At 46.5% G+C, this 288,358-nt stretch overlaps 1 protein-coding gene and 1 long non-coding RNA gene across 2 annotated transcripts; one reads left to right on the top strand and one right to left on the bottom strand.

Annotated features, from left to right (window-relative positions):
• Positions 1 to 19,019: 19,019 nt before the first annotated feature.
• Tcerg1l (transcription elongation regulator 1 like) lies at positions 19,020 to 208,660 on the bottom strand. The gene is made up of 12 exons (XM_006987612.3): positions 208,289 to 208,660; positions 206,111 to 206,257; positions 205,224 to 205,404; positions 171,132 to 171,329; positions 89,952 to 90,046; positions 86,033 to 86,121; positions 73,852 to 74,006; positions 61,955 to 62,024; positions 40,861 to 40,996; positions 27,520 to 27,609; positions 23,084 to 23,202; positions 19,020 to 19,897 (listed from the first exon to the last, which is right to left on the bottom strand). Exons 1-12 carry the CDS (start codon positions 208,619 to 208,621, stop codon positions 19,741 to 19,743), a joined length of 1,770 nt encoding a protein of 589 aa, XP_006987674.2. The 5' UTR covers positions 208,622 to 208,660; the 3' UTR covers positions 19,020 to 19,740.
• Positions 208,661 to 222,859: 14,199 nt separating this feature from the next.
• On the top strand, positions 222,860 to 228,436 carry LOC121832432 (uncharacterized). Its single transcript, XR_013049902.1, has 3 exons — positions 222,860 to 223,847; positions 225,109 to 225,193; positions 227,841 to 228,436. It is a non-coding gene; the product is annotated as an uncharacterized LOC121832432 (long non-coding RNA).
• Positions 228,437 to 288,358: the final 59,922 nt, after the last annotated feature.

A 288,358-nucleotide genomic window follows, 5' to 3' on the forward strand; every position in this document is an offset into this window, starting at 1 on the left:
CTGTTCATTATTCAAATAGATATTCTCCGAGTATTCTAGCTCAAGCAATCTGCTTGGAGACCCCAAGAATAAAATGAGCAACACACACACACACACACACACACACACACACACACACACACACACACACACACACACAGTCTCTTTGCTGTAGCTGCTACTTTACAGTGAACTTACAACCACATGGAAGTGAAATCCAGGCCACAGATGAACTTTCAAGGCTGCCAGGTTAACTTTTAAATCTCGCCCAATACAGGTCATATGCCCGTTGCTAACTGTACCATGGTCCTCTCCCTGCTCCAGGGGTCCACTCTGTCAGAACAGCTCTCACCATGATGGATCTTCTCTGCTCCCAGCTTCTCCAGTTCCCCTACCCTGTGCCTTCTGGAGCTATAGCGAGTAGACACCATCTCCATATAGGAAAGTATCTCAGTTCTTAGAACCAAATTTGAAAAGCATCGCTTGCAGGATAGGACCCATCTAGATGTAAGAACTCTGTGTGCCAAGGACATCCTTTGCTCCTCGGATCACTTTGTTAGTGGGCCAATGGGACTAGAATCATAATGACAGGATCTTTCTTCACCCAGGCAGTTTGTCAAGAGAAGCAAATAGCATGATATCAGATATCCTGATATCAGAAGGTACTGGAGTAAAGAGAGTGTTAGTTGAAAACAACAAAAGTTTGGCACAGAGAAAAAGGAAGCAGCAATTGTTTAAGAAATAAAGAATTGCTGTATGGGTCTATACAGAATCAGGGTAGCCATGAATACTGTCCAGTGAAGAAAATGCAGAATTTTTGGAATCCATTGATTGACTGGACAGAAATCCAAAGTTACAAATCTTTTCTGAATGATTGGTTAATGAGTTAGGCTACTCCTACTTGATGGGTGTTGAAGACCAGAGTGATGGTTAATATTGGTTGTTAAGTGGACAGCATTGAAAGTTGTTTAATTATATGATTGAGAGGATGTTTCTCATTGGTATGTGAGGTCAGCTGAGTGTGAAGACCTGATCCAAATGTTAGTGGCATCATCCAATTGTCTGGGGGTCCAGAAGGAATAAAAAGTAGGAAAAGGATGCTCACACACGTGAAAACGTGGCTAGTCTCCAGTGGCTGCACCCAATGCTTCTGCCACCCTAGCCATGAGAACCAGCTTCTTTGGTCTTTGAGTGGGGATGCTCTGGTACATGTATCTGGCATTTGACTTTAGGCTGGGGCTGCATCACTGGTCCCTCTTGTTCTGAGGCTTTCAAAGTCTTGAACTCAGCAGGTACTGACTTTCCAGGTTGTCCAGCATGCACATGGCTATGGTGGGTCTGTCCAGCCTCAAATCCAATAAATTCTTATCAAATTATATAGGTATTCCTCTGTGTCTGCCCTCTGGAGAATCCTGACTCGCATAGTCTGGAGGCTGACATCAGTTGTCCATCTGAGTCTATTCATGAATTGACTTTCAGAAGGTCTACATGCACCCCTCATCCAGCCTCTCCACTCTAACTTCTCCTCTTTCAGGAGGCCTCTGCCTTTATCACTTTATCTTCTTTCACAACAAGCACACAAGGAAATAGCCTGAGACACCTCCAAGCTCTGTTGTTCTCTAAGAAACTTGGGCTGTTCCTTTAAGAAGCCACAGCAAAACACATAGTTGATCTGTGTATTGTCTTGTCAGCACTAACATGAGAAAAAGCAGTGACTGGTGGAAATGTAGAGAATGCTTATTTGCAAAGACAATAGTTAGGAGACTGCACAGCATGCACAGCTTTAGTTTAGTGCAAGAGAGGAAAGCCCAGGGCTGACAAAACTTCAGGCAACATACTTTGCCAAGAGTTTTAAATGTAAACAACCTTAGGAAGGCCCAGAAACAAGGGTGTGATTGCCCCCTTTCAGATGTAAACACAAGTCAAAGGAGACCTGGCTCTGAACTCCATCAGGCCATAACCATGACTGTAACTAAGCTTATAACCCCAAATCCTGCATGATCAGTGTCTGAAAACTGCTATGGGGGTGAATGAAAATGTAATGGAGCGTTGCTATCCAGAAGTGGTATAGTTATTGCTGTGAATACACCGGCATGTTGTCAGTGTACACATGCTCTAAGGAAGCCCTGTCTGTGACTGTTAACTCTCACTGGAATATGACCAGCAGTCAGGTATAGAATGCTGGCCTCCAAGAAGTGGGAACTAGCAGTCAGAATCAGCAATACTCTGAACATGGAAACACCTCTCAGCTCTAAGCAGGCCTCTAGGTTGTTGAGAAGACTGTCTCTGTAGCTAGGGGTCAACCACAGAAGTCAGCCAGGAAAACAACTAAAGAAGGAGGTGGTAAGGGAAGGGAAGTCCCTTTGTCTGAAGAAGGTAAGAGGATCCTGAAAAAGCTGGGGGGGAGTGGGGGGAGAGAAACATGAAATGTTAAACCAAAACTGCCTGTATTGGTTACTTTTCTGTTGCTGAGATAAGACACATGGCCAGAGAGCACTTACAAAAGGAAGGGTATGACTGGGCAACAAGGAGCTGGCACGGTCATGGGAACCGAATCCTGAGAGCTCTTATCTTCAAATGCAAACATGAAACACACAGAAAGAACATAAAGGTCATAAACCCTCAAATCCTGCCATCAATGACATACTTCTCCCAGCAAGGCTCCACCTCCCTAAAAATTCCACAGCCTCCCCAAACAGCATCACCAGCCAGGGACCACTAAGTATTCAAATATGTGAGCTTGTGGGGGGTGTTTTTATTCAAACTGCCACATGCCCCCGAGTGAGTATGCAAGACCAAAACAAAGCATCCAGGACAGGAACAGGGTACAAGATGAGAATGACAATGAATGTCTACAGCCGTACCACCCGAAATGCATCCCATCTCACTTAATATCTGAAGCTAAGCAGGGTCTGGCCTTGTTAGTATTAGTACTTGACGCAAGAGCATAATGGACTGTCTTTGTATGTGCTTAATTATGAGCAAAGCTTGATATAGCAGATAGGAAGACACTATTGAAATGGCAATTCAGAAGAAAAATACGGACAAGAAAATTAAAGTACATGAGGAAAACCTGTACTTCTGTTTGAATTGCTTATTTTGTTTTGTTTCTGCAGTGATAGGCATGAATTCAGAACCTAGACTGATCTCAGGGCCTCACATATCCTAGGCAAGTGCTCTACCCAGCAAAAATGCAAATACTCCTATAAAATATGGTATTTCGCAGGATAGAGCCAGAGCCCTTGTTCCTGAACAGGTCTATTTAAAATTATACATTAGGCTAATGTATAAATTTCATGGCGTATCAATAAAAATGCTAATAAGTTCTTTTTTCTAAAATCAAATAAGTATTTTCTAAATTTTATATTAAAAAAAGAATGGAAAATATCTTTAAAAATGTAAAGAGGGAACAATGCAGGGAGACTTACTGGATATTAAGAATATCTAGTAAAAATATTAAGAATATGATAAAGTCTCTGATTAAAACAGTGTATTATTGGAACAAAATTCAGCAAAACAATAGAAACGGAATTCCATAAATAAACCCAAACAGGTAGAAACAAAGCATATATCAAAGACAGCATCCTTCAGTACTGAGAAGGAAATAGAGGAAACACGAAGCTTTTTGGGGTCCTGAAAAGCTTTAGGCTCCCTGAAACTTACAGTCACAACTCACTGTTCACAGATCAGAATTAAGTAGATGTGAGACCGAAGTGTAAAAAGAGGACAAGTGCAAACATTAAGGAAAGGAGTGGGTGAATTTCTTCGCAATCTGGATATAGTAAGACAGGGCAAGATGGTCCAGAGGTTCCTCCATCGTGTATTCTTGTTGAAGCCACATTAGGTTAGGTTTAACTAGAATGTCATCTTGATGTGAAGCCCCGTGGAAAATTACCCAACTCTATTCTAAGAACCAAGCTCAAGATACCTCAGCTAACTTAGCTTCTGTTAAACTGCCTACTTGTGCAAACCTCCCCTCCACTTAACTACTTACCTTAGCTTCTGTTAAACTGCTTGCTTGTGTAAAGTCTCTCCTGCTGCTGCCAAGTGAGAAACTAGGCTATGGATTTTGCCTTAAAACACCCCTTACTCTAAACACTCAGCACTTAGGTCCCGAATACCTGTGTATAGTCCCAGCTGGCTGGAATAAGGACTTCCAATTGGCTATAGACTGTGTCTGAGTGATCTTCTCTGGTGGACTCCCAATAATGACAGGAAGAATGTGTCTGGTTGGCATGCAAACTTCATAGCAATAAAACAAATGGTAGATCAGGGGTGGGAATGACATACTTCTTTAGTTGTGTTGTAGAACTTACTGAGACTCTGTGTGTATGTCTCTCTCTCTTTCTTTTACTCTCTGTCTCTGTCTCTGTCTCTGTCTCTCTCTCTCTCTCTCTCTCTCTCTGTGTGTGTGTGTGTGTGTGTGTGTGTGTGTGTCCATCTGTCCATCTATCTGTCTGTGTATGTGTGTCTGTGTGTGTGATGTGGGCATTGTACCTATGGGTGTGTGTGGGAGGGTGTACATGAATACATGTGTGTGCATGTAGAAGTCAGATGTTTTCTTTTATTTGTGGTCTGCCTTATTGCCTTGAGACGGGTTCTCTCTCTGAACTGGATGTTTGTGATTTTGGCTAGTCTGGCTATCCAGTGAGCTCTCAAAAATCTACCTGTCTCCACTTTGCAATGCTGGAGTTACAAGCATATGATGCCATGCCCAGTTTTCATACATGGGTCCTGAGGATTTGATCTCAAGTCCTCATGTGTGAAGAACAAGCATTCTTACCCATCAAGGCATCTACCCAGTGTCATCCTTCCTGGCTTTTTGAATCATTTTTATGAAAAATAAGTAGAAACCATTTAGTTTAGAAGAACAGAGACCTCCCATCTCCCCCAAGGAGTACCTGCCCAATACAGGACTGAGCTGGACCCATGGCTCATTGGGAGGATGTATTGGAGGGGAACAAGGAGGCTTCATGGCCCTCATCAGAACAGCACTCTTCAGTCACATAAGCCCTGGCCCCATCATAAGAAAGTCCCTCCTGAACCTGACTGTGGCTTGTCCATGACCCTGTTAGAGGTTCTTCAGAATTTTCCCAACCTGAAAAATGCTCCTTAAAAATATGTTGCCATAGTGCTCACACTGCTGAAAACTGCTCACACCACCAAATACTGCTCATGCCACAGAATAATGCTCACACCACTCTATACCTTTCATGTCATTGAATACTGCTCACCTCACCAATGCTGCTCATACAGCTGCACCTTCTCATAGTTCTGTTTCTAAAATATCCCCAAGATATTTTCTGTTTATATGCTCATTTTAAAAAAGCTTTTATAGTAAAATGAGAATATTATTTCAAAAAATATTGCATAGCTCAAATTTCTGAGACCTTAATTTCAAACACCTGCATTTTCCAGAGTGGGAAAAATTTGAGGAGCAATATTAGATTAAATGGAAATGTGCCTTCATTCACACTGGAAAGCGGCTGTTACCTGTGAGCCAGCCCTGGACTCAGCTATTGGCAGGTCACCTACTAGACAAACTTGCTCCATCCACTCCAGTGCACACACATGGGAATGCGCACACTTCTTGTTTGCTAGTTTATCTGTGCACACTCATACACACAACCCTTCCCTGTAGCACCCATGGTTTTAGATCAGGAGTGCTCAAAGTGCCCCAACACAGGTCCATGTTTCCACTGGGACAAGACCCTATATGCAAGAGGTCACACTTGCCTCTCTGGATCTCCTCTCTGATCCTACCCAATGTCCAGTATTGCCCAGACTCAGGCTGCCCACAGGTCCATGTAGCATGAATCTTAAAAGGTCTTATTAATAAAACAAACCTGGAGCCAAGTATTGGAGTGAACGCTGGAAGATCAGAGAAACAGAACAAGCCACAGCAACCTCACCTTGCCAATTCCTCAGCTGATCCTGTTTCCTCAGAGTAGAAGCCTCCGAGTCCTCATCCAGAATGAATCTCATTGAATAGAATTCTTGACTACATATATTGTATATACTTATTGGATAGTTTTTTTTATTGTATTAGTTATAAGCTTTTTTAAATTTTAGACATAAAAAGGGGAAATGTGGTGGTATTGTATTCCCCAAAATATTTGTACCCTAATAAACTCATCTGGGGCCAGAGAACAGAACAGCCACTAGATACAGAGGCTAGAAAAATGGTGGCACTCATGCCTTTAATCCTAGCATTCCAGAGGCAGAAATCCGTCTGGATCTCTGTGAGTTCAAGGCCACACTAGAAACAGCCAGGCATGGTAACACACGCCTTTAATCCCAGGAAGTGATGACAGAAAGCAGAAAGCTATTTAAGGTGTAAGGACCAGGAACTAGAGCTGGTTAAGCTTTTTAGGTTTTGAACACCACAGTTCAGCTGAGATTCATTTGGATGAGGACACAGAAGCTTCCAGTCTGAGGAAACAGGGTCAGTTGAGCAATTGGCGAGGTGAGGAAGCTGTGGATTCTCTGATCTTCCAGCGTTGACTCCAATACCTGACTCTGGGTTTGATTTTATTAATAAGACCTGTTAAGAGTCCTGCTACAGGTCCAGGTATCTTTGGTTAACACTGTCCAGATTATAGAACAAAGCCCTGGGTTGGGGCCCCACAGACAGGAGCCAATGAGTAGAGTCACTGAAGTAATAGAGTCAAGGCTATCTGAGCAGGTCAGGCTGTGGTGCTGAAATGACATCAGGTGTCCCAAATCTTCTATGGAAGTCCTGGAATGGCACTTTCAGGCTAGTGCTGTCTGAGGAAGACACGCTAGGTTGTCACAATCAAAGCAGAAGGTGACTTAGAAGTGACATATTCTAAGCCCCCAAATCCAGAGGAAGGAATTGGCTCAGGCTGCCCCAACCGATGTTGTCTACAAGGCAGTCAGAGCCAAGCACACCAGGAAAAGGAAAGAGCCAAGGTCCAGCAGGGCATCATCTCCCCTCTGGCTCAAGGATGCCCTCTTTGATCCACAGCCCCCAACCCCCTGCATGGCTCAAGACACTTTAAGGAACTCACCCTGCACCAACCCTGCTTAATCAACATGTAGCCAAAAAGAGCTTTACATCTTTAGGAGGCTTTCCTGTAAATCTGCCTTTAGATGCACATTAAAAACACAAGCAGGCCTAGAGGTGAACATGGAGCTAAGAGGCTGATGTTTTTTTCTGAAGATATTTTCATTATTTGATAAAGATTTAAATGGATTTTAACTACCTCCCTAGATAGCCCTTTTTAAATGTTTTAATTTTAAGGCCTTGCTGGCTTAATACATTATATGGTGCATAATCAGGTTATATATTCTACATCCTATCTCAGCCTGAAAAATAAGAAGATGGGATTATAGTAATACCTCGGCAGGGGCGATTAAGCTCAGCAATCACAGAGCAGAGCCAAGATCACTCCAGGTCCCAGCTTGTGCTGGTGGACGCCGATTCCCTTTCCTATCCCTACCAGTATCCTAGTGTGCCCTAGCCCACCACTGTCTCCATACCTAAGGAGAGCAGAGACTGGAGCAAAGACTCCTTCCCTGGGTGCAGGTAGCAATGATGACCCAAGAGAACACTCTGTGTGCATTGCATGATGCCAGTAGCATTAGATGGGACTAGAGCACATTTCTGGTCCACAGGTTTTATACCTGTAGCCTACTCTGCCATGTAGCCTTTATTACATGAGAATGTCTATCTATTAGAAGAAACCTAGGTCTCCAGGTTTTCAAGAGCTTGCCCACCTATCTCTGCACTCTCTGATGCACAGGATCCTGGAGGATGCACAGAATGGCCTGCTGTGGGATGTTAATGTATGTCCTGTGGGAGCCCTTCTTGGGTTCCTTGTGGCGTTACCCAGCAGGTTTGCATAGAGGATGATTAGGACCATGGGCCTGAGTGCAGGTGTCTGAGATGGTCTGCACTTGGCTGTACTGGGGGATGGTCTGTATGTCAAGTTGCTCTGATTGGTCAATAAATAAAACCTGATTGGTCGTGGCTAGGCAGGAAGTATAGGCGGGACTAACAGAGGAGAAATAAAAGAACAGGAAGGCAGAAGGAGACGCTGCCAGCCACCGCCAGGACAAGCAGCATGTGAAGATGCTGGTAAGCCACGAGCCACGTGGCAAGGTATAGATTTGTAGAAATGCGTTACTTTAAGATATAAGAACAGTTAACAAGAAGCCTGCCACGGCCATACAGTTTGTAAGCAATATAAGTCTCTGTATTTACTTGGTTGGGTCTGAGTGGCTGTGGGACTGGCGGGTGACAGAGATTTGTCCTGACTGTGGGCAAGGCAGGAAAACTCTAGCTACAATGGCCCTTGCAAGCTGTTTTTCCTGAGCCTTGAAAGAGCATGTTAAAAAAAAAAAAAAGTCTCACAGGTACTGTAGGCACTGGAAAGCTGATGTCTGTGGCTGGGTATCCCTCAGCACAGCCAGAAAGAGCTCCCTGGTGGGTCTCATCTCCTACCAGCAGTCCTAGGATGCTGGACACCCAAGTCTTCAAGCCATCCTGCCCATGCTCCAGGCCCAACCTGAATCCTCACTGCCTTTCTCTGACTCAGTTATAAAATAGGGCTCTCATTTGGTGCTTCTGTGTCTATGTGAAGCTTGTGTGAGTAGTTTTCTTAATACTGAGGGGGCAGGAAATACCTGCCAGGGACAGAGCTGTTCTTCTGGGACACAGCTCCCACTGGCCCACAGCTTTGGTCTAAGATGAGACATCTTAGGGTCATACATGCCCACTCGTCTTTCCCACTCCGGGAGCTCTCCAAGGGCACTTTGAGACTTAGTCACTTTGTTACCTACAGCTGGAAACAAAGGTGGAAACACAAAGTTCATACAGCCCCAGTGCCCCTCAAGGACCAGCGCTCTTCAGATGTCAACCCTAGATTTGCTGTCCTCACTTTCCAAAGAGTTGCCAGATTTAGTCTGGCTAAGGAGTACAGACCAAATGAATCAGCACAAGAAACAATTTACTGCCGACTGCCAAGGCTGGTGAGCAAGGGCAAGAGAACTCCATTTGCTTCCGTGGGCTCGGTCAAGGCATGTAGAACCGAGAAGCTAGGGTTTGTACAAGCCATTTTCACTCTAAAATATGGGGTAAGCTGCAGGGAGGGAGCAGACTGCAGGAACTATTTATTATGTGTAGGATGGTAATAAATATTTCTTTTATATCCTAAATAAAATCTAAAAATTCAGAGTGTTTTGTGGGCCTCTTTTATGTCTTCCCATTATGGGCCTGGGCCTGTGATTTAGCAGAAATTTAGTGCAGTGAAAATGAGCTACAAAGAGCTCTCTTTGACCCCGAGGCAAGCTGTTTCGGACAACCGTCCCTCCCCAGTCCACAGAACCTGTCCTGAAAGGAGTCGCAGCTGAGCAGGCAAGAGTCAGATGCCATGGAGAGGAATGAGCCTGCGAGTCCAGCCAGAAGGCCTGTTACACATCACGCTGCTTGTTCCTCACCTGGGTGGTGAGTTACCGAGATTCTTCCTCTTAAGCACAGGCCTGCTAGCAGACAGTGTTTTTGCAAGAGTATTTGAATCAAGAAAGCATTTCAATGCTGTTAGTCCAAGGGCAGGGGTAGGAGTGGGGGGAGGGCGGGAGGGAGAGGGGAAGAGAAAGAGGTAGGGGGTGGGGAGGGGGCTGCAGAGCCCTGGCTTCGTTATTAAATGTGAGCATTGGAGAAGTGGAAGATGTCACGGCAGCAGTAAAAGTGATGCATTCCTCAGCACACTTTGCCAGAGGTGATTTATTGTAAAGAGCATATGGGACGCCCACATTTTGCGACTTCACGACAGAATTAGAGGGCTGAAATGGAGAGATTCGTCTCCAATGGACGTGGAGATGAATCAAGGGAAATCCCCACTGGAGCCCCACACTGCCTCCTTCAGAAGGTATCAAGGAGTGATCTGTCCTCTCGCAGGAGCGATCATCCTATTTGTTTTCATTTCCTTGACTTCTACATGCTCCAGTAGACAGTATCTCTCCCAAGGGTGATGGTGGGTGGGGGGATGGGCGGGCCACTTCCTGCAGGAGCCCTGCACTGAGGGGAGTTTAAGGATAGAAAAGTCTGACCCATGACTCTCTTTATACGGCATTTACACAGCACCACTCTCCCACGTTTATATGTCATGGGCTTTTCTTGAGCACACTGCTTGTGGCTGCCCGGATAGTGAAGGGCTTCCAGTCTTCCTCTGTCCACTGGGTTCTTTCAATGTTAATTTTGACTCCTCTCTTTTTTTTTTCCCTATTCTCCTGCAACATTGGTTTATTAAGGTGACTAGGGAGCAGGCAGACAGATGGATAGTGATATATTGCGTACCCTAATAAACTTGCTGGGTATTGGAGGAAAAAGCCAGCCACTAGATTAGACAGAGAGGCCAGACAGTGGTGACACACACCCTTAATCTTATCACTTGGGAGGCAGAGATCCATCTGGATCTCTGTGAGTTCAAGGCCACACCGGGAACAGAGTCAGGCAGTGGTGGCACACACCTTTAATCCCAGGAAGTGGCATGGCTGGGTGGAGAATGGTATATAAGGCGTGAGGAGACAGGAACTAAGCAGCAGTTCAACTGAGACCCTCAGGGGTGAGGACTCAGAGGCTTTTAGTCTGAAGACTTGTGGAAACAGGATTGGCTGAGGAGTTGGCAAGATGAAGTTGGCTGTGGTTTGTTCTGCTTCTTTGATCTTTCAGTTTTCACCCCAATATCTGGCTCCAAGTTTTTTGTTAATAAGACCACTTAGCAATTTGTGTTACACAGGGTCTCAGATATGGCAAAGTGGGACAGGATGTGGCAGCAGGTGGAAAGGACAGTTTAGGGTGACCTCTGAACTTGTGCCCAATGAACTTCTGAACCTGGGAGATTCACACACACATACAAGCATGAGTGCCCATCTGGCCTTCATGAAGGTGCCCACAGCTGGTACCAACCTGGCTTCCCTTCACTAGGAGGAACCAGCATGAGGCTGTGATATAGACTAGGTTTAGGAGTTCAGGAGTTTGAGATTGAGGGTCTGGTCCCATGAGAGCAGCTGAAGTAGGTGCAAAGTACTGGCCAAACACTAGAAAACTCTGGCTGCAGATGACTGTCTATTTCCCTTTCCTCCCCATTCCAACACAGCCAAAGGCATAAAAGCAGCAAATGGCAAGGTTCCCTCTCCCAAGGTCATCTTGCCACCTGCCCCCAGATGGCCTGGTTTCTGCCAGGTGGCTTGCTAAACCCTGTAATTAAGATCTCTCCTCTAGGTAGGTCACCTCAGTGTGTGTGGACTCTATAAGGAGTTCAAGTACCCCCAAGGCAGAGTCCTTCAGAGACTGCTCAGGTGGAATGGGGTAGGCAGGGGGCTGACAAATTCTAGCTTCTCTGTGTGGAAGGCATGCGGGCTGTGTGAGCACAGAAATGCTGACATGAAGATTCTGGTGGACGCCAGACTCCTGGAAAAGAGGCATAGGCTGAAGCGAGGTGTTTAGAATATGGGTAGTGAAAACTGCTGGCCATAGGGTGGCCAAGGAAGGAAACTTGTACCCCACTGAGGGGCAACAGCGAGAGAGCTGGGCACCAAGCTGACCTGGACTTATTTTGCCATCATTACAACTGATTGGTTTTCCTAAGCCACACAGGCTTTGGAACACAAAGCCTCTAAGAGCTGTGCAGAATATGACATTTCTATTGTTTATGCCCAACATGCTGATTTAGAAATTCTGGCCTCCTCCTAACTCTCTCAAGCCTCCTTCAAATTTCAGAGATCTGGAGAAGACTCCCAGTGTTTTAACTGGCCTTCAGAGAGTGGCAGCTGAGAGAGTCAGGATGAAGTGCCATGGGTACCTCGTGGCAGTGTGCCTGAGCAGGTGGCCCGAGGGCTCAGCAGAAGGCAGATGAAGCTGTTATTCGGCTGCTCACTTACGAGAGCGTTCCATTTCAACACAATCTCTGTCTGTGGGTTATACCATCAGCGTCCAGAGCAAATTGTCTGCTTGAGGCTTTGACAGCAATGGGTTGGCAAAGTCATTTGATTACAAACTTTTATGTGTGGAGTACCGAAGCCTCTGTAGCAGGACAGCAGCTGTTTTCATTTGTGGTTTGCAAACTGAGGTCATAGCAGGGTGAGAGCGTTGGACCAGGTGACCAGGCTGGAAGTAATTCATCATTTTAAGAAAGTATCACCAGCATTGCAGATTGGCATGCAGCCTGAACAGGGTGTCTCAGAAAACAAGCGCCCGGGTGCCAAATGAACAGTGGAGTTGGTCCCCCACAAACATCTCTCATACTGCCCATGTGAGGCATGTCAGAGCAGGAATGGACTTCTGTGCCTGTTTCTGGCTGGCGTTTCATGCTGTCAGAGAATCCACTCATTCAGTCACCCAAGAGACCACTGGAAGCTGGTCCTGCAGGATGGAAGGCCAAATAGGAGCCAGATGTGAAGATGCCCCAGGACTGCTCCCCAAATCAGATGTGAAATGAACTTACAGATCATGGATCAGAGGCGAGTTGTTCAAGGTCACTCACTGCTAAGAATGGCTGTCGTCCTGCATGACAACACTGGAACTGGGTAGGTGTTCGCTTCCAAAGAGAGGTGGCAGTGAGAACAAGCAGGTTGGGTTTGGGAAAATGAAAGGGAAATGGCAAATGTTAGCACAGTGATTCCACTGTCATCTAAATGGCTGGAGCGGGTCATGGGGTATGACAGACCTTAGTCTGTCCATGACCAAAGCACATCTATAGGATATGTCCTCCTTTCTACTCTCTCCTGCCCGAGAGACTCTGAGCATCATCTTCTCAGAAGGGCCTTTCTCTCTTCTAGGAAGAGAGGGTTGTGTAGTCATTGTAAGCTTTCTGGCCCTGGGATGCTTATTCTCCATAAAGGAAGCTGGAAGGAAGGTAGAAAGAAAGGAAGAGATAGAAAGAGGGAAGGAAAGGAGGAAAAGAAGGAAGGAGGCTGGGGAGAGAAAAAGAGTGGCAGAAGGATGGGAGCAAGGAAGAAACATGGCTGTGCATCAAGTCTAAGAATGTTGAACTTACAGGGGACACAGCCCCTGAGAACCAGGAGCAGCAGGGAGTTCAGTAGGCCTGTCTGGCTAGGGACCAGACCTTTAACTGAACGCCTGGCAGTACTCCAGTGTATACATAGCAGAGGTGACCAGAGGTCTTCTGGGGGCTCACCTCTGCAGGGCAGTGGGAAAAGTCTCCTTGTAGCTGTTCCTCCCTGTCCCGCTGGGGGATGATTAGCACTACAAATGACGGACATGTCAGCCTAGTTAACACTCACTCACTGTTATCCCAGGAGCCAATGCCAGGACACCCACAGATGAGAGACAAAGGCTGGGACAAGCAGAATCCCTGACCTAGGGGTCCTCATCAGGGATCTGACACCATTGGCTCCTTGCTAAAACTAAAAGACACCCTGGCTAGACCAGAGTCACCTTAGGTGATCGATAGGAGAACTTGACCCAAACACTGTCTGGTTTGAGTCCTGCGGCCTTGGGGGTTCGAAAAGTCCATCGATCTGTCTGTCTGGGATGCTAGGGTTAATGTAGAGACTGACACATGGCAGCCATGTTAGATAGTCCACTGATCTCACAAGAAATACTAGGAAAGTCCTAGATCTCACAAGAAATACTAGGAAAGGACTGGCTATGTTCTCAGCTCTCTGGGTCCAGCCTTTCTCCTTGCTTGTGGCCCTGGTGAGCTGAGTCTTTCTCCTTGTGTTTGTGCATCTCATGTGGGTCTCAACTTCAATATTTACCCAGGAAAGCTCTGTGACTCCTGTCACGTAGCACAACCCTCTGTGCTACACCTACCTCAGCTGTTGGTCTCTCTATGACACTTACTGTGCCTGCACGCCAGAAGAGGACACTGGATCTCATTATAGATGGTTGTGAGCCACCATGTGGTCGCTGGGAATTGAACTTATGACCTCTGGAAGAGCAGCCAGTGCTCTTAACCTCTGAGCCATCTCTCCAGCCCATGACACTCACTCACTGAGAATCTACTTTGGTCTGAATTTCTGGCTTTCCCCTAGTTAATATGTAAAATTTAACCCCCAAGGTGATGGGGTTTAGGGCCCTCGGGAAGGTATAGCCCTCAGCAGCAGGTTGGAGCCCCTGAGAGCCCCAGGGTCCCTTCTGCCCCATGAGATTGCAACAAGAGGGTTTGCTCACAAGGATGGGCTGTGGTGGTTAATCTCCATTAACAATTTGACTGGATTTTAAATCACCATGGAAACAAACTATGGGTGTGTCTATTAGGGTGTTCCCAGAAACATTTAAACTTTGAGAAACTCGCCCTGCGTGTGGCACTCTGCATAGGCTGGGGTCCTAGACTAAACAAAGAGAAAGTGAGCTGGGCTCCAGCGTTCATCTCGCTGTTCCTCTTCCTGACTGCAGACTTAATGCAAGCCCCTGCCAGCCACCATGCCTTCTCCGTCATGATAAGCTGTACCTTCACAAGCAATGCCTTCCTTTCTGAAGGAGCTTCTGTCAGGGACTTGAGAATATGCTCCCAGGAAGCCCTTCACATGCCCTACAGCAGCTGCTTGGCCCTGGGAGCGACCCTTCCAACAGCCTCTGAGTTACACAGAATTCACAAGATCTTTTCTCTGGTCCTGGTCCAATGGCTACAAAGAACACTAATGGGACAGGTAAAGGATCACAGAAAAGAAAGGACAGCCAGGAGTCCCCAGAAACTCAAGGCCCTCAGAGACTCTGGTCCCTCAGAGACTGGAGTAAAGAAGCTGGTAGCTTGAAGACTAATAGTCAACTTTTTTTTTTTTTTTTTTTTTTTTTGGTTTTTCGAGACAGGGTTTCTCTGTGTAGCTTTGCGCCTTTCCTGGGACTCACTTGGTAGTCCAGGCTGGCCTCGAACTCACAGAGATCCACCTGGCTCTGCCTCCCGAGTGCTGGGATTAAAGGCGTGCGCCACCACCGCCCGGCAGTCAACTATTTTTGTGAGAAAGTGATATATGTAGGGCTCTGATTCCCAACCCTTAGAGTCTCACGAGGGGAGCATGGCCTGGAACGCACTATGAAGACTTTGGACAGGACTGAATGAGGCAAGGGGCAGAAGATGGAGCATGACACTTGCTTGAGGGACAATATACCGTCAACTATTGATTGACGTGAGTCGTTTTTTGGATCCAACGTTACATCATCTGAAGCAGGAGCAACCAGCCACAGGAACGCCAGTCAAGGACTCCGGAGACATAGCAGCTTACAGTAACTGTAGCTTTTGCTCATGTCCGGGGCCTGCTCTGGGTAGGCCAAGGTCTCCTTGCTGGGTGTCATCTGCCCCCTCACAGGCTGGAGAGCTGAGCCATCCGAAGGTTCACTTCTCTCTTGTTGCTTATCTAGGACATGATCCGTGGTCTTCCTCTGTGCTGGAGCTGCCTCTTAACAGTTCTTCAAGGAGCCTAAAAGACATGTCCTCAAGACAAGAGGACCTAGCCTAGTGGGATCACTCCCAAGTTCTACTGATGGAAGAGGTCAAGACATGACCCTCCCAAGGTCAGGGAGATGAGTAACAGGGGAAGAACCTGTCTTTGTGTGTGTGTATACTAACCTGCGTGAGAGAAAGGGAGGGGACCGACTCAGGCAGAGGATGTATTATTTATGAATATTTATTATTTAACAGAGAGAGGTGACTGTAGAGCTCACCCCCTGCCACGTTAGTGGCATTTAGAATTATCATGACATCTGGAGAATGTAAAGGAAATAGTAAGGGGAATCTCGGGTAGTTTGTTGTCTTTCTAGAATGCTTTAAACCTACACAGAAGACTAAAAAGTGTTAACCACATCTGCAGCCCTGAAAGGAAGAAGAAGATTCAAATATCACTGACATATGTATTCCCATGGATTTATAGTATGCACCCTTCTCTCCCTGGGTGAACATCTGATTACAGCTGAACTCATCTCTATCATATACATGCCAAATGATCCACAGATGGGCATGAATACAGAGGAGCTGTTTCTAGCATCTCTCTATGGCTTAAAGAGTTTCTTAGAATTGTAGTCATGTTTATGTGCACAAAAATATCAGCTCCCACACATGTAGATACAGAGCACAGGCCCCAGTTGCTATCTCACGGGTCAGGGGTGCCTGTGAGTTTTTGTCTTTGTGTTGTGTCTCCCACTGAGGCTGTGAACACATGATCCTCTCCATATCCTGTTGACACCAATTCAAACGCAACCACCTAGTCGCAAGTGTGTGACAACCACCGCTGTGCGTGATGATGGCAGTGCTGGTACTGCTGGTGATAGCACAGGTCAGGCCTGAGAGCAAGCAGATAGCTTCTAAAGAAGCACCAACGAGAAGGCTCAGTGGAGCATCAATTTCAGCAGAAACAGAACTAGAGCTGAAAGTCGGAGATGGCCAAGTCCTCAGTGGATGAGGAACCGAAGGCGCAGGAGTGGTAGCCTTCACCTTGCAGAGAATTGCCCTGAGAGCTTTGACCTAGGGCCCTCAGGATGACCAGAGAGGGAGATGCAACCAACCCCCAAACTCTCCTCTCCTTCCACATCCATTCTGCTTCTGCTGTTGCTAGACCCAGAGGCATCTAGGAGTAAAGGGGCCCATCGCTGATGACGTGGAAATTCCTCACCCACGGGCATCAGAGAAGAGGCTACGAGACTAACCTGCGGGACAGATCACGTGACAGGTCTGGCCTACTCCCTTGGCATATTCTCTGTTATTGATGATGACAAACCTGTGGCCTCGATGCAGAAAAAACAAAAACAAACAAAAACAAAACAAAATGATCCAACCAGAGACTGAGTCTCACAGTAAGGCAAAGTCAACTCGGTCACCCACTAAAATCACCAGCCTCCATTCGATAATAGGAGGAATGGAGGAGGGGCAGTTAAGTTAAAATCATCTCTCAGGAGCCACTCCTAAAGACAGAGGTGAGAACTGCAAAGGTAATGGATACTCTGTCATCTTGGGCACCTCCTAGTTCTTCCATCTTTGCTATGACTGTGTTGTCAAGAGTTAGTTGACTTCCTCTTATCCAGTCAGTGCTCAACACCAAGAATGATGCCACTGACTCCTGGCAAATCCCACAGGCTTAGACTTGTTTTGTCTTCAGTATGCACTGATTGGGATGTACATGTTCCAGTAATTACAATGGCTTATGCTGCCCACAGCCACCAGCTTTTCTACATTCTGCCCCAGTGCCAAGAGATGCTGAGGGGCCAGGAAACCCCAAGAACCATGGTGGCTTCTTCTACTCTGGCACGGTAGGCTCTTTAAACTCTCCATGTTCAGCAGTTACATTACAATTCAAAAGGCAGGTCAGGGGGTGGTGATGGATGATGGGCCACTTTCCTCCTGGCATGGCGGCTAGATCATGCATGGTGACACTGTGGAAGGCAGCTCTGAGTGTGAGCAGCTGGTGTGAGGCATTCTCTGTGCCCTGTGGGACAGCAATAGCTTCACTGTGACCAGGACTCCTGAAGCCCCTTCCAGGCACAGCAGAGCTGCACATCTGGTTGACGGGGCACACAGGGGTGTCAGTTAGTTGGGTGGCCAAGAGCCCATTGGGAGTACTACTTTGCTGTGCAATGAATTTTTCAGGAAAGAGGGCACTGAGCAGGATGGAGATGTTGTTCCTTCTCTATGGATGGAAGTATGCAGCTAAGGATAATGGTGATGGTGGAGGTACTCACAATGTGGAAAAATGTCTGCATTTGGATAAAGTGGAGCTGTGAGGAGAAACTGTCTTCTGTAAGGAATGGGAATCCCACTCACAGACTTCTAAATGTGCCACCCAGTCATAATGGACCATGTGGCTTATGCATGTGACTCCATGGTCAAAGCCTGGCTGTCACTGACCCTTCACTGTGTGCACGTGGCATTTGGATTCCTCAAGTTCATAGACTTAAGCATCTTCACGTTCTGTCCCATTGTGAATTGTGTTTTGGATGGGAGTGCAAGCTTTGTTCCTCCATGTGACAGTGTAGAGGTGTCATGGTTCCTTTAAGGGGAGATGATGCCCAGTGGGAAGCCACTAGGTAGTTGGAGCCAGGCTTTCAGAGTTAATATAGTTAGTTCTTACTGGAAGATGGCTGTTAAACAGTATGGTGTGCCTTGTTCCACTCTCTGATGTTTTTGTCTTTTAGTTTAATTCTTGCTTTCCCATACAACCCTGACATTGTAATGCTATCTGCATTGAAGCCTACAGAAAGAAGCCAGTGTCACTCAACCTTTAGAACTGTGAGCTAAGGAAACGTCTTTGCCTTACAAATGACTCAGCCTTGGGAATTTTTGATAGCCAATGGAACTTGGACTGATACACCAATTTTCCCTAGATCTGTTCATCAATGATCTTCAATCTCACACTCCCCAAATACTTAGCCAGCCTCGTTAACCATGGTCTATGTGCCAGAGTTTTCTTTCACAGAATAGATAGAACTGTTTGCAAAATTGCCAACTTCAGAAGCCTTAAGGTCCATCCACAATGAGCCTTTCCCATGCCTCCAAGGTCTCCCCTGGAGAGCTACGACAGAGGCAGCACTATAAGAGGTTTCCCCATCAATCTCAGCTTGTGCTTTTCCTGCTGTCAGAAGTTGCCAAGGAGCCCCAATGAAGCAGAGGTGTGGGTACAGAGAGAGTGATCCTCATAGGAAGGGCAAGCCCAGTGGGTGGATTGAAGGTTTCCAGAGGTGCTCAGACCCAGCCACATTAACTGTTTCCATTTTACACATCTATTCACATATTAAACAGTAGGCAGGTGTAGGGGGCCAGGGTCTGCTCAGGCAGGGGTCAGGGGTCAGGGTCTGCTCAGGCCAATGTAGGGTGTCAGGGTCTGCTCAGGCAGGTGTCGGGGGTCAGGGTCTGCTCAGGCAGGTGTCGGGGGTCAGGGTCTGCTCAGGCAGGTATAGGAAGTCAGTCTGTCCCAGGCAGGTGTAGGGGGTCAGGGTCTGTTCCAGTATCCTGACACAGAACGACATATACTTACCTCCCTCTGGAATCCTTTGAATTTGGAAGTCTGTAGTTGACACATTTTTTGCTGTCTAAGATGGTGATGGGAGCCTCAGCCAGAAAACATGCTGGTTTAAAATATTTATTGATTAAAAAAAATTTAAAATTTTTATACAAAGATGATGAGAAAATTCTCATGCAAACTCTGGGCATACAATAAAAATAACTCAAATAGTAATATGATGATTTTGTACAAAATAATTCTTTTTAAGAAGGACCTCTGACAGCCGGCATGGCTCCCTTCTCCTGGCCTGCATACACTTCCAGAGAAGCCAGTCACATGTAGCCACCTGCAGGTGATCACAATCCACAAGGGTGTCAAATGTCTGGTTGTCACTGTGATGAATAATGGAACCCATTTCTACTACTCAGGAAACAAAGGGCCTTGATCTAGGAACACCACGGGAGGCCTGCACAAAGGGGATAACTCACAAAAATCTCAGGGAAGTTCTAGACAGTCCTTCTGAGTGGAGGCAACACCTCGAGATGACTACGAACATTTCCTGCTTCTGCTTTGCCACAAACCTGCAGTGGGTTTATAATTTGTGTATATTACAAGTAATTTGCATAATTAAAACACTTAAGGACTCGACATCTCATGGCAATTAGAAATGCATCAAACTGGGAACAATGTACAAAAGAGGGAGCTTCAATATGAAACAGTAATTCTCTGAGAACATCCAGCGCCCTGGCCGTCTGGGCTGTGCAGAGCAGCTGGCCACTGCCACCTCCTGTCCCCACATGCGCACACTCAGCTGCCCCTTGTCGTATTGCGTTGTGCGCAGACTCATCTCATTTTCCGGAGCCTGAGTCTGTTTTCCTTGTCCCGTTTCTTTAGAATAAGTATGAACTGGTTGAAAAAGTGCTCCTGATCCTTTCGCTTCTGAACAAGCCGAAACCTTTGATCCCGGCCATGCTTCTCGGCAAACTCTTTAAATGTGGTCCTGAAAGATAAAGACATTTCTGAGACATCTTCCTAGAGAATGAGTCCTCAACAGGACAAATGAGCTCCCAGGGACAGGACTCCTGTAGGTCAACAGACTAAGAGGGGCTGGGTCCTGCAGGTCTGTGACCTGATTTCACTCATACATCTCTGGTCTCGGGAGCCCTATTTCCAATGCTGCTGTAGCCATGCACCTCTCTGCTCTGTGTCTGCCCTTACTGAGCTTCTTCCTGCTGTTGGGACTTCACACATACTGGTACTGTGTAGCAAAGCCTCCCTCTTCTTCTCCTAGTTGGTACCCACTCTTCCTTGGGAGCCCTGGTCCTTTTTTTTTTTTTTGGGTGGGGGGGGCGGGAACTAGTGTCTGCTAGAGACCCAGAGTGGTGAAACACTCTTTTAACATGGAATTTAACTGGACTTTCTTACACTGGGGTAAAAACACTGCTATCTGCTTGGCTCTCTTGCTCTCTGCTGACACTAAGTGCCTGACCATGGCCAGTGGGTAGGGAGTTCTTGGTTCTCCGTGAAGCAGACATCCTCTTTCCAGACCAGAGATCCTCTGAGGAAAGCACCGAGGCTAACACTACCTGATTGGTGAAGACAGACCTACCAGTCGTGGAAACTTAAGGGGTGATGGTAGTGCCAGATCTTTGGAGCAACACCAGAACCTGGAGATGCTGTTTTCCCAATCTGCCCATTCCAACATGCCCATTCCAGGAGTGGCCAAGAGCTCGGGATCTGACATTAGCCAACCAGCCCTCCTCCCAGTCACAGTTCTGCTGTGTCTGCCACCCAGAGTCCCCACCATGGAGGATGGTTGGCTCCGAGAACACAGTGTGCATAGGAAATCACTCTGTTTCTTGCTCAATTATCTTTCTAGAGAAGTTTAAATTTTCCTCCGCACATGTACCTATTATGTTAAATTATTGCAGCTTTTAGCCCTTTTACACACAAATGTGAGAGTGTACAGGCATGGACGTTAAAAGGATGGTCCTAGGACTTGGTTCTTCATGGTCCCCTATCCTTCCTCATCCAGCTGCCGGCTTCCTGCTCTGCCTGCAGGGAGCACTTGCTTCATGGGTTCTCTGAAAGGACAGTGTCTTTCTCTGGCTTTCCTCTTCTTCACTTCCTTCTTTCCCTCTCCATCTCCTCCTCCCTGCTTCCTCCTCTAGTCGTGTAACAGCTGTGGCTAGCATTGCACTTTTGTTAAGACTTCTTCAAGATGGACAGCCCATGCCGCTCCCACCCAGACCACATTTGGGGCATCTCTTCAGAGAGGCATCACAGAAGAGGAGGGAGAATGATGGCTCAGGGTGCCTCAGCTATGTTGAGGGGTGGTTCTAGCTTTCTGTGGGCTCTGGGGAGCTCAGAAAGTCATCAGAGTGACTGCCACGTACCTGTGGCCATGCCAAGGTGGCACCAGCATTCACTGTCCATCCCCAGGTACACCTGAGTGGAGAGATACGTGTGCTAGGCTGTCCAGGAGCATGAGATTGGTCCCTTGCTACTGTTATATTCCCATGGGTTCTCAGGAGGGACTTGAGATAGACCACCAGAGTCAGCTTGGACAGTAGCCAGGAGCACTAGAGGCTGGAGCAGCTATTGATGAAAATAACCCCAAAAGCCTGAGTAAGCCCACCCCAAGACTGAGCTGTCCACATCTTAGGAGGACAAGGTGACAGTGAAGGAAGAGAAAAGGAACATTCTAGAGGAGGTTTGGCTACTTTAAAGATTATAAACAGCTTTCTAATTATGAAAGTAATAGATGCCAAGTGTGTGTTACAATATTTTAACATGTTGCACTGTAGTAAGCTTTTTACTGTCTGCGTGTTTCTCTCAAGTCATGCTGTATCCCTTAAACACACAGTAACATTTACCTACAGCACAGCTGAAGAGGAAATCTAGTATTAAATAAGAGTTTAAGCCCATTCGATTTCTCTCACTCATGTTCTGTATGTGTGTCTGTATGATGTGTTGGGGATGTATGTGTGATGTGTGTGTGTAATGGGATGTATGGTGTGTGTGTATGTGTGTGTGTGTGTGTGGTATATGACACGTGAAGTGTGTATAATGTGTGCAGTAGGTGTGTATGTATGAATTGTATGTGAGTTCTTTCTCCAGTAAGTACATCCTATGCCCCCTCTATCTTCATGACACACGGTGAGACTTCAGCCTTGTCACTAGCATCTTATATGAGGAGCAGAGAGGATCAGCTGAAGCCTTCAACACAAAGCCAGGGTGACAAGTGTCACTGTTGAGTACCTTGCACCGCTCAGGGAGTAAGGGCCACACAGCAAGACTTCATACTATCTCCTCTGTCACTTTTTGAGGTCAGTATAGTTACCTCCATTCAGCTGAGATTGTGAAAACACATGAATGCCCAGCACCTTATCTCTGTGCCAAGAAAGAACTTAAACAAGGTTCCAGAATGAGCTTCTGAACCCCTCCCTCTGCTCCTGCCTCCCTCTCATGATCTCTCCTGGGTAGAGAGATCAGACCAGAGCCTGGACCAGTCCTTGAGGCTCTTTGACTGGAAGCCACCCTTGCAGCTGACCAGACACACATTTGGTTTTTCCTTAGCAGCTCCCAAGGTCCCAGCTGCCTCAGCTTTTTCTCATTCAGAAATTCCTCTGGATCTGGGGGGCAATGTGCAGCCAGTATTAACTGTGCACTCAATTATGGACCAAACACATTACAGCCCGTACTGTGGAAGCCCGAGTCTTCACAGAAGGGAACAAGTAATGTACACTCCGAATAAAATGTTGCTAGTTACCATTTAAAATAAAACGACACAGGCTGGAGGGATGCCTGCACAGTTAAGATTGCTTACTGACCAAGTGCAAGGACTAGAGTTTGGGTCCCATGTTGTAAGTCAGGTGTGGCCCGCCTCACTCCTATAACCCTATCACTGAGAAGACAGAGACAGGAGGATCATTGGATCACAGAGTCAGGGCTGCTGACCTTTTGAAGTCTGTAGCAGAAATGCAATGACTATGGGGAATTTCCTTAGCAAATCACACTGTCTGCCAGACTGAGAAGCACCAGGTTCCCAAAGGCTCTGATGCCAACAGGTCCTTCCAGTAAATGCTTCAAAAATCTTTGGAATGTTAGCTCTAATGAAGTAAGTTCTGCAATAATGACACATTTCTGGCTCCAGAAAACACCTAGCTTATGTCTCTCTCCATACCTGGGTGACACTTTAGATTCTTCTAGAAGTTTCTTGAATTCTTCTTTGGCTAGCAGCAGTTTACTTTTCCTTTCCTTGTATTCTTCTTTTATTCTTGTCTTGACAAACTGTTCAAATATCTTAAAAGACATGCATGGAAGAAAATAATCATAAAATTGTGAGAAATTAAATCCTGTATCCCTAAGCCAGCACAAAAGCCTGGCATCTGAGGAAAGCAGGTCTTTGTCCTAGCTACAGGGTCTGTAAGCAAAGCTCCGGTATTTTGATACAGTCCACAAAACTGGGGCCTCTAAGTAGCAAAGCCCCAGTTCCCACAAGGTCCAGTGTGCTCCCTCCACACAGGCAGCACTTCTGGGCCAACTATTAATCAGCAGAGCTCAGGAGTCCTGGGGCAGACTGGAAAGCTCTGCTGTGCTCCAAAAGCTAGGAGCCCCTCCATCTGCAACCTCTCCTCATTTTGTGCTCTGCATTGTGTTTGCAGGACACATAACCTACCAGCACTCACATCACTGTCAAAGCATCCACAAGATGCTTAATTGACTCTTCCCACTTCCTGTGGTTCTGTAGTTGGCCACAGACTCTTTGAAAATGACATGAACTTGTAAACATGATGAACTCTGGCATCTCTGAGTCCCATGTTTTAGTTTTCAGGAAGCCTCATTTCTACATGTGGGACTCTGGGGCATGAAGAAGGCTCAGGGTGTGCTTGGGTCCTCTCTCCAGCATGTCAAGGGATATCTAGACTGTACCAACCACCAGGGTAGAAATCACCGAGGAGGGAACCTGACCAAAAGTGTATTTTGAATAACCAAACAGCAAACCCTGTTCCCAGTCTAGGGCATAAGAATACTGTCTGGTGTGCAAAATCCACTCAACACTCCAGACCAGTGCTGTAAAAACAGTGTTGTTCTGTTTGCTCTTGGGAATCGGGTGCCACATAAGACTATGAAACTTCCTTTTGTTGATTCGCAGGGACTGTTCCTTCATGGTTATTGCTTGTGTGCTTGTTTCCCTTGTTTGAGATAGGGTCTCGTAGATTCTAGGCTGGCTCTACACTTGCTATGAGCTTCTGATTCTGTTGCCTCCACCTCATGAATGCTAGGATTGCAGGTGTATTCCACTGCACCTGGCTTCTGCACTGCTGAGGATGTCATCCGGGACTTCATGCACTCGGGGCAAGTTTTCCATCAACTGAGGGATGTAGCACAGCCTAAATGCTCCTTTTTGTCAGAGGTAGACTATGCGTTGCTCCAACATTAGAAAAATTGTCACTTGCAGACCATAACATCAAGGAAAGGGAAGGACAGAGCTGTTCTAATCATAATGCTACCCAAGCATTCAGAACACTAAAAAAATAAACTGAAGATCATTTAAATATTTGTGCAAACATAAATGAAACTATCAATAAAAACCCACATGCAATTTTACCAGTACAGCCCATATCAATCCGTGCAAGTCTGAGGCATTGACTGATCCCCAGCATCCCTGCCAGGTAACGGAGGGGGAAGGGAAACGATGGCACACTGAACCCCATCACTGTCTCTCTTCTGATGCTACCTTACTGCTTCATATCTCTCTGTTTTGTTTCTGATATTTTAAGAGGGGGAAACAGGGTCTTACTATGTTGCCCTGGGCAGCCTGGAACTCGTGATGCCCCTGCCTTAGCTTTCTGATGCCACAATCATGCCCCTGGCTCAGATCCCATCTTTACCAGTAAATCTTTACAGGACATCATGCAGGAAATACCACTCGCCTCGGGAGGACTCCGCAGCACTGAAGGGAGATATTCACGAGTGCAACTTAAATTTTGAATGTGTGCATACACATGTAAGCAAGACTACGATTGGCTTATTTTACCTTCAAGGCAAATAGTGAAGTGTGCTCTCCAGCCGTCCTCTAATTTAAACAGATAGAAGAAGCAAATGCAGGACCATTATCCAAATAAAAGCGTGTGGCTCCATCATCAGCTAAGTTTTGCTCTATTCATTTTAAATGTGGGCAGAAAGGCTGGCTGACTGTAGGGTCAGAGCATATGAGAAATGCCCACATACCTCCCTGCCTAGAACCATTTATCCACCTAATCAAATTATTCCCCTTTCTCTCTCCTTTTCCTCTGTTGCTTTATTTAAGCTGCCATAACTCAAAATAGCAGGTATATTTCCCCTCTAACAAATTACACCAGTTTTACCCAAATTGGAGCACGACTTTTTAAAAGAGAGCACTGGCCGTTATCTCGTTTTCTGTAGGCTCTGGTGTAATAAAATGAAACACTTCTCGTTACCATAGAAACCAGACTGATTAGCGCTCCCCTGGCCTGGTTCTCTGTTTAGGCTCACTCCATATCCTTTGCAGCCCTGGTAACTTCACACCATGAGCCTTAGCTTTCCCCTGTGAAAACACGACCATGGGAGGGGTGTGTGCGTTCTGTCCGATGCTTGTTCTCCAATTCTTTTGTAATCTGGATTGTGCTTTCTGAGAGGCCCAAACACTGCTCCTTCTCTACATGCAGATCTGTGCCACTGATCGTAGGACTGCAGTAGGAACAAAAGCCACATTGGATCAGGATGTTCTCTGGAGGGCCCGGGACATGAAGACCATGAGGCTGGCTTCCTTCCTACTGGAGCACATTAAGACAGTACTGATATCTCCCTTGGTGATTTCGTGGGGACTTCTGAAATCTTTGGCTAAACAATGGACTCTTGCTGTAAGATGATTCAAGATGCGGGAGACATGCCTAGGCAAGTACTGACCGCCGGAGCAGGGACAAAGGCAACTGCCCTCTCAGGCTGACGTCTGCCCTCTCTGACCAGGGTCTATGGAAGCCTGGTCTCTAGCTTCCTGGGCTGATCTGATATAGAAGGTTCTGCCCTTAGACACCAGAAGTGGATGATGGTTATTGATATCCTGTCCATGAACCGACTCCTTCCTACCTGGGCCCTTGTTCTCCCAGGGATATCACTTGAGCATCAAACTGAAGTTATTGGAGGACTTCATACTAAACAGGGCTTTCCTTTTAGCTTCTTCTAAAATGATCCTAGCCTTTAAAACGTACCAATGGCATGCAGAAGATGACTGGCCACACACCAAAAAGAAAGCAAAGCCATGCTCCCAAACAAAAATGACTATTTGTGAAAGCACAACCTATATATTTATAGGTTGGCTTGACACATTAGCTGTTTGAATGACTCTTCACACACAAGGCGAGCCTGCCTCGGGAGCTCACAGCATCTTACGGTGTAGATGAGCTTTCTTTCCTACAAAAAGCAATTGAACTTTTTGCTTTTTAATAATGCAACAAAATGGTGAAATAGTATCAATTATTAAAATCTACAGTTTTCTTTAGCTTTAGGAGAAAATACATGTAGCCAAAACTAAGCTCACTGGATTGTGGGCTTAGTGTCCTCACACACTTTAAAGTTTTTCTGGAAAAACAAAACTCTGAGAAAAGAATCCATCCTAAGTTTCTGAAAGGACAAAGGTGCAGATTCTAGCTGGCCAGTTCAGGACCCTCCTATGCTTCCCAGCCCCCACTTAGCCTGTTAGAGGAGGAGATTTTAGTTGTAGGGCAGGAGAGACACAGGGTCCCAAGCTGTCTGAGACCACCTGGGGGCATCATTTGGGCCATCTCAGTGTCTGCTTATAGCCAATGACAGACTTGATGTAAAGTTACCCCCTCTATGACTTGTCCTGGTCTTGGTAAGAATCTGCCAGCTCACACATCAGTGGGTTCCTGGAGATCCTTGGCAGTGACTCCTCTTCTCTGCTAACTCTGAAGCTCCTTCTTTTTCTGTAGTTGCTTGGTGTCTGAACATACAGGAGGTGGGTTGCTCAAGAGGAGTCTGGCTAAGTCTGTGACTACAGGTATAGCACTCTGTCCTTACAGTTTTTACCTCCATTCTGCCCCACAGTCCCAGCTAAGGTGTGGTGCCCCAGCCCCTCCCTGGTTACAGCATCTCCTCCTGCCTCCCAGTCATCCCTCTGTCTACATAACCTGGAAAGGCAGAGTTGGCTCTGTGAAGTTCTTCCCAAAGAAGCCTGAGCAGACCTCTGGCAAGCCATTCTTCTGAAGAGCCTGGTAGTGCCCACCCCCGACCAGCCCCAACCTTTTCTGTTTTCCAGAACGATGTCTTTTACTTCCACTGACTCTGTTCCCTGGCCTCTCCTGGTTTCCCTATAACAACGTAACACCTTAGATACACAGTGGTCCTGCCAACACACTGAGTGCAGTCATTTGGAATGGGGTTCACGCTCCAAACTTTGCAGTTTCAGCTTAGACCCTGAGTCATTCCCTGCAGGGGACACGACCAGACATAGGACAGAATGGTTCCAGGGATGAGCCTCCTCTGTACCTCCAGCGTAACTCCCAAGCTCCCACACTGGTAGGGGACTTAGCAGACTTTATTTCTAGTGCTCATCTCACCTTTCCCCAGCATTACCTGTTTTCGTTCTTCAGAGTTTAGCAGGAGATACCGTGGGTCAAAGACAATCTTATGTAATTCTTTCTCCCAAGTAGAAAATGCTGACACCTGGAGAAAGATATTCAATAGAGTTGCTGTTAGCATCCAATGCTGAGCCTGGAGTGTGCTGAAATGATCAATGGCTAAAGAAGAAAAAAAAAGCAGCATTAAGGTACAATGGATTCAGAGAGGTGCATTATGTAAGTGTGGGATACATGGAAATCAATATGAAAAATTTTAGAAAATTTAATTTCCAGACATATGACACAACTACTTCTGGAGTCTTCCATGACCCTGCCCTGATCTGCAAGCCTGGCTTCCTCCAGGATGGACAGGGGGCATTTCAATGTCATATCTTGAATGGTGATAGGAGGCTCCCGGAAGTTCTCAGAGCCCCGCAGGCCCCAGCAGTGTAGGGAGGTCTGCAAACAGGCTGGGCTTGGCGGATGTTCATCTGATCTTTTAAAATGAACATTCAGCAGTTCTCTTTCTCATCCTCAGATTTATAGAAAATGCGGAAGCATAATATAGGCAGTTCCCATACCTCCCTCCAGGTGTCTTTTATCATTGAAATCTTTTATCAATGAGCTAGTTAGGGTACCATTAAAAACTAGACCACCATTTTGAACAAAAGCCCCCAGATCATTTGGATTTCTTTAGCTAACTCGATTTTTTTTCTGTCCTAGAATTTCATGGCACAAGGAGTCTCACATCCACTAAAGGTTCCTACCCTGGAAATTCCTATCCTTTCCCAGACTCTCCTTGTTTCCGATGACCTTGGTCCTCGGCAGATGTACTGCTGCTCTGGCTTTGTGAAAACTCTTTCAGTCCAGAGGATGACCACAGAGCCAGCATGCTGTTTCAGTACATCACATCCAAAGTCTACCCCATCTCTATGACTCACTAATGATGGGGAGCCAGGCCCCAGACTGGGATGTGTGCCCAGTGTCCCCTGGACAGGTAGGTCACTTTTTGGCACTTTGCATACTACACTTAGGCAGGAGCAATATGCAGCTCCTATGTAGGAGGTCATACTCTGCCTCTGTGGGTGATTTGGAATCCTTCTGGTAGGATGTCACTCCATCTCTCTTTATTCAGCCTTTCTTTATAGCTGTGAGGACACATGGATTTGTGGCTCATCCCCTCTGCCACTGTCCTGTGCTACCTTTTTGTTGTTGTTGTTGTTGTCTAGAGCTCTGTGGTTGGGCAGTAGACTCTAGTCTCTACTGTGCTCATATCCTGCCTTGAAGGCATGACTTCATTTGCTGGCTTTTCCCAGGGCTCCAGGCTCCTCTGTGTACTGTGTGTCTTAGCGTTCCAATCAGCCAATTTCTCAAAAGCCCCGGTTTTCTTAATCAGAGAACAGAAATAGAAACCAGCACCTGGGCATCGGCACTTTGCCACTGAGAGGCTCTTGCCTCCAAACTCTCAGCTGATAAACAAGGGAATGTTTAAGTCGTTTAAAAATAATTTGTTCATTTAAAAGCATCGACTTAATATTGACTCTGCTTTGACCCCATGCTGTGTACTGAGGACGTAGAGAAAATAAATCAAGACCCTGGTATCAGAAAGGCCCTGGTCTTGGGTAACACAGATGAGGGAACCAAGAGGCTCCTAAGGACCATTCTGAAACACAGATTCTCATCCAGGCTTGGGAAGGGACCTAAGAGGATGCTCTAGGATGGGCAAAAGGGCAGCACTCATGAGCTGTAGAGAAGGTGGGAATTCAAGGGGCTGGACAGGGTTGGGGTAAAAGAACATACGAGAAGCTGGGGACAAGTAGATGCACAGAGACTCAAGAAGGAGACTCTGAGATGCTCACCCCCTCAACACTATCCTGAGGGCAATGGGATGAGAAAGATCAGGTCTGACTCACATTTGAAAAGCCGTAAAGATCAGGTAGGGGTTAGGATCCTGAGCAGGAAAGGGGCGGAAACTCACTGAAAGTTAACAAAATAAAATCCATTCATGTTGCTTCAGTTTGAATCTCATGTTTTGAGCATGTGTTACCCAGTTCACAGAAGCCGTTTGGGAGGCTATGGAAGCTTCCAGAGACAGTGGCTAGTTAGAGGAAGTAGGTCACCAGGGTAGTCCTTTGAATGGCATACCCTGGTTCCTGCTTTCTTTCCTGATTCACAGTGGTGTGAATAGCCACAGAATCCTGTCACCATGGACTGGACTGCACTGTCGTGGGCTCCCCAGCAGGGTGGACAAACCAAGGTGAACTATTCTCCTTTAAAGATTGCAGTTACAGTGACCCAAGGTGACTAATCCACATCCTTGAAATAGTCCTGGTAAGGACCCACTTCAACCAACACACACACACACACACATACACACACACACACACACGTGTGTGTGTGTGTGTGTGTGTGTGTGTGTGTGTGTATCATATTATATCATATCATATCAGAGAGGTTTTCTTAATGAACAATTCTACCATTAATAATCAAAGTTCTTTCTGTATAGGCCACAAACTCCTTTGTTGGTGAGGTGTCCCAAGTCTACCTGGGATTTTTCTTCATGACTGAGCATTTGGTACAATGTTGATCTCATGGGGGGTGGGAGCAGAGTGACCAGGAGAGTGACCCCACAGGAGTATCTGAAGCAGTGATGGACAGAGCTGTGGCCAGATTCAGCCAGATGGGCTCACTCTACTGTGATGACCACCTGTGAAGGTTCCTTCAGAGAGGAATGAGGATGGCTATCAAGTAGGTCACATTCCCAACTGTGACAGGGTGTCTAGATTTTAGAAGATCTAGAGGTATAAGAAGGGAGTATAAAAACACATGTATAAAGCTTCTCAGAGGAGCGCATCATCCATGAGGAAGGTAAACAACAACAATAAAAGACACTTGTATTCTGGCTACAATTTACAGAGATAAACCAACCCAATCACCTCACCCACAGCTATGCTGACAGGTCCCACGAATCCACAGGAGAGTGGGGCCCAGAGGTTGAAGGGAGTATGTGATAGAGGAACACAGAGGAAGCCAGAGGCACAGCTAAAAGGAAGGCTGACATCCCTGTGTGCCTTATTCCTCTACATCCTCCAAGTGGACTCAGGCCACCCTGCAGACAGAGCTGCCCCCAAGGAGTCCCAGAAATCTCAGTAAGGATGAATCCCATAATCATTTCTAAGAAAGAGCCCAAACACTATGGGCCTATGTGCCACAGATACACTGTCTGGGCAAAGATCTCTCTCTCTCTCTCTCTCTCTCTCTCTCTCTCTCTCTCTCTCTCTCTCTCTCTCTCTCACACACACACACACACACACACACACACACACACAAAGAGAGAGAGAGGGGGAGGGAAGAACACACACTTGCATACAAACACATCATACTTAAAAACATGCACACATAAGTTGTTCTTCACACACTGTAGGCATATGCAAAGAAGCCCTCATATAGAAAGGCATGTGGATCATCACATATGAAAACATGTGGACAGGCACACATGAATGCCATGCATCTATAAGCAAGCAAATAGACATGTGTACACGTTTATGGGTCCATACAGGAACACATGACAAACAAAACCAGCAACACATAAGTACACACATGTATAAACATGCACTCTCACATACAGAAGTGCACACATAACCCCCTCCTCATCATGCCACTGTGAAAAAGATGGATCCACATTTCAGAATAATTAGGGGTAGCACTACTGTCACTCAGGTAGCCAGCAAGACAGGTGTCTGTCTTCCTGTAATGAGAAGGAACCTTTGGGGCAGTTCTGTTCCCCCAGTCCACACTTAGAATAACTTCTCATGCCAAGATGGAGGGTCTAACACACCAGGCTCGGTCTTGTTCCTCATCCCATAAGCAGGATGCCTTTAAAGCTTTAGCCCAGTATGTTTTATGCCCAGGACAGGAAGCCCAGGATGGATTCCTTTCTGGGGTCCCTTAGTCACACTGCGAGGGAGACACATGCAAATTGACCCCTTAGAGCAGGTTGTCCAGATCTCAGGTTTGTGTCACCCTGGGTGACTCTCTGTAAGCCATAAACCTATTTCATGGAATATGTAACATGGGTGTTCTGTTTTATCAGACAAGCTGGTAGCCAGGGTCCAGATACTCACTTTGCAAGGGTTAGCTTTTCCCTTGCCTCAGAGCTCATGACCACAGTCAGGAGATCCAAGTGATAGCTATCCATCATTTCACTGCTGACTGGGTTCTTGGGTCAGAGCTCTCAGCTCCAGAGCTCAGGGTTGCGAGCATGGATCACCCTCCACACACCCCACCTACACCTAAGAGAAGAGGCTGCTTAGCTGCAGGGCCACATTGGCATGCTGCCCACTGTGGGTCCAGAGACCCGTGCCACTCACTGCTCCTGCTTTTCCTGACTGTGCCACCACCCTCACCCTATCACCTAATGCTTCTTTGATTTTCTAGCATTTGACTTGATTCAGTCTCAAATGGCTGCATTCTTCAGTTACACTTATGCCACTCGCTGTGGCGTTTCCCCTGTGTCTGACTGTGACATGTGTCCTCAGTCCTCTCTGTGGCCCTGCTCTGTGATCCCTTCTGATATCCAGAGGTCCTGAGCATGTCCATCCACCTGCTACTGCCCATGCCAGTGGGACAGTATTAGTGTTCCTAGCCCTCCCCATTCTTCCCTTAATCCAACGTTCAGTGTCATCTGCTGTCATCAGGATCCTGAGGATGTAGACAGTGTTCCTCATGAATCAAGGTGAGTGGCCCTTTCTCTACTTCCAGCATCTCTCCCTAGAGATGGCAGTTGGGTCCCCTGTGCTTCATCTCTGCTGTCTGGATCCCCAGGTATTCCACCACTTCCACACTTGAGGAAACTAGAGTTGTTTGTCCTGAAGCTAGACCCTGAGAGGGAGCCACAAGTCTAGAGGTGACTGGGGTGGGAGTGTCCCTCTTTAACGGACGCTACCATCATGTTGGAGCCTGCATTGAGGAGCAATCTCCTAGGCAATGGCTGGTTACTACGAGGGTCCTGAGGCTGCAGACCCTGGGTGGTACTGTGTCTTGAGGAGCTAGTGCTGTCAGGACACTGATATAAGGAAAGGCTCCATTCAGGAGACACAGGTGGCCTGTTTGCAGCTGCAGGAGCTTGGATTTTCATATTATCGAGATCTCCATTGTTCAACCTGTACAGACAACTTTGTAGAAAAACCCAGAAATATTTCCCAGATGGAGTGGCAAATAGCAACCTCAGGTTGCAGCCAGCCTCTGGTGTCTGGATGAAGGATGTCATCTCCAAGTAGTTCCCCTCACCCAACATCGTTTGCTCCACTCACAGCCTACACCTTCACCAACAGCTCTCCATCTGACTCCCCAATCCGTCTCCTCTTCAGCTGGGCACCCAGCAACCTCCTGGGCTGATCCTACATCCATTCTCAGCTCTAATGTGGCTGTTTCCTAGACAGCCTGCGTGGTGGCATTGTGTTCCCCCAAAATATTGTGCACCCTAAAAAACTCATCTGGGGCCAGAGAACAGAACAGCTACTAGATACAGAGGCTAAAAAATGGTGGCACACACACACCTTTAATCCTAGCCTTCTGGAGGCATGGATCTCTGTGAGTTCAAGGCCACACTGGAAATAGCCAGGCATGGTGACTCACGCCTTTAATTTCAGAGAGCGAGCCTTTAATCCCAGGGAGTGATGGCAGAAAGCAGAAAGGTATATAAGGCATGAAGACCAGAAACTAGAAGCATTTGGCTGGTTAAGCCTTTAGGCTTTGAGCAGCACAGTTCAGCTGAGAGCCATTTGGATGAGGACTCAGAGGCTTCCAGTCTGGGGAAATAGGATCAGCTGAGAAATAGGCAAGGTGAGGTAGCTGTGGCTTGTTCTGCTTCTCTGATCTTTCAGCATACACCCCAATACCTGGCTCCAGGATTGTTTTTATTAATAAGACCTTTTAAGATTCGTGCTACAAGCCTGGATGTGATCTGCTTTTTTTGTGGGCCCCATGTACGCCCCGAGCATCCACTCTGGGTGAAGAAAGTCTGTAGGGGACAAGACCCTTCAAAGTATGCCAAATTCTGACAGCTGCCTAGCTCTCCATTCTGTAGATGAGTAGGGGAGGCCCCATCAGACCTTCCAGGGAAGGATCAAGGACTTGTGTATGGAAAGGAACTACCACCCGGGAGGGGAGCATTTACAAAGTGCAGCCAGAGTAAACCACTCTACCTCCATCCCAGCACTAGCCAAGCCTCTCCAGAAACTGAGGAAATCGGATTTTGTGCTACTCCAGGGGATGATCCAGCTTTGAGACAAATTGTTTGATTTCATTTAAACAAAGTGGTCAGGCATGTTCAGAGATGGCCAGAAGTACAAGGATGCAGGCCCCATCAGGCACTGACAGCCCCTGGCCATCTGGGGTTATTATTGTGGGTCAGACCTGAGCAGACATGTAGGAGTGACCAGGGCTGTCATTAACCACCCTGTCATAGCAAACAGAATATTCCCTTCATCTTTCCAGCCAGAAAGTCTTGTATTTTCCAATCCTTGGACCACAAAGAATCCAGAGATCCATGATGCTCAGGGAAAAAAGTCAAGGTAGTGGCTGTATGATAAATCCCTGCCCCCAAGAGGATTTTGGCAGGATCAAGAATCCAGGCACTAGTAGTCATCTCGGGTCCCAACTGATAGCTGCACTGGGGTGCCAATCATTCCTGCACGAGTGTGTGACCTACAGTGTCTATCCATGTATCTGCACTGCCCTCTGCCATAGCCAGGGCTCAAGCCTGTGATCTTTGGACATCACTGAAAGCAAATGACAGCTGGCCTGGCATCCAGGAGCTGGAGTCTCTTCATATGGTTTATTTCTATCTCAGACACAAACCCAGTTACTTCAGACACTAATGTTCCCCACCAAATTTGATTACCAAGCACTGTATTGTCTCTCTTGATTGCCTGGTATATTGAGATGGCTGCCTTAAACCTGGACTTCAACTATTTAGCCAATTAGAAATGACTTCTCCTTCATTAGCTACAAACTGCCCTTCGAGGAAGTATTCTGACTCCAGGACATTTAACTCCTGACAGCATCATGAACCTCTAAAGCAAGGCCTGCCTCTGCCACAGTCTCCCCAAAGGGCTCACCCCTTCCTTCAGTCCCAGGCCCATGAGCACAGGTAAAGACAGAACAGGACTGGTGCTCCGAGCCCCTTCCTAGACTTCAATACAATGAATAAATAAAGCTTCTATTCATTGTAATGATGTGGTAATTATTTTACGTTGGTTAAAAACACAGGAAAAACAGACAGGTATGTGGAGTGGTCTGTTGTTACAGCTGCCGAGAACCCCCTGCATCTCTTGGTCATGGATGTGTCTCCCAACCCTCTAAGTCTCTTCTCAGTGCATGTGAGCACACTCCCTTTCCCATTCTCTCCCTTCCATCCCCTCCTGGCTCTCAGGCAAGGGTACAGAAATCCTTCCTCCGTGAGTCCAGGAGTCAGAAAGGCTCTGAAGTGACAGAGACCACTGTAAGCTTGGCCATGCTGAAGAAGGCTCACAAACATCTTTCCCTTTAGCTCTGTTCTATTGGAATTTGGATGTGAAATGCCACCCCCCCCACTCATGTTTTTGTGGTCCCCAGCTGATGAGGCTGTTTTGGAAGGTTGTGGAACATTAAGAGGTAGAGCCTTGCTGGAGAAAGTGGGTCATGGGGGAGGGGACGTGAGCTTTTATAGCCCAACCTCTCTACCCTGTCTACCTTCTGCTTCCTGACTGAGACGACAGTGGCACCAGCTGCCTCAAGCTCCTGCCTCTGTACCTTCCCATCACAAGAGACTTTCTTCTCCAACCATTTGCTCAAATAAACGTTTTATCCTTTAAGTTGCTTTATTTGGGCAGTTTATTACAGCAATGAGAAAGATAACCACTGTAAGTCCTAAAGATTCAAATTCTACATGGATGGGCTTCAGCTTTGAGGAGCATTGGCTGTGTACTCCATGCCTTCCCAATGTCCTCTCCTGTGGCCTATCAGCCACTGTAACTCCCTGCAGGTTCTGTAGGGATGGAATCTGGCTTCTTTTGAATGCTGCTCTCTTTAATGGAGTCCCTGAGCATGTTTCAGGAACTTTTGTTTCTGGCTCTGATGTCCCTGATAAGTACAGGTAGGTTGTAAAGGGAACCAAAGAATCAGGCCTGGTGTGGGAGGTCACCTTCTCCATTGCTGAAGGTGAAGTTGTGATCACTGTTTGAGGTCTCTAAGCACAGCTCTGGCACAAGGGCTTGGCATAGGTGGTGTATCTGAGAAGTGAGTGTAGAATGTACAGGTGAGCTGAGAAACACAGGGTACACAGAGTGTGGGAGACTCCTACAGAACCTGCCTGGGTTTTCACCAGACTCCTCTAAGTTTAGGGAAATGGTTTCTTCTTGGGTGGGAGTGTACCTCAGGGAGTAGAAGCAGGAATGGTCCTTGGAGCCCAGATAAGCCCAGGGGAACTATAGGTAGAGAAGTAAGTCCTGGAGCCCAGGGCAGGGCTGCACTAGCATGGATGCACTGTCTTCACACTGGACCACACACCACTCTGAGCCTTGCCTCTGCTGCTCACAGTACTGTATAGCTTTGGTGATTATTTCTATATTTACAAATAAAATTTTACATGGTTATTCCACACTCAGCTGACTTCATTTGATCTGAGAATTATTTTCACATTTGAGACTTATTCTATCTGGAAATCAGGACAGGTGGCCACAGTTCCCCCAAGGATTGGAATTTGATGCAATCTCTTTCTAGAGAGAAGGCCCTGGTCACACCTGAGGCACTACATGGCCAAATCCCAGGGCAGGGAACCCAGGGAAGAGGGATGAGAGCGTAGAGGTCAAGAGAAACAAATGGACCAAGAGGATTTTAGAAAATAATAAGTAGAAAACATTTAACCTTCTTGCTATTCAGTGATGGTCAAGTGTGCTGGCAAAACAAACTGTAAGGAGTTCTCAGACGTTGCTGGTGGGAGACTATATTGAATTAGAACAGCCTCTTCAAAACAATGTGATAACGGAAGTCAAATGTTCATATTCAGAAGGAAATAAATCACAGGCTCACGTACAGACAGATACACGCACACACACTCACTTATATATGTGTGGGTCAATGAATAATATTTAAACAGCAACATTGGAAAATGTACCAAATGGATCCAGGCTTTCTAAATTGATAATAAGTGGTATTTCATCAAATATTCCATTATTCATCAAAAGTATTTTTCCAGCGGCTTAGGTATGTAGCTCAAAGGTATAGTATTTACTTAGATTTTATGATATTCTGGGATTGATCTCCAACACACACACACACACACACACACACACACACACACACACACACACACACACACAGAGAGAGAGAGAGAGAGAGAGAGAGAGAGAGAGAGAGAGAGATTTCATAAGAGTTCATACCAATTTAATTATGAGCTACTTAGAAGAACACATCATATGTAACACATTTGTAAGTTAAGTTGAATCTTATGGGATTAACTGAGAAAAAGAAATTGGTTCAACTGTGTCCAATCGCAACTCAGTATCAGATATACTATAAAAGTCTTAGTCTTGATTTTTAAAAGTCTCTTTAGCCGGGCGGTGGTGGCGCACCCCTTTAATCCCAGCACTCGGGAGGCAGAGCCAGGCGGATCTCTGTGAGTTCGAGGCCAACCTGAGCTACCAAGTGAGTTCCAGGAAAGGTGCAAAGCTACACAGAGAAACCCTGTCTCGAAAAACCAAAAAAAAAAAAAAAAGTCTCTTTAAATTTTATTTTATATTTTTGAGGTGCTAGGAATGGAACCCAGGGCCAAGCACATTCTACACAAGTGTCCCATCACTGAGTCTATAAAAACTGTTTCTAGGGTGGAAAGTCTGAAGTGAAGTATACTCTACTGTAAATAATTGTTTTTAGGGTAGGAGTCACACACTTTTTTTCTTAGTACTCTTCTGAAAAATGATTAATTTACTAACAAACTATTTGGTATGTTTACCTCTTATTTCCTGTGATAAATGTGGGTTATACTACTTCATTTTATTGGCAAAATGCTCCATGCCTATGACACTTAAGACCTACCTCAAGAACACAGAGGAGATATTTTCCCCCAAATTCAAGGGCCAGGAGCTAACACAGGCATCGGCCCTCAGGACCACCTATGCGTGACCACTTCTCTTGTGACTATGATAATAAGCCCAGGCTTTCAGCACCACCCTGGTGCTGCTCAGTCTGTAAAGGGACTACAGCCATGTGCTTTATGTGCCTTGGAAAGGAAGGGGAACCAGACAAGCTACTTGATGCCAATATGCAGACACTTGGGAGGGGTACCATGTGCCCTCTGCTGTAAACTGAGGGGTGGGCTAAGGAACCTCTGTCTATTCCACATTGTCCACACTGGCTTCACAAGGGCTCCATAGTGATCCAGCTGTTCAGTTTGATCAATGACCACTAGGTGATGAGTAGCTTGCTAATCAATCCTTTCTGTTTTTTGACATAATTATGAACTCAAATTCCAGAGCCTCTCTTAGAGCTGGCTGTGGTGTCAGCCAGTGTCCATGAGGCCCACTTCTTCAGACAGACAGATTCTGGGAGCACCCAGAGGCAGTTCTGAGCCCCTGCTTTGCTTGGGTCCAGCACACTGAAAAGGACTTCCTTTACCAGCCCTGGATAAGCAACACTGAGCACCAAGGATGCTACAGGAAAAGACACTCCCAACTCCCTGTCTCCTATAGACTCAGCTAAACAGGAAGTGGAAAGCTGGAAACCTGCTACTCAATTAAATACAGCTTTTAAAAAAGTCCCCTTGTGATTTGTGCTTGTACAAGTACTAAATAAATAAAACAGAAACCTTTATTGAGCCATCTCCTGCCGGCTACAAAAGCACATAACTAGAGCCCCTCCTTAGCCCATAATCCCCTGGGAAAACCCAAGTCCTGCCTTTTGAAGATATTAGAAATCCTCCATGCCTGGTTTCACCACTCCATAAGCACACAGGTTTCTGAACTAAGTACTCAGCAAATGCAATATAAAAATCTTGTTAATCACTCAGTCCATAAAGCGTGACCTTTCTACGGCTCATTCTTTAAGCAGCTAGAAGTCTCCTGAGCTCAGCTATCAAATTCTCATGAGCATGAGTGACTTATGAAATTGCCTGGCATATTTTATAAAGTCTGAGTATTGCAGGTGGTAGCATTGCTTTATGATGGGGCAGTAAACTTAGATTGGCCTGTTCTACTCCAGAACTGAAGGGGCTCTGGGACCTTTCAGAGTCAGCACAGTACTGGGCCTTTGCTTCTCCTACACCTATTGCTCTTGCTGATTTTCATATAAACATCTCAAAATCAAAGTCTGAACTGAATCACCCACCCTGATGAGTTAAGCATGCATTGAAGTATCATTAGTACAATTCCTCCAGCGAGGACTTTGGAGACCCTTAGGGCTCTGTGAGCTTACCCCACCCACTCTTTTGCCCAGGAAGGCAGTGGTAGCTCCCTACCCTATCCCTGCAATTTACCGGAAGACTCCATTAATACATTGGATTCCATGATTTCCAAAACTTAGTGTTGAAAGTTAGACAAAATGATGGAGTGAAATTTTCCTTTGTATTTCTCCAAAGTTCATGATCAGAGAGATGGCTTAGTAGATACAGGTTCTGTCTGTGGAATCACAAGACCCGAGTACAATCCCTAGGACCCGCAAGGTAGAAGTAGAGAACAGACATCTTCAACTTGTCTTTTAACTTCAGCATGTTTACTCTGTCTGGTGTGTGTGTGTGTGTGTGTGTGTGTGTGTGTGTTATACATGCGCACATACACACACTTGCACAATAAATAAATAAATGTAAAAGTTTTAAATAATTCATGGGGACACACTGGACCAGCTGACTAGAATCCTGCAGAAATGATCATGCAGAGGCTTTTCCGAGTAAAGGAGGAGGCTGAGATGGTCTAACAGCATGAGAGCATCTCTTGGAGCCGTGGAGCCAAACACAGGAACTCAGGCCTGGGGGAGATGGATGTGGTGCTCCATTCTCCTGGTGGCCCCCACCCCACCCCACTTCCGTTCTGTGGGGGCCAAGAGTGCTGAGTCGGAAAACAAACAACAGCCCTTCCAGGGAACACTCCTTCCTCACACACTCCATGGGCTCCTCTGGCGCTTGCACAAGCCAGTTAGGTACACAAAAGTAAGACACCAGTCACAGCCTAAACAGCCTCCACAGGAAATCCCAGGGAAACGGTCCAGCACATCCTGGGTACCCCGGGATCTGGTATGGCAAGAGTAGTTGCACCACAGTAGGGTCAGGAGCCTACGTGGAGAGTCCCAGGGCAGACTGAGGAAGCGCCCAAATGAAGGGATCTGACTGAGGCTTGCATGAGAAAAGTTTCCACTAGGCTCCACTGTTAAGCACGAGTGAGGAACCTGAGTTCATTCATTTTTGGCCCTTTCAGTTTCTGACACTGAGATGCTTGATTTGCTTCTGGATGATGGGGCATAAATAGGTGTACACGTTCCTATTTATAATGCCAAGAAAGAGAAACTGCCAGAAAGGCAGGCGGGAGTGACTGCCTTCCTGCTGGAGTCCGGAGGAGCTGTCCCTGCCTCCATTCTTCCTTTCCTTGGACAGCACCCAAAGTCCAGCTGAGCCTGGCCTGCTGTGGGAGTGATGACCCAGGGCTTGCCCTCTCCCCACGGCCCCGGCTCTGCAGCCTCTGTGCATCTGCTGCAGAGAAGGCAAAGGTGTTTCTAGGAAACAGCCTGGCAGGGAGAGCATGCCACTGCAGAGTTTGGAAATTTGCTTTGGATTCACAAGGCCATTACCGTATTCATTACAATTACCCTCACACAGTCTTCATTACTGCCTTCTGTGTTCAGCTGCACTCTGTGAAGAAATCCAACTGGGCTACAATATTGTACTGGCTCATTTTTGTGCCCAAAAGCCAAAGTAAGAAATAAAAGTCCTTGGAAGGAGGTTCACATACAGTTCCCTCCACTCAAAATGAGATTCAGAAATCACTTTATTTAAAAACAGTCTAATTAATCCAGAAGTGTGAGATTCCCTGTGGGGTTAAGATACCCATAGGGGGTCATCCCTGAGGTTTGGGCCCTGAAGCCTGGCCTGAGGATGGCAGGAATCTTTCCCACATTGGGTTCTCCCATATCCCAGCAGCCCGTGCCTTGCAGACCCCCTTTTAAAAAGGAAGCAGAGGCAGCTTCTGTGGTTTGCTTGGGCCTCAAATCCTTGCACTTCTAAACACCTGCCAGCCTAAACACAGGGCAATGAGGAAGACCAGTCCTTCCCAAGGGTCCCCAGAGGCCCCCTACTCCCCACTTTCCCCTCAGGGTTGTTCAGGGTTCTTACCCCTCTCTCCAGTAGCATGTCTCGGAAATGGGTCACACGCTCCTCCAGGGGCAGGAGAATCTGTGGGGGTGGCGTCCGTGGCCCCTTGTCCACTTGCTGAGTCTCCTCTGGTCCAGGGCTCTCACAACTTTCAGTCCTTCGGGGACACAAGATGTAGAGTTAACCGAGAGATCCGACGGGTTCCCACTGAAACCTCAAACCCCCCCTGAGAGCACTCTGCACAGAACGAGGAGTCTCGAGTCAGATCCGGTGGCTCACGCCTATAATTCCGGTTTGTGAGAGGCTGAAGCAGCAGCAATGCCATGGGTTGGAGGCCCAGACCGGAGAGTGAGACCTTGTCTCAGACAAGCCAAGAAAACAAAACAAGACAAGAGAAAAAAGGAAACAGAGTGTTGAAAACCTCTTTGGGCTAAGTTGGCAAAGGAGACTTTTCTTGCCTTGGAAGGCAAGTGCCTTTGCTGTGCTGGGTAGGGAGACTGAGATTAAAGTCCTGGCCTGCAGTCCCCAGTCCCAAGAACATGATGGCTGGAGCAGAATCACAGGGCTGTCTCTGAAATGGCCACACCCTGAAGAACAGACAGAAGAGGGAAAGGGAGGTCCACCCTATTGAAGCACCGCTTTGTCAAGGTCGCAGGGCTCCTAACAGGTCTTTTCATAGCTCTGCCTTATTCTAGAAGGACCTGGAAGTCTTCACAAACTTCTGAGTGCCATTATTTCTCATGCCGGCTTCTCCTCCCTGGCAGGCTGCTGTGACACCCCTGTCCTTGAGGATGCAGCTGGCCCTTGCATTGCCCTGAACTCCAGAGCTCAGCCTTACCCCGACCACTCTGATTCCTCTGTTCCCCAGCCCAAGTCCCATATCTGTCTGTGGTCAGGCCCATGGCAGCGGCTGTTCAAAATGACAGGCAGAGTTGGTGCTGCAGGGACATCCCCAGCACCAGAAAACCCCCTCCAGCACCCTTGTCTTGGGGGTTCTCAGGTCATTGTTGGCCAGTGATGATCAATCAGGTCACACAGACAACACTGAGGACAGACTGCTCATACCAGCAGAAGAACCCCTGTGGGAGCCCCACAGAGCTAAGCCTTGTGGAAATGCAACAGTTGTTGGGTCTACCATGTATGGAGAGCCTCCAGCATTCTGTGTCTAACAAGGGTTTTGGTTCATAAGACTGTAATTCAGATTATTCCAAATTAATGGGGAATATGCAAAGGAACAACAAAGAGGTGCTGAATCTCTGAGAGGGCTTTATTTATAGACCAGCTATTTCAGGAAAATGTACCATCTTTGCTTTTCCTATGACAAGGAGAAATTCTGAAAGAGGAAAGTTATGTTGATCTGTGATTACGCCAGACTGCAAGGTTATAATTAGGACTTCTTTGTAGTAAGTTTCTATTAGCCCAAAATAGAAGTGTGGAAACCAGGCTTGTATTGTTGTACCTTGAGCACATCATGATTTCCTGTTATTGCTTATCCAACAAAATATTCCATTCACAGCCAGTGGCTGCCTTCCAGAGCATGGAGCTCTTGGCTTGCCTGGATTAGTCAGAGGCAAATGCAAAGATCTGATCATATTTCCAGGTTCTTGTGTTGGGATGGATTTTGGACCTTTGATGAAAGGTCAAGCTGAGTGCTTCTTGTGGGAGGTAAAGCTTGCTGATTCCAAATTTTGCCCAGAGAGAAAGGCATCTGAACACTGGTTCTGTATCATGATGGCATGTTGCTCTGGTGTCGGGTGTTTACAGAACCCTCGGTTGTCCCACACAGCAAACCTGTTGTTCCTCTGCTTTTCTTAAATGTCCTAGCACCAAGTGAAGTTTGAAGGCCTTGGTTTTGTCCAAGCTCTCACCCACAGAAGATATTCCCCAACTCTAGGTACCAGCACCCCAGAGTCTCCCAACTCCAATGGAGAACAGGCTACTTGCCTCCTATTTCCTCTGTTAGGCAGAGAGATGTTGAGGTGACCATCTCCATCCCTGAGGTGTCCATCTCCATCCCTGCAGAGGGGCTATGACATCCTATGACTGCTCCTCAGCCCAGCCCTCTGTGCACATCAAGATCACTCACAGCCTTTCAGATGCCTCCTTTTACCTGGCTCCTCCCCGTGGGGCCATCCAGAGGCTGAACTAGTTGCCCAGGCAACAAAATGGCAACCCCCAAACAGCTGTGTGTGGTACTCTAGAGGGCTCAGTTCACTCTGCAAGCCTGAGTCGCTAGCCCATCTCATCATCAATGTTATCTGCCATACTCCCCACATGGAAGATGCGCAAACCTGAGCTAGAGGATCAGTTAGGCAAACTCATGAGGCTTATGCTCAAATATGGAGTGATAGCAGTGACCATCTCATGAGCTGCTGGAAGGTAAAAGTCATTCCCTCAGAGCTATCTAACCTTGCCACCCCTCACATCCACATGTCACAATGTGACCTGCATTGTATCAGACACAGAGAGCTTTGGGCAAGCCAGGTACCTCACCCACCCAGGCCATGCCGTTTGGTGGGCGTGGATTGAAGAGTGGTACATACACACAAGCCAAGGGGGAGCCAGGGCTGAAGTCCCAGCACTGTAGGACCTGGTACAGGTGTTCTTGGGCTGGGCCTCTGGATGGCGTTCCTACTATCCTATCATACCAGCAGCTTCGCAGGAATAGAAGACCTCTGGATTGAACATGAGAGAAGTGAGGCTTACCTCGGGCCACTGCAGCTGTGAGGCCACCACCTTGTGCAGTGACAGCTGTTGTCTGGGAGGATGCTAGCTCTAGGGGAGAGTCCCACGGATGTGATGGGCTCAAGAGAAAACGCACCAACGTGAACACGCCATGTGTTCAATATGCTCTGCACCTCACATTGAGGCTGCCTTGTGTGCACAGACAAGCTGTGGAAATCTCTGGATCTTATTTTCAGTGAGATATGAAGCTCTAACAAGATGATCTTGACATGGCTTCCCCACAATTCTGTGATGTGATGGGTCCTGTCGACTCTCACTCGCTGAAAGAGCGAACGTAGGGGCCGCCACTGTCTTGACTGCACTACCTCCCCCAGACAACAGCTTTTCTCTGTATAGGGAGGTAACCCTTGACTGCAGTAGCCCAAGACAACAGCAGCTTCTCTCCTCTCATGTTCCACCCTGGACAATGGCCAACCCGAAGACCTCCTATTCCTGCAAAGTAGCTGGACCGATACAGCGCAGGCAGTGGTAGCCAGAGGCCCACCCCCAAAACACATCACCACATCCTGTGACACTGGGGCTTCATCTCTGACTCCTCACTGTGGCTGTGGCTTGGTGGGTCTGTAGCACTCTTTCTATGGCCACTCCTCCAGATCTGGTGAACAGGCCTCTTCTGTTGTCACCCAACCAGTCATCAGTAGGTAATGCCAAGGCAGCTGTCCCCTGTCTCCAGAAGATCTGAAGCCAGGGCCCTGCAGATGGACAGTGAGCTCATTTCTGCCAGTGCTGGGCAACGAGGCCAGGGGTGTAGTGGTAGTGGTAGAGGTGTCTCCATCCTGGCCAGCCTCCCCTCTATCTGTCCCAGTTTGGAGGTGCCCACCACCAGTCTGAAGGCTCTGCCAGAACCAGCCTAGAGGCCTTACCAGACACCAGTGGGAGCTCCCAGTGGCTCCCAGGACCTTGATGTCCTTTTGTCCCAGGGTACATCCACATGACACATCAGCTCTTGCAGCTGAGCTGATGGCCAGGGAGTGCACTGCTTACCTCCCTAGGGCCAGTGTGCAGTATGGTGATGGGTAGAGTAGGTGGCCTGGTCCCTCCTGACCTGGACCTATGACAGCACTTGTCAGGGCTTTGAAAGAATTCCTGTCAGAGAAGGGAGTGTCCCGATTGAGCAGAGGGCCTGTATTGTCCACAAGGAGACTCTGTCCAGATCCCAGACAGGACCACACTTGAGCTGCCACCAATGAGGTGATCCAGCTCGCCCTGCGATATCCATCGGTCACGTGGTTAGTGGTTCAGAACTCAGCCCCAGCCACCACTCTAACCAGGATATGGGTAGGGACTTCCTGTGGAATCCAGCCTTCTCACTGGTGTATTAACCAATCATCGACAGTTAGTGAAACCCAAATAAAACTCTTGAATAGTGGGGTGTGGGCACTTTCTGGAGAGGATCACACCAGCCCCCTGAGCAGGCAGCACACAGCTGCTCTTCAGAGACAAGGCTCCCGTCCTTGGGACCTGTCCTGATTTTTATCAGCCTCTTCCACTGGCTGTTCCTGAGTTGTTCCCTTTATAGGAAACTGGAATCATGAGCATATCATTTTTGGTGAGTCCCGTGACATTTTGTGAAACTAGCAAACTTAACCTAAAGGTCGGTCATGGATCCCCCACATGCATGGCCATATGTGGATATGTGAACAGATGTGCAGATAGATTGCCTCATCACACTGCTGGGGAAATACAGACAATGGGACAAGTAAGCCCCCTCCATGTGTGATTAGGGTTGGATAAAGTCAGGGCTAATGGTGTGAGTGGCTACATTATGAAGATTCCTGAGGTAGCAGGTATATTCTGTGTCCCCCTGTGATGCTCTGTGACACCACAGGACTCAGTTTTTCAGGTCTTGAACCTCCAGCTTGTGACCTAAATTAACCTCTATTTCTCATAAATGATACTCATTCAGTTATAGCAACAGATGCGGATGAAGACCTTAGAGACCACTCACAATTGTTGTCTGCATTGGGATCCACCATGTGGAGATAGAGTCCCTGACCTGGGGGCCTGAGCTGTCTTATGAAAGTTGGTATGAATACTAGAAAGACATGTAGGACACTCAGTTGGGGTCAGAAAGGTATGATCATAATTAGGCCAAGTGACTCCTTTCCTACATGGCAGGCATTTGGGAGGTCTGCCATGGCCTCTCCAGCCCAGGTGATGTGTGGAGGTTCTCTGAGTGGCAGGATCCAGGCATCACAGAGTCTTCTCACTCCACACAGCCATCATGAGACCAGACTAGAATAACTGAAAGGGCACAGCCAGAAAGAAGCACACAGGTCCTGCTCTTAGCAGGGTCTGCTGATGTCTGCAGTGAATCCTGCTCCCAGAACTAAGGTAATGGTCTTTCCACTAAGGCTCCTTTTCCACAGAGAGGACGCAGAACTACTTGTACAAAATTGGTTGTGAAACAGGAAAGTGTTGGGGACTATTGGGGTCCAGCCCCTAATAGTCTCCTTTCCAGGGTCCGAGGAAGGCTCTATCAACCAGCTGAGAATCTATTCTTTAAGGTCGGTAAATCAGTCTACGCACGCAGAGTTCTTTGGTCCATTCGCTTTAATTCTTCTTGCATAACATCCTTTATACACAGCTTCAGTTCTGTTCTCATGTCTAGCTCCTTTCTTGCCTGATTTCTCTCTATATTTATCTACTGTCCCCTCTAGGTTCTATCTTAATTCCTTCACCTAGTTCTGTCCCTTCTAGGTTCTCATCTATCTAGTTCTTTCCCCTATCAGCTCCTCTCTCGTCCCCTTCTCTCTCATCTGGCTCTTCCTCATCTTGTTCTTCCCCATCTGGCTCTTCCTCATCTTCCATCTCGTTCCTCTAGTCCTCTCTTTTAGCCCTTCAATCTAGTTCTTCCCCATCTCAGTTTGTTCCTCTCAAGTTCTTACCCATCTAGTTCTTCCATTCTCTTTTCTCTTGCCCCCTGTCCCTGGAAGTTTTGGTATATAAAGGGAGGGTCCGAGCTAAATTGTGTAAAGCTATTACTTAACGTCCACCTCACCTAGGCAGTGTCCCCTTGTGGAATTTACCGTAAATCAGGAGACTTGCATGTGGGCTGTTATCATTGTTAGTCCACCTGGGACTAACAATGGGCGCCCACCTGGGTGGTGTTTCCTGTAGTCCTTGAAAGTGGCCAAGGGAGATAATCTGATTCCAGAGAAAGCCTTTCCCTGAGGCTGTTCTCCAAATTACCTGGAATGTGTATGTCCAGAGAGTGCTAAGTCTACACTGTTAGTCCTTCTTAGGGAAAAGTCAATTGGGAAAGCTATGAAGGCACACATGATTTTCATAACAGAAGACAGCTGATATATAACAAGCCAAGTAACACCAAAAACTCCTTGGGATTTGGCTTCCTCTGGAGGAATTCCATGATCCCTCCAGGTAGTGACTTTGCCATAACCAGCTGAGTTCTTATGATATATTCCTGCGGCCCGCAACAGGAAAGAAACTTGGAATGGGGGAAGGCTCTGCGGCTGCTCCTGGAACAAATGCTGCAGAGGTGAAGGGGCCCTGTGGGGACCCAGGAGAACATTCCAAACCCAGGAAAATGACATCTAAGAGTGTTCCAGAGAGCAAAAGGAAATACCTGGGGAGGGATGCCCAGGAGAAGGCAGGGCTAAAGGTCAACAGGGACCAGGTCCCAATAGTCTTCTTGGCCTGCCAGGATTTGACTTTTCGTTCTCAGGGATATGAGGATCCCAACGAAGCATGCTGCTGTCAGTTTCCCTAATCCTGACACCCTTCTTCGTTGGCCCTGTTAACCTTGAGGTGGAGAGTCTAGAGAAGGCCTCAGTACTCTCTGGAAACCTTAGCTGGTCTGCCCCGGGGCACACATCTATTTAGTGTCCAGATTTTGTGGAACCCAGGCTCACCTATGTCTCTTCAAACAAATTTCAGACATGATTTACTGGATCTGAAATGATTCATGAATGACTCTTTCCTTGATGGATATTTAGAACCACTTACCATCCAGAGTGGGAAACATATTGATGGAGCCATAAATGTAAAGAGGCGCCAACTGACCAGAAGGTCCAGAAAACAATGAACCTCACTAGAAGCCCTGCTGCAAGGTGAGGAACAGGGTTCTGTTACTGCATCCAAGCCCAGAGCACTTGACTTTCTCTGTCACATTGACACCTCCAGGTCCGTGTGAACTTGTTCAGGATGCCTTGCTCTCCTGCCAGTGTTTGCACCCTGTTTGTGCTTTGTTTGGGTGTGTTTAAGGGTTTGCCATGGAATGCTGAGCTGTGAAAGGCTGCCCAGGATGTACTAGCATTGTATTCATTACCCTTCCTCTTTCTGAGCAGTGCAACAACACAGTAGGCCTGTCTTCAGTGGGTGAGACACGGTGGCTTTTGTGAGACTGACGCAGCTCCATTCTGTGGTTAGCATGAGAGGAATCAGGCTGGAAATTAGGATTCTGGGGACTTTGGAGTGTGGTATGCAGGACAGGTCTTTCCAGACAACACTGTCTTCTCCCCCATGTCCCCGGAAGCGAACACCCAGCTCCCTGGACTTTGGTATTACATTTTCCCTCAATGGTGTGGATCTCAGCTTCTCCTGCTGTGTCCCTGCTTACTGCAGACTCCTTGGTGTTTCCCTGGATGTCTTCTGGCTTGTGTCATTACAATGTTCCCTGCATTCCAGGCCTCATAGCCCATGTCTGTGGCTCTCATGTGTGCCGTGTGCCAGGAGCCACAAGCCTCTCGTGTCCTCGTCACTCCCAGAACTTCCCCGTGCAGTCCGTACCCTCTCCTCCCACTCCTCTGGAGCATCTTTGCCAGGTGCTCTTTCTTCTCAGGTGTTACCCTGCCCTCTGTCCACTCAGGGCTAACTGAGCTTCTGCATGTCACCTGGTGGCTGTCTTTGTGATCCATGGTACCTGCCTTGAGTAGCTGAACTCTTTTGTCCCCATAGTGAAGTCTCTATGCTAGATGGCGACACATTTGGTTTTTCTTAAAGAGCCACTGCCACATCTGTTTCCTCAAACTGCAGAGCATGGTCCCTAGGTATCTGTGGGCAGTGAAGGGCTTGTTATCCCTCATCCCCAACAATCAGTGAGTAAATTCCTGTATTTGACTTGGTGAATGCAACTTCCTTGAAGACACTGAATGTAGTAGAATTCCAGGTCCACTTCCTAAAGAGAATAGGTTTTGCTGCCTTCAGATTTCCTTCCTAGGGCACCTATAAGCCCCAAGTCCTCACAGCCCCAGCCTATTCCAGCTTTTGCCTTAGCACTGCAGACTGGTGGCTGCCGAGGGTGTCCTGTGTGCAATTACTGCCACAGTGTATAAGTCTTCTGAATGTTTGGCTATGGGGCGCTACTGTCGCTGATGAAAGCAATCAAAGGAATTTATGACAAGAAATTGTCTTTACAAACGAACCCTAGTTCAGATTTTTCATTGCTGCATACAATCAGGAACTGAGAGAGACACAGTAGGACTCAAAAAGGCTGGGCATCCCAGCAGTCCATGAGTTAGCTCTGCCATGGGGTGCACTAATTGCTCCATTCCCACTGTCTTTATGCCTCCAATAGCAATAAAATAGGGTTTCCCTGGTGGGGTTGGGGGGAAGAATGTTGGGTACTAGTTAAGTTTGCTCTCTATGGTCTCACACACCTTAGACCTCGCCCTAGAATGTAGTGTGACCTCAGGCAACTCTCCTTGAACTCTGTTTCTCCTCTGCACTCTTTCTGTCCATAAAGTTTAAGTCCTGATAGTATCTGCCATTTGAGATTTTGAAAAATTCAATGAGATAAAAAAATGTCTGGCGTTTGTTCACAATTCTCTGTGTAATATCCCCTTTAAATTGATATCGCGTTCTTAAATGGCTAAGTACAGTGGGTGGTCTGTCAATGATATTGATTTGGGATTTTGTAACAATGGTGATGGTAATGATGATGGTGATGCTATTGGGATTGTGTCAATGATGGTGATGATGGTAGTGATGATGATGATAACAATGGTGATGCTGTTAGTGATGGTGGCAATGATGGTCAAAATCCTGGTGGCAATGATGTTGGTGACAATGACCGTGGTGATGGTGCTAATGACAATAATGATGGGAATGATGGCATGAATTATGTGATGATAAAAACTGGGAGGATAGTGGCTATGGTGGTGGCACTGGCGATAATTCTTTACTCTCATTGGCTTTGGTGACTTGGGCCATCCACCACACTAGCTCCTCCCCAACTGAGTCCCAGCTTCTGTCCACCTGGGGACATACCCCCTTTTATTTGATTTAATGGATGGGGAGAACTATTCTGTCTTCCAGCAAAAATGGCTGGGAATTTATCATCAAAATATCACCAGCCTGTAACTCTGGTGTTAGACACAATATAAAATTCTGCAGGAATCAAAGATTCTGTGAATCTTTTTGCCTTATGGGGCCTCCGACATCTTTTCGTGCAGTGTTACAAATGATCTTCAGATGTAGCACACTTTGAGCGATCTCTGTGTCTGGCATTTAGCCTTCATGCTGTGCTGTGCAGGGGTATGCTTCTGGCAGCTGTAAAGCAGGTTGGTTCATCAATCTGGGGCTCTGGGGTTCTGGGGCTCTGGAAAAGACCAGAGCAAGGGAGCCTCAGCTCTGCCCAAACTGTTCAGGTGGGGACTCAAAGCCCATGCTGTCATCAGGACAGATGCCTCTCTGAGGTGGATCATGGCCATAGGCAAAATTTAAGCTGTGGGGCCTGGGCACAGTTCTAAGCTGGGGAAACACACACGGAGCTGATCAGAGTTGTTTCTCTGCAGTCTCTTGATAATTTACAAGGAAGGCTCCCAGGGTTCACCAAACCCCTTATCTACTGTGCCCCAGGCCAGGAAGGCCTCCAATGGCTGGGTACCTAGCTGTCCTGAGTGTCTTAAGTGTGGTCACATTTATTCATGTCTTCCAGCATCTGCTGACCTTGTGGTTATGACTGTCAGTATACATTAGGAGCCACACTAGACAGAGAGGAGAATGAAGAGTGATTGGAGTATGAAGTCAGGACACAGCTGTGCTGGGTCCTACAGCATGCTGGTGGCCCTGTGAGTGAAGGCTTTTGTCATTCAGAGGCCATGAGTCCCTTGGTTATGAATTATCTGCTGAAAAGTGTTTTGCTTACAATTCTCTGTGTATCAAGCCCTCTAAGTTGGAAGAATGCATTCAAATTGCTTAGTATAATGGCTGATCTGCAAATGGTATTAATCTGGCTGATGGTGGTAGTAGCCTCTTCTGACCTGTGGCAGAATCCCAATGAGCCTGGAGTTCCAACTCCCGGGACCACCAGAAGCAAGACATCGTTATAACTGACCAGGCAGAAGGCACTGGCTGGAACACCTGGTTCATGGGTGGCTCTGATGGGTACTATATCCCTCTTATACTGCTCTAGTGCTTGGACTAGCTAAATCTGGAAGGTTTCTCAGCAGATATAGGTCCTTAATCACTAACAGATATGTGTTTCTGAAATGCAACCCTGCAGCATCTCATTGGAAGCACATGAAGGTGGTAGGTCTGGGAGCTGACATTTATTACAATTTACATACAGCGTAAACTCCCCAGGTAAGGTTGTTTAGGGAGTTTGTACCCACCTCTAAGGAAGCCCTCAACCAGATCAGGTATTGGCCAAGGGAGAGCTGTGGGTGCTTGGAACTTGACTGACAGTGCCTGATCAACCACTTACAGAGCAAACTATAATAATAATAATAATAATAATAATAATAATCACTTCCCTGCCTCTGCCTGCAGCCTCCAGGCAGCATAAGAGTGATGGTGATGATGGCAATGATGGTGATGATGATGGTCATTTTGGTGTATACCTTTTGGGGACTATTGGAGAAAAGAAAAAGATCATGGGCACATGCATCTCAGAATACAAGGCTCTTTGGAAATCTGACTTACAGTGTGAAGATGCCTTGTGTGCTCAATGCAGGACAGGCAGAGGCCACGTTTTAAAACGTTCTTAAATCCATAGCCCAAAGCAGACAGAATTGCAAGAAAACCAAACCAAAAAGCCGCAGACTTCTTGACACACTGAATTATAAATGGGTACCACCTGATCACAGCCCCCCACAGGTCTTCAGTATCAGCAATTGTCTAAGAAGAAGACAGATGCAGCTTCCACACCCTAAGGCCCTGAGCACTAGCAAGTCTAAAACCCCACAGTGAGCAAAGTCCCAGGGTTAGAGACAGCCTGACCTCAGCCTAAGCATCTCTTCAAAACTATAGCTGAGAGGGCAGTGTCTAAACTGCAGCAAAGTCCAGGAGATAGAGGGGAGACCACAGTGGTGGGGCTGTGAAAACCCCTTCCCCAGATTAGACATTCACTGGAGAGAACTTAGGACAGACAGAAGCACCAGGGGGAACACAGGGAAGGCAAAGGAAGCCTTGTGGATGAGAGCACAGCCCAAACACAGGACCCCTTTGTCCCTTACTCAGGAGAGGGTGCTGGGCTGAACTCAGGAGCACAGTCCCAGCCCTAGTCCATCACAACGTAATGTCAGCATGTACAACCAAATCAAAGCCTAGTCCCACTCACAGCCAGTGCACAGATGAGAACGTGGACAAAATGTGTGTCTACCAGCAATGAAGCAAGGTTGGCACACTCAAGAGCCCGAGGAAAGCCTAATTACAGAAACTGAGCTAAAATCTTTAGAAAGAGCATGATAGGTGCTACTAAGTAACAGCACAAGGAAGAGCAGAAAACAGGAGGGAGGAGACAATTGGGAAAAAAAAGATTTGGAAAAGGGGTCCAAGAAAATCCAGGAAATGTTTAAAAACAAAAGGAAAACATTCGAGAGGAAAAACAGTAGCCAGAACACAAGTGTGGCCAAGGGCGATGATGTCTTAACAGAAATAGAAATTAACAGCCAGTGAGACAGCTCGACAGGTAAAGAGGCCGACTGCCTAATGATACAAGCCTGAGTTCAACCCCTGAAGCCCCCATAAAAGTGAAGGGAGAGAACCTCCACAAAGTTGCCTCTGACCTCCACATCTCTGACCTACCCCTCCCTCTCTCCTCTCTCTCTCTCTCTCTCTCTCTCTCTCTCTCTCTCTCTCTCTCACACACACACACACACACACACACACACACACACACACACACCATTCACACACATATGCTTCACAGTAATAAGTAAATAGACGTTTAAAAAGAATTAGAAGTGAAGAAGAGAGAGACCAGGATGCTAAGAAAGTGGTATCATAAGGGTGAAGATGAGCCAAAGAGTAGGCTTAGAGTCTCCAATGAGATGTGCAACAGAACACAGCAAAACACAGGCAAGAAAGTGTCCAGAGGTGGAAAGACACCTCTCTATTTTGGTAGCATACACCTCAGACCTGCGACAATTAACCAGTAATCACTAAGGAGCATTTCTTACCATCATTTTAAACACATCACCTATGTTGAAACCTAGGAGCTTGTAACAGGCAGATCATCTGTGGAGGACCCCTGGGAACACACAGGCTGCTCTGGAAACTGGCTTTGAGAGCAGGGCATCAAGTGCTTAGCCCGTGAAACACCTAGAATCGCCTGGGGAGAGAGTCTCAATAAAGGGTTCCCTACATTGGGTTGGCCTGTGGGAATTCTATAGCGATGGTCTCAATTCATTTAATTGATTGGGGAAATCCATCCCACTGTGAGTACTCAGCACCGTTACCTAGGCTTCAGATTTCAGAGGATCCTGAAACTGCATGAAGGAAGAAATGGAGCTGAACACAGCAAGCCAGCAAGAGGGTACATATGCATTCATACTTTCTCTGCTCAGAACTTCCCGATAATTAGGGGCTGAAACCTGGAATTGTGAGCTAAAGTCAATCCTTTCTCCCTGCAGAGGCTTGCTGTAGAGTGTTTCATTAGAGCCGCAGAAACCAGGGCATTGTGTAAAGGCACTTGGGCACTTGGCACATAAGCCTGATGAACTGAGTTTGATCCCTGAACCCCCTGTAAAGGTGGAAGAAAAGAACTGACTCAACAAAGCTGCCCTTGACCTCCACATATATATCAAGACATGCATGTGCCCCCCCACATCATAAACACATAAAATAATAAATGAATTTAAAACAATAGTAACAGCAACAATAGTCAAATCATCAGTGCAAACAAAATGACACAATTCAGACACCAGTGTTTGGCAATCTCGAAGGAAAGAATGAACAGATCAAATCACCCGCTACATCCCAGAAAGTCAGGGCCAGGTGTGGTCTCCTCCAGGTGGAGCTCTCCAGCACCACCAGGAGACATCCCTGCCCACCATAAACCAAACCTGAATCTGGTGTCTGTGTGACTCCAGGTACACAGTATCATGGATCCAGATTACACAGCACCCTGATCTGTTAAGAAATTTTAATGTCTTTAGTGAGAAATGAAGAGTGGATGGAACAAGTCTATAGGTTAAAAGAAACTTAGACAGAATACCAATAGCATGCAGGATCTGAACTTGACTGAGACTCTTGTTTAAGATATGAAATTGCAAAAGAAAACAAATCAAGGAAACCTGAATGCTCTAGGACTGGAGACCACGTAATAATGTCAAAAGATTATCAGTGGTTTACTTTTAATGCTTATATGAAGCCATTTTCCTAAAATATTTACGAATGAAATTTTCACAGTACTTGGGGTTTGTTTCAGAATCACTGTGGAGCCTTGAACTAGAGCTCCCCCACACCCAGACATGCCTACAGGCCAACCCAATATAGAGAGACCCTTGCTGAGACTCTTGCCAGGTGACTGGAGGTTGTGGGAACAGGGAAATTGAAATGTGAGGGTGAGGTGTATTGTGTTTATTGTGTTGAATTCTTCTGTAATTAAAGATAAGCATTGCTATGAGACTGGAAGTATTCATTTGTCATCCTCACTGTGGGGTCGGCTCCAGCAGTGTTAGCAGTAGAGTGGCTTGCTTTCTCTCTCCCATCAGCTCCAGGCCTATTTGTGTTGATGGGATGGCTTTGTCCAACCTGGGTATTACGAATGTGTATTCCCTCACACTGCCCACTCATTGGTGCTATCCTGCCTCCAGGCAAGGCCTTCAGACATCTTCCCTCCTCAGGATCACACAATTGACTTCCTTGCCTTGCTGGTCTTTGGTCACCTGGAATTATCATCAACTTCCTCCCAGAAACTGAGTAGTCTCTATCATAGAGTAACAACCACACAGGTCAGAATTAACCTATTGTTTATCACATGGAAAACACACTGTCTTTCTTGGAAGATGAGAAGAAGGGGCCTTAGATAGCTATATAGTGTCTCTGAAAGGTTTGGGATGTTGACAATCTATTTTATAAAAAAATAAATAAATAAATGTGGATATCCTTCCCCACTTGACAGCGTCCTTCAACATTCCTATGGTGACGTATGTAGAACCGCTGGCAGACAAGTATCACACAATAAACATTGGCTAGATGACTCCTACAAGATTACTGAAGGCAGATGGGCCCCCTGGAAAGGAAACAGGCCACAGCCCTCCAGTGAGCACCAAGTAGCCAGCTTTGGCTTATTCAGTTTCACACACCTCACAAGCTATCTGTCCACTTAAGAAAGTGTCTAGCAACTTCAAAAAGTTGCAGCCATTTCAGAAATCCTAATTGTCCTTTGGGTCTCTGGAATGCTGATTTTCCTGAAGGAAGCTGAGAAACACCTGAAATCTCCCTCTCAGTGTGGAGAGCTACACTGGGGCCTTGGAACTTGACCATCGGTGGGAGAGAGGTGTTTGGAGGGTAGGAAGTGCCCTGGATCCCAGGCAAAAGGGGCAGTGCAGAAGAGAAGAGCAAAGTAGAGCTAGACCTTAAAACTGGCTGCTGGAGTGAGGGACTCAGTCCCCAGAACCAGAACCAGAAGCCAGCACAGCATTACCCTGAGGCCCCAGACCATGGGCTAACCTCCTCCATGCCATTGTGCAGCCCCAAACCTGTACATAGTGAGGGGTGACATTTGTTCAGTGCATGACAAATGAGGATGGGCTAGAGCCACATCATCTGGGAAGGTGTCCATTCACATATTCATCCATCCAGTTTGCCTGCCTTCCTGAGTCTTAAGCTTTCGTAGTAGACCTGAGACTCTGTGTGGTCACCTGGTAAGAGATGCAAGGCTAGCACTGTTTCAGAAATCTGCATCCCACTAGCAATATGAGCATGAGAAGCATCTAGACCTGAAACATACTGGGATCTTATGTGCAGGACCCTACACACAGACTGACAACCCAGTCAAATAGAACCTTGGGGTGGAGAGGAAATGTTTTCCTTTGTTCATGTGAGAGTGGCTTGATGATGCTCCATAGCCATGAGGAAGGGCCTGCATGTGCAAAGGGCTGTGCTACAGAGTCCAGGAAGGCCCAAAGTTCTTCAGCAACCACCAGACTATAGGGTTCCTGAACAGAATGTATGAACAAACCCTCATTGGAAGAGATTCTACAAAAGGCTTTTCTTGTCATGAGATGGCAGATCAAAAGTAACACACTGTGATCTTAACTAGAAGCTCCCTGCAAGCCTGGACCATCCTAAGGATGCCAGCCATCCCTTGCTCACACAGAATGAAGATCATGGGGCCAATGAAAGCCAAGTGCTCACTATACAATGGGTATCAGTGAGATGGATGGCAGACAAGTAGGTATAGATGAGAAGCAATGAAGAATAATCATAGGCCAGATACTCTAGACCCCATTCTAGACTGGCCTCTGACCAGCCAAATTTCAGACTTCTCTCAGTTTAAATGAAAAGCTTGATGGGAAATAAGAACTCTGTCTGTCCTCACCCACAAGGAAATAGCCCTGTGTCTAGACATAGCACCAAAGACTGTAACACAGTGGTCTCCTGACTTATGCTCCCCAATCCATGACAAAGAAGTACATGAGTTTCTTTGTCACTTTCAGAAAATATAAATAAATTCAGAGGACTGTTCACTTGGTAGCTTAAAAAGGCAAATTGAAGTGACATGACAAATCGCTGCTTCTGCATTCAATCTTCTCACAGGCAGATGTCAATGAAGGGTCCTGTGTGGACACCTTAGTGATAGATGGCACAGACCCAACACCATTTGTAAAGGTACAGATGTCTGTGTAGAATCAATTGGTCACCGAAAAGAGTAAATTAGGTGAGAGGGATCACTTAAAAGGTAAATGGAGGTGAATATTTTGTTCATCGCCATACATGTCAAAGACTACCAAGACCTCACACTCTCTTTTTGTCTCACAAGGTCCCCGGGGTATTAGGCAGACCACTAGGGCTAGCATAGAGAGGCAGAGAAGTCTATTGTCATCCAGAGGCATCTTTAGAGATGTGATTTCAGAACATAGTCTTATAGCATTTTTAAATACTTCCCACTCTCAGTAGCTGATTTTTTTTCAAAATGGCTCCCATACACCCATATGTTTGAATATTTTGTTTCCAGTTGGTGGAACTGTTTGGGAAGGATTAGGAAACATGGCCTTGTTGGAGGAGGTGTGTCACTCTGGGCTTTGAGGTTCCAAAAGATCCACACCACTCCCAGGGTGTTTTCTCTCTCTGCCTCCTACTTGTAGATCAAGATGTGAGCTCTCAGCTATTCCTGCCACCATGCTTTTGCTCCACCATCATGGACACTAACCCTCTGGAACTGTAATCTCAATCAAACACTTCCTTTTGTAAGTTCCCACCGTCATGGTGTTTTGTCATAGCATTAGAAGAGTGACTAAGACACTGGGGTAGGAAGTAGAAGGGCTCAGCTCACACTTTGAGGACAGGGACTCTGTATGCTCACTCCCTTCCTGCTGACCAAGTGACAGCAGTTCTCTAGCTGCAGAGGGGGTACCTCCTTCACCCTCCCACAGACAATACTACCCAGGGATAGATTTGACTTGAAGACTATCCAAGGACTGGGAGCTTCCAAACCTCCCATCTTGGCTTTGTTGGCCTGGGATTGAAGGTTACCATTACATTCTTATGTTTGGCTTTTGGATAATGACATTTTTAATTCGCTCTGAAAGGATTCATCTTGCCATAGTGTCAAGTCTGGGGTATGGGCATACAAGAAGATGAAATCTTAGCCATACAATTCCTGGGAGAGAATCTCAAGTACACAAAGGTGGGAGGTCTCTTACATCTCCTCCTAAGTGGTCTGAAATTGCTTTACATCACAGCTCCATCTGGAGACTCTTGGTTTCTGGGAGTAGATCAATAGAGGCAGATTTAGAGAAAGCAACAGGGTGACATAAGGCCATTTCTTACTCATCCCAGCATCTTGGGTCTTCAAGGAAAGCTATATGTGACCTCATAAAGTCCCCATATTAGTTACTTTTCTCGTAGCTGTGATGAAACACCTGAGAAAATCAAGTTAAAGAAGAATTTCTTTTGACCCATAGCATGGGGGGACAGTCCATCATGGCAAAGAAGGCATGGTGGCAGAGGACTACAGTAGCTGGCCACATTGTGTCTATCATCTGGAATCTCAGGCAGTACTGCTGTCCTCACTCAGGGTGGGTGTTACCCCTATAGCTAAACCTTTCTGGAAACACCCTCATGGATATGTGCAGAGGTATGTCTCCTAGGTGATTCTAAACCCTGCCAGGTTGATAATCAAGATAACAACACTCTACTTGACCAGATAATTTTATGGCAGGAGACAGTCATCTTTGTACATCCAAAGCCTTCAATTGCATCCCAAAAGGTTAGACGTCAATGCAATAAACAATGTCCCATTTTTTAGTCAACCTAGCGTAAGGCATCTATACTGGTGTCCTGGAAATGTCAAAATGTTATCAAAGCCAATGTGTTAATGGTAACTGAAGGACAAAATTCATTGACTCAGCAAGAACCCCATTCTTGAGTGGCAAAACCTGGCTTCTCAGGAAGAGGCAAGCTGCCACGTATGCCCACGAAAACTTCTCTGTAATGTTTTGTGGTTACTTCCATTCTGATTTCTAAACCAGATGACATACTTTTGCTGAGTCCCCTCAAAATAATTTCATTTGAATTTGAAATAAAGCCCCAACTCCCTAAAATAGACAGCTCACTCCAAGAACAGGCCCAAACTATAAAAAGATGAACTCTTCAGAAGGTAGAGACGGGCAGGCCCTCCAAGCACTGCCTGAGAAGGGGACATGCAGCAGTGAGTCAATTTTCTGGTCTCAGGGAAGATGGATGAGTTTGCATCAGGAACACATTCCACTAAATAGTAAATAACAAGCTTTCAGGAAATGGCACTCACCAGGTAGTTTAAAATACTTTTGTGTTTTGAAAGCTTGTCATTGTGACATATTTCTCCTCCAAGGGAATTTTAGGGAAAGTATCATTTGCACCTACATTATCTGCACAATCAATTCAATTCCATCTGCATCTGAATGCCCCAAGTGGTATCAGCTGTGCCAGAGCTCATCAGAAATGCAGGGGTAGAGAAGAATCTAGAACCACCATCACAATCATTTAGCCCCCTATTTCTACATATCATGACATATTGGGCCAGCAGTCACCCCTTGCAAGAACGTTCTCAGTGATTTTTGAAGAGGGAAAATATTATTATTTGTACTAAAGGGGCAGGTCAAGTTGAAGTGACTCCAGAAAGATGTGTGGGGGCATATTCCTTGCTGCCTACACCAAATTCGAAAATATCAAATGCATACAGTGCCCAGACCTTTGATATGCCATTTGCCAAATGCAGTGGGGGCCATTAGTACTGAGCCATGAGGTATCATGGGCACTGCAAAAAATGTGTGGTGAGAAACTGCATCACGGTGGGACTGCAGACTTGACAACAGGCTTGCCTTCTGTGAGGTGCAAGGCAGACCTGTCTTCCACACACAGAGCAGACCCTCCTTCAACACACTCAAGGCAGACCCTCCTTCAATACATACAGGACAAACCTACCTTCAATACACACAGAGACCTCCCTTCAACACACACAGAGCAGACCCTCCTTAAACACACACAGAGCAGACCCCCCTTCAACACACACAGGGGAAGCCCACCTTCTGCACATACAGGGGAAGGCTGGATTTCTGTGAGTACAAGGAGGCCTACCTTCTGCCACAAAGAGAAGGCTAGCCTTCTGCATGCACAGAGCTGGCCCACCTTCTGCACATACAGGGCGTACCCAGCCTCTCTCTATACACTGGATCAGGAATGAATGATTTCCAGAACTTTCTGGAATATGCTGTGTCCTCTGTCTGGCTGCTTCCTGGCTACCGAATATTTTCCGTCAGACACCTTCTCACCAAGGCAGCCCTGGGTGAGTACCTGGTGAGCCTGGAGGTGCACCAGCAAGTGACAGGCACCAGCCCCTCCTACAGCTGCAGTGGATGTGGATGCAGACATGCACAAGAGCAGGAACTGGAACGGCTCTGCAGGAAACATCTGGGCTTGTTTCAAAGTCAGTTTTTAATTCTGGAAGTCATTCAGATGATTAAAACCAAAATTAATGTTTTGCTGTTATTTAAATGCCAACTGCTCAGAATCCGAGGCCAGTCCATTTCCCCTGCACCACAGGGAGCTTGTCTCGGGTTTCAAACTCAGTGCACTTGTGCACAGACCAGCTGGGACAGCTTGGCTGACAGTCATGCTGTAGACATAAGCCAAAAAACAAAAAATAAAAAAATAAAATAAAATAAAAAAAGAAAAAGAAAAGAAAAGAAAAAACAACAACAACAACAAAACCTGCCTTTCTTCCCATTCCTCAAACCCTTGGACTACCAACAACCCTGTATAAAAATCTCCTGTGGCCACACAGGTATTTCTTTCACTCTCCTACAAAGCAACCTTTTAAGGGCAAAAGTTGAGGCCATCAGAAAGCAAAGGCCCTCAAGACTGGGATGACAGGCTTGGTCCCAGGAAACAAAAACAAAACAAAGAAAAAAGAAACCCACCCCCTACTGAATGACAGTGTTGGTCTTTTTATCCTTCAAAGTTCTGAAAACCTCCTTGATTCTGAACTCAGTTAGGTCTCCCTCCAATCTAACTGGAGCATTCCTTGGAGAGAAGAATTCACCCTGAGTGCTGGTTGACAGGGATAACACTGGCCAAGCATCTAGTTTTTGGGGTTTTTTTTGTTTGTTTGTTTGTTGTTTTTTGTTTTTTTTTTTTTTTTTTTTTTTTTTTTTTTTTTTTTTGGTTTTTTGACACAGGGTTTCTCTGTAGCTTTGGAGCCTGTCCTGGATCTTGCTCTGTAGACCAGGCTGGCCTTGAACTCACAGAGATCTGCCTGGCTCTGCCTCCCAAGTGCTGGGATTAAAGGCGTGCGCCACCACCGTCCAGCAAATCATTTGTATTTTTCTTTTTTGGTTTTTCGAGACAGGGTTTCTCTGTGTAGCTTTGTGCCTTTCCTGGAACTCACTCTGGAGACCAGGCTGGCCTCGAACTCACAAAGATCCACTTGGCTCTGCCTCCTGAGTGCTGGGATTAAAGGCATGCACCACCACCGCTTGACCCAAGCATCTAGTTTTTACATCATCCTTTTGTTTACTGAAATATCTCAGGATGAAGGACCAAGGGGGTGAAAATGGATAGTGCCTCTAAAACAAGGTTTCATTCTTTGTTATGCCAAGTGTTTGCTTCTTCTTCTAAGGGACATTTTTTTTTTTTTTTTTAAAGAGAAAATGTTGCCAACATGCTTGACCAAAGCCTTTAAATTTCTGGATCGTGAAAGGAACTGATACAGAAGCTAGATGCAATGGTAAAAGTACCTGATGGGCCCAAGCAAGTCCCTGGTTCCAGTGGGATATCCATCCAGGTCCCACCTACCAAAGACAGCTAAGTTCATGACGTAGCCTGAGAAGTACTGCTTAGCATTCAAGTCTCATCCCCTACTCTTCTCAGCTCATAAAGGTGCCTGCAACCACATCCTTCCTTCCTCTGTCCTGTTCTGAGGACTTAGACACCTATATTGCCCTAGCATATCCCCTGTATGTGATGCTCAGGATACAGAGGACAGACCAGTGACCTTGTGAGAGACACTAAAAAGGAAAGGATAAATGTTCTATCCCTACACATGCAGCCATGCAGTAACTACAAGCCAGCTTGATAGATACCTTCATGTCATGAAGTACCACATGAGTTCTTCAGACTGGTCCACAGTTTCACTTCCAGATGAACTTCCAGACAAGGAAGGGATGGATGGATTGCAAGCAAGACCCAGAGAGGCAATATCCAGCCAGAACTGCCTGCCTTGACTTAGTATTTTACACAGCATAAGTCTGCCCTGAGTAGTGGGCCACCATGACCACTTCCACAGGGTCCTGGAAGCTGAGAATGTGCCCCTGAACTTCAGTGACATGTCCAGAGCAGATGCCAAGAGATAGCCCGTACCATCTGCTTTACAGTTAAACTGATTTTTTTTTTTGCTCAAATTCAATGTAATGGAAGTGTTTTCTTTTCATACAACACAGTATCCAGGGAAGACACAACAGGATAGGATAGTGCCACCTACCTATTCCTCTTAGTTTTCACATTTTGGTCCTCACTGCCATCTTCTGAACTGGATCCATCACTGCTTTCAGCTGAAAGAAACATGACATTATTAACACAGCTGAAGGGTCAGTCTTAGTGCTCTGGAAGCCAGCAGCCCATCTAAAAATTAGGAAATTGGATTTCTCTTAAACATTGACATTACTCTTTATGAACTTGCTTTCTTTGGTACATAATTTCAGTAGAAAAGATACCTGACTGTTGATGTCAAAGAGGCCATCTCCAACTCCCATGTCTCTAGAGGTCATCAGGCCATCAGAGGGGCCTGATGAGTAAATAAGATAAAAACCAACCACTGCTCCACCCTCAGGATCAGCCCTTCCCAAACTGGTACGAGCATCGCCTCTCTGCCAGTTGGTGCCAGTTGGCTGCTGAAGTATTAATTTCTCCATGCTGGACTCCTGATACCCAGGGCTTCCTTCCATCCACTGCAATAGTCACAGGCCCTTTCAGCATACCATATGATCTTCACCACAGACTGCCTGCTTCCAAAGCCCAACCATCTGAAAGATGCATTACTGTATTCAAGTTGCATGGTGCAGCCCTGGAATTACTGCATGAAATGACAGAATGGCAAATGTGTATTGGTGCCCTAGGGTCTCCTGTATGGCTGCAAGAGAGCAAAAATGAGTGAGAGATGGTTCTAGAGCCTCATCAATTCTGACCCATTGCATGGACTGGGATCCCAGGAAAATAAGTAGTCTTGCTTGTTCCCCACTCTGTGCCTGTAAACTCTCAGGTTCACCATCTCTGTAAGCCAGGCACAGTGTTGACAGTGGAAGAAGAGTGGGGTCAGCTCGGCAGAGTGTGCCTCCATGTCCCCACACTTCTGCCTGGGTCACAGCCTCCCATCAGGAAGCCTTGTTCTTCCTGGAAGGCCTAGTGTCCCTGTTCTCTGTTCTCTCTGTTCTCTCTGTTCTCTCTGTTCTCTCTGTTCTCTCTCTCTCTCTCTCTCTCTCTCTCTCTCTCTCTCTCCTATTGAGATAAGATTTCATGTAGCCAAGGCTGTCTTTGAACTCCTGGTCTTCCTACTCCCCTCTCCCTAGCTTTTCTTTGAAAATACTTACTACATTTACCGTTAGGTACTGACCTAGAAGCTTCATCTCTACTAGGGCTATCTTTCGTAGTGCTGAAGTGCTATGCACATCACCAGGAGAGTAAAGTAATCAATACTCTTATCCTGCTGTGGACCCTTCCATATGCAATAATGACCAGCCTAGCAAGACAGGCCCATTGGTGCAATAATGGCATGGATGTCATAGACGCAACCAACCACTTTCAAATTGGATTTAAGGCTCACTCCACAAGACAGAACTGGTTCCTGGTACCAGTAATAGGGCAAAGAACCCAAGGTTAATTAGGTCCTAGGACCTAGGGGAGAACCTATTACTATTATTTTTCCAAATAGGCATAATATTCAAATGACTCAAGACTTATTGTTATTCCAATGGAATAACACATCTCTCCACACTCATAGAAAAGTTTCCTTTTATAGTAGATGGTAATTAACACAAAGATCCACCACTGGCCAAAGTGCAGAGAATAAGAGATCCTGGAGCATTGAGCCCCAAATGGAACACAATATTAAACATCCAAAGCTCTCAAATCCCCATGGAAAGGAGCTGTGTGTGGAAAGATTTCAAAGGCCAGAGGTGGTGGGTGACTAAAGCGAAACTGTTTTCTGACAACTGTGCCAGTTGCTCATATGAGCTAACAGGGGCTGTGACCATGTGCACAAGATTGGTACAAGATCAAGTCAGATAAAACACCATCATGGAGTGGGGGGCATTGGGAAATACCACCCCCTAGCTGAGGAGTTATTGGCAACTGATGGCTGCTTGAGAGAGGGAGAGTCAGTTTTTTTCAGAGATGTGTCCTCTGAGAAGCTATCCATGTTCTAGTAGATAGCCCTACACCCATGAACACACTGGCAATACCAGTGGACTCTATGGGCTGTTTTGATTTGAAAAGAGAACCATGTAATTGTGAGGGAAGGTAGTGGTAGGGGTGGGATTGGGGAGAAAGGAATGAGGAGTTGGACTTGATCAAAATACATAATACTCATATATAAAATGTTTATCAATCAAAAATAAATAAAAAATCAAACTCTACACTTTTTCTGCCCTGCATTTAGGATCATAGGAGTGCCTCAGTTAGCCATGCTTCACCAATCTGCTATTCATATGTAATTCTGCTCTCAATGTAGGATGTGTAGCTATTAGTGGGATGAGAGGGCCAGATTCCAGAGGTTTCCGGCTCTTCCACAAGACTACACATGTCTTCTAATTACTTCTCCTGCTTCTATGTTCAAAGGTATGATTCTAGTTTGGCTGTGACAAGTAACTGACCAGTTTGTATCTACTTGTCTTTGCTGTAGACTTGCTTAGGAATGAGGAGACATGTAGTGGCAGGTCATCATGGCAGATTGGGGCAGCTATACCATTTTACCCCATACTCCAGAGAGGCCATGATGAGTGATAATCTCAAATGTAAAGGCTATCCAATAATAATACAGATACTAGGATAAATATGTGTAATGTTGGTTATTGTTTTGGAGGCCTTTTGGTTATTTTGAACAATCTCAACATGAGTAGACCATTTTTGTCCAGATATAAAAATTCATAAACCACACAGGAAAATATTCGCAAATTTGACTGACTTTAAAAGTACAATACCAAATGGAAAGTCACACAAAGTATATCTATTGGGTTGGTTTCTGCCATTGCAATGAGTGCAATTATCTTCTTCACTACTGTGAACCTATGAGCCCTGCCACTCATGAGGGCAGTGCTGGGATAGAGAGAGGTTGCCATCTTCCACTGACTTCAGGGATGATGGAGCAGAAACAGCTGTGATCATGTACAAAGAAAATAACATACTACTTGAGGTTCAGAAGAAAAGTCTGATGTGGTTTGAACAAGCCAGCAGCTGGCCAGGTCAGTAATTCCCAAAAGGTAGGGAAAAAATTTATGGAATTTCCACCTGAAAGTGCCCAGAATGCTGAAGTTGAACCAGTTTACATAGCACACAGAGAAACAGGAAAGAACTTAAGAGATTAGTCTGAAGGAAACACATAGGCTGACTTCACTCTATGGGTCAGACATGGACTAAACACCTGAGAATGCAGGAAGCCTTAGTAGCAAAGCTAAAGGAAGCTTCAGATACCAGACCTCACAATGGTGTCTTAAACATGACACCAGCAATATAGCCAATGTAGGGGCTTGGTGGTTAAGCATGCAAACCACTGTTACATAGGACAGGAGTTTGGTTCCCAGCACCCATATAGCATGGCTCACAAAAGCCTGTAATACAGCTTCAAAGGGTCTGATACCCTTTTCTGGGCTTTGTGGAAGGGTTCCAGGAGCCAAGGGGAGGAGACACAGGGAGCTATTGTCAAACCCTGATAGAATTCTGTTTGGGAAAATGGAAAAACTCTACGAGTAGCTAGTGGTGATGGTATACAACATTGTAAATAAATTTAATGCTACTAAATGTACATTTTAAGATGGTTAACTGGTAAGGTGCATGCTACATATATTTTCTCAGAATAAAAAAATCATGAACAAACTGTTTTATGGAAAAGATCAGAGCTCAGGAAAAATACTGGAAAGATATTATAGTCAAACACATTAATCCCTCAATTTCCAGGAGTCCCTATAATTCAACAAGAAAGACAAACATGAATGTATTCCCAGGAAAAAAAATGGCCAACAAACCCCTGAGAATCACTCAAAATTAAAGAAATGCCAACTGAAATAAAGAATGGCTTTGCATTAAGTTCTGGTGATGTACAATGCTTGTACAGAGTGCATCAGTGGGAGTGTGTATTGATTGATTGATCCCTTCAGAGGAAGATTTCACAATATTAAAAATTTAAGATGCATGCACCTGATGATATAGCAATTCCAATAATATGAAATCACACAATAGACATTCTTGTGAAACTGTGGGTATATATTAACATAAGCAAACACATGTTCAGTTATAGAATTCACAAAATGTGGTTTATTAGCCAGCATTAATATCTCTGAGACATGTTTCTTTCTGAAAGTGGAGAGATTACTCTGACTATGTAAGAGTGCATCAGGTCCAGTCTGTGGTTGAAACTTAATAGGGAATAATGGAATTAAATAGTGGTAGGTGAGGCAGATGTGCATTCAAGTGAGATCCTTGGGGTGTGATTTGTACCTAAGTTCCAGATAGTCACAGCTTGTAGAGAAAGAGTCAATCACTCCTCCCTATCAACATTCCAGGTAAGCTATGTCCATAAGTACAACAGTGGTGTGACTGTTATGGGAACACCCAACTATTTTCTGGTTGAAGTTAAGGCCTGGTCTACAGGAAAGAACCTGTGTTTGGTACTATAATTCAGGGGGAAAAATGCGAGACTAGGGAAATTACAGACCTTGGAGAGGAGGCTTCTGCTATTGTTATGTTAAATGGGTATGATCTGCCTGTCAAATTCCTCCAAATACTTTTGCTTATATATGTAGATTACTGCTGCTGTCAGCTCACAGTTAAAGGAGCCTTGTTTTGACAGTGGGCAGCAGTTATTGTAGAGGTTTCACAGTCTTCAAATACTTCAAAGATATCTAGAATATGGCATTTAAAATGTTTTGTTAATTTAAAGTTTTTCATGACAATGAGACACATCTGCTCCTGGCAGCACCAATTTACTTCAGAGTAGATAATGGGCATTAAAGAAACTCCTTATGGAGTTTGCTTTTGTTGTGACAAGGTTAGCCACTGGGCAAAGAAACTGTTCTTGCCTTTTACTGCTGGCAATGTGCTCTGCAGACTGGACATACAGGACACACAGGAAAAAGAATTATTGAACTTTGCCAAAACAAGGCAGGGCAGTCTTTCAAAATTCCTATTTCACAGAAGTGTCTGCCAGATATTCGGGAGGACACAGAGGAAAGTGACTGATGAACTATGACAAAACAAGGCAAGACAGTCAAAAATTCCTGTTTCATAGGAAAGTCTGCCGATACTCTAGGTCTGTAGGCTGAAGATAGCTGCCCCAACATTGCATAGAATCTTTGGTTGCCTGTCCAGGCAGCCAAATGTCTCTGTTGTTAGATAATATTACATCCTTCTTGGTCATTGATGGAGTTGAAGACTAGATAGTTATAGTTGCAGTTTTCTTTAGTTATGATAGAAAGTAAATTAGGTATAAAACTTTAGATTCACTAATATAGGATAGAAAATGGAGTATTTTCTTTTCATTGCCAGACACAAATGAACTGGAATTCATTATACTGTGAATGTAATCTTTACTTGATAATTGTTCTTATTGTATATGGTCTTATTATTTTAAAATTAAAACCTTTGATTTTTTGTTTAGATGAAAAGGGAGAAATGTTGTAGAATATTATTTTAAGGTGTGTTACTTTTGTTTATGTTGCATTTGTTTAACTCTGTGAAGCTGTGTTACTGTGCCTGTCTAAAATACCTGATGGTCTAGTAAAGAACTGAACAGCCAATAGTGAGGCAGGAGAGAGGAATAGGCAGGGCTGGCAGGCAGAGAGGATAAATAGAAGGAGAAATCTGGGAGGAAGAAAAAAGAAGGAGCAAGAGAAGGAGGAGGACTCCAGGGTCCAGCCACTCAACTACATAGCAAGCTAGAGAGTAAGAATAAGAGTTACAGAAGTAAGAGAATGGAAAAAGCCCAGAGGCAAAAGAAAGATGGGATAGTTTGAAGTTAAGGAAAACTGGCAAGAAACAAGCCAAGCTAAGGCCAGGCATTCATAATTAATAATAAGCCTTTGTGTATGATTTATTTGGGAGCTGGGTGGCAGGCCCCCCAAAAGAGTAAAAAAAAAAAAACCCACGGTGTGTGTGTGTGTGTGTGTGTGTGTGTGTGTGTGTGTGTGTGTGTGTGTATCATCCCTTTCCAAGGCTTCAGAGACATCAGGGAACATAATAGAAGAAGGTGTGGAAAAATTGAAGAGCCAAAGGAAAGGGGAAGACATTCCCTCCATGTTGGACATGCCCTCCACATTCTCCCCATGTTAGACAGGCCCACCACTATCTTGAAAAAGAGTAGTTGTGAGCATGCTCATGAGCCTGGGCCTATTCAAATTTCTTTGTGGAAGGAGAGCCTTATAACACTCACAGGATCCTCATGAGACCTTTATAAGCTCTTTATGAGGATCTTCCTTCCTGAGATTACATAAGAGATAAGCAATTGACTGGAATGGGACTCTTCAATAGTGCAACTGTACCTAAGTTGCCCAGGGGACTGGCTACCGTATGGTTGAGTTGCCTATGTAAGCAACCACAGTATACACATTGACTCATCAAGCTGGCTTGGACAGTCCTTTCTTTTGTCTGCTAGTACCTTACCTGATACAACTACACTTTCCTTGTGTCTCTCCAGGGAAAGTAATGAGTCTTTGGTAACAGAAACCATAATGGAGTGAAAGAGTGAGAAGCTAGCTTTGCAGCAGGGACAAAAGCCAGGGAGAAGGACACAGACTAAGCCCAATGCACAGCAGCTCCACCTGTAGGTCCAGCCAGGCACCCACAGGTAGTAGCACTGTCTTCTTGGTGACCAATGCAATGACAAAGAAGCTCTTGCTAAGAAAGAGCATGGGCTAAGTGGGAACCGATGCTGCAGGCTGCCCATCCAGGAGATTGATTCCATGGCATGTTTTGTTTGGGTAACCTAGGTTTCCTGCTTAAATTCAAGAAGGAAGCTCAGTATTTTGGTAGAGATCATAGAAGACACATCTCCAAGATCATTGCCAAGGGCTTCAATAAGTGTGCTACCCATATCCTATGCTTTAATGCCACAGTGAACCTTCCAGCCTTCCTCTCCCTAGCCCAGAAATGGGTGACTAGGTCTCCCAAATTGGTCTGCTTCTCTTGGCTCAGGGCCTGCAGCATTCCATATGCTTGTACCCCATATGTGACATCCCATGTCATCAGCCCTATCTCAGGGGCCATCAAGGCCACTGGCCCAGATGTTCAGTGTGCTTGGTTGCCATACCCTTAGAAGGCACATGGCTTCCTGATCTGCATGTGCTCACTATTGAAGGCAATGCCAGTGTCAAGCTTAGGCTATATTAACCTCAATGAAAAAACAAAACTGATTGGTTTAGAGAAGAACCAAGTCCCATCCTCCTTCCCTTCTCCCCCGTCCCACATCTTCCCTCCTTTCTTATGATAGGTGAGAAGTGGGTGAAAGTTAGGTTCTGGAAACCACACCGATTAGGGTTGTGCAGTTCCATGTAACAGGCAGGGGCTGAGGACACAGAGATGGACATAGGGTCTTTCTTGTACAGAGGAATGGGAGCTAACTAAAATGGCTCATCCCTGAATTCCCACTAGTCTTGCCCGACAGAGGCCAAGATACTAAGGCCAACATACTAGGCCCCCCACCCTGGTGCTAGTGTCTCTTGACTTGACTTGTTCCTTTCCTAGCTGGAGTCCATATTAAACTCTACCTGCATTCTGTCCTCAGCTTCTTGGTAAAGTCCATGTGGGACTCTCTCAAGAGACCATGGTCTCCTCCCCCTTCTTCTTCTCTGATGTCACATACAGAGATTGACCAATATAGCCATTGGAATGAACCTTAGAAAACAAGTTCCTGCCGCCTTCACTGTGCAAACATCAGTCCAAATCCTGGATGATACAAAAGGTACACCATCCAGAATTCAACTCCACTGTAATCTTCAGCCCCTCACATAGAGTTGAGCAGGTAGAGTTCATAGCCAGAACCTTCTACAACTACCCAATTCTTCTTGAGCTAATGAAGCACACCCTTACATTTTTGGGAGGGTTCCAGCATTTGCTTTTCAGTGGCCACCTGGTCCTTTTGTGATATGGAGACCCAGTGCACACTGTCCTGGCCACACAATGCCCGGGAAGTGGCCCCTTCACCAAGCTGCAGCTGTGTTTACCCTCGGGATGATTTTATATCCTCCTTAGTGAAATGCATGTCACTGTGAATCCATGCTTATCCTGAATATAAATGACTAAAATATTTGCACAGCAATTGAAACTGAGTGAGCTCTTGCTTGTCTCTCTTATCCCCTGGTAGGGAATAAGGGATTGTTAGTCAAGCCTACCTGTACCTGATTTCTCCTGTGAGACCTGACCAGGCATATTCTTCTTCAGCCTCGGGTCAGACCCACCAGCCTTCAATTCCTGATGCCACATATGATAGACTCATGAGTTCAGCAAGATCCCCTTTCTGCATCCCTTCCTCTGTAAAGTAGGGACATAAATCATGGAAAGCAGAGATGCCTCCCAATAATGTCACCAACCTCATCTAAAGCCTGGGAATGTGTTAGGACACTCAGAGAGGAGACTCAGAGTTTCTTTGTAGTTAGCTAGTAATGGTGATTGTCCTATACTATATAAGTAGCCATGGATAATGAAAAGTACTTAAAGAAGATGGAGGGCCCATATCAGAAAGGCTAGAGATGGCTCCAAGTTGCTTTGAAGATGGAGAAATGGACCAAGGAAATCAGAAGGCCGCCAAGGATGGAAAGGAGGAGGACACAGGTACTCCTCAGAGCCTCAGAAAGGACAGACCTTGCTAGCACCCAGGATTCTCACATTGCACTTCTGCACTCTGGTACTGAAATCTGGTCTTTTGTTTCAGTGTAGGACAACTTTTGGAAGCTTATTACATCAGCAATTCATACCCAAATCCTGTGGTGCCATCCTGCAGGGCTGTGAGAATTTCAGGAGCCAGGTATGGGAACTTCTTGTTAAACATTTCTCTCTATTCTCTGCCAAGAGGATGCCTGCTGCTTCTGTCCCATCCCAGGCCTCCTGTCTCTTCAGGGAGGAGACAGAACAGGAGGAAGAGAATGGAATGATCACTGCCAGACTTCCTGCCTCTCCTCTACCCCGAGGAAGTGCTCAATGGCCAGGTATTTAATGTAATGCACTCTGATGTTTAGTGCTGTACTCTGCTAGACTTCCCAATGAAAGGACCTCTCAGTGCAGGAACAAGATGCACTCTGTGGACACAGCAGGGGGGCTGCAAGGACATAAAGCTGCCAGTACACTAGCCAGATGGCAGAGAGATTCCTACCCATTCCCAGTAAGAGGGGACATAGCTACTGCTGATCAGCACAGAAAGAACTGCACCTCTGACAGGCTTGATGGACAGTCTGATGGAGAGACAAATGTGAGTACCTCTGATGGGAGGAGCTTGCACAATTCTAGAGTGGGAGGGGCCTCTGCTTCTCATTGCACTGTAGTTCAGCAGCAAAACTGCAGAGCATAGAACATCTGGGTGCATTATAAGGTAATTAGAGGGTAACTGGGATCTTCTCTGGGGTCGCTCAGCAAGGCCAGGAGAATGAAAAGGTTGATTCCCTCCTTCCCTGCTGAATGACAAAGGATAAGCATTTGAGCCATGCCCAGTAAGTAATCCTGAGCTCTACTCCCCTGGCTAACATCATGAACGTTCACACCACACACACACACATGCATTCACACACACACACTTATATACACACACTCAAACACATATGTGTACACTCATATATACATGAACACATATACACATACACATATATACATTTATATACACATACACATTCACAGTCACATATACACATACACCACACACATACATACATGCATGCATACTCAGACCATATATTCATTAAACACACATACACACATGCACTCTCATATGTACACACACATAAACACATATACATGCACACTCATATTCACATATACCACATACATATTCATATACAAATATATTCACATATATACACATATGTACTCATATACATACATGCACACTCATATACACACACATACACATATACTCATATACACTCACTTACATACAAACACATACCTAAATATACACACGTATGGGAAAATGCCCGCTGTCTTGTGGTCTTTTCTTAAAGGTAAAAATGTCCTTGTAGTCACACATCTCAAAATTGCCTGTCTACCCATCTCAAGGGTGTACTGTCCCAGGTTCTGATGTCACCTTAAGCTACGCAGCCCTTCCTGGGTGTGTCCTTTAGACTTGACACTCAGCTCTGCATTTGAACCTAGTGATCCCTGTTGGTGGCATGAAATGGAGCACTGACCTACATGACCTGGGTGACTGAGGCTCCTTTCCTCTGCCCCTGGCCCCCTTCCCAGGTGACCCTGTAGAGGCTCTGGAGGGACCTCCCCATTTCTTCCCCTCTGGTGCAAACAATGGAAGTAGGAGAAGAATTGTGCATTCAACCCTTAGTAACTTCATTTCTTTCTCAATCCCATCAGTCCTTGGGGCAAAATCAAGAGTGCATGCCAGTTTCTGGAAGAAAGTTGCTCTTAAAGGTGTAGAAAGCATCATTACCATCCACAGAGCAAATGAAGTCATTGCCAGGGAAAACCACGCCAACTGCTTATGGAGGATCTGAAGTCCTCCCACTCTTTCTGACCCGGGCACCTTCTGTTGTCTGAGAGCCAGGAGCCACTGATCTGCAGGGCTTGGAAAGACTCTCTGGTGATGAAAATGTTCTCTCTAATTCAGATGTCACTTCATCAAAAGGGAAAAACACAGTCACAAGTCCAGTCTCCTCGTCCCTGAACACGGGAACATTTTAACAATTTTGTTTTGGTTTTTGTTTTTTGTTTTTTCACAGTAAATATACACCTAGGACATATTTATTTTCCCATCATCAGCTGGAAAAACCCTCTGGAGAATGTTCTGCTTGAATGAAATAGACATGCTATATTCTTGTTTCTCGTCCACTTAGGACTAAGTCCATCTTCCTGAGAGTAACCACTTCCATGCCCCTCAGGACTGTGAAGAGAGCTAAGAGGAGTTTAATATGCAGCCTTCTAAATGGCTCTGATTTAACCATCTGTGTAAGCTAGTGTCCTCTTGTTCAGCTCTAGATAATGTGAAATAAAAATAAATCACAAGCCCTATAGAACACTTTCTAAGATTAAACAAAGCAACTTCCTTTAAAAAAGTCAAGCTCCCATGCCCTCCGCTCTGGCTTACTAGAGTGTATAACCACTCTCAGAATGGAAGATCAGGCCAGCCTGGGGTGGGCCTGTAACTCCATCCACTTGGACAACTGAGACAGAGAGACTGAAAGTTCAAAGCCTTTGGGGGTTACAGTGTGAGTTCAAGGACAGCCCAGGCAACTTAATGAGACCCTGTTTCCAAACAGTAAGTAACAAGAGGCTGGAGGTACAGCTCAGTGGTCAGAACACTCATCTAGCATGTGTGAGACATGTTCAGTCCCCACACACCTCTGGGATGATGCTTTGTTAATCTATATACTTAGAGAGTAGGGCTTCCCCGTGCACCACTCATAAAATATGCATCTGCTTTCCTGAAAAGGAGCTTCTCAGGGGATGCTGGGCGCTCTCCAGCTCCCTTAGTGAGATAGGACTCACAGGCTGGTCAGAAGCAGCCAGCTCCTCACCTAGTAACCCCTTCTACAGGACAGAAGGCTCCTTGCCCCACCCTATATGTGGACTTTCATTAATCTATAGCAATGACCTCCATAGTCCAGGGGTTAGAATGGTCCACAGGCTTGAAGGAAACACACACTCATTTGCCCACATCTGCTCTCCAGTGCAGATCAACATGTGCATCAAAATGAGTGTCCAAGGTCAGCTAGTGGCCATTTGCACTGTCCCTGCACCAATGGCCTCATGGGATACAGCAAGGAGCCCAAACCCACCACTTGAAAGGGTAGAGTTTTCAGTGGGGAAGTGCCATGAAAACTGAATTTGTAAGTCTGCCATCCTCAACACGACTCCATTATAACCACTTCCCAGCATAACTGGGACCAGCAGTCCCTGCCCCTGCCCCCAGACAGAGCATAGCCCTTCCACAGTGCCACTGCACCCCCTGGTAATTACTTGCTGAGGCCTCCAGCTTGCGTTTGTGGGGTGGGTCCTCGATGATCCTCTTGAGGTCCCCACGGTTCTTCAGGTCCACTGGCTTCTCCCAGACTGACAGCTGCATGGTCGGGTTGAAGAAGAAAACCCGGTCATCACCCGTCCAGACCACACACCTGTGAAAGTTGAACACTTGCCTCAGCCACTTTTAGAGATGCTTGGTGTAGATCAGTGCCCACACCCCTCTCTCAGAATGCCCCTCCCTCGGGACTAAGCCCTACAGGTTGTGAAAACATTCTTGGAGGCATCAAAAATAATGATGGCAGAACCCTTCCTTGGGGACACTTAGTGCTCCTTCTCACACTCTCTCATTGGGTTAACAGGTTTTATTTTCCTCCCCTTTCACCAGCAAGGATTCCAGGTTCAGAGATGCCAAGAACCCTTCCAAGACCACAGAAAGCCACACCCTCCCTAGCTCAGTACTCTGCCTGACTCAGGATATTTTATCTCAGACCTGGGCACCTGTGTCCTCAGCTCCAGGGGACTAGTTCACTGCCTTCCCTGTTCCACCCTGCACTTCCATCAAGGAATACCATGCAGCCAAGATGACACATGGACCACTTGACCCAGCAACTGAGCCCTTTTTTCTCACCTTGCTCACTTTTACAAGGGCCTCATACTTTCATCTATGGGCACCTAAAACTGAAGGAAGGAATCAAGTATTGTTTTGAAACACCTTGAGCCGGGCGGTGGTGGCGCACGCCTTTAATCCCAGCACTCGGGAGGCAGAGGCAGGCGGATCTTTGTGAGTTCGAGGCCAGCCTGGGCTACCAAGTGAGTTCCAGGAAAGGCACAAAGCTACACAGAGAAACCCTGTCTCAAAAAAACAAAAAACAAAAAAACAAAAAAACAAAAAAAACAAAAAAAAACACCTTGAGAGAATGAGAAACAGAGATAGACACAGAAAAAGAAAGCCCTTCTACAAGGTTGGCCTTCAGTCTTATGGTATATCCCCTGTTCTTAGGCAGCTACAGAGTAAGCCTGACTAAGGCCTGTTTCCTATCCAGACATCTCTTAAAACTTACCTTGGGCAAGGTACCTACCCCTCCCTGGCCTCAGCTTCCCATAGTAGCCTCTGAGTGCCTCTAGTTCTTCCCCATGCTTCTCTATGCTACAGGAAAGGGGAGGGCAGGCTATGCATATAAAAACTCTGTCCAAGAGAGGACTCCTGGTCACCTGGAGGGTACAGGGAGACACTGCTGGGCCTTCAATATCTTATTCACACATAGCCCTAGAAGGCTAGACATAAGCATTTGCTTAGAAGGATCTGCTCCATGTTTAGGCCAGTTAGCTTTGTTCCATGAGCTGTGCTGAGGGCCCAGGGCTGGTTCCTATATGCTAACAACTGGCTGGATTAGGACCCTAATGACCTGAGGCCCATCAGATATCTTGACCAGGCCAGGTTCCATAGTGGTATAGATAGAATGACAGTCTTCAAAATATCCACATTCAGATCCCAGGGCCCACGAATAGGTTGCCTCACATGATAAAAGGACTTAGATGAAGATCTTGAGATGGGGAGATGTCCTGAGACATAGATAGGCTCCAAATGCAAATAAATCTGAGAGTTGGGTGCTGCAGAGTCTGGACTGGACTGTTTCCACGATGTTCCAGTCCAGACTCTGCTTCTCTGAGGCATCTGTAGCCTGGATCCAGGTCAGAGCAGTCTGGAGGGTGGCTCTTTGGTGATCCTTGTGTGGCTGTCCAGGAATACCTTTGTCCATAGCTCATTTCCCTCCAATAGGAAAGGTATCGAAGGGGCCACTTTCTCTGGCAATAGGTAGTGACTTGCAAACTCCACAACCATCAGAAGCTGGTCTTTGTAGATCAACTGTTGGACTTCACCCTTGGGGACCTTCAGGTTGGTGTCAGCAACCAGGTTATTAGCTATGTGTCCAGAAACTTTAGCTACCATGGCTTGGTCGTGATATTTGGAAGAATCCTGACCTTGGCCTCTGGACCTGCTCTTGCCCTTCCAGGAAACAGAGGAAGGCCTCACTTTACCATCATTGTCATTAGGAAAGGGCAGTAGATGCTGTTTTTTTTTTTTCTTTCTGAGTGTCACCCTTCTAGAGGGGAAATCAAAGCATGGAGAAGGAGCATTGTCTATACCCAAGGCCTTGCCCTCATACTGCCTAGCCCTGACCTCCTCATAAGGGCTTAGAGGGAGGCTGTATGCTGCACAGTACAGAAGCTGGGACATGAGAAGTCGTACTATGTGCAAAGTGAAGTATAATTACACATACTGTAGGTCATACACAGTGTGGATCCTTAGTGGGCTCCACAGGGACATAAACTCCTAATGGGAGCCATAACCCTACCTTCTGGATAGAGTTTCCTCTAGGGGCTGTGCAACTGGTCACACATCAAGCTACTTCTTAGTCCCTAGAAGGCCCCATGGGGCTGTGCTTTTGGGGGACTACAGGACAGTAGTCTAGGTTACTATTGAGATCCAAGATGGAGAGGTGTGTGATGGAAGCAAGATTCAGCCTAGACCCTTTCCCAGATGTAACCAGACTTTAGGTGACTTGCTGTAGCTGCAAAAGCAGGCTGAATTAAAGATCCCAGAGGCTGGTGAGCCGTTTGCAATCTTACTCAGATTATCTTTCTTCTTGAAGGTTGACTGAACTTGGCCTGAGTATGGAACTCTAGAAATATTCCTAGTTCTCTGCATTCTTGTCTGTTTCCTTAAGACTTGAACTGTTTGTTTTGTCTCCAAACACTTCTGTTTGGAGAACAGGGTCTGTTCATTTGGCTCTACCTCAGCAGAGAGCCAGAGGGGCACCATCCTCTCAGGAAGTCACTGTACCCCATGGTGCCATAGGCACTCAGGACCTGGCATTAAACTTTAGCCTTGTGCTACTACCCCGAGCTGAAGAACTGACTGAAGAGAGAGGACTCTGGGCTGGGAAACAGCTTCGGAGATCTGCCTCCAGCATGAGCTTGGTTTCTCTGTCTTTGCAACAGCTTGGTGGACCCATGGACCTACCACTGGGTCTTACCGTGGTCCCATTCTTCAAAGTATTCCCTTCTAGAAGAGAACCTGTCCCTCCAGCCTATGTCTAAACTCATGGTTCTTACTCTTACTTAAGTTGGGGCCAGGACTCTGATCATGGTGACTGCTGTGGCCCCTTCCTACAGATTGATCTTCTTGGGTGAGGATGCCTAGTGGATAGGGATGCACAGGAATCTGACTGCTCTGGTTTGGCTTTCTGAAGCCCTTCATCATCTGAAGATGGTTAAAAGGGGTCAATACATGGCCCAGGACACAGTTGGGCTCCATAGATAGCCCCTGTCCTCTGAACACTGGTTTCTTTCTTCTCCTTCCCTGGAGACCCCCTCAGGTAACATGGAGCAGTTACATCTGTGTCCCATGCACTGTGTCTGTGGAGCCCCATGCAAGATGATCCCCATGCTGGAGGAGGGCTAAGCTTCCAGGGGAGTTTGGTGGCAGCAGCTGAGGTGGCAATGATGGAGGTGGGTCCTTGTCTTCCCAATACCTTCTGCTTGGTTTTCAGGTCCAAGGCTCAGGCTCTCCCAACGGGGCCTGCCATTGAGAAACACTCACTGAGAAGTGACGAGCCAAATACCATCTGCTGGTCTGAGGAGGCACTGGCATGTTTAATTAATGCCACAAATGTAGCGGTATTTGAATGAGATTTACTGGGGAACTGGATGTGGGGGAAGGGGCAGACGACCCCGGAAGGGGAGGAAATATAGTTGCAGGTCAACCCTCAAGGACAGAAATGTAGGAGGGGTATAGAGAGAGCGGGGAGCCATATGCAACAGCCTCAGCTCATCCCAGTCCCCCACAGGGCTCTAGAGGCTCTTCTAATGTGGAACAGATGGATCTCTGCAGGTGGTCTGTAGGAAACCCCTAGCTGTCCAGAAGGCTGAGGGTGACACACTGAGTTCAGGTAAGACTGTGGTCAGAGAAGGGGCTTGGGCATGAGAGAACTGGAGGGATGAGAAGCTGAAATCAGATGAGTGAAGACAGTCCTCCTCCTCGGGGTTGAGAGGAGCAGGAATCCTGCCCCAGAGTGCTGAGGTTTAGTCATGACAGTCAGCTGTGGACCCTGGTCTGCCACATAGAGATTTCCCATCAACTGGAAACTTGGCTTAAAGCAAATCAATTGATCTGGAAAAGGTGGGCACCTGGACTTGGACAGACAGCTTCTATGCTGGGTGTAGACAGGTGTATCTAGGCAGGTGCATCTATGTAGGTGGTCCAAGAAGTTAGATGGTAGAGGGTTAGGAGTCCGTACCCTGCTGAAGGCTCCTTAGACCTTAGGCTGAGAAGTTAGAGAGCTACTGGACACATGGTCTCCAGTGGAGGGAGCAAGGGCAGGGCTCTGCAGGTTAGAGCGGCCTCCAGAGGGGACACCTGAATCTCACCACAGACCAGAATGAAGCAATGCAGGGGAGCTGGACTCATTGCCTTCAACAGTTATGCTCCTTTCCCCGAAGTCAGGGATGCAAGGACCATTAGGGACATGTATCTCAAAGTCTTTCTGCTGGGAGGCCCAGGCCAGCATCTCTGGATTCTCAGGTGTCTCCTCTCTACCTCCCAAGCTCTCTCATCCACTAAAGAAAGGGACTTCACATATCAAGATTTACATTTATTTGGCCAAATTACCCCCGGCCTCCTTTTCACAAAGATGAATCTTCATTGCCCATTCTGAGTTCTCTGAGAGCCATACCAGTGCATCCCACCCCGAGAAGGACTGGCTCTCTGAGATGCCTCAAGGTGGAGGAAACATCGCCTGCTTCCCATCTCGCCACCACCAAACTTCTAAAGCCACGGAGGAATGGAGCTAATTAGAGACTTAATGGAGCATTAGCGTCTAGGGGGAGGAGTGACAATTAACACAGTACACATTTACATCCAGGCTGCAGAGAACCAGTCCCCGTGCCCGGGGGAAGCATGTGGAATTGAACTGCAGGGCCAGTGACAGGTAAATAGATGTGGCTCCCAGGAGGAAATCTGCCCATCCACTTGTTCCAGTTGGTTTCAACTAGACGGAGCTGGCTATGACATGCAAAATTAATTTTATGTTTCATTTTATGCCCATTTTAAGTACATGGATAGCTCCTCTTCTCCAATCATGCCGGATAATTCCTGGATGGCAGCCATATCCCTCTTCTCGAAAAATGTCCCTGGATCCCGGAGGATGTAATTAGCACAATGGAGTTATTTAAGTCTGATACAGGATCCCTACACTGAGAAGCCCCTTGTGTAGAGATCTGGTGGTGGTGTTTTGTTCTAGAAAAGGGTTTTTAGTAATAAAGTCACCCTTTGAACAGCAAGTCCTGAGGTGTGGGAGAATCACAGCTGCTCGGCCCACTGATGTGGGAAATGGAGTCTGGCCTGCTGCCTCCATGAATCCTGGACAAACATACTTGTGGCTTCTTGTTCTATGGACTATGCCCTCCATGCTCTGCCCATGACTTCTGGATGAAGCTTGGAGCTTACTGGATCTGGTTTGCCATCAATGGACAGTTCCCCTTTGCCATTTTCTCTCTGGGGCTTCATCTCCACAGGGGACTGACCTGGACAGGGCTGTGGGTCCTCTGTGGCCCAGTTGCAGGTGAAGTAGAGGACCATGAGGCTTGTGGAGTCTAATCAAGGGGGTGAGAAGAACATGCTTTCCAACCCAACCACATTGGCCATGCCTCCCTCCACCCCATTTATTTCAGAGTGAGTTCACAGGGAATAGGGACATTGTATCTCACACCCAGGATAGGGATAACGAGCAGCTGACACATGACTGTCAGCACCACTGTACCTGAGAATGTTCATAGCTTTATAACCCGACTGTCACATCCCCCATATTAAAGGCTGGCCCAGCAGTGATGCTTGCCAGAGGAATGTTTCTCAGGGATCTGGAGAGGTACAGTGTGGAATTGGGGCCTGGCTCCTGAAGGCAATGCCTCAGCACCTTTCAGGCGCCGCTTTCTCTGTGTCTTTTCTCTTTCTGAGGTGAGAGTGGGCAGGGGTGAGGAGAGAGGACTATGGAAGAGTTGACAAAGCCTCGCCTGCCGCTCACATGCCTTCTCACTGTGGCACCCAGAGAGGCTGCAGGAATGGCTCTTCAAGGTGTGCCAGCCTGGGCTCCTCCACTGCAACTCAGGGCTTGTCCTTGATGCTTCTTGGCATGCCCTGGACATGTTGGAGCTAGCTATCTCTAGCTGTTTCTCAGATGTCCTCATTCTAGGAGTGGCCAATTAGCAGTAGCTGATGAGCAGTTAGTTTTGGGACACTCTGCTTCCAGCCTTTCAGAGTGTGATCACGGGCCCTACCTCTCTACATATAGCACAGGCTGTCTCCAAGGAACTAGGGAGGCCAACCCATCAGGGGTCTGGGGCTGCCTAAAGGATCTATCTTGTGAAGGCATGACACTACTCTCTTTTGTCTTTCTCTACCAGGGTCCCCACTTTTTACACACTACCGGGCTTTTTTAAAACATAACAATAACAAAACAAAACACCAGCTACCCTGACATCTGGCCTCCCTACTCAGTCTAAGATAATCAAAATCACAGTTGAGATGCCACAGTGGATCCTACAGCCTAGCATTGTTTCAGGAATCTAGTCTACCTCATGGAGATTGATAAAACACCTGGAGCTGGGAGCTGTACATTCCTCCCTCTACCCACCCAGGAGGACACCTCCAGAGGCCACTTAAGCCTGGGTCTAAGTGGTGGCTTCCTCCTGCCTCCTCCTCCATCTGCCATAACTAAGTACTTTGACATTTAATTCAGCATTCAGCTCCCCTCCCCAGCAGTAACACCGTACCTGTCCCTTCTCTGACATAATAAAAGGCTCAATTATGCAAAGGGGACAAAGTGACATTTGGTTTCCCTTCAGCAGTATGTACTCAAAGAAGAGTGATGCTTGCTCTCAGCTGAGCGAGCATGATCACATGTCACATGAAGAATTGACACCGCACTGATGCGGCCCAGCCCGCTTCTCCCTTAATAACTGTGATTCCTAATCACCTCTCCCTCTCCAGTCAAACATCCGTATGTGTCGCGCCTGGGGAGCTGCTCTTTTCTCTCTGAAGCAGCTCAGCCAACTTCATCCACGAACATGAAAGCAGATCCTTTTAAAGTCAAACAAACGCAATACTTCCCCACATGTCCAGAGATCCTATTTTTTTTTAAAGCTGTATGCAATTAATTGGTAGTTATGATATTCTTCAAATGTCAAATGAAGTCAGAACAAAAGCCATGCTGTTAACATGAAACCAGGGACAAAGACTGTGCCTAGGAGGGCTAACTCCGCTCTAAGAGACACGCTTGCAGTGGTTCTTCCCAAACACATCTCTAACCCAACAAGGAATGCTCACCACTGGCCTTTCAGTGGGACAAAAGGCGCCAGCCTGGCAACGAGCCATGCTCATTGGGCAAGGACTCAGCACTCCAACTGTCTCTGATTCTTAGGACAAGAACCGAGCATGAGGGGAATCCACCTTGGCAAGGGGGTGCCTGTGACGGCGCCACGTCCCTTGACACCTTGGCAGCCCTCTTCTTCTTCCCACGTCACTTCACAAAGAACTTTGCTGATAAGTCGCCAGCAAAACTTGAACCACATCAATCTGGTCCTTCTTAGAAAAGTGAAGTGATGTGAAATGTTCAGTACACATGGTTTAAATTTCATGAAAATAGCTAATTATTTATAAACCCATAATCTCTAAAATGACTCTCAGATGCTAATGAATCATTGATGTTGACATTCATTGCCCTTTGAGTGAAAGCCTCATGGATTTTACACTTTGTGTGGCCATTACCTTTGAAATGTCCCCGTGTCATCAATAATTGCAAGAGAAGCACTTTAGTGTTAACAGGAGAAAGGATCAGTTCCCTCAGCAACACCAGGGGTATGCTCAGCCTCCTCATGAGTGAGGCTTCACTTTGTGTGGAAGTGGATGCACATACTTCCCTCTTCAGCACCTTAAAACCTGTGTCTGGACTCCGGGTCCCTTCAAACCACCCAACAGCAATAAGCTCCGAGCCCTTTTGAAATGGAGAGTTGGCTGAAGATGTGATTCTGGAGCCAGGAAACATCTTTAACGGTTAAACTGGCACCCACCATGAGAGGAGAATGGGCAGAACTCTGGATCCACTCTTATTCAGGGATTGGCTTTGTGTTTCTAGGGTTACACTAATGGGTATGAGGAGACCATCTGTCTGGCCATCTCTTGGTAATTAGACTATAGGAGGGCATCCTACATGGTGATGAAGGCCTCGGGATGCTCTGGCTCACTTTTGGCTTACTGAACTCTTCAGCATAGAGTGGCCCTATAGGGCGGGCCCTCTCACATTTTTAAAGCCATTTCTTCAACCTGTCTGACATCTGCTGTGTATCATGTCACCTGACACCCCACCTGATGTTTGCAGTGACTGAAGAACCCTGGGGTTCTGTAGTCTGATCCCCAGAGACTCCACTGCCCCTTTCATACATGCAACTTCAACAGGGAATGCTGTCCTGACCCCAGGTGCAGGACTTTGTTTTTTGTCCTGCTTTACTACCAGCCACAGAAATGTCTGGTTCTCAGAGCAGTGAGGGGACAGTGCCCTGCTGGGCTAACGGAAAACCGTGGCCTACCCACAGCCAATGAGCATACCTCCAGGAGATGCTGTCAGGGTGGCTATAACCTAAGTCTTCCGCTGCTGAGACAGAGATCCCGGAATTCCTGTGATGTGCACCCACATCCATGAAGCTGGTGATGGGACATCACCACCTCCCACGCTGCACTTGCCCTGACCCTGCCCATCTCCACCAAGGAGCTTCTGCCTTCCGACTTGAATGGAGTTGCTTGTTAGCAGTTATACCATGACTGCAGATGATATATGTGAACAGAGATAGGTAAAGGGGACACATTGTGGCTTCTGCACCTCTGGGGCTTCCCAGAGTACCTGGCTGACCAGGGACAACCAGACACTGGTGAACCCCAAGAGTGTGATGGCAGCAATGACTTGAGATAACAGAGATGATGTCAAGGCTCTCCCTAAGGAGAGACAGAGGCATATAGCTCCACATGTGGAGGACCTCCGGTCCTGGGGAAGACAGCCCTGGCTCCCCAGGTGGAGAAGTAACATCCCTAAGCAGACTGCTGTCAGCAAGAGTCTGGTCCCTAAGACTCCAAACGTGTGATGCCAGGATTAATGAGGCTGTCACTCCGGGTGCCCACAAAGTCCCTCTCAACCATGCTGGCAGCAGAAGTGAGAACTGGGAGCTGTTATTCTCCATGGAGTATCCAGGTTCCTCTACTTCTCAGAGCAAGGAAGAATCCCCTCCTGGGTCGGGTGTGATCTTCCAACACAACATCCTTAGCTAAAGGGCCACTTTATAAGGCAAGGTACTCTAGCTTAAGCAGAGCTGAAGTTAGGAACACACAAAGCAAAGGATGCAAGGGAGATAGCACCACCCTCCTCACCCTCTGTAATACTGCACAGGTCCCAGTGGAGAGGCCTAATTCTGATTGGTCCATGGAATGGAGCCCCTCCATGCATGTATAGGTATCTAGGGATTTTTCCTAGAGGATGGTACCCTGTGCACTGCTCAGATGGGCCCTGTTGCATAGTCTCCACTACAATCAGCTTGTCAGTCAGACAGGAGAGGGCCAGGAGCTGCCCTCCACCAGCCTAAGGCAGTAGGGCAGCAGGGACTTTGTGTGTCCAGTGGGGCCTCTGTGGCTCTGTCCCTCCTTTCAGGCCTGGACCCTCTCCAGCCGCACCTTGGTCTCACAACCTTGCTCCTACTCACCCCAGCTAACCAGATGAAGGGCCTCCTCTCAACTGGCACCACACCCTTGTTCATCCCACCTTCTAGAAGAATCCTGGACTTGGTGGCTCCACTCTCAGAAACCAACAATAGTCTCATGTGATCCTGTTCCTGGGATAGAATGTTTTATTCCAATGAGCCAACCCCCCCCCACACACACACACTCTGTGATTCCCAAACACCTGCTGTAGCAAGAAGGGGTTCATTTATATCACGATCGTGTGATAGTCAAGGCAAGAAGGCTCACATTCTGACTTAATTCAGAGGCCAAAAATCCCCATGCAGGGAGTGGAAGAGTTACCACCTATGAGCCTTGCTGACCTTCAACCTGGCCCATTTCCCATTCTTCACTGCATCACTGTATCAGACGAAAGCAAGCCACAGGATTTGGTTAAAAGATTCTGCTATTCAAGGTCACATCTAGAGGTACAGTCTCCCAAGGGCAGCTCCATGGATGCCAAGGCATGAGGTATGATCAATGGGTATTTCTACACATAGTTTTTCCCTCTAGATCCTGGAAAAGAACTGCTGAGGTTCCTGAGACCTAATGAGTGACAGGAGCATACCTTGCTCCTCTGACCACACCTGAGTTCTTGTTAGAATGTTCAGGATGTGGACTGTCTCCATAGATCAGGCTATCCCACTGTGAGAGCTTGCAACTCCACCATAACCTCCCAGGGAAGTAGGACTGGGTTTAATCACTTGGCCAAAGACCTACCTGAATATGTCTCCATAGGGACACTGCCATTGAAATAGAACAGCAAGCTGGGCATCTTCTGGGCATGAAAATATGTTCAGTTGCCAGGTGCCCAAAGAAGGCATAGAGGCACTAGGCTCTGTCCCAACCCAGGGCCTTGTGATTCTCTTCTATCTCACAGCTCCTGAGTCATATCCTTTATAATAAAACCGCAATCATAGCTAATCACAGTTAAGCACTTTCCTGAGTCCTGTGAGTCACTCTAGAGAATTATCACCAAAATTGAGGGGAGGCAGTGGGAGGCCCTGGATTTGTAGTCAGCTAGACAGAGTGTGGGTAGCCTGCTGAGGCCACCTGCTGACTAGCATCTTTATGAAATAGTCTCCTGGGACTGAGCCTTTAGCCCAGAGAGCTGATGTCACCTTGTAATCTAGTATCTGGAGTCAGAATTGAACAATAGACTCAGAGAGCCCTGGGGTCCATGGGCTTAGGGAAGCAGCACCCAGTCACTCCCAGGGACATCGCAGAAGGTGGTGAACAAGAGGTCACTAATGCTACAACATGGGCACTACCCTACACAGGAAGAAAGGATACCCTTTCTCTTAAGTAGAATAGATAGCCAGCACACAGCTACAGGGTTCAATAAGCCCTGCACAGTAGATGTGAGGACCTGAGACAATGAGCAAGTCATTCTTCCTGACACGTGCCATTGCTGTTCTTAGAGAATGTTGTACCCTGATGGCCCCATTGCAGCTCCCAGAGGGCATATTACCCTGATACCTCCCCCACTGCATCCCCCAAAGGGCACATTACCCCAATACCCCCATTGCTGTCCCTGGAGGGCACATTATACTAATGCCATCATTGCTATTTCTCTTAGTTGGATTTAGCATTTCCTCCCAGCTGTATATTGTACTCCAATTGTCAGGTTTTAAAACTAATTTTTACTATAATAACCTTTTTATCCCAGTTCCAAATTACTCCATTAGAAAAGGGCACTTTTAAAAACCAAAGACTGTGGCTCCCTTGTGGAAGGTGTTTTGGAGTAAGGCATACTCAGAGATCAGGAATCCTCGCAGGGCAGCTGGAGAGAGCGAGACATGGCTTTAATTAACAGTTACTTCCCGATGCTCCTCCTCCAGGAGAGGGTAGAGAATTCTTAGCAGCTCATGGCACGCTACATTTACCTCGAGCCGCTGACTCTCGCTGATCTATATGCAACAACGCTGCTCTTTTAATTCATACAAATACATCAAGACAGAGAAACTCATCACTTAAGCGCCATTTTCCTTTCTACAGATGTGACAACAGCGGAGAATTATACCTGCCCTGGGGTGGAGATTTTGTTTTATTAAGCATAATACACCTAAGGAGCATGCACTTTCTCTCTGATGACATTAAGCAGACTCTGGGACACGAAGCTGTGTTTTTTTTTTTTTTTTTTTTTTTTTTTTTTTTTTTTTTTTTTTGGTTTTTCGAGACAGGGTTTCTCTGTGTAGCTTTGCGCCTTTCCTGGAGCTCACTTGGTAGCCCAGGCTGGCCTCGAACTCACGGAGATCCGCCTGGCTCTGCCTCCCGAGTGCTGGGATTAAAGGCGTGCGCCACCACCGCCCGGCGAAGCTGTGTTTTATATAGCTCTTGGCTTTAGAAGAGACTTACCAGGGGGATCCGGGCACAGGCGTGGAGGCCACAGGTCTGTTCCCTTTTGCTGCAGTCTCCTCCCCTCTTCCCAGCATGGGTGGAGGCTCCTTTGAATGAAAGAGAAGGAGAGAGATGATTGTTTTAATTCTGAACACTCTCTCAGCTCCAGTAACAGAGGGGAAAGTAACCAAGTCCCTAGCAGACTCAGCTGTCTCCAGCAAGGACCACTGAGAAGAACATCAAGAGAGGAGGCTCTTGTTTGGGCAGTCACAAGAAGGCTTGAGTTGACAACGGACTAGACTACATACACATGGAGAGCAACCCACAAGAGGCAGCCTCTAAGGTCCCCACTTGTCTTCTGTTCTCAGATCCAGAGACAGGGGAGTCATGAGAGTACTGCAGATCTGGGGGATGGGCAGGGGTAGAAAAACATCACTGAGCTCATTATCCAGGACTCATAGACTGGAGTCACTGTGCCGTGAAATCCCTATGTCCAGTAACAGAGAATCCCATGCTGCAAGGTATCCTAGACACAGCCAAGGCTAACAGTTGGGTCCATTATGGCAGAGGAAGTGACCAGCCTACTCTACCTAGGCTGGCCTGGAACAGCCTAGGGTGAACTCAAACTTGCAGTGATCCTCTCATCTCAACCTCTTGAATACTAGCCTTTCCTGTGTCAGCCACCACACCTGGCTCAAGCTGCCTTCCTTAAGGGAGAAAAGAGTCCCAGACAGGTTTGGCTGCTCTGGAGATAGGGATATTCCCCACCTTTCTGGATCAGCAGCACCTTGCTCAGACAGCACTCAAGGGGTCATTTTTCAAAGTATATGTGATTCCATTGCTCATCTGGGTTTGGAAAGTGTCACTTCCTTTGTTCTTTTTTAGAAAACAAAAGCTGTTGGTACCTCTTAGAGGAAAATGAAGATTTATTCTCTCCAGTCCAAAACAGCAGCAAGTGGGCCCTTCTCCCAGATGGAACTGGGGCAGGGGGGGCAAATATTGTTTGAAATTAAGAACTCTGGACAATCACAAGTCCAACAGGGACCCAAAGCCAAGACTCAGCATGCCATACTTAGCTGTCCTACTTAAGGCAGTCATGAAACCTCGGTTCAACAATGAGCTAAAGCCTAATTCCCACCATGAAAGAGAAACATCAGGAGAGGAGGCCCTTCAAAAGTAAACACGCATTAATACAACTATGCCACCGTTCTAGGAAAGGAAACGATTCAGAAAGCATAAATTCCAGGGATAAGGACCTTTCTAGACCTCTGTCACCCACCCCAGCCCACCCTCAGCAGTTTGCATGGCTCCAATATCAAACTCAGACCACAACAAATATGATGGCCTTTCTTTCTATCCGGTAATTCAGGTGAGATTAAAGGGCAGATAGGTTGTTTCAAATGACAACCTGTTCTCAGCTGAGGGCTGCAAAACTGAGTATCACTTTGATGCTTTAGAGCCATGGTTTTACCAGTAACAATGCCAGTGAGTTTTAAGGCATGTACAGAAAAATATGACTGACCACCTGCCCAACCAAATCTACATGAAGTGAGTAGTCATCCCAGTGGCAGAAACCCCCAACAGGAGGTCAGTGTGAGAGGGACAGTGGTGGCACTGATGCCTGACACCAGGGACCAAAGCCCAGGACAATGCTTTTTTTGTTTTCCTTGTCACTCTTCTGGGTATGGAGAAAGGGATGCACTAAGTTACGGACATCCTAGGCATGAAGTTCTTATGTAGTGAGAAAGGACTCTGAGTTACTATAAGAGCCAAGAGCAGTGGTTCTCAACCTTCCTGATGCTGTGACCCTTTAATACAGTTCCTCATGGTGTGGTGACCCCCAACCATAAAATTACTTCATTGCCACTTCATAACTGTAATTTTGCTACTGTGATGAATATAATGTAAATATCTGATATACACAATTTCTGCTATGTGACACACACACCCCAGGAGTCATGACGTACAAGTTGAGAACCACTGGCCAAAGAGGGTTAAACCTGGAACTGGAGTAATGACTGAGAGGTTCAGACTACACACTTTTCTCGAAGAAGACCTGAATTTTGTTCCAAGTGCTCACGTTGGGCCTTTCACAACAACCTGCAACTCCAGCTCCAGAGAATCTGATATCCTCTTCTGGCCTCCTTAGGCACCCACAATCATGTGCACATATTCACACACAGACACATCATTTAAATTTTTTAAAAGAGGGAGAAATTCCGAAGAGGTAAATCTGCCGAGTGGAGCTCTTTGGTAAAATCCTTAATAATAAAACAAAGCTGCTCCATGTTGACTGTGTTATAAAAAGGACCAGCCAGTCCCTCCCCCCAGGGAAGGACAACAAACCTGAGATAGGAGCAGAAAGCCACAGAAGCACTTGCCCTGTTCTGTGTGGGGATAAATCTGGGAAGGTGACTGAAGCATTGAACCCATGATGGCAACTGTGCATGGGCATCCTGTGCCTTTCTGGTGCGCCCATATCCGCTGCTCTTTGTGGCTGATACCAGCATTTAATAAATGGTTTTTAATTTATACAGTTACCCCTTACATTCATAAGTATAAGAACAAATCTTTCATGGGATTTTTAAAAGAACTTTCTAGAAGTACAAAGTATCTTTGTTTCCTGTGAGAAAATGAGGTCAGGATAAATAATTAGCTTAACAGGGAGTATTAAGAAGCACTTATCTTCACAAATATATATATGTATGTATGTATGTATATATATATATATATATATATATATATATATATATATATATATATATATATATATTAATACCAGGGTTTATATTGCTAATCCAATTAGGAAAACTGGAGGGGATTTTCATTTGGAAGTTAATTGACCAAGAGAACTCAACACAGAGGCTCTGAGTACCAAATTATTCAAGTAAGTATGGTAGAGTGTAATTTGTAATGGGACCAACTTCTAAATTTGGCAATGCTAGGATCCTCTCCTGCTAATTACCAAGATCTTCTTCATGAGGTGCATGCTGGTTATGATTTCCTGTTGGTGATAAAAATGGCTAATCATGGTGTAAAACTCTGCCTGATGGGGAAGTAATAAAAGTGAATCAGACTGGCAGAACCCAGTAATAAAGCTAGTATTTGTGGACGGCCCCGGCAAGACTAGCTGTGTAATTAATACGTAATTCCGGTATAGATTGCTAATCTCTTCTGAAAGCTCATGCACCAGAGCAGATTTTAATCTGCACCAACACACACTTGGGATTGGTGCTCACCATTCAACATTGATACTAGAAGTAGTAAAGAAGAGGTGGGTGAGCTTCAGGGTGATTATGTCCTGCGGTGAGGCTCACTGGGGAGCATGGCCAGGGAGAACAGAGCACTCCCAGTGGGCATGAGGTAGGAACACTTGAGGAAAGTAAAGAGGAGAACATGTTGGAAGGTTCTGAGACACAGAGGCTCTAGGACAGCCTGGTGAGGGCAGGTGCATGCAATTGTTATTCTCAAGTCTAGTGGCACAGGAAAACCCCAGCTTATCCAGAAGCAGGGTTGTGTAGCCATTTGACAAACGTGTGAAGAGAATGACCTAAAATATCAATATTTAAAGAAAAATAGCCATGCCTTGGGATTTCTTTAACACTAAAACCCAACTCGGAACTGCATGTCAGCAGAAGCCTGCTCCTCACATGTCTTCTCTTCATTCTGAAAACAGATGCAGTGTGAACTGAACTGGAAGCCAAGCTCCTTCCCACAGGATTCCATCCATGAACTCTACTAGGTTGGGATTCTCTGCTTGACCTTGCCTGGGGTTTACTCTCCTTTGGGATATAAAGTTGCCAGGCTAGATTCAGCTGTGGTGTAGGGCAGACTGGCAAAGCCATAAATGCGTGTGAAAAACATGTGTGAGGGTGTCCCAGCCCTGGATCTTCCACCTATGGATTATGTCTCTGTAACTCCAAGGGTTGACCCTCACCTTATCCTCTTTGTCTCCCGCCAGGCTTTTCCTCTCCGGGGCTCGTAGCATCAGTGCAGGGGGACGGGGTGCACGGCTGAGCTCTTTGCTTTTATCTGCAGGACCAAAACAATGCTCATTAGTATTCCATTTGTCGTGTCAGTCATAATTTGAAAAATTAAGCAAAGATAAAATGTGGCTTTGAAAATCCAAATTGATTACCAGTCTACAGGCAGACTCTGCCATCTTGCCTTCCAACTATCATCTAATGACGACGTTATCCTGATGCTGAGCCTCAGAGACATGGGTCTCTCCCCTGGACCCCTTCCTGACCCAGCTAAGGACCACCCATAACATCTCTGTCTGTGACTCTCTGCAGCCCTCTTTTTGACCTTTCTCTGAAGATGCTGGCCAGTCTCACTCTCTTCCCCATAATCTTTTAAATGAAGAATCCAAGGAAAAATGAGCACATGGAGAGTGTCCCCAACAAAAACTACATGGTGAGTCAGCACATGGTGGGAGGTGGTAAGAATACTACTAGAAAATGGTTAGCCACTGCCATGGCTCATCCCATATGGCCCATATGCTAATCTGGATGCTATCACTTTCCCTGTGCTTCCCAATACCCGGGCAGACAGAGCTTCCTTGGTCCATCAAACTTCATATGGCCTGAACTCAGCATAGTCTAAATCACCTTTGTTAATGCTGTGTGGCCAGACTACTTGGGTTGGGGATAGGACCCAGGCCTTCCCCCAGAAAAGACAAGGAACAACGTGTGCCACAGAACCAGCCTCAGTAAGAGTTTGACAACTGGTAGCCATCATGGACACCATGGGACATCCCTGAAGGGTAGGGAGAAGAACCCAAGCCAACCATACCTCTAGCTATCCCTTGCTCATCAGCAAATGGGTAAGGGGGTTTTCCATGGCCTGGAGTGCATGACATTTGAACAATAACTGCATGAGCAAAGGAGTAGAGAAAAAGACACAATCTGGCAAGCCTCAAATGAAATCCAAGTTGAAATTTGAAGTTTCTTTTTCAAACTATATCTATCCAATGGCTCAAAAAAAAAAAAAAAAAACATAGCAAATGCTTTCAGGAAAAGACAGCACACTGATGACTGTTTTAGCACCAAGAATAGAAAGGGAAACTAAAATGTCCAACCACACACCAACCCAACAGAAAGAGAAACCACCAGAGAAGCAGCAGCAGGCTTCTCCTGGTTTGAGAACCATGACATTGGAACCCTTCCACTTCTCATGGAGGCCCAGAGCGTCTGACATCAACCTCTATTGGGAAGGCCACAGAGGCGAAAGCAGGAGATGGCAGGAATAGCTTCCCCTGTGTGTGCATGCAGCACAAATGTGCACACATGTGCAAACATGCACATGCAAAACTGGTGACCAGTGGCTTCCTCTGGGAAAACATCTGAGCCTGGAGGATGAGGCAGGCAGGGCAAGGCAGGGGAACCATCTTGGTACTTTTCACCTGCAATCTTTCTTGATCTACCACTGCGAATATCTTGTGCACTGCCAACATCATGATTACTGCCAACACTGAATTCTCTGCCACCCATTCTGTTCATGTTTGTGGAGGGGGCCATGCAGATCTGATTCCCATGCTGGATGTGAGGTGACCATCATGCTCACTGTGGGTATCTGTGCCCTGAAGGCTGTGGCTGCAGAGCCAAGCAGCTACAGGGCATCCTGAGCTGTGAGGAGGAAGACTCTCACTGAAGTATGTTCAGTTAGCAACTGTACTTCACAGACAGAGCAGCTAGCAAGCTCTGACCATGGACAGAGTAGCCCTGGGGCACAGAGGCATATTATCTGGACCAGGCAGAAACATGAATGTTACAACTCTTGGCTCCTCTTCTCCTTCTAGGAGTGGGTGTGAGCACCTAGGGGATGTCATGAATACGAGGACCCTTGTCCATCACTGTCACTCTGTAGAAGTCCTGGCTGACATTTTCCCCAGAGGACAGAGAGCTGGCACTTGCATCTGAAGGAGCAGCCATTATTGGCTCAAACTGTAGGCAAGCAAGCCAAGCATGCAACGCTGGTGTCGTGGCTTCTTCATCTCATTGTATGTGCAAGACTGAGTTTTCACTACATGCCCTTCCTTTTGCACAGGAGCCAGACATGCTAACCACAGGGCTCCAGCACAACCAGTCATAGCCATAACCAAGACACATCCCTAGGCCTGGTCAAACCATCTACCCAATCATTTCAAGATTAGCCTGAAAGTGGGTAGGGTGTGACTCAGTAGAAGAGTTCTTGCCCAGCATGTGTGAGGCCTGGGGTTGGAGGCCCAGTACTGACAAAAATAGGAAGAAAGAAAGGAAGGGAGGAAGGGAAAGGAGGAAGGGAGAGAGAGAGGGAGGGAGGGAGGGATGGAGGGAGGGAGGGAAGGAGGGAGGGAGGGAGGGAGGGAGGGAGGGAGGGAGGGAGGGAGGGAGGAACAGGGAGAGGCAGATAGGTCCACCTTGAGAGGAGCTATCAGCTTCCCATTCTGGTGAATAATCAAATCTAAGTCAAGACACAAAATATAAAGTCAAGGAAATTGGACAATTTCCTCACCTATGATGCCAAGCCTTGCTGCTGAGCACACTGAAGTTTCTAGAGTGTATGTCTTCAAGATGGTTCCGTGGTAAAGGCTGACCTCTACAAGCACAGAATGCTATACACAGAGAATGTTACACACACACACACACACACACACACACACACACACACACACACACTAAATAAATGTAATTTTGAAAAGACTTCTATAAGTCTAGGGTCACACCTGAAGTCCATTCATTGTCAACATGTAAAGTAGACCTGGGCACAGGTCTCTGTCCTGATTCTACACTGGGCAATTCTGCCTCCATATTTCACAGAGCAGGATGGGCAAGTCCCTGAATCACCATCCCATGGAAGAGTGAAGAAAGAACACATGGATGAAATTACCATTTGCTTTGTGACACGCCCCCCGCAGGGGCAAAAATCACATTAAAAAATGTACACAGGTGAACCTTGACGTCAGCCTTGAGCCAGGCTGTCGATACTTCTCTACCCTGTTACCTGTTCTCTCCTGTCCAAAGTGCTCTAAAGAGTCAACAGAACTTTGTTGCTCTGAGGCATAAAGCAGGGGCAAGGCCATTCAGTTAATAGTAGCTGTGGTCCTTGCCTCTTCACACCTTCCAGATTCACTGTCATTGACATAGGACCTGGGATAGGACAAAGCATGATGCTTCTATGCCTTCTCTAGGCACCTGGCAACTGAACGTGTTTTCAGTCCAGTAAGATCCCCAGCTTGCTGTCCAAAAGTGGAGGTCTCACTATGGAGACATGGTTGATTAGGTCATTGGCCAAGCTCTTGAACTGAGACTTACCTACTTGAGCGGTCAAGGTGGGGTTGCAAGCTCCTACGGTAGGATATCATGATCTCTAGAGACCAGTCCTCATCCTAAACATCACTAGCAAGACTCCGGTGTGGTCAGAGGGGCAAAGCCCATCCCTGTTATTCTTTGCACCTTATGAAAGGCTCCAGCTCAGGGTCCAGACTAGGTACCCAGGGTATAGGAGAGCAAAGTTTGTTCAGAGGCTTATGGACAGATCCAGACTCTTAGTTTGCCTCGTCTGCACTCTAAGAACGGGGATGGGCAATGGTTTGGACTGAGGTATATGCGGGTGTGAATAGCCATAGCAGGAGGTCTAGGCTGGCCAGAGATACATGGACCTGTGTCCAGGGGACTTTAATAACAGAACTGCAGAGAAGTGCAGAGATGGAGCAGCCACTTGTGAAAAAGAAAGGGTGTTCCACAAACTCCTCCCAGGGCTGGCCAGGCAGGGCCTAGAGACCCCTGTCCTCCTACCTTTCACACAATCTTCATCTGCAGAATGAGGAAGAAGGAGCACACATAAGCTGAACTGACTCCATGCTCACAGTGCCCAGCCCAAAGCAGGCCCAGGTATGGGAAAAGAAAAGCCAAACTTCAGGGGAAGTTGGAGGTTCTGATTACTGTTACGGACTTCACACATTTAATTACTGGACTGAGCCCTGTTTTGTGACCGTAAGTGAGTGGATGGGATTTTACTACCCAAGAATGAGCCACAAGCCATTTGGTTTGGACTTTATCCAAAATGTCATAAAGAGCAAGCTGTACAGAACAAGACAGGGCGGACTTTGCAAGGAAGGAGCAAGGCTGGGTTTGCCTCTACAGTTCATGCTCTATAGTTACAACACAGTGACCATGGAAAAAGGCATGCACACATCTTCTGAGGATATATAGATTAATACCCATGGTTAACCAAGTCAGTGGAGTGGCAGCAAGGCCAGGTGTCTGTAATGCTATTCTTGAACAAAGGAAGCATGGCTTATGTTTATCCCTCCATTATCTTAAGAAGGTATACTGAAGTCTTTATTTAACTGGAAACAGTTGATCTTTGGAAAGATCAGATTTTAAAGGCTAGCCTTTGAGATTCATGGGTTCATATTGGTCCTCCTGGGTGCGTCTTGGAGAAAATATTTTTGATGATCATTTTAAAGCCCTTCATGGCAGACATATATCCCCTGAACACCTGTGACAAATGTCTGCACCTTGCCCTATGTGGTTGCCTTAATAGCCAACTCTTTTTAACAGCCATTGATTTTGCAGCCCCTGTGGAGGTGCGTGGGAGAAGCTCCTCGAGGCCCCAGACATAATTGGGTCTGGGTTTCAGCCATTCCACTGTGGAAGTGCCTACTCTACAGCCCTCTGTGGGCCACTTCCAGGGTCCACTCTGACATGCTTAAGTACTCTTTGCTTTGGGCCTCTCCACAGACTCCGATGATGCCATCGTAAAGGACTCCCTGAAGTGGCAGAGAGAACTGCTTTATGGAGCAAAATCAACAAGTTGTAAGACTTCAGGCCCCCATGTACCTGGGGGAGTGCAGGATACATTTCCACCTAGGAGCAAGGCATGATGGTAATGCCTTCTCTGCAATCCGTCTATTGATCAAGCCCAGCATTGATTTGAAGGCTCCCCAGTGGCTTCCACTTTGATTTTTCTCCTTGGCAATGTTGAGGCCTGGGAGAAATAGCATGGATGACAGGGTAGTCTGGGAGGACAGGGGCCAGAGCTGTGGAAGTCACAGGAACTGGCAGGTGTTGGCTTACTGTTCACAGGATTTTTGCGCAGTGCTCCTTTGTTGGTGAAGAAAGGTGAGAGAAGTGATATTATCTGACGGGGCTTCCCGAGAGCAGTACCAGCTGGCCGGTGAACAGAGGGTTCCTCAGAACCCTTGGAGGTGCAGCCAAAATCAAAGCTGGAGCCCAGGAGCCAGTGGCATGGCAGTAGGGGGACAGAACTGTCCCAATGCACAGCTCCAGGAGCAGGACAAGGAGTTTACCACCTGACTGGGGAGCCCATCCCAGGATGCATAGGCCAATCAGAAGCTCTGCCAGGAAGGGTTTGATCACAATGATAGCCACACTAGCACTGTCCTCAGAGACCTCCTCCCAGGAAGGGAATACCCTCCACTCTGTGAAGTCACTGCCAAGCTCTGCTCAAGCCTGACAGCCAGCTAGAGGACACTCGAGTGCTCCTGGTATCCATCTGAGAGATGATCCCGCCCGCAGCCTCTCCAGCTCCTGGCTCTCCAGCTTGGCTCACCAAGTTCCATAATACTGAAGATCATTTTCATGGCAATGTAAATCACTTCTGAGTCCTCCTAAATTTTTCACAGGTTGTGATTCCGGAGTTGACAAGTGACAGAGAGAATTGATTTTTCCACCCATTTTTATTTTCTTGGAATTTCCTATGCCAATGAGGTGGTAAAACATTCAGACAGGAGGGCCGGGCTGAGCTTCCTCAAGGTGTGGGGATCCTGGACAGTAAGGCCATCCCGGCCCTGAAGGGTGACCCACCCTGTAACAGACACCAGTTTCTCTGTTCCTCCATTGCTCCACTTGACTTTAGGGAAATCCTAGGTCACCACTGGACAGGATAGCCTGTGAAGTGATGGGCCAGTTTCCTTAGAGCATTCCAGAACCTGAAACAGTCTGCCTGCCTGATGCAGGTAGACCACATGAGGCTATGGATACAGGAGCATTACCCATCACAGTGCCAGCAATATGAAGGAGACTATAACACAGCTGTCCTGTGGGACAGCAGGAAGAGAGGGGTGCCCGAGACACACTTAGGCTCTTTGATGATGCTGTATATGGCAAGTATGCTTCAGTATCCAAGAAAGTACTGGACAATGTTACTAGTTCCCCAGAAAACTGTTCCCAGGCCACCAAGGCGCTGTAGCCACCCACCCCAGATGCAGTCTGTGAGCTGCTATGCCCAGAGGAAGTGGACAGCATGTACATTCTGGATCCAGACAGTGACGGCAGAGCCAGCTTCCAACCCACATCTTTGGCCTCCATGAGCATGCATTCAGAGGTGAATTAATGGGCAGTGGGTGACCCTGCACAATGTCAAGAGTAACAAGGTTCTAATCTCCACCCTACAGCTGAGATTTTAAAGGTAGGGACATTAAGTTAGACCACTCCTGTAAGAAAGCACACATCTTGTAAGTGCTCTGGGGTCAGCACATAGCAGTATGGGAACCTGGCCACAGGCTTGGAGCAGGGAAGAGGACGAACAAATGGCCTGAGGCTGGAGAAGATGCAGAAGCACAGGTCAGGGTAGGAGGGGGCAGGAAGAGAGAGGTTCGTGTGACCTTGAAAAACATAGCGGTTTTCCCCAAAAGCTTGAGTCCATTTCAGTGTCAAGCTGGGTTTTTCAAGCAACAACCACCGCTCAAGACAATGCCGACTCACAGCTGGTGGGAGGAGAGCAGAGATGCGTGCCCCTGTCTGTAGGAAGAGGCTGTGCTGCACTCCGGGAAGCTGTGCTCTGGGGATCTTGGGATCGTCACAGTTGTACCTTAGGACTTGGGCTAGCACAAGTGGGTCAAATTCTCCAACTCTCTAAGATGCTGATGCTGTACACAGGAAATGTACCCACAGGGGCACACAAAGGATACATGTGCATGCACACACACCCACAGACATACAGGCACAAGCATAGAGACACACGTGTGCACACAAGTTTATAGAGACAAAGGTCTATACACACAGACATATGTGTATACACAGAGGTTCATATGCAGAAACATGTACACATGGTATACACACAAAAATGAGTACAGATACACAGGTACACAGATACATGTGCACACACAGGTATACACATGCATGTGCATATATACAGATATGTGTGTACACATATACACTCACGGACACAATTGTTAGGTTTTTAGCATCATGGGTGAATGTGATATCCCTTTTCCTGTTAGAATCCACACCAGGGCAACACAGTCCGCCAGTGCCCCTTCTCTGACATAAGGTCAGTTCCTACTTCTTTTTCATGTGTAGATGTGTCCCCAGACTGGTGGCCATTTTTATTTTTAATCTTTCATCCTCTACATTCTTAGATAGTTAGAAAGTCTCTCCCTTCCTTTTGGCTCCAGGGTGTTTTCAAACTTCCTGTGTCCTCCCAGGACCTGTAACATCAGCTGCTTCACAATGGCCACAGATCACTACAGGGTGTTTACTTGGGTGCCTGAAGGGTGAGCCCCACACCTCAAACTCACAGCCCTCCACGAGATCCCAGCACAAGACACTCCAAGGCCTGAGGGGATGGGGTCTCCTCAGGGTGATGGAGGGGGCTCATGACCTGTGGCAGGTGCTATGACTTTTTACATCTGCAGGCTACACGCTTACTGTGGAAAGATGGTATGTCTAAAGCAGGATGATGGCACAGTTGAAATTCCCAGGAGATAAGCACACCATGAGGGCCCACCACACAGCACCACACTGCCATCTCCCAGAACGCCGCCAACCTTTCTCCCAGCACGCTGTCTCCCTCTCTCCTAAGCAAACCACTATGCATTCTCCCAGACCAGCACATCAACTCCTGTTCCCACAGCACTCTACTGTCCTCTCCTCTGAGCGTCCCCAAGTCTGCTGATCCTCCAGCTATCTGAAAACCACTCAGAGCCAGGCGTGAGATGCCTGCAATGCCACTTATCAGAGCCCAGCTAGGGAGAACAAGAGGCATTCGAGTAAGAATTTATGCCACCTTTTTCTAAACCCGTCTCAAGGGCCCCTGGGATCCTCGGGCCCCATCAGAGGTATCCATCACATCACAAATGCTCTGGGGATGCAGAGACTCGCTTGCTACTTCTTGCCTTCATTAAGTCAAATCAGAGTCAACAGATGGGACGATGGCACTACACTCCAGAGAGCCACAGTTAACCGTGTCACAAGAAAACAAAGCAACGGCAGTAGTTCTGTGGTACCTACTTCACGGACATGAGTGTGTGCCAGCTCGTACACACCCACAAGAAGGCTGCACCTGGGTGTTGCTGTCCCCAAGATTCTCACGCGTATGGCTTTGTCTCTCTCCATCACAGGCAAAGCAGAGGGTCACACTGAGGGCCATGAGAGCTGGAACTGTGAGCCAGGTACCGCCAGAGCATGAGACTTAGTATACTATATGTTATATAGTATATTTAAAATATAAGAATATATAAACAAGCTTTATTGCTATATTGAAGGCTTAATTTTTTGAGATTATAAAGTAAATATATCATTTTCCTTTCCCTTTCCTCCCTCCAAACATGGCCTCTTTTTCATTAATACATTGTCATACACACATGCACGCGTGCGCGCGCGCGCGCGCGCGCGCGCACACACACACACACACACACACACACACACACACACACACACACACACCCCTAAATGCACCTAAGAATTGCTGAGAGTGGGAGTAATATCTCCAGGGAGGAGCACACCAGTGGGGTGTCTGGTACCAAACAGCTAGCCCCTGAAAATGCTGAAGACTCCTGTCCACTGCCCACTGTGCGTTTACAGAAGAGATGAGACTTGAAGAGGGGTTGGTGCCAGCCTAAGGTGCATTTGGACAAGGTTAAAACTAAGTGTGGCTGTCCTAACATTCAAATACTGGCATTCATCACTTCATATATTAGAACTTCCTCAAAGCACCTTTTTATATAACCTTCAGTTAAATATAGAAGAGAAAGCATGATTAAATATATTCATTTTCTAAATTGCATCATTAAATTTTATCAAATAGGAACATTTTGTAAAAATAGGATTCAATATTAAAGCAATCGTAACACAAGAGAGAGATTTGTTACAGCTGCATCTCTAGAATGGGGTAATTATAACCACAGAGTGGATCCCAGTTTAAGCTACGCCATTACCTCTGAGGATGACAGTGTTGCTGGGTATCTGAGGTGTATGCTGTATTCTGAGATACCCCCTTGTCACTCTATTCTTGTGATCTGAGAGCTTTGTACCTCAGGTTGGGAAAGGTGTATTCTCCTGCACTGGACCTGAGCTCATAACCCTGGGGCCATGGGATCTTCAACTGTCTGGTCACCATGGAAGAAGAGGGAGAGAGCTACAGCTGGATCAGATGAGAGATGCCTGTCTCTGTCTTCCTGATTTGAGAAGTCACAACAGTCTGGGACAGTAGCTACCATTTCCAGAGAAAGACATGGGCTTCCACTCACAGGCTCCAAGTTGAAGTTGGACGGGCCAAGTTGTCAAAGTCCAACTCAGCCACTCAGCAGCCATGAAGGGTAATTGCTTTTCTTCTCTGAGTTTTCATTTTTTCTACCACAAAACAGAATGATGGCGGCTCTAGACCAAGATGCTAAGTCTGCAATGCCATATGATACACGACATGGTGGATATTTCTTGATACAGGGTACCAGTGCCTATTGGACCAAAAAATCCATTGAGTTAGTCTTATGCACCCCAAGGCCAGTATCTTTTATGGCTTGGTTTCTCCTGGGGGCCTCATACTGGAAGAACTTCAATAAGTTGATAAAGTAGAAGATGCAAATACCTAAACAATTCAGACATAAATCAGGATTTATGATTAATTCATCCTAGGGCACTGTATTTGCATGATTTAAATGAACAGATACTTAGGCAGGCTGAGCACAATGCACAAGAGCACTTACTGTGCCGGCAGCCCCATGTGATAGAATCAAAAGGTGATTTCGGAAGAACACTGGGCTCTCTGTGCAAGTTCAGTGAGCAGCTTTTGATTTACAGGCCTGCGGCTTCAGCATGTGCCTGCCGCTCTCCTCCAGAGAGCTCAGATTGAGTCAGCGCTGACTTCTGCATGCAGGACTAATCTACATGGAAATGCAATCCTCACCTAACTGATTTATTCTCACATTTAGATGTAATAAAATTAATAGTGCAGTTCTCAGCTCAGCTGATGAAATTAACTCAGACTTTCTTAACCAACTTCTTCAGTTATTTTCTCTATTTTCAAAAGGCAAGCTATCCCAGTCGTTTGATACAAATGGCTTTAATTAGCTTAAGGCAAACATAACCTTTAAAGAATGCAGGCTTGGGATCGTGGGTCCTGCACTGAAGGATGGGAACGGTTCTGTGCACAGATTTCATTTGTCACATCGAGCCATGCCATCTGATTTGGGCTGGCACCAATGCAGACCTTCCACCCATCACTTGGAAGAACACTCTGCCAAAGCATCAAGAAGCCACTCTGCATGAAAGCCAAGCAAAGTGCATTTGTATGACAAGGACAATACTTTTCAGAGGATGGGAAGAAAGAGGCCCAAAGTGGCTGTGTCCTAACACCATGAGCCACAGCAGGGACTTGATCGTCTTAGAGGCTGTAGACATTTTCCAGGGAACTTGCAACTTTAATGCCTATTTCATTTAGTGATACTAAAATTTTAAAGTGATCGATCCTAACTTACTATAAGGCATCTGGTAAAACAAGACCCTCTTGTTTGGAAAACACAGTGTTTCTCCAGGGTCTATTTCTCCAATATTCCATTGCAATGCACCCGAGGGATTCCTCACCCCCTGTCAAACTAGAATCAGGATTTCTGCTGCACAAACTAACACTTGTGTTTGCAAACCTGTCCTTGGGCTTCCACTGCCCTTCGCTGGCTCTCCCTGCCCTCTGCAGGGTAGAAGCCAATCCCATTCTTTCCTCACCAGATCTTACTCTCAGGAATTCATCCCTGCCCACAGCCCTTCCCCCATGAGATTTCATGATCGTGTTTCTCTAGAGTGACACTGTCCCCATCTCTGCCACTTATATCCTCCCCTCCCAGTTCTTCAATATTAGCTGGGGACCTGACCTCCCTAGGTCTCTGGACCACATGGAGGACAGTATGTTGACTACAGAGCAGATTAAAATCGTTGACTACTGTGTTCTTTTTCAGAAGACAGAAACCTTGACCTCAACATTTCTTTCCGCAATTCTGCTTTACGAGTGAGGCTCAGTCACCCTCCTTGAACTGGCTATGTCCCCATCACTCCTATATCAAGTGACAGGAAGAGTGAACTGTCCCTGTGACCCACCACACTGCTCCTTTGTGCCTCCATGGCTCAGATTCTGGCGACTTAATTCCCTTTCTGCCTGGCAAAGCCCTCCTCTTCCCAACAGAGAGTCCCACTCTCACACCCCCTCAAAGCCTGCCATCCAGGCTGCCTCACTGAACAGGGTCCTCACTGCCTGTGTGATTTTAAATACGGTTTGCACATTTCCATTCTTGTGCATCACACAAAAAGGACCCATCTCATGTCTGTAAGCTCTGGAAACAGAAGTCATGCCTCTTAATCTTAAATCAATTATAAATCAACTGTGTGACTGACACACATTAATTGCCCAATAAATACTGCGTAGCTGACTAAATGAATGCAACAGTGAATGACCTGCTATCCACAGGAAGAGACAAATGGGCTTGTCATCTGCCCTTCCTGCTTCTCGTGTGGAGAGCAATCAAATACAAGAGAAACAAGCCAGAAATTAAACAAGCAGAGAGACACTGTGTCCAGCAAGAGCCTGGACAGCTGGCATGGGGATTCTGCTACCAGAACAAAGCTACAGTCACATAAGGATCTCAGCAGTGAATGGCAGGTGGGGGGTCGAGGGGCGCACCACCTTCAAATGAGAACTGGCTGCCACAGCCCTCATTCTGAGAGCACAACAAGAGAAGGTTGTCGCCCATTCTGAGGTGTGAATGGGCAGCCATACCAGCAGCAGAAATAAGGATAGCTGTAGGAGCCAGATTAACAGGGTCACTGGGGCTCATATAAGAGAGAAGAAATCAGACCTATTCAGAGTCTGCACATTATCCTCTAAAAGACTAGCTCTTCCCATCAAGCAAGAGTTCAATGTTAGCACTGAGGAACAATGGGGACCGTGGGTTCTCAGATACTTTTGGATGTATGCTCTACAATAGTCATATATGCCTGTATATATGTCTCCCAAGATCCCAGCTAATCTAGTCAAGAGTTTTGTCCTACCTCAAGTCTTCCCTCTGTGTTCTGTTATCCTGAACCTCAGGATGCATGTCCCTGGACCAACAGGGAACATTCTGTGATGGATGATGCCACTCTGTATGCAGCACCCAGGCAGGACCAAAGAATATTCTGGCTACAATTCTGCCTGATGGTCTACTCCTGATACCCACAGGTCTTTCTTAGAACTAAGTCCCTGCCCGGAGCCCAGAGGGGCATTGGCAAAGACGTCCCTGCCACTCTGTACCACACTTCCTCCTTCCTGACTCCATCATGGGAAATTCAGGCTTAGGATATTTGCCGCATCTGGATGAAGGGTCTCCCTGTATCTCCTTGGGGTCTTGAGTTTGCAAAACCTTGATGCCTCCTCTACTGTGCCTCAGCCACAGCCTGTCCTAAGTGGAGGGTCAGACCTTTGCATTCTGTGAAGCTCCTGGGCCAACCCAATGCAAGTTCTGTGTCCAGAAGCTTTGCAAGGACTTAGCCCCACCATCAAGAGAGGAGAAGGAACAGGTGACATCAAATGTGTACACTCTGTGCTCTTCCTCAGACCCTGGCATTGTGTTCTTAGGTCTGATTCCTATTGTCAAGGGGTCCCTTTGGACATGAGTGGAATGCATGCTCTCCATCCCAAGTTACTCTTTGCCTCCTGAAAAGCAGCCTCCTACTTTGGTCCCCAGCATACTTCCTGGTCAAGGGGTGGCAGGGACTTTGCCATTCTGTGCCTCCTAGGGTGCAATTAGAGCAACACATGCGCCAGCGTCTGACAAGAAGATGGAGAGCTTCAGCACCGTGGTGGCTAATTGGTGACGTTATTTATGTGGTTCAAATGCTTGTGAAGTTTCCTGGCTGCTTCTGATGCAATTAGTCTCATCGATGGCAAGGTTTATGAGTTGAAATAGCAGGGATTAAAGCACTGCCTAACAGAATGGAACACAATAAAAATGAGTGTGCCCTGCTGGTCTACAACTCAAAGCACCTAGGAAATGGGCGTCCAACTCTTACAGGGAGATCATGGGTCCTTCTTTCCAGCAAGTGCCATTACCAAATCCATGCCAGAAACATTCAAATACAAGGCCCATGGTGGACAGAAAGAAAATACAGAAACCCACAGCATGCACCCACAGAGGCGATTTTACTTTCTGACAGTTCCAACTGTTGCATTAGTACCCAGAAACAAAGGTGAAATTCTGTACTTCATTTGTTCCTGATTCCAATAAAGGGCAGCAATGTCAATTGCAATTATTCAGGGCCGTCCCAGAAAATTCAAAAGGTGATTTATACAAGTAATTCAATAGTTCTGACTTGGGATTTTTTTTAACATGTGTAAATAAATAATTTACCTTCATGACTGCACACTTTAAACTTAAACAGGTATCATCTTATATTCATGATTTAAATTTCAAAATGTAAAGAAACAAACAAAAAAATAAAAAAATTCAAAATGTAGAGATATATCAGCAGGACCCTTTTCCCTCCACTCATACCTAGCCACACAACTCTCACAGGGCAAGGTGAATTTTGCCACCCATCATAAGGATTTCCAGATGTTTCATTTATTTAGAGCAGTATTAAGTTTGTATTTTCCTTTGGCTTCTCCTGCTCACAAATAAGCCATGACATACATCTGTTTTGAATAGTCTTTCAAAATACAGTGTCTTTGAGATCCAGGTAGTCATCCTCTTTTTTTCTTTCTCATCGTGTGTGTGTGTGTGTGTGTGTGTGTGTGTGTGTGTGTGTGTTTATGTGTGTGTGTGTGCTGGGGTGGGGAGGTGAGTGGTTAACATTAGGGGTTGTTCCTCTCCTTCTACCTTGTTTGAAACACGGTCTCTTCTTGTTTACCACTGCATAACCAATCTAGCCCTTGAGTTCCCATGTTTCTGCTAATCTCCACCTCCCTCACAGTAGTTCTGACATTACCAACCTGTGCTATTGTGGCTGCTTTTTATGGGTCTAGGAATCTGAGTTCAGGTCCTTATGCTCTTTTTTTTTTTTTTTTTTTTTTTTTTTTTTTGGTTTTTCGAGACAGAGTTTCTCTGTGTAATTTTAGTGCCTGTCCTGGATCTCACTCTGTAGACCAGGCCGTCCTCGAACTTACAGAGATCCACTTGACTCTGCCTCCCGAGTGCTGGGATTAAAGGCATGCACCACCAACACCCGGCCAGGTCCTCATGCTTACACAGCAAGTTCTTTACCTCCCTGAGCCATCTCTTCAGCCCCGACATCACCATCCTTATTGACTCAATATGCACCTCGTTACATGTTAGGCTGTACTTCACCATCATGTATGTACGTAGAAATATACATGAAAGTTGTTTCCAAAACTCACAGAGCTTTTGCAAAGAGCAGCTCTGAACACTCTGATTGACTAAGTATTCCAGAGAACTTCTGGGAGGATGAGTCCCCAGAAGAGGGGCCAGTCCAGATGATACCTTGAGCTAGTTCCTATGATATCTCTCACTGGGATGCTCTTCCTTTGTCCCACAGATTCAAGGGCTGTCCCTGTGGTCAGACATTGGCATTGAGAGTGCCTCTGGGCACTCCTAGACCAGGACATCTGTGCCTGTGCTTCTGTGAGCTCCCTAGTCTCACTCCGTGCCTATCTTCCTCACCGATTGTGGACCTGTCTGCCCCACAGATTTTACCCATCCATGAACTCTGTGAGTTACATTACTGACTGATCTGCCCAGACACGCCTCTTGGTGCAATAGTGGCATGAACATCAAGGGAACAACCACATGCTTTCTAATTGAATGTAATTAGATGATGATTAATTAAATTCCACAGCATGAAACCCACATCTGGCACCATTATCAGGCCAAGAAACTGTGGCTAGAGAGGCCATAGGCCCTAAGGGAGAATCTACTACCATTTTTTATGTTCAATAGACATAATATTAAACTGACTCTTAATTACTTATCATTTTACCCATCAATGGATGCATCTCTCAACCCTCACCTAAGAGGCTTCTATCTGCAGTAGATGGTGATTAACACAGAGACCCATGGTGCAGAGAATAAGAGGTTGTGGAATACTCTGCCCTAAATTGAACATCTATATCACACCCATTCCTTCCAAGGCTAAGGGACCCTTGCAGAAGAGGATGTGGAAAGAATGTAACAGTCAGAAGAAGTGACCATGTGGAAACTGTATCTGGAACTCAACTGGGCAGTTGCACATGTGAACTCACAGTATGTGACAGCATGCACATGCTTCATGCAAGCTCAAGTGAGACCAAATCCTAGCATGCAGAGCAGAGCTGGATATGAAATTCTACCCCTAGCTAAGGAACTGCTGGCAATTGATAGCTGCTGGGAAAGAGTCAGTGTCTTTAGTCATGTGGTCCCTGGCAAGCTGACCATGCTCCAGTGGAAGGCCACACACCCAAGCATATATGAGAAGCACGAATGGATTTGATTGGAAAAAAACAAGGAACAAAGTTGGGTGGTTGGAGAAAGGGGGTGAATCTGGATCTGGGAGAAGTTGGCAGAGGGGTGAATAAGATCAAAGCACATCATACAAAACTCTTAGAGAGCTAACAAAAAAAAAGAAAAATAATAATTAAATAACCGGAAACTGCAGAAACATGACAGACTTATGCTAAAGAATGCCCAAGTCACTTTTGATCCCGTTTATCTGTGCTGCATACTATTTAAACAGTTCTGCATTTGAAAACAATTCTGAAGCACCATTTTCTATGAATGGAAACACAAGCTTCTCCAGAGGCATCAGGAAGGAAGTCACACATCAGCCTCCATATCCAGTGTTGTGATGTCCAGCAAAGACATACTCAGGGAGCTTTGCTGAAGGTCACAGGACTCTGCTCATCCTACCTACAGATCACCATGGGAACCACAGCATGTGTACTATAGATGCTTCACTGCCCAGTGTGTTCCCACAGGTGAGAGTTCAAAGTTGGCCAGTTTGAGTTGTCAACATAAGGGTAAGTTGAGGCACAAGTCTGAGGACATGTGTTTAACTCAGCCAAAAGTCAAAGTCCAATTCTCGGTGTCCAGGAAAAGGGCTCCTAAAATGATGCCAGCACCTGAATTCAGAAAGAAAATGGGGATGGGGAGAAGAGAGGAAGGAAAGGGGAGAGAGGAGAGAGAGAAGAAAGGGGACTATCGAGACACTGCTTAAATATGCCATGTCCAGCAACAGGAAGAAGTTCCCATAGGACATCTTCCACTCCTGTGCAGGTTACCTGGTGCCCACATGGCCACTTGCCCACCTGCTCCCAACAGTGCCAGCTGCTTCAGGGCCATGGACATCAGAACCTGCAGCCTAGCCCCACACCTTCCCATCATGTGTGAGGGACATGTGAAAGTCATGCCTGACTTGGTAGGCCATCTCTAACTGAAAACTGATCATGAATTCCTTACCCGCCCCCCCCCCCCAACAGCAGCATAAGACTCCCCACTCATGTACCCTTGGCTTGACCTTGGCATAGCTTCCCACAGTCTACCCAAGCATGATGGGAACAGTGATTAAAGTGGACTGGAAGGGCATGCAGCCTCGAGGGAGCAGTGAAGCACCCTGGCTGGTTCTCCAGGAGCACAGGAGCATGGGAAAGCAACCCTGGGAACACTCTGGTGCCTTGGCAGAACCTAAAGGGAGAATCTCGGAGCCCATGCCTCCTAGTACTTCTGAGAACCCATCCCTGACGACTTAAGATCATTCCCTTTGCTCAGTATTTTAGCACACACATTCTCTGTGTCAGTGGGTTGTTTTATGGGCCCAGTGCTAATGGTGCCTAATGCTTCAACAGAGACACACAGCACGATTTGTTCAGCTCTTGCTGTCTGGCACACACACATCTTTTCCATCCTGAGTTCCCTATTCTAAGCTGTGTCCCTTGAATATCTTCACTAATCGTCCTCTGGGGGCCTATAAGGGTCTTCTACACGTCCAGCTGTCATTAAGTCTAAGATCTATTGGGCACTCCTCCAAGTCTTCCTGCCTTTATTTCACTTGCAGGGTTCACAATGCCTTGGGCTGCCAGCGTACCTGCCAGCACTCCCCTAGGGATGAGGAAAGAACAGATGGGAGACATTAGAAAGGACTCCCAAGTGCCAGGCTATGTGGAGTGGGCTGGGGGAGACAAGGCTGGTCTACATCAGGTCTAGTGGGATGGAGGCCTGAGGATGGACCTGTTAACAATGTTTCCAGGATAGACACAGTGGCTGGTACTACAAGGGTAAGTCGAGTGTCCAGACTCCAAATACGTTGTCTAGCATCTACTACTGCCAGGTACACAAATGAGTTCATGTCTCAGCCATGGCCTGCCAGTGTCCACACTGAGAGCAGGGTGTCCCCACCACAAATCAAGAATGTGTGTTCCTACATCAAAGCCATCAGAGAGCAGCTGAGACTGGAGGTGGCAATGTCACCACAGGGTATAATTCCAGTCCTGTTGTTAAGTGGAAAAGTCATCTCGCAGAAATAAGTGGACTGACAATCTCAAGTTTACAACTCCACAGGGGTACAAGGTCCTGGGTATGATCCTACGCTCTGTAAAACAAACAACACAAAATCTTGTGTGGAACTGGGGTGTGGGTTCTTAGTTTTCAGGTACAAGGCCCTGGATTTAGTTCCATTCCCAACACTACAGAGAGAATGAAAGAAAGAAAGAAAGAAAGAAAGAAAGAAAGAAAGAAAGAAAGAAAGAAGGGAGGGAGGGAGGGAGGGAGGGAGGGAGGGAGGGAGGGAGGGAGGGAGGGAGGGAGGGAGGGAGGGAGGGAACAAGAGAAGAAAAAACAAACATCCACTACTATTGTGGACATTTGCATGCACATGTATAAAATTCATTGCTGACACTAAACTGTTTCTAGAAATTTCTTCCATGTTAAGGATAGAGAAGGATTCTATGTGCTTCTAAACTGGGAAGGAGAGATGCATTTTGAGTTGCAGTTTCCATTTTTAAAAAGAGAATGCTTGCCTTTCATAGCTTAACTAGAGGAAACATTGAAATAGTTAATAATTGATAGCTGTAGACTGAGCAGGTTTTATTTACATATCTAGGCATAATGCTGCATGCATGTGTGCGTGTGCGTGCATGTGTGTGTGTGTGTGTGTGTGTGTGTGTGTGTGTGTGTGTGTGTGTAATGAAAGAGAGCAAAGGAGGGGGTATATGGGAGAGTTTGGGGGGAGCAAAGAGGAGAAAATGATATAACGGTATTACAACCACAAAAATAAAAAGAATTAAAAAGTAAAACAAAAGATAGAGACATACCCCAAAATGGTCAGCTGCCTTGAGGTTGTCAGACAAGCACTTCCCATGAGGAAGGCTGGGGTGGAGGGGCTTATTCTAGTCCACAGCAGATTTGAAGGCAAGAAGGCCAAGACTATAATGAGTCCTGTTTGCTTGGTTCATCCCACTTTAGCCAGGAGCACCGCTCACAATTCCTGAACCCAGAACCATGCCTTCCAGGCCACCCTCCTTCTCAAAGCCATGCCAGGAAGCTGGGGGGACCCTGTGGTTACCTCATGCTAAGTGAAACTGCCTGCCCTGGGGGCCAAGCCTTGGATGCCCTGAGGCTGGGGGAGGGGAGGATTGTGCTGCTGTTCTCCAGGCCTGTTTCCAGCCTGACAGCTAGGAGAGGTGGGGAACCTGAGTAGACAGCCACCTGTCTCCACTGCAGTGTGTGGTGACAGGGTGTGGTTTATTGAGCAAACAACAGCTTGTTGGTAGAACAAAGGAAGAGAGATGTGACCTACGCCACCTGCCAGGCAGTTTTCAACTGGTGGGATTCATGTCTCAGCAACCTAGCAGCCTTTGCGGGGCTCCTGCCCCAAAGTCCTAAAAGGCCTCTTGGACATCACTGGGCTCAACTGATGGACTAACATCTAGGACTGCTCCAAGGAGGTGCAGAATCGTCAGCTGGACAGTGTGACCCTCACACAGCTGGTGACTTTGATGGTGAATTATAGCTTCTCCTCTTAATTATAGTCACGCTGATTGGATCATGTGACTCTTGGGATGGCCCACCTAGATTGGGTTCCAGGATACTGCAGTGAAGAGTAAGGAGCTGTAGCTAAAGATGCCTTCTCCAAACCTGATTTTCTATTAAGTTGTATCAGCGTCATTTTCCTCTAAGCTGTCTCTATCATTGCCGTCCAGGCTCCAGAGATAGAGGGTGCTCAGCTCTCGGCATGCATACTCAGAGGGCCTTAGGGGACAGCTCCTCTGGGTCTGCAGGTTGAGAACTGGTATATTGAAGGGTGCTTAGCCAGAGAAAAGTGCTGACCCTGACCCAGACTCACCATTACAGGCTCCAAGACTCTGTCTAGACACAATACATAATGGGAGTAAGGATGGTTACGGTACCCAGGGCTTGCAAGCCTCTACTAAGGGAAGTGTGAGTCACACAGCTTAGTAGAGCTGCAAAGCATCAGTCTAGCAGTTCTAGGTAGAGAACAAGATCATTGTCTTAGTTTGGATTTCTATTGCTGTGAAGATACCATGACCATGTCAAGGAAACATTTAATTGACGCTGGCTTACAGTTCAGAAGTTTAGTACATTGTCATCATGGTGGGAAGCATGGAGACACACAGGCAGACATGGTGCTGGAGAAGTAGCCAAGCGTTTTACATCTGGATCAGCAGGCAGCAGGAAGAGAGTGATACTGGGTCTGGCTTGAGCATCTGAAACCTCAAAGCCCATTCCAGTGTCATTCTTTTTTCAACGAGGCCACACCTACTTCAATAAGGTCACACCTCCCAATAGTGCCACTCCCTATGAGACTATAGGAGGCCATTTTTATTCAAACCGCCACAGTCAAGCCCCCAAATGTACATGCCCTTGAGTCAAAGGGTGTTTGCCTACATAGGTCTGTGTCTGGTGTCTGTAAAAAGCCAGAGAGCCTGTGGTAAGACTTATTCTTCAGGGCACAGAGTTCCTCAAGAGAGCACACCATGCTCCCTGCCTTGGTAGAGAATACCTTCCACCGATGTTCCCCCCACCATTGGGCCCCAAAGAGAGTGAGCAAACAGTCTGCAGCCCTGTGAACAGGAACTCTGATGCATAGACACTAGATGGCTGTTCTGTCCCCAGCATAGGTCACTGGCCAGTGGCATTCACTTCTATGAACTTCCCAAAACAAATCATCACAAAGCTGAGGTCTTTGAACAGTAGAACTCATGTCCCTGTGGCTTGGAGGTGTAAGGAGTAACTCCCAGACTGGAGCTGGGTAATCTTTCTATAAGGACCCAAGGGTAGGCATTTGCCTTTTCTGCCTTTTATGGTTTTTGATGCATCCTGGCTTGTGGCAGCATGGGTCCAGTCTGTCTCCATCATCACATAGCCATGGTCTGTGTCCTCTCCTTGACAGACAACTAACTAATGACTTCTGCAAAGGTGACAGCCTGCGGCTTTAGGTGGAGGGACTTTGGGGATGCTTTGTCCCAGAACAATTGTAAAATAGATCTATGTTTGAAAATTGAAAAGCCTGACTCGTACTTCCAGGTTGGTAAGACTGATCCCACCAGGGAGTTGGCATAGAAGTGACGTCACATAGGGATATACTGAGAGGATCAGTGTTGGGATGATCCATGACCACTTATTCTGTGAAAGAACCTGACCTCACTTCCTCCTTCTGCCTGCCTGTGGAGAGAGAGAGAGAGAGAGAGAGCTTGTCCAACAAAGCTTACATCATATCAGGTCCCAAGACAGAGATTCTCCTTCCTGAAATCTAGGGTCCACCTCAGCAGGGGCCCTGACTCCCTTCCAGAGTGAGATTAGTTTCTGGCCTCTGTTTCTGGGTCTCCAACCCATCTCTGTTCATTCTGGTCCACTCTGAAAGTCTAACCAAGCCAGACCAAGTGAGCCATATCATAAAATCAAGTCCATCCAATTCGAACACACCCAGATTTACTGTCTTTACTGACTGATAACTGGTTCCCTTTAAAAGAGAGAGAAAATGTTAATCTTAGCAATTTATTCTTTTATCCCAACAGCTCTCCTGTGTGGAATGCCATATAATTAAAATTTGAAGCGAAAGTCCATTGTGAAGCAAGAATTAGACGCACCGGGCTATTGGCTGTGTCACTTACTTCTGAAATAGGGAGCTATGAAATCTAACCAGCTTTTCAATTTCTCCTAATGTCAAAAAAAATGGCAATAAAATAAAAAAGTGAGAGAAAAGGGGAGAAAAAGGAAGGCCCTGGAAACAGTATCCAGAAAACTGCATTAGACATGAGCCATTCCCACAGTGATTTCTCTAGGGAATTGCCTCCTTCTAGCCCATATCTCACACCATAGAAGTCACAGACCCACTAAGTATTTATTAAGAGAAAAAGTCTTCCTGAGTATCCTGGAACACCAGGTCAGTGCTGGGATGCATGCCTTTTTTTTTGTGGCCTCTCCTGCAGAGTGTTGTCACTGGGCCACTGGCATGCCTCGTCCCTCTTCCTAGAAAGGCCTCTGTGCCCCCTCACCTGAGTCACCTTGCTGAGAACTACAGCCCTGCAGGTTCAGACTCACAGAAAACTTGTCCTTCCCACAAAGTGGCACACAGGACCTGAGAGGCTGTGGGATCCCTGGCCTGGACACAAAGTTCAGGATGTGGTCAGTGACTTGGAGCCAAGTAGGCAGGTCCCACCCTGTCTCTCCACAGTCTCCGCAGAATCTTTGTAGACAGCCTCATGTGCACCAGAGTCTGCCTCTGCGGGTGGGGGGGGGGCTGAGGGGCACCTCTCAGCATAGAAAGATCATCCCAGGCAACAACTGAACTGTGCACCCAAGGAAGGCTAGCATTAGCAGAGAACCCGGCGTGAACACTGTATAGAAGGGCTATGAAGTCCAAGGCTGGTCAGCACAAACAGGGCTGGGGAGAGAGATAGAGCTGAGGGGCAACTGTCTCCAAGGTCCTCCTCCCTCAGCTCACCCAGGAAGGAAGGACAGAATCCACGTAGAGGAACTGAATTCACCTAGAAAAGCAGCAAACCATAAACAAGGGGGAGATCCTCAGCAAGGCAGTCATGGTAGGGCAGCATCAGAGACAGTCCACCTGTTTCCCCAGAGCCTTTCCAGATCGACCATGGGCCAGGCACAGCACAGACCCTAGGTGCAGAGCCCACACACACAGGCAGGGTGTCGTGGCTCATTTCAGTGAATGTGAAGAAGGACCAGTGGCAGCCACACTCCATGTAAAGTGACTGCAGTGATAGGAAAGTGGAGCACAGGGTTCCAGAAGGACCCAAAGAGAGCTGAGCTCGGTGAAGGGTTGGGGTCAGTGCAGCCCTGGGCAAGTCAATGTCCCAGGCTCAAGGCCTACAATTGCCACAGAGATGCCAGTTACAGGGAGAGGGTAGAGTCTGCCCAGGGAAGATCAGGAGGCATCTGAGATCAAGTTAGGGGTAGGGTAAGGGAGACAACTGACCTTCACATCTGTCCACATCCATATCCCAAGCAGGTCTTCATACTGCCATCCCATAGCTGACCACTGTCCACAGGGTCTTTCCTTAAAGCTGATTCAGAAATGGTGCAGAAAGCATGCATGTGTACAAACTCTCTCTCTCTCTCTCTCTCTCTCTCTCTCTCTCTCTCTCTCTCTCTCTCTCTCTCTCTCTCTCTCACACACACACACACACACACACACACACACACACACACACACACACGGCACAGGAAGAAGCTAAAGATGTAGAGATCTCCCTAGTCTCAATCCTCTTATCTGCCCACTTGAGCCTCTAGCATCAACACAGTGAGATTTCCTGCCTCCAAAGCAAGGGTCTGTTCTTAGAGATGTAGACTTCACAGTTGTTTTTCAGATGAGCAAAGTGTCTGTGTAATGTTGACTGTGTTCACACTCAGTCCTGGTGGAGTGATGTCTGCTGTGTAGGAGGATCCCTCAGGGCAGGCTCAGAGCAAAGTTTAAGCACACTGTCTGCCAGTTCCTGATCCTTAGAACGTGTCTCAATCTATGACTTAGAGAGCCTCATCATCAATGCCTAGCCAGAGCACAGAGCCAGCTCACCAGTGTCTCTGCCTTGTCTTTGGCCAACTTTCCTAGGGAAGATGACATCTTGAAGTTTGACATCCTTTCTAAGCCCAGCTTAAGTGAATAATCTAGACTCCAGAAAGCCATGAATTGCTTAGACAGAAATGTAGACAGAGATTACTGACAATCTCTAGTTAATATGAAGGAGAAAGTGAATACTTTCCTACTGTAATTACAATTTAAAATAGGAGTTTTGTTTCAAAATGCGTTAAGAGACCACTATTAGAAGGCTAATGAACATTTTTACACAGCCATGGTATGACCAGTGAAATACTTCTATCATTACAAGTGTGAATATTCCAGATAAATGTCCTTATAAATATAGAACGAATCGCCTTTGCCCTCTTGGGGCCAGCCACCTCCTCTGCATAATCATCCTGACTCTCATTCCAAAGGACCTGGCAGCTGAGTGCCCATCTGTCTTCCCACTACAGCCACAAACACTGCCTCTGAGTTGGGCAGCAATTATGCTTCAGAGTTATTTAAGGAGCTATTAAAAATAAGTTCTGAAATAAACCATTGTGTAATTGTCTAAATGCATATAATTATTTAAATAATTTTAAGCATAAAGAAGTTTGTATGTTTTTAATATTAACCTTCAAATATAAACACTTCTAAAATATTGCTTGTTAATATATCAAAATTCTAATTATGCTACTCTCAAAACAGCAGCATGACAGACATTTTTCACCTGGAAACACAGCACTCCTTCATCAGACCACATCTTTTTTTTTTTTTTTTTTTTTTTTTTTTTTTTTTTTTTTTTTTGGTTTTTCGAGACAAGGTTTCTCTGTGTAGCTTTGCGCCTCTCCTAGAGCTCACTTGGTAGCCCAGGCTGGCCTCGAACTCACAGAGATCCGCCTGCCTCTGCCTCCCGAGTGCTGGGATTAAAGGCGTGCGCCACCAACGCCCGGCAAAGTGAAGAATGCGTCTGAAGTGAAAAGCAGACACTGTCTTCTTTTTTTTTTTTTTCTTTTTCGAGACAGGGTTTCTCTGTGTAGCTTTGCGCCTTTCCTGGAGCTCACTTGGTAGCCCAGGCTGGCCTCGAACTCACAGAGATCCGCCTGCCTCTGCCTCCCGAGTGCTGGGATTAAAGGCGTGCGCCACCAACGCCCGGCTATGACATTTCTTTTTTTTTTTTTTTTTTTTGGTTTTTCGAGACAGGGTTTCTCTGTGTAGCTTTGCGCCTTTTCCTGGAACTCACTTGGTAGCCCAGGCTGGCCTCGAACCAGACCACATCTTGCCCCTGTAATTTCACAGGACAAGTCATTCCAATGGACATGAGAATTAGAAATCTAGAGGACACATTTCTGAGTTTGGAAGGAGGAGGAGGAGGAGAAGAAATGGAGAAAGAAAACATCATTTTTTTTCTGCAGAAGGAACATCATGAGAGAATAATTACTTAGAGGAAGTAAAAGTCCTACCCAAGATTCAGATCCTCACTCTTCTTTTCTCATCCCCACAGCATTAGGAAGAACACTGAGAGATGTCACTGGTAGAGAGGGACATGGCTCACCCTGCCTGTGGCAGCTCAGTGGCCAAACTGGCAGCTCCTGGTCCCTCCTCTCTCATGCTGCCCTCACCTAGGTCACACTGCAGTCCCCTCAGTAGCCAGAGTCACCTCTGATTGACTGCTCTCTCCAAAGTTCCCCACAGACATTCAAAGTCAACACTTGTGATCAGATTCAAGGAAGAACAAGGTGTGAGGATTCTTTGAGGAAAGTTCCAGGAGTGGGACCATGACCCAGACCTGCCATATTTCCCAGCCTTCCAGACTGCACAGCAAGGGGACCAAGGAATATCCACTACTCTGGGTGATACAAGACCATGGCAATGCCCAAGAAGTGCCCAGAAAGTCTCTTAAGTCTCCCTTTCTCTGCCATCCCCTCTCTTCCCTTCCCTTATCTCCTCTCCTTCATTCTCCTTATCTCCCTCACCCTCCTTTCCCCTCCTCCCCATTCTCCTCTCCTCTCCCTTCTTAGTATTCCTCCTTTGCCCAGTACTCCATCATGCCCAGGCTACAAGCATATTTTGCTTATTAGTAATAAATTATATCTGCAGTCAATAACTCATTTTCCAAAAATTAATTTGGGAGTGACAGCGCACAGCCTCCCACATGAAATCGAGTAGGCCTTGCAAACTGCCAAAGCACCAAGTCGTTATTCCATGACGGGACCATTTTCTCATTTTTCTCCAGTCAAGATTTATAGTTTCCAGGAGGCACTGCCATGAACCTTCATGTCTGAATCAAAATCAAACCTCCAGGACATTGTTCCTTCTCTGATGTGCCTCTACCCACTGGAGAACCACCTCTGAAGAAGACTCCAGACACTGGTACTCTGGACATCTAGGGATGTTGGTGGGAAAGAGGAAGGGCAAGAAGACAACAGGCCCCCCACCCTCTACCCACTACCCACAGTTGCAACCAAGAGGCCTGCCCAGCCTCCAGGGGCCAGGAACCACATTAGGATCTCAAGAAGCCAGAGGTGGAGCTCATGTCACAGTAGATGCCTCAGATCCAGAGGATGCATGCTGAGCTCAACCCTGCTGAATCTGCTACCATGCCAAAGCTTTCTGTTGTGGCTCCTTCCTGGTGTCCTGGGCCCAGGCTGTATCAGGAACTAGATTAGCTAAAACATCTTGCATTTCATACATCCCTGTGACAGATAATGTCCCCTTCTCAGGACCTCTTCAACCACCTCCCTCAATGAGTTCAATGAACACCAAGTCTGAGCTGGGAGACCTAGAGATCAAGCCAAAAAAAAGAATGAAGACAAGAAGCTTCTCTCTGCAGACAGCCACATCTGCTACCATGGAGAGCGCCAAGTGGCTCAGAGGACAAGAAGCAGATACACCACGAAGAGGCACAGCCCGTGGCTCTGATGGGAAAGCCATGAGCCAGAGCCATAAAGCCTCCAGGTCACAGATCAACACATCCCTAAGCAAAGTCCTTTCTTCACTGTTGCTGAGAAGACCTGTGGCCCCCTGGATAGATTTCTCTACTTCAAATGGTCTAAGGTTTGTGTGATACACGTGTGGATACACATTCCCTCTGTGGTGCACGCCAAGGAGGCAGCAGAAGGAAACTTCTCTCCCTCTCCAGGTATGTGATCCCTGAAGTGATACCCAGTCTCTGGGGACCTGAGCTGCCCAACCTGGAGAGACCATGACCAGAATGTCTCACAGACCCTTCCCCACAGGGTTGCCAGGAGCACAAGATGATCCTGTATCTCCTTAGTTTGCTACTCTGAACTTCAGTTACCTACAGTCAACTTGATTCTGAAAATATTCAATGGAAAAATCTAGAATCAAAGAATTTATATGCTTTCATCTGCATGCTGTTTTTGAGTAGTGTGATGAAGTCCCAAGCTTCCAACCTGGAATTCACTATTTTGTCCAACATAAATGCACCACCTGCTCCTTGGGCTCTTTGGCCACATGGAAACTGTCTCAGTTGTCAGATGGACCATCAGGATACAGTGGTGTTTATGTTCAAATAAGCCTATTTTACTTAGCAAGAGCCCCCCAGATCCATGATGCTGGTAGTTTGGATGTGACAAAGAGAAGTAGTTAAGTGTTTCCTTTAAGATAAAAGGAACAGCCTCAGAGAAGCTAGGTAACAAGGAGGACCCTAAGAGAGACACACACGGATTGCCCTAGGAAGAGGAAATAAATAAGATCTCCCGGGTAAACTGGGGGCAGGAAGGGGGTGAGGGGAGGAGATGGGGGATGAAAACATAAGGAAATAGGATAATTGAATTGGGGGAGGGATGGGGAGAAAGAACAACGAAAAAGATATCATGATAGAGGGAGCAATTATGGGGTTAGGGAGAAATCTGATGCTAGGGAAATTCCCAGGAATCCACAAGGATGACCCCAGCTAAGACTCCTAGCAATAGTGGAGAAGATACCTGAACTGGCCATCTCCTGTAATTAGATTGGTGACTACCCTAATTGTCATCATAGAACCTTCATCCAGTAACTGATGGAAGCAGATGCAGAGATCCACAGCCAAGCACTGGGCAGAGCTCTTGGAGTCCAGTCAAAGAGAGGGAGGAGGGATTATATGAGCAAGGGGTTGTGTGTCAAGATCATGATAGGAAAACCACAAAGAGCTGATCCAAGCTAGTGGGAGCTCATGAACTCTGGACTGGCAGCTGGGGAACTTGCTTGGGACTGAACTAGGCCCTCTGAATGTGCATGACAGTCTGTTTGTGGGGCCCCTGGCAGTGGAACTAGGATTTATCCCTGGTGCATGAACTGGCTTTTTGGAGCCCATTCCCTATGGAGGTATACACTGCTTACCCTCGATGCAGGGGGAGGGGCTTAGGCCTGCCTCAACTTGATATGCCAGGCCTTGTTGACTCTCCACTGAAGGCCTTACCCTCTCTGAGGAGTGGATGGGGGGCAAGGGGGGAATGGGAGGAGGAGAAGGAGAAGGAACTGTGCTTGGTATGTAAATTTTAAAAAAAAATTAAATAAAAAAATTTCTTTAAAAAGCGATAAAAGGAAAACATTCTCTGTTTAAGAAATCTGCCAAGCTGAGGTTGCCAGAATTGGTGATAAGAACATAATTTCAATCTGCAAAATTCTGGAAAACAGAAATCGTGCTGGTTTTACTGTCACAGCTCAACCTCCACGTTAGAGCCACAGTGCCTTGAGCTTAGTTAAGAAGGAAAAGACCCTTCTGCCTTTCCATCCCCAGTATCCCCTCTTTACTTTCATATCACGTGGGTGAGGGTGGGGGTGGTTGTACAAAACTAGGGGTGTATGAAAAAGCCATATGGAAACCCATTACTCTGTAAGCTAATTAAAATATAATTAAGGGGCTGGGGAGATGGCTCAGTGGGTAAGGCACCTGCCACACAAGCATCAAGAGTTCCCATCCCCAGAACTCACGTAAACTCTAGAAGGGTGTAGAGGCGTGCCTATAATCCCAGTGTGCGGGAGACAGAAGCAGGGGCTTCCTGGAGCAAGCTGGTTAGTTAGTGTCTCAAAAGGTTAGGTATTCAAAAAGTGGAAATTTCATGGGAAATTAGATTTTCGTGTGTGCAAAAGGATGAAGGAAAGGAAATCATGTGGGTTAGGAAGTGTTGTCTTTCCAGGATGGACCCTCCTCATCACCCCTGCTAAAATCTCCAGCTGAGCCAAGCCCTTTGCTTCATCCTCAGTCTAGAAAAGCTCCAAGATTCAAACTACAGGGACTGTGTGACACACACCTCAAAGTGCAAGGACTGTGCCTATATCATCCTAGTCTCTTGGTGGGTGAGAATGACTGTCTCACACCCGGACTTTGGTGTCAGACCCCTACTTTACAGTAAAGGGGTCAGCTGAGCTTGTGTCTGCTTCTCCTTCTCTCCCTTCATCACTAACTCCAACTTGGACGTGAGGTGAGCTGCCAGCGCCCTATTGCTCACATGCACACTCAATCTGCAAGACAGGGACAAGAAGGTACTGAAAGTAATGGCCCTTTCCTCCTTTCAAGTCCATTATCGGTCTAAATTTAAGAGGATCCCCAATGCATGATAGGAAATTCCGCCCATCTAGTCAACAAGAATATGGGTAACTTCATTCATCTTGCCCACATGCATGATGGGAAACTTGATGCATCCAATCCAAATGCCTGATGGGAAACTTCATTCATCTTGAACAAATGTATGATGGGAAACTTGATTCATCTAGTCCACATGTATGATGGGATGCATCATTCACCCACTTTACATGCATGGTGGGAAACTTCATTCATTTGCCCATTCAAATGCATAATGGGATATGATTTATCTATTTCATTCATGGTAGGACACCTCATCTAGTACAAGTGCACGATGGGAACCTTGGTTCATCTAGCCATCATACACTGTGAAACATTTCAGTCAGATCTATATGCTAGGCCTTACCCACCAGTCTATAAGTGTGTCCTGCAAAGTTGAACAGCTAACCAAAGTCGTGAGAGTCAAGGCTATCAGAAACACACAGGCAGCTACCCTATGAAATTTGCCACTCTGTACATCCACAAACCTACTGACAACACCACTAACTACCTGTGAATGCGAGGAAGAAGCCACAGATGCAAGCAGGTGTGCATTTTATTTGAGACGGGCACATCTCAGGTCTGGATAGTTAGGATGGACCATGGTTGTTGGACTACAGAATGCAGGGTAGGCTGTAAAAGGAAGCACATTGCACCCTCATGTCCACTCTGACCTGCGATGTCCTTTGGATCTCAGGACCTTCATCATTCATCTGCCCCAAACACCCCTGTCCACCCCTGTGAAGCAGACAGCCAAGTCAGCTGTACCCTAATTAACTTCAATCAGGACACATTAGCAGTGAGGACCCCATGCTCGTCACAAGCCACACAGGGCTGCGGGGCCTTGGAGTTGAAAGGGGTCCACCTGAAGCCAGTCTGGAGACCAGAGGAAAGAGACTCTACCAGTTCTCAACTCCTGGAACTAGAAAACTGCACAGAAAGCCAGATGCCACACCTGTACAGAAATACCCTTGAATTTAACGGGGTTGGCTTCCAGGGCTGGAAAACTTTCCAGGGTTGGCTGGAAAGTTCTGCAGAAAGTCTAACTGGAGAGTGAATATGAGGGGACCATAACTTGTAATGCAAAATTTTTTTCCTCACTGGGACAAGATATCTGTAAATTCCAAGATATTATTTAAAGGTGATTCTGGGCAGCTAAGCACATGGGGTTGGAGAGCAGAAGCCACAGTTGGGACTCTAGTCAGGTGTCTAGCAGGGATGTTCCTCAGTGTCCACTCTGATGTCCCCAGGAAGATGTGATGAGTTGATTTATGGGACAGGTCTAGTCCCAGGGTCCCAGAAGCCTCTCTGTCTCCTGCTCCCAAGCTCCCCATTGTGTCTGCTAAAAATATTCCTGGGATACATCCATGTGAGAATTAATTTCCACAAAGGCATAGAGTCACATGCTAGCTGTGCTCTGGGAATTGGTTTAAGAAAGGAAGGGAACAGAGACCCTGTCTTGGGATACAATTCTCAGCACAAAATCCTGTGGTTTCCCAGGCCCTTCCTGGGTTCACTGCAGTTCCTGTGTCCTGAAGCAAGGGCATCTCTAACATGGACAAATCCAGTCAGTGAGTCTGGTAGGGTGCTTCCTCTGCTGAGCACATGGGCATGTCTTCTTCAAAAGAAACAGATGCAGGCAGCACATTACTGAATATGTAGCTCCTGCAGATGTTCCCAAGAAGGTACTGCCTCAGATGACCAGCTGTACCAATCCACACGCGGTCATTAGACCTTCAGACCATGAAAGTAAGATGGACATTTAGCAGCAGGACCAGCAATTGCATGCTGATGTTCAATCAATTTACTTACTTAACAGGCAGATTTAAAGCTTAGGCTGGACAAACACTCCTCTTTGGCCTTTATACAGACCACCTTCTTAGATTTCCATTGCAGTCTGAGGGCAGCCATGAGTATCTTCCAATTTATAGACAAAGCAGAAATCTGGAGCTCAAAGCAGATACATACACCTAAGGTGACAGAGGGAAGAGGTAAAGCAGCATTGACTGTTCCCTAGTGAGACACACTTAAGCTCCTGTATTCCCATGCAACACTACTTGATCTAAGTGTGTTGCTGGTGCTGACCCCTGGTGCACCACCACTTTCTGTTATCTAAAACCCCAGCTCTACTCATGGATCCTTCTAACCCCCATACCTAGAAGGATGCTCAGCTTGACCCATATCACCCCCACAGTGAGCAGGAAATGCATAGTTAATGAGAGAAGAGCATTTCTAAGTTAAAAGTAATGTTTTAAATTGGGGGCACACCACCAGATAAACATCAACAGCTGAGAGAAAAATCACCCCAAGGCATGATTTCACCAGAAATAGAAATGCTTGGTTGAAGATTCAATGGCACAGCTGGCAAAAGCCTAGCCCCTTGTGGCACCTGTGTCCATGGACAGCCATGACTCTAGCCCGAAGGCCATTTAGGTGCATTCCATACTGCACAGTCAGTACTGGAAAGTCTGATCCAGACTGGGGTGTCAACCACCTTCCAGAGCGGGATGTGAAGACCTGCGTTCTAACTCAGCTCTCAGAAGGATGCTTATGTCAGGGACTTTCCTTGCTGATGTTCCAAAACACCTGACCAGAAGCAGTGTATGAGAGGAAGCATCTGTTCTGGCTGTATTTGAAGGTGTTCTAGTGAAGGCAAAGCAGCAGGAGCAGCTTGTGACTGTGGTCACAGGAGTGTGAGGCTGCCTTTTCACACCTAGGTAGATTAAGAAGCAGAGAGGGGACAGGAAGAAGGGCTAAGCTATGTATGAACCCCAAGGCCCGGTCCCCAGAAATCCTCTTCCTCTAGCTAAACCTTACCTCCCAGAGTCTCCACAACCTGTCAAAACAACCACTGAAGCTGAGGACCAAGTTTTCAAACACATGAACCTGTGTGGAACAATTCACACTCAAACCACAACAATGTTCTCCAGTCAGAGAAAACAGCGAGGCAGAGGAATAAAGAGCGCATGCACACGCACGCACACACACACACACACACACACACACACACACACACACCACAGGAGCCTTACAGAAAACCATTAGTAACAAGAAAGAAAGTCATCTTGGGCCAAAGGTTTACACTGATCCCCAGCGGAACAGAAACAGGAAAGGCATCTAAAGAAAAGGATAAGCTGAAATAGTTTCAGGGAAACATGAAATCATTTTCCATGGACGACCACACTTTCAAAAAAAAGCAGTGACCAAGTGTGAAAGCTCAGAGTAGCATATCGACTATCTGTGCAGAAGCATGGGTCTATAGCCACAGTCTAACTGCCTCTGGCTGGAAAGTGATCCCAATGTATGCCCTGTTCCAGAGAGGGCCAGGGTAAGTGGACAGATAGCCCTGACCCCAGAGTAGCCTGGAGTGACGATTCCATGTCTTCAAATCCAGGTTCATCAGCAAGTCACATGTTGCTCACTCCACCTAAGTTTAGTGTAGAAAAGTAGAACAGGACCATACCTACTAACAAAGCCAGCCTAGCTAAGCTGCACATTCAGTGAGAGCTCTTGATTCAAAATGTAAGTGGAGAGCAACTGAAGAAGACACAGGACATCAACGCTGGTCTCCATACATAAACGTGTGCATACATGAACACACACACACCCAAGCACACGTACACACACACACACACACACACACACACACACACACCAGAATGTGTGTTACCACATGCCTGGAAAAGAGACACTACCATATATTTCTGGAATGGTCTAAGCAGGAGGAAGAAAAAGTAAGATCAGGGCAAGAAGAGGAAGTTGTGGCAGTCCACCAGTTGCCTGTGAGCCTGCAGGGCACCAGGGGTATGCCACAGCTGCCCTTGGGTGTCTATGTTCTAGCTGTCCTCTCCATCTAGGGACAGATCTGCTTCTCAGCAGTATGGCACCAGGAACAAGAAGAAGGCCTGAAGGAGACATCCAGGCTGGGGCTAGGTGGTCGCCACAAGTTGGGCAAGGTCACTGGTGTAGTTGGTGCCCCAGAGTGGCCCACACCATTTCTCAATGCACCAGTGGCCCTGATGAGTTCCAGCGACATAGAGCACAGGCAGTATGACCTAACAAGACTGGCATGAAAAATAAAGTCACAAGTACAGAAGACACTGAGTGTGGACACGGAATGTTTTCAGTCATAAGTTAATTGAACAAGTTGCCTAAAGAGGATGACATTTAAATTAGGAATTCCTGAAGGCTGGGAAGAGATAACTGAACCCTGCACCCGAGACCTGTGTCTCCAAGGACACTTGAGTAGAGTAGAGAAGGGGTGGGTGGCACAGTCTGAGCTTCTCTTAGGGTGCATTCCAGAGCTGAGTGGGATTTTAAAAAATACCTATCAGTGTCTCCCTAGTGTTAGGAAAGCTTTTAGGCAGGGTTTTAATATCTGATTTTCTCACTGGGAAAAAACAATGGCTTTAGAAATGGCACCGAATTAGACCTTGACACCAGTGTGTGTGGGTGTCTGTGTGTGGTTTATGTGCACGTGCATGAGTGAATGAACACGTGCATATATTATATGTGTATTCATGCTTCCATGTGTAAGCCTGGCCTACAGCTGTCAGGCCAGCTGTCATCATGGCTGTAGGTGGGGAGCTGCTTGGTTATACAGGAACCTGTTTCATCTTATATTACATGTGCCCTGCTGCTTTGTACCCATCCTCACTGATCCACAGGACTTCCGGGAAGACCTTACCCTCCACTCTTGAATAAGGGGTTGGAGACTTTAGGAAGGCAAGTAGCCAGAAGCAAGGTGCCCACATACTGATTGCTAGAGATAAAATGAACAAAAGCTGGCTTCCAATCACAGACCCTGTGGAGTCTTGGTCTTATGTGGGTACAGGAGACATCCAGAAAGCCTTGCCATGACATCTTTCCACAAGGCCCACAACAAACATGTCAGCATCTGGCACAAGCAGCGCTTCTGATGCAGACTAAAGTCAGGTGGTTTTCAGCAAAATGTCGAAAAGAAACATCTCCCTTCGCAGGAGCCTCAGCAACCCTGACAATAGAAGACCCCATATTTATCTCCAAATCTGTGGACACAATTGAGTCACTGGAGGACATACAATGATCCCAGAGGCCCCATAAGATCTTTGTCTCAGGCAGCCTTGCTACACAGAGCCAGGGAGAAAAGACCCATTCCGAAACAGCTGTTTCCTAAATGGATATTGCTGACACAAATGGATGTTTTTGGCCAAGGATCAGCTTTGTTACAAGTGTTTTCACTGAAGGGATAATTCACAGAGCTAGCCTTTCTGTCCATCACTGCTGTGGTTGGGATCACTGGTGTTCCTGAGAGCAAGCATCAAGCTTACTCTAGGACCCTCCCCTTACCCACATCCTACGCCTCCCCTACTCCAGCTATTTCGAGGGACCCCTCCCTTCACCCGCAGCTTCTTTTCCTTCTGTAGAGCCCTCCCCTGCTTCACATGCCCCTCCACTCCTCCAGATGTGTCCAGGACCCTTCCCTTCACCCACATCTGTAGCTAGTGTTTTCCTGCCTTGCCCACAGTCAGGACAAATCTTTATCAACCGCCAGTCCCACAGCCACTCAGACCCAACCAAGTAAACACAGAGGCTTATATTGCTTACAAACTGTATGGCCATGGCAGGCTTCTTGCTAACTGTTCTTATAGCTTAAATTAATCCATTTCTACAAATTTATGCTTTGCCACGTGGCTCGTGGCTTACCGGCATGTTCACATGCTGCTTGTCCTGGAGGGCGGCTGGCAGTCTCCTTCTGCCTTCCTGTTCTTTTATTTCTCCTCTCTGTTAGTCCCGCCTATACTTCCTGCCTAGCCACAGCCAATCAGGTTTTATTTATTGACCAATCAGAGCAACACATTTGCCATACAGACCATCCCCCAGCACAGCCAAGTGCAGACCATCTCAGACACCTGCACTCAGGCCCATGGTCCTAATTATCCTCTATGCGGACCTGCTGGGTAAAGCCACGAGGAACCCAAGAACGGGCTCCCACAGGACATACAGAATATCGCACAGCACACATCCCTCCCCCTCTTCCAGAATCCTTCTTCTTCCCTACATCACTTTTCCTTTCTTCAGCTTCCTCCATCTTCCCCTCCACTGCCCCCAGCCATGTCCAGCCCAGGCACTGTGCTCCATCCTACCTGTTCCATGGACCCTCTGCCTCCTGACTTCCCCTCCTGTATCCTTCATCCATATTCTGCAGAAAGCTACAGATGAGGCCCAAGGTCTATGGTCACTTTGGGTTTCTCCTGCTCCCCTGCCCACCCTCATCCTCACCCCATCTTCTTGGGCTGGGGCTATACGGGCAGAAGCTTTCTAAACCTGGAAAAAGCAGAAACAATGCTGGCCCCAGAATGAGGGTCTCAGATCAGATCATGAGGACAGATCATGAAGAATCTTCTGGACAATGGACTTGCCTCGGGGAAAGACAGTCATATCATGTCCAAAGTTCAGTGGCTGCCATCTGCATAGGTCCTAGCACTCTGAGTGAAGGGTTAATTACCTGAACGCGGTGGACTGAGAGGTTCTGGACAGGAGATAACACCTATGGAAGCTTCTGATAAAGAAACCCATATGAGAAACCCACTAGTATCTACCACATCCAGACTGAAGGGGAGCTGACCTGCAGACAGACTCTTCTACCTCCAAAGTTCCCACCTTTTCAATCCTACAAAAACCCCCAATATCCCCACACCATGTGTGTACAGAACTCCTGTGGCGGGACTCCAGCTCATTAGTTGTTCTGATTAAAGAAGAAGTAGGATCCAGAGAAGTCTGATTTTGGACCTACCTGCCTAGACCATAAATACCATCTCTTTCGATACCCACACTAACCTACCTAAGTGGTGTCTTTTTAAAGAAAAGGGTGTAATGATCCATATATCCATATTTGATCTTCAAAACTGTAGATTCCACAGGGACTTGTGCCATGAAGAGGAATGGGCTCACTTTACCATGTGCCTGAATCCACCTTCGAGCAGAAAATAACCATGTGGTTTGATGCCATGTTGACTGGTGGACCTCATCAAGATGGAAGCAACCATGTGATTTGGCCACCATCTTGCTAATAATATCATGAGGAAGGCAAAATGCCACGTGACTTCACCACCATCTTGGCTAATGTTACCACATGTATAAGTCAAAACAGTAACACCCACAAGAATTCATGGTCCCATAGAGTCCACTGCGGGTAACCACATCCTTTTCATTAGACTAAGGAGAGAACATCAGACCTCCAAAGCATTTTTTTGTAATTTTAGTGTTTTTTTTTTTAATTTTGATACAGTTTTGTTACATGATACATTCACTGGCTTCTAAGGAGAACCTAAAAGTTTTCCTGGCCACAGTCCTCCAAAACTGGCACAGTAACAAAGGGAGCTAATGCTTTGAGATCCACAGGCCCCAGCTCAAAGGATAAACAGCTAAGTGCTAGACAAGCTGCTGCTGGGGAGAGCAGCTATGGTAGGCAATGCTGGGTCTCCATGCCTAACATGTCTGCCTGCTATCGCCAGCACCATCTTTCTCTAACTGAGATTAAATGCCCCCACACTTCCGTTACCACATATTTCTGCCCACTCCAACACTAAGTTTGCAAAAGATCCCTGTGTTTGTTTCTATTTCACAATGAGGATTATAAAAAACAGAATCCAAACAAGCAATAATGTTCAGAATCTTGGCTTATTGAAATTGTCTTATGTATGATTATGTATGTATGTATGCTGCCCACATGTGATTATGGCTTGCTCTTTACAACAGAGACTTAGTACAAAACGGACTTATAAGTAAATGTCCACGTAAACTAAAGTTGCTAACTTGGCTCAACTTCATTTTATTCATAGTAAAACAATTAAGGGGGAAAGTAAAAACAAAATAAAATAATGATAAAAAACAAAGATATATTTCTATATTTAATTAATATGACCACATAGGTGTTAGGTCCAAAGTGCCCCCACCCCCTGCAAATGGCAGTGCTGGTGACATTGTCTAAAAGAGAAGAACTTTGGTTAAGTAAACAGAGCAATTGTTATTGAATAAACAAGTCTAAAAGTGGGTGCCCTTGATTCTCCAGGGACCTCCCTTAACCCTCCCCCTAAGGTCAACTGCCTTGGGCAAGGGCACCTAGTTCCCTGTCGATCTGGACAGCCCGTATCAGCTCAGATCCCCACCCTACTGACTGTCATATAAAATCTGCATGCTTTTCCACCATTTTCCTCTTCTCTCTGTCCCCATCACAAAATGGCATTGGCAGTTTGATCCCCAATAAACCTTCCCTTCTACTCATGCAGCAGTCCAGTTCAGTAGTTTTTCTGCACAATTGCTTATAATAGATAAAATAGAGATGGCTAATGGCCCTAAATCTTTCTTTGGGACAATTAACATGAGGTTTTAATTGCCAAATTCCAAAATCTGCTTTTACGAACAAGACATACATAATCATACAATTCCAGTCAAGATGTTACATCCTTGATCCTTATCCTAATTTTGGTTTCTACAACACACTCCCTGTGGCTTGAGGGTATCAATTAACTTCAAGAGATGATTGTTTCTACTCCAGAACACGTTTTCCTATTGGACAATTGCCCTCTCTATGTCTTTGCCTTTAAATGTGTTTTATATGTAAATTAATGACTAATGTATACATAAATACAAAAATTTAAGGATTTTTTTTTGCCATGATGGCCTCTTTGAAAACAAACAAGTGAGGCTAGAGAGATGGCTCAGTGGTTAAGAGCACTGGCTGCTCTTCCAGAGGAGCTGGGTTCCATTCCCAGCACCCATATGGCAGCTTAAAATTGTCTATAACTCCAGTTCCAGGGAATCTGGCTCCCTCACACAGACATACATGCAGGCAGAACACCAATGCACATAACATAAATAAATGAACAAAAGGGTTTCTCAAGATCCTTATTTTAGCCAGGCCTGTGCTAAAAACAAAATAAACAAAAACTAGTATCACTTAGAATACAGGACTTCGGTCCTATCTAATTAGTTAAACAATTGTCATCTTCATAACATCAGCAGTGCTGGTCTGAAATGATTTTAGCAGGATTTGTTAAAAGTTAATACTCTTCCACAAAAGATGAAATGAATAGGCCACCCCAGCTAGTTTTATACAGACAAAAGGAAAAAATGAGGACTAGGATCTATCTATGTGATTATAAAACATCCTCATTCATACTGAGTAAAGACTTTTCAGTGTGATTCCTTCAGAGTCACCCACATTCCCATCAGCTACACCTTACCAATTTTCTGTCAGTAAAGCCCAATAAACTCATTGGTTCCCCAGGGTGAACACTGATAAAATTGAACTTTGGCTTGTCATCGAGATCTTATGAAGAGCGGGTAGAAATTGCTTAGATTCTCTTCTCCCCCTGGGAGAAAATTCTCACAACAGATAGTAAATTCATTGTTAATGCTACAGTGTCTCACGGTATTAAGCAATAAAAAATGTTGCAGGGATGAAAATGGGAATTATTTTAGTAAAGAAAGATTTGCGTTTGAAGATTTAAATGGATGGATGTTTCCAGGATGGAAAAAAATTCTAGAAATCTTTTGAAAGTTGTGAAAGCCTGAGTAAGTTCTTTTAAGGCATGCAAAGAATAACACTTGGAGATGACATCATAGATGGTATTAAAGTTTCTAAGGTCAAAGGTCAACAATTACCAAGCTGGCTAAATGTATGTTGAATCAACATTTACTTGGAAGTATCTGGCTATTATTAAATACTACTCAGTAGTTAAAAGTAGCAGTTTGGTGTAACTAATCTTCTGGACGTTCAATAACCACGCTGGGAGACTACACTAATGTGGGTAGAAGGATTAACAGGGAGAATTTTCCCTTGTCCTCCAAGATCAAGTCCTCCCAGTGGACTGTGGGCCATCTCAAAATGTTCTGTAAGTGTGGACAGTCACCTGTTCTCTTTTCAGGGAGGCCATGGAGACCCCATTGAGTGAATTCTAACCAGCATGCAGCCTACAAAGAAGAAGGTCAACACCGTGGAAGGATTTCCTCAGGGCTTGCAAGGGAAGCCACAGTCAGGTCAAGCAAGGCCTTTGACTTATCCTACACAGGTGGATAACTGGTAAAGAAAAGCTCAAGGAGTCAGATTCCTTTCAAGCCCAAGTGACCCCTGAGGACCTCACAAGCCCAAGTCACCCCTGAGGACCATATCCTCAATTGGTCTTAACAATACAAAAACAATTTAATTTAGTTTTGGCTACCTCTATGGTCTTAAACACCCAGCAGGAAAATATTACCAAGATTAAAATGATTTATACGTTTCTTTAATAGGTCAAGGGACTGAAATCTTCAGATATTATGCTTAGCCATGTGAAATGTTATTTGGACAGCTATTTCTCACTAATGATCCTAGATATAGTACAAGACCTTGGCTATATCAGCAACTACCCTATTTATCCACAGCTGAGAAAAGCAGGCTTATCTTCTTAAATATGAGGCCAACTCTAAAGGCTATATTTACCAACCGTGAAACACTATCTCTTTCTGGAAGAGTACTTCTCACGGGTAAAATGTATCTTTCCAAACCCTAACCACTCATGTCCCCTCATTAAAGGAGACAGCTAGATACTCTACCATCGAATACAACATGTTTGTGAAATTATTCAGAATATCCAAGTGGTGTCCTTGGGACGTTGCTAGACTATCTTATAAAAAGACTCAATAGGACTCTATTTCTCTTTTAAATTGTTATGCTGACTTTAACTGACTCCTCTTACAAAGTTTCCAGGTGCTTGTTCCTTATTTGGGAGTCTGATGTAACAAACAGCTCATTACAGTCACCTTATCCTACTTCAAAGCTCTGGTACATGGTCTAGCCAGTTGTATAATCACATTCACCTCACTACATAAAACTTACATTAAAAACTTATTACTCATTACCTTTGTCTTTTACTGTTCCCCACAAGAATGTACAGACACTAACACCCTCACACAGCACAATCCAAGAATACGTGTTATCACCGAATGACCATCTTACGCTCTGGTTCTTCGCCATCTTTTGAGTTTTATGGAAGCCTCTTCGATGGACCCTCCTAGAATACACTCTCACTGCTGCTCCTTTCTACATCATCTCTTCTGTTTGCTCAAAGCAGTTAAGAGAGCTCTGCAGTCCCAAAACTCCTGAAAAACAGTCCAGGTGACCTCTGAAAATGGGGCTAATGGGCCATCCAACTCAACCCTCTTCTTGCCACTCTAGACATTTTTTTCAGGACACACAACTAAAACAGATGGACCAAAGGTTTCTGTGCATCACTTAGACTCTGCCACCTCAGCTCTCAGAGAACCTCAAAGAAATTTCATATCAGCTTAACATCCTTCAAGGCCAACTTGATTCTTTAGCTGTGGTAGTACTCTAAATCTAAAGATGACTAGATCCGACTGTTGCTAAGGATGGGATCCGCTCCTCCAGAAACAAGGCTGCTTTCACACCAATGATTCTAAACTGGTTTGAAATGGGGTCCAAAGATGCAGGCACCAGATGAAAAGTTCAATCACAAGCCTCCTCCTGTGATGGACTTTTGACTCCCTCCTGTTCTGGCCCCTCCCCTTGGTCACTCCCTTCCTCCCTATTGTCCTCATGCATACGTTTCTACCCTGTCTTTTAAATGTTTACTTACTGGACCCACTCCATTAAAATAACCAGACACCCCCCAAACCCTAACAAGAATGTTCCACTGGAAACTCTCCGAGTGGCTCTCACCCTGCAACAGCTCCATTCACTCCTGACACATCTGCAAGAAGACCTCTTGGACACTGTGTAAGAGGAGCTCTGGCTGCAAGAGACTGTTAGCCCTTTCCTTTCCCATCCTAAACGGCATGTAGTTCTTTCCCTTAGTTCTCTCTTCTCACCTGCCCCCTCCTTGAAGCTCTGTGGTGTCCTCTTGCTTCTGCTAGCTTACTGTGGTGCAGTATTCCTGGCAACGGGACTAACCACTGTCACCCCGGATGACTGGACCTGGAAGGAAAATGTTCTCCCAGCATTTTAACCTTCTCCTAAGTTAGGTCCTTGGCTTCATACACTTCCAACCCTTATTCCACCCCTGTTCGGATGCCCTTCCATCTCTAGCTTTTCAAAGTGAAATACCCTTTTCACTAGCCACACCCCCTTTATCTTCTCCTTCTCCCCCGACCATGATCCTTCTAGGGACTGTACTCTTACCTCTCCCCTTAATCTCTGCACAGGAGAGATGGGTGACTATCTTAAACAGAACTCATCAGCTCTCAAAAGCAGCCAGTTCCAGTTACTCATCCAACCACTAGGTCGGTCTACCCACTAAGGTCTAGCACTCCCTGGATGCCCCTACCCCCTCCCGGGTCCTATGCGTTTAACAGACCTCCCAAGATGACCCCACTATCGATGACCTCTTATCATCCCCCATTGCTTTCCAAATCTCACATGACAAACTGCTGCTCTCTTCTAACTTATGAACTCTGTTAACATCTTTCCTATTCAGATCCACCTGATTCATCCCTGCCAAATACCCACAGCCTTTCAAGACACAAGATCAAGTCCTTTCCTTGCCCTACATGGGAACCCCTATTTATGGACACTCACCCCTCTCACCCTGTCTATCTAGAGTCTGCTCCTCCCCTTCATTCTTCCTGGGTGATCTCTCAATTTTAGTCGGTAACCAAATCATCATTTTCAGCCCTCTAACGATTATTGTTTGAAGTTGCTTTAGGAGTGTATGATGGCAATCACACACTCCCCTCCAGCTGATCAAGTCAAAACTGTTCCCCTGCAATATGAAATTAATCCAACCTATGCCTCCTTAGGTCCTGGAGAGAGAATCAAGTCCTCCCCTCCGTTGCCCCCTTTCTACAGGAAGTAGTCAATGAGAGAATATGTCATCCCCTTCTTTTTATCTGTCCTGGGGTCTGAAATGAAGAGTTAATTATCTGAAGACCCCAGGGGACTAAAAAGCTCCGGAAAGAAAGTTGGCTTGACTGATAATACCTATGGAAGTTCCTGATCAGGTAATCCATGCGCCGACCCCACTGGAATCTACCACTTACAGACTGCAGGGAAACTAGTATGCAGGTAGACTTTCCCATCTCCAAAGTTCCCCCTTTTCCATCCTATTGAACCATGAGATGCCTCCCCCCACCCCTGTGTCACATGAAGACAGTGTCACTTCCATGGAGAGACTGTGGCACTTGCCTAGTTCTGGTTAAAGAACAGTTCTACTTTCTGTCTGCTTTCTTTTATTTCTGCATTGCCTCTATCAATCCCGATCTAACCCTGAAAACCTAGACAAGCCCAGGTCACACTTGATTGGGTGGCCACCTCTCCGAAGTCCTCTTGCAGGGAACCTTAGAGACCAAGAGTAAAAAGTAGAAGCAAAAGTACCACGCTTGAACAATCAAGTCAAAATCCCAATGACTCATGGTGTCTTGTGCAGACATCTCAAGCTTGACCTTAATGACCCATGGCACCTTACACAAATGACCAATCTCAGGTAAAACAACTCAGCCTACAAAACAATTCTGCTTAACAAGATAATGTGCTATCCATCTGCCCCTCAGACACGGGCTCTGCATAGACATCCCAGGACCTTGGATTAAATAACTTCTCTGTTTCAGGGTTTGGGTTGCTCTGGAAGCTGTTGCTGTTTCCCTCTGTGTGTTTCAATAAGCGTTCTTTGCCCATTCCTTCATGCCTTTGGGAAATTCTCTTAGCACCAGCATCATTGGCTTTCTATGACCCTCCAGCATAGCCCTAGCCAGCATCCTAGCCACCCCCAGGCAGCATCCTAGCCAGAGCCGACTCCTCTGCTTTCTTATTTCTTATCCTCATGCAGCACAGGGCAAGTTGACCCTGAGCTCCTCATAATCAAAGCTCCCTTGCTGTTTTCCCAGAGTGACTCACTCTGAACTCATGCAAATTTATCTAAAAGAGGCTGCCATTGGTGTTACAAATGGAACACACCTGAGAAATCCGGGTAAGTCCTGGAAGGCAACCAGAGGTCACTATCACATGACTATCCTGGGGAGTTGTAAAGAAATGGTATTCATCCTACAAAGGGCATCAAAGACCAAAGATGGGATTTCAATCCTGTCCAGCTTGACTCAAAGATAGTTTCATCACTGTAGAGTTTTACAAATAGCAAGCAACTCTCCTTCATGGTGGCCAGTGGTCCTATCATGTCCCAAGGAAATATTCCCATTACAAAAATGACCAGGAGCCGTGGCTCTTCAATGTGCACATCTCTTAGTGTGCAAGTCCCAGACAAAAGGCAGAGGCATGAAAGCCAGCACCATCATGGATACCCGGGGTTTGCTAGGATGGAGATGGGTTGGACAAAATCTTTGGTGTCAGGAACTAAGGCACAAGAACCATCAACAGAGAAATTAGCAGTTGTGCTTATTTCACAATTTTCTACCTTGGACAGTGTAGGAGGACATTTTATCACCAGGTGCCTGCATTTGTCCCAAGATCAGTGAGAGACCAAGAGTTTGGAAGCTATGACAGCTACTAGGAACCAAGTGGCTATCCTGTGCTTTGTGATAACCCCCTCCCAGGCAAGGTTCTCCCTCACATGCCACATTCGGTCACCTCCACCTCCTCTCCTCAGAACTGTCTATCACAACAGGGGTCACCAGCCACTGTCCTTTCTGTGAGCAGATATGCCCGTTAATACCATAAGGGACCTTGTCTAGAAGGGTTCTTTTACTTTCAAGCATGAAATCCCTGGGGCTAGAAAACCTTCCCTGTGGGAGAGAGGGTTGTATACAGTGGGCAAGGGCCAATAAGGTGGCCACCCTAGGCCAGAGGGTGCGTAGAACACTATGGCATATCACACTTTGGGTCAAAGGCCACAGACTACAGAGTGAATGGGTCGATAAGCACAATGAGCCAAAGCAGGAGTGAGAAATAGTGAAATGTAGCTAAGAGGTGAGTGGGCAGAGCAGTGCTTCTGCAAATGTCTGTGTTCTCCCTCCTCATTGCTCTCTCCTTTTCTCTCTCCTTTCCTCCTCCTCCTCCTCCTTCTTCCTTCTCCCTTTCTTTTCTTCCCCTTTCTCTCTCTTCTTCTCCCTCTTTCTCTCTCCCTCTTCCTCATCTCCTCTGCCTCTTTCTCTCCTCTCCACCATCTACATATTCTACTATCCTATGTGACATATCCCTGCCCTCTGAGAAATAAATATATCACTGTGTCTAGTCAACTCATTGGGATATTAATAAATCAAACCAAGTACCAGCCAGGTGGGATGGTTTTTTTCCTTTCAGCCTCTTTATACCAAGCTCCTCTTTCACACTATTTGTGAGAGTCAAGGGAGCAGGTCATTACCCAGAAAACCCAGATTCAGACCCAGCTCTTTCCACTCCTGAGAAACCACACACCAGTGTAGCTGGTGTGTCGCGGTTCCAAAGGACTTGGGCAGTCCTGCTCCTCTGGCTCTGCCATCCACAATATGTACAACTTGTCCCATAGGGTAAGGTCAGCTCCATGTCCTGACACTGCCCTTGGTGATCATTTCATTGTCTTGGCATCTTCAATACCTTGGGCTCTCCACTGCAGCAGAGGCTTCACCTTTTGAAGTGGCCTTTCAGTGGCCCTCTGTAAACACCCTACCAAGGTGCCAACACTTTCAACCTTAAAGCTTTCATGACTCCAAAACCAGTACCATGTGGGCAACTGTTACACATGTCCAAGTTTGGCTGCCAACTTTACATGTAGCCTTAGTCCTCTTCACCCACAGATTCTATATGCTAACCCTGAAGAAACAAGTTCCTCTTCACAGACTTCATCTCAGTAATGCTGGGCTCTTATTAGTCACAGCTAATCATCTCATACAGATTCTTCATCCAAAATATCACACAAACAGCCAGCATAGTATCATTGCTTCCCTCTGAAACTTCACAAACCAGGCCTCCATTGTCTGAATTTATTTCAACATTCTTATCTTTCAAGCACCCACAATACAGCCCATTAAGTTCTCAGTATTCAACAGCTTTTCCAGTTACAGGTTTTCCAGTTCAAAGATCCAAACCCTTTCACAATCCTTCCACAAAGCAGCATGGCCAAGTCCATTGCAAGAATACCCCACTCCTGGTACCTATTTATTTTCTAGTTTCCTTTATGTTTGCTGTGATAAAACACTCTGGTCAAAAGCAATTTGGGGAGCAAAGGATTTATCTATCTTATATTTCCAGGTCACAATCATTCAGAGGAGATGAAGCACTACACAGTGGGCTGGGCATTCCCACATCAATCATCAATAGAGACAATTCCCCACAGTCCAGTCTGATGGGTGCCATTCTTCAATTGACATTCCCTCTTCCTAGGTGACTCTGGTTTGTAGCAAGTTGAAAACATTAACTAACATATAAAATAATGTAATAATACAGAGGGATTCTGGCATTCAGAGTGGCACCTTCTACTTCCTTTTTTGTCTACGTTCAGGTAACAGATGAGGCCAGACACTGGTCTCCCAGGAGAGAAGACAATGAGCTAAGAGTGCATTCTCTTCCATGTCTTAGACCTAAATGCCCCAGCAGATTCCCTAGAGTTTGCAGCTCAGTGAATGTGCAGGTTTTGGTATTCGTTGCTTGAGTTTAAAGAAAGCACACCGTCATTTCCAATCCTAGGCAGTTTGAGCAGAATGCCTATGAAATTTTTATCAGAGAAATCATCTCTTTTTCAGAGGCAAATTTCATTGGTGTTACTAACTCTACGTTTATAGGTCTTTAATTTATAAAGATCCCTGAAGGATTTCTTTCCTGCTAATTTTTAAAATTTTCACCATAGTTTCGTTCTTCTTTGATGTGCAGTCAGTGGAGTTATGGTTATGCAGAGCCCGTTCTCGCTCTAACAAAAGCACATGGCTGAGTCCAGGCAGAGTCCGCTGCAGAGACAGCCAGGAGGGACAGTGCCACCATCCAACAGAACTCAGGGATGTCCCTGTTCCTAAGCTAAAGAAAGCTTAAATGGGAGCCCTGAGAGTTGGGGCAGAGACAAAGGAAGGCAGTGAAGAAAAACCCAACAAACAGGAAGACAGCAGCCTGACTCCAACAAAGAGAAGGCAAAAGCTAAAGACAGTCCAGGCTCTGTAACAATGGTGTGAGGCCGTGGGAAGAATTGCCATGAAATGCATCTACGGCTGAAATCAGTATGTTTAAAACACTTGAGCTTGTGCTCAAGATTGTATTTGTTATTACAGCTCATTACACATAGATTTCACTTGCTCCCAAATGATGTGTCTGGTATCATCTCTCACAGGGATACCTCCAGGAATCCAGTGCTCACTGACCAGCCTCTGCATTCATCTAAGACAAGTGAAAGAACTGAATGTGTCTTCACGATGCTCTAAAAATCTAGAGAAACAGTGGGATCCTGCAAACAACTGCTGACCTGCTGATTCCATGTGGATGTCTCAGTTAGGGGCCTTACCATTCATGTAGTAGTGACCAAGGCCAACTATGGTTGTGGGGGCCTTTCTCACTTTCCCTGTTTCCTGTAGTTCTTGAGACTCTCTACTCTATTCCTATGGAGAGAGCTGTAAGCTAACTCCACAGCCCACACGGTGAGAGGACCACCTCCCTCCTTTCAGAAAGTGGCCTATGACATATTACACCGTCAATACAGACCGCTTTACAAGTTCCAGGCCATTAGAATGGCTGTGTCACCACAGCGTGCAAGCACTAGCACGTCAAAAACAGCCATCTATCAGAACAATGAGTCAATGATGCATGCCTGGGCATCCTGAGGCCCCAATGGGACAAATGCTGCAAAAATTATCCACAGATATTTCCATTCAGATAGTGACAGATGCGCTTGGAGCCATGCATTGTTCCAATGGGCCTAGGTCTGAAAAATGTCATCCCCTTGTGAACCATGGGTTTCCTGGAACAGGACATCCTCATCTGGTAGATGCAGAATTCACGGGAGCAACCTCAGTGTTGCTGTGGCTCCAAGAGGCTAGCAGGGCCTTGATCAGGATGGAGAACATTCTGGACAGGTCCACAGCATGTAGCGCCTTCCTCCATGTGAGCCTCACTGAGAGCTGTCTGAGGGGCCACTTAGGGCAGCATTGAGTCCCTGCAGCCATGGACATGACTATTCCCTTAGATATGTCCTTGATGTCTTCCTGGCCTTTCCTGTAGTGGTTTCAATGTAGAGAAGATTCTCCCTTCCACAACAGAGTCCTCTCTAGAGGTCACAGGAAATTCCCTGAGGCTCATGTCAACCATAGAGAGTAGCTACCTTCCCACCACATCCCAAATCTCCAGCCCAGCAGCTTTACTCTATTGACAGAGGTGACCTGGACTGGGCTCTTGTGGCTGTATAATCCTTGACAGGTGGTTACCTGTGCTCAGGCCTTTCCCTAAACCCAAGTTCTTATTTCTCTCTGAATCCACTAGGAGGGAGGAAGGGACCACCAAAAACTGCTACACCTATAAACAGAATCAAAGATAGACCTGGGATGGCACTGGGGAAATTCCATGTTCCTAGCCAGTGGGTCTGACCACAGGGACAACATGAGTCACAGCCATCACAAGCATTGCTCTGGGTCACATATCTGTTCTGGGCACTGGTTTTTAATGCACAGACACACCAACTTGGAAAGACCATTGTACCAGTGGGTTCAGAGGTCCTACACTGTGTAGCCCCTGGCCTAGGACTCACATAACTGTGACTCTAACCTACTTCTTTTGGATGACGTTCCCTGCCACAGTTTTGCTGGCTCATTGAGGAAAAGGTTTAAGAAGAGGACCAAATAGCTTCAGTCCACTACATTTGCCTCTACATGGCTCTATGGGCCATGGCTGATAGCAAAGTCCACATACAGGATAGGAAACACCATGTTACATCTAGAGTTACATCTGAAGAACAGAGCCTAGAGAGTATAAGGGTACCAATCTCACAGGCATATCCTTCCACCATGTGAAGAGAAAGGTGAGCACAGGCATTCCCCATTTGTCAAAAAACAATGGTTTCCTGGACACCATTTGAGATCATAGTACCTCATGCCTGCTGCACCCTCATGATACCCCATTTCTCTATTTCTTCAGACCAAGGGTGTTTTTTAACTCATTACAGGACCTAGTCACCATCTCATTCTGGTAAGCAAAGAAGCACACTGAGGGTCGCTCCCCTCCCCCATGACACAACAGCACAAAGGTGCTCACCTCAACCTCACCATGGCCTGTTGTGCAGCATGTAGCAGGAGGAGTTCATATCAAAGCACAGCCGTGAACAGTGTCCAGTGCTCCCAAGACCATGCATGGAAGGATGCTCAGGTTAGTTTTAAGATGAACCTAAGTGCCCTTGGCCCTGAGATGCATTTCACCACTTGAGTCTTTGCTTTACATCATCTTAGCAACAAGAAGTGTCTTGAAGGAAATATGTCTCAGAGAGGTGCACCCTGGACCCCAGGGGAAACATCTTTTAAGATGCTCTGGCCTCATCATTGCTCCAATAAGTGGACCTCTAGGTTGTGTTAGACACAGGTGCCCACCTTGCAGATTGATGGCATAATCCAGAACCTGAGGGGGCCTCTCAGCTTTCCTTCAGAACCACCGAAACTGGAATTAGAGGTATGGAAATCAGCATGCAGAAGATGCAGGCTCTCTGCTCTGCAGAACGCTGGAGCCCGTTCTCATTAGGCCACCAACTAAAGGAAGTGGAAATAATCAATGCAGCAGCTGCTGTGTGAAAGAGGGTGGGGGAGGCCCACAAATGCAATTCCAAGCTATTCAAGGTAAATTAGCCACATAGTAAATATATGTAATCAAAAATAATTATAGTTTAGAAGTTTAAAAGCCTGGGCAACAAAAACTAGGTTCATTCTAAACAAAGAGAGATCCTGAGCTTGCCTGGGGCAGATAGACAGATAAATTGTTATATTTTCATGTTTGTGTAAAACTTCAGAGGGTACAAAGCCTCCAGCTTCCGAATCAGGACACAGAAGCCAAACAGAAGCAGAGAGAGACGCTGTCATCTGCTGGTGCCCATCAGCAGAAAGGCAGGAGTCCTGCTGCCAGGTTAGGTATGGGCAGTGAGGATGGCTCCCTGCAGTACTCACCTGGCCACCTAGGGCTGCCCTACCCCTGGACAAGCTCTGTAGCCCTCACTGGCCACAGGTAGGAGTAACACTTCATTCAAACACGTTACCGTTGTGCATGGGGAGTTACTAATGGTTGCAGGAAGAAAGCTTTCTCTAGCAAAAGGTTTACTGAGGCCACCAAAAGTGACCATTCTAAGGCTAATCCTATCCCAGCACCAGAACCCTGGGACAGCTCTCAGCTCGGAGCCTATGCAGGAGGGGATCTAGTCTCACTCCCCTGTGAAGCTATAAAAAGAAGAGCAGAGGACTCTAGGATGTCCTGAGGTAGGCAGGAGTGGAGGGACTCTCCCACCAAAGGCCTCATGCTGTGGGAGTGCACCCACCTCCAAACCACAGACAGCAAAACCTCCCAGGACTGTCCTCCCTAGATGGGAAAGCTTGTGCACACTGAGGCTTCATATGGACCCAGCCTGTGGACTTAACCAAGTACCAGGTAAGGTGATATGTTTCAGTTAGAGAGGCTGCTATCTGCATGAACAGGCCATTTTAGGCCGAATGAATGACCAAGTTGCAGATATGAGCACAAAGGTCACATTTTTTTATGGTCACAGAAAAGACTACATACCACGTTCATTAAAATATCCATCAATTATGAGTGATGCCCTCCTTTTCTTATTTTGTTTGTTTAACAAAGCAGACAAACCCTTCTCAGTTCCCATCTGATATTTAAATTGTGACTTGAGTAGTTATCTTCTGGATGGATGCTCCTGTTCAAGGCTTCCAGGCTTGCCTGTCCAGGTCACCTTGTCACCATTCTCAGGAATCCTTCCTCCTCCTGGCACCTGACTAGCTCTGACCCCTTTACCATGTCTACAAGCTGTCTCCAAGACAGGTGATATGGGCTTGCTGAGGGTTCCCTTCCTATGAGTACAATTTACGAGGACAGGGCAACTATCCCCCGTAGACATCTGCAGAGACATTTCTGAGCCCAAAATTTCTGTGAAGCAAGAGAGGAGCAGAGGTCCTGGGAAGTCCATGGGCTCAGCTCAAGGACAGTCAACACCTACGCTGAGTGGATTTTTAGCAGTATTTGCTATGATGATTAATTTGTGCTGTCGACTCAACTGGATTTGGAATCACCTAGGAGACACACTTCTGGGCATGTCTGTGAGGGTATCCCCAGAGAGGATCATCTGGAGAAAGAAGAGTTATTCTGAATACGGGCCCCACTACCCTATGGGCTAGGGACCAAGATAATAAAAAGGGATAAAAGGAAAAAGCCACCTGAGCACCATAAATCACTTGTGTCTGCTTCCTGACTTTGGACTCGATGTGACTGGCAGCCTGATGCTCCCATTCTCTTGCCTTCCCCCATCCCGATGGACTGTACCTTCAAAGTGTGAGGCAAGATAAACCTTTCTGTAAGGTGCCTCTGGCAGGTATTTTGTAAGATAAATGAGGAAAGTAACCAAGAGGCCTATCTCCTTCTGATAACATCCAGGGGGCCTGGCAAGATCCCAGCCCCCTGCCAAACAGCCAGAGAGCAGAGTGAATGGAGACTGCCTCCCAGGAGCAGACACTCCTAGATGATCTCTAGATGATTATACGGGTTTTGCTGGCCACCATCGGTCCAGCCACTGCCTTGAAAGTCTCTTATTGTTTGCAGGAAGTATTGATGTCTGTGTTCAGGGGCCACATCTTCTGTGACCCATCACACAGCAGAGCCAAATGTGGAGGACAGTTGGGGCCCAGGGAAAAGACATATGTTTTAATCAGAGCATTTGATCCTAAAATACAAGTTCAAATACTTCAATTGTGACCCCATTTGACCTGGCTGGGGTTAAATGTGTTTTGATACTTAAGAACACTTTTATAATTAAACCATTTTGTAAAGAGGACAAGGCTCTTCTTGTTTAATTAAGCACCTGGTGTTCCAGCTTTGTGTTTCTGAGGAGTCTGCGCTTAGCTCTGCATATACAGATGAGGTAGGCATCCATGTGCATGTGTGGCCTGGGCTACACCTTCAAATATTGCCCTTTGTTTTCATGGGCACTTCTGATATTGTGATCGCTAATGTTTAAACACACAACAGAGGAGAATCTAATTCATGAGGCACTTAACTATCATTTACGGTTTCAGCCACTAACCCTGAAGCAAATCTAGTGCGGCCAGTGTGGCCAGAGATCAGCAGTACAGACATCCCTGAAATCAAGTTGAGACATAGTCCAGTACTGAAGGGAATGAAGTACTCGGTAGTTTAACAAGGATTCCAAGTGATAAATATGTATGAGAGCTCAAGGCTGTGTGAGCTAGGGCACTGGGTTTGGCCAGGAGCCTGCCCTCCTCTGCCTGCCAGCAGGTGTCAGGGTGTGAACTGTCTGTGACTCCTCTGGAATCTTCCTGCAGTCCATCCAGTTCCCAGTGCCATCCCTCTACCCTCTCCAAGGTACCTTCCTAAACTTTCCACGCCTTCCCTGCCTCTAGGCACTGACCCCAAACAACCTTCCACTCCTGCTCTATGCTTCCTGCCTCAATTGTGGCCCACTGGACAGACCACTTTAATTTTAGCAATAAAAACATTCTAGTAATAAAATAACAGTCTTGGCCAGATGCAACTCAGTACCTGTGTGTTTTTACCCCTGTTTTTATGGAGCAACCTGAAGGCCCAGATGCCGGGAAAACTGGCCAGAAGAGCCATGCTCAAACCGTAGTCTCAATGTTCCTGGTGCTAACAGTCCATTCATGAACTGAGCTCTACTCCTTGAAACTCCTAGGTAGCAATGGGGGGCAGGTATGTGAGAGATACCATCAATGTACAAGTGGACACCAGAGGAGCTCTCATTTCTGTGAAAGAGGACTAGGAGGGTGACTTCCACGGGACAGCGTGCAGAATGTGTCCTGGAGAAAGTGGAGGGGGTCCTTGGAAACAGAACTGCTGGCAGATCCTGGGGAGACAAGGTCAGTTCACACCCTGACACCGGCAGCCAGGAGAAGGCGAGAAACAGCAGGACTATCCTAGGGTAGTGGTTTCAGCCTGGATCTAGAGAGCACCTTCATGCTTGTGGTACCTTTCTGCATGCACTATTAAAGCAACACATGCTCATTTTGTAATCAGTCAGATGTACCCCGCTAAATTCTGGAGACTAGCCTTTACTATCCCGCTTCCTATTGGAGTAGCCAAGTCCAGCATAGCTCACCTGTGGTGGCCTGAGGGATTCTGAGTGAAACAAACAAGTTACAAGAGTCAAGGAAATGCCTCCAGGGAATGGTCTCCAAAGGCTCCTTTTAAGAGGAGACCGTGTTCAGGTCCACGCGATGTGACATTTCAGGAGGAGTATGTGACTCAGGACAGGGTGGCAGTGCTCAGGGCTAGAACAACATTAGCATGAGAAAGCTGATGGTTGTCTATTTCAGACCTCATGCTCTGAGCCACTCATTGCTGCCCCCAGGAGCATCTGAGTAGCCAATCTGTATATCTTGGGAAAAGATGCTAGTGTCTCACCAGTTTCAGGCAGGCAGGCAGGATGTTGCAGTTAGTCTGTAAGTGCTGGCAGGAAGCCTGTGGGCCAGCATAGAGGGCATCCTTGGGAGTATGTGAGCAGGCAAATATAGGGGTCTTACCAAGTGCTCCAGGAAAGCAGCCCCTGAATGCCACTCCCAAAGCAAGAAAGATTAAGATTCGGCCACAGAGGAATAATGATAATGGTTATGTGTAGAAGAGGACCTCAGTGTGGCCATCAGATCTTGGGGTGGCCAGCTGCCTCATCAGCTAGGTGTTAGTCCAAAGCAAGTCAGCCACTAAGTGCCTCTACTCCCAAAGCTGGTGTGAAACTCCATCTTGATTACAGTGTGGCATTTTGGACAGTGATGAGCAGCTGGGTCAGGCGAGGAAACCAGGCCACAGAAGATAAGCACTGGAAACTCAGGCAACAGGCAAAGCCTCTCACCCTAGAGAAGAATGGCCAAGATGGGCCGCTGCCCAACAGACCCAAGATGGATGAACCAGACCCTACTGCTGGGCATCCCATTTGTCAAGCCATCACAGATCACCTGTGCATCTGAGACCAGTGCCAGCACTTGTCACTCTCCCACAGGACAGCCAATCACAGGTGCTTTGGTCCAGAGCCAAAACATGACCAAGAGTTTGGTGGTACGGGCTTGTCACCCCAGGTACGTGGTATATACTGTCAGAGGATCCTAAGTTTGAGGTCTGTTTGGGTTACAGAGTGAGTTTGAGGGCAGCTTGGTCAACAGGGTGAATCCCTGACTGGAAACAATGTTAAGAAGAGATGGGGAAGAGCATGTTCAGTTGCCTAGCATACACATATAAGCCCTAGGTTCAAACAGGAAGAAAAAAAAGAAACCAGAACCCACAACCACCACCACCAAAACCATGCCAGCTGACAAGTCCCGACAAAAGCTTTAAAATGTATGTCTTTCATTTTCTTTAAACTTAAGTATGTAGAAGAGTCAGTTTCTAAAGAGAAGCTGTCAGGCTCTCAAGGAGCCTGAACTCGGGAGTAAACAGCTTCAGAGTCTGTTTTGGGAAGCAGCTACACATAGTATTGTTGTGCAAGACATCCTATGCTCACTGTGAAAAAACACCACACAAAAAGGTCTTACAAGATGAAAGATTTGGTTTCATTTCATGGTTACTTGTGCTGGTGTTTTTCAGGCCTCTGGTGAGATAGAACAAACAGCGAGCCAAAATCTGTGGTAGACGGCTACTCACCTCATGGTGGCCAAGGAGAGAGACGGGCTTGTGGCTGGGAACCAAGACAAGTTATCCTATTCAAGGACTCACACTCTTCTTCCGACTAGGTCTGCTCTGCTTCCTCCAACTAGTCCACTCCTAGTTTCTACCACTCCCCCAAATACCATCAGTTGTAATTCTATCAGAGCATTGTGAACAAGGTGAGAGTCCTTGTGATCCACTCACCTTCTGAAGACATCTTGTGAAAACTAATGCACTGGGGACCATGCCTTCAAATAAGAGTTCCTTGAGAACATTCCAGGTCCAAATCCCAGCAAGTAGAAAAAGCCCCTTACCCTTATCTCACCTGTCCGCTTCCCTGTCTTCATTCACAAAGACCAGGGCAAGGGAGCAGCAGACCCTTGAGGGTAACATTCCCATTACATTACGCCCAAGGTTGGTTCTGCCCTACCTCCATGTGCTAGCCACATGGCACAGCACTGTACAGCCTGGGGAGTTGCCTTCTCAAAGGATTCACAGAGTTGAGATTTGTAAGAATCTCCCTCTTCCCTAAGTCTGTAGAAGGAAATTGATGGTGACTTCCACCTCCACAAACAGCCCAGTGGCCCCAGTTCTCTGCAGGGGAATCACTGTTGGGGACACCAAGTGTAAGAGGCCAGTGATTTAGACTCCCTGAGAGTTTTCAGAGCCTTGTTCTGCCATCAAGTGTCTATCACTCTGTTATATAACAGCTTCTCCAGCATGGCATCATGTGATGGTGGGAAGGAGGGGAGGGTTGTATTGGGAGAGGAACTGAAGGAAGGAGGAACTGGGAGGGAGGAGAAGGAGACATCTTAGAGGAAGGGAGCTCACATAGTGAAGTATTGAGATGTCACTGTTATGGTTTCTATTGTTTGATTTTACTCTTACTCTGTTTTTAACTCCTGAATTCCCTTTTACTTGGCTTGTTTAAGCCATTACATAAATATATGCATATGCATATACATATACCTACACATACATAATTGTGTGTATGTGGACATGTGGACATAATCATTATATATTTGCTTGTGGAAGCCAAAGGTTGGTGTCAGGTGTCCTTCTTAGTTGCTTTCCACCTTATTGAGACAGGATGTCTCCCTGAACCTGGAGATTCAACTAGGGCCAGCAAGCCCAAAGAATTCTGCTGTCGCTCTGCCTTTCCAGCTCTGGGATTAAAGGCAAAATGCATGCTGCCACGCTTGGCTTTTATATGGGTAGGAAGCTGAACTTGACTTCATGCTTAAGGAACCAGCATTTTTCTGGCTAAGTCATCTCCACAACTCCCCACGAGAGTTATATTTTAATAACTAAGATATAAATACACATACACGCTCAATTTGATTTTGCATTTCTCAGTCCTGACTTTTTTCTTTCGTTTCTGCTTTTCATTTCATCCATTTCCTTAGTTAATTCTGCTTTTTATAGATAAGTTTATAATCCATTTAATGTTACATTAAACATAAATTATGAAACTAACAACAATATATTGAACAGCATCTGCCATTTTCATCTGCATTAAACTTTCAGGGAATTGCTTCACTGCTTAAATACTCTTGGCCACTGACCATCAAGGCCCTCTGTTTGGGTTGTGTTTCCCATTCCCATCAGCCCTGACCTCTGTATCCAGGACCCATGCTGACTGAAGCATACATTTGGAAAGCTTCATAGCTTATTTGGCTACATTTGTTCACATAATTTCATGGATCCTGGCTGTTACAAATGATAATTTTGCTCTTTGCTAGGTTTGAGGCATACCAAAGTCTGAATGTGGTGAGCTGAAATATATCATCACGCCCTTTCTTAAGGGAGCATTGAGAGACTATGGTTTCTGTCTTTCCCCAGTGAGGATAGGGGACCAAGACTGTAACTTGGCCTTGGCTGTTACAGGAACAAGAGAGTCTACTCAGGCTTTCTTGTTCAAAGCTAAAGGCTGACCACAGGCTGGGAGGAAGTCACTGGAAAGAGGCTCTATGGATCCCCTGAACTGCCACAATCACACTAACTAGAAAAAAGATTCTGAGCAAGATGGGGGGGGGAGCCTTCCTGTAGGCCAGGAAGGTTCACCATATCAAGGAACCTGGCAAGCCACTCACAGTGTCTGCACCTGCACAGGTCAAACAGGTAACGGCCATGGCCAGGTACACCTAAACCATCTCCACTGAAGCCCTGTGCCTAGAAAGGTGACAACGAAGTTATTTTTTATGATAATTACCATGATGACCACATGACCAAACCATAGACACTAAACCTCAGAAAAAAGTCATGCAGACTCTTCTAGAAACACAGACCAGCAGAGAAGTGGTCTTCTACAAAGAGTGAGGCTCAGAGGCAGTGCCTTTTGTCATAGGCCCCCTTAAATATGTAAAAACCCAGCACGCTTTTCAAAGAGGCTTCACTTTGGACCTAATGAAAAACATGTTTGCAATGTGTCCTAAAGATCCACAAACAAGAACAAAGTTGTTCATATAGTATGTGTCCTGCCAAAATTTTTAATTAAATATTGTATTTATTTTATGTATAAGTGCTTTGCCTGCATGTGTACATGTGTCCAATGTGTATGCCTGGTGCCCTGGATTCCCTGGAACTGGAGTCATAGTTGTCAATTACCATGTGGGTACTGGGAATTGAACCCAGGTCCTCTACAAGAGTAACAGGTGCTCTTGAGGATCTCTCCAGCTCTGACAAAATCTAAAAGCAGTGTTGTTAGGCAAGGGATTTAGAAATTGATGTTTGAGAATTCTAGAATACTCAGGTGCACTTGAACAGAATTGGCTGGGTTTCTTTGCACCACCAATAAGGGAGACTCTCAAGAGATGGTTAGGTTTCAAAAGTCAGCATCTGAGACATGACTCTGTAGAGGCCAGCCAGCTACCCATGTGTCTGTAGCACAGAAGGGGTCTAGCTGGGTCAGCCACCAAAGGCTGCAGGAAGAGGCACAGCTGGCTGGTGGGGCTAGATGTGGTCAGCTTGCTAGTCTTCTCTGGGTCCTCCTGCTGTGTGGGAAACTTATCCATGGAAAGCACATTCATCTGTCACTTTAAAGCAGTAGTTATGGACTGGCAAGATGGGTCAGTCAGTAAAGTGCTTGCCATGAAAACACAAGGACCTGTGTATGATCCTCAGAACCCACATAAGAAAGTTTTGTTTTGTTTTTCGTCTATTTGTTTTTGTTTTTTGTTTTTTTGTGGTGGCACATGTTTGTGATTCCTGCAGCAGGGAGGTGAATGCTGGTCCAGCCTAACAAAATCAGGAAGTTTGAGGTCAATGAGAGACCTTGTCCCAAAGGCATGTAGACAACATTCTTAAAGAACACCTGAGGTTGACCTCTGGCCTCTATACACATATACAAAGTACACATGTACCCCACATATAAATATATGCACACATATAAACACACACACACACAATCAGCAGCAGCAGCAGCAGCAGCAGCAATAGCTAGATGTATACAAAGTAACCTCCTTTAATTAAAGACCTGTGCAGTAACTGTGCCAACAATACTTCAAACTATGTCTCAGAGTGAATAAGAGACTCTGTAACGCAGGAAAGTTCATCTGAACATCTGTGGCAGGAGACTCCAGAACAAATTCCAATATGCCTGTCTCCTAAGGTACCAATGTCCTTGCTTATGGGCAAACTACACCTTTTTATTGTGGTATCCCTTCAGTGGCCGATAGCCCTCAATGTGTGTGCATATCGGGACCTAATAAATTCAACCAGGACCTCCATTCAATGGTTCCCAGTAAATAAGTTACTATGCCACTTTCCCAAACAATTTAATTAAGACAATTATTAAGTCATTAGCAGCAGAATGCAGCCTCTGAACAACAATGAGACGACATACTGAGAGGCCATGTTAGCATAGCGGGACCTTTAGAATCGCTCGTGAAGAAGTACCATGTCCATTCATGACTGGACCCTTGCACACATCCTCCTGTTCAACTTGCTCACAGTTAAAAAATGGCATCTACTCGGCGACAGCCATCCCCACTGTGCTGAAGAGCTGAAAATCTTTTCATCAGCTCTCGCCCGTTTTGAAGCACAGCTGCCGACGGTCCAGGAGTGGGGAAGCCGAATGGAGGTAATTGTGTCTATAATGAGACTCTGCCAGGAGCTTATACTCGGAGAAGACGAGTATTAAGGTGGATAAGTGAGAGCATATACACATGTCCCTGCAGGCTGGCACAAAGGAAAGGGCTGTCTAATCCACTCGCTTTGTGGGGCTCGGCAATCCGTTGTTTCCACATATTTCAGCCTATTAACACTTGTCTGCATGCCTCACTCCCACTCCCATGGTCTGTTCTGGGAGGTGACATGACAGACATTCTGCAGTAGTCCTCTGCCCTGAGCCCTGCCTGACCCCATCTCACATGGCTCATCTAAATGGCTGCCTGGCAAGCCCCTCTGTAACCCAGCCTCTAACGGCCTCCCAACCCACCTCCTCTACTTCCTTCCCTAGTATCTCCCTGGTCTGCAGGTGTGCGCTGCTAGCCTTTGTATAACCATCTCCCTTACTGAGTAGACTGCCCAGAGAGACACATGGTAAAATTTAAGCCATGGCTATCACGAACCACCTAGACCCCAACAGCCCACTTTCTAGAATGTTTGTCACTTCTAGTGTACTGCAGCACACCCTGCCTTCAGTGTCTGCCTTTCCTGCTGGGTTGAAGCCCTATGACACAGAAACCTTTGCGTCTCAACTTTTTCCAAGGACCCAAAACAGTGGTTCATGTTTATCACAGAGTTAAGAAGTAATCACCGAAATTAATGAATGAGTAAATGACTGAGTGAATGGATGAATCAAGACAGATAAGTATACCTCCAAGTTCAAAAACTTGGTTTTATCATATGTGATTATGTAGACCTGTAGAAGGAAGGTTTTAGGGATACACATGAAACTCCATCACTGCATATAGTACTCAGGATGGTACTCATGACTCCCCAATGGGGCATTCCTCCACAGGAATGCTTGGAGTGAATCCGACTGTTTGGTTTTCGAGATAGAGCTCAGCATGGCTCTGGAGCATGTGAGACTGGTCAGTATGCTCTCCTTGTCTAGTGTGAGTCAGAAGAGAGGGAACCCCATAGAGGAACAGGGTGATTGAATGTGCCATGAGTTGCAGCTGACTGAGCCCAAGAGCTAATTGGGTGAGTGCCCCCTGGGGACTTCACAGAATGGCAGGATCACTGAAAATGGTGGACATCTCCCTAAAATCTCTTGCAGCCCAGGTGGCTGGGTGGGACTGTACCACAGACCTTGTTGGGATATTAAATTTAAAAAAAAAATGCAGGCCAGGGTGATAGTTCTAGTTGGCATGATGTTGTGTTTACCTTCCTGTAACATCGAGGGTTTTCCATTAGGAAGAAAAACAAAAACAGAAACCACATCTCCTTTGCTTGAGTGTTGGTCAAAGGTCAGCAGGGTCTGGAAAAGTCAATGGGGCTGAGTGTCAAAGGGGTATAAAATGTCCACTCTGCAGCTGAGCTAACCCAGCACCTCCTCTTCTGGATGCACTAGTCAGCAGAAAGGTCTTCACCTATTGACTCTCACAGTTTGCACATGTCAGTACCCCTCCTGAGTACACACTTTTTGCTCATGATCCCTGCTTTCTTTGTTTACATATTCTGTTGATTTCCTACCAGACATTTGCTCAACAACTCCCACCCCCAGCCTCCACTACCACATCCTCCCAGAGAGCTCTCCTCACCAAGCATGCTGCAGGAAATTGTCTTATCTTCACCAGAAACACCTTCTTGTTTTAAACAAGCCAAGTAACTATCAAGGACAGCAACATCTGGTTCTGCTGGATTCTCCCGCTGCTTATAGCTCAGGCATCCTGGCCCATGACTGCCTTCCATGCCTTGCAGGGCATTCTTTCCCACCCACCTGGATCCACCAGGACAGGGAACAGCAGATGGCTCCCACAGGCCCTCCAGTTAGTATGATCACTTCACTAAGAAGCATGCCCAACTAGAGTGCAAGGAAGGATTCTTCTTCTGCTGTAAATGTCACCCAGAGGTGAGTCCATAGAAAGTGCTGGGTCAGGCTTTCCCTCAGACTACAGGGAAGACTGGTCCTCCAAGTCAGGGCAGTGTCTGGGCAGGAACCCCAATGCACACCCAGGGTCTGGCTCCCCACTGTCCATACACTGGGCACAGGATGATGGCAGTTCAACAAGGGAGGCTAGCATCCAAGAAGACTTTACCATGGTCATAGGAAGCCTGGAGGAAATTCTCTCCAACACAGGGGCTTTGGGAAGCTGCACTTGTACCTGAGAGTGGCTTCTCCATATCCCCTGTTTCTGTGAGCACCCTCTATGTGCCCTGACTCTGTGAAACAGGAAAACTTCCATTTGCAACCCTGATAAAGATCCTTCTAGAAATGCTTAGAGTCTTGTGCTAGAAATAGCCTTCATAGCTACACTAGAAAAGCAAATCCATCCTCCTGCCTTCTGGTCTCAGACATCACATAGGCAAGTATACACTCTAGCTCAGTACAATGATGTCTGACCCAAGGAGGTTCATCCTCCTGCCTCATACAGTCAGATATATGCTGTCACCCAGCACTGTGGTGTTTGCTCCAGACAGGATTAGCTTCCTGTCCTCACACAGATGGGCTCATGCTGACCCAGCACTTTGCTATCTGGGACCTTTCCCATCTAGTACAGAACAGGGTCTGTCCTTCTGGTCACTGTACTGTCTCCTGTGAAACATGGCTGCTCACCTGGGGGCCACCTCCCTTCTCTGCCTCCCTGTCTGCAATACTTGGACTGTGAGAAGCTTATGCACCCAAGGGTCAGGATCATGCACTCCTTTCCTCTGGTGCCAAGCAACATGCTACTTTTCCAGAGACCCAGGCTCACAGCACAGACCTCACAGAAGAGAGACAGGGTGAAGCTCAGAGAGCAAACCCTGAAAGGGTCTTTCCTTCTCACTCCAGCAGAAGGAAGGTTACAGTTGCCTTTCTGAAATGTAACTCCAAGCCTTCAGTGGGAGGCAGCCTTTATCAGATATTAAAAATAAACAACAGCCTATAAATTGTTTGCTGATGTGGGACCAAAGATATGCACATAGCAAAGAGCATCCTGCAGAAGATGTTTATAGTGATGCCCAGAGTAAAATGAGAATTAAATGTCAGCATGCATCTTATCTCCTAAAATAAAGGAATCCTCCCCCTTGCTATCCATTTGTTTGTTTACTGCCTTTAAAGAAAGCTCTTTGCAACCTTGACAAGTGGTCTAATATTGGAGACAAGTGTGGTGCTTACCCAACACCTTTCATGAACATCAAACACAGCCACAAATCTGTGGGTTTTGTCTGCCAGGCAGGATGGCCATTTACATCCCAGCATACCAGAGTTGACCCCAGAGATGATGGGTAGAGGACAGGAGAGTCTGGCAGCCATCTCTACAAAGGGGTTTCCATGGGCTTAATGCTGCAGACTGTAAACACTAGGCTGGGCAGGTATTGCTTCCAGGGAAGTAGAAACCTGGGATTGCTTCCAGGGAGATAGAAACCTTGTCACTGAATTCCTGCCCAGGCTCCCGCACACTCAGAATAGCACCATCTACCTGGTGTTTAGAGGCACAAGCACTAGCCTTGGGACAAAGCAAAACCCTCTCTCTAGGACCCTAAGCCCTAGAATGGGGGAGCTTCTTAAAGTGTTCCAGACAAAAAAAGAAAAGAGAATTCCCCCAGCAAACAGGTGCACACCAAATGGCGTCATCAACAGGAAATGCGAATGAGGTCAGTAGCCCTCTTCTCAGACTGCCATGAATAAACTGGTACCCAGAATGCAACAAGGCCCCACTCATCCAGGGAGCAGAGTCATTGGCCCTATATCATTAACCTTAGGGAGAATTGCACAGCCTTATTTCAGAACACATTCGAAGCCTGACGCTTTCCTTGCTATGCCCATTCTAAGCCTGGATGTTGTTGGAAGCAGCACTGGGAGCATCAGATGCCAGGGCCAAGCTCAGATCACATAGCTGAATCCCCGAGACTCCCCTAGGCAAGTGGGGACTGGCTTGTCCACAGAGGGCAGTCACAGATGGAATCAGTTCCTGGAGCTGGTTAATCTTATCATCTATCATTTTTTGCTCCCCAACCCTTGAGAGCAGGGAGTTGGGGCTTTTATACCAAGTGCCTAGTACAGCTTCTAGTGCAGATACACCCTCACCAAGTTTTCTTGAGGCCAGGAATAAGTGACTTACAGAGGGAGGGGAGGGGATACAGGAAGGACACATTGGTGGATGGGCAAATGAAGTGTCTTAAAGAACTAAGGCATTGATCTTTTCACAGCCTAGAGGATGGCATGATCTTGGGCACATAAGAGATGAGTAGGTATGTCCATATGACTTGGATGCAAACACTGTCACAGGGATTGTGGTTCCCAGTGAAATGACATCTACCTAGTCATATTATCAAAATATGCCTATTTGTTAACTTGTGGGATTAGTCTGCGAACAAAACCATAAAACTTGTTGGCATGTCTAAGGCAGAATGTAATTATTAGCACACTTGAAAATATGAAAGCAAAGCATAGCAGCAGAAATTAGACCTCAGAAAGATGGAAATAGTAATACTAGAAAATGCAGATTTATAATAGAAAATAGCAATTTGCAACAGAGCCTCAAGTTACAGGCAAGAGAATCACCACTCTACAGAAGATGCTCATCACTTTATGGATAGAGAATGTGAAGTTTAAGTGATTTTATTTTCATTACAATTTATTTAGAGGACACTTAGTCATTAAATATCTGAAACTAAGGATGATTGTGTGGGATGCTGTGCAGGGCTTCATTCTAGAGACTGGGTCATCAATGATGGTCCCTAAGATGAGTAGAACTCTCTGAGCCCATTCCTTCTGCATGCCCCTCTTCCTCTGACCCCAGGTGTGAGCAGCAGGCCTGCACTTGCCAGTGGGACAGTAGCCAGTGGAGACTTGAAAGTGGTATGTGGGTTGGGCTTGTCCTCTCTTGTTTTCCCTCTAACCACTCCAAACAGGGACAGGCGCCAGGAGACAAGGCAATGAACCCTGGACCCATGCCTGTTACCCACTAAAGGCATGCCTTGTGCTTTCTTCTGCTTTCATCCTTGTAACCTTTTCAACTGCTCTGCCAGAAAACCCAGGGTTAGGCCACTGGCCAGAGTGTTTTCAGATCTGGAACCAAGTGAAAATTGGTGAGGTTCCACATAGCTACACAAACGACCTCTACTAGACCCCAAAATCTCTCAGTATTAGGGACAGAGAGGACTGCTACTGAAGAAGACCCTTGTGCCACCAAATCTGTCCCACAGCCCTAGAGTCACAGCAGCTGCCACAGCAAAATCCCAGCACTTGCTCTGGGTTGACTTGAAAAACACACAGCTGAGCAATAGGTTATTTCCTCTGAACAGCTGTACTCCAGGGCCCTAACTCTGCTGCATGGGTTATAAGAAGAGCGGTCCAGGCTCATCTGAAGAATTTAAGCCATGCTTGCCAGAAATGCTGAGTCTTTGGTTGGTCCCACAGATAGATGGGTGACTGGAAAGGGGTGAGGAGGCATCTCCACCGTCATTGTGTCTGTCCCCTTTGCCTCCCTGACCTGTGAGTCAGTTTCTGTTTGGCTCTGATTGTGGACATGTTGGTCATTTAAAACATGGTTCCCTGAAGACTGTGGCAGGTTGACATGGCCCGTTGCCCACTGGAGGTGCCCTGTGTCTTTTCCGCTGAACTACCTGAAAGCCCGTCAGACTTAACCACAATTCCAAACAGAAACACTGTTTGAGTCATCTGCTCACCTCCCAGGCCAACTTGACCACCTGTTAAATAGCAAGCCACTAGATCAGGATATTCTCATGAAAGAAGAAAAACTATCTTTCACAACTGTACCCAGGACCAATGGAAAAATTACCAAACTTCAGCTCACCATGGCTAATCAACAAAAGCCTGCCATTCCACCTTGGTCACCATTATTCTCAACCCTATCATGCTATCTTAGCTAATATCTCAACCTCCATATGAGAAATGTGGCCTTGGAGATGAGAGGCACATGACCATTCAGGCTGGTCAGTGACACCGTCCTGGGTCCTTCAGCCTACAGGCAAAACATCACAGCTGAGAGAGAGGCATCACAGCATGCAGCCAGCAAGCAAAGTGCCCTGAGGAGCCCATTCCCAGTATGTGGGACCAGAAAGGTAAGCCACGGAGGTTGTTTTAAGCCACTGTGTTTTGGGGGTATTGATTGTGCAACTGTGGGGGCCTGGCTCAGAAACAAATACAGAAAAGAACTGCAGTTCAAGCTGAACATAAAACGTTACTAAAAAACTTTCCCTCAGGACTCAGTAGGAAATGAATACTAGAGAATCTGAGGAAACTTCTGGCAAACCTAAACGTGAGAAAGGAAATTTCAGAAGCAGAAGAGCTCCATGGGAGGTGGCCTCAAAACAGTCAGCCAAGCTACTGTTGGAGGACCCAGCGTGATGACTCTGAAGACTTGTGAAGGTGGCTTCCAGGACCTCTTGAGGATGTCAGCTGGCTTCTGTAGATTGCCTACAGTAAGATGTAAGTCGATAAACCAAGCAAAGGACGGCTCACTTTGCTGGTCAAATGTAGAGGGACTAAGCCTTGCTGAATTAGGGGGAAAAATTGGTTTTTGTTCCCCATCTTCTTGTCTTAGTACATTTCCCACTTTTGTAACAAAATGCCCAAGGCTGGGTACTTCATAGTACCCTAAGTACTAGAGCATTGTATAGGCTCAGGTAGAGGTCCCCGGCTACATCAATCACATCATGGTGAAAAGCAAGATGGTAAGAATGTGAGGAAGTGGAAGATCCTACTGAGAGAGGGACAGGAGATCAGAAAGAAAAGGGCCTGTCTTGTTTTGTGTTTCTTTCTCTCTCTTTTTTGTTTGTTTGTTTGTTTTTTGTTCCAACTGCCCTCCCATGAGAACTAACGAGAACAGCACCAGTGCCTTCCAAGGGCGGTCCCCCATCAACCTAGCTACTTTGCACTAGGTTCCAACTTCTAAGGGTTCCATCACCTCTCAGTCTGCCACTCTGAGGGCCACATCTCTCGCATGGCACCTTTGGGAGACAGGCTCAAATATACCCAAGCTACAGGATCCTCTATTGATGAGTGATTCTCAAAATGGAATGAGGTCTGAACCAAAGGCCAGGTACAAGACCTTGTAAAAATAAAAATTGAACCTGGAGTCTAGCAGGCCCTTCAGCTAAAGGCAGTGATGACTAAGAAGCCCTCAAGCACAGCCCCACAGAGGTCTAAGCCGATGACTGCTGTGATTCTAAGAGAGGCACATCTCAGACTCACATGTAGGTTTGCCTTTTGTTGAGTCTAATGTGAACCAAACCCAGAAGCTGGTGACTGGTATCAGCAGGAGAACACCCATGCCCCAGAGAACTTCATTTGACCCACGAAGCATGAGTCACGGAACTGGCTACTATGGATTATTCTGCTTTGGATGCCTTGGTACCTAGAAGGAGATCACTCCCTTATATGGCAATAGTCAATATGAACTTCATCTCTCACTGAGTGCCAAGGGCGAGTGTTCAAAGGTGACAAACTAATTCTCAAAGATCTCAACACTCTAGTTAGTATGTAAAGGATAAAGTAAAAGTACCAGCTAAGAGAGGAGGGCCTCAGGGACTCCTTGAGGCAGGAGACCCTCGGTCTTCAGCCCCATGAGTGTGGTTCATGTGATTAAGATAAATATGAAAAGCCAAGAAAGTTCCAGGGGAAGAACTGCGTGCATTCTGCCTTGTCAAAGGCTCAGGCCTCAGGGGCTTCAGGCATTTGAGAGGGAAGGAGAGAGGCAGGGAGGGAGAAAGAGAGAGAGAGAGACAAACACACAGAGAGACAGAAGTTTCCCTGCAATGTGGGAACCCAGGTGAGTGGTCATGTGTGATGGATGGGAGTGTGGGGCTCTGCTCCCTGTAGTACGGAAAGGTGGTTAGATTTCAGGTGCTCTGGGAAGAACAGCTACAGGAAGCTCAGGAAGCTTCCCCATTATTCTGCAGTCCCCACTGGCCACGGCCAGGCTGTGATCTCAGACGTGTCAGAGCACGATGAACACACTCTTACAGAGGTTAAGACCTAGGTAAGGTCAGATTAAGTGGCTGGCTGAAGAGGCTTCCAAATACTGTTGTCATTGAGGTTACAGCGTAGTAGGGAGGTGACAAAGTGCTTGTTTAAGCAAATGACCAAGGTGCTCCGGCCTACAGAGGAGCTTGGTGATAGCTTGGTGACCTTAACGTCTCTTCCTGCAAGGAATCCAGCTTGCTCTGCATCTGTTGCTCAGAGTGGCCCAATATCATCCCGCCCTCGACACTCTGGAGAGTAGGAATATGATAACAGGAAGAGTCGAGTGCAGAGAAGAACCCAGGTCGGGGACAGAACATAAGGAAGGAGATAACACTGTGGGGCTGTGACAGTGTTTCTAGGACAAGCTTGGGAAGCTCTCACTGCAGACACAAGCCACACCGTGGGATCATCAGTGTCAGTTACACCCAACAGGAACTAATCCTTCTGTCAAAGGACTCACGGTCTTCTTGGCGATGGATCTGAGCTGATGGAAGCCTGCCAGGCCTGAGCTCCCCTGGGAGGGGCTCATTGGTATGGCTGCCACCAGCCTGGGGTGCAGGAACCGTGACTCTGCCACAGGCTGGAAAATAGTCTGCAGAATGTAATTAAAGAGTCCAAGGAGAGGAGGCACCGGAGCGATATTAATTACAGTATTTAATCCATTAGGTGGGGTTGCCTGGCCTAACCTCTTTGGAATTCTGAGTTTGTCTATGATTAATTATTTTGGGGAATAACAGCCAACATTATAGCTTGTTAATAGGCTTAAAATAATAAATTAAAAAAATAAAACCCAAGAGGTTGAAAGCAGTTTCAGTTTCCTAAGTGCCCGGTTATCTCACGAGCTCCTTCCTTCCTCGGTGCCCTGATGCCCATTAGAGCATCTCACACCACCTGTCCATATTGCCATCCATGGCAGGCATGGAAAGCTCAGCAGAGCCGTCAGCACATGCTCCCCAGACAACCACCAGCCATACCACACGGACACCAATCCCCTGTAGAGACCTTCAGCCTGGTACCCAGGACTTCCCTTCCCAAGTGACTGGTGTGATGGATTCCAGTCAGCTGGTAGTTAAACAGTCCTGATACAGAGCTGAAAACAAGGAACGGAGAGCTGTGAGCATGGGGCGAAAGGGGAGGACCGTGGGGCATTTTCATCAGGTCGGGGGAAGCAAGGCTAGATGAGTTGTAGAGGGACAGATTTAACCCTACAAGAGGCCCGAGCAAGAAGTCCCTATTCGGTGTCTTACTATTGTGTTCGTTGGCACTTTTCTGGTGGCTAGTGATGCTGAGTATTTCTTCTGTTCCCACCTGACATTGAAACATCTCTTTAAAGAAATGTCTGTTCATACCCTTGGCTACTTTTCAGCTGGTTGCTTGTCTTGGACATGTTTGCAAGTTCACGTCAATCTTCCATAAACTTGGTGATTGTATGCTGATGGTTAATAGCAGCCACACCAGATCCACAGTACAGAGCTAACATTGTGGACACCACAGGCTCCTCCCTGTTTCAAGCAGGCTTCTATTAGAGTCTTGGCACGAGCTTCCAGGAACCTGTACCCTGCCCTGCCCCACAGCCACTCTGGAAAGCTTGATCATCTCCATTCTCCATTCCAGAGAGCCCCTTTCTGTTATCCCTTTTCCCCAGATGTCACCTGAGAAAAATGAGTACAATAAAAATTATAGCTTACTCAATAAAATGATAAAGACGTTTGAATGCAGTTTGGGATCCATTTGATGCAATGTGGACATTAACTATGCCAGTGGCAATGTCACACAGACATCTTGGCATGTGAGTCTGGAGTCAGAGGAGTGGTCAGGCCAAGCAGAATTTGTGGGGCAGTGACTGAAGCTGTGAGACGGGGTAGTTTTGACAGTTGAGTTGTGGTAGTTGTGTGGACTGGGAAAGGGGACACCAGGACTGAGTCTGCTCAGCTCATATAGAGAGAAGAGAGGGAGCAGCCCAGGGCACGGAATACAACATACAGCAAAGTGGGGTTGACCTGACCAGGCATGGTGTGGGGAAGGGGATGATGGCATGGACTTTCTGATGCTGTTTGTAGTGATAGATACCTGACCCTGGCTTTAGAATCAATTACTCATTGAATGCTGTAAATGGGTGAGTTGTAAGGTGTGTGACTTATACCTTAATTACCTGTCTACAGTCAGGTTCACATATGCAGCTATGTTGTAGAGAGTAGACACACACACACACACACACACACACACACACACACACACACACACACACACGATGAAGAAAGTGATGAACGCTGTCAGATGCTGACAAAGGGTCCATATTAGCAACACAGGAAATGTGCCCTTCAGAAACAGGAAAACACAAGATGTGGGTGACCTTGACAGGAGCAGCTTCAAGGTTGTAGGAAGTTCAAAATTTGCCAGAACTGAGTTCAAAAGAAATTAGGAGAGAGTCTTTGATTGGCAAGTATGCACATCTTACTTAGAGGAATCTTGTTTAAGGAAGGGAGAGGAAGTTGGCACTCACAAGAAGAATCAGGGACAGAGAAGCCACTCTGCTCCATATGAGCAGAGACCAGATTGCCCAGGAATCAATGCCTTCTTCCTGCTCAGAGTGACACCTTGGCAATCACTGTTGACTCCACACTGCTCTCACACCCAAACATTCCGCTAACAAGCCTGCTGCCTGTACCTTTAAATGAGGTTGGTCCAAATCCAACTTCTCCACAGCACCTTCCACCATCTGCTTGGTCCCAGCCTTTGGCATCTCTCTCCCATCTGCATAGTCACTATGGTACCTCCCTGCTCAAGTGACTGCCCAAGAACTAATAAATTCACACCCAAATGGCTTCATATGACCTGGCAATGTATCGCAAAGTTCTCACAGAACCAATACAAGCTAATACTCTCTTCCTAGGACCACCCTGCCCACCTTTGATGTCTGTCTGGGAAGGAGTTTTGACCTAGATGCATTGCAGAGGCACAGAAGCTGCCCTTATCATACACACAGGAGAGAAAAGAGTGAATCCCCCTGGATCGCAGAGTGAGGCCATTTCAACAGACATTAAGACTTGCCCAAATTCCCAGCAGGACTGAGCCTACTACCCTGTAGAGGCTTTGTTTGTTCTGAGGTCCTAATCACACCCCAGACCAGCTCTTGAGGGAACTATTCTGAGGGAGGATCAGGGCTAGTGGCCTAGTCCACTGATAGCTACTGTGTCCTAGGAAGAGGTGGTCTCCCTGCACTCACTTCAGATTGTCCAGACTTCTGCAGCAAGGGCTCCTAAGTGGTAAGTGGCTGACTGACTTACTGAGCAGACAGGAAAGGAAATTACTTATCAAAGAAGAGTCAGATTTTTCTCTGTATTTTTCTGCAGAAAAGCCCATTATCTTAAACAGATGTGAATCCACTGTTCTGCCCCATTAGCAAACACAACTCAACTGGAGGAAGGAACAGAGGAAGGCAGGGGATCTGGAAAGGCATAGAAGCTTTCACCAGCATATGATCTTTCCAGACCCCAAAGGACAGCTTCCCCTCATGTCCTCGGTGTTGCATACAGCCTCCTAAGGATGACCACCCCTTCCATCGACACAAGCACACCAGGTCCTGGCAGTGGAATTGTATTCTTTCTTTTGGTGATTGTCACAATCTCCGTTCTTGCTGAGAAAGCCTCAGACATTTTCCTCATTGCTGTACAGTCGGCCATATGGTGCAGGGCCCCGGTTGAAGCAGAAAATGGTTCCATCCTGCTGCCTCCCCTGGCTCAACTTGGCTCAGAGCTGCACCTGCATGACTGCGTGCACACACTGGCTCTGCACATGGGCAGCTTGTGGACCCAGAGCCTCAAATCCCGGCCCCTCTTTCTCAAACCATCACAGGAAGCAAAAGCACTCACAGTGGCAAGTAAGAACCTGGGGACAGAAAGCCATGCATGGTGCTTTCTCAGAGCATAAGTCAAACAGAAGCCTCCTGCACAAGATGGCTCTGCTTATACAGACATTCCACACCCACCATGCATCCGGAGACAGGGAACACACTCCAGGGTCACATGGTTATGTCTCTAGGAAAGCAACAGGACTGTGGTGGCTTAAATGAGATGTTCCCCACAGTCTCAGACATTTGAATACTTGGTCCCCACTGGGTGGCTATTTAGGGAGGATTAGGAAGTGTGGCCTTGTTCTCTGAGGATAGGTTTAGAGGTTTCAAAAAAAAAGACAAAAACAAAAAACCCAACTCACACCATTTAGAGTTAATTCTCTCTGTCTCCTATTTTCTGGTGGAGATGCAGCTTTAACTACTGTTCCTGTCACCTGCTGTCATGCCACCATGCCATGATGGTGATGAACACTTGCCCTTCCAAAACCATAAGCCCAAACAAACCTTTCTTTCTATAACTTGCCACGCTGTGGTGGTTTGAATAAGAATGGTTCCCATAGGCTCATAGGCGTCAATGCTTCATCATTAGGAAGTGGTACTACTTGACAGGGATTCGAAGGCTTGACCTTGTTGGAGTAGGTGTGGTTTGTTGGAGGAAGAGTGTCACTGGGGGTGGGCTTTGGGGTTTCAAATGTTCAAGCCAGGCCCAGTGGCTCTCTCTCTCTCTTCCTGCTGCCTGCTGATCCAGATATAGAACTCTCAGCTACCTCTCCAGCATCATGTCTGCCTGTGCGCTGCCACACTTCCTGCCATAATGATAATGGACTAAACCACTGAAACTGCAAGCCACCCCAACTAAATGTTTGCCTTTAAAAAAGTTGCCATGGCCATGGTGCCTCTTCACAGCAATAGATCACTGACTAAGACACGTGGCCATGGTGTTTTATCACAGCAACAGAAATATAAGGACATTGGCCATGTGATTGATAATGGAGCTGATGAGGGATGGGCAAAGCTGAGACATCCCACCAGAGCCCACCCGCTCCTGTGTGCCACCTGATCCTATAGACATCCAGGAGGACGACGGTGGAGACTGACAGTGTGGGCTTATTGTTGAAGTCTATAGACCATCATTTTAAAGGGACTATCTTAGTTTGTTTTCCCGTGGTTGTGATAAAATACCCTGACAAAGCAACTCAAGGGAGAAAGGGTTTATTTCTACTCACAGGTTAAGACACAATCCATCTTGAGAGGGAAGTCAAGGCATTGGGGTTTGAAGCAGCTGGTCACATTAAAACCGCAATCAGGAAGCAGAGGACCTAAATACCACCTGTCTCAATTAACCTAATCAACATAATCCCTCACAGACAGACAGTGTGGCCAGAGGCTTAATAATTCCTCAAGGTGTGGTGAGGGGCTTGTCTCTAGGAGAGCCCAGATCCTGTGAAGCTGACAAGAAGCCATTACAAAGATGAAATGCAAAGGCAGTGTCTGAGCAGAACACACCCTACCCCTGACTCACGTGCGGCCTGTGCTGGAGGGGACACCTGAACTCACCTAAGCTGAATGGAGTTGAGGCCATTTTAATTTTTTGATCTGTGCTTCTTCACTCTTCCCACTGTGTCCAAATGAGGACTTACCACATCAACACCCCGGGAAACAGTGACAGAAAGAAAAGGAATCAGCAGCCAGAAAGATGCTGATGGTGTGCCAACTGCTGACCTGGAGGCCGTCCTCACCAGCAACCTGTCATAGCTGTGACAGGGCAGGTGACCTAAGCTGTCCCCAAAGTTAGTCTGACACTCTACATGTATTCCTGGCTGTTCCTTGAATCAGAGCCAGGTTTGGGCTTGAGCTGGAGAGAGGCAGAGAGAAAGGTCAAAACTCAAAACTACGGGCAGGTGAGAGGCTAATCCAGATCCCTGTCACCACCCCTAATGACAGCAGCATGGAGGGCAGGGAGACCTGTGAGCCCTAGGACCTTATTCTCTGAGCTCAGGGCCACAGGTGTCAAGGTGGCACTCTGTCCTTACTGAGCCACCCCAAGTTCTTAGAACTAAACAAATGAAATGTGGAGCTCTGCTAGCTGAGCAGCCTGAGTCCCGACCTGGTCACTTTGTTTGAAGGAAGCTGCAAACTTTTGAATACATTCCATTTCCCACTCTTTCTGATCAGTTTCCACTTATGTTTCAAGTTACTCCAGAGAAATCCAGCTCCTATATACCTTATAACACATCACATAGTTTAAATACATACAATAAAACATAAGGCAGAACCTTTGATTTTTGTGAGTCTGTGCTAAGCATCAGAGATTATGCAAGTGACAGCTCATGCTGGTGAGGATGCGGAGCAAGGGGAACACTCTTTCATTGCTGGTGGGAGTGCAAACTTGTACAGCCACTATGGAAATCAAATAGTGGTTCCTCAGAAACTTGGGAATTGATCCACCTCAAGACCCAGCTATACCACTCTTGAGTATATACCAAAAAGATGCTCCATCCTACCACAAGGACACTTGTTCAAACATGTTCATTGCAGCTTTATTCATAATAACCAGAAACTGGAAGCAATCTAGATGTCCCACAACCAAATAAGGGATAAAAAAAAATGTGTTACATTTGCATAATGGAGTATTACTTAGCTATTAAAAACAATGACATCATGAAATTTGCAGGCAAGTAGATGGAACTAGAAAAGATCATCCTGAGCGAGGTAACACAGACCCAGAAAGACAAACATGGTATGTGCTCACTTGTAAGTAGACATTAGCTGTTAAGTGAAGAATAATCATGTTACAATCCACAGACCAGGGAGCTAAATTACAAGGAGGGCTCAAGGGGGGATGCATGGATCTCCCTGGGAAGGTGAAATAAAGTAGTGCAGCTGCTCAGACCCAAGTAAACACACAGAGTCTTATATTAGTTATAAACTGTATGGCCATGGCAGGCTTCTTGCTATCTAGGTCTTATACCTTAAATTAACCCATTTCTATAAATCCATGCCTTGCCACATGGCTCATAGCTTACCGGTACTTTACATCTTACTTCTCATGGTGGTGGCGGCTGGCAGCATCTCCTGACTCAGCCTTCCACTTCCCAGAATCCTCCTCTCTGTTTATCCCGCCTATAGTATACTTCCTGCCTGGCTACTGGCCAATCAGTACTTTATTTATTAACCAATCAGAACACACACATTCACAGCATATAGAGCGATATCCACAGGAACTGAATAGGTTTGTGAATGTACTGGGGGGAGGTGGGGGTGGGAGCAGGAGGGATCGGGCAGGGGTGGGAGTGACAGAGGGAGAGAGTATTGGCAGAGACAACTAGAAGTGGGGGGCATTTGGGGGAGATGTAGAAACCTGGTGCGATGGAAACTCCTTGGAATCTACAAGAGTGACTCTAGCAAAGTCTCCTAGCAGTGTGGGGAACAGAGCCCAAGCTGGCCATTTTCTATAACCAGGCAAAGCTCCTAGCAGTGGGACTGGGACAATAATAACCCAGCCACAAACCTTCAACCTACAATCCGTCCTGCCTACAAGATGTGCTGGGGTAATGGTACAGAACTTCTGGTAGTGGCCAACCAATGACTGGTCCAACTTGAGGCCAACACCATGAGAGGGAGCCCGTGTCTGACACTGCCTGGATACCCAGGAACCAGAGACAGGACAGCTCAGAGACCCAGGATAAAACCAAATACAACTGGGAAAAGAAAGTCAATGAAATGATTGCTAATGATATTCTGCTATACTCATAGATCAGTGCCTAGCCCAAGTGTCATCAGAGAGGCTCAACCAGCAATGAATAGAAGAGGATACAGAGACCCACAGCCAAACACTAGGCAGAGTCAGGGGAACCCCTCAGAAAAGGGGGAGGAAGGATTGTAGGAGCTAGAGGGGTAGAGGATACCAGGAGAACATACCCCACACAATCAGCTAAGTAAGGCTCCTAGGGGCTCCCAGAGACTGAAATGACAGTCATGGACCCTGTATGGGTCTGAGCTATACCCTCTGCAAATACCTTACAGCTGTGTGGCTTGGTGCTCTTGTGGGACTCCAACAGTGGGGGTGGAGGTGTCTCTGACTCTTTTGCCTTCACTTGGGACCCTTGTCCTCCTACTGGGTTGCCTTGTCAAGCCTTGATATGAGGGTTTGTGTCTAGCCTTACTGTAACTTGTTAGGCCATGTTTGGTGGATATCCCTGGGAGGCCTGCTTTTTTAAGGGAAATAGAGGGAGAGTAGATCTTGAGGAGAGAGGTAAGGAGGAATTGGGAAGAGTGGAAGGTGGGGAAACTGTGGTCAGAATATAATGAATAAGAAAAGAATAAAAGAAAAAAAAAGAAGCAGGAAGTACAGGCCTTCATCAGCATCCTGGAACAGGTGATGGGAGGAGCCCAATGGAGATGGGCACCTGTTAGACAGAAGACTGAGGTGTCCTGAACAGCCCTGGGTGAAGAAGGTAGGGTTGAATCCTGATGTGAAGTAAGGCCTGCCTTTTGGAGAACATCTACCCAGCACAGCTAGACATTCAAAGTAGGAGGATCCCAGGAATAACCTCCTAACTGACCTGCAAAAAGTGCCACAGGAAGAAGACATTTCTGGAAACTGACTCAGCAAAGTACATAAAACTTGACATCTGAGTTGGTAGTAAACACCATGTCATTATTAAGAATTTTCAACAAATTCAAAACTTCAAGTAAATTGACAAAAGGCTTCCGACTTTAAGAAGCAAATCCTTGGTACCAAAATTCTTCCAAACAAAATAAGTAACATTCTTGGATGCCTGGACACACTGAATACAGGCAGTCTGGCACATTGTGGCCCCATGATAAGACACTTCCAGCAGAGGCAAGGGCATAGAAACATCCATGGTTGCCTCTGAGCAGGAACAAACTGGGTATGGACAAGTTTTCCTTTCAGGTGAGGAAACGGTGCTGGGACAAGGTGGATGGATGGTCACACAGTACTGCAGATATATTAAATGCCAGAACTGCACACAACAAAATGAAAAGTAGTTCATCTGATATTTCAAATTTTATTTAAACTCAAATCCCGAGTACATCAGTCTCCCTTAGAGACTGAAGTAGAAATATTTGGAATGCATAAAGGAAGACTATCTGTGTGGCCACAAAAGAAAGTCCTTTTTACAGAATCCACCAAAGGTCTCATCAGGGTGACTACCACCTTTCCCTGCAGGTGGCCCCATCAACAGGTTCCAGGAAGCTTTGACACTTCATAGCATGCATTAGCTTCCTCCAAGGCCAGTGTTCCTTCATTAGGTCAGCCTGACCATCAGGCTGGCACAGTGGTTCTTGACATTGGGTGTCAATTACAGTTGGTGTGGGACATTGGATACCATAGAAAGGCTCCAGAGATCCTTGAAAGGCAGCTGAGTGTTGGCTACCCTACCTTCCATGGGCACAGGTCTTAGGGATGAGTCTTTACTGGGCTGCTTGGGCCCTTGAATCTTTCAGTTGAACATTTTGGATTCTAGAAATTCAGAACCCATAAGAAGAAGAGAGGGGGCATGCCTTGCTTAGAAGGCCCTCACTGAGCAGTCTTGCTCTTCTCTTGACCTGATCAGAGCTGTCACTGAACCCATCTGTTTGTGAGAGCTTGGCCCCTATCATGCCCAGGACGACCACATCTCAAAGCCGGTGCCCCTGCCTCTAACATCTCTCATTACAGGAGCATTCCAAGTGGGAATAGACATCTGCAGAGGAGGGTATCCCTCATCACTATCCTACAGGAAGTAGAGAGCAATGCTGGCCCTCACCCAGGCTCCCTCTGCTGCAGACCCAGTGTCTACACCAGCTGCTAGGCAGTGATAGGCCTCAACTATGTCAGTTCAGTAGAGAGCTACTGACAGCTCTTCAAAGCTTGGCTCTACCTAGTGGAAAGTGACATGGGTAAAGCTGACATTCCAAGAGAGGGAGAAAAAAAACAGCAAAATATAAACACCAAAGATCATTCCAGGCCATAATAAATGCCCCCAAAGTCAGCACACAACAATGCAAAGGCATTTATCCCAGAGCGTACTGCAGAATGGGGACCTCAGGCCACCTGCCTGACCACCACTGTCGCAGCCATAGGTGTCACTGGGAGCCTGACAGAAGAGCCTTCACATGGAGAATGGCCAGTGCAAGGGCCCTGAGGCAGACAGCGGTTTGCTGTGCTTGAGGGCCCAGGTAATGAGGAACAGTATAAGAGAGGGCAACATCCCAAGCTGGCCACAGGGAGAGTACTCTAAGATTGGGAGTAGGGGTCCAGCCTGAGCTATTGAGCCAAAGGCTGGGCATATAGGATCATTACTGCTCTGAGGCACCCTGTGATCAGTTTACTTAGTGGAAGACTAGGGGAGATATAGGGCACCGCCTTCTGTATAACACACACAACATATTGAGATCTGTTATGGAAAGCACAGGAACCCATGGAGATGCAGGACGTCATGCTGGAGGAGTCACTGTCTGGAATGAGGCTGTGGGAACACTGAAGGTGGATGGGCCATCTCTAGAGAGCTGGGAAGGCCCTTGGGAAGGGTACCAGCAGAGCTGGGTGAGAGGCAGAGAAGGAAAGCACTTCTGGGAAAGCAAGGTGGGAGTGTTCTGTATTTCCAGAAGTGCCCCCCACTACGTCCCCAAGTCCCAAACATGGAACATCTCCACAACCTTTGTCAGCAGGTGGTCTGAAAGCATGGGCCTGAGAGGCACACTGAGGACTGCATACAAAAACAGTCACAGAAGAATCTATAAACATGGCTTGTTTCTGTTAAATGCAGCAGAGCCCCACAAGGCATCGCGCGCCTTCCCAGGGATGACAGGTTTGCAAGCAGGGAAGGCATTTCACAAGCTGCAAAAGGAAAGACTGCAAGAGTTCCTTACCTCTGCAGTGGGAGGGGACAGGTGGATAGAGATCCATGGCTGTGTCCTGCCAGCCCCCTTTAAGGAAGGCAGGTGTCTCTAGCACTACGCTCCTTTAGGGTGAGGATATATTTCCAGTTTCCAGATAGAGTGGGCAGGAGATCACGGTGGAGACAGCAAATGTAGACCCCAAAGTGTGTGCATTCCTGGGGAAGGTAGTAGGAATGGGAGGTGCTGGGGGATAATGGTCCAAGGCAGGCAATGTGGCAGGAAGGACTCAATGCTTGAGTAGCCCTCACTTTGAGATCCCAGCAACAGGATTCCCCACAGAGGCAGGTTTGCCCCTCACCCACTGCTTAGTATAGGAATGCATGCTCAGGGCATTCTTACAGAGCTCCCTATCAGAGATAATAAATACATAGAGCCTTCTGCTTGCTTGTTTATATTCAATCATGATCCCCTCTAGGCAGGGCGACCTCCAGGTGTTTGGGGATATCAGTAACTACATTGCTACAAGGTTTCTGAATTTTTATCTCTGGAAATATCTAAAACTGTAATGTGTATTATGGCATTTTTTTATTATAGTAGAGGAAGGAATAATTTGTGTACTTAAAAAAAATAAAATAAAAGAGGGGACAACTCTACCCCCAAGCGGTTGGTTCTCTGTTGTCAGAGGTAGCCTAGCAGCTGTGGACTTCCATAATGAGAGAGCTGCCGGCATTTGAAAGGCCATGGGCAACACTGATGCCCCGAGATGCCTTGGACTTGGTATGTGGCTTGGCTGGCAAGTCACTGGGAGACAAAGAATATCGTCACTGCCCAGCTGTTCTGTGGCAAGACAGCATGCTAAATTTAAACCAATAAATAGTTGTAGGAGCGAGAGAACAGGTGGCAAACGGCCTCTGAGGCAGATGGTGCTTTTTAATATTTGTATCTGATCGTAATTGGCAATACTAGAGACAGTGTCTCCCTGCTCCCATTTCACCTTTCTCACATGAGAGCCTTGGAAAGGGTGGGCCACCCTTTAAAAATAAACTCTATCATTCTTAGGAGAAAAGCCATTTCGGATTCTTCATCTGATGGGAAGGGCATCAGGTACCTGGCTCACTTGTCCCAGCAAAGGTCTGAGCAGAACTGTGGTCCAGTGACTGCAGGCCAGGGCTAGCCCATTCTGGAAGCACCAGGGAGGCAAGCCTTCTTCAGTCCACATCTTCTACCTCTCCTTCTGTCCTACCCTCCTAACACTGAGCCATAGGTGTGATGCCCAAGACCTCTTCCCCTGAATAGGTTTCTTCTATAATCTGAAACCCCGAGGGATAGTGAGAAGTGAGTTAAAACCTGTTTGCAGATGGGAGGAGGGTCCCTGCTCTGTTCTCCTTTCTTAGGTGGCTCCTCCAGCCACCAGCCTTACATGCCTGCACTGTCAGCAGCACAGACACGTCTCCAAATGAGCCGGCTGACCTCCGCCCCAAGTGGGATCAGGGACAGGTAGGTAATCAACAGCACTAGATGCCACAAATGGACAAAGCAGCTCTTCCCAGCCCAATAAGGACCCAGCACAGTGCTGGATCAGGGATGCTGCTGAGTCCACAGATCCACATCCTATTCTTCATATGGAAGGGTACAGGAAAGAAAGACACAGCTTTCTGATGGCAGACACACAGACCAGAAAAGGAACAAGTTCCACAGGTAGCTGGAATGTGGAGAGCAACCGCAGGCTTTGGCTGTGCACATTACACACTGAAGGAGACGACCCCATTAGAACTGAGCTTGGAGCTGGTCCCTGGCTCTTTGAGTATGGGTTGAGAACTCCACACACACCAGAGCTGCAGACTTAGTGTAAATCCTTTGGCTCAGTGCTCTCCATGGAGATACATTCCTCTGGTGCTTCAGGTAACAGAACACACACACACACACACACACACACACACACACACACACACACACACACACACACAAAACCACTGTCTTCCCTACCCAGTCAAGCTTATCCATGCTGCCCCAGTACAAGGTCTCACAGTGTATTAAGTAGTATTCTAATTTAAACTGGAGGTTTAATATGGAGACAGGACTTGGGGCAGATGAGGATTGCAGAACCCAGCCTCTACCCACATGCTGACATAACCAAAAATTCATCTCCAGTGGTTGTGTGATATCCCTAAGAGGCAAAATTGTCCTCAGTTGAGCCTCATTAACCCAAACTGTATGAAGCCTCTGAGGCATCTGGCTTTTTACATCAAGCAACAGTCAGGCTCATCATCTGAAATGGGAATTGCCCTCCATTACGAACCGTTTGCTCACTGTAGATATACCAATGACCACAGGCTTCAGATAAGCTCACATAAGGGATGTGCTGCATCGGACCTGCCTTCTCTGTCCATCTAAGCCTGACTCCTCCAACTCACCCCGCACCAAGCCCCTTAAGGTCTCTGCCTTCCTCCCGATCCTAGCCTGGCTCCTCATTTGCAGTGGTGTCAGGAATTTCCAGGCAAACTGGTCCTCCGAAGAGTCTGTTCCTTCACTCCTTCCATGCACTCCTGAAAGTGGCTTAGAGACAGGCCTACAGCTTGATGGGTATCATAGATAGGGTTTCTGTTGCTATGATAAAAGCATCATGGCCAAAGGTAACCTGGAGAGGAAAAGGTTTATTCTAGCTGTCAACTCCCAGGTTACAGCCCATCATTGAAGGAGTAAGGGCAGGAACTGAAGCAGAGACCATGGAAGGGCGCTGCAGACTGGCTTGCTCAGCCAGCTTTTTTATGGCACCCAGGAGCAGCAGCCTACATGTGGCACTGCCCACAATGAACGAAACCTCCCACACTCATCATCAATCAAGACGATGCATGGCAGGGCTGCCCACAGGCCGATCTGGTGGGGACATGTTCCCAATTGAGGTTCCCTCTTCCAAAATGACCTGAGTATCTGTCAAGTTGACATAAAACTAACCAGAACAATGGCAAGCTGTGCACCCTTCCGGCTCCTTTTAGATGCTCAAGGGACACTGGACATGGCTTTTCACCAGAACTATGCCCAACACCCCTCAATGACCTTCTGTGCCCAGCTAGTAGAGAAGAGACCCAGTCCAATGCAACCAGGTGGCCACACCTCCCAAAGAAGCCCTGTCTTGGACACTCTTGGATTTCATTAGACCTGGCAAGGGAAGCCAGCCAGCAGTACAATGTCTAGTTCTAAGATAAATTTTCATAAGCGTCAGTGGATTGAGGGGTTTTAGTCCACAGCTTCACACAGCAGGAATGTGGGCTTCAAACACAGATTGCCCAAGGGCTTGTTCCCATCATATCTAAACGATAGCTCACTAGCACACTGAAATGGAATGCAGATATCATTCTGGGTAACACAGTGTGCTACTGGCTGGCTAATCCATTAGGCTGGTAGAAGAGCACAGAGGTCAGAGGTCCAGTTGAAAAGAACCACGTTCACTTCACCAGAAAGAAAATCAGTAACTGAGGGCACACTAAAAATTGGAACATGGGCTATTTACCTTTGCCTTGTATGTGTGTGTGTGTGCATGTATGTGCATTGTATATGCCAATACATGCATGTGTGTATGTACGTGCATGTGTCTCATCTAGTGATATATTTCCTGTTGCTGAGAATGTAGTAATTAATGACATGGCTAAACATCCTTTATCCAAAGTGCTTGGGATACAAACTCTATTGGTTTTGGAATATGTAAAGATTTTGAAATATTTACATATACATAAAGACATCAAGTTTAAATATGAATTTATTCATTTTCTATAATATATACATAGGCTTGAGCTTATTTTATATGTTTTTTAACAATTTCATGCATAAGCCAAGTTTTCCAAAGCAGAATTTTCCCACCTAATCAGTTCTGAGAGTTTCCGGTTTTGGATTTGTTGATGCGGGATGCTCAGCACGTAGCAATCTGTCTCCTGCAGACTTTCTGTGCAAGCGCTACCACAGTACATGACCAGCTCACTAAAGCAACCAAAACTCAGGCATGGAAGATTCCAAGTTGACATTGCTATCACGTTTGAAGAAACCAGCACTGCACAGGGACATGGGGCACACTGATGCCAGTCAACAAATACATCACAGAGAGCAGTAAGCACATCATGTGGACAGCAGCAGGTAGTGGGGCCAGTCTGGGAGCCATTCCACAAATCATGAGCACACACCTCCGAAGTTCTGTGCCTCGGGATACTGAGAGGCCTCAAGCTCATCCTCTCCAATTCTTCAAAAAGGCCCAGCACCCTGAGTACCAATGATTCAGGGGACAATATACCTCTTGTCCCCTCCCCTGCCTTGTGGGCAGGATTTTCCACATGTCCAGAGGAGCTATCTCCAATTCCACACAGGACTATGGAGAGCCATGCACAGCTCAGCAATGGGACCTGGTATATCACTAGCTAGAGCAGTTAATGCTTCTTGGGTGAGCCACCCTTACTCTCTGACACGTGGCACACAGGAAATGACCAAGGTCTTGGGGTCCTTTAGTACCTACATGAGAAGTAAAGGGGTCTTGGCTCTTCACATGCACATACCAAAGAGCCACATGGGCACAGCCAAGCCTTGCTTCATGGAATCCATGTGCATTTGTGTAGTCTGACATCAGACAAACCCCGTACAACCTTAACTGGATACCCCTCCTGGATCTGACCTCCAACAATCCATAGCATGTGTCTAGAGATGGAGAACAGTGACCAAGACACTAAGCTCCTGGGCCCAGCTGGCCCTGCTTCCCCAGATGGATTCTGGGAACAATTTATGACCCTTCCAGATGGTGTGCTGTTCTTACCTGAGAAGGTGGCAGTCCGGAGGGGGATTCTGATGGGGGTCAACGTTAGGAAATGGTAGGGCTGCACGATGGAGGGGGACAGGCCCCGGAGTTCTTCGGCATTCACGGAGACCATGGCAGCAGCTGCAGCGGCAGTGGCAGCAGTGATGGTGATGGTGGGCCCACTGCTGATTGGCTTAAGGCTGTTATGGCAACCACCTGTGGGAGAGAGACCAGGGTCAGTTCTCGTGACATGCATCCATTTCAGAAAACGGTACCCTCAAAATGTAAGAGTCTCACTGCTCCCTTCAATGATATCCTGGACCAGTCAGCATTGTCCCCAGAAGGAATCTTGTCACTCAGCACACATACTTCACTATGTGATGCTTGGAGTGCCACACTTCCGAAGTCACCAAGAAGGACCCAGGACACGTGAACTATAAAGGGAAATAGTGTCACTGTGGTACACACATGTGTAAGTCATTTGAAGTGACCATTGAGGACTGTGCATGGTGGAGGGAGGACACTGAGAAAATCAAGGCAGGGAGGCTCTGCAGAAAGGGGTGGGGTAGACCAGGGCGGGAAGGTTCCCAAAGCACTGGGGCTCAGGATGCTGCCCACCTGTGGAGAAATCAGCACCCACTTAGGTTCTCCCAGATGCCCCAAACACAGGATCAAGGAAAGATACCAAGGCTATAGAGTAAGTAATTCAGGCTGAAAACTCACTTTGAAGCATCTACCTTAGGGCCATACAATCAGTTGTCTTTGATAAGGTGCTAAGCAATGACCAGTCAAGAAGGCCTGCTTTCAAGAGAACTTTCCAAAAGGAAGTGTTATCATTGACACACTACTCATCTGTTGGTTTTATTAAATAGGTCGATAGGTTTAAGTCAAGGGGGATGAAGAACTGATGGGTATGTCTCAATTTTCAGCAGGATGACCTTTACTGAGATGAGGACACATGGGCACAATTATTCTAGAATGGGAGAGTGAGGCATGCTGGCCACTGGGAAGAAGTACCAACAAGGATAAGAGTTCTGGGGCAGATGCTACCCCATGGGATGGGGAGCTTTGAGGAAACTGGGAAGCAGAGCAGTGTAGGGCAGTGTGGACAGGGCTGGGATGTGAAGTGGTGAGCAACGGGGTTGGTTGAGGACCTCGGGCTAGGCAGGTAGACACCAGTATATAGATGATGGGGTTTGCTGCAGAATGGTGGGCAGGGAGGTCTGCTCAGAGTTCCTGCCATGATCCCATCCTGGTTGCCTTTTGTACGTGAACAATCAGGGGAGAGGGCTGAGTTCTGGATACACCCAGAGACAGAGTGCTAAATCTGGACCTTAGGGAAGATGTCTATAAGGAAGACAGAAATCTGAAGGCATCCAGAAAAGTACCGGACACTGTGAAGTCAGATGTTTTTTAAAAGCATACATAGGAAAACAAACAAAAAAAAAAATGAGGAAGGTCTCGACTGTGAGTGTGTCGAAGTGGCAGAATCATGGTTGATTTTCTCGCCCTGTCTTTCCATATTTACAAATTCCCTAAGAGGGACACACGCCGTCTTTTAAAATTACACTTACAGAACAACTAGGCAGCCGCTACGGAGCTCCCCCACAGCCCACGGCTGTTCCCTCATCATTACCACCTTCCCCAGGGTGCTGCATGTCACCAACCATGAGCTCATACTGACACACTGTTAACTAAAGGCCAGCTTCCCTTCCATGGGCTCCTTCCTGGTGTACACCGTGTGAATTTTGACAGACACAGGATGTATCCACACAGCATCCCACACTTCACTACAGGAAAGCCCCGCTACTCCACCCTGCTCCTTCTGTTCCCCCCACATACACCCAACCACTGATCCCAGAGCTTCACAGTGTGGCCTTTTACAGAACATCATGTAATTGCGGGCATCATTTGTAGCCTGTCCAGCTGCTTTCTTCCACTCAGCGATCTGTTTGCAGTCCGTTTCCTGTCTTTGTTATGACTCAACAGCACATTTCTTTTTAGCATTGAGTGGTATTTCATTATAAGGATGTACCACAGTTTATTTCCCACTTGCTTACTGAATGATGACATCTTGGTGGCTTCCAGGTTTTGACAATTCTGGTCAAAGCTGCTAAGAGCATCGGCATGCACTTTCTCATGGGCATGTTTTCAATTCCTTTGGATAAACAACACCGTGTAATTGATGGGTCATGTGGCATGGGGAAATTATTTTCATTTGTTTTTAATTTTTGCAAGTGTGTATGATATGTGTGCATAATCATGTGTGTAAGCGTAGGCAGGCACGTGACATAGCACACACGTAGAGTTCAGAAGACAGTCTCAGGTATCAGTCCTTCATTTCCACCATGTTTATGACAGAGTCTCTCATTTGCCATTGTGGACAGCAGACCACTAACCCAGAAGTTTCCAGAGAGTCTCCTGTCTCCATCTCCCATCACACTGTAGGAGTGCGGGGATTACAGACACATGGTTCCATGTCCAGCTTCTAGGCATTCTAGGGAGAGAACTCTGGTCTTAAGCTCATGGGATAAGTCCCTTGTGCCCTGAGGCCCCTCTCCAGCCTGTGTTTGGCTCTTAAAGAAACCTCCAGGTCATCTTCCTGCTACATTTCCCACCCAGCGAGAAAGCATCCTGACTGTCCACAGCCTTGCCTGTGTCCCATGTCATCTGTATCCTGGATCTGATCATTTCTGCTCTGCATGCAGTAGACTCCCAGTATTGTCATACGCACATTTGAAATCAGTGCTATCAAGAGTGCACCGCCTTATGATAGAAGCACACACAACATGGACAATTTGTGAAACAGAGCAAGGGTCATTTTCTGCCCTTCTGCCCTTCTGTCTGGCGGCAGTTCCCTGGTCCACAATCTGATGACTTGGGAATGTGCCACAATTCCCCTGTGTGTTTGCTTTTATCGTAATGAGTTACAGAATCAACAGCCTCACCCTCATATAGCTTCCAGTATCCAATAAATCAGGACACCCAGAGAATGGAGTACTGCGTAAGTGTACCATATTGGCCTCCCCACTCCATCATAGGTTTCCCTGTTAGAAGTAGCCATGTGTAAACAACTGAGCCAACATAACGTTACCTTCCAGTCATCATAAAACAGTGCTGGAGGCCAAAACACTGTCAGTACATTTGGGACGTAAAGTCAGCTAACAAGAACATTTTTGAATATTCTGATATACTTCAAGAGTTTTTTTTAATGTTTCTTACTCGGCCCCCACCCCACCTCCACCCTAAGGTCCACTTATACCCATTTCACTATGGCTACAGAAAATATAGCTAGAATGTAATTACACACGTGCTCTGCTCAGTGATCTGAAGAGAGGTCAGAAGTTCAGGGGGCTGGTCAGGCAGGGGGGCCTCAGGGAGACATGGAGGATCCAATGGAGGAGACCCTAGAAATGGCACTAGAAAGCATGGTAGAGCTGGAGAAGGAGACTAGAGGAATGTAAAGTCCTCCAGGCTTACACAACACGGCCCTCATCATTGCAAGACCAAAGCCCTGCCCAGCCAGGAGTTCCTGGGAACCATCCTTCCACAGGACCTGGCTCTCTGCCCCACAGCATTGCCTCTTATCCCTACTAGACCCAAGTCATGTCCAATCAGGAACCTGAGGGAACCAGTTGTCCAGGACACCTGACTCAGCCCCACACCACAGTCCCGCAGGAGCCTTAAGATACAGACAAGAAGTGTGTGCCTCCGCTCTAGTTTCCTGCAGCCCTGTCAGAGTGGAGCCCAGAGTGAGAGTTCCAGGAACCAGCCCTTCACAGGGCAGAGGAGGGGGAACCCCGAAGTCTTCCCACACAGACCCGAGCTTCCCCTTCCCAGCCTTTGCTTCCACCCTCTCCTATATCAGGATCTATAAAACCTTGGATACCCAAGTTCAGGTGCCCCAGGAAGGGGAAGACCCATGTCTGCAGCTGTGCTTAGCCCCAGCCTAGACTATGTATTATTCTGAAGGAGAAAAGAGGGTAGAAAGTTGTCATTTTCTCGGTTCTTCTGGAGCCAGACAGCGCTCTTAGCTGAGCTTCTGATGGGAGGAGTTCCCCATTCAGAAGCTCCTCCCATCAGCCGGGTGCCCCCGGCTGCAGACCTTCCACAGGAGACAGACTGCAGAGGGTCCTGCTAACCATACCTTCCCCTCCATCTATGAAGAAGTATTCCTGACCACACACGCCAATGCTGACAATGTAGCCTGACAACTAAAAGACTTCCGCTATTAAAACATACTCCAGCAAGCCCCCAACAGTCATGAACCTCTCAAAGCTGATGGACGCCATGCTCAGGGGACGATGCCTTCATGCCTCCCCTCTCTAAGACAGAGCTCACGATCTCAGCCATGTGCCACCGGATGAAGTTTCTGAAATAAACTTGCTCTGTTATTTAAAATGAAAGTGACCTTGACTGATGGAAGATAAAGTTACCATTATAAAAGCAACAGATGCTAGGGCAGGTGAAAGCATTTTGCAGCTAAAAATATGAAAACGTTTTTAATCACCACGTGATTTCTGTTGCCAAAAATCATCTGTCAACTTAAAAGCAAAATAACTATGATTCATTAATCTTCCCTTTAAAAACTGAAAAGATTCTTTTTGTTTTTGCTTGCTTGTTTTTTTTTTTTTTAAACATACGTTGAGTTTATTTGGCCTCACACAAAACTGTACCATTTCCCCCTGTGTTCAACAAAATCTAACACCAGTGGTAACAGAAAGTTAACAATCAACACAATGTATCTAGTGTTGGTAGGTGACAGAGAGAGAAGTCCTGGGTCCCTCAGACTGGCTGAGCCCCAGGCCTCTGTGGCCCTTGACCCCAAAGATAAAAGAGACACTGAGTGGCCTACAGTGGTCACCAAACCTCCTCTACAGGCCACATATCATGACAGCCAGCAGGAGGTCCCTCAGGAGGGAGAGGGCTGCTTCTTATCTCCTCTGGTTGAGGTGCTCCCAGAGCCTGGCACAATGGCATAAAGAAGGAAAATTTCTTTTGCTCACAGTTTCAGAGGGTTTGGTCCATCACATCAGGGAGGGCACAGCAGAATAGCTTACATCACATGATGCAGAAGGAAGGGCATACAGAACTGGCCCATGCCAAGGGCTAGCCACCATAGACACTGGCCCCTAGCTCCTCCAAGTAGAACCTGCCTCCTCTCATTCACTACTTTCCAGTACTTTCCAGTACTTTCCAGTACTTTCCAGTGAACCCACCCAGCAGTTCATCCATGCATATATCAGAGCCCTTATGGCTTAATCTAGAAGGTCTCTCAGACATACACACTCTGAGGGATCCTTTACTGGTCCCCCACCCCCGGCCATAGTTCTCAATCTCATCAGAATTTACCCCCACAATACTGGAGCACTTTGACGAATAGGTTCATAGTTCACAATGCCTGTGAGAAGGAAGGAGGCTGCTGTTGGCTTCTCCTATCTCATCTCCCAGCCCCCAGTCACTGCAGAGCATCTCTGTGCCAAGCTGCACACAGCTATGAGACTGAAAGATGATAGGATAGACACAAGGCACGAGGCATCACTGGATACAAATAGATAAATGCTGCTGGGTCCCTGCTGCTTGAGAACACCAGCCAGGAAATGCATGGGGCCAAGAGAACCTGGATGCTAGCTGCTCCCCCTGAGATCTGCCTCTCAGCTGAGTTTGGACTATAAGCAAGCGAGCACTCAATAAACTGTGTCTACTGATAAATAATGACAGGCACTTCCTTTTCCCAAAGGACTTCAGAAAATCCCTTAGTTGAGTAAATAAATAGTAAGATAAGATAGGTACAGCCAGAAAAACCTGCTAAGCCAGCAAAGTGATAAGCCAGCAAAGCCATCCCATAAGGATTACTTCTAAAAGTCAGTGTTCTAAGCAAACCAGTAATTAACCAGGTGCTTCCTTGAAGGCAGCATGGGAAGGGGTGAAGGGACAGGGGTTCATGTAGATCCTAGGATCCCGGCACTACTTGGTTTGGGGTTTATGCACACCTTCACTCTTTTAACAATGCACCTGGTAGCCATCTTCCTTCAATTGTATGTACTGTACACACAACCTGTCTCCAAATAAAGCACCTAGAAACCTCAGAACTCCTCCATCCCCCACCTGCAACAGGCTACACGTATTCTCATCTTTGAACAAAGGTATAAGTTTTCCCACTCCTGGTAACAATTAAGACAGTTTCTGTTCACATGTATTCCCAATGTATCCAGGTATAAAGAACAGAAGGGTTAATTTTGTGTGATATTTTGATTGCATTCTGACAGTCAAGTTTGTTTGGAATCAGAGGACAGAGCTAGCCACTAGCTGACCAAAATTAACCACAGAGATTTTGGAGAACTGAGGAAGTGGTCAGTCGGGGCTTAGAGAGGATCTTGGCCCTTTCAGAGGAAGGAACGGGAGAGGTAGGAGGTCACTGGTGGCTTCTCTGCAGCTTCTCTGATCATTCGGGTTCTTACCCCAATATCTGACTCCCAATTTTTTATTGATAAAGAGTAATTAGTTAAACGCTTCAGATTAATCTGGCCTGAACTGGTTTTGAGTGCATGTGCAGTAAGGCAAAACTGTGCTCTCTAGTAACCTTTTAGAGAGCCCCTATTTATCAACTTATGCATATGCATAATTGGTGTGTATATGATTAAAATCAGATGCATTATGGGAAAGGGCATGTACATACGTGATTAAATAACCCAATCTATCAATCAAAGTAGAAAATTTCCCTTAGAAACCAATCCTTCCTTCTCCTTAGATTTGTAACAAGGACCCTAGGCTGTACCTCAGGGCTCTCGAGTATTCTCACTCATGTGGCCCACTGTCAATCTTAACAGGGCATCCTTCTGTAATTTGAACTATCATTTTTTTCTCCAAATAAATTCATCTCTCTTCTTTTGCAAATCTGTGTGAGCCTTAGTTTTAGTTATTTAATGAAGAAGCCAACACCCTGGAAACATCTGTCGGGACCCTGACCACCGGTAACACTCACTGCTGCTGGAGCTGTCAAGGCCAGTCCCCTTATCCTTGCTCTCAAATGATGAAGGAGCTGTTTGCATGTTCTCTTTGAAGGCAGTCCTCAGATATACACACAGAGGAGATCTTTAAGGGCCCTGCTGTGGCAGAGGAAAGCTGGGCTCTATAATGTGCCCCCTCCTCATAGTCATCTTTGAGACTCTGAGTTACCCAGACTCCATGGGGGCCATGCACACTGGAGTCCTGTGTATTAGCCCTGTATACACCAGTCGCCCTGGCTTACTAATACCTCTCTGGCCTCAGAAGCAAAGGCAGGCAGTGAGTTCTGCATGTACCCTGCAGGGCAACTGATAAGCTGCCTTGGGAACCTGCCTCCCAACCCTGGGACCTTTTGTGCTGAAATTTGCTTTCTTGGGACAAAATAGAGAGAAGGGAAGAATGGTGTCTATGAGGTCTAGGGACAGTGGGCAAGCAGGGGCTCCAGAGCCACAAACATCAGGCTTAGTGAGCTAAACTGGCAATGCATAAAACCAGGGATGTCCCACAAGGGGTGAGTAGCTGGCCAGACCTTCCCATTGTCTCTGGGCATGTTCTACAATGGGTAAGACCTCAGCCCTTGATATTTCCTTATGCTCTGAAATGGAGAATACTGGCATCAAGGGTTCTAAGGCCCATCCTTAGATGTTCTCATGACTACCAGTGGCTATGGAGTAAGTAGGGTATTAAATATTCAACGTCCAAATTTTATAGAAGATGGGGCCTTGACTATGGCTTGCCACATCTGTCAGAGAGGACACCCATATTGGGGCAAATTTTAGGAGTCAGAGTTGTAGAGTGTTGGGTAAACAGCAGAATGGTGAGAATCTCTGCCGAGCAGAGTCTGATGAGCACCAGCTGTCATCCTCTCTGCTGCGCAAAGCATTCAAAGAAATAAACAACCATTCGTTAGCGACGTCTGCTTAGCAAATGGTTTCAGCTCTGGTGGAAATCCTTCAGGCGCTGCGCCACTGACTGGTAATCATTTCTGCAGAAACGACTGAGTGATGAGGATGGTGACTTCATCTGCACGGAGCACATGCTCTGGGCTCTCGGGGTCTGGTGTGTGTGTTGGGAGGGGGAGGGCTTGCTGCCGAGACCATGGGACTCACAGAGGGCATCGGGGGAGCCAGCAACAGCCTCTTCCTCCCCCATTCTGTGAGAGCATTGCTTTCCTGTGCTCTGAGGCATAAGGAAATCTGTTAGGATTTAACCGGGTTTTCTATGGAAGAGTAGCGACAGGTTTCGTGGGTCTCTGAGACAAGCTGATACATACCCAGTCTCCCTGTGTTTGAACTGTGGCTTAACGATGCGGCCAATATTTGCTTGTTTTGCTGTTTGTTCTGGGTTGTTTTCTGAAAGAGACATCTAACTCCTGGTCTCGTTACAAGTGCTGAAGGTGCCAAGGAAGCAAACCTGCAAGCTGTGCCGGACCATCTGCTGAGCTCCACAGGCAGCGCTCATCGCACAAGCCCGGGGAGATCTTGCTGGCTTTCCCAAGAACTCCCTGCCCCTCCCTGCCCACCCAGAGCAGATGCACCCTGATGCTCAGAGTGTCCTTTGCATAGAACACCCACGGCTGGTAGGATGGATGACCCTTGGCCACCATGCCTTCTCCTCATCTGGCTCTATGTCCCCATCACAGACAATGACCTCCAAGAATGAGAGAGGCCACACTCCTTGGCAATCTCCCATCAGCGGAATAACATGGGAGGCACGGGGATGGTGTTGATGTCATTTTGGACTTCAGAGGCCTTGGCGGCCCTGCCTGGTTTAGAGGTTCAAACGGTCACCTTGGTGACTTGCCTGGCCCACTGAGATCCTCAGTGTTCCTATTTTCTGAGAGTGCATGTTGGAGCCTCCAAATATGGGGTGGTCTCAAGGGGACTCTGTGCTAGGCAGTGTCCTGTCGTCCCAGTTTCTCCACCCTATGAGACACCAAGGCTATAGAGTGCCCTTCAGTGGTGGATACTGCCAACTAATGGCTTATCCAGGTAGGGTATCCTTTCAAAACGTGCACACCCAGAAGAAGCACTTCACTAGCTCATCACTGACATTTACACACCAGAAATTACACTAAACAAGAATCTGGAGCCAAGGGATAGGAAAGTGACCTGGAATGGTAATGTGCTACTGAACATACATAGGTCTCCAAAGCCATATGGGTGGGTAGGGACCAAGTCCAAGCCCTCTATACCCTTCCTGGGGTCCACTGTACTCTATATCTAGCTAGAGCTCAGATCCAAGAGGAGCTGCAGCCTCTCGGATCCCAGGCAGCACCTTAGGCAGAACCATTCCAGAGCCGCTTCCTCCTCCAGTCTCTCCCTGTAGGACATCTCCAAGAGCTGCATGGGCAGAGCATCCCTGGCATCCAGGTGCAGGAAAGGATGCCTTCAGAAAAGAGTGACAAGGGGGTTGTGACCAGAACTAACCTGACCCTCCTATGGCAGCTCTACCAGCCACTCCCTTGATTTCCCAGTTCAGCACTGAAGGGCCAAAGCCAGGACTAATCCTGCCATTCTGCCCCTTCCCTCAGGGCATCAAGATCATCTTACATGGGTCTCCTTCCAGAATCTACAAGCTAAAAGTTGTAACTTTGATGGACCTGTCTAGTGAGGAAGCTGATGGCCTGAGTTCAAAGGGCCCACAGGCTCCTGCTTTTACAGACTATCCTCCCTCTACAGTGCCCACTGAATAGAAACTAGTATGCCTAATCACTGCATCAACACACACACACACACACACACACACACACACACACACACACACACACACACACACTGCTCTCACAGCCCCAGCAATGCTGACACTGGAGGACAAGTTATGCAGTCCCAGGAAGGTGGGGAATTCACTCAGCTCTTTCGTTGTCACTTTACGAGTACTAATTTATTGTTATTTCACAATTTCATGTAACTTGGTATACAATAATTTGAATATTCGTTTTATTAAAACTGGAGATTAATTGCAGTACTCCAAAGAACAAATGGCTGCTAAAACTCGGTAGTCTGAGCATCGTCAGCACTATGATGAATTAAGTCAGGGGAAGGAGGAAGCCAAGGCGGCAATGCTCTTCATAAGAAATAATGGTGGCTTCGTGGTGACTTTGCTATGTGCTATGTGCTGTCCCAATGCCCACCTGGCCAATATCTGTGGTGGCAACAGCCTTTCTGGGGTGCAGAAGAGAACCCCGCCACAGGAAGAACCTTGCCAAGCAGAATACCCGATAGAATGAACAGTGACAGCATGCTGGCACCCTGGCCACACCGGAGTCTAGGGCTGGTTTATAAAGACCCCCTGTCTTCCCCAGATCACTGCCCATCAAACCCCCATCCTCACTCACCTCCCCCCACACACACCGACAAGTTCCTGGGTGGTACCATGCTCAAGAGAGAACCCCTGTGCTCTCTAGGTCTTAGGCACTTAAAACTATGTGTTAATAGGAGACATTTGTCTTCTAAACAAGTCATTCAGCAAGTGACTTTAGTAGGTTAAAAGGGTCACTCAGTTTTCCAAGCTCCTAAGTTTCCTCCTCCACCCCATACCCCAAGAAGGGCTTGCTCTTTGAAGGGTATGGCAAGACCCACCCTGCTGAGACCCAAGAGAGTACACGTCTTTGGACTAAGAGAGTGTCTTTTATGGAATGTGATGGTCCTGGCCAAAGATGGATCTGTCCTACTAGAGAATGGATGTGTTCATACAGGTACAGCAGACTGACTCTATTCTTAGCACAAGCCGTAGGGGGAAAGGAGGGGAGGCTCTTGACCTTGGGAGCAAAACAGAATCCTATTTGTTTGCAGAACAAAAGTTAGGTGCAAAGTTTGTTATGGGTCCAGGGACTGGATGTTTATCACCAGGCAGCTGTTGCCTCACGTTCCATGTGCACGCAATTGACGCTCACCTCTTACCTGCCTCGTAATACCCCATGGCAGTAATAAAGCACCGGGAATTATTCTCAGCCATGGCTTTCTCTTCAGAGACACATTTAGACAGCAATGCAATCAACCAGCCGATGGTTTTTAGGAACTTTCCCGCTTTGCGGTGCTGATCTTCGTTATGAAATTAAGATGATTGAATGCTTCATAATTGAGATACCAAATATGCTTTTCTCTCCAGCACCTGCCTGAGTGGCTCCTGCTACTGAGCCTCCCCAGGTGAATGTGGGAGGCTGTTTGCATTCAAGACTCGAGGACGTGGATCCAGATGAACATGTCCGTTGTGATGGATGACTGCATACCTAAAAACCCCAAACACTTTTACAAGAATCAGTCTCTAGACCAGGACTCTACATACCACCAACAACAACCCACCCCCAACCAATGAATACATGGTTTCACTGTATTCACAAATACAGTGACAGACATCAAAGAAGAGCTTTCTCATCCTCACAGCTGCTGTGATGTGTCTTGCTGGTTTCAGCTGCAGTAGGTATGAACGGATGTTTTATGTGAGCAGAAGCTGACGGTACAGGAGTCAGGGCATTGGCTGGACTAAGGACAGCCATGGCCTTGCTGAGCCAGGAGCTGTGAGTTTCTCGAGGGCCCTCCTCCTGCAGAGACACCTGGCCTAGGTGGGTTGGATCAGTCAGGCCTCCAAGAAGCTGTCGGTTCCTGTATCCACAGAGTGAGTTGCAGTCAATGAGAAGAGGGCTGAACCTTGGCAGACACCTGGAGCCTCTGCAAGGTATGAAGATTTTTATAGTCCATTTTTATAGACCCCAGCAATGAGTAAGAGGCATTTCTCAGGGCAGTATGGCATGCCTACTGCATTAGCAGCTCCTGTCACTTCAGCCACACAGACAGACAGCAGAAAACCTCCTGCAGGCCAGTGAGACTGGTTCCCAACCTGAGCCACCCAAGAAGCTCCCTGCCTCCTGCCTGTGTTCACACCAGCCAACTTGGGCATGCTCACACGTGCACACACACCTACACCTACACACACACAAACACACACACACACACACACACACACACACACACACACACACACACACACACGTAGACATCCCTGCTCTTTGTAGGCTTTTCATGTGTACAAAGGTTGCTGCCTGTGTCCCAGTTCTCCACCCTTCAATAGCCAGAGGCACTTTGAATCAGGCTGTTCTGGGAACCAGGGCCACCAGTCTACTCATCCTCTGATATAAAGCAGAGGAGTGTCACTGGCAAGCCTGCCACCTCACCTTCCTCCTCCTGCTCCATATTCATATCTTGACCTTTCAGCAGCAGTCCCAAAATGTCATTTAAGAAGTAATCACTGTGGTCCTCTGCAAAAACTTGCTTCTCCCACCTCCATCAGTGCCTGGATGTGTCCTTGTTGTGATCAGTGTTCTAGCCTCGGCACCCACTAGCCTTCCCTCTTTTTAGTACACGCTGGACAATTCCAGACTCTGTTTCCATATGAATTCAATCCTCCTTTCAGGAAACCACCAGACAAGAGTGTCCATCCTGTGCAGATCTCCCAGCAATGAATGGTGGGAAATGCCCTCTCTTCCTCCTGCCACCCGAGGGAATCCACTCACAGGGAGCATCCGTCTCTGCCATAAACAATGAAGGTGCAGACTCATCCAGAACAAAGGACATTCGAGGTTCATTTCCAGTTTGGAAAAGTCTGCTGTGCTGAGACAGTGCACGTGAAAGGAGGGGATTTTTTCCTCAAAGGAGAGAATGCCATGTTGTTTATATGAAGGCATTTGTGTCTACACAGGTGAAACCTAAGGTCACCAGACCATTACTGCCAGAGAGTAGTGCAGCTTGCCCACAGGGAAACACTCCTCTCCCATCCCACCTGTGCTTCAAAGGCAGAGGCATCTTGAGGATAAAGAGTCTTGGTGTAACCTGGGCACCTCCCAATACTGTGGTTATGAATCTACAGTATCCTCACTCCTACAACCACTCTGAGGAAATTCACCCAACTCTGTCCCTAGAGCACACAGCAAAGCCAAATATTTGGTCCATAAGCTTTGAAATTCCTCAGACTTCTATTTGAAGTCACGTTCTCGGGAATTCAAAGACTATAATTAAGGGAACCAGGACCGTAGCACGAAGGCATTTTAGACTCTAACATTATTTTTGAGGATTTCTGATTCAGTCCTTTCTGAAAATGTGCTGTGGTTCACGATGCCTGGGAGGGAGAGGGGAGTGATCTCCCTCCACAGAAGCCAACAAAAGCAGCCTGATTGAAACACCATGAAGACTGGGCCTCCCCATCTCCAAAATCTCACCAAGACTTCTCAGTCCATGACTACATCCTAATACCATACAATACTAAATAAGATTAACTCAACAGTAAGATACGAGGATGCTTATGGCTGTGTTTGCTTGTTGCCCCTTCATCCACAACAAGCTGCCATGCCCAGCACCATGTTGTAGGTGCTTGGCCTGGATCTTGGCTTTGATTATTGACTGGATATCTATCAAGCCCTAATAACCCCAAGCACTTCCCAAGCCCTGAAGAGTCAACAGTACATCAGACATCCCTCCAAGGCCTCCCTCCTACCCCTTACCTACATGGCACTCAAAGAAAAAAAATAGTGGGATGGTAATGCGGTATTCTGTTTTCATGAGGTATCTCTTCTCAGGCCTTTATTCCATGCAGGCCTCAGACCTAACTTTCTAACAAATTAAAGCTCTGGTGATCACTGCCATCCAGAGGCATCTATGCACCTGTGTACTTGGCTGTGTGCCAGGCTGTCAACGCTATATAATTTGAGGGTATGTAATTTGAGGAAAAAATGTATTCTCTGTTGGAAGAATATTTCTTACTATACAATTTAGAGATAAGTGCACACAGGCCACTGAAATGACTGTTCTTTTTAGGAAAAAGAAAAAAAAATACAGCTCAACTAGGATACATTTTCAAACGGGCTCTGAGCTAGACTCCCGGGGTGTCTCTGCAACTGCAGTGGAAAGTTACTCTGGATGGAAGGCAGGGCCAAGGCCACCAAAAGTGAGAGTAATTGCAAAGACTTCACTTCTTCCCATATGGGTCCATGGGTGGCAGGTCTACCTGGAGGGCAAAGGCAGAAGAAGTCACTGGGGTCTGCAGGAGCTTTTGGATTTTAGAAGCAAGCAGGAGCGCCTCCTTGTGGGAGGGGTATCTGGCCCAGGGTAGACACCCCTGCAGTTCTACAAGAGAAGATCTTTAGATGAAGGAATAAGCAACCAACCAGGCAGAGTTCAATACAAAGTAAAGCAAAAAGTGAGCTACAATGAGTCAGCAAAACAATAAGGAGAAATCCATCACCCACCTCTCCAGGGATGTCAGAAGTTCACACACAGAATATAAAGTAACTGTGTATGAGTGTTTTTAAGAGAGCAAGGGTCAAGACAATGAACAATGACTAATGAAGGCCTTGTTTTTTTTTAAGATCATGAGATTTCTAGGGATGAAAAATGTAACTGTTGGAATCACAAGCTTCTCGGGTAATTGAAACAGGAGATTCAGTGTAGATGAATAAAGACTTAGCAACCAGAAAATACATCCTAAGAAATTACCTAAATAAGCCCAGAGAAGAAAGATGAATGACTCAAAAGGAAAATGAAGAGAGATGGAATTTAGAATAATAAAGGTTGAATTCCTTACCAAAATTTTAGAGTATGAACAGGAAGAAAGCAACATTTGAATGATGTCCCAGAAATGATGGGAGACAAAAAGAAATTCCACAAAAGAATAATGTGTAAATTGGAAGGACCTTTAAAAGGACCACATTCCCATGGAACTGTAAGTCATGAGGAAAGTCTTTAAAACACCAGAGAGCACAGATGGATGACCTACACACAATATCAATTAGAGCGATGGAAAACCTCAGCAGTGTGACACTCATGTCACAAACCACTGGGAAAATAGATTCCCAAAATAGGGAGAAGAATGACTTTCAGCCAGAAAAAAAATATTCTTTGAAAACAAGGGAAAATACATTCATATTTTTCAGACGAGACAATATTGAGCAATTTTACCACTAGCTGACCTTCATCAAAAGTGTCTTAAATGAGTCTACTAACAAAATGCTCTTGGAAGCATCATCTGAGAAACCAAAATATTTAGCCAGCAGAGAGTACCAGTAATAATCATTTTTACAAAAAAAAAATGATAAGGATTAACATAACCCTTATTGGGTCCTCAATAAAAATGGACTTCACAGTCAAATTGTCACAATGTCCTTCTATTGTTCAACAGATGGGTGAAACAACATGGTACTTAACACCAGACTTTTTGAGTTATGCATTTATGATATAAATTTTTAAATTATTTAAATAATAGAGATAGCATATAAATTACAAATAATAGAGGATAATTAAAATGTCAAACGACCACAAAGTTAACAACAAAATGTAAGATATTGAAAGAGAGAATAGAAAATTGAGAAGAAAACAAAGCAAAAAGCAATAAGGTCATAACAATCCTCCAAAGATCAATATTCATTATAAATGTTAATTGGCTAACTGACTAGCTAAAAAATAGATTGCTAATTAAGAAAAAAATTCAGCTATTTAATGTCAAAAATACTCATTTAAGTTCTGAGAATGCATGAAGTTGACAGCAATAATAGGAAGAAAAAAACGGGTTATGTAAGAAGAGAGTCTGAGAGCGTGGACAGCCATATTCCTAGAAGCAGAACAGACAGTATTGCCATATGTGAAGTGACTCCATAATGGAAAGAATAGAATGGAAAATTCGGAATAAAACCACAGTCATCAAACATAAAGGAACACTGTGAAAAAAGGCTAACCCAGGAGAGGAGCTTGAGAAATCCTTCACCATGCCACAACACTTGGCCTGCCTTTCTTTCACAAACATTTTCAAATGGAAAAGTGTAGTCAGAGCATCATGGTCAAGTCTGTCCAAACAGACCCACGTAAAATCACTGTGCCCCCAACACTGACAGACGCACCCTCTCATTAGCAACACAAGAAGTGTTGAAAACGAAGAAAAATCTCCATGTTGCACAAAGGAGCACATGAGCAAAGCAAAAATAGTTCAGCAAGATGATTTCCATTTGAAAACACAATGCGACATAATCCAAAATGGGCTAGCAAGCACATCAGGACAGGGACTGTGCTGGTTTTTTCCAAGGCTGGTAGTGACTGAACATTTCTCCTAGTGACTGGGCTTAGCCCTCATAGTCTTTTACAATTGTCGAGTTTTTAAAAGACCAGGGTAAAGGAAATGAAGCAAAGGGGTCAGGGGTCACTCAAAGCCATCAAGTTCCAGAAATTGGGGTGGGGGTGGCATATAAACAAAAGTTTTACCAGATGGAAGAGATAAAATATTTGCATAAAAATTTGACAAGGTGTGAGGGAGATTAGAGGTGTGAGTGATCTGTGAAATACTGGCCATTGGAAGGCTAACTTTGACAGAAAAAACAAACAAACAAAAAAAGGTTTCACAGACATTCAGACAACTTGTACTCCCAGCATATGCAAAATTCCACAGATGTTAAAGGAATGTCTGTTGTGCAGCTCATGAACATGACCAGAACCTTTAAAATAAAAAACTCTTATCAAGTACCCACGAAAGAGAAATTACATCAGCAAAGTTCTCTTGGAAGGCATTCTCACCACTCTCTGGCCAATGCTTACACAGAACTTTCTTTAAAAAAAAAAAAAAAAAAAGTCAATAGGCAGATTGGTAGAATAATAATTTAGAAGGTGAAGAAGTGCTTGCCATGAAAGCCTGGAGATCTGAGTTCAATACCCAGAACCCACTTGTGCTGTGGGATAATGCTTTTGTACATGCTGATTGGTCAGTAATCAGGCAGGAAGTATAAGCAGGATAAGCAGACAAGGAGAATTCTGGGAAGAGGAAGACTGAGTCAGGAGATGCCAGCCCAACGTCCAGGGAGCAGCATGTAAGGGCACACAGGTAAAGCTACAGAACACGTGGCAACATATAGACTGACAGAAATGGGCTGAGCTTAAGTGTAAGAACTAATCAGTAGTAAGTCTGAGCTAATGGTCGGGCAGTTTTAATTAATATAAGCCTTTGTGTGTTTACTTGGGTCTCAGCGGCTGCAGACCAGGCAGGACACAGAAAAACTTCCGACAACACACATGTCTTAGGTTTCTATTGCTGTATGCTGTGACCAAAAGCAACCTGGAGAGGAAACGACTTACCATCCATCATGAAGGGAAGTCAAGGCAACAACCTGGAAGCAGGAATTGAAGCAGAGGCTATAGAGGAACTCTATTTACAGGCTGGCTCCTCATGGCTTGCTTGGCCTGCTTTCTTATACACTCCAGGGACACATGCCCAGGGGTGGCACTACCCTTAGTGAGCTGGGCCTTTCCCCATCAATCGTCAACCAAGAAAATGCCCTGCAGACTTGTCCACAGGCCAATCTGATGAGGGCATTTTCTCAATTGAGGTTCCCTCTTCCCAGATGACCCAAGATTGTGTCAAGTTGACATATAGTTAACCAGCACACATTTAAAGGCAACCAAACTTCATCATAAGGTTATCTTCTAACCTTCATGTGTGTGCTATGGTATGTGAACCTACCACCACATACAACAATAAAAATCAAACCAGGTGATAACAAAAATAGCACATTTTAGTTTTCCCACACAGAGACACATAATTAAAAAGAAAATAAATATTTTTTTTAAAATGTCCTTGTAAGTAGTGAGATGATACGTGGAGCTAATGTGCAAATATGTGTCTTAACAACTTAGGAAAATATATAAACAAAAGAAACAAACAAACCAGAATTAACCCCAGCAGAACAGAGAAAAGCACACATGTCAACAAGGCTGTAAAATGTGTGGGAAAATATCTTAGAATCTTAAAGCTGCTTCTTGGAGGAACCAGTAAAATGGGCAAACCGTTAATCATGTTGATTAAATTTTAAAATAGCAAGGGACAAACAAGTAACACTACATGTGCAAAATGTGACAATCACCAATACAACATGTTAGGAAAGATACTTAACACAGAATAGCCTTGTCTTCATTAGGCTGCAACATTGCTGCAACAAAACACCATAGCCATAAAGCAAGTTGGGAAGGAAAAGGGGTTTATTCAGCTTACACTTCCACATTGCTGTTCACCACTGAAGGAAGTCAGGGGAGGAACTTAAACAGGACAGGACCTGGAGGCAGGTGCTGATGCAGAGGCTGTGGAGGAGAGCTGCTTACTAGCTTGCTTTCAATGGCTTGCTCAGCCCATCTCCTTATAGAATCCAGGGCCACCAGCCCAGGGCTGGCACTACCCACCATGGGCTGGGCCCTCCCCGATCCATCACTAATTAAGAAAATGCCTTACAGCTGGATCTCATGGAGGCATTTCCTCAACTGAGACTCCTTCCTCTCTGATGACTCTAACTTATGTCAAGTTAATACACAAAATCAGCCAGTACAAACCTTATGCCGGAGATGCCTTTCAAAGATTGGTGTAAGGATGGATTCCTAAATACATATGTATTCTTTGGTCAGCCTTACCAGAGTGAAGAATAAGATTGAATAGTTAAATGAGAAGAAATGCTTTAAATCAATGGCTAAAAGTCTTACCACAAAGGAAGAACTAAGTTCTACTATAACAGGCAAGTCCTACATTTTAACAAATATTTTATTCTAATACTGTAATATAAAGCTTCCAAAGATTTAAAGTGGAGTAGCCATTTCTCAATGAGCTTTTGCACTAAATATAATAGAAGATCAAAAGATACAATGCATTTTCACACACAACATAGATCAAACAACCTAGACAAAGAAACAGTAGTAACTCCAACACAGCCAAAAGGATTTGCCAGAAGGAGCTTGGGTTCATCTGAGGAATGCATGTCATTTAACAACTCAGCACTCAGGTAAAATAACCTGTTGTTTTAAAAATAACAGTAGTGCTGTTACTGGGCGAAAAGGTCATGAGACACATCAAAACCCAGCATTAGAGCTTTATTAGGAGAATGGAGAAAAAAGAACCAGGCCTGGGGAAGAAGCATGTGCAGAGAGCAGAGAGAGAGAGACAGAGAGAGACAGAGAGGAGGAGGAGGAGGAGGAGGAGGAGGAGGAGGAGGAGGAGGAGGAGGAGGAGGAGGAGAAAGGAGGAGGAGAGAGAAGGGAGGAGGAGTCTGTGTCCAGCTTTTTAATAATTCCCATGCACATGCGCAGGTGGGCTTACAGAGCTACATCACATATGCGTGAACACGCTGCGCTCATTTGTGTGATCACGCAGCACATTGATGATGTACAAAGTAAGACCCTTTTCTTAGCTGCTGAACTGCGCATGTGCGGTCATGAAGCTGGAGGAACGGCAGAATTCTAACATAACCAATTGTTCGAGTTAGCCTCTCTGTTACTGTGATACAATACTCTAAGCAAAAGCAAATTGGGGAGGAAGAGTTCATTTGGCTTAGAGATCACAGCCCATCATTGACAGAAGTCAATGCAAGAACCTGGAGACAGTAACCAAAGCAGAGACCATGAAGGAACCCTACCCTGATGACTTGCTTGCTCCCTGTGGCTTGCTCAGCTAGGATTTTGACACAGAAGGGGATGGGCACTCTTACATCAACTGTCAATCAAGAATACTCCCTACAGACATGTCCACAGGCCAATCTGATGGAGGAAATTCCTCAATTGTGATTCCCTCTTCCCAGTATGTTTCACCTTGACAGCAACTAACCAACAGAGCAATAAAAAAAAAAAAAAGGAAAGAAAAGAAAAGAAAATTCTGACTGTCCTAGCAGAAAAGAGATAACCACACAAAAGTATCAACATTATATCATGGGGAAAATATGACCACCAGCAAACTAGCATGACAAGGACTTTCCCAAGTAAAGGAGGTGGTAGCTTGTATCATCTGCATATCTATCCTTGATGATGGAGACCATTAGAACTACCTCTTTAAAAATATTGCACATTCTGTCTCTTACAGAGATCTAAGCTTTGTGTATGTGTGTGTGTGCCTTTGTGTGTATGTGTGCCTGTGAGTGTGCCTTTGTGTGAGTGTGCCTTTGAGTGTGTGTGTGCCTGTGTGTGTGTTTGTGTGTGTGTGCCTGTGTGCCTGTGTGTGTGTGTGGTGTGTGTGTGTGTGTGTGTGCCTATATGTGGTCATGAGTATAAGTATAGGTCATGAAACTAGAAAGGGGATCCTGAAAGGAGAAAGAAAAAAAAAAGAGTTTTGAAAGAAGCAGGGCAGGAGGTAATGGAATACATGTGCCAGAAAAGTAGAAGATGGGTAGCTTGAGATGGAAGGGTTCACTAGGGGCAGGAGTTGGGGAGGAGGAGCAACCAAAACAAAGTATTTATGTAAATGTCAGAGTCAATCCTATTACTTTGCATGCTAATTAAAAATAAATCAATAATTTTTGAAATGGACACACCTTTGTCATTACCATTTCAACTTTGCACTCAAAAGTCCTAGAGGATGAAAGAAAAAAGTGAACTTTAGAACTGTAAATCCAAGCATGAACGGAGGAGAGATCATGAAGTCCTACCCCTAGCAAGGAGGGGAGGGTGAGACAGTTTACTTCAGGGCCACAGCCCCTCCCCTCATAGGCTGTCCTTGCTCTGGTGGTGGGCTCACACCTGTGTACAAGCAGGCAATACTAACTAGACTCTGTGGGTTAAACAAAGAGGACATGGTGTTGACAGGGTGGGGGGTGGGGGGGGTGAGGGTGGTGGTGGTGAGAAGATTCTGGAAGGGCTTGGAGGAGGGAAGTGGGAGGATAGATCAAAATACATTGCATGTATGTGTGAAATTCTCAAAGAATGCATGAAAATACATATTAAAATCTAAATAGAGAAGAAAAGAAATTAGGAAGAGAGGAAGAAATAAGTTTCTTCCCTGGCGTGTAAGCATCACAATGGCTCTGGCGAGCTGTCCTCTATTGTCCTTTAAAAGCCTGGGAAGTTACTGTAAAGAACTGGCAATTTCTAAAGTGTTCCTGTGCAGTGCGTGTCTGGAAATAGTTTTACTCTGCTGCTATCTATGAATACTTCTAGGGCTGTGGATAATGTTTTTCTTTTCTTCTACGTTTTAATAATTTCCAACTTTTTGCATGGAAAGAGCAGATTCTTCTTATACTGAGGAAACAGAGTAAGTCAAAATAAAAAGTGAGACCTTTGAACAGGTAGTCACCATCTAGACCCATAGCACATGAGTGTTTCAAATGATAATTAAAATGGGTTCCTTATTCCCATAAGATAATAGGCTAGAGGGGTGGCGCCAGGGTTGTTTGTTCCCAGGATGCACGGTATGAAAATGCCTTGGAGGAGCAAATGTTAAACCTCCTACAACTCTGTCAAGATGTACTCACTGCTAGCTCTCTAAGACCATTACAACCAAATGTAGTCCTATTACAACCAAGTGTAGTCTTATGTCCGCCATGGCCATGTCTACAAAGCCGTTGATATGAAAGAAATATATCTCTCATCAATCAACTTTTCTGAGTCTTTTAAATTAATATGGAGAGTTTTAAAGTTGACCTTGAGATTTCTGAGTTCTCCAGGCAGTCTTCCATGTTGTTTCATTTCTTGGCTAGACCTTTCAGGAGACAGTTAACGTGGCATGCTAATGACTCTCAGGGTCGGGGAGTCTTGCCCTCTGCCGAAGGTGGAATCTCTAAGCTCAGTGTTCTGTATTTAGCTCCACGCCATGCTTCAGATTTCAGACTGTTACACATGGCTGCTGCCTCTGCACGTATCTCACAATGCATCTTCATGTAGCTTATTGACATGAATATGGTTTTCCTTATTGAACCAGTGGACTTGATGCCATGGTCAATGCCTGCCTCTCTCTTACACAGCCTCTGTAATTGCAAACCATGCTCCTCTTGATCCCAGCAGATGTTAGCATTGCTGAACCTGATACTTCAGTGTTTCAGATTTTTACAGCTATCCAGATAATTCAGATTCAGCTATGTGATTAAAATGTCTACTTTTTTTAATTTTGTAAAAATGCTAATATTGGCAACTACTTTTGTAATAGATATTATAGTTTCATCACTTCCTGTGTTCCAAGACACACATCACAGGAAGTAACACCTATCTCAGGTGTAGAAGGGACTCACAGCCAAGGGAAAGAGCCAACGTGAGGTTACCTAGCACATGCCCAGTTAGAAGAGTCTAGAAGCCTACAGGAATATAAGTAGTTTCCCCATATTGGTTCAAGCTAAGTAGCTCCTAAGTTCCATTGAAGAGGTCATTGAATGATAGAAAGTTCCTCTTTATCTTATAATTTGTTTTGTGTCTACAAGGGTGAGGGAAACATTTTTAATCAACTTAATTTATTTGTGATTGTTTAAGCTATGAGTGTCTGCCTTTATTTTGTCATTGGCTTTCCCATAATATGCTTTTCTTCCTCTAACTCCCTGTGCCTCTCTCTGAAGCCACCTGACAGTGTGTCTGTACACCGCTTCACCTCTGGATCCACCTCCAAGTGCTACATGCTTGCACCATGTGCATTTCAGGTTTGGTTATTACAAAAGGTTGATTTCTGAAATTTTGAATTGTGTCTTCCATTTTTTTTCCTGCAGTCTTCAAGGCTGCTGGACATTTCTTTACTGCTTGTCAATAACTTTCAGGTTCTATATTACTTATCTAAGATGTTTTGGTTTTGTTTTGTTGGTTTTTTTTGGGGGGGAGGTTGCATTTTCAGTTATTCATGGTAACACAGGGACTCCGTTGAATTTGTACATTGACCTTGTGTCCTGCAATCATGGGAAACCCAGTACTAGCCACTTCTGATTTTCTGAGGTGGTCTACACTGGCAGTACTTCTCTCTGCAACGAGAGATGGCTTTGACTGTGGTCAGCATTCCTCTTCCTGGGTTCCTTCCCTCCTGTTTCCTTTCTCTCGACTTGTACCACTTGCAGCTTCTAGAACTATCGTGTACCAGTTTGATGTGGGCACAAGTCCCTGCCTAGTTCTCCACCCTGGAGAAGCCCACCATTATCACTGTTTAAATGAAACATTTCCTGTGACTCTCTAAAGGGTATCTTTTGTCCATTCAAGCAGATACTTTTAAAACTCTCATTGGCTTGCACATTTTATTTTTCTTTTGTTAATCTGGATCTATGTTGAGTTGGAACAATGATTTTTATTGCTGTTGTTGTACATTCATACATCATCTTACTTTAGAGTCCCAAACTTGTGATGCTTCTGTGTCTGCTTCGGAGCTTGCTAGGATTATAGGCGTGTACCACCATGCCCCTCTAACACATTTTCTAAATCCACTGAAATGATCTTTCAGTTTTGAAAAATAACATCAATTGGTTTCCTAATATTGAATTAGCCTTTCATTCCCAGAAAGCAAAACTTAGTCACAAGGTGTTGCCCACTATATCCACTGCTGGACCCACTGCATTCCCTTGGACATTTTTGATTCTGTGCTGGCCAAAGCGTCTCAGTTAGCAGTCTTCCTGTAATATCCACGTGACTTTTGTAACAGAGGAGGGCTGATCTCAGGGAAAGGAGTTGCAGGGACATTATCCCCTCTCCTGTTGTCTGAACAAGCTTGTGCAAATGTGTCTACCACTCCTTCCAGAAACAGCTGGTGGAACTTACCAGAGAAGTTGTTTGATCCTGGAAAATTTCCCTGTTGGGAAAATCTTCCCCCACACTGGAAGGCTTCTGAACAAACTTGCTGCTTACACACACTCAGTTCTCTTCACATTCTGTTGTTTCCTTCACTCAGCTTGTTCTGCACAGAGAGTCCTTCTGTTTTGTTAAAGCTTTGAGTGCACTCCATGAGGTAGTGACTCATGTTTTCTCATTGCATCTTGTATATAAAGGCCTGGATAAGCACTGTTTTTCTTCTTGATATTGCTCATCATCATTGGCTTTCTTTTTTCTGAAGCTCCAGCCAGGAGATGACCAATGGTACTGGTCTTTCTAAAAGTTCAGTTCTGCTTTCAACAATTTTCTTTATATTTCTCCATTTTGATTCTTTTACATCTCTTCCTATCTTTTGAGATTATTGTCAGCGTCACACAATCTAAAAACACCTCAGGAGGAAGTCTCGGTGATGCCTGTGGGGAGTGGTCATGGTTATGATAATTGAGTTAGGAAGCCCCCAGCCAGTGTAGGTGGCCCCCTTCTCTAGGCTCAGGATTCTAAACTGGATGAAGTCAGAGAAAGTGAGTCAAGCCCTAGCATGCATGCATGAATTCATTGCTCTTTGCTTTTAACTATGGAAACGATGTGGCTAGGTCCCTCATGCTTCTGTCACCGTGACTTGCCTGCTATGAATGACTGTAACCTGCAATTGTGAGCTCTTTCTCCCCTAAGTCGGGGCGTTTTATCATAGCAACAGGAAACAAAACTGAGTCATCTTTTTTTCTCAATTCTTTTGGCTTGTTCTGGTTAGAAAGTTCTTTCTTTTCTAGTAGCTTAAGGGTAAGCATTGATTTAAATTTTCCTTTTCCAATGCAGACATTTTCATGTTATAAATTTCTGGCTGTGTCCTGCTTCGGCTGTGCCCCCACAAGATTTCTTATAATGATTTTCATTTTCATTTAAATCAAAATATTTTCTGACTCCCTCTATCTCTTTGACCCAATGTGTTATTTGAGTACATTGTTCTATTTTCAGGTATTTAGACATTTCCCAGATTGTTTTTTCCTGTTCCATTACTGGCTTCTAAATTAATACTATTTTGGCCTGAAGGTGACTTGTATAGACTTTAATCTGTCTCAATATCTGTGGGGTTGTTTTGCAGCCTAGAATGTGGACATGATGAATGCCGTGCACATGCACATAAACACACATTGTTCATCGTGAGGTGGTCTGTAGCTGTCCCTCTGGCCAGGGTGGAGGGCAGATTCCTGTTAGTTTTCCAAAGCTGTAAACATCCCACCTTCCTGCTGTCACAAAAGGTGCTGCTGAAGAAGTCCCCGGATTCACCTGCCATGCTGCCTGCACCTCCCTTCTCACTGTTCCTGATCGTCCTGTGTGGAAGCATTGGTTGGAATTGGTCTGTCCTTTTGGACACAGTTCCTTCCTGCGAATTTTCATTGATGCAATTTCCTTTTCCTGTCCAAATTCTCACTTGCTGACTAGCTAGCCACCTCCAGGTCCTCTGGACTCATTCTGAAGTGGGGATCTCTTCCTCACTGTGACTTCCACCCAGTTCATGTTGTCCTATTAAGAGCAATTTTCGGAATAGATATCACACATTTGTGCTAAAACTCTGAAAAACCTCTGCCTGTCAACAGGGAGTTAAATTTCACATTTTAATCTCCCCTTTATGGTTTGTTTTACACGCTTGTTCCCTATGTTATGATCCTTCTTTCTCTTTTTATACCTAATTTTGCATTGAATAATTTATGTAGGGGCTTTTTTGGTTTTGTGTTTGTTTGTGGGGAAGCATTAAACCACCAGTATAGCTACAGTAGGCTCTCTCGATGCCTTTTTATTTGTTCGTGTGGACTTTTTTCTTTTTTTCCCTTTTATTAAAAACAGCTTTTCTTTCTCATATACTATATCCCTATTACTCCCTCAACTCCTCCCAGCCCTCCCCACCTCTCCTCCCATCCAAATCTATCCCCTTTCTGTCTCTAATTAGAAAATAAACAGGCTTCTAAGGGATAATAATATAACATAATATTATGATAAGATAAAGCAAAACCTAACACATCGGAATAGGACAATACAAATGAAAAGAAAGCAAAGGCAGAAGAAACTGATAGAGATACAAAGACCCCACTCATTCACATGCTCAGGAATCCCACAAAAACATAAACCTAGAAACTATAATATATATGCAAAGAACCTGTAGGGTACAAAAGAGAAAGAAAGGAAGGAAGGAAGGAAGGAAGAAAGAAAGAAAGAAAGAAAGAAAGAAAGAAAGAAAGAAAGAAAGAAAGAAAGAAAGAAAGAAAGAAAGAAAGAAAGAAAGAGTTTTAAAACCCTGACACAACATTACAAGACAAGGAACCTCCAAATACGTTTTCTGTTGGCATCTACTGGTAGGCACTGAACCAACCTTTAAGAGCAGTTTGTTTCCCCATGAGACTCCCTTGGAGAAAACTGGATTTTCATTTGCAAGTGGTTATCAATTGGAGATAGCTTCTGCGTTCGGGATGGAGGCAGGTGTCCACTTCTCCTTTCAGCTCTGGGACCCCTTCTGGTGCAGACCCATGCTAGACTGTGCATGCTGCCTCCATCTCTGTGAGTTCCTATGAGCTTTGATCATGTTGATTTTTGTTTCCTTGGTGTCCTCTATCCCCTCTGGCTCTTACACTCTTTCCACCTCTTTTTCCACTGGGTTCTCTGGACCCTGAGGGGAAGGATTGGATGGTGACATCCCTTTAGGGCTGAGTCTCCCAAGGTCTCTCACTCTGCATTTTGTCTGGCTGTGGGTCTCTGTGTTGTTCCCAGCTGCTGCGGGAGGAAGCTTCTCTGATGACGGCTGAGCAAGGCGCAGATCATGTTTATCATCCTGGTCCTAGATTCCCTCACTCAGGATAATTTTTTTCCTAGTTCTATCCATTTACTTGCTTCTCTGGCAGACTTGGGGGGTGGGTCCCCAGAGAATGTCTGTTGGAGAAGGCTGGGATAACAGGATGGGTAGGGAGAAAGGTTGGAGGGGAAGGTCTGTGTGTTCTGCTGGAGATGAAGGCAGAGAGCGCGGGGACGCTGGAGCAGGTGGTCTGCTGCTGAGCTGGGGGTGAGACTGGGGAACTGGATTTGGAGGAGAGGGAGAGAGCTGAAGTTCTGCAGTCAGCCTACCTGTTTCCCTGGCCAGAGAGAACTTTGGGTTCCCGGGAAAAGGTGTTGTTGTTTGTTTGTTTGTTTGTTTTTTGATAAAAGCTCTCAGTATGTAGCCCTGGCTACCCTGGAATTTGCTATACAGACCAGGCTGGCCTTAACTCACAGAGATCCATCTGCTTCTGTCTCCCCAGTGCTAGGGTCGAAGGTATGTGTCACTACATTTGGCTTTTCTTTTTGGTTTTGTTTTTTTATTTATTTTTATTTTTTTAAGACAGGGCCTCACTATGTATCCCTGGCAGGCTGGATTGAACATTTATTATGAATCTATTATTACATCTGCAATTATTTTGCTATCTTGTCTCTTCACAATTCCAACTGCCTGCTCTACACCCCCACTGTGTGTGTGTAATAAAATGTACACCTTTATATAAATAAATAGATCATACGTGAAGATAGCAGCTCGATCTTTAAGTCTCTGGAATTTACTCTCAGCTGTTACCATGTGTCATATAGTAGACGATAAGAAGGTGTTCGAATTTCACACTTCCAGGTCCTCCTCCAAATCCCTTGTGGCGGTGCTAGCACACATCTCACGTTTACAAATGTTGTAAGATGTACAAACATGCTCTGTCACTATTCACTGCTCTCTCCCCCGCCAGTTATTCTCAGAGCTGTTGCGAGAGAGAACAATACAACCCTTATCATGAGAGGGAGAACAATACAACCTTTATCATCTTGATCACTTTCCTTTCTTGTCCAAAAGAGGAAAACTCCTCACTGATGTCACATTATTCCTTCCTGATAAGCTCCTTGTAATTTCTTGAGCCAATGATCTCCAGACAGTGAGATCTCTTCAGTTCTATCAGTTCTAGTTTGTTTGGCATGATATTTCAACCTCAAGTTCTGCTAGATTTTGATTAGTTTAAGTTGTGGATGGAGAGATCTTTATCTCAGGCGTTTAAACACATCACTTTGTTGTGACAATAAAACTCGTGAGATTTTCGTCTTTGTTCCTGTTTGTGTAATGTGTCTTTCCCCCACCTTCAAGATATGCTTGTAGTCTTTGCTTTACATGTTTGACTCTGACTTGCCGGGTGCTCGGCTCCTGCTTGTTTTCAGCTTTGCTCTTTTCCAGTGGAGTTGGCTGAACTTCTTGAGTCTGCAGTTTGACAACACTGTTTATTTTTGTATCCCCTTTGATCATCGTCTCTCCAAATGCTTTTCATGCCATGTGTTCTTCTAGGACTTCAATCACACATATGTTAACCATCTGATGTTATCTCACAGCTCTGAGGATGCAGGCTCCGTTTCTCCACTTGCGTTCTCTCCGAAATACAATTCCCAAAGTTTCTATTGTTCTAGCTTTAAACTCTTCCCTTGGCTTCATCACATCTACTCGTGAGCCCATCAAAGTCCCTTTCCATCTTGGACGTTATAGTCTTCTTAATAGTTCCATGACTTTAATTCCATTTCTCTAAGGAAATCCTACACCTCTTCCCTCCTTCAGGACATTATTATGCTAATCAGCGTTGTGCTGAGAGTTCCAGGGTGCAGGTCTCTGCTTCTGCTGATTGTCTTGTCTCTTGATGCATGAATTGCTTGCTTGGCTTGCTCTTCTTGTAATGCTTTTACAAAATGCTAGCATTCAGAAGTAAGACAGTAGACAATGCCATGCATTGGACTTCCCCTGTGGAGCATCACAGTCCTTCTTGTGTCAGGCTGTCAGCATGGGAGGCAGGGTCAGTACATTCAGGAGTTGACCTGGACTTGGCTCCTACTGTCAAGGTTGCCTGCATAGGCATCGAATTCCCTTAACAGTGACTTTTCCACAGAGCTTTGAGTTCTAGGGTATCTGACCATCTCTTTCAATATATGTGCCCCCACTTCTGGCCATCCTATATTCCTATACCATAGAAGGTGCACACCACATACCTTTCCTGTATTACCTGTATTGTGGGCAGGGGCTTGGTCCAGCTTCAGTCTTAGGGACACTTGTAATGAGTTGTGAGTTTGGGGGTTTCTGGCAGCACACCTGAGCTTTTGCATTTCACTTACAGGAAGGAATATAGCTTAGAACTTTTCACTCACTCCTGTGACCAAACTGCAAACGTTCATGTGTATCCACTGTGATTAGCCACCAATGCTGATGTTCGCAAATATTCTGAAGCCTGACTTCCTCATTCTGAGTTCTTGTTATAGATTTGTTTCTTAGCAGAGCAAGTTAAAATGAAAATAATAAAACTACACAATGTGAACTTTTCCAAATGTTACACAGAAGGGTTCTAAGGTAATTGTGGTCTCATAACTTGAAATCGAGAAAACGTAAGCTCAAGTCAGATTTCTTAAAAATCTCATCTGGTAATTGCTTGGAGATCCATATGACATACTCCAAGTCACCCTACACTAAAAAGTAAACAAAAACATAAATGCCCCCAGACTAGAAACAGCAAAACAGAATAAAAGGAAAGTACAAATCAAAGTGCCAAAAATCAAATAGAAAATATAAAGCACAAAATACACTAAACTTCATTTTGAAAGACAGACATTGTGCTTTTAAACAACCTGAGTGTATAGCAAAACAACAACAACAGGACAAGAAAAATGAAACTAACTGTGAGCAGAGCAGTGGCAGCCATCGTGACGGAGGTGGCTTTCATGTCACCCACCCCATCCTTCTCTAGGAGGGTCCTTCCTCCCCTGGGTACCAACATGACCTTTTAGTGAGACATAGCACTTTCTTTAACTCCTACTCTCTTAACTTTTCCCAACATGGAGACCAGATCTAACGGTGTGGGATGCCGTGCCCATTTCTCAGCTCTTTCATATGGTGTCTTCACTGTGGTGTGCGTGTGAAATGACCGCAAGAGGCTCAGGTGTTCGCCTCCATGATGGAATGTACTCCCCAACCCCTCCCCCCCGTAAAAAAAAAAAAAAAAAAAACTGTGAGCCCAGATACGCACCCTTCCCCCAAGTTGCTTCTTCTCAGGGATTAGATCGCAGCAATGAGAAAAGTAACTAACAAACCAGGCCTCAGTGAGCAGAGAAGCCCTTCTCATCACATTTAACACCACACTTTTCATTTGTTTACAGGAAGTCAGAGCATCAGGATCCCTGCTTCAACTTTTGACATTGTCCATGTCCATCACCTTCCTTTTGACATCGTCCTTGCCCATCACCTTCCTTTTGACACCATCCATGCCCATCACCTTCCTTTTGACATTGTCCATGTCCATCACCTTCCTTTTGACACCGTCCATGCCCATCACATTCCTTTTGACACCGTCCATGCCCATCACCTTCCTTTTGACACCATCCATGCCCATCACATTCCTTTTGACATCGTCCATTCGCCTTCTCTGAATACGGGCTGGTTTACAGAGTCACGGTAGCACACTGGGGAAAGTGTGCAGACTGTCTTCAATGGGATCTTATCCTGACTGATTTTAATCACTGTGTTTCAGAATTGCCCTTGTGCTCCTTTCTCATTTTTTCCTATGGTCTCTCCACAGAGGCAGCCCATTTTTTATTGCACCCCTTTCTGATCTTCTGTGGTTGCTTATTTATTTATTTATGCCTGCTAAATTGTATTAAAATTTGCTTTACCCAAAAGGGTGACCAGGTCCTGTGTAAAGCCCTTCTTTACATAAAGGATCAAAAGAATCTGAGCAGAATGCTCTTTGCCGCACACCTGGGCTTTTATTTTCTTCCCCATCTGTCTCTCTCATCATTGAAGCTGAGATGGCACGACCGTTTTGGCTATTATACATTTGCGTTCCCCAGCACAAGTTTAGTAGACTCAGGCTTTCCGATCTCGGGCTAATACCATATAGACGACTCTTACACAAACCTCCAGTTTCCCTCAAGGCACTGTTCATTTTGTGTGCCTCTACCAGAAGGTAAGTGACCCAATGATCTCTTCACACTGCTCTCAGCTCTTTTATTTGTGACGAGTGCCCTGACATGCTGCCTCATTCCAGAGATTCACATACTCTATGGAGGAAGAGGACTGATGGAAAGATGAAGCAGATGCATCCTGCAGCTCCTGACTAGGAGGACCATGCTGGCCACTGACACCTTCTTGCCTGCCTGCTTCCTACCCTGAATTAGCTGCTGATGGCTGGGAATGAAGGAATCTTGGATTACTTCTCACTTCGGCCCATTAACACCATCATTAGGGACGATTTCCTTATTAGCCACTTAGTTATTAACATAGGCCTTCCTTTCCTCAGCTGTGACTCTGTGTCTTTACATCCTAGACCCACTGGCCAGTGAAAAGATAATAGGCTTCCTGATGCTCCTCAGCTTCCCAGGATGAATCCCTGCTTTCCTAGAGGAGCTGTGGAGCCATCCAATTGGGTAAACAGCACAAAATCTCTCAACATTTACAAAGTATGAGCCCTCAGGATATCTCTGGCCGAAGAGGGTGGAAGCCTAGTACCTACTATCCCATCTAGGCTCCCCACTGACTCCTACAGTGGTCCAGCCTTGCTTAATTGCCTACAGTTTCTTGCATACATTGTATCTACTGCTTGGCTTAGCATTCTATTCCTCTTCCCGCCCTGAGATATCACCCTAGGACTTCCCTTGGGGTCCTCTATAATTTGTAACTGCATCACATGATTGTGAACTTCTGTTTCCCATTTCCCACTAGACGGCTTAGCCCCGCTCTCATGGTGCTGTGCCTGCCCCCTTCCTTGTAGATGGCTTGCCTGGTGAGTGAAGAAAAGGAGACCAGCATCAATCATAACTTCCCACCTTTGAGATGGCCAATGCTGCTTCTAGCTAGGAGTAGAACAATTGTGCATAAATCCAGTTTACCTAAAAAACGAAACCCTTTTGTAGTACGTTAAACTTTAGATAGCTTTCCAAGCTCAGTCAAGTTGAGCTCACATGACCCGAGCCCCTGAACTTGTAGTTAACTCTTAGTCAGCATAAGTGAAGGAGATGTGACATTAACCCAAGCCTTAAGTTCCTCACACAGCACTCCACGCATAGTGACCTCTACCAAGGCAGCCAATAGCACAGTTACTCAAACTGCTTGCTAGGCTTGCATCGCTTGAGTTCATGGTATATAACCTTCCACTGTCCCTCAAATGTCAAAGCATGAGTGAACAGCACTTAGAGAATAAAATTACATGAAAACCACTATCCAGGCAAGAAAAGAAAGTCTTAGCTCACTGGCACTGTTTAAAATGAGAGCTCAAAACTCACTTTTCCTGTTCTCTGGAAATTCTAATTATGTTTCTTTGATTAATTTGAAAGAAATCAATAAAATATATCTGATTCTAAGGCCACTGAATTCTGAATAGAAAAAATGTATAGCAAAGTTGATCAATATGATATGTCAATCACAGAGTATATTTATGATGTATTTTTTATTATGTGCTTGTATAAATGTGTACATGGTCATATTCATGTATATTTGTATAATATAAATTGTAGTAAAAATTAAATATGATATGCAAAGTTATTCACCCATAAGATATAAAATATAATTGTTTTAATAGCAACATATCTGATAATTTACAGACAAGTGTTTTAATAAAGACATAATTCCTAGCTTTGAATGGTAAAATTGAAGTGATCTATTTTAAATTAACTAATTTGAGGATTAACTCTTTCACTTTTCCTTGCTCCCCTCCTAAGTGCTTTGTGAGTCAATTAGCAACACACAAACAACCCTTTGCATAGATGTTCTTAAGGCATTCAACTTATCCTTTTCAAAGGTGAATGATTTCTGAGAATTCTGAAACTTATCAAAAAGTCAAATTTTACTGATGCTATTTAGGGACTCCCGTGTCAAGCAGATGTATCTGATGGTTAGTCACCTTGGGAGACAGGTCAACATTTCTCCCCAAGATAAGCAAGCTTCAAGTGTTTCCTTCACTGGTGAAGCAAAAGGTCAAAAACAAAAAAAGAAAAGCCAGGGAAGGTATAAAAGCAAAGATTTGACTAATGGCAGGCAAGGTTTGAACGAAAGATTGCTAGAACATTATGTTTATAACAAGTACCATTTCATCCTTTAAGGATTACCAGTCCCCAAATCAGAAGGTGAAATTAATGAATGCCATTTGAGCGGAGAATGAGGTATGTGTTGTGTTGCGGTAAGTTCGCAACCTGAGAAGTTATCGGCTTCCCAGTGAACATTAGGGTGTCCACAGGCTATGCTTCCTGGGAGGACTGAGGCGTCAGAAAAATGTCTGTGTGGCCTTCTGCCACTAATGCAAAGGAAGAACTCCACCCACAGGATTTGTTAATCAGGTAGCCTTCAAAACTAAACCTGCAGGTGATCTGGGCAACTTCACCCGTGCATTGAGAAATATCATTCTTCCAAGAGCCATTGAAAGTCATGAAGCCCTCGTAGAATATGATATGTGTCATCAAATTGTCTTCCACGACTATCAATGCAAATAGAAACATGAGCATTGTGGTATGCGATGTTATAAACATGTGTACACCTAATGTTTGGTCAGCTCTCAATCAGTCCGCAACGCATAATGACAAGAATGAAGGCACTTTTCAGTCGAGAATCACAAAAGCCTGCCGGACTTGTTGTCTTGTTCTTCCTGAGTTATTACTAAACAAGAGTCCTTGCAAATTGGAATAAATATGCAGGCAAACAAGGAATAAAGTAAATGCATCCCCCACCCCGGTGCTGGTATCCACAGGAGCAGCTCCTTATTACTAAATTTTAGAGACACATATTGAGATAAGCTTGGTAGGTAGGAAATTACAGGAAGATAATGTAATTCTGCAGTCATAAAATATCCCATAATGGAAGGGGCTGCAAGACAATTTTGGCACCGGCAACATTTGCTTTTGTAATATGATCATATGTTAAGGTGATTTTAAAAAATCAATTTAAAAATTCATAAGATGATTTTATTCTCCTGTTACAATACATGTTTATTATGCAATGTTTCATCTGAGGATTGTTTTGGGAGGGGGTTATTTTATAGGACAAATGTTCTCTTGGGTCACTTGATTCCAAAGATAGAACAAAGCCCATCTTCCAAATAGAGTGTTTTATAATCCATCTCCACCATCACCTCCACTGATAATGCAAAATTCATAAAATCTATGCATGTACCTGTGCCCTGCAGACTCACAAGCATCCTTGCATGCAGCTCCCTAGACAAGCAACACTGTTAACCAGTGACTATTGTTCACCTGGTGTCCTTGCTAACCAGTAGCAGAAAACATGGTCCAGTTATAAACACAATAATAATATCCAATAATATCCTGTACAAATCCCTTGTCTCCTCATCTTCAAGATCGACTCTATAGCTGAAGAAGACTGACCCGACTCAAATTTTAAAAAAGATTCACACTGCAATACATCATAAGAGAATTTGCTAAGAGAATTGTATCATGAAAATGACACTTGGTTTTCAAGCTGACTTACGACTAACACAGACAGGCACAAAAGTCACATTATCACTGTTATTTGGAGACTGACCTGGTATTGGTTGAGCTGCTAATACCACAGTGGGGAGAGGCCTGGAGGCAGGAGCTGGCCTAGACAGAGACGGAGTTACTTGGTTTGCCAGAAAATGAGGTTTTTCATGGCTGTGGAAGAGTCCTGATTCCTCGGGATATATCCATGTTGAGTCCAGAGCAAAGGAGTTATTTAAAAAGATCTGTCCAAAGTAAAGGTGAACAAAGCATTTAAACATAAAACACTTGGTGGAAGATACAGGTATATGCTATTGTTCACTGGTCAAATGCTGGGTGTTATACTACTGGGCATGCCATAAAAGTGTGGATCTAAAAGTTAAAGAAAGGAGTTGCTGTAAGAAAAGACCCCTAGCTGAGACTAGGCTAATCTTGAGCTATCAGCCTATCTTAGCCAGTTCAGCACAACAGCCAGGAGACAAATTGGAGAATCACCCAGTGAGATCACCACTGGTATGATAGAACAAGTTAATATGTTACTCCATCTTTCATATTCAAGTAAGGAAAAGATACTCAGGACACTTGAATTCACTAACCATCAGAAAGGAGAAAATCAAAGTAGGAATCATGAGGAAAAAGTCCTTTTCAAAATGTAAAACTTGCATTATATAGTATTTAAGAGTGGATTTAAGATTTTAAAGCTAAAAAAAAATTCTGATTCAAAAAGTGTTGCTTTTTCAACGGAACCCAAGCGTTTGAATTATAACAAAATTATCCCTATCTGCTGATGTCTCTGAGCAGGTCAGTCTGACTCTGAAATTAGCCCTCTCTGTACTCAAATAGTCAATCTATTACAATTAGAAAATGCATAATGTTTTCTGTTAACATGGTGATACCAGGAACTTATCAATTAAAAATCCAGTTATCCAATTAAATCACTTGCACTTTTACCTTGTAATTAGGCATCCGCTTATCTGTCCAGCTTTTCCCAACAGGAGGTGGCAGAGCAGAAGGGCAGACATGTGGGAAAAGGGGCACCAACTCCACAGCAGAGGAGGGTGACAGTCCTATGGATGGAGAATGACCACCGAACAGCCACTGGAACCCAAAATTTCAAAAGAGAGAGAAACATTAGCCTGTTTTCTACCAAAAGACACTGGAGTAGCTGCTATGATAAAGGAATTTAAGTGTAGAAATTTGAAGAGAAAATAATATCATTTCCAATCAAGAAAGACCATGAACAATTTATAAATTATTTGGGAATGTTTCATATCTGGATCATCATAAAATTGTCAATTCAATATCTGTCAACATTGGGAAGGAACTTCTAAGATAAGACAAATAAGATAAGGAAATGGGACTTCTACAGCCCAGTGGTTACACAGAAGTCTGGCTAAACTAAGTAGGTCAGGAAGCAAAGCTTAAAGTCAGGAATCTTGGATAGGAATTGGTGGTGTGTGTGTGTGTGTGGGGGGGGTGATCGGGAGAGGGAAACAAAAGAGGGTGTGGGGGGAAAGAAACCAGAAACCCTTCTATACATGCAGGAAACTCAATTTAAAAAAAAAAAAAATTAGAGAAAGAATGAGTTTCTGGCCTGGGCTGATGGGAAGGGCAAAGGCTGGCTTTGGGGCCATTTCTTTTGAATTCCCAGCCTCTCTTCACCAAGCACAGAGCTGTATCTCTGGCATTCCCTTCAGTGTGGCAGTTTGCATCCATCTCATTTACCATTTTGAAACTGTTTTAGCTAAGATTGTAACTTTCTCAAGGTTCATTAATACAAACAGATTCTAGAGCCAAGGAAATGTAAGGACTGCTTAGCTGAAGATCTCAGACAGCCAGCATTGAAATGGACAGTCACCCACTGAAAGCCCCCAGGCTTCACCTCAGTAAGGCAGGGGTGGGGGTGGGGAAACACTCAGAGGCTACTGCTTCAACAGCACAATGTTTTTCTTGTTTTGCTATATGTAAAAATGGCTTCCTGATTCTACCTATCCTTATTTAGATGGTGAATAGCAGAAAATATTTGAAAGACAAATGCTAAAGTTTTTCGGGATTTTTCTTTTTTAGTTTATGGGGGGAGGGATTCAAGGTTCTATGGGGGGGCAGTTTTTGACATTATGTACCTCTAGTGGTAACACTCTGAAATGACAGCCCTCCTAAACATGGCAAAAGCTACCAGAGCTTATCCAATAAAGCCGAATACGATGTGCATCACACATATAAAGATAGGATGCCCACTGTGGCTTGTATCATTATCGTTAAGTCTAAGGAACAGCTTAGGGGAAGTTTCATAATGTCTTCTAGAAAAACTCACAAGGTAGTACCGGGCTTAAATTAATTAAAAGTGTTGTGACAGAACGTTTATTTGAATATGCTAATGAGGCCAGTCTCGGGATGAAATATAGGCTATTCTTGTATTCAAATTCATTTGTACAGATAGTGAACAATGAATTTGGCCAAAGCCAGGAAAGGTTGCAGCACCGCACCATCAATCCAAGATGTAGTCACTTTTCTTTGCTGTTCCAGGCTGTGCATACCAAACTCTTCTAAAGTGGGATCCGGCTTAAGGGAATTTAAATGGCAGGAGAGGAAATCCCCCACCCCCCAAAACGCTTTCAAGGCAGGATTTCCAGGCTGCCTTCCGTGGCTGGAATTCTCTTAAGCACTGCCCTGAATCTATGTGAAGGAGTAGGGGGACCAGATCAGAATCAGAAATAGCTATTGATCCGCAGCTTGCTTTCAAGTCTGGCGGAGACTGTAAAAGTATTAACTTCGAGACGAAGGCAGCCACGGTAGTTGCTTGCCGCGCTGTGCTAGGCGGCGGCGACTTCAGCACCGCGTTCTGGACAGCGCCCGGCGCCGGGGGAAAGTTGGGTCCAAGCAGTCTGGCTCCAGCCAAGGATGCCCGGTCTAAGCCGCTCTAATGAGCAAAAAACTGCCAAGGCAAAACCAGACGTCGAAGCATGAACTTTCTTGCCAATGTATGACTGCGAGGCTGCGTCCGGATGGTGTGGGGTACCCAGGATCACCCGGGAAGGGAGAACCGCCAACCCGAGGGCCAGGGCCGCCCCGGGGAAGAAGGGAACCTGCAATCCTAAACCTGAGTGGGATCGGGGCTGGGGTCGTTACCTGTCCGTGGAGCAGGGGATAATGGTGTACAGCGGCGTGGTCTGGCGCAGAGGGTAGCGGCAGGAGGGGCAGCAAGGGCTCGCCCGGGGCTGGCCAGCCCGGCAGCCGCGCAAGCAGCGGGGCGGCGGCGGGCTGCGCCGAAGCCAGCAGCACCGGCGGGGGCGCGACCCCGGCGCCGAGCCGGAGCAGCCCGGCGGAGCCGGGGACCATCCAAACCCAGGGCGGTGGCGGCGGGTCTGCATTCATCGGCCACGGGAGAGGCTGCCGCCGCCGGGACTGCTGGGGCTGCTGCAGCTGCCGCCGCCGCCGCTGGAGCCTGGCGCCCGCCAGCATCCTACACCCCCGCGCGGGCGGCGGCGGGGGTGGCGGGCGCCCGAGGTGCGGGCCGGCGGCGGCGCGGGCTTCGGAGCGAACTCACTTGGTTGCGCGGCGCGGCCGCTCGCTCCTCCCCTGCCCCGCACGGGAGCCCCTCCTCCTGCCTGCGCCCTCCCTGCCTGCACCGCCCCCGGGCCCGGCGGGGCCCCAGTCCCCGCCCCCAGCCCCGGACCCCAGAGGCGGGGACTCAACGCGGCACCGAGGGGCGCGCCCAACCCGGCCGGCTGATTCCTCTACTGCAGTCCCCAGCCCACTTCGTTGTCGCTGCTGGTAGCCTAGGGTTCTAGCTGACGGTGCGCACCGCGGAGCCAAGGACTCCAGGCTCTGCGCTGCTATCCTAACCGAGAGCTGAAGCCGAGGTGGAGGCGCCGGGGCCAGGCAGGTCCCGCCACCCGCGGAGCTAGGGGCGCCGGTGCGATCTACCTGGTTTAAAGTGAGTCTAAGGCACAGGGCCCAGAGGGAATACTAGATTGTAGACGCTGACGCCAGGTGGGCCCGGGACCCATCTAGACACGGGTCGATTTCTCTCTTGGATAAATACGAAAAATATTTACCTAGTCCCTAAAGCGTCGCCGTGCCCTGAAACCCGAATTTTGGTACTGAGTCTCTAACGTCCTCCCCATCCCAACCCCACCCTTCACACACGATATCTGCTGGCTTCAGCGCCCTCCTCTGCTTTAACCCTGAGACCCCCAACCTTTCCTCTCGCTCTGGTGCAAAACATAAGACAAGTGGTTATGGGGCCATTGCACAAGACGGGCCTCTCGTCTAGAGGGCTCGGCCTCCGTAAAGTCATCTTTAATTCCTCCCGACACAGGACTGAGGTTTCATCATGCCTCGCCACAAGCTGCTCTGCCGCTGCAAGCAGGAATCAAGGAACGTTCCGAGCCCCCTCTCAGCCCGTGCCTGCTGAAGGAGCCTGGCTCCGCTCTGGTCACATGCAGTATCCACCAGGCGGCGCTGGTCCCAGCCCCTGTGTTGACCTTGCTTGCGCTGAGGACTGGGTGGGCCAGGTTCCTGCCTTCAGATTCTCTGACATTAGTTGGTAGCTGCTTCCAGCCCCAATCCAGCCCTAGGCAGTTAGTGCCAACAGCAGGGCACAGACTTCCACATACTAATGAGCCCTAAACCCTAGGCACCCAGCTGTAAGATCTAGTCCCGCTTAGAAGCACTTGACCGAACTTCAGGTACCAAGAAGGATCCACGCAGTTAAGAGCTTGCCTACGAATCCTGCCTGACCCGGGTGGAGTGCAGCACACCCAGATACCTCCAAAGACACACCTAGGTCAGGCACATACTCATCACTTCTCACCTCTTTAGCAGCCCCTCCTAATAAAAACAGAAGCACCCAAGTGCTTCCGATCAGTTTCCGGGGTTGCTTCCTCATCCTTTTGGTTTGCCTAACTTCCTTCTGGCCTGGCATGATTTCTTTTAGATCTCGGCATATGCTGATTTACATAGTTGGCACATCACTACTTTTCTCCACCCAAACCGCTTACAATTAGTGAGTTTCTCTCTTTCTTTGATGCCAAGGTACTGACAAGATTATTTCCCACATACAGCCCCAAAACTTTGCAGATTGGAGCACTGGGATCACCCCCTGGAGACTGCATTCATGTGTCTCTTTATGATACCGTGTGGCCATTTTGGTCTCTGGGCCCACAGTCTACGGAGGTGTTTTGCCAGTTACTAGGCAGACTAACAGCCCCCTCTAAACTGTACTTAGAGAAGCAGAACAGGGTTTGTTCACCCCTTGCTGATGTTACCTGGGGAAACAGAAGACCCCTACTGGCCCTATCTGGGTTGTGTGTACTCTCAGCAAAGCAAAGCTTTTTGCCTGTAGCACCTCTAGCTCCTGGAATGAAGAAATGCAGTCAACCCAAATCAGTGGATATTCCAGTCTGGGGGATTCCCATACCCATTCTCACACAATGCTTATGCTAGTGAACTTGACTAAAGGTTGAGTCCCTCTCTGGGCTGTTTGGTGCTCAAAGGCCTCCACACCTTGGGCATTCCCTTACTCTAAAGAGAAGACAGCCTCAAAGAGCCTCCCAATGGCCACACAGCTTTGCTGTCACCTGTCACAGGCTCAACTCTACCAAAGCATCTCTGTGCTTTGAGCCATGTTTCTGCACCATGCACTTTTCTGGGTTCTGGGTAACACCGAAAAGACAACTCCCACTAGTTAATTGCTATGAGGAAGCTCAAGAGAGCTTAAATCATCCTTCAGATTCTTGTTTCAACGGCTCCAGCACAGCACAGGCTTGCCTCAGACCCCATATAATCCAAGAACAAATTTATACCCCTGAAGATGTGGGAAGATCTCTTGGGCACCTTGCCTTCCTGATCATTTAAGAAGACTCTCCATGACCATTCCTGTGAAGGTTACTTGTGTGTCATGAGGATAGCTTAAGGGTCAAAGAGGTAGAAACTGCAAGAGCATATAGGTACAGGAGGATGCTACCATCAAGCCAGGCAGCATTGCCTAAGAGTCAGAAATCAGGAAAGCAGCCCTCTTTGAGCTGAAGTTGCTCACCTAGGAGATGTGGGGTGCAGTGGGCATGTCTACTTACTGGTCAGCACTTTAAGGGGATCCGCCTACATGGGGCAGAAATTGGCACCCCGTTAAATGCATGCCATTCATCTCCCTATAGAAGTCAGTGGGAAGCTCGGTTTATAAAGGGTTTTGTGCAGCCGACCTGAGTACCACAAGTCAGAAAGGACTGCCAAAATCTGTCCTTTATATTAGGCAAAACCAACAAATAATTCCAGCTAAGGTGCGACAGAACACTGTGTAAGCAGACCATCCACAGAAGGAAGAAACAGGCTAATTATCCTGAGATGCTAATGAGTTCTGAGTTTGTATATCATCTTTCAGGAAGAATTAATAAGGGGTTTAGGGGGAGGTCGGTGGAATGAGATTTTTGAAACCTGGAGAAGGTGTTCTATTAAAGCTTATTTTGTTCTACTAGGTAATATTAAAATGAATTTAAAAAAAAAATAGGAAAAATGCAAATGCTTTCTTGCGGCCTGCAAAGTTAAAATAACTGTCAGGGGAAGCTGGGGGAGGTCCAGGGCCCAGGATTCCCTCAAGGGTTCCCAGCCCACCCGCTGAGCTGTCTCTCCAAGGGATCCTATCAGGTCCTTCCCCCACTGGAAACTCATTGCGGTGACACAACCGTGTCCTGGATGAAAGCCAAGCAAGCAAGCTACCACTTTGGGTGTTGGCCAATGCCCAAGGGAAGAGGGCTGACAGTTTGACACCTGAGTCCCTGAGCTTGAGGCGTGGCATGTAAGAGGTCTCCCCAGCCTTGTCCTTTCAGAGCCAACTGTAAAGGCTCCCGGGCCACCTAGAAGACCTGTCTTTGTCACTGTTGGGAACTTCAAGCTAGAGTTCAGGATCAGTTCCTGGATGGAGCTAGAATTGAGACTGACAGCTGTCAGTACTCATGGATGTCACAGAAGCCCTCTGATGCACAGATCCAGTATGGTGGAGAGAGGGCAGTAGTTGGGGGGTTAAGTGATGGTGTGTGATGCTCCCTAACACAGAGGGAAACAGGATACACCCTGTAGAGGCCAGGCTGTGCTTAGAAAAGAGATCACCGTTGTTGTTTTGAATGTGTGTCAGAACAGGTATCTTGAAAATATAAAAAAGCACAGAGTCAACACATTCAGGGAAAAACAGTGGTAACATTTGATGACCTTCCCTGTACAGCAATGTTTTTCTGTTTTCTTTTATATTTTTTTAAAAATTGTGTTTTAGCGTGTGTGTGTGTGTGTGTGTGTGTGTGTGTGTGTGTGTGTGTGTGTGTGTAACATGGATACATGATCAGAGGACAATTTGCAGGAATTGGACTTGGTTTTCTTCTATCATGTCCATTCAGAGAATTGAGCTCAGGTTGCCAGACTTGGTGGCAAACACCATTAGGTGCCTGGCCATCTTGCTGGCCCAACAACATTCTACTAGCATCTTTCTGTGCACAATGTGAAAACAGACAGATATACAGCGCATATCTAGTTTGTTGCATCTTGTCATATTGCATTTTATACTCAATTTAAATGCAATTGATATTGCATTTCTAATCAAGATCATTAGCTCGGTTTCTAATATGCATGATTCTAAATCTTGTTTGCACCCAGTGCAGCAGTCTTTGAGCTTTGCACATTACCACAAAGTCTGCAGGAGTTTGATCATCAACACAGCACACCTCAGTGAGGACTGGGCACCGTGGGTAAGTCTGCCTACAGCTGGCGAAGAGAACAGAGCCACAAACACCATGAATCTCTGCCTATGACACGTCTTGCTTTTCAGACCGCTGTGTGCACAGGCCTGCTCCCCAGACAGATACGCCCTCTGCTAGGCTCCAGGGTCCCTGCCTTGAGTGGTAGAAGAAAACTGAGATATTAACATGCAGTTTGAGGAATGCATACTTTCTCCTGCCCTGTACATATGCACAAAATAAATAAAAGTGTTTTTTTTTAATTACAAAAGTTAAGAAACTGAGGCAAAGAAAAATCTGGAGTGTGCCCTAGCCCTTAGAGCTGATCGTTTTCAGGAATAGAATTTAGATCCAGGGAACCAGATCCTCAGGGAAGGGAGCCAGAGGCTCTGAAACACCTCAGGGGTGATAGACATGTTTGGGAACTAAAGGTCACATTGTTTCTTGATCCCTTCTCTTTGGAAGAGTCTCAGCCAGGGGAACATGCTCCCTGAGCCTGATCTCAGAGCAGTGTACATTCTAGAGAGATGTCACCTCTGAACCAGCCACTGTGATCCTTCCAGTCTACATTCTCAGTTCTTCATAGTGTGTTGTATTTCATCAGACATGAAAGAGAGGACTAAATGTGGTCTCTGCATAGTTGATTGTCTTAGTATTTGTCACTTGACAAAACAGTCTTGCAAGGAAGAAGATAATCACAGAAAAGTCCCTGTTTTTCTTCCCTGAGCACTTAACTTAAATAATTCTGTGCACCCAGGAACTTCTACCATTTAGCCCTTTCTCTGACTCTTCCAACTCACTGGTAAATATATTAAAATAGTCTAGCCTCAGCACCAGCCCCTCAGCCATGTGGCTTCCAAACTTTCCCCATGGTCATAATTAGACAGGGCAAAATTTTCCACTATCGAGGGAGCTATATAAATCCATATATGAAACTATGGTCTTGAGCAGTGAGGTCCTTTCATAAGGACCTTGTTGGGACAGCTAAGCCATCAGGGCAGTTTGGGGACTGCCAGGGATTCAGAGAGAGCCTGGGTGAGGATTGAAGAGGCAGGCTTTCCCCAGGACACTGTCTCAGAAAATGTTTTCATATGGTTGGGTAAAGGCTTCATGGCTCACCTCTGAGAACAAGGTAGAGGGACCTGTTTCCGTGGGACACTCGTCCCGTTCCCTTCCTCCATCCTCCCCTCTAGCCTTCCTGGTCCAGAACCAAGTCCCTGACATTGCTCGGACTCAGGTGTCTCACTCCTAGGTGAGAGATCTCATCAGTCATTGATTGTCACATTTACCACAATGTCTGAGGAGCAGATTCTGGGCCCTGCTTTTCTGTGGGCTGCCAGGTAATTCTGGACAAGTTTTGTGATCTCTGTAGACTCAGTTTCCCCAGGTGGAAGCAGGTCTCTAATGTAAGGAAAATGAGGACTGTTCACAGAAATTCTTACCAGGGGTTGAGCTTCATGAAATCTGGGGTGGGGGGTGGACAGCATTTCCTTTTGACAGTCTCCCTGTCTAGTGGCATAGCCCAGCTCTGAGACTCCTTTGCTCATGTCTGTGCTCCTAGCCTGGTTCTGACTCCTGGAGTGCAGGAGCCCAGAGACTCCTGTGGACACACACATGCCCACACACAAATACACAAAGTTTTCTGAACCCTATTTCAAAATAAAACAAAAACATGTCAGGCACCTACATGACTTCAGAGATATCAGGGGGCAGACTTGCCAGTGGCTGAGGAGGAGTGTCCTCCTGTACTCTTGACCACAGCAAATCCACATAGAGAGTCCCTGTCCCTGCCCAAGTAAACACTGGCAGTCCTACCACAAGCCTGGAGCCCGTGGCCAAGTAACTAAATGTATGTAAGAGTAGCTTCTGAAGAAGGCAAAGAGCAAGGCATGCTGAGACACAGGTCCCTCATTTCTAAAGAGAAGCTCCTGTCTCACAACCACATATATATCCATGGTGCAGATCTAAACCCCTCCTGGGATCCAGGATCTCCTGCATGCTACTATGTACCTGGCCTAGGGACAGGAAGAACCACACAGGGGATCCAGTCACCCCGGCCAGAAGGCTGTAAGAGCTCTGGGGCCACTGTCTCCTCACTCACTTGTGCTGCTACCTTGTAAGGAGGGCCTGGGCATCTGATGCCTCTCCAGTGTCCAGGGGCAGGGTTCTACCCACCGCCATCATTTATTGGCAAGGCAAAGACCAAGTACAGATGAATAGACTGGTTTTGGAAAGAAAGAACATGGTCCCAGGAAAGGATCCAGCCACCACAACCTGCCAGAGTGTGGGGAGGCGGTCAGTGGAGGGTAATTTCTCAGCAGAAGTTTCCATCCTCCTTCACTCCCTCCCTCCCTCCTTCCCTCCCTCCCTCCCTCCCTCCCTCCCTCCCTCCCTCCCTCCCTCCCTCCCTCCCTCCTTCCAGTTTCTCCACCTCTGCAGGGATGAATGTGATCCTGAGCTCCTCCTAAAAAGTGACAGCTACACCCAGTAAGCAAATCTGGTAACAAAAGAGCAGGTGCTCATAGGGGTCCCAGAGTTACCAAAATTCCACTCCAGACATCTGAGTTAAGCACAGAACATCAACAGCACAAGACCCTCCAGACCAGCCAGAAGTAGCCTTCTCCAGCACACAGAGGCAATGGAGTTTCTTGGGTTTTAATGGTAACGTGACCCTGGTGCCAGCCACAGTGTCTGCCTAATTCATCTACAACCATCGATGGCTTCTCCTACCAGGTGATGACAGGACATGGGGAGGCCAGGAGAGTTGGCCAAGGTCTGGAGCTGGACAGAGATTGGGACTGTTTTGCTTTGAGATGAAGAGCCTCCCCCCACCCCCCAGGCTTATGAGTTGAAGGCTTGTTTACAGATGTGTTGGGATCGTGAAAGTACTAAGGTCATCAGTGCATTAATAATCTGTTGATGGGTTCACACTGAGTGAACTAGGTGGGGAGGTAGATACAGCCTGTCAAACTGCTTCTGGAGGAAGACCGTGGAAGGCAGTCTCACAGTGACACTATGAAGTGCTTCTGCAAGGTCTCCGGTTCCCTGGTGCCCCCTCACTTCTGTTGACAGCCGTTCCACAGGCCAGAGTGCCTGCTTCTCACCTGACCTCTCAGGATGTGGAGAGGGTTAAAAGTTTATCCAAGGCATTTTCTCCAGCACTTGTCCCCAGGTCCACTTCTCCATGTGTTTAAGACTTGACCTGGCCACTGCATACCCCTTTGTTTTTGATGAACTGTCACTCTCCTCATTCCAGCAGTAGAGGACCCAGGTACCTGCTACAGGGGCAGTAGCTCACCTGTGGGATGAATCTGAAGACAAGGACAGACCAAGGTTAGAGACAAGTCTTCTGGACTGGGAACAGCACTGAGTGATGGCCTGGGTACTCCTGGGCTCCTTCCTGGTGTTGGGTGGGGGGGCTGTTCTTAGTGATTCTGTCTTAACAAAAACCCTCCTAGTATAGAATGTATTTGTGTGTGTGTGTGTGTGTGTGTGTGTGTGTGTGTGTGTGTGTGTGTCTGTGTCTGTGTGTCTGTGTCTGTGTGTTTTGATGACATGGCTACAATTTTGAAAGGTATAAAGCTGATTTGTCCCCCAAAGTGGCAAAACTCTGTGAGTTTGAAAGTAGCAAGGAAACCCCAACTAGAAACACGGGGTTAAGTTGACTTCCTTGTTTTATGAGAACTGTCATCAGCTCATGGAGAACTGACCAAAGCTGTTGTTTCCTTGTAGGAATCAAGACTGAATGGATGCTGAAGAGAATCCCAGGTAGAGTTGAGGTCCCCAGAAAGTGATAATGCTCTGTCACAGAGGACCACCTGAAGCATGGCACTCAGCCCAGAGGACCCTCAGGGAACCTGCCCATGGTGCCCTAAAGTTTCCTGGGAAGCCTGTTCATTCAGCCCGGAGGATCCTTGGGGAACACGTCTACTTGCCCCTAAAATGCTGTGGAGACTCCACCTTCTCAGCCCTTCGGTTCAGGAAGAAAGAATTTCTTGCTAAGAATTCAGCCCAGGCCATCCACAGAGGCCTGGACACAACCCTACCATGGGATAGAAAAATCTCTGGAAGATGCAGCTTAATTTAGTCTCCAAAGAGCTGCCACACAGAAGGATCAGAGGTGTACTTCAAAACAAGGCACCTGACAGGAGGAAGCTTTATGACCAAGATGAGAGGGAAACATTGACATCAAGGGATCAAATCCCCTGAAGACAGCTAAGATGGGAATTATAGGGCACTGGATATGAAATCTGTGTGCAGGATACATTGAAATAAAATTTAAATGTGTTACAGGGCTCTGCCATGAATGTTTTAAAATATTTTAAACTTGCATCACAAACTTGAGGCTGAAAAGGAAAAATTATTTGAAAAATTTCTAGGTGGATTTACAAATTAATTTAATAAACCATTCATGAATGGAAGTGAGGTTTAAACACAATGTGTGTGGATTAATAAAATAAATAAGAGAGCTGAGGAGAGCGCTCAGCAGGTAAAGTGCTTGTTGTGCATGCACGAAGACCCTAGTTCGGATCCCTGATGTACATTAAAGCTGGGCATGGTGGCACATGTATGTAACCCCAGTTCTGGGGAGACAGAGATAGGCAGATCCTGGAGCCTCACAGGCCAGTCATTCCGCTGAAACTCTAGGTTCAGTGAGAGACTCTGTCTCAAAAAATGTGGTAAAGAGCAATAGAGGGAGACACTCATTGTTGACCTCTGGCCTATGTGTACACCCATGTACACACACACACACACATACAAACACACACACACACACACAAACACACACCAAGTAAAAAGATAAAATGGAATTAGAAAATATAGCAATAAATCAGATAAGATATATTAGTATGAAAATGTATGAAGCTTGTCATTATATTTAATTAATATATGCTCATAAAATAATAAGTAAATAAAGAGCTCAAACTAAGTTGAAGAGCTGGGGGACTTGAAGAGTGATAGGAAGTATCTACCCAGAATTTCCTCCTTCCCGGTGGAGTTCTTCTGATCTTGGAAGTGAGGGTGAGAAATTCAGAGGATAAAGCAAGTAGCGTGAGCATGCAGCTAGGGAGAGCTCCAGAATAATGAATGATGGAGGAGAGACCAGGAGACAGCGGTCAGTATGTGGATGGAATGTGAGATGCAGGTGTGTGAACCCTTGGTCCCTCACTCTGGCACTATTTCTTTGGGAGGTTCTAGAACCTTTAGGAGGAGGTGGGGTCTTGTGGCAAGAAGTAAGTCACTGGGGAGGGGAGGGGCTTAGAGGCTTTTGGCCTGTCTACTGTCTTCTTCCTGTTTCCTGTTCCACTAAGGCGTGAGGTAAGGAGTCCCAGCTGCACACTCCTGTCACCAGGGAGCTGCCTGCTCCTGGATCTTCCCTCCAGGAGGGACTGCAGCCTCAAACTGTGAGCCAAAATAAGCCTGTCCTTCCTTGTGTCGCTTCTTGTCCTGTACTTGGTCAAAGCAACAAGAAAGTAACTAATAAAAGAAGTAAGGGACAAATAAAGGCATGGGGAGTAGGGTAAAAGACCTCAGAATCCAGTCAAGGTGAGTTTCAGAGCACAGGAGGAGAGCCCCCCAGCCCAGCAGGAGGAAGGTCAGAAATACTGACACAAAGAGGAAACAGTGAATGAATGATCATCAAGGCATCCAGTCCCCGTGAAGCAGCAATAATGAAGAAACACTTTGTAGGGTTAAAAATTAGGCTAAAACCAAAGTACTTGACCAAAATAGCATGTAAATTTGGAGGGAAAGTAAAGATACTTATTAAAATTTAACTTTGCCAAATTAAATATTCATGTTGGGATTTCTACAGTGGATGCTGAAAGAATAAAAATAGGATTTGGCAAGTTTTTTTAAATCAATATATGAAAGTTATTTGCATTTTCATAATGTATGCAATAAATGGAGGACATAATTTAAAAATATGTAGTATTTACAATAGCCACAAAAAGGATGAGGTCCATAAGAGTAAACTAACAAAAAAATGTGTAATTTCATCATGGAGAAAATTGTATAACTTTATTGAGACATTTAAAAAGCACTTAGAAATGGAGAAATGGACTGCTTTTATGGATAGAATTGTAATGTATTAAATTTACCAATTCTTCCCAAATGTATGCAGAATTTTAATGCAATCAAAATAATCAAGAGATTGTTTTTAATAGACGATGATAAGTTAATTATTAAATACATTTTACAAGGGCAAAGGGCAAGAATAGCCTAGAAAAGACAGCCCTGCTGAAAGAGAACATTTTTCAACAAACAGAACGAGCCTTGTTGGATAACAGGGCACGGTGGCTCATGCCTGTGATTCCAGCCCTTGGGAGGCAGAGGTAAGGCTATTGCAAGTTCAAGGTCAGCTTGGGCTGAAGAGTATGCTATCACTCCAAAACAATACAAATACACACAAAAAAGGGTGGGCAGGGCTGAAGAGGTGCCTCAGCAGTTAAAAGCACTTGCTGCTCCTCCAGAGAATCTGAATTTGGTCCCCAGACTGGTTCAGGAGACTCACAAGTGCCTGTAACTCAAGAGTTAGGAAATCTGATGCCTTTGGCTTCCAAGGGCATCTGCACTCATATGCACACACACACACACACACACACACACACACACACACACACACCTATACACACATGGATCCCTACACATAATTAAAAGTAATAAAAAGGAATCTTAAAATAGTATTGAACAAAAGTGTGAAAGAACATGAAAACATGTTGGACCCTTTCCTCATTCAATATGTATCATAGAACTAAAAGTAACAGATAAAATTATTAAGCCTTTGGGTAGATAAAAATTTTATAGGGCATAGAAAGCATAGTATTTTAAAAGAACAATGAGAATTTGGTACCTATCAATACTGTATTTGAAATGTTGCTCTTCAGAAAACATCACTCTGAACTTGAAAGAGAAATTCTCAGCCTAAGAAAAAGTTCATAATGATAATGCACACAACAGACAAAGATCCACAATCTACAGAATGTCCATAATATATAAAGAATATGTGTACATCAACAACAAACAACTAACAGCCCAATAAGAAAAGACTAGACAAGACATTTCATAAAATATATCAACAGATGGTTGTAGTCTCTGTGGAAACTCCATCTAGAGTCTCCATTCCAAGTCCAAGTTCAACCTATTGTCTGCTGGTCCCAGGCACCAAGACAGTCTAGTGCTGGAGAGCTCTGCATTTGTTTAGTTGCCCCTGACAGCAGCAAGATCCACATGGTAGGTCCACTCCAGGGCTTGCGTGGTTGCTATGGGGCCCAGTGTGCTCAGAATCTGTGGCACTGCCAAGGCCAGGATACAGTTCTGGCCAGATACTGACTGCTGAGAGGTACAGAGAGATCTCACTTGGAAGGGCTATGGCTCAGGCACCTGAGCTGAGGAGATGTGGCCCCACTGTTCCATAACTATATCTAAATGTTGCCAGATGTCTTCTAAAAGAACCACCCCACACTGAGAACCGCGACACAGCAGAGCAGGGGTTCCACAGTGACCCTGCCAGCACCTTGGGAACCAGGCTCCTTGGATCATGTTGGTGTCCTTGTTCTGAACAGAGGCTGCCACATGCCTCCATCACTCCATCGGCAGCTCAACATCCACCCAGCCACACATCACTTGGAGCTTAGCAAACAGATCGACAAGTCCACTGGTCCCCAGTTTTAACAGTCTGGACACTTTGTGTTTGCACTGAAACAGATCTCTCCCATCCCCGTGGCTATCTGCCTTTCCTATCCATTTCATCCATGAGAGCTTTACATGATAAAGACAACCTCCTACCTCAAACAAATCACAAACTCTGACAGACTCAGCTGTGTTTTGTTTTGTTTTGTTTTGGGTGGAGGCGGGGTTCTCCATTTCAAGGAATACTAAGGGGCATTCTTGCGACTTTCAAGTTTATTTTTCTTAGTGTTGGAGATCCAACTCAGGGCATCATGAGTGCTAGCCAAACACCTCCCTCCTGCTGAGTTTCATGCCCAGCCCTTCAGGGTGTTCAATGGAGAATTCTTTATTGAGCTCTCAACAAAGCCACGCATGTAGTTACCCTCCAGCGTGACCTTTGTTCTGGATCCATGGGCCGCACTGCAAGAATAATACCACTCTTATAATCAAGGGCAAGATGCTCTAAGATCACATGGCTCCTGCTTTTGCTGCCGCAGATGCTGTCCAGCTTTTCCGGCCTGGCTCGGAAAAGCTAAGTGAAAGATGCCAGCACCACCACAGTTCTGCAGATGCTAGCAAGGGGCGGGTAGTAAGGTGGAGGGTCACATAGGAAGCCTACATGCCTCGTGACACCAGCAGTGACCTGGTCAGCACAGGACCAACCTCAGAGATGTGCTGCTGCTGTGAAGGTGACCCAAGCCATCCCCGGCAAAGCAAGGACAAGTTACTTAGATATAGATGGCCCTTCATCCCCAGACTCTCCTAATGGATTCAGCTGCGGAAACAGGACCATGAAATTATCGGGGGGTTAATGGTGGAGTGAAAGGGTAGTCCCCATGAGTGCAGACTCATCCTGCAGGTCACAAAGAAGAGAATGAGTTTGCAGGAAGTACTGGGCCTCTGCTTGATTCCTGGAGGCCACACTCCTGCCTCTGTTCCTTCCACCCAGCTTTACATATAAGTGTTGTTAGTGGTCCCTAGTGCATGACAGGAATTGTCTGTGTGATGGAGCCTAAAGATGAGCCCTCTGGGTGGGAGTCATAAGGGTGGAAGCTGTGACGGTGGGATCAGTCTCTTCCCTGTAGGAAGAGAGGAATTTTTTTTTCTACTTTGGGTGGAGAGAGAAGTAGGTGACCATCTTCAAGCCAGGAAAGGAGCTCTCACCAGAAGTGTGGGAAATGGGTGCCTCCTGTTTAAGTCATACATCACTGGGGGTATTGATAGTAAAACAGTGCTGGTTGGTGGCTCTGGTTACCGGCAGAAAAGTCACGGGCCAAGGCCACGACTACCAGAGTTACAAACAGCTTTATTAGAAAGAAGAGGGGATAGGAGGGGGGAGAGCCAGGCCTGGACAGAAAGGAAGATGGCGTGAGTGTAGCTAGAGGTTTCCTGCCTTGGCCACAGTCAGGACAAATCTTTGTCACCCGCCAGTCCCACAGCCGCTCAGACCCAACCAAGTAAACACAGAGACTTATATTGCATACAAACTGTATGGCCGTGGCAGGCTTCTTGCTAACTGTTCTTTTATCTTAAATTAACCCATTTTTATAAATCTATACCTTGCCACATGGCTGGTGGCTTACCAGCGTCTTCACATGCTGCTTGTCCTGGCGGTGGCTGCAGTGTCTCTCTGCCTCAGCCTTCCGCTTCCCAGAATTCTCCTCTCTCCTTGTCCCACCTACTTCCTGCCTGGCCAATGGCCAATCAGTGCTTTATTTATTGACCAATCAGAGCAATTTGCCATACAGACCATCCCACAGCACGGGAGCAGAGAGAGAACACAGAAAGAGAGAGAGGATTGGGGGTCCACATTCAGCTTTGCATGACCACGTGGCTGGTATGTAGTTGCCAGTGTCTCCTGATGATGTCAGACCCCAAGGAATGAGAGCAGAATTCTAACAGGTATTGTGAGATATTTTATTATTGCCAGTGCTGAGGAACACAACCTGCTTCCACAGAATGGGATACTGGACCATGAGTGAAGCAGGGAACTCCAAGAAATGGCAAGCAGAGAGTAAGCTTCCACAGAGGAGGTGACCTAGCCTCACAGACAGTCTGATGAGGGAGATGAGAACAGCCTTCGAAGCATGGGGACAGAGCTGAGCAAGATGTCCCCTGGGTCCTCTCCAACCCAGGGTCATTCAGGATACCCCAGAGGGTAAGGTCCCACCAGTTCACTGGCATGCCTGTCCTCCCTGACCAGGAGGACATTTGGCTGCTTCCTCTTTCCCTGCAAAGCATCAAATGTGCCACACGCTTTCTGTCACCATCAACACTCTACTTCCTCCAAGGTCCAGCCCAGAAGTTAAGTCCTGTGGACTTGGGCTTTTCACACGATGCTGACCACTCTCTTCAACATAGCATAGGCACTGATGACCATGACATCATCAAAACTGGAAGATCCTCTATTTCCCCAACTCCACATGGTACTAGAATTCCACTCAAGCTAGAGAGCAAAGACAGCAAGTCAGTGTTATCAGCGTGGCCTCTGTGAGTGGCAATGAGCAAGTCGGGTAAACAGACACCACTTCGCACATTGCTCTAAAAATGAAGCCGATGGGAAAGTTCGTTCAGGATGGTTACACACAACCTTTCAAAAGACAAAGAGCATAAAATGGCTCTGGTTGTTGTTTTGTTTTTGTTCTTGTTTTTGTTTTGGCAATAGACCAGTCTAGTTGCAAAAACCTTTAGCAAACCCAAGATGGTGCCATTGAAACCATAGCCTGGGGTATCCGGATGAGGGTAACTTCAAAAGCAGAAGTTGCCCCCTTGGGCTTTAAGTATGAGGAGAGGGGGTTCTCAGCCTTCCAGGCCCACCCACTCTGCCACGGAGCCAAATCCAAGCAAAGCATGTGCTTGCTCTGCGGTGGGAAGGGAGTCCTCCTCCGTGCCAAGGACAGACTTCTCCTGAAGCACTAATTACCATCAGCCCACACACAGCTTCATCACTCCACACACTGCTGGGAAGGGTTGCTGTGAGGAGCCTCTGCATTAAAGGACAGTTGGTACGTGGACCGTGAGAAGTTATTTAGAATGTTGTCTGGGGGTGGAGGTGGGATGGAGGTAGCACTGAAAAGTATTGTGTGTACCTGTTTTCTGTACCATTTTGTGGCCGCTTCTGTGTGGTCACCGACCAGTTCCACCTCAGCAGAGCAAGAGCTGTGCCCCCTCACTGCAAGTGGGGGATCCCCCCTCCCAATGCCTTCTTTTCTCCTTCTATCTTTCCACAGAGAAAATGTCAGGCCATGCCTCCTTCACCTTCATTCATTTTATTTCAAGAAAAAAGATTGGAGGTATGTACTCAGAAGTGGGACTTCTGTATCATATGGCCATCCTATTTTTAATTTTTGAGAAACGGCCACATTGTTCTCCACAGTAGCTGCACTGTCTTACGTTTTACCAAAAGTTCAGAGTCCCAATTTCTGTACATTTTCCCACTTACTTTTCATGTTCTGTTTAGTTTTGTGGCAGCCATCCTCATGAGTGTGAGGGGACACCCATTTCTTATGGCTTTGATCCCAATTCCTATGATTAGTAACATCAAGCCTCCTTTTTGTGTATGTGTTGGTCACTAGCCTTTTCTGTGTCTTTTTTATTGCAATGTGTGAGTGTGTGTGTGTGTGTGTGTGTGTGTGTGTGTGTGTGCATGTCCCTGTGTGTGAGTGTGGGCAGAGGTCAGTGGATAGTATCCAGTGTGGGTTCTGGCTTTTGACCTGATGGAGGGCAGGTAGGATTTCTTGTCTGTTGCTGCATATGCCAGACTGAGCCTCCAGGGAGCCTACCTCTGCCCCCCACCATTTCACTGGAGGAGTACAGAAAATACAGATGTGTGCGGGGGTGGGGGGGGGTCCCAGCTCAGCCCTCACACGTGTACAGCAGGTTCTTTACCCACTGAGCCCTCTCCCCAGCCCTCGAATGCCTTCTTCAGAAAATGCCTTTTGCCTTTTCAAACATGGTTATTTGTCCACTTACTGGTGGGTAGACATTCTCTTTATCTCCTGAAATTCACCTCTTACAAGACACAGGGTCTGAGATGGCTCTGCTACTCAGAGGCTTGCTTGCTTCCTCTTCTGAGCATTTCCTCTGGTGTAGTTGGTTCCTGTTGCTGTGGTCCAGTTGGCCTCTGCTTTCTGGCTCTGCTCCCTCGGTCTCTTTGAACATTCTTTGCACCTCTGTGCTACGGTGTGGCCATCAGTGAATCAGAGGAGATATATCTTAGTTTTCTTTCTGTGGCTGTGATAAGCACTATGACCAAAAGCAACTTGGGGAGGAAAGGGTTTATTTGGCTTATATGTTCCCTTTATAGTCCGTCCAGGAGGGAAGTCGGGTCAGGAACTCAAACAAGAACCATGGAGGAAGCTACTCATTGACTCACTTCCATGGCTTGCTCAGAGACTGTTCTTACACTGCCCAGGCCCACCTGCTCAAGGATGGCATCACCCACGACAGCCTGGGCCCTCTCACATCAATTAACAGTTAAGAAAATACCCTACAGACATGCCTTCAGGCCTATCTGATTAACACAATTCCCCAACTGTTATTTCTTCCACCCAGGTATGTCTGCGTTTGAGTTACATTGACAAAAGCTCCAAGGCACATCAGGCTTTCTGAACAATGTGGTTTCGAGTCAAGGTTCCAGGTAAAATTCTAATTCATCTGCTTTCTCCTCTGAAAAGTAGAATGGATACCCCTGCTGTGGGATGGTCTGTATGTCAAATCTGTTGCTCTCATTGGTCAATAAATAAAACACTGATTGGCCAGTGGCTAGGCAGGAAGTACAGGCGGGACTAACAGAGAGGAGAAAAGAAAGAACAAGAAGGCGAAAGGGAGTCACTGCCAGCCACCACCATGACAAGCAGCATGTGAAGATACCAGTAAGCCATGAGCCACGTGGCAAGGTATAGATTTATGGAAATGGATTAATTTAAGCTATAAGAACAGTTAGCAAGAAGCCTGCCATGGCCATACAGTTTGTAAGCAATATAAGTCTCTGTGTTTACTTGGTTGGGTCAGAGCTGCTATGGGACTGGCGGGTGACAGAGATTTGTCCTGACTGTGGGCAAGGCAGGAAAACTCTAGCTACATACCCCACCACTGTCTGCAGTGTTTAATGATGACTACATTAGAGTTCTCCAAAGGAATAGAACGGATTATATGTGTGAAGTAGAACTGATTTGTGTACACACACACACACACACACACACACAACACACACACACACACACAAATGTCAAAAGTGGATTTAGTAAAATAGCTTACACAATGGGGCTTGGGTAGTCCAACAATGGCCCTGAGAGGCTGAGGGCCAGTAGTTCTTCAGTCCACAAAACTAGATGCCTCGGTAGTCTGAAACTGCCTCAGAAGGATAAATTATTCCTGGAGAATTGCTGGTCTTTGGGGTGCACTGGAAGGCCAAGACTCTGGGCTCGGATATCAGTGAAGGATAGCAGGGCCAGCAACACCATGGAATAGATGAACTTACTAGCAAGACGTGCAGACAAGCAGGCAGCACAACTGCTCCCGCAGAGGAATGTACAGTTCCCCCAGGAGGGACTTCTCCCCAACTAATCCTTCCTGGAAGTGCCCTCACCTCCCGTCCTCCAGACCTGTCTCCTAGGTGATTCCAGATGCTCTCAGGTTGACAACCAAGGTCACCCATCACAGTGACACAGGATGGCCCAGAGCAGCACACACACACCCCAGAATTCTTTGCACCCTGTTTTTGAAAGCACATGATCTGGCCCCTGCTCCGTGGACACGGTGCAGAATCCACACGGTCTGGAGAACAGAGATTTGTACTCTGCCCCCGGACTTCCTCACAGGTTCTTCAGCGAAACCTTGGGCGCTTCGCTGTCCTGCACTTTTGCTGGCTGAAGTTGGCTACTTCAAGACTGTCCCCTTCTCAGTTGCACCTATCTGAAAGAGACCCTTCTGCTGGGTGGGTTCTCTGTTCTGGGCACATTGGCATTTGCTTCTGGGAGCCTCGCAGAGACTGTCACATAAGACACCACCACAGAAGAGACAGGAACTGTGTGCCCACTGTTCCCACGACACATTGTCAACTCTACAGTTTGAAGAAATGCTTGGCATTTTGTCTACTGAAATTGTGAGGGAGAATTTACTGGAAGGAACGTGATTTTGGTTTTCTCTTCGTAAGTGTCATCTTTTAAAAAAAATCAGCTTCATAAGTAAACTTTACTTAAATGTCCATTATGTGCAATAAAATGCATCCATTTAAAATGTTTTGACAAATGCCAGCACCAGGGTACCTTGACAGTCAGGGTGTAGACATCACCCCCGCCCCTGAGAGAGCCTTGAACACCATCCCATCCTAATGCTACATAGCTCACAGGGGGCTTCAATCTGCCTTTGGACAGTCACTAAAGACGTTGAGTGACTTTTCATGTGCCTGTGTACTCCCTCACCAAGTGTTGTTTCAAATATGTTGCTGAGCTTTTAATATTAAAATTTGAAATCACTTGCACTGATATTTGATTTGCATGGGATAAAATGCATTTATTTAAAATATGTAGTTTGAGTTTGTAGTGTAATACTTTATTGAAGTGCCTATCCAAATATTTTTACCATTTTTATTAGATTGTTCATCTTCTCGAGTTATATGAGTCATTCGTATATTATGGATACAGTTTCAAGATTCAACCATTTTTCTTAAACAAGTGCTTCTAAGATTGTTGCAAACTTGTAGTTAATTTTAAGAATTCTGAATTTGACAGTTCTTTACAGTTTTCTCGCTGCTTTCCTAGAGTGACAGATGTCCGGAGGCCATGGCCATTTGTAACTATTCCTTGTGACTCTTCATCTCCACTGGTACCTGCACATTACATCCAGTCCGTGTGGCCTGCCTGCCTATCCCTGTGCAAATGGTGCATTGTGTTCTTAGTTTATCATAACTCTTAAGATCAAATGAAATGGTCACATAAAAACTACAGTACCTGGAAGAGCCCTCCCCCCGCCACAAAACCTATAAAGGATAGCATTAGAGAATTCACAAGTCTACTCAGAAGGGGCTGAGACGTCAAGGCCACATCAAGGTCACATCCCCTTTGGGGCAGTGCTGAAGCTGAGGTGCCCTTTACTGTTTATAGCTGGCCACAGTTTCAGGATGGACATAGGGGCCTGTCAAGGGAATTTTCTGCTCAGATTTAAGTCATGATTTTCCCCCTATCATTTCAATATGGTGAAGTAAATTGATTGATTTTTAATGTAAACCATTCTTGTATTCTGGGAACAATCACCTCTTGATACTAATATATTATTCTTTATAGGAAACATGCATAATTAAAATGCCACAACCGACCTTCAGCAGCTGCACCTTGGCTACAGAAGCTCACAGCAGCAAGCTTCAGTCTCCACTCTCTGCTGTACATGTCACTGTCACCTGGTTTCCTATGGTGCACGTTGTAAATGCCACAGTGCATTGTTTTTCAAAATTGCATTTTCTTAGGTCTCTGGAGAATGCCCCAGTGCAAAGCCAGGGCCTTACCCTCGTCTGGTCAGTTGGAGCCCAAATGTCCTCAGCACTGTTTACTGCCTGAGCTCTTGGGATGGTGCAGCTTGCAGCCATGTGGAAGCTGTTCCCTGCAAATGTTATAAAGTTCTATGTTATGCAATTTGGTAGACTATCCAGGTAAATACTCTCTGCTCTGCAGCCGCAACTTCACAAAGGAGAGGGCGGAAGTCACCTCTGGTTCCACAATCAGAGGAGAAGATCACTATGAAAATCGGGAATATTTTTTCTTAACTCTGGGTCTGTTATGGAAGGTTGCTTAATATCTACCCAATAGCAAGTTCCCTCTACTCAATTCTTTCTGGCAAACCTCTTGCCTTTCCAATAAACTGAATTGTGTTCCTCTCTTTTTAATGAGTTGAATCAGCCCTAGCTTGTGAGGTTGCCACACATGAAAAGGGGGTTTTCAAAGAAGATGTAAAGGTTGCACCTGCTGCAGAAGGGTGGGACCGTAACCCAGTTTGATGGGTACCCTCACTAGCAGACATTACGATGCACTCATCAATGGTAGAAATCTGCAAGCCTCTCGGAGAGATGAACACCTTCAACTTGGACTTTCAGAACTTTGAAACAGTTACTGCTCATTACTTCAGCTACTTGGGATGGTATTTGGTTATGACAGCCCAAGCAGATCAACACAAATCCAGCAGGGATTAGGTGGTGCTGCATTTGTGGAACATGCTGTCTTGGTCCATCTTACATTGCTATAGCATTATTAGGAAGGTCAGGAAACATACAAAGAATGGAGTTTGACTTGGCTCCCAGACTGAGGGCTGGAAATCCATGCTCATGCCGCTGGCATCTGCTTAGGCTTTGATGGGCATCTTCTTGTGAGATTTGGGGAGCATATTCAGATTGTAGCACACAGCCACACTCTCCTCAGAAGGGGATATTGTCTTATCCAGAGGTAGCTTTGGTATGGACATGTGTCACCACAGCCAATGAGACATGAGATGGGAAGTCAACCAGTCAGCGAGTTCATTAAAAGAGTTTGTATGTAAGAAGCAGAGAGAAGAGGGGTAGCTGTTAACATTTGGGTAACATCTTGACGTCCATGTATGAACTTATCCTGCCAGCAGGAGGGACTAGGCCTGGGGGTGGTGGCAGAAAGAAGGCAGGAGAGAGCCACAAGCCCCTGTATTGTGTGACAAATCCAGGGCCACCACTGCACACGGCACCAGGAGTGCAGCAGACCCCATTGTGTTAGGCATCTTAGTACCACATCATCCTTTATCCGAAGGTACGCGACCAAGCATGCCACTATTCTGTAGCTACAATAATATTATGCACTTTGTAACATACATATGTATTTATACATCATGATTTTCCATGTCATTAAACATTTCTTACAAACATGATTCCTCACAGCCACATAATGTATGAGTTTTCCATCTTCCTGTGGTGAGGTCTTCGGGCTCCCAGCTTTGAAAATGTGCTTGGTATGGAAGAGCTGTCAAGAGACCTTTGTCTTCCCTTCAGATTACATCAGGACCAGTGGAGCAGGCCCCTTCTGCCCCCTGCTGCATGTGCCTAGTGGGAAGCACAGGCGTGAGGCAAGCTCCTCCCCCACAGCTTCACAGAAGGTTCCCATTTTTAAAATCCTTGTGATCTGCTTGACAACAAGTGACACCTGTTTCCCTACTGAGGTTTGGTTTATAGGGAGACAGGCTGGAGGATTGAACCCAGGGCCTTGTGTATGTTGAACAAGCACTCTATCACTGAGAAGCAACCCCAACCTGGTTCCTTTCATTAAAATCTCCCATGGCTGTACAGACATGCATTTCCTACCATACATGAATCCCTTGCTCACTGCCCTGTGACACAGTGCCTCTTCCAGACATAAGCCCTTCATGGGATAACTACGCTATTTCCTTTCTGCATCATCATCCTTAAAAGCCTAAATCAAATATCTTCCTCTATGAAGAGCATTTTATTACCCATGGACTAGCCAGTCCCACACCCCCATAGCCACACTCACGTATCTCAGTGTACATCTTCATTATACTATTTCATGTGATTGAGTCCTTGAAAAACAGATGCTCAGGAAGCACGTGGTGCATGAATGAATGAATGAATGAATGCACTGCTGGTGCTGAGTATCCTGCCTTGGTGTTTGCAGGCTTGTGGCAGGACATGACAGGTCCCCAGATGGGGATCCTGTTCTCCATTCTTTCATGACAACATGATGCCAATTGGGGAGATACCTTGCTGTGGGATGTTTTGTATGACAAATGTGTTGCTCTGATTGGTAAATAAAACACTGATTGGTCAGTGGCTAGGCAGGAAGTATAGGCAGGACTAACAGAGAGGAGAAAAGAAAGAACAGGAAGGCAGAAAGAGTCACTGCCAGCTGCCACCAGGACAAGCAGCATATGAAGATGCTGGCAAGCCACGAGCCACGTGGCAAGGTATAGATTTATGGAAATGGATTAATTTAAGCTATAAGAACAGTTAGCAAAAAGCCTGCCACGGCCATACAGTTTGTAAGCAATATAAGTCTCTGTGTTTACTTGGTTGGGTCTGAGTGGCTGAGGGACTGGTGAGTGACAAAGATTTGTCCTGACTGTGGGCAAGGCAGGAAAACTTTAGCTAAAATACCTTATTCAAGACTGAGGCAGAAATCCGGGCCAAGCAGACAAAAAACCTCCTCTGAGCAGAGTGTACCTCTGGCTCCTTGTCAAGGCTGGTCTGGTGGTCAGCATGTCATTGTCACTAAAGCAAAGTCACTGTGAGTGCAGACAAGGGAAAGATACTCAGACACATGGATGGGATGTCCCTTTTCGCCTGCATGTGAGGCTCCAGGCTGCTTCACCATGGTCCATCCTGGTCTAATGGACACCAGAGTCTCCCACAGTCACCCAACTTTCATTCACTAGGGTGCTCAGTCATGTTTAAAAAGTGGAGTGAACACTGCCTGAAAATCCCCACCTCGGAAGCTTTGCCTGTGGCATCTTCACCCATGACCCCGGGTCTACAGAAACTGTGTTTCATCTTGTTTTTTTAAAGCTTCATCAGGGAGGAACTCACTCTTGCTCATCCTTCCCCCACCCCTTTGAATCACACCAAAGTGAGACCCATGCAGCACTTTTCTGATTCTAAGACGTGTTTCCAAGTATTATGCAGTTATAATAGGAAGGGAAAGCACACCCCGGATGCTGCGGCTGAGGCCGTTCACAGGAAGCAAGCTTTTGAAGGTCAGCAGTGCAAGTCCGTCTTTCTCACTCTGACGGACTCATCTTCACGCTTCCCTTTGAACAGCATTGAACACTTAAAGGAAAGTTGTTTTAAATGAGCAGCCATTTCATTTCCAAGAGCAATGGAGATCCTGACATAACCGGATGAAATCTTTTTTAAGAATGTCTACAGAAATGAATTTCTCTATGGCTGGAATAATGGAAGGCTGGTGTGTTGTTTGTTTCGGGGATTTTTGCTTAATTTCATCCCACCATTCCTGCTGCTGGGCGGCTCATCACTGTCCAAGCGCATCACTTCATCTCCTCAGTGCTGATCATTACAGCTCCTCATTGCCAAGCCACATTGAGCAGTGGAGCTGCCTCCCACTAGAAAATCAGCTCCAGAAAGAAGAATCACACTCACCCTTCCCCTCCTCAGAACGATGGTCTGTTCTCTCCCTGGGATCCCAGCATGTCCCAGGAAGGCACCACGCTCAGCTCATTTCTTAGGAGAAGATAAGTCAACTTCTCCAGTTACATTTTTCCCCTTCAAACCGCGTAATGCTACCACTCAAATCATAAAGGGGATGATAGCTTTCTAACCAGTCCTCGGCAAGGCTACATCGCAGTAGTTCTTGCTGTGTCGCTGATAGGCATGGGTGCTCCAAGTCTAGTTGGGGAAAGTTTGCACCAGAGAAGATGGGATGCTCCACAGGGACCCACTGGTAGGTTCCCTGACCCACCTGAGTTAGTGATCTTTCTCCCTGGTGTGCCATCTACAGAAACAAATTAAGAAAGGAAGGGTTTGTCTTGACTCACAGTTCTGATGATTTAGTCCATAATGGTGGGGAGAGTGTGAAAAATGGGATGGACTCCATCCATGGCATTGGGAGCTTGAACAGTCATCTCCTAAAGATCACACAACTTCGCCAAACAGCTCCACCAACTGGGTACCAAGTATTTAAGCAGATGAGCCTGTGGAGGACATTTCACATTCAAACATGACCCATTTCCCCAGGTTCTGGTCACCAGCCAGTCCCCAAGAAGAGAAGTACAGGGCCTGCAGCTGTAACTGTCTGCTCATGTGAACCCTACCATAGCCACAGGACGCATCATGTAACAAACATCCCCATGCTCAGTGGCTTAAACAGTGGATGTTGGTTTAGCTCATATGCCCCTGGGTTGGCCAAATGGTTCTTTAGTTTAGCTGGGCATCTGATAGCCACCCATGGGTCCTAAACATCTGGAATGACTGGTCCTCTTCCACATTTCTGGAACCTTGCTAGTGCCTGAAAGATGCTACCCTGCGTCACAGGACCAGATGCTGAGTGTGGAAAGAATCAAGTCACCACTCCTGGACCCAGGCTTGTTGCCAGCACCTTTTGTACCTGGGTCTGGAGTCTGAGGGAGGGACAATGAGCAAAAGCATTTGGGGACTGAACTCAGATCATCAGTCTTGGCAGCAAGGGACTTTAAAGACTGAACCATCACACCAGCCTACCTTTTCCTTTCTTGAAGTGACTTCCAATTTGTGAAACACTTCCCAGCCACATGTCACAGGAGGGGAGCACTCCTACAGGACCGAGTTTCTGATTGCTGCAGCTGGTTGACTGTGTGAGTCACTGGAATTTAATCTGCCGTGGTTGAAAATGCACAAGTGATACTGTCCCCTAGGTGGATTAAATGTGGAGATGCTGAGAAGGTGCAGACTGCACATTCTGCATTGTGTAATGTGACCCAGCTGTGTGCCATTGTAACAGACGTATTTCTGGTCACTCTTGTCCAGAAATGCACAGCACAGTGGCATTGCACATGGAGCTTGCACTGGCCTTGTATGACACTGCAGAAGAACTTTTAAAAGATTTGCTATCCGCAGAGCTTGAGCCACAGCAGCAGACCACACAGAGTACTGTGGTCCACAAGATTCCTCCCGCTAGCCACATCCTACCGACATCTGTGATGGAAGCTCCCAGTGTGGGCTCTGGGCTCAGCAGCAACAGCAGCCATGAAATTGCTGGAAATACCTGTTCTCATGCAGTCCCATATGTTGATTATCTGGAGCCCTGAAGGCTCATGTAGCTGAAGTCTGAGGCCCATGCCTCAATGCCAGGTCTTCCCTGAGGGACCCAGAGGGAGAAGTATGCCTGGATTCTGTTTCATTTCAGGAGGACACAGGAGTGTGTTTTTCTGCCCCATAGCTTCCCTGCAGTTTTGAGATTTTTTTCCGGCACAATTCCTTCCTCCCACAACTTTTCCAAACCACATCCTAAGAGGTTAGTTATTCAAGCCCAGCTCACATCAGAAAGCAACTGGTGGAAACCACCAGAAAACAGGGGCTACTGATCATCCAGCTGCATTTTAAAAGTGCCAGAGTGAGGACAATGCCACCGCAAGCCCCATGCATAATGTCACTGTGCTTTGCTCCCTAGGTCACAATGAACTTGTGAGAACATGAACAAGCTTGTTAATATTCGCATAAGTTGATGATGCTTTCCTCACTGCCCCCCCCAATGTGGAGATTTCACTGAGAATAAGGTGCTTGATCCATTATAGGAAGAAAAAAAAAGCCACTCAGTGCAGGGAAGCTGTGAGTCCACTCTTGGGGTCTGGAGTAAGGTATCTGGAGAAGGCTGCAGGGGCTTGTTGCATCCCGGGCTCCCCCAGCACTCTGCAAGTAGCACCCGAACTTCCTGGAGCCTTGGAGGTGGTGCTGAGATCATCCTTCTCTGCTGAGGTTAAAGCAGAAACAAAATTCCAAGAAGCTTATCTGAGACTTATGGGCTTGTGGGAGGGATCACAAGAAGGAGTCAGATTTGGGGGTACCTGCACCTGAAATGTCACGGCGTTATAGGCAACTCTCGCTGTGTATACCTGGGTGGAGAACACATGCTGTTTCCCATGTGGAGAAGGGACACTTCAGCTATGTCTGTATCACAGCCTAATCCTCTCCAAAGAAGCCCTAATGATACCATGAAGGGGCACTACAGTCAGGAGGGACACTTGATCCACACTGACCACTGCGGCCTCTTCAGGGTGTCCTTCCACTGGAAACTCTGAGACCCACCAGGTGAGTAATGCTCAACTTGCTTTGATAAACTAAAGCTCAGTCCATAGTCTGAATGGGGCTGCCCGACCTAGCATACAGTGCCAGCCTCCCTTGCCAGGTTCAGGGAGTGCAGACTCACTAAGAAAGCCAAGCAGCGGTGGCACAGAGCCCTTGGCCCAATGTTGTATAGGTGACAATACCTTCCCTGCCCCTTCTGCCTCCTGTGGCCTAGACCCTTTGGCCTTTCTTCTCTCAGAAGACACACTTGGACTTCAACAGTAAGCGCATGGGGAAGCTCCCTTGTACCTATCTCCTACATACCATTTCCCCCAGCATGTCTGCAGCCTCTACACAGCCCTAGCTACCGGGAGGGAAGTTCATAGAAGACATGTTCCCATGCCAGCCCACCTATCGGGCAATCTGCAGAAGGCATGCTTTCAGACTAGCCTGGTTCAGAACCAGCATTTGGATTCCGGGTGTGCACTGTGAATGACTTAGCCTAGGGTGTGTGCTGAGCTCTCATTTGTTCTGAAGAGTGCAGGAGCAATTGCTGGGGTATGCTTCCAGACTGTGGTCACTGCGGGACATCTTCAACACTTTCTCTTCTGGGCCCGCATTTCCTATATGCCGGGAATGAGTGAACACAGATGGAGCTAGCAGAGCCCCTTGCCTGGAGTGGCTTTGCAAAGGGTAATTCTATTTGATGTCAGTACAAATTGTTTAGCCAGTTTTTTTAATGTAGTGTGTGTGTGTGTGTGTGTGTGTGTGTGTGTGTGTGTGTGTGTGTGTGTGTGCGTGCACACGCGCATGTGCGTGTTTATGTGCATGTGGAAGCTGGAGCACAGCCTTGGGTGTCATTCACCTTGGTTTAGAGACAGCCTGTCACTGGCCTGGAGCTAACCAGCAAGCTTCAGGGATCCTCATGCCTCTGTCTCCCCAAGGCAGGAATCACATGCATTCATCATCCTGCCTGGATGTATCATGTGGGTTTTGGGGGATTGAACTCAGGTATCCATGTTTGCAAACTACCCTCCGAGCTGTCTCCCTGGCTTCAAGTCATTTTTGAGGGAAACATTTGGGCTTAGTCTTTCTTTATTATCAAGAATCAGTCGCCCCCTGCTGCTGTTTGCCTGGCTTTTAACCACACACTCCCAGCGATGGCTTTGTCCTGAGGGCTCCTCTCCAGAGTGCTCTGCTTGTCTTCCAGCTGGGGCGAAGACTGAACCAGGACTCATTGAGATTCTGGACCACTGATGCAAACAGCTCTCATTGGCAGAAGATCCCATCCTGGGAACATCTCCCCTGCTCTGCAGGCTATGCCTGGCCCTTCATGGGGCCATCGTGAGCACTTCTTTCTCTGTGTGAAAGCTTTTATTGTCCATAAATCATGAAGAGCCAAACTGCGGTTGTCCTTGCTGGAAGGTGGCAATCTCTCCATGAAATCTTAGGATCTCAGTTGTGAGAAAGCACAGCATGGGCGGGATGGGGAAGAGCTGGAGGATGTGGGGAGCCAGGTGGATGCCCATCCACTCTCAGGGATCCAAACACCAGGTGACGAAGATGCTCAAGTCCCTCCACCCATGCACCTGTGAAGGAGGGAGAGGAGAAGTCCTGTTGAGCCAAGCTTGGCTTCTACATGCAGAGGGTGTAAGCTTTCTGACAGGACTCCTGAATCCTGGGGCAGAGCCACAAATGTGCAACACAGTCTGTCTCTGGTGCAGAGCCCTGACAGAGGGTTGTGCTGATTCTCAACTTGGCTTCTGTCAGTCCCTAATCCTCTTTCAAGCCCTCCTTTCTCCCCCAACTCGGAGCCTTAGGACAGTTGACGGACGAGAGCTGAGTTGTGGGTGGGCAACCTCCCTGGGCAATAGTGTCCAGGGAATAGGTAATATGCTAGCTCAAAACCCCTTTCTCCCCTCACTCTCAAGTCCCCATCCTGCAGGAAGCAAGAGCCCTTCAGAACCAGCATTCCCTTTTACTGTTCCTATGACTGATTTGGTCCCATTTTTTTGAGGCATACGTGGAGTGCACAAATACCAGCTTTTTCTTGGATTTCATGGGGGCAGGGGGAGATACCTACAGCAGACCAGAGTCTTAGTTCCCCCTTGACCTGCTTCACACTTACGTTCACTTCCTGAGACCCGAGCCATGGGCACCTACTCACCATCATTTCCCGATGCCTAGGAAAGTGTGGTAGAGGACAAGTTGATCAGAACTGATGGGTCTCAGAGCAACAAGGAGTCCGAGTGCTCAGCTGCCCCCGTGCTGTTCTGGTTCTCTTGCATAGTAACTCCTTCGACCCTTAAGGTGGACCCCGAGGTCAGTGTTTCTATTATTATCATGGCCATTTACAGTGAGAGAACCTGAGACACAGGGTGTGCAGTAATTTGTCACACAGCTAGGCAGGGCAGAGCCAGACTTTAGAGACAGGCTTAGCATCTGTGTTTTTGCCCTTCACCTTACAGCTTCCAAACACTGTATGAAAAACACACAAGGTCGATACGGTGGATTTGGGAGAGGATACAGCTCAGGGTCTCGGCTCCAAACAGTAGAGCACATTTACTTGCCTCTCTGTGGGTTCTCTGGATTGAAGACATTGAAAAATCCTCTCAGCTCAATGTCACAGTGGTGGGTCTAATCCAGATACAGCAGAGACCTACTTTCCTCAGAAATAATAGCCTTACCGAGCACATGGGAAGTCCATTGTTGGAGAAGGATAGTCTAGTTTCAGAACCACTTCCTTCCCATCAAGAGAGCTTGCCCCTAAGGAGAAAGGCCCTACTTGAGGCTTGGAATCCACCCAGCTGGGGACTCCACAGATCACTGGCTGCCAGCAGCAGTAGACCGATGAGGAGCACAGTACAGGGATGAGGAGAGGTTTGGGGAGAGAGTGGAGCAAGACCCTGTACACGGAGGGCAAAGGACTTAGACCCTAAGGGGTGAGCAGGATCAGCCTGTGGAGCCAGTGAAACCATCTTGGCTTCATCTCCCCTGGGGACTGCCTGGCCACGAAGGATTTGCAACTGAAAAGTCTCTGGAGCTGAGTCCCTTGGCCTAGGAGAATCTGGATCCAGTGGCTATCATATCTCCGAAGCAAGCCTGGTCTCACAATTCTCCAACTCCTATGTCTCCCAGGCAGACAGCCCCATCATTACCTGTGAGGAATGGAGTGAGTCAGTGGACTCTGTTGGTCTGACTGTCATCGCTGCTCACCTGAGCTTCAGAAGTATCAACAGCATGTCCACTGCCCATGACTTCCTGACTACAGGAAAAAAAAAACAAACAAACAAGAAAACTACAACAACAAAAGCGGCCTGTAGCAAAGGGTGCAAGAACTTGGGTGGCTCTGGTTTTGTTCTGCCTGTTTTTTTTTTTTTTTTTAATTTTTCTCAGACACAGGGTGTGCAGCTACGGATTCCCTGAGAGCTTAGCTTGAAGTTTCTAGAAGAAACACTGTTCCCACCCGAGGAGGGGATGGCCCTGATTTTGGCACCAGCAGAAATGATTTCACTTCCTTGTTACTTGGATCTTTGTGAGAAGGAATACACGTGTAAATTAGTAGTGGAACCAGCTAACAGAAATTCAGGATGTGATGGGAAAATGAAGTGATTGAAGTTCCAACTCAATGTAATCCCCCAGGGAGGCTTCTGGGAGGAGGATTGAGGGAGGAATGTGTTGTTCAGGGTGACCTGGAGAATCAGGAGCTCTTGTGTGAGGTATAGAAAGACAGACAGACACATTAAGATAAGAAGGTTTGGCTTCAGGAATCTGAAGGATGGTGGAAGCAGGTAAGTCTGACACCCGTGGGAGAGGCAAAAGTTGATGTTGTGGCCTGGAACGGAATCCTTTCGTGGGCACCCATCTTCTTGCTGACACTAAAGTCCACCCACATTACTGAGAGTCACCCTTACTCAAAAAAGAGTTTCGAGGATGCTAACTGCAGGATCCAAGGCAGTGGGGAGCTCCAGGTCTGCCTCTGAGGCCTGGCTGGATGAACACACAGGGCTGACAACACACGTGTCAAATGTCCCTGAGTTCATTTTGAGAACAGACACATCTGTATTTCCATCTATACAGAGGTAGAAACATAGAGATTCTCCCTGCCAAGTGCCAGATCACCTTGGAGACATAGGGGGCATTGGGGGAATTGTGGCGGGTGAACTCTGGCCCCAGCATCCAGGAGCATGGGCATGGACAGTCAGCAGAGACAGCCTGGTTTTATTTCAGAATGAGCTTCTCTTCCCTTCTGAGGCAGCCTGGAGAGCTCTGGAGGCATAGGCTTGATGAAGGGGATGGAGGAACCATGACTCTGGACATTCGCCAACAGAGTCCTCTCAGTGGAGCTCCCCAGGTAAGTGAGTGCATAGCTAAGCCCAGGTATACTGTCAGACCCTCACCTTGTGTCCTTGCTGACCCACAGCACTGACTTGTCACAGGACTGTGGCTAAGGACACCTCCCTCAGCACACTACCTTCATCCACATTCACGCTGCCCAGGCCTCTTCCTAAACCCTCAGAGGTGATTGGTCATCATGTAACTTTTTGTCAATATGATGGGAAGGATGAAGTATGAACAGAGAACACCGCAGTTGGTGTTCCAGCTCCTCCACACAGAGGCTGCCTTTCAGTGTTCTGAGTTTCAGTTCTTTATTTGAAAACAGATTCAAGATGGATGTAATCTGACAGACAGCAAAGGCTGGATAAGAAACATCAGCAGGCTGCTGACTCTTCCCTGGCAGCTAAAATATGAGCAGGTACCTGACACCTCTGCCCCCTTTCTTTCCACACATCAGCCTCTAGTATGTGATGCCCAAGTCATGCCAGCTTCCAGCAGTACAGCAGGCTGAAGGTGGCTGGATCAGGGTGCAGAGAAGAGGTTCCTCATCTGCCATGCCTCAGTGGCACTCCAGATCTGACTCACAAAGCATTCACTCACTACCAGACATAATCCTGAACTAGTTTGATTCCATCCTGAGCATTACCCTGACCCTCATCACAAGCCCCCAGTGGGAAACAGACTCCTGTGTTTGGTTTTCTGTTTTCTCATTTCAGACTGGAAATTGTTAAGGCATATCCAAATGCCCCTTAGGTATCTTCAAGACTGTTTCTGGATGGGGGCCATGTCCCACTCACTTTTTTGCCTGTCACCTCTGCCCAAGTCTGTGATTGCTTCAAGTTCTACCTGAGCGACTCCCTCAGTGCACAAAGTTTTGATACTCTTCCTCTGGACCCCTCGGCCCTATCCTGCCTACTCTCCTCCCTTCCACGTTCATGACCAGAAGCTGCAGTTATCTTAAGACTCCCCATTAAATGTCCTGGTCCCCAGTGCCACCTGCCGTCTCAGTAGCTCACTGTTCTGACAACCCACTCACAAGCCATCACTGATCCTCCAGGATTCCCTAGTCTCCAGTGCCCTGCACCCCTTCGTGCTGTGAACCGTTTTGCAATTGTTCCGTCACCTGTAGGTTCTTCTCTGACCATCTTTGTGGGAGAACACCAGCTGGCTGAGATGTGTATTGCCCATTCCTCTGGGACCAGCCCTGGCTGTGTCCCCCATCCAGAGCAGTCTTCTCTCAGGCTTGCCCCCATGGCATATGCCTCCTTCAAACCTTCTCAGTTTCTCCTAAAATGTCTATCACCTAATTTACCATTTCATTTCATTTTCCATTTATTGATTGTATCTCTGCGCTAGAGTGCAAGTTATAAAATCTAGGAGGGCAGAGATTTTCATTGCTTTTTTTTTTTTTTTTTTACAACGTTCTGTGTTTGTTCCTGTCTGTGAGCTCACAGTTTGGCAAGGGCTTTGCAACCTGGCCAGGATCTGTTGGTTTCTGTCAATGTATAAGTCACCTTTACGCTACTGTGACTGAAACACATCTCAGAAGTGACTGAAAAGAAGGGAGATTTATTTGGGCTCATGGTCTGAGGAGGCTCAGTTTGTGTACTTGGGCACAACATCATGGTGGCAACAGTGTATGGAAGAAAGCTGCTCACCTCGTAGTGGACAGGAGTCAAAGATAAAACAGGAAAGGGCCACAGCAAGATACAGCCCCAAAGATACGCTTCCAGCCATGCACTTAATCTAACTAGCCCCTACATCCTGCTTTTCCCCATCTCCCCAAAATACCTTCATGTTTTGAATCCATCAAGAGATTAATCTATTGATTAGGTCGGAGTCTTTATGATCTTATCTCTGGAAACAGCCTCACAGACACACCCAGAGGCATGCTTTGCCAATCCCCTGGGCACCTTTCAATCAAATCCAGCTGACAATCAATGCCAAGTGCCACAGCTGAATTCCTCCATCTGTCCAAATGGGAGAGTCTTGTTTGAGACGCCCCAAGCCTGTGTCTTCAGTACCCGGGACAGCACCAGGCCTCTCTTTGTTCTGTGACCCTCACCTGTGAAAGACATTTCATAACTGAGAGGTGAGCGTTCCTTTCCTTCAGCCTGCTTGCATAGCATCCCTGAAATTTGGGTCGGTAGCTTCCATTTTTCCTTCTTACCATTTGATGATACAGAAATCAAAGGAACATGCCGTACGTGAGCCATTTCTCTGCACTTCCCTCCTGTGCTTGACAGAAAATAATGATCATGTTCACTACATCAATTTGGGGTTTAAAGTCAGGGGGCAACCCAAAGAGCACCTGGTTTATAATTTAGCTTTCCCTCACCTAACATTTGGACTTGGTTTTATGGCAGGGAATATCTGAAGAGATTTTTCATTTTTCTTCGTTTGAAAAGAAATTTCGGGTCATTTCCAATGTCACCTTATTAAAATAGAAGCTGAAGAGGCTCTGAAGCAATGCCAAATGCAGTGAGTTCTCCGAGTAGTGAGGCTTTTTCTCCAGCAGGAACCAATAGCTTCCCCTCTCCCCTTTGCCCCAAGCAGCATGAAAGCTTTCTTTCCAACCACTCATCTCCCAGCCTGAGAGCCCACAGCACAGGCCCAGGCCGGAACTCTCAGGCCAGCAGTGAGTCTCTGCTTCCCTTTCCACTCCAGACACCTGAGCAGGGGTGGGGGAGGGGTGAGAAGGACAGGAGAGTCACAACCCTCCTCCCAGGCCCAAGCCCAGCTTCCACATGATGTCCACTGCCAGGACTCCCTTCTCTCCTGGCATCATGGACTCACCGTTGTTCCGGGACTGTGAACTGTCACAAATGAATATTTCAAAGGGGGTGAGCGTATGGTACCACTGAGCCCCATTTCTTCCTGACCTGCCAGTTCTGCTTCCTCTTAACACTGAGGTTCTGACTATCCAGATGCTGATAAAAGTCAGGAGGAAGGGGATGGGACCAAGGAGCTCAGGGAAGACTCATCAAATGGAGACGTCTGTAACTGGCCCAGAAGTCTATCAATGTTAAGGTTGCTGGCACCATGACAGGAGTCAACCACAGAGGAGGGCTCAGGCCCAGTGTGAGGCTGTATTACCTCTGTGGAGGTGGCTTCTACAGTCACCAAAGCTCTGTCATGGGTGAAGATGGACCTGTTTGATTTCCATCTCCGGAGTCAAAGAGGGTCGCTCTGCAGCCTCTCTTCTTATGATGTTGGCCCAGTGTGATGCTCTTCGTGGGGGACACATACATATGCCAGGCACCTTGGGGACTTCCATGCTCTGGGTGCTAGCCTGATGCTGGATCCAGAATTCATCACGATTATCACAAGTGACAGGCAGTGAGTGCTGTCACTGCTGTTACATCCACACATTTAGGGAAATCATGGCTGCTCCTGCCTTGATAACAGAAAACCACAGAATCACCCTATCACACACACAGCTCATTAAAACCACAAGGGTTTAACGCGGAGTCCTGACACCTCTTGGGAGTAACCAGACCTTCACGAGTTCAAGCTGCCAAGTGACTATTGTGGGTTCTGGGATCTGGCCTCTTCTGCTTTGTAAAGATACTGTGCAAACAGGAGCCGTTCCCCTCATTAATTATGTGTCAGTCATTTGAAAACCAGCCAACCATCCACACGGTGTCTCTGTCATTTTGCAAGAGCGGCTTCTGGCTTCCTCCTTCCGGCTCTGCAGGTGGCCCAGGCTGCTTTCAAAATGACAGAGAAGAAGGAATGTGAAGGCCCACCCTGGCAAAGGAACCTGACACAATTGTTAGTTATTGCATAAAAGTATAGGGGGATAGTTGCTGGAATGTGCTCACACGAAACAACTGTAACAGCAGAGAGGCTGAGTGGGAAAAATGGTATTTTCTATAGTAGCATTCACACTCCACTACAGTCAGGAAATGTGCCCAGTCAGCTACTGCTCTCATCTTCCTTATTAATAAGAGGGATTTTCCTCATTTTTCTGACTGTGCAGCTCACAGCCAAATGTGCCCAGATCTGAGGACAGTTTGTCCCCAAGAAGTAAGAGGATGGTGGTAGGCTCTCCCCCTTAGTGTCTGAAGCATGCTGCTGACTATGGGCCTGTCTGTCACTTTGTTTCTACAAGATAAAATGTTCCACTGCTGAGGGTGTGACCCAGAGACAGGACTAGGCAGATGCTCCTAATGCCTTTGCTGTGTATTCTTTCCTCATTATCAGTTTTCTATGGTGTAGAGAGGAACAGGAAGTTCCCCCTTTTCCCCGGGGCCTGGCTGCAGTCGCTGGGCCTGGGCAAGCATGGAGCTGGTGCATGGCTCATCCTGCCCCAAAGGAAGACTTTGCAAGGGAGAACTGATGCCCCAATATAAGATGAAAACGTTTGGTAAACATGCCTTGTGCCACAAGGGGGCCCCAAGTTTGAGGGTTCTTTTCTTTTGTGTTCTCTGTCACGTGATGGTTTCGTGTCTCCTAACAGAATTGCTTGAGACAGTTTCTGCTGGAAATTTTTAAACAAAACAGCTTCCTTCATTTCAAAAGGACTTTTCTGCATTGTGTGAATAGGATGCCACCAGGGTTTAGCTGCCTGTCACTGGAGTGACCCCCACAGCTCAAGATCCTCTAGCATGCAGGCTGGACACACAGGTGTTTCTGGCTTGGCCCAATGCACATCCTGTCCCTCTGAGGGAAGCTTCCTCCTACCTCAGCAGTTTTATTTCTTCAGGGCACTCAATTGTCTTTTCACAAGGTTTGCACACACAGTAGATTTTCTTTTGAAACTGAGATGAAAAAAACACTTAGAGAAATTCCCCAAAGCAGATAACGTTCCTTTTGTTAAGTTAGTGATCACATATCGGTGCTCAGGAATCTTGTCAACACATCAGATGACAAAAATGCCCATGGCCACAGTGGCTGCTCCAATGTTATCACAGAAACTGTGCCAAGCTGAGCTTCTACCAATGGTCATCTCACCAAGGGGACGCTCTTCCCTCACTGAAGGTGAAGCTGTATGTGTGTGTGTGTACATACAGAAATGCGTTATATGCTTGTGTTCATGTGTGTGCACATATACGTTCTCATGTGTACATTTATCTGTAGATGGGTTTGCACATCCGTATGTATACATTTACATGCTTATGAACTTTCATTTGTGGTTTACACAAGTGTATGTGCATATACATAAATGTCTGTTGTGTTGTACATATGTTTGTGCATGTGTGTCTTTATGTATGTTTTTGTGTTGTGTGTGTATCCATGCATAAGCATGTATGTGTTGGCATGTTCCAGTGGAGAAGGGTGTTGGTAGGTGGACCAGGCGTTCTGAGGACCAGCTCCTCAAAGACAAGGGCTGAGTGTGTTAGCCAAGGTGTCTAAAGCTCAACACACCATGTACCTTCAGCTAGTAACATATGAGTGAGAGAGGATCTGGGTCAGAACTGGGTTCATCAGCAACAGGACCAGGCAGAAAGCTTGGCATGAAGGACTAGGAAGAAGTGTCAGCAGCTTCAGCAGACATATCTGTCAATGAAGGTGTGTTCCCCTAAGCTCAGTCCCAGTAGGAAAGTCCTCTCCAGACCCACCTTATCCCCCAGTGACTGAGTAGCCAGGGAAAGGGATTTGGCCTCCTCGGGGTAGGGGAGTCAATCTTGCACTAGGTGAAGTAATGCTGATCATGTGTAAGAACAGTAGAAACAGTCAGACTTCTTCCAGCTCTGTCTTTGTTCAATAATACCCAGGCAATACATTGTTCTGAGACACTTGGTTGAACTTCTGAGTCCCTGCAGATGAGAAGGGATGGCTAGAGGAAGGTCTATCACCAAGTGGCAAGTTCAACTCAAGGGAAAATGTAGCAGGCTCTCTTGTTGGACTGTCTTTGCACTGCCAGCCTAAAAATAATGACCCAGAGACTTCTTATTAATTATGAAAGCTTGGCCTTCACTTAGGCTTTTTCCCAATTAGCTCTTATAACTTAACCCATATTTTTAAAGAACTTTTATTATTCATTTGACATACCAATCAAAGACCCCCCCTCTTCCCTCCTCCTGCCCCTCCAGCCTCTCACCTCCAACCCACCCACCCCCATTTCCTCCTACAAGAAGGTAAGGCCTCCCATGGGGAGTCGGCAGAGCCTGGTATGTTTAGTAAAGGCAGGTCCAAGCCCCTCTCCCTGCCTCAAGGCTGTGCGAGGTGTCCCATCCGCATAGTGAGACAGTTGTGTAGCTTGATCTGCTTACGGGCCCCCCCCCCCCCCGGCAGCAGGCCCACTAACCCATATATTTCAATCTTACTCTTCCACATGGTTCGGTTACCTCTTCTTAGTATGGCACATGCTTGAGTCTGCTGGTGAAATCGGCGCACCTAGATTCTTCCTCCCAGTTTCTCTCTCTCTGCCTGGAAATCCCATCTATACCTCCTGCCTAGCTATTGGCCAGCCATTCAGCTTTTGATTACACTAATCACAGCAGTACATCTTTACACAGTGCACAAATATCCCACAACAGGAAAATGTTCCAAACATCACCATTTTCTCAACGTGGCCCCATGAAAATTCATGCCAAACAAGTAAGGGCATATTTGCTCTGCCTGGCCCTAGACTAAGACATCCACAATCCTGGAGGTGGGGTAGCGGTGCCTCTGGATCTGGGAACGGGCCACGGTTAAGCCTTCGAGTCCTGTTTCTCTGGAGAGGAGGGCCTGGCTGGTTTGAATGGTCCAGCTGTGGGTGGGAGATGATGGGTGTGTGGCACTGAGAAGCAGGCACTACCCATGAGTCTTGCTGTAAAATGACAGTAGTGACACCACAAGGCTGTGGGTGGGAGAACAGCTGGGAACTGATGGGGACTGGCTGAGTACCCTCATTAGAAAATTCTCAACCTCGTTCTTCTCTGAGTGGCTTGAGCCATGGGCAGTGGAAAACAAACAAACAAACAATACAGTGCTTACTCCCAGTTAATCCCTTGAGACTGAGCCACTTGAGTCTAATGAGGATGAAGGGTTAGATGTTTGTGAATTTGTACTGAGCATGTGTTAAGAATTTTGTGTGACTTGCCCTTCGATCATTCAGGGAAGGGAGATGTACTTGTCTCCTGGTTCATTTCGAGTACTCATTTCGAACACAGACAGACACAGGAATTCACAGTGGAACATTCCAGACCTGAGTGATCACTGGTCACAGCCAAGGGCCAAGGGCGGGAGTCTGAGCTTTATCCCAGCATGATGAATGACCATAGCCATTTCTCTCCCTATTTGCTTCCACTTCCATATCTGCCTTAGCTGAGCCAAACTCCATCTTCTTATGTCTCGGAATCCATGTTTCCAAGTCTTCTCTTCAACCAACTTCTAGCACCTGCTGGCATCTCTCATCCCAGCCTGGCCAACCAGGGCTCCTCTGGTTAATCCACCCTCTGACACTGCTCCCTGTGGCTAGCTGTCCTCCCTGAGTGGTCTCACCCAGCTCTGTGGTAACTCACCAGGCCCCTCAGCTCAGGAGCTGCTAGGTTGTAATCACTCAGCTGACTCCTCCCAATCAACATGCCCACAGCTCTCCGTGGTCTCCCCAGACTCTGAAACAGCTGTCCTGCATCTCTTCTTGAACTCGGATGCCCAATGTTCATTCCAGACGTCCTTGTCCATCCTCCACACTATTGCCCTCACTGCCTAGTTCTAGCCATGCCTGCCAGTCTCTCCATCTAGCTACGTCCTCCAACATCTCCCCCTCCCCCTCCATCTCATTGCTGGAGAAACCAAGAAGGTGGCAACCACGAACTCTCCCCTCTCTCCACTTCAGGGGACCCCTCCCTGTGTTCATTTTCCAGTGATTCCAGTGAAATGTAGAATGGGTTTATGGTGTATAACCTGACACCTCCTGGCATGTTACCCTAAGGCTTCACCAGCTCCTGCAGATTTCCCATCCATGTGCTAAGCTTATCCATGCATCACTCTTTCCAACAGGCCCTGTGCCCTCTCTAGCTGTCCACCCATCTGCTTCTCCTGTGAGAACCAGAAAAGAGTCTCTAGACTGGGGATGCATGTCTGCAAAGAGAAGTTCAGTTGATCCACACCATGCTGCTCTAACTTGTGTATGACAAACATGGCTTATCTATCCTATATGTACCACCTCCCCACTCTAAATCAGGACCTTGCCAAGGTGGAATGTGGGCTTCAGTGGTGTTGAATTGGGGGTGCATGGAGATCAGTATACCCAAGCAATTAGGTAGTGTGTGAGCATATGGAACCGAGAGCCTAATGCAGGAGAAACATTGTGCAGTGTACACAAAAGCTTTCTGTGTGCTTAGCTCTCTCTGGTCTCCGGGCCATATGAAGTGTTACTGTGATGTTCCATCTCTTGTGCTCTGTTTTTTTGTCATCATGACCAAGCACTAGAAAGAAGAGGCTTCAATTCCAGAAGCCATGGCTCTGCCTGCCACTGACATTATGATTGTGACTAGGTTAACTCCCCACTAAGGATCCCAATCCCAGATCTCCATCCTGAGGACTCAGAATCCCAGCAAGTACCCTAGACAGAGGGCTCTGGATGCATTGATGGTGGACATTGCAGGCTCTTTTTTTTTTTTCTGCAATTAGTATCCCCTTGGGATTCCCTGAGACAATACATGGTATTTGAAGGTTCTTGCCATATGTGGGGACCTGAGAATGCACCAGGCATGCTCTCAGCTTTCATGAATCTTGTAGGAGTTTTAGTCTGTCCTCTGACCTCTCTTCTTGGCCTGGGTCTCTAAAACAGGACTTCTTCCCTCCCTCCCTCCCTCTCTCCCTCTCTTCCTCCCTCTCTCCTTCCCTCCTTCCTTCCTTCCTTCCTTCCTTCCATCTTTTTGACAGAGTCTCATGTATCCCAGGCTGGCCTACAAATCACTATGTAGTTAAAGATGACCTTGAACTTCTGGTCCTCCTTCCCTTCCCTTCCAAGTGCTGGGATTACAGACGTGACATCACACCAGTTCATACAATGCTGAGGATTGAGCCCAAGGCTTTGTGCTTGGTAGGCAAGCATTCTACAAACTGAGCCATACCCCGGTCCATAACCTACATTTTTAAAGCTCCTGTGGCTTCTCTCCATTTCGCTGCCATGTTGGCTGACAAGGCACTCTTCCCTCTACAGCCTCAGGACCATACACAGCAAATGTCAATTACAAGACAGGGTTTTGAACATTCCCCAATCTCAATTCTTCCCCTCTGTGGACAGTGGCCACCTGGGTGTCCCATGAACAACTGTCAAGGTGTTCTGCACCACCACAGGTAAGGTCAGGTGCCAGTGGGGTGACAATGCCACTTGTGACAGCCCTGTTGTCCCCAGGACCTACTCTTCAATGCTCTGTAGAAGTGGGAGAGCAATATTTTCCCTGCAAAGTGGAGTTGAATTTGAGTTTTGTTCCTTGGCAGCACCGTGTTCTCAAGCTGCTCGATGTTTTCCTGGATGCTTCGCTGATGTGTAAATTAAACCATTTCTGCCCTAGCTATTTTTTCCCTCTGTGGGTTCACAGAGATTGCTTTATGAAGACTAGTGCTGCAGAAGAACTGAAAACATCTTAAGCACTTTACTCCTTGCATGTTGGGACAATCATGTCTTCTAAATACATAAGCCGTTCATTGACCCAGCACCATTTCTCCCCTCTGCAGCCTGCCTCAGCACACTCTCACACCTTTAACACCTTCCACGTCATTAAGAACCACTTGCCATGGGATTGTGAAGATGTGTAAATGGGAGAGGCACCAGTTCTCTGGGACCCATTCATCCCGAGGAATGGGAGGTCTCCAAGGCAATTAGGTGGCCCACAGGTGCTCAGTGACCCTGACACAAACAAGATACACCACAGGAGTGAGTGAACCAGGTGGTCTGCTTTGCTGGGTAATTGAGACTTTTTTTGGGGGGGGGAACGATTTTAAAAACTACTTGGGGGTAGAGGCAATTAGGGACTTGTGGGATTTCGGAGTTGGAGTCAGTGAGTTGCTGCCCTCCTCGTCTCTGAATCCTTTTCTTCATTCATAAAGTCAGTGTAGGATGAGTTAGAGGGTGCCATGAAAGGTCGTGGACAAGGGAAACCTCCCCTCTCATGTCTTCTCCTTACACATCCCACCGTGATGAATGAAAAGCTGGACATGAGGGAGGCAGCAACCAAGCACACACCAGCTTTGCCCCGCTCCTCAGCCCTGGGCACTGAAGCTTAGCCTTCAGAGACAAACAAACAAACAAAAATCCAGCCATCTCTGCCCCACTCCATGGTCTCCTTTGCCAATATACAGACTTCACACCCACCTTCCTCAGCATCAGGGTTTCCAGACTTGTTTTTCACTGATACACAGTCAGGGTGTATTTTTTCTTCTGCTAAATATTCCTCATGTCATTGTACTTGAGGAAATGATGTGTGTGTAGATATAAAAGGACCTACCTGACCAACTCCTGATTTTTTCCCTGGAATGTCTAAGTTGTTTGTTTGTTTGTTTGTTTGTTTGTTTTTGACAAATAAACCATTGTCTTACAGCATAGACTGTGTAAGAGGACTGGGAAGATGGCTCAGTCAATGAAGTGCCTTTATGGTGAACTAAAGTGCACAGGACTTTAGTTCAATCACTTGAGTCCACATGCCAAACCTGCAACCCCAGCCTCAGAGGCACAGAGACAGGTGGGGCTTAAGCTCATTGGCCAGCCAATCTAGTTGAATTGGTTCAGGGGGAGGACCTGTCTCAAAAAGCAAAGATAGAGAGCAATTAAGGCTAAGACACCCAACATCAACCTTGGGCCTCCACACACATGTGCACATATAAAGAGAACACCACACACACACACACACACACACACACACACACACACACACACATGACAGCAGAGCTCAACGCTATACAAAGAAAACAGGTGCCACTCTCTGAGGACATGGTGAGCCAGGACACCCCGTCCTTTGAGGCCTTCTCTGCTTCCGCTAGTGGAGCAGGCCACTACCAGGTGCCTGTTTAGATTTGCTTATTCTCCCCAGGGCCTGTCTTTCTAGCATATTCTCTAATTGACATCAAGCAGTTATTGATTTCGGTGGGTGATGATGTTGCCTTGCTGAGCTGACTTGGTTCATTATGAACAGGCAGATAAAAGGCTGATAAATGTGTTTGTGAGGGAGCCACAAAGCTTGTCTTTCCCCACACAAGTTAGTGTGTCCTCGGGAGTCACTACTGCTGAAGTTTCTAAGCTTCTGTATACATAAGAACCCACTTGTAAACCAACACTCACACGACTCTACCAGAAAGAGTGTCAACAACTGCACCCAGGGGTCCAGGAGTGGTCAGTGGCTGCCTCCTGGGTCCCCAGACAGACTTGTCAGGGCTGGCTGTGTCTCTGAGTCCAGCCAAATTCCTGTTCACTATTCTACCAGGATGTTTAAGGTTTTCTTCATTCTCGACCTTCTATATACACTTTTAAAATGCATGCATTGTGCAGAATGGCAAACAATAAATGCCCAACTTGAATTCCCACAAACTGTGCAGGTCTGTGTAGATGACAGTCAGCCCTCATCAAGCTTCCCAAGTCCACCCTGGATTAGTATGGCCTCCATCCAGGGAAGCCACACTGTCACCACGGCATCCTGGAGGGCCTGTCTGTTCTTGGAGTCTAATCTAAAGTCACTCGGGGTCTTGCTGTTTGTCTTTTGACAGTGAGAGCTGAGCTGCTGAGGTTAACCCCCACTCTACATGAGGTCCTGATCCATCCCAGTTAGTGACCATCTGGTGTCTCCACTGAGGTCCATCACTGTCTGTGGCACGTGTGTGGCTCTTCTTTGGAGACATACCCAATGGCAGTGCGATGACATTACAGCAGATGCTTGTTGACACACACCTGTGTCTGTGTTGGGTCCCTCCGCAGCATCTTGCTACACTGCATGTTGCTGCCATTTAGTGTAACTGACACAAAGAAATTAAGAGCCACCTGACATTTATTCCTACTAACAGCATAGAGGGTCCCAGGTCCCTCAAGGTTTCTTCAGACCCTCATTATCATCTATTGGTGGGTATACCCTTTCCTCTGACCAATTATACCGCGTGTTTCAAGTCAGATCTGTTGAAGAGCAGTTTATCCATCACATTCATGGCTCATTCATTTTAGGGTATGACAAGATATGTTTGGCATACAGATTCTACCACTGGAAAAATCCCTTATTCCTTTCTGGTCAGTCTTCCTCGGCACCCCTTCAGCCACTTGTCTCTGAGTTAACTCTGGCTTGGAGTCCCATAGAACATGATTGGATGACACAGGGACCCTCCTTGTATCTGACTGACGTTCCCCCCCCCCCGGAAAACTTTATTGCAGGGGCCATTTTTTGATGAGAAAGTACTTTGTTGTTGGTAGTGGTGGTATTGGTTTTTGGTTTTGTTTTTGTTTTTGAGACCCATTTATGCAGATATGTAAAGCAGTTGATTGATTGATTGATTGATTGATCGATTGACTGATTTTTCTGAGTAGTATTTGGTTGTTTGGACACTTCAACACATATTCATCTATTATCCTGCTAAAATATGTTGATATCTTTTGGGGGTTGTGGCTTTAGGTGTGAAATTACTGTGGGTGTTCACATGTAAGTCATGTTTGAACACTTTTCATTGTTCTGGGGTAAATACCAGGAGTAGGGCACATGGCAAGTGTGAGTTTCACTTTATGAGCAGTTGATGGCTAGTTGTTGAAATTGTTTATTTTTCTACGGGGATTAGAACCAGTCATCTTCTCAAAATGCATTAGCAAAATTTGATAGGAATTACATTAAATTGCATGATGATTACTGGAAAAAAAGGGTATTTGGCAATGTTAAATCTTCAACATTGTTGTTCAGGTAAAACTCTGAATTTCAAGTTGCTGGAAAACACATTGAGAACAAATTTAAAATTTTAAGCAGCTATAGATATGCAGCATTTTAATGGTCTTGATATTAATAAACACATCGTGGCCATTTCTCATCTACACACTTCTGGGTGGTTCCCTGATCTGTGTTTTGTGATGATATTGTGTTCCCCAAAATATTGTGCACCCTAATAAACTTATTTGGGGTCAAAGAACAGAACAGCCACTAGTTAGACATAAAGGCCAAAAAATGGTGGCACACATGCCTTTAATTCTATCACTTGGGAGGCAGAGATCCATCCAGATCTCTGTGAGTTTAAAGTCACACTGGAAACAGCCAAGCATGGTGACTCACACCTTTAATCCCAGGAAGTGAGCCTTTAATCCCAGGGAGTGATGGCAGAAAACAGAAAGGTATATAAGGCGTGAAAACCAGGAACTAGAGGGGTTAAGCTTTTAGACTTTTAGCAGCCAGTTCAGCTGAGATTCATTCTGGATGAGGACTCAGAAGCTTCCAGTCTGAGGAAACAGCATCAGCTGAGGAATTGGCAAAGTGAGGTGGCTGTGGCTTGTTCTGCTTCTCTGATCTTCCAGCATTTACCGCAATACCTGGCTCCAGGTTTATTTTTATTAATAAGACTTTCTAAGATTCGTGTTACAGTGTTTCACACTGGGAAGTGTGTAGAGCGCTGCTGAGCTGCAGCAGAGGATGCTGGATTGTACCACCCAGTCCTTTCCTAAAAGACACCTTTGTGTTAGTCAACTTTCATCTCCTAATAAGATATCAGAAATGCGAGCTATAAAGAAGATTTGTTTGGGTGCACAGGCCATGGCTGGACAAACATACACGCAGTTTGCTGGCCTCTGGATAGGGTTGCCAAGTCATGGTAGGTGTGTGTGGAGGAAGAAAACATTCACTTTGTGGTGAGAAGCAGAAGAGAGTTGGGTGAGCCAACAGCTAACCAGCTCCTTCAAGGTCACATGCCAATGACCTAAAAACCTCCTTCTATATCTGCAAGATGGCTCATCAGGAAAAGACACCTAATCCCAAGCCTGATGACCTGAGCTTTATCTCTATGGAAGGGAAGAATTGACTTTTGAGAGTTGTCCTCTGACTTCCATGCATGCAATTTCACACACACACACACACACACACACACACACACACACACACACCTCCAAATAAATAAAAATGAAAAGAAATATCCAACTAGTCCCAACCCCTGAAGTTCTACTTCTTTTCAATAGCACCATCCTGGGGGCCAAACCTTTAACAAGTGATCCCATAGGGGACAATCTGAATTAAAAATATGGCATGCTTTCCCCAGGAGCAATGACAAGTGCCTCCTTGGGAACTGTGCTTGGCTTTGGAGTCCTTTTGCTAGGACAAGAGTTTTCCCTGGAGAGGGATGATCTACCTGCAGTACTCTAGCTGCTGCCACAAGTTAGGGTGTTCTAGAACAATGGTTCTCAACCTGTGAGTCAAGGTCACATATCAGATATTCTACATATCATATATTTACATTACCATTCATAACAGTAGCAAAATTATAGTTATGAAGTAACAATGAAATAATTTTGTGGTTGGGGTTCATCACAACACGAGGACCTGTGTTAAAGGATCACAGCATCAGGATGGTTGAGAACCACTGCTCTAGAAGGTCTCTTCTCTGTTTTTAATCCCCATCAGTCTCCACCACCCTGGTCCTCCTGTGTACTCTCTCATCAGCTTCTTCAATTCTTCTTTCCTACCCAGGGAGGAGGCTGGCCCTGAGATGGGACCTGGATGGCAGTTTAGGGGCATGATGACTTGTGGTCCATGAAGCAAGGTAGCTCCTGGCATGTATTAAGGATAAAGCAGTTGTCCCGAGGCAGGCCTGTGAGCATTCAGGCTCCCTTTGGGAAGATTACTCCAGCTCTGAGCCCTCTGATATCATCTCGCTGCCCTGTCCCTACCTCATTGTCTTCATGCAAAGCCTATCTCTGAGAGTTCACTTCTCAGGAGTCAAGCATAAACTCAGTGCTTTACAGTGTGGTGGTTATTTGCATAGAATAATATCTCATTCTATTTCTTTTTGCATTGCAGCTAAAATTGATATGAAACTGTTTTTTCAAAAGTGTATTTTCTGCAACAATAGACCCAAGGGATGCATTAAAGGAAAGAAGTACTCCATGGCCACCTCAATCTGGGGAATGTGTATAGACTCCCCCTTTCCCTCAGGAGTCCAGCACGCCTGTTAGTCATTACAAGCTCCCAAGAATTTGGCCATGGAGGAAGTTATTTATTATTAATTTTACTCAGTGTTTCCAAAGTTTAATTAAATCTGCCACATGCATTGCCTAGTACCCTTGGACTGTGGTGCAGTGGGACTTCCTTAAAGCCCTTGCATGATCTTGCTGTAACCACATGGCCAGTGCACAGGGATGAAAGAGAGAGATGTATGCTATGAACATGCTGACACGAGATTGTGGTTTCCCTGGGGCTTCACAGTGACATCTACACCGTTATTGTATGACCCCCTTTGTCTGAGGTGACACCAGTTAGCAGAGATCTCCTCTGTTCCTGACAGGAGAAGCAAGGCTTCTCTGGTCCCAGAAGTCCCTTCACTCCAGGCCTTGCATGAGGACCAAGCCATGAAGAGATACCTGTGACAGAGCAGAGGGCATCACAACAGTCACAGGGCCATCACAATGGGGTTTTGCAGTGTGTGTGTGTGTGTGTGTGTGTGCGCGCGCGCGTGTGTGTGTGTGTGTGTGTGTGTGTGTGTGTGTGTGTATGTGTGTGTGTGTGTGTGTGTGTGTGTGTGTGATTGGGCTTGACATCTGGCAGGGCCGTAATGATTATAGGCAAAAGCAAGATGAGGGTCAGTGGACAGACAGCTAAAACGGAAAACATCTGAAATGGGACCAATGGACATCTGAGTAATGGGATGACCAGACCTCACTTGGGGAACCACAGGGGATGAGGATTTTGATTGGATATCAGAATTGGGGGACTGCTCACCTGACTCAGGGTTCTTATTGATGACTGAATTTTACATGTGTACAGATGGGCCTAAAAGGTTTGAGAATACTTCTGAGGTCCAGGTAATCAGAGCTTCCTTAGCATTTATTCTCAGAAAAAAACTCTCACGGCCTTATAATTGGCTATGATGAGAAGACAATAGCCACATGGGTCATACATGACAGACCCCTTCTCTAGAGACCAGCACTGTCTGTTCTAAACCAACCTTGATTTCAGACATCACAGAGTTGGTCTCCTGACTCTTCTTCAATGCTAGTCCCCCACTGTGGCTCATCCACAGAGGAGACTGGAGTCCTCTGGAGCCATTTCCTAGCCAAAGGGATAGGGCAAATCTACCACTTTTGCTAAGTTCCATTAGAAGCCTATTTCAAGTTTCTATTTTTTTTTCTCCTCAGATACATGCTAATATCCCAAGAAGCCTGGGATCCACAAGCAGCTATTTGCAGTTGGGTGTGCTCCCTAGGTATCTAGGAGCTTGAGGTTTCTCTATGCCAGGAAGAATATGGGTGGGTCTCCAGGGAGTCACTTGTGTCCAGTGAGCTGGCCTGGCTCCAGGATACTAGACATTCAGAGTGGCAGTTGGGATCCAGATGTGGTAACTCTGGGCTCTTTAGCAGAAAGAGGTTTTCCTGGGAGCTGGTCCCTCCTAGAAGCTGATACAAAACAGTCAAGAGGGTCTAAGCTAAGGTGGTTGCAACGGTGAACTGTTGTGGAATACTAATTTAAGATGTGTTACATTCGGTTTTGCTGTGAAATATTTGTTTAATGCTGAAAAGATGTGTTACATTCTTTTATGTTGCATTTGTTTAACTCTGTAAAGCTGGGTTATTTTGCCTGCCCCAAACACCTGATTGGTCTAATAAAGAGTAGAATGGCCAACATAAGGCAGGAGAGGGATAGGCAGGGCTGGCAGGCAGAGAGAATAAATAGGAGAAAAAAAGAAGAAAAGGGGGAGAGCAATAAAAGGAGAAGGAGAGGAGACTCTGGGGGCCAGCCAACCAGCCACCCAGCCAGACACAGAATAAGAAAGAAAGAAAAGATATACAGAAATATAGAGAGGTAAAAGCCCAGAGGCAAAAGGTAGACAGGATAATTTAAGTAAAGAAAAGCTGGCTAGAGACAAGGCAAGCTAAGGCTGGGCATTTTGAAGAATGAATAAGTCTCCATGTGATTGTTTTTCAGAGGTGGGTGGTGGGGCCCCCAAAAAGTAGAGTTAAAAAAAACTACACTGAACTACTTCCCACAGCAAGAACCTGACTGAAATCAACATATCTGGGAAGGGGCAACTGGCTGCACCGGGCCCTGGTGAAGCTTGAAGATCAGCTTCCACTGTCCATCTCCAAGATCATTCTGTCCCTCCTCTGGCATTGAGCCAGTAACTCCTGGGGATCCTGTTATGACTGCACACCAGAGTGGCTCAAGAGCCCTACTGGGTTTATGCCTAGTCTCCATCACAAGTTTCTGACTTGATCAGCCCAGGCTGCAACCATCTAGGATGTCAAAGCTTTTCAGGCAATTCTACCATGCAGCCAAAGATGCTTAATTCTCTGTCTGGAGGCATAAGGCTCTGTAGTCCTGTGACTCAATTTCATTGACCAATCCACCCTGAAAGCTGAGCTCTGTCACCAGTGGGCTGGTTCACCTACCTGCCACAGACAGAGTGAAAGGCTCAGGGGTGAGGACTGGACAGTGTAAGGGAGGGAGAGTCTCAAGGTCCTGGATGGGCATCCTGTCCACTACACCTGGTGCTGTCTACATACTTTAAGATTTCAAGTTGAGAGGCTGTAGAGATGGTTCAGCAGTTAAGAAAGCTCATTGCGCCTGCAGAGGACCTGGGTTTGGTTCCTGGAATCCACATCAGGTGACTTACCATTGCCTGTAACTCCAACTCCAGGCGATTTGATGACCTCTTCTGGCCTTCATTGCCACTTGCATATGTGGTGCACATAAACTCACCCAGACACACACAAAATAAGTAAATATTTGGGAGGGGGCAGGTATTGTCCTATTTATTTTTAACGCTGTTTTCCTTTTTTATTTCTGAGATTAGACTATAATTTCAACATCCCTCCCTTCCCTTCCCTTCCTCTAAAATCCCCCACATGTCCCTTCCTGCTCCCCTTCAAATTCATAGCCCTCCTTTTCACTAATTGTTATTGCGTGCATGTGTGTATTTATATATACAAATATATTCATATATGTAACCTGTTTAGTCTGTATAATGCTGCTCATATGTGTGTTACAGTGTGTGCTTCCCTGGAAAAGGCCACATCTCCCACCACCAGCCTTCAGTAGCGGATGTTTTTTTGTGTAGGGTTGAGGTCTTGTGGGCCTTCTCCTGTTGGCTTTGGCATGTCTGTTGGTATCATTCTTGTTCAGCTTGTGTGTGGGCAGTTATGTTTGGTGGGACTCTAAGAGTATAGCTTCTGATGTCTCTAAGAGACCCAATCTCACAGAAAACTCCTGGTCCTCTGGCTCCTCCACAAAGATTTCAAACTGAAAGAAAGTTTCAAGTGCAGTTTTCTTCCTCTTTTGCTTATTTATATAAAATGAATTGTGATTTGTTTATTTTTGTGAAGTGTTTTGCATAGCAAATTTAGCTCATTTTTCTGTCTTGAAAAATGTCCCATGTTAAGGTCACACACAACCACAGGAATGAAAAAGATGTCCTCATGATAAACAGCCATTTGCCCCAAGCCAGTTATGGGCAACAGATCTGGGGCCACTCAGATAGTTAAAGAAGCATCTTCATCTTCATATTCTCCAACAAGCTCTCCCTGAGCATAATAAATGGAGAAAAATACATCTCTATTCAATGAAGTATTAAAGTATACCAGACCACTTGCTAAATATGACTTTTGTAATTACTGGCATACTCTCGTTTTGTGTGATTAAATTTGGGTATTTTAAATGAGATTTTCTATCCCCTTGAGCAGCCCCAAATATGTTTATTTAAGTAATTGAATTTTATATTTTGGTTAAACGCTTTTTTTTCCTTTTTTGTTAAGATTTTTTTTTTCATTTTACACACCAGTCAGAGATCCCTCTCTTCCCCCCCCCCAGTCTTCCCTCACAACCAACCCCCCATCCCCCCACACACAAGAAGGCAAGGCCTTCCCCCTGCCTCAAGACAGCATGTGGTGTCCCATTATAGGTAGTGGGCTCCAAAAAGTCCCCTCATGCACCAGGGATGGATACAGCCAGGCTTAAACTGTTAACCAACATCACCATGTATGAAATTATTTTTTAAAACAGTAGTTAACTCAATGTTCCCGTGGATAATCTGGCTTTACATACAATTTATTTATGCAAAATCCCAGGAAGTTATCACTGCCACTCCACAGCTGTGTGGAGAGGACTTCCCCAATCTCAGCCGTACCCACCCCATCTGGGTCACTGTGCTCTCTACCTTGCCAGCTTTGCGGTGGCAAACCATCTGTCCTCTGGCCATAGACTCCTCTCACTGTCCTGCCCATCCTGTGTGCCCTCCCTTGTTACTCCTGGGGACCTCACCCCTATATCCTAGAGGAGACTCCCCCAGCCTGCCCAGAGCCTGAATCAGCCCTGCAGTGCTGGGAACCTTCTCCACAAGATTTAGTGGCTGCGACCTTCGCGTGCATTTGTCTAGTGATTTAGTTACAGGGCTGGCATCTTCCCCATCACTGGACACTAATTCCTGGGGACATTTCCATAGCACATCCAGCCCAGCAACTGGCCAGTGAGGGCAGCATAGACACAAGAGTGTCAGGCTCACAGTGAGTGAGCGCTGGCCTGATCCAGAGGTCAGAAGGTATGGCCGGTCTCGGTTCCACCACAAACCAAGGCCTCGTGTTAACCACCCATGAAAAGCAGTGCTTTCTCTGCAGGCAGGCAGGCTGGGTGGAGTCAATTTTTATAAAATAGTCTCCAGAGTGATGGCATTTTATCTAAAGAAACCTTTAGACCTTGAAATGCCGAGCTGTAATATCTAACGCCACCTCTGCAGGGGTCAGCAGGCAGCCTTGTTACTCGGACTCTGAGGCTGGTTTTCCAATAGTTTCATTTAGACTGTGTCTCTGGCGACTGGGCTTTCATACATTCACATCCTAGAGAAAAAAAATTCCCCCACGCTTTCGGGATTATTTCAGCCAAACAACAATTAAAATACAGACTTTTCACTCAGCCTACACCAGTCCCTCCTTGCTCTGAGCCTCGAATATGTGGGAAGAGATGCTCCCAGGAGTCCTTCGAGGCCCGTTCTCTGTGCAGGCTAATCACCCCTCCGCAGCCCCCTCCCCAGGGAAGCTTGGCTTTATTGTGTCTAAATCAGGTCAGAGCAATCAGAACAGTTGGCCCCTGCAAACACAGGAGGAAGAATCCTGCTCCTGAAAGGCTGGCAGAGGACTCAATGGGCTGAGCAAATGGGAGTAGACAGTGAGCTGGAATGAAGCCTGTGGTACACGCTGGGGACCAGGCTCTGTGGTGATTAGCCTAGGGAGGCCTAATGGACCAGGGAGCTTTTGCAAAGTTTGATTGGCAGGACATCGATCACTCTATTTGTGGTTCTACTTGTCTCTTTGAGGTAGTAAATGGAAACTTAGCTTGTAAAACCTCCTATTAGCTACTTTATGGGATCTGTTCTCAAGAGGCAGCTGTGTGTTCCATGCTGGGGAGGCACTGAAACACAGGCTGTGTTTGATGCTGCGAGCACAGATAAACGCTTATCTCCCTCTGCAGACAGCAAGCCAGAGCCTTCATCTTCCCCCCAGAAGGAGCCTCCCTCAGGAGTGTGTCATTTGAAGCATCATGCAAACCTGAGCTGTGCTTTGGAATCTGTTCTGGGTTGTGACACAGTCACCGCAGTGGCGCTTGTATTCACCTCCTTGGCTTGTGGCTTCCAGGGGAAGCAGCCTTGGCCACAGCCAGACGGCCAGGGGCATCTCTCCTGGAGCTGTAAGCTCAGGAGCTGGGGAGGCTCCTGAGTTCAAAGGCAGACAGTTTTGCTCTATACACACTGTTGCCAAGTACCCTCCATAATGGTCACCACAGAGTTCTAGATGTTAAGTTTGGATAAAAACACAGCCAGAGCATGACCTCCTGGCTAAAACATAACTCATAAAGATGTGCCGATACATTTCTTGGCATGCCTGTGTGCTGATGTTTTCCTGTGTGTGCATATGGCTAGGTGGGCAACTCACCTGGATTGTGTCCCTCATGGAGTTTTGATATGAATGCTAAGACCACAGTGAAGGGTACTGAGGACAATCCTACCCTCAAGTGTCCCTGTGCAGGAGCTGAGATGGACCCACAGAAAGTTAAAATTTCTCAAACAGCATAAAGTGGCTAATTTGATGGCACTTTGTTGAGATTCTGAGCCTGAAGTCATCCAACTTCTAGGTAGTGCCAGGCTGTGCTGAGGGGCTACACAATCTCTGGATCTCTGGGAAGCCATCAGTACTGATTGATGGCTGCTGGCCAAGAAAAGTCCTCACCGAGAATTCCACCAAGAAAAATAGACAAGGCCTCTGGCTGTGCACACCCACACTTACAGCTTCCAGGCAATGTCCAGAAGTCAGCATTTTTCTTCTTTCACATAAAGTTCTTTGGATCTTTTTTTCTAGGCCAATTAGAGCTCCCTTTAAGCTGGCTCCTCCCCTGCCACTCCTCACCAATGGGAAGCACCAGCCATGGATCAGGACCTGACTTGTAACGTAAGCTAGCTTGAGGAGTCAAAAGACATGGCCCATTCCGAGTGTTGAAGTTTGCCTGCTCTGGCTTCAGAGGAAGGTCTCTGCACTAGCAAGCAAGAGCCTCAGGTGACACAGGGTGGAGACCCAGAAGGTGACAGGGGCTTCTGAACAGCTAGAGGTGGAAGAACATACATACCCCAACATGCCCTCAACCTTGAAGTCAAATGCTATCAGACTGACATTGCAGCACCTTCCCCGAGACCGGAACAATGACAGTTACGCTGAGTGCAGACTCAAGTCATCCTGGAACGTTCAGGGAAGTTCAAAGGCACAGTAACAGGGATGCCAGAGCTTCTGCTGGGCTTCAGAGAAATCTATCCCCAACCTTCAAGGAGCAGAGGAGCTCAGCAAGGAGCTTAAGCACAGACTGGGCTGTTAGGGGTCATAGGGTCAGAGCTACCAGGAAGGTGGATGTGGCCAAGTTTGTGGAAATACCCCACTCCCAAAAGTTCAGGAGATAGTCTGCTGAGGGAAATGAGGTTTCTGTCCTTTATTTCCAGGGGCCCTTAACAGCTGACTTCGAGATACTGCAAAGAAGACGCAGGTCTCTGGAAGATTCTAGAGCAAACATAAATGACAAGCAGGTTAGCCAACTTGACTGACAGACATCCCCGTTCCTAAGCAGGGCCTCCAGATGTTTGCCATAAGCCTCAGGCAGCTTCAATATACAGAACTACTTCTTTATGTGAGAAGAAAACACCAGGCAAAAGGGCTTTATCAATACCAAAACTACAGGGCTGGGTCTGCTGCATTCCAGGATAGCTGAGATGGGGCAGAGGTCAAGGTCATGGTGACTGACCATGCCTGAAAATACAGACCTATGGATATGTCATCCCAGACAGTGTGTGTGTGTGTGTGTGTGTGTGTGTGTGTGTGTGTGTGTGTGTGTGTGTGTTGTGTGTGTGTGTGTGTGTGCCCATATTCAGTAGAATACTGGTCATTCTCCCAGCAAGCTGTGCATGGCTCGAATATCACTCTCTGAACCTGTGCAGCTTTCTTGTGTGAGTGACCAAGACTGGTCACATGCAGGGATGAACAGCATGTGGTCCAAAGTATAGTTTCAAGAGGGGGTCCTTCAGAGAACTAAAAAGACAGGGAACCAAGGATGATTAAGGCCGGAGATGATCAGGGGTCAGGAAGAAGTCACGGCTGCACCCAAGAAGTGATGCTGTAAGCCTACGCCAGGTTCCCCAAGTCTGCAGAGACAGCAGTCACTCCTGGGCAGCACTAGCAGGAGGGCAGCAGTTAGCAATGGGTAAAGAGTACCCCTGCGAGGAGGACAGCACCCACAGCGAGCTCCTTGCTTCCTACAGAGCAGGTTCACACTGTGGTCCTCAGATCCCTTCTGCCTTCTGCCATCATAGATGTGTATGTTGAAGTCTTTTAGAACTCCTCTTTAGAACAGCTCTTTAGAAGCATCATGGACAAATATCGGCAGCTCTATCTTTTGACAAACCATCTCCCGGAAAAGTCCATTGTTGAGACCTAGCCCAAATCAGCAGCCTTAGCTGGGTGGGGCTATGGGCTTCTAGACACCTTCCAGATGGCTGGAGATGTGGAAGGGAGCCAAGCATGCTGGGAGGCCCAGATGTCTCTTTGGCAGGCTCTGACTCCTTAGAACTCTGTGTGGGGAGAGCAGACATGGCTCTTGCTAATTCAGAAAGAACAGAGTTTTAGTAAGAGTACATTTAGTAAGTCACAGGGTCCTCACAGGAGCCTTGAAGTATGGGGACCCAGACCATGGTCCACACATGCAGGCAGTGGCCCAGTGGTCCCCAGCGGGAACATGCTATGAACATACTTGAGTGTCAGGTCCCACATTGGTCTTACACAGCTTCTAGTCTCGAGCTCCTGGACCTGTGGTTCTGTAATCTTCGGCCCTGGACTTCAGTGTTGTCAGCAGAGAATTCTCCTACCCTTCTCATTGTATCTCCAGCTTCTAATGAGAAGTTGATACAGAACTTCGGCCTGATGCAGCCCAGGATAGAAGCCCACTCAGCACTGGGATGCAGAATTGAGAGGTCACACTGCTGGTTGTTATATGTTGATGTTCCTGACAGCAACCCCAAGTCAAAGGTGGGAGATTCCTCAGATAGAGAGAAGACCTTTGTGCTGGTTAATTTCTTGTTTTAAATTTATTCACTGGGCCCCAGGGTGACCAGGTATTTGCTTTCATGATATTTCTCTGGATGTGGTGAGCATCAAGATCTCTAGACAGAGTCTAGTTGATGCCTCCCCAGTTGGGGTGGCTTTGTCCTGTGCACTGAGGGCCTGAGGAGAGGAAGGCTGCAGGAAATACCCACCTTCCTCTCCCCAGTGTCCTCAATGTGGGACACTGTCACTGTCTTCTCTTACCCTTGGCTTAGCTTAGAGCTCAGGCAACCTCTCTTGGGTCTTCCAGCTGCCCACTGTGGAGCCCAGGCTCCTCTTTGTCTGAGGTCACAAGACAAACACCCTTCAATAAATCTTTCCATATAGATGGAGAGAAGTATATATGCAGGGAGGCAGGTGGACAATGGACTTATTTTTTTATATAAATCCATTCTTAACAGTCATTCCTCTTACTGGTGAAATCAATAATACCACTAATGCACAATATTTAAACATTATCTTAAAATATTCATATTTTAACAATAAAACATTTTATTCATATTCCCATCTTCTACAAATGGAGTCAATAGAAATAGTTTCAATCCCAAAATTCCAGCTCTGTTTTTATAACACTGAAAGGCATTACTGAGTGAAAGAAATCTGTTAAGAGTTTTAAATGATTTTTAAAGGTAGTGAAATGGACTCCACGCATTCCCAGGCAAATCAGACAGCCTCATCCGAGTAAAGCACCACGGTTGGCATCTAAGTGCCCTTGCTGGGTGGCTGGGACGAAGGGGGGCATGTCTGTTGCTTCCTTTTCCATGGCTGACACATGTTTTGGAAAGCTTCCACTTCATCATCATCAGACAGCCAAAGGTTGTTGTGAAAGGGTTACCAAGAGCTGGGGTCTGACTCTTTGGAGGGAATCTCCAGGCATCCAGATACAAGGGATTCCCTGGACAGGTGGAATGGCTCCCAGTTGGAGGCTCTTCCGGAGCTGTTATTACAGCGCTCTGTCATATTTCCTTTCACAGGAGGCTCCCTCACACTCCTCTCACTTCCCATCAAAAGAGGTTTGTTTTTTCTTTTTGTTTTTGTTTTGATTTGTTTTGCAGCAAATGGAGACTATTACAGAGATCGACAACTGGTAAAAATACAGAGACTAAGGTTCTATTGGGTTCCCCTTGAGTTCAGAAGAGGCTGGGATTTTGAACAGCTTTGGGGCTATTAAAAAACTATGGGGACTACTGAAGTAAGGATGACTGTGTTTTGCATTATGAGATGGCTATGAGCTTTTGGGGGGCAAGGCATGTTATGGTTTGAATCTGAAGTGTCCATCATAGGCTCACGTTTTTATTGTTTAGTCCCCAGCTTCCAGAGCTATTTAGACAGCTGTGAAGGCTTTAGGAATTGGGACATGCCTGGCAAAACTAAGTCACAATGGGTGGGTCTTTGAAGGTCACAGCTGCCTACAGTTCCAATCTATTTTCTCTGCTTCTTGCCAGCCATCATGTGAGGCATCTATGCCACACAATCTCCAAGAAAGGAACTAAGATGTTCCTGCTATGTCTTTACTGGCAAAATGAACAGAAGTCCTAAAACCAGGAGCCTGCCTAAGCCTTTCCCCCTGTGTCCTAGTTTGCCTCTTATGGTTGTGATAAACTCCGTGACCAAAACCAACCCGAGGGAGGAAAAGGCTTATTTGGCTTATACTTCCATTCCATAGTCCATCATGATGAGAAATCAGGGCAAGAACCTGGAGGCAGGAACTGGAGCAGAGGCCTTAGAAGAACACTGCTTACTGGCTTGTTCCCTGGCTCACAGTTGGTCAGCCATCTTTCTTAAAGCTCTCAGGACTACCCAGAGGTGACATTGCCCACAGTGGGCTGGGCCCTCCCACATCAAAAGTCAAGAAAATGCCCCCCAAAGACTTGCCTAGAGGCCCAATATAATGGAAGCATTTTCTTAATTGATGACCTCTCTCCCCAATATCTGGGTTATGTCGTGCTGATAAAGACCCAGGCAGCACACTCTCTTTCATGTTCCTTCTGTCAGGTGCTTTGGTCACTGTAACACTAAAGTGACAGAGACAATAACCAGCCCTACTAATACCTCAGGGTCCAAGGACGTTCAGAACCAGGGAAGTCTCACACATCCTGGGCCAGTCCCACTTAGGCAAAGATTCCTCATGCAGGGGAGCAGGATGTGAAGAAGCACGGGGATGGATGTCTGTCCCTCCCGAAAGACATGAGTGCAGACTTACCAGCTGCATAAGCCACCCTTTCTTGTAGGTCATCCATGGTGACCTCCCGAAAGACATGAATGCAGACTTACCAGCTGCATAAACCACCCTTTCTTGCGGGTCATCCATGGTGACCTATGAACTTCTCCAAGCTTATTTCATGAGTCAGAAAACTGAGGTTTGGGGTTATAGGTTTGGCTTGGGACAGAAGTGTCTGACTCCAGAGCATTCATTCTTTAACTCCTCATTCATCAGCTCCTTACAAAAGATGTCAGGTCCCAACCTACCATGTCATCCACCCAACCCTACTGTGGTGGCCAAAATTTGAAAGGACTTACCCCTGTGAGTGAGTTGTGTGTGTGTTTTCTGGGCAGTATTCAACTCCTGGAGAACCCCCTATTGCTCCCCATCTTCTTCTATAAGCCTTTTACAGTGAACACTCTGGCATGATTTCCTATCACCAAAAACAAAGGCAAACTGCTTCCCTCCAGATATTGCTTGCATCATTTATATTTTCTGTCCAGACTCGGAGCTGGATCCTTCAATTACGCAGCTCTGCAGACTTGGACTTGGGATGCCTGGACACATCTCATTAGGTCTTCCTGGGACATCTAAGACCTCTGCCACTGAGACTGGTGTCCATGACACCAGCAGTATCCTTCTGCTGAAAAGCAGGCAATTTGACTATGAGGTAGACTGCATATGTGGGGGAATGGCCAGATATAAATAAACACAAGGAGAAGGAAAGGCACATACATTGAAAGCTCAGAAAAATGTATAACTATTAGGAGATTTTGGAAAATTGGTTATATCTGTTTAATAATCTCTGAGGTAGCTGCAGAGAAGGATGCAGCTCCAGCTGCCTGCAGCTAATGTTATTCATTGCAGCCCTTATCAGCCCCCAGCCAGCATGCATAAGTTTCTCTTCCATGCTAACCTAAGAAGGGAGATTCCTAACCCCGAGGGGCCCCATGGAAGAGGGGAGTAGAAGACTTTAATTGATGAGTGGAGAGCTGGGAGCATCACTGAGGCCATGTCATCCCAGATTCTAATTGGGGGACTGTCTGTAAAAAGTAATCCGTGCTAGAGGCAACTAACGCAAAATATTTTAAGTGAGAAACTTTGCATAATGACGTGCGTTGGCAGCTGGTTTCGGGCCAGATGCTCTGTCTGCAGTATCACTCCGCTGTCTACAGGAGCTGTGTGCCCTAGGGCAGGTCCCAGCTGACTGAAACTCCCATCATGGGTGGCCAGTCTCAGCCCAGGACGGTCCATGGGGCAATTCCTTTTCACCTTGCTGATACTTTAAGTAGTCCATATGGCCAAGTAGAGCACATACATGTATTCATATACGTGACCACACATATACAAGCAACCATGTATATACATGTAGATATAAACATATACACGTACACAAGTAGATACAACAAAACACATTCAGCTATACATGCTCGTACACACACTGTATCTACTGTATCTATACCCACTCATGTGTATGTACATGAACACACATATTTACATTTAGAAATGCAGCCACTTTCACACCCACAAACATTTTATGTACACATACACACATGCATACACATATAGCCACAAATGAACACACTCATACATACAGATATACATACTAACAAACATACCTTCAGATACACAATGCACACACACACATACACACACACACACACACACAAACATATATACCCATTCATGTACATGTATACACATGGACATGCATAAACATATACACCTCACATATACACATATAATCTCTTTTCAAGGCTATAAGTCCTGGTGACACAGATTGCTTCATATAAATTAGGATTGGGGGCTCATAAATAACAATAAATTCTTATCTCAGTTTGTCTTTCAACAACAAGTGGTTAAAAAAAAGTGTTATTCCCTCCACTACAGCTTAAAGCAACCCTCTTGGAGCTGCTCCTGTGTTGCTAGAGTTGGGAACTCTGTCTGCCTGTCCAAGGACCCGAGGAGATGGGTGGCTAATTGGCTCAGCTCTGCCTGTTCCTGGCCTGACTGGATTTACCATGGTTTTCTTCACTCTGCATGTCTGTGGGGCAGACACAATTAGGAAGGGCTGTCACCTCCATGATGACCTCATCAAGCCCAGGGAGACAGCCCCTTCTGTTCCTTTGGGATAAGATCCTGGTACAGGGATGTCGCTGCCCCTTGCCATTCTTCACGTCTTCCCAGAAGGCTGTTCTGCACTTTCCCCACTTCGCTCCCGCCTCCTCCATCTGGTCCCAACACCTCTCTTAGAAAAATCTTGTAAGGATGTGTGGGCTCTTCTGCACCCCAAATCTCCTGGTAGAACCCCTGGTTGTCATGCTATTTCCAATGCCCACCCCATCCTCTCCAGCTGTTTCTCTTGTAGCCAGACACTGCCCCTGTGTGCTGTCTCTGTCCCAGCCACCTCCCAAGCTCTCTACCCATTCCCAGCACTGCTTCTGTCTCAATGATGCTTTCCCCATTGACAAACCTCTGATGCTCTGGAGGCTTCAATGACTTACAAAAATACTAGCTTTAGATTCACAGCCAAACTGAGAGCATTGGACATAGATTGGATTTCCCACCCATACTACCCTGGCTGCACACACACACACACCACCACCACCATCATCATCAGTGTACACACTACAGTTGTGTATCTGTTACTGTTTCATCCCAAGTCCCTAACCTTCATTTGGTTTTCATTTGGTGTGCATGCAATCTATGGGTTTTGATGAATGTCCAACGGCTTAGGCTGCCTTTACCAGATCTTATAGGAGAACATCATACCCAAAAGTCACTGTACTCTAGCCCCAGAACTGATGGCTCTTGCTGCCACTGCCACATCTATGACTTCCTTAGACTATCTTGGTGTTGGAATCACAGTGTGCAGGCAGCCTGTTCACAATGGTTTTCTTACAAGTTTCCATGTGTGTCTCTCCATGCCTCACCAGCTCCCTCCCATCTTTCAACATGTATGTTCTGTCTGGATATGCAACTTATTGACCCATCAGCTACTAAAGAACACCCTGGAAGCTACAGGTTTAGATCATTATAGATAAAGTTGCACAGGGCTTTGTGTGGATGTTAGTACCAACTTTCCCTACCCTTGCAATGGCCAGAAATCGACACTATAGAAGTGGTCTCTGAACCTTATGAGGATGAGAACATGAGATCTGAGGAGCATCCCCAATACTGCTACACATCTGCATGAGGGCAGAACTGACAGGTGCCTGGACTCAGCTACCAGAACACCCACCTGTGTGCTTTGGAGTAACAATGTTTAAAAGGCTGGTTTGCAAAAGCTTGGAGTGTGTGAGAGGGTCCTAACAGTCTGTGGGTAAATGAGGGTAACCTGGACATGCAACAAAGCCTTGGACCTTATTCAGAAACCCTGTAATGCTTTCAGAGTCCCACATGAATTTTCTCACTAGCTACTCTGACTTCCATCACTTTAGACTACTTGATGACTCTAAAGGTTAAGGGCTTGTGGAAAGTTCTAGAAGTTTTGGGGCCACACTCAATTGCAGTGGCCTATTGGCTGGATTACAAAAAGCCTCCAACTTCTCCCATATTGCCTATCTTTTATCTCATTTACTAGGCACTCTCATACGACATGGGACTTGTTTGGGAGAAGGTAAAGTAAGCAGGTGTGGCTATGAGGGGTGGTGTACTCACTATGCTGCACTTGGGGTTATTTCTCTACAACTACCAGGGTCCTTTGACACCAGTGGCCTCGAAAGGTCTCTCTGGCATTACAATCTCTCTGGCTTCTCAGCTAGACATTTTCCTAATGGCGTCTGAGACCTGTCAGCAAGGATAGGTCCTTGACATGTTGTGGGGCCAGCAGCCAAATAACATTTAACCCATTGGCAATCACTCAGGAGCGAGGAGGTAGCAGGTTGAGCCACCTGCTCTCGGCTCTTGGTGTCACCAAGATCTCCAGGTGCAGAGGCAGCAGACAGGATCAATTAGGAAATGGTGATTGGAGCTGAATGTGAGAATGTGATTAATTATATAATTTGAGTGTTTGGGGGTTTTAATTACACGAAAATCACATCAGATACCCGGGGCATTGGAAAGGCCGCCAACAAAAGGGTTCCAAGTACAACACAGCCATTCGGCACATTTTCCTGTCTGCATCATCTCCCTTGTAGCGTGCCAAACACACCCCATCCAAGTCACACAAGCCTCTCTGACCTGCAAGTGCAGAGGCCACACGCACCTGCTTCTGAGAAAGTATGGGTACCCAGTCCCACAACTGAGTGGAGAGCAGTGAGTGCAACTCTTGGCCTAGGACATGTCCCTGTGTGTCCTGTGCTATCCTGGCTGTTGCTGTCAGAATGGCGGTGGCATCCGCATCTTCATGGATCTGGAGTTTGGTTGATACAGGGTAATCTGCCATTGCATTTTCACTGACCTCAGGTTACTCTAACTCAGCCAGCCATCTTAGTGTCCTACAAAGTGGGCCAAGTTAACTCCATATGATTAGTGTCTGGCTCGTGTCTTGAAACCTTGGGTAAATAAGACATTTGTTCTGTGAGTGGTAGCTTATTCTTTTGAGTCTCCCTAAAATGTCCTCCTGAGTATGATCATTGCACAGCCTATGTTTGATCCAACATCACTGGAGAGCAAGTGTGCCTGGCAATGAGTTGCTTTCGTATTGTCTGCTGTCTCCAGGATTGGGTTTCCACTCAGTGCAATGGACCAGCAGTATGCCTGTGCTAGAAATCTTAGAGTCATCCTCACTTCCACACTACCACTCTTAACACCTAAGTAGCCTTGCCAACCTACTGGCTTCTAAAATGGCCACCTAGAGCCCTGACAAGGTTGACTCAGTGTTATCAGAGGGTCACCATGCACAGAGAGAAGGATCAGAGTATGCAATGCAGAGAGAAGGTCATGGGGCCTAGAGCAGATAGTCATGGTACCTAGAACAGTGGCTCATTGTCTCCAGAGCAACAGGTCACAGTTCCTAGAACCATCTGTGATAGTGCAGAACTCAGGAAATATTTATTGATATAAATTCAGGGTCCTGGTTCTAGGCTGTACCTCAGTTCAGAAAGTTCAAGTGGGCAGCATGCTCACTCAGTTCCTGCCCCCACATGAGTGTGCCCATCCCCCAATCCTGCTGCTATCTCCTGAGCCTGAGTGTGAGAGACACTTAAAGTCTCAGCTTGATCTCACATGGCATCATGTCTCCTTTAGTCCTCTCTTGTCGGCTTCTTTCTACCCACCCAGACTTCTAACCACCTGCTTTGCTGGGCTTCCTCGGTCCTTGGCTCGCAGATCTGACTCCCATTTGCAGCAGATGTTATCTTGGGTCTCATGAGTCTGGGTGCCCACCTTGGCCCCAGGTTCTAAACCTGGTGCCCATGGCCAACATCCAGATGTGGGACTCAGGTCAGCTGATGTGTAAGGAAGCTTCTATCATGTTTGCAGCAAACTTAGGCATTGGTATTTTCACATTTCTGTTACATTTCTGCCACCCCTACAGTACCTGCGAAAGCCTGCACCAGAGTCGACAGCAAAGAATGCTACTTCTATCCTAAAATGACGAAACCCTCAGATATAAAACTTGATTTTTCCAATGTCTGTGGTCACTACTCAGGGATCTTGGAGTTCAATCTTTCATGAAGGCATAGAGATAAATACTAGCAACTTGAATCATTGTCTAATTGTGCAGATTAGAGGAGTCTAGAGACCATCTCTGAGCTGCATTTGAATTCTTAGCATCCACAAGCACTTCCTAGATACAGATAGAACAAGTGCAGAGGTTTTAACAACCTAATATGTAATTATATGTGCATTGTTCTTTCAAATACAATGCTCAGCTTGCAATAGGGGATATGGAGCTGTTGTCTCAATGATGTTTGCTGATGTGGCTTTATAGAAAAACAACATTCATAAATAATAATCACCAACTTTGTTGATTTTCTTGCATCCTAATAAATTAAAGGAAGTCATTGACAGCCCCATTGATTTGTACTTCAAGCCATATTTTCAAAATAGCAGGTCAGCGTCGATTTCACTCCTGCTCCTGGGCTCACCCGTCTGTAGCATATCTACTCACTTTGCTGTTTTCACAGGGAGAAATGAAGCCATTAGCTCCCCATGATCATAGTCACGATTCACATCCTGCAAACTGCACACTACAACAAGCAGAGATGTAAGTATCACTATCCGAAGATCGAGACAATGGCATTTATAGACATGTGTACCTTTAGGATAGTATAAGGACACATAGCATTCTTTACATCTCAGAACACTCTCTAAATATGATGAATCTTGCAACCTTACCAATAATCACCCTCCCTACAAATTGCCTGTTGTGTGTCAGAGATCATTTTTAAGAAGTATACATCCAAGACCTGATGGGATTTCTTCTGCGATAAAGCAGTACACCGGCAATTATAGACAGTTAGTTAAATTTTATGGAATCAGTATTATTCATAAGCACATTGAGTGATAAAGAAAAAAGTGTTAAACACTAATTGATATTTCAATCACAGTGTGCCTGGAAGTTCGCTGAGCACAGCACTACAGTCGTTGGCTGGACATTGAGAATGCCTGGGCCATGATACCTTGAGTCCCATGGTAGCTGCTGCAGAATTAAACGCCTCATCATGGTGAGGCCTGTGCCTCCCTCCCTGACAGGACTGGGCATATGGAATCAATGCTGCAAGCTGGTCAAGTCCACTCATTGACTGCCGACCTGGCCAGATCCCATTTGCACCCATTTGGATTGCAGCCATGGATACCTTGAAACTCTTTACTGAAATTTGGGGATTTGACTTTATCATATGACCGCCTCCATTTTCATTTCTAAGGAGAATGTTCTTGGGAAGTGTTTGCAACCTCCTACATGAATACAGAAAGTCTCTGTGCTCATGAACATACTCAGTCACTCTACTCTGCCATGTACTTAATTGTCAAAACCTGTTATGTGCTCCATTTCAGAGAACATGTAAAACCCAAATCAGAGTCTGAGACCGTCTTCATGGCATAGAAGCGCTGTTACTGCCCCCCCCCCCCCCCCCCGCCCACACTCAGCAGCACCACGCTGTCTGTCTATAGGACCATCTGACTTGTTTTTGCCATCTCCAAGTGAAGCTTCTCTCCTTGGTCCGTATCTCATACACTGACTCAGCCCTGTGGGGCCACCAATTGTCTTGAGTTTGGGCTGTCCGTTCTTCCTCACCAACAGAACCCAGGGCTTTCAGAGGGGGTGCCGGCACCCATTTGCTGAATGGGATGTGTACAGGCCTAAGAGAGGTGAGGCTTGTGGGAAGGAAGGAGAGGACCTCGGCATCTGGGAGCACGTCTGCTTGGCCATTTTATAAACTGCTTTCACAGCTTTGAAATGGAAAATGACTAAGCCAGTGATGCACACAGAAGTTGATTTCCATGTTTCAGAGGCGACGGTGACTGTGAGAGGCTGAGCGCTTCCTCCAATATCTTTCTTCTTGCTGTAGCCAGCTGTTGGAGACCTACGATTTGGTCATGAGGGGCAGGAGGTGCCCATTCAAGGCCATTCCCATGTGTTCATGTGGAGCCTTTGGGTGTTTCAAATCCAATTCTTCTGGTGTTTGGAGCCAAAATAATTATTTTTATCAATGTAAACACAAAACCCGAATAACACATGGTCCAGCGAGTGAACTCTGGATCATAGCTTGGAATCAAGACCATGAGACTCATCCTTGCTTATGTTTCATTTTTAGAAAACCTAAAACAGTCCCTGTAACTCAAGATTCCTAAGGTAACCATGGTTGCCAAGTCTTTTTCACCATATGAGGTAACACCTTCAAGGGTTCTATTCATTTAAGATGTGGACAACTTGAAGTGTAGGGGGCTGTTTATCAACAAAACACAGAGTGTCTCATCCCAGGGTAAGCTCTGGAGTCCGAAGACTGCATCTGAGCTCAGTAGCTGGTCTGTTCAATGAGATACCTGGAGATATAGGCTGAATTAAGTTAATGGGTGGAAAGATGGGGAGATGAGTGGTCAGTGGGTGGATGGGTGGGCACATGGATGGATGGAGTGGGCAGGTGAATAGATGGAGGAACTTCTAGCATGTTAAATGTTCATTCAGGAACCTCAAAGGTCATCTAATTACATCTAATCAGTTGAGTGGGATCTATCTTTGGCTCTGAATTATCAAGTAAGGCATACATACCATCTCACAGTCTAAGCCTAAAGAGAACTGAAGTACTGGCCCTTTTCCACGCTCAGCCTCCTCCCCTGATAAGTACTCATTCTCTATGTCCCTCTGAAATACTTTTAACATGGAAAGAAATAATACTGTAAGGAAGGGAAGAATGAGTTCTGAGCCTGGTGCTGTATGAGACAACTAGCTCTTCACTTGGAGACACCCAGAGCACAGAGACTAGCCAGGTTCTTGGGGATTTCTTGGGAGATAATATGCTATCTCCATGAGCATACCAAACTCAAGAGTTCCACTTGCCAAGGTTTTCAGTTGTTGAAGCTTTTGTTTTCCTGTTTCACTTTGGGGGAGACATCGGGATGCACACCCATCAAATCATGCATGTTGCCAACACTAGCACCCATCTGTGAAATATCCCCTCTTGGCAGTCTTTGCAGGCAGGAAGACAGTAAAGAAACACTTCTGGGTTGCTTGATTATTTTACATGAGCTTTCCTCACTTTGAAATTGAAAATTAATAACCCACTGATGCATGCAGAAGATGACTTTCTGTCTGGATGGAGGTGGTGAGGAGCCAGCCATCTCAGACTCCTAGAACCGTCCGTCTCCTTCTCTGGCAGGCTGACAGCCAAGATTGCCCTGGGCCTGTGGCTCAAGCTCAGGAGCTCCACCCTAGTGCCCAAAGGTCACCATGGGAATGACTTCAGAACCACTGCTTTGACACTTGTAGCAGAGCCTATAGAAATAGAACTTACCAGTTTGAACTTCTTGAGATATATAGCAAGTACTTGTGATCTAGAAGTTAACTGACAATAAAATTTTGTTAAGCCCACAGCGGACTTCAGTCCTGTGTCTGTTGACCTCTTTGAAGTGCTCGTTCCATTTGGATGGGTTTTGTCACCTTGCTGAACATTATTTCAGGGACATTTGTGCTCACGAATGCCTTTGACCCTGCAGACAATCTTGGCAGATGAACCTACCTGTGGAGTCACACCATCTTGTCTCTATCATGAAAACTGGCATTATTAAGATGCCAGTGTTGTCTCAATGTTGACAGGGTAGCAGAGGCTGCCTTAGTAGACATAAATAACACAGTGACCCAAAAGCACAGAGAAGCTTTCCTGCACAGCCCATGGGGGAGGGGGAAGGAAGCAGAGACCATCTGGCCAGATCATGCGATGGGGAGCTGGTTCCTTATAACCTGAGTCACCTCTTCAACTAACACTCACACTTAAGCAACCTTGTGTACCAAATAGTTAATGGGAAGCCTGGTTTTCCCTGTGCAGTAGCAGAGGAAGGAGCCAGTTGAAGACCTTGAGAACTGAGCCCTGGGACAGACAGCCTTCTGGGAGGAGGGGGGCAACCCACTGGAAATGGGACCATTAGAAGCCAGGTAAGCCTGAAAGCTTATTAACAATGACATTTGAGGGAAGCCAGCCTCAACCCAAGCAAAGAGCAGCCTGGAAGGCGTTATTTTCTTGGCCTCAGGAGGAGAAAGGGCCTGAGCAGTGGAAGAAGAAACATGACTTTTTGAGACCCCTGGCTAATGAGACCTTGTAATTCTTTGTGCTTGGATTTCCCTGCCGTGTTCTCTGAGAGAAGCGGCCTTCACAATCTCTAGACCTGGAGCCTAGGTTTAGCAGGGTGGCTGCCTGTTTGTCAGCTCCTGAAATACGCTTTTCATGTATTGGGATGACTTTTCCGGGGGAAAAAATTGGAGCTTGATGAAGTTGTCAAATGTGTCACATAGTTGGGAAAGGCCCAGCAGTGAAGTCTGCCTTCCCTGCCCTTTGTTGCCATGGCTCTGTCCCATGCCCTGCAGTCAAAGTTCTGGCTGGCTGTGGTAAGGCCAAAGCAGAGAAGCCAAAAGGAACTCCCAGAGTTGGGTGCTGGGGGGAAGGTTGGCTGTGACCTCTCACCTTTTATGCTGAAATTCTAAGGCACAGGTATAATAGCTCTAAAAGTTAACCGGAAATGATGGAGAAAGTGGGCATAAGGCTGATGGGTGGGCAGTGGTGGCGCACATCTGTAATCCCAGCACTCGAGAGGCAGAGGTTGATGGGTCTCTGTGAGTTTGAGACCAGCCTGGTCTACAGAGCTAGTTCTAGGACAGCCAAGACCACACAAAGAAACCCTGTATCAAAAATAAAAACAAAACAAACAAACAAACAAACAAAAATGATGAAGCCATTGTTTCCATGTAAGTGCTAACTACTACTTTGCAGAGCATCCTTTCCAGAAGAGCAAATACATAGTGTGTGTTCCTGATGAGATCATGGTTAGGGGATCAGTTGATGCTGCCTCACCTTTCCCAGGACCCAATCCCTGCCCTGCTTCTTGATTATGCCCACTTATGAGTCTATGGAAGTTTTAGTCAGCAGAGTAAGAGAGACAGAACCTCATAGCTTATGGCAATCCCACCCATCCCTGTCTCCACACAGCCAGGGGATCAATAGCTCAGTGTCTCCTGTCATGTAAAGGAGAGTGGTTCTTGTCAAGGCAAAGCATGATGACAGAGGTGCCTACTATGCATCCCTTCATGCATCACCTCACGTAATCCATACAACAGTGTGAGAACTGTAGGTTGTTCTGGGTCCCGGGGTACAGATTGAAAGATAGGTGCCAAAGAGCAGAGTTGACTCTTCCAGGGGACATCCCTAGTACATGGCAGGTGTGGGCTCTTCCATTATAACTGTCCTCCTCTGTGTTGGACAGCCATGAACAAAGATAGACATCACCATGTGTCATGTATGCAATCTCTGGTCCCCTGCAGGGACTCCTGGCTCTGCTGCAACCTCTGTCCTGCATGTTATGATTCCTATTGACAGTGGGTCTTTCCCAGGCCACCACCTGGTGGCTGCTGAGCTCAGAAGCTTGTTCATCTGGAATCCAAGATCTAATTGTTTCTGAAGCCTTCCTGGACAGAAAGAATATGCTCTGTCTCTCTCCACTGTCTTTCTTTCAACCTCAGGGGACACTTAGCTCTAATGTGCTAACACTCATTGTCAGAGGAGGAAGGTAGAGTGAATGTCACTCATGCCTTTTTTCATGGCTGCCACTGCTCTTGTGCAATGGGATCTTCAGCTTAGTACTCTCCTTCTCTCCTTCTCTCTAGAAAGCTCAGGGCTCTGCTCCCTAGTCCAGGTCTGGCCCTTCTGTCTCCCCACTGCCTCTTGTACAGATACAAGAAAAACACACTTTTCAATCTGACTTGAAGGTTCTCCTAGCATAGACACATTTCTGAGTGCAAACAACAGCTGTTTCCTGGAGCTAAGAGGAAATTCTGAGAGGTAGGCTCTTTGTGCAATATAGAAGAAGCAGTGAATGTGGGGGACTCTTTGCTGATCGGCTAGTTGGTGGTGATTTGATGGGTCAATTGTCATTAGTTGGGCTTTGGCCCATGACGTGAACTCTTCGGCCCAAGAGCTCAGTTGTCTTGCAGAGGACCAGACGCTGATGAATGCATAAGCTGTGGCAAGGAGGCTATCTAGGACAACTGACTAAATGTGGAGCAGGGGTACTCATTACAGAAGGACAAGGGGAAAAGAGTGGGGTGCTAATGATCTTGGACCACTGAAAGACACAGTCAAGGAGACACCCTGAACTATGGCAGAAGGGGCCTGATGGTCACTGAGTAGGGTGGAGAATCTGTATGTAACTTGAGTGCTATGGGATGGTCTGTATGTCAAATTACTATGATTGGTCAATAAATAAAACACTGATTGGTCAATGGCTAGGCAGGAAGTATAGGCTGGACTAACAGGGAGGAGAAAAGAAAGAACAGGAAGGCAGAAGGAGTCACTGCTAGCTGCTGCCATGACAAGTAGCATGTGAAGGTGCTGGTAAGCCACCAGCCATGTGGCAAGGTATAGATTTATGGAAATGGATTAATTTAAGCTATAAGAACAGTTAGCAAGAAGCCTGCCATGGCCATACAGTTTGTAAGCAATATAAGTCTCTGTGTTTACTTGGTTGGGTCTGAGTGGATGTGGGACTGGCGGGTGACAAAGATTTGTCCTGACTGTGGGCAAGGCAAGAAAATTCTAGTTACACTTGAGTAGGCCTATGGTATGAAGATATAGTCAAGTGGTCCTCTGAGTGTGTCTCCAAGGTGTTTCTAGGCAAACGACCTCAGAATTCATTCATTCAGATACTGAGTTAAGATGGTCTCACCAGTGAGGATGGGTCTCAATTCTTTGAGGGTCTGAGTAGAACTAAAAGATTTACATCCAGAGTAAGAAAACACCCTTCCTGTCTACTGCTTCTGTGTTGGGATATTAGTGTCCCCTCTTCTGAGTAGAGTCTACACTGAGCTTGTGACTCTAGCTGCTGAGGGATGAAGCAGCCTCTGTATCTCCACTCAGCCCCTGATCATAAAGTAAGTGCATACGTGTGTGTGTGTGTGTGTGTGTGTGTGTGTGCGCGCGCGCGCGCGCGCGCGCGCGCCTATGCACATGTCCATGCTACGGACTGTGGGCCTCAAGATGTTCTTATAACCAGTGGCCCTGTAAAAGCACCTTGTTTGTATGACCATGGCCTACTGGAAATGCTAAATGTTTTCTGAGCACAGGACTCAGAACTGAAAAGCTCTTTCTGTAGAAAATATATCCTGTCTGCCCAGATTTTAGACTAGTCTAGAAGGGATGGTCAGGATCATGGAAACCTTTGAAAAGGACCTGGGGTTGGGTGGGCCCTTCAGGGAGGGGTCATGATTTTGTGAGGATAAGATTCTAGGACATGTGATCTATGACTGCCCCACCAAGGGGCTGGAGCTGGTTCTTTAGGGGTCTTGGGTCCCTTGCACTCAGGCTTGTATGAATCCCAGCCTTTCCCATCTTACTGGACCTCTGATGACTGTGTGTCCTCTTACACACACCCTGCAGGAATGTGGACTGGCAGGGTTTCTGGCTGATCTCTTCCCACTCTATGTAAACTCTTTGAAGCTTCTCAGCATGTGTGTGTTTGCCGATCTCTGTAAGTCTGGGACAGCTCAGCCACAGATAATTCCTGAATATTGAGTCACTCTTAATATTGATCTCAGCCTACTAATGACTCTCTAAATCTATATCAAACACTCCTGGTGAGGAGTGGACAGGCTGTGAAAGAGATGGCTTGTTCTCATTCCAAGTGGTGCTGAGAGAAGGATGTGGTCCTGTTACTCTGACAGTGTGGAGCAGACAGGAGGACAACCGAGAGCGCCCTGCTGCCATATATAGGCACACATATATAGGTCTTTCTTTTTGCAGTTAGAGCAATGAAATTTTGTAGAAGACTGTGTCTTGGTACATACACCATGAACTCCGGGGAGATCTCTGGGTTAGCTGCAGTGCAATGGAAACTATCAGGAAGAGGTGAAAGCTCCTTGCACATACAGCCACAAGCCGGTTACTAGTTAGCTGATGCACAGCTGCTCTTCCTGAGGTCCCAGGAAGACCCGCTTAGCACCTGTGGGTGCAGCGGGCTAGAGACCAGAAGCCCCTCAGCATGGTCTAGACTCTAGTCCAGGTATGAGCTATGCCTGACAAGGCAGTGGGTGGCTCACAGGAGATCACTGCTGCTCGCATAGAGAGAACACCTCTCAGAGTAGCCTGACAGGCCAAAGGGGTGGCCATACTCACTTGAACACTTTCAAACATGGCTTCTGGAAGAGCTTGTAGACTTTCCCTGCCCATGAATAGTGCCAGGCCATTGTGGTTTGAGTGTGGAACGCTCCCTAGACCAGGGTTTCTCAACCTGTGGGTTGTAAGCCCTTTAGGGTTATCAAATGACCTTTTCATAGGGTATTGCATATCAGATAGTTACATTATGATTCATAACAGTAGCAAAATTGTAGTTATGAAGTAGCAATGAAAATAATTTTATGGTTTTTGATCACCACAACAGGAGGGACATTAAAGGGTCTCAGCATTAGGAAGGTTGGGAAACACTGGTCTAGACAGTCCAGAATGATCCCTTCACCTAGCAACGTGAGTTCTGATTCAGTAAAGTATGGACCTGAGAGAGGAAGATGGCCACTGGTCCCTGCTGCCAGTGACGCTCCCTGCCTAAGATGGGTTTTTCTGTTCCCTAAATTCCAAGCAGAACCAGGGAAAATGAACAGCGGGAACAAGACTGTAGCAGAGTTCAGTTTACCATCTTGAACAATTTGCTCCTTTCTCACCAAAGATTAATTTAAAACCTTTCTCGAATCAGTCCCAACACCCTCTCCTGAACAGCCTCTCAATGGCATCTTGCTGCCCGTTGTTCAGTCTCCAGAAAGTCTCCTGTTGTCTCCAAATCACCGAATCAAAACAAATGGTTTTCCTCCAGTCTGCAATCCAAGACCTTGAAATTGCTTAACTGAGTTTGGGCTGGGAAATTGGCCTCCAACAATCTGTGGCATTTCTGCTTATAGACAGGGAGGACGCTGGCATCGGCAATGCAGAGGACAGAGAATGAAACCCTGTGTTCAGGACAGAGAGACATGGCCGCCTGGAGAGCACCCTTTAAGAACCCAAGCATGAAAATGTACCTGTTCAAATCCAAATGCCTTTCCCAACCTGGCTCTTTCCAGTTCCCAGGAAATTGAAGCACCACGCCCATTCCAGACCCTTCCAGAGCCCACAGAGTGGGGCTGGGCTTAGTCACTCAGAACTCTGCTCCTGAGTGAACAACTTTCATGACTTCTGCAGCTACTACAGCCAGCTGAGCAGATGGAGAATGGAGTTCCCTACCCCGGACCTGTCCCCTGTCAGTGATGGCAGCTCAGGGAGGAGGGCTTCCATGACACCGCTTCACACCTCAAATTTATCACAAGGGAAAAAAGTGAAGGGCAAGCCCACTCATCACAGGGTGTGGAGGGAGGAGCCCGAGGTGGGACAGACACAGGTCATTAGCAGGTCCCATACACATGGCTCCAGGAACTTTGTGCATCTGGGCAGAGCCGCTCTGTCCACTTCCCTACCAGTGAATCTGCCCTCTGTCTGGCCTATGGGAAGATTGACCTCCGTCTCATAGTCTGGACATCCAGGCCAACTCTGATGGGTAATAATGGTAACGGAACATGGGAACAGGACAGTTACTCATAGAACATAGGCCAAGAGTTTAGGAAATAGCCTTTCTGGCAGCTTTATTCAATGTCTCACGGCTGAGACATTGGCTGAACTGGGGCACTAGAGAGCATGGTGACAGGAAGCTTATAGCAATAGGTACCTCTCAACTGCTAGATGCACCTTGAGGGATTCCCCTAGGCAGGGAACTGTCAACCTCACCTCTCATCTTCGTCACTGCCCCCCTGGAACTCCTTGCTTGCATCAGCACAGCCATTTGGTACCAATACACACCAGGAGCTTCCTATCCCCCAGGCCCACGGGGTTGTCAACTGGGGAAATGGTTTTATTTCTAAGAAGTTTTGGTGGGGGCTCTGTACCGGGCCTGGTACTCTGAATATAGAGTAACTTTTCTGGGCTTCTCTGTCCTTCACACTAAGTCCTCTTCATAAATAACTGCAAGTGGAACTGTCAGTGTGATGTCCTGCTCTAGAAAGCTTGCTATACCAGTCCATTCACCTCTCAGAAACAGCACAGAAGCCGAGCATCAGACAGCATCATGCTAGTTGCTGCTTTGCCTGAAAGTACAGGCTCCATTGCCAGGTACAGAGCCAGACAGATAAACAGAGACCGTGGCTTCAGAATTGCACATTAATGTGCCTAGCTGTAAATACTAAACAATATTGATGGCTGGGATCTCAATTCAAGTTTTCTTTCTGGAAACTGCAATAAATAACAAGAAAGTATTTTGTACATCAGAAGCTTTATTTGTGAGGAGCATCCAAGCAGATATAAATGCCACTTCTTCAAGCGGCAGGGGGAGAGACATCCCTGCTGGGCAGCCCAGGTGCTGGAGAGATGCAGAGAAGGGGGTGAAGTGGATTTCAAGTGGGAACACAGGGATGTGGGGCAGGTTCCCACACTCTAGGGAAGAGTAAGCCAGAAAATGCTCAGAGTCCAGAATGTCTGGCATGCTCAGCACAGGCCCTGGTGGAGAGGAAGGGCCATTGGTGGCTTAGAAACTCCCCCTGAGGTCAGAGGATGCACTTTGTTCCCAGCACTCACTGAGTACCCAGAATGTCAGATCTGCAGTTACAACTGTGCCAGGTCACTCAGGGACCTCCTCCTGCCCCCCTCTATGGAGTAAACACTCTGAAGAGGTATGTAAGGGAAGCCAGTACAGATGAGAATGCACAGGCCTAGCAGAGAAACTGAGTCCCTCTAGTCTGGACCCCACATTGTCCCTTCAGTCTTCCCTATCCTGGCCATCTCTGCTCAAGACAGCCTGTAGAGGGTCTCAGCTGAAGCAGTCTCATGTCAGAGCTGAAACCACATAAGTACAGCCTTTGGTGAAATGGTGACAGACATCAGGGATCTGGTGCTTGCAATTCAAACTTGTGCTAAGTGCAATACTCGTGATGTTACCATCACATGTGAACTGGTGCAGGAGTATGACAAACTGACCCCAACAGTCCCCATCTGAGGTCTCTGCCTTCCACTGTGGTCTTCTGAAATCTACTCAAGGTAGCTTATTCTCTATCCTTGGGCTTTTTCTTAGCAGTACTGCTTCTTCTGTGTTCCCCAGGCAATGAGCTGAAGTGTCTCATTATTCCTAAATGCATAGTCTGCAGCATGCCTGGTGGAGGAAAGGCAGGCTAGAGCCTCCTGCAGGCCTCAGACAGCAAGGTCAGTATTATAACCAACAGTAGGCACTAAGGAGTCTGGAAATTCTTATGCTGTAAGTCAAGGTTATGTAGTGATGGGCAGGCCAAAGCCCCCAAGATACCCAGCCCATAGCCTCCAGAAGCAAGCATCCCAAATCTGCTAGTGAAATGTTCACACTGACTACATTCTGGGAATAATAAGATTCATCACAAAAAAAAAAATTTAGCCAAGGTGATATTCACTGTGCACAGGCCAGGGGAGAGGGCTGTCTGCAGGCCATGCAGGACAGGCTTGTCCTAACACTGTGACAGCTGTGACCCTGATGATTGGGCTTTTCTGTATGGCACTGAATGAAGTCCTTCTTCACACCATAGACCATCAGATCAAACTGAAAGGCCAGAGCCAATCTTCTCACTGAAAGGAGATAATAGTTAAGGAGTCAGGTGACTGGTTGAACTCCGTGACTTAGGGATAAGGAGCAAAAGGTGGGCCCCAGGCCAGGTGCCCCTATAGCCCTATGCTCTGGGTATACCTACCCTGTTTCAGGGTCCATGAGAGACGGGAAGTCTGTCACCCAGTTCCTCTCCTGGTGTTGGGATGTAGATGACCACCATGGACAGTCCTTAGGGACCAAGCACAGATTAGGGTTTCCCCAGAAGTGCTAGGTCAGGGGCATCCACTTGGAGAGGAGTCAGCATAGGCCATCTCTGGCAGGTGACATCTTGGAATGATTTCCTCTAAGGCCACAGCCTTTGCAGAGAACCTGTGACTCTGCCCGATGGTCTCCAGTCAGGCCTATTTTAGGCACAGAGAAAGGTCACTGTGTCTTCTGTTTGGAGGGCTCCAGTCAATAAGCTCTTGGTAAGGAGTCATGGCACAGTAGTCAAGTGTGGTCTCCCATTGTTGGAAATGGGAGAATATTCCAGAAGCAAAGAAGTGAGTTTTGTGAAGGCAGGAGAGTAGTGTACAAAATGACCCCACCATTGAGGGGCACCATCTTCACCAGTAAAGTGGGGAGCACGTGCAGAGGAAGCTGTGCAGGTGGGATGTGAGGAGGCAGCGAGAGGTTGATGAAGGTATCATACCCTCCTTCCAAGGCTACAGGATCAGCCTAGGTCTCTGGGAGCTCCAGAGTGGAGTCACAGGACAGCTCTGTTCCTGAACTTCACTTCTGAGAAGTAAGGAAAGACAGGTTTGCTTTCATGAGAAGACCATGCTGGTCAAAGTGAACCTAGATAGAAGAAAGATGGGGGCACAGATATCCCCAGATGCCAGGTCTGCATCCTGCTTCTGTCTGTGCCTTCTGGAAGTCAGGCTTCTCTTGGCGAACTCCCCTAAGCTCTGTAAGCACTCAGATTTGAGCTAGAGGAGACAGACATCCTTGATTGAACTCCACTGTCTGAGAGTTCTGCACATATGCCAGACTCCCTCTCAAGTGGGTATGACAGCCAGCTGCACTACGCATGCTCTTGCTTCATTTTAGTGGTTAATACTGAATCAAAGTGGAGTAATTATGAAAACACAGGTGGCAGGTACATCAATAGATCAATTTGTGATGAGAGCTGTACCGTCTCACTTGAAATAATCCACAATAAAGGAACACTTTAAATACATTTAGCTCACAAGCACTAATTACAGAAAAGGCAGCAGAAGGTTCATCTGGTAACCCATGGTTTAGGGATCAGGTAGTCATTGGTCATGCTTGAAGCTGAGATGCTTCTACAGGTATTGGGACAACTTGTGACCAGGCTTCCCCTGAGAGGGGGCTGCTTTACATGATCCTCGGAACCCACAGTTGGCTCCACACCCCAAGAATCACTGTTAGTTAGTTCAAGATCAGTGGATCTTGCTTTCAGGAGAATGGCTCTCAGTTACTTGTAACTGCTGCAGACTAAGATGAACTAGGCTTGCGTGTTTGCACACCCAGTTCCCAGCTGATAGTGCCCTTTGGGAAACTACAGATTCTTTGGGAGATGTGGCCTAACTGGAAGAAGAATGTCACTGTGGCCAGGCCTTCAGTTTTTACAGCTCAGTAACTTAGGGACCAAGTTAGGGACTGGAGCCCTCCAAACAGAAGACACAGTGACCTTTCTCTGTGCCTAAAATAGGCCTGACTGGAGACCATCGGGCCGAGTCACAGCTTCCATGCAGAGGCTGTGGCCTTAGAGGAAATCATTCCAAGATGTCACCTGCCAGAGATGGCCTATGCTGACTCCTCTCCAAGTGGATGCCCCTGACCTAGCTTCTGGGGGAACCCTAATCTGTGCTTGGTCCCTAACAGAACTTTCTGTTCTCTCTCTGCTTCCTGACTGCAGATACAATGTAACCAGACAGCCTGGCTCCTGCTGCAAAGGCTTCTCCACAGTGATAGAATGACCCCCCTCCAACAGTGAGCCAGAAACACCTCCCTCCTCTAAATTGCTGATATAACTAATAGAGCACCCATCATATCAGATATAACTGAGTCCAGGACTTCAGGACACCTACAAAATAAAGGTGCAGCTGTTTCTCAGATGGTAATGGGGTTATTGTATGACCTGTTTCTTTCTATGTGTGCAGGGAACTTGCAATTAACAGCCGGCAGGGGAAAAGTTAGCTAAGGGGGCAGACATCCTGAAAACTGACCTCAGGGTCACATGTTCAATGGCATAGAAGAAGCAGGAGTCTCAAAAGGCCCATGCTCATCTCAGTCCTGGCTGCAGCTCAGAGGAGTGGGATCCCCAGCTTCCAGTTGCTCTGGAGGGCAAATGCAGATTATATGAGTTCACTGTCTTCCCCCATATACTGTCTCCCACAGGCCTTCATGGAGAGAATCACACAGGCCGTTTAATCTCAGCCCATTTCATCCTTAGCTAAAATGAAGAGAACTCTTGAGTACAAGGTACAAAGACAGCAACCACTAGCTGTGAGTGAGGTGTATCCCCTGGAACTGTATGCCGAAGTCTTATCCCAGATATCTGTGAGGTGACCTGATCTGAGAATGGGGGCTCACAGATCATACTAGAGTAAGTGGACCCTAAACCCAATGGCTGCTGGTCCTACAGGAAGAGCAGAGGAGGCATCAAGATACACAGGAGAAAGGGCAATGAAGTCAGAAGCACAAATTAATCTGGACATGCCAGAGAGACCAGGGGTCACAGGCAGCAGAGAGAGAGATGATAGCCGTTCCCTCCAAGCCTGCTCAAGGAGACAGCCTGGTGAATCATTTGACTTTGTGCCTATGTAGAACTGTGAAAACCAATTCCTCTGTCCCAGTACATCTGGTCTTGTAAGTGTGACCCTCACTGCAATGCGATCTCCAGGAGCAAGCAGAAACCATGGCTGAAACTTGCCACCATGCTGAAGCAGGGGACTGCCAGAAACATTGTCACTTTGCAGACTTTAATAGGTACATCACAATCCACAATAAATTCAGTCTCAAGTTTGTTCCCACAGTGTAGGAGCAACACTCCGACAGTGTGCAAAATAGTCCAGAGTGCTGTTCTATCATGCATGGCTCTCAGAAGAGCAGCTGGTCCGGCTGTGACCGCCGACCCCATGCAAACGTCAAAGTGCTCTCATGTTCAGCTTCTCAGACAAGATGCTCAAAAAACTTCTCCTCCAGTGCCTGCCTCCATGCAGGAGTGTCCCAGAGCCTGAGGACAAAGACCTGGAACCAGTTAAAGCTACCCCAAGCACAGGAAGAAAAAGGCCAAACTTTTACTTTATTATTCATAAGACAGTCACATCGCCTGGAGTGCTAACTTACTAGAGAAAGATGATTTCTGTAAAACATCTCCCCTGGAGGAAGACATGGCTACTGTTGGTGGATTCTAATGTAGGTGAGGATATGGAATTCCCAAGAAAGGAGAATGAGATTGGGAATCTATAATTGAATTTTATAAAAAATTAATTTCATTGCTAGGAAACCCCAAACACACATTTCAGCAGGAGGGAGATTAACCTCCAGTATCAAGAAGAAGGATGTGGTAGAAATTAAGAGAGGCATTGATGCCTGCAGGCTGGGGCTATGGAACACACTCACGGGACTCCGAGACTCAGCACTGGGTACTCACTGAGCTGATGGAGCTGGGGACTGACCAGCTAGAGAAAGAAGGACCAGAGAGGTGGCCTGTGGCTCCGCAGATCCAGCCTCCCTCAGGTCTCTGATTTCCGAGTCTTTCATTATCTGGTATTTCTGTGTTCATTTTATCTTATTTGATTTTTAGACAGTGTCTCATTATCCTAGGCTAGCTAAAACTTATATAGCTGAGGATGACTTTGAACTTCTAAGCCTCCTGCTTTCACTTCTCAAGTGCTAGGATCACAGGTGTGGACCACTATGCCCCATTTATGTGATGCTCAGGATCAAACTAGTGCATGCTAAGCAAGTACTCTACCAACTCAGCTATAGCCCTAGACTGCCTGCTTCCTTTTATGATAACATTATGAGATTATTCAGTCTGGTTAATAATGGTAGTAAAATTTAGCTAGACACATTGCCTGCCATCTAGAGATTATGCTGAAAACTGCCCATCCTGGTGAACTCCAGGCAGCCAATGCTACCTTGGTCCTTGGGAATGGTCTCTGGTGTGCATCCCTCTGTTCCTTCTGTGGGCATGGGAATCACTTAGGACACCATCCATGGACATCCCCAGGCTGCCTCCACAGACGCCCTAGTTTAAGCCTTCAGTATAATTTTCTCTTAGAGCAGAGCTGCTATGTCTGTCCTGGGAATGAGCAAACTTAAATTTATATCTCCACTCTTCCGCAGAAACAGACACAGACAGGGCACACAGAAGATCTAGCTGTGTCCTAATCTGTCTTGACTTATGGGCTCTAATCCAAAAACCATAGAATTTTCATGTCATGAAATGTGATTATTCTTTTGAAAACTTCCATTATTTAAAACATAAAGGTCATTCTCATTTTGTGGGCCACACATAAACATCTCCAGTACACAGGCCATGGTAGGAAAGTCCTTGGTGTAGCTGGGGTTTTCTCTCTGGGTCCCACCAAGCCCCAGCAGTCTGATAGCCCACTTATAAAATAAACACACAGACACTTATATTATTTACAAACTGTATGGCCATGGCAGGCTTCTTGCTAACTGTTCTTATATCTTAAATTAACCCATTTCTATAAATCTATACCTTGCCACGGGGCTTGTGGCTTACCGGCGTCTTCACATGCTGCTTATCATGGTGGTGGCTGGCAGTGTCCCACTCACTCAGCCTTCCACTTCTCAGAATTCTCCTCTCTCCTTGTCCCACCTACTTCCTGCCTGGCCACTGGCCAGTCAGTGTTTTATTTATACAGAATGATATCCATAGCACTTGGTTTCAATAGTCAGACACCATTGATATCTGGGCTTAATGACTTTCACGTAGGTATGGACACTGGCAATATATGCACACAGCAGGCCAGCAGCATGCTAACCATGGGTAGATGATCTGTGCTATGCTTCCTAGGGATCATGGAACAGGGGTTTGGATAGCACACTGTGTTAAGAAGTGTTTTTGGAAAGCCAGCCCATAGCTGGAATCTGGGACTTTATGGGGAAGACCCTTCTGCATGGCAAGCCTTTGTCCATGAAGCTTGACCTGTGCCAGATCCTGCAGAGTACCAGATACATCTGCAACACCTGGGAGGGACTCAGAGGCCATGTGTACTCTCCACAGGAGTCTCCCCCACCCATTCTACCACCTGCTAAAGCCCTTGGCTCTTCCCTTTGAGACCCTACCCTAGCTGTCCTGATGATCCTCAGTTAACTACAGAAACACAAGGACCTCTGCTGACCCAGCCCCAAGGACCACACGGGGTTGCTGAGGGCTTCATCTTGGGGCCTTTCTTCCAAGGCTCCTGCTCCCTTCCCATGTGTTTCACCCAGTCAATCAACACAGATCTCCTGAGAGGCATCTCTGAGGTCAGGGTTGGGCTTAGGGCTGCAGGCTTAACAGTGACATACACAAGCTGGTTTTTTCTTCCCCGGGGACTGCCAACAGAGTAGTGGTGGGTTCGGGGGACACGACAGGCAGATGCATCAAGAGTGCTGTTTCAGTAGAATCATGGGAAAGGGTGTTGTCCCATTGCTAGGGGGATAGAGAGCTCTCTCTTTCACAGAAATCACAACTCGCAGTGTTTTGAATAGGGGTTGGGAGTCAAATGGGTTGAAAGTAGGGGTAGGGCAGGTATCCTGCCGGCAGCACTGGGAGCGGAATGATGGTTCCTCAGGTGTGTTCTTCGAGAACTATGATATGGTTATTTGGAAAAACATCGCTGCAGGTGTAACTAAGCTATGTAGGCTAAGATGAAATCACCTTGAATTTGGAGTTTCCTAAGCCCAATGCCAAGATTCCTCACGAGGGAAGAGAAGGCACACAGAGAATATGGCCATGAGAGATGACACATGGGGACCTAGCCATGTGAAGATGGAGACAGCAGTTGAGCCCTGCACCTATAAGCCAAGGAACACCAAGGATTATGGGACACCCTAGAGTCCTGGGAGCTCAGACAGATCTTCCCTGAGTACCCTAGGGGTCAAACCATGCTGATACCTTGGTCTCAGGATTTTGGCCTCCAGAAGCATGAGGAAGTAGGTCGTTGGTTATTATTAGCTCCCTGACTGGGATTCTTTACAAAAGCCTTGGAAGTCAGCACAGGGGCTGAGGAGGCCTTGAGTGGCTCCCTGGGTGAGCAGAAAAATTGACAAAAACTCAGTATGGCGGCAGTGTGTGTGTGTGTGTGTGTGTGTGTGTGTGTGTGTGTGTGTGTGTGTGTTTGCCTCCCCCCTTCCCCTCCCCCCTGTCCCTGTCTGTCTGTCTGTCTGTCTGTCTCTCTCTCTCTCTCTCTCTCTCTCTCTCTCTCTCCCTCTGGGTATGTATGTGGGACCTTGGTTAGGGGAGGATAGATGAGAGAAAGCCAAATCACTGGGGAGCTGGAATATTCAAGGACAGGAGTCAACAAGGTGACTGTGT

The sequence above is a fragment of the Peromyscus maniculatus genome, chromosome 1 (assembly GCF_049852395.1).
Source record: "Peromyscus maniculatus bairdii isolate BWxNUB_F1_BW_parent chromosome 1, HU_Pman_BW_mat_3.1, whole genome shotgun sequence".
NCBI classification, from domain to species: domain Eukaryota; kingdom Metazoa; phylum Chordata; class Mammalia; order Rodentia; family Cricetidae; genus Peromyscus; species Peromyscus maniculatus.

Excerpts from the sequence above, each read along its gene's own strand:
- Tcerg1l (XM_006987612.3), bottom strand. The coding sequence starts at position 208,621 with ATGCTGGCGGGCGCCAGGCTCCAGCGGCGGCGGCGGCAGCTGCAGCAG. Across the intron at positions 206,258-208,288 it reads ATCCCCTGCTCCACGGACAG|TGGCTGTTCGGTGGTCATTC; the intron begins GTAACGACCCCA and ends TTTGGGTTCCAG. Across the intron at positions 62,025-73,851 it reads CAAGCTGGAGGCCTCAGCAA|CTGAAAGCAGTGATGGATCC; the intron begins GTAATTACCAGG and ends TGTTTCTTTCAG.